Source organism: Dipodomys spectabilis, unplaced genomic scaffold, assembly GCF_019054845.1.
Source record: "Dipodomys spectabilis isolate Male_0828 unplaced genomic scaffold, ASM1905484v1 ptg000240l, whole genome shotgun sequence".
In the NCBI taxonomy this organism is placed as follows: Eukaryota; Metazoa; Chordata; class Mammalia; order Rodentia; family Heteromyidae; genus Dipodomys; species Dipodomys spectabilis.
The window spans coordinates 5,314,157-5,602,514 of NW_024870917.1; the positions used below are offsets into that span (position 1 = coordinate 5,314,157).

At 49.1% G+C, this 288,358-nt stretch overlaps 3 protein-coding genes across 4 annotated transcripts; 2 read left to right on the top strand and 1 right to left on the bottom strand.

Moving 5' to 3' along the window:
* The first annotated feature begins 46,511 nt into the window (after positions 1-46,511).
* On the top strand, positions 46,512-166,389 carry Phactr3 (phosphatase and actin regulator 3). The gene is made up of 13 exons (XM_042699295.1): positions 46,512-46,623; positions 118,676-118,837; positions 120,268-120,345; positions 126,743-126,925; positions 132,205-132,414; positions 133,862-134,036; positions 134,850-135,073; positions 145,141-145,294; positions 157,943-157,998; positions 161,743-161,804; positions 162,623-162,763; positions 164,639-164,715; positions 166,296-166,389. Exons 1-13 carry the CDS (start codon positions 46,512-46,514, stop codon positions 166,309-166,311), a joined length of 1,650 nt encoding a protein of 549 aa, XP_042555229.1. The 3' UTR covers positions 166,312-166,389.
* A 9,531-nt stretch (positions 166,390-175,920) lies between these two features.
* Positions 175,921-231,995, bottom strand: Sycp2 (synaptonemal complex protein 2). Its single transcript, XM_042699313.1, has 43 exons — positions 231,972-231,995; positions 231,257-231,400; positions 229,881-230,009; positions 228,922-229,026; positions 228,606-228,630; positions 226,244-226,329; positions 225,125-225,210; positions 224,827-224,861; positions 223,843-223,985; positions 223,709-223,761; positions 219,925-219,970; positions 219,249-219,344; positions 215,902-215,962; positions 213,588-213,736; positions 212,270-212,344; positions 211,162-211,308; positions 209,672-209,771; positions 208,699-208,859; positions 206,302-206,371; positions 205,946-206,001; positions 205,359-205,494; positions 204,777-205,207; positions 202,881-203,008; positions 201,649-201,685; positions 198,130-198,194; positions 197,980-198,037; positions 197,452-197,507; positions 196,775-196,832; positions 196,063-196,231; positions 191,563-191,600; positions 190,727-190,885; positions 188,995-189,193; positions 186,784-186,983; positions 184,194-184,379; positions 183,325-183,415; positions 182,929-183,081; positions 182,323-182,453; positions 179,999-180,093; positions 179,790-179,889; positions 178,661-178,719; positions 178,374-178,452; positions 178,213-178,269; positions 175,921-176,701 (listed from the first exon to the last, which is right to left on the bottom strand). Exons 1-43 carry the CDS (start codon positions 231,993-231,995, stop codon positions 176,624-176,626), a joined length of 4,554 nt encoding a protein of 1,517 aa, XP_042555247.1. The 3' UTR covers positions 175,921-176,623.
* A 13,128-nt stretch (positions 231,996-245,123) lies between these two features.
* On the top strand, positions 245,124-250,376 carry Fam217b (family with sequence similarity 217 member B). Of its 2 annotated transcripts, none has more exons than XM_042699238.1 (3): positions 245,124-245,833; positions 246,066-246,151; positions 248,892-250,376. In XM_042699238.1, exons 2-3 carry the CDS (start codon positions 246,126-246,128, stop codon positions 250,042-250,044), a joined length of 1,179 nt encoding a protein of 392 aa, XP_042555172.1. In that variant the 5' UTR covers positions 245,124-245,833; positions 246,066-246,125; the 3' UTR covers positions 250,045-250,376. The 2 variants fall into 2 exon arrangements, with proteins under 2 accessions (XP_042555172.1, XP_042555173.1); XM_042699239.1 differs by having other exon boundaries at positions 246,070-246,151.
* The last annotated feature ends 37,982 nt before the right edge of the window (positions 250,377-288,358 follow it).

The window sequence follows — 288,358 nt, forward strand, 5'->3', positions numbered from 1 at the left end:
GCTGTGGCTCAAGTGGTAAAGCACCAGCACCAAGGAAGTAATAAAGCCCTGAGTTCAAGCCACGGGAGGGCATGACACCAGTATATGCACACATATATGCACACATGTGCATGCCTGTGCACAAAATCAGTGCCAAAGAGAGCTGGAGGAATGGTTCAGTAGTAGAGAACCCACATGCCAAGTGCAAATCTTGGTGAGTTCAAATCTGGGTGACACAAAAAAAATTGGAGGGAGAAAAATAGTCCCTCCAAGTTAGAATTTATGTGGCACATTCCCTCCGAAAAGTGCCCCTGCCCCCCTGAACTCCAGAAGACAGCATGGAAGCCGCTGACTGCCGTGTGCTCAGGAAGGAAGATAAAGGAGAACTCTTAGATTCAACCCTGGCCTTAGCACCCAGTAACTACCATCAAGTCTGGTGCAGTTTCCTGCAGTTCTGGTCCCCATGTGTGCCCTCCATTGGCCTGCTGGGAAGGGCATAGCTCCTTGGGTAGTTCAACCTCAACTGGCAGGGGGCTGGGCCCTGGGCTGACCAGCTTCTCCCCATTGGGGATCTTCCTGCTTCCAGGACTGTATGTCTTGGGGTTTGTTTCCTGAAGCTACTATAATATGAATGTAGTGATGTGAAAACAGCATGGTTTTATTATCTTACATTTCTGGGGGTTGGAAGTCCTAAGCTCTCTGGGCTACAATCACAGGGCCGGCAGGACGGTTTTCTTCCAGAAAGCGAAAGCTCTGGAGAACTCCTTGCCTTGTCTAGGTTCAAGACACTGCCTACATTTCATTGCTCCTGGCTCCCTTGCTCCGGCTCCACCACCAATCATGGCATAGCTGCCTCTGGTCTCTCTTTCTCCATGGCTCTGATACCCTCTTCCAGGCAGCCTGTGAGGATGGCCTGGATACTCCTGATTTCTGGTCCCCTGGGCTGTGTGAGGCCCCGCAGGCTCAGGTCTGGCATGGAGCACTAGGCATCTCTGGGGTAGACCAGTAGCCAACAACAGTCTTGGGAAAACAAGTATGGCCGTTCACTCAGCTTCATCCATCTCCTCCCCTGTGCCCTTGGCAAACATCATGATTCAATCATCTTTGGCCCCTCTGGCGCTCCAGAGGCAGCCCACAGCCCCCTCCTCCAGGACCAGTTGACAAGTGGAGGGGATGATCTACACCCAAACCTGGATGGCGGCTCTGTCTCTCTGCCCTAGAGATGATCAGAATGATTCATCTCAACACAGCCGTGTGACCTCGGGAAAATTAATTAACCTTTCTGGATCACAATGGCCTCTATCAAACCAGAGTAATAAACCTTCACCTTGTGCATTGGTGTGGGGGGTGGGAGACAGAGTAGGAAGTCCCTCAAAGGCCCAGACAGGGCCCTGGATGGATTTAATCAAATTATATTGTCCTGGGTTTATTCATGCAGAGCTTTCACTTCAAAGAGGGCTTTGGGGGGCTCACAATGGCTCATCAGCTGGAACAACAGAGGAAGGGAATACTCGGGGGGTGGGCAAAGGGCCAAGGTGGCCGATGGCCTGGACTACAGGGCTGGGCATGTGCCCACGGGAGCACTGGGCCCTGAGCTGCACCTATCAGTGCTGCCTCTCTGGTCTGGGGTTAGCATAAGTCAATGGACAAACACAGAGCAACCTTTCATTAAGAATTTACTTATGAAAACATGCATTCATATTAAAAGATACAACCTCCAGGGCTTTACACTACCAAAGGGCAGACTGAGAAGATAATTTGCATCCTGCAAGTTAACTTAGTTTTACCTGCTTTTTTTCTTTTAACCTTTATGCAAGCACAGGGGTAGAATGCATCCATCAGGTACATTCAACACCAGGACTGTGAGACTCACGCAGGAGAGACTTACCTGTGGCTCCAGTTCCAGGCTGCACATCTTTCTGATCAAAGGCCAGAGGCGCTGCCGTAGGCCTCCTGGCCTCCTGTCCCCTCTACTGCATCCTCCACTTGGGTTACTTTTCTACCCCTCTAAAACCTTCCACACCGTTCACAGCTCATAGGTATACAGGAGCAAGTGTAGAGTCAGTCTGGCCCTATGTTGTAGTTCATGTTGTCGTCTGGGTCTGCTGCGCAAAGATAACACGTGTACTTGTCTGTGCATTGCTGAAGGTACCCGGGCTGTTTGCAGATTTGGTTGTCATGCACAGGGCTGCTGTGAGCACAGGGCACGTCTCTCCCTGTGTCTTTGAGGCTTGTTCCTGGAGTGAAACTACCAGGTCTTAGGATGACGGCCTCTCTGCCTCTGGCAGACACAGACATGGTTCTTACACACACTGGCCCACCTTCCACCTTCCATGACAGTCCTCCCAGCCCATAGCTTTGGACTCTTTTCCATGATAACACTTCTGGTGGATACAGAATGTTAATTCCTTTCTGGTTTTAACTGGTGTTTCCTTATTTACCAATCAGGCCAAGCACGTTTAGCTATATCTGCGGGCTGGATATCTTCTGTGGCAGATAATACATTGGGGCCTCTCCCATTAGCTCTCCCTTTTCTTTTCTTTTTTTTTTGGTGGGGGGGTCCGGTCGTGGGCCTGAACTCTGGGCCTGGGCGCTGTCCCTCAGCTCTTCAGCTCAAGGCTAGCACTCTACCACTTGAGCTACAGCGCCACTTCCAGCTTTTTCCCCCCTGTTTATGTGGTGCTGAGGAATCGAACCCAGGGCCTCATGCATGCAAGGCAAGCGCTCTACCACTGAGTCACCTTCCCAGCCCAAGCTCTCCCTTTTCTTGATTGTCTGTTGTTCCTTTCTTTAGCTGGTGATAAATAGCAGTTGTGTATTTTGAGTGCCTCACTTACGTGTTACGAGTGTCTCCTTACTTTAAGAGTTGACATTTCCCCCTCTGCTGGTGCCTTTCCATGATGCAGAGCGCTTGGGTCAGGTAGAAGATGATATATACCATGGGTGCCCTTGGTTGGTGCTTTTATATTTGGAAATTTTCTTTTGATTTCAGGATCAGAAGTCAGTCTTCCGGTATCATCGTTGGGACCCCCCTTTTTATATCACATGTTAACACGTCCTGGCACACAAGTCCACATGTTTACTGTTGGTCTTGTTGACAGGCTCTCTGTTCCGGGTCTGGATTGCCTGTCAGAAGGGAACGGGTGCTGGGTGGGCTCAGCATCGAGCCGAGCAGAACCCCTGTGTGTATCAAGTACTGTGTGTAGCAAGTAGCTCTGTATTGCTTATATTTACTCTCTCTCCCCATTCAGAGAGGGGTCCGCAGCTCGTGGGCACAAACATGAATGACCTGCCTGGCCTCGCTTTGGAGGGGAGCGATGATGTACCACCTCAGGGATGAACGCCCACAGACAGACCATTGGACCAGGCAAGGCCCAAGTTTGGGCCACTGCCCCTGACCCGAGCACACAGCAAGAGGTGTCTCACACTGCCCTGTACTAGGCTAAGGGACTTCACCTGGGTCCACCTGGAAGGAAAGTCAATTCTGTCCTACACCCTGCCCCAGGGACCAGGAGGCTGGAAACCCTGGGGACAGAGCCTCTTCCTGGAGCCAACTGGGCCATGCAGGGTGGCACTGAAGTCAGGCTCTGACGCGAGACGGAAGCCAGCTGGGACGGAGCCACCTCCCCGTTCCCGCGGTGACACTGCGTCTTCACACCAAGCTTCGTCCCAGGCACGGAAGCCGGTCTGCACGGACCTTCACCCCTAAGTGGGGTCACACTCTGAAGTGGTCAGTGTGCCACACCTTGACGTGCGGATATACGCACACAGTTCAAGTCATCACCAGCACGACTTCCATGCAGGAATTCTTGGCCCAAGTTGCACGTTGTCCATACACTAAGGAAAAACATGCATTTGAGTTTGTCACACAAGTGCCTGCTCTGAGCATCTCACGGGAGGGCTAGGTGTATTCTGCATGGTGATTCAGCCCAGCTCAGTGGGGAGGGATGGGGGGCACAGCGGCTCTGGGACGTGGACAGGGGAAATGACCACACCAAGGGCTTCCTCCTTTCTCCCGGGTGCTCCATCTGGACCCGGCCTTCGGGATGGTGCCACCGCAGCTAGCATGGTCTCCCCCGAGCTCCTGGAAGCTCCTGGGACCCCTGCAGAGCTGCGCTTCACCAATCTCCTGTGTGTCTCCGACAATCACACTGACAAGATTCACCATCATAGGAGCCATACCATCTCCCTGTGCCATGGCGTGTCCATGAATATTACCACTGCTTGCCATTTTATACCCTTAATGCCCCTGGCGGTCCAGCGCTCAGCCTCGGCCTCTGACATCTTTAGGTAGGCCACTGAGACCGGTGCCCACGGCTTCCAGCCAAAGCCTCTGTGGAACAAGTCGTCCTAGGTCTGAACAGGGTTCTCACCCATGGTGTGAGGGGCCCCACGGCTATCAGAGAGAAGAGCCTGCGTCACCCATGATTTGCCCAGTTGGATAAAGGGGAAGCTGGGGCTGAGGACTGACCTGTGACATGGGGTGACTGCCCCAGCCTCTGTCAGTCCCAGACACGATGTGACCCAGACCGCAATGGTGGTGTGGGGGCAGCTCCGTAACCACTTGTGAATGAAGTAAACTTTCCACCCTCCGCTGGTGTCAGCAGCACCGTCTGGTGGCAGGATGAAGGAGAGCACACCTGCACCGTCCCCGGCGTACAACGGCCCCATGGCCAGGGCAGCCACTGTGGTGTACCAAGCCACAGCCCTGTTGTCTCGGTGAGGGTTTGGGGGACCCACAAGGCACATAGAGCATCACACATGACAAGAGAGCAGCCTGTGACACCGGGCGCCGGTGACTCATGCCTGTAATCCTAGCTACTTAGGAGGCTGCCAGCCTGGGCAGAAAAGTCTGTGAAACTCATCTCTAATAAACCACCAGAAAACTGGGAGTGGTGCTATGGCTCAAGTGGTAGAGCACTCACCTTGAGCTGAAGAGCGCAGAGACAGTGCCCAAGCCCAGAGTTCAAGCCCCACAACTGGCAAAAAAAAAAAGGGGGCAGATTGTGGATGGGTCTGGAATGTGGGGACAGGGTGAGTCGGGGCCCAGACCCTCTCCACAGGTCATCAGAGGGAGGGACTGCCAGACTCCTGCCCTGTGCCAGATCTAGGCAATGCCAAATGATGTATCTGGTGTCCCCACGGGTCACAGCTAGAAAAGTAGATTCACTACCGTGTAGATCACCACAGCAGTGTCGAAGGTAGGGAGACTTAGCATGCATTTTGAAAGTGAAGTAAAGACATTTGAATGAGGCACAGGATTTCTTGATTGTAAGAGCTTGGCCTGCGCACAGTACCCATCACAGATAAGGGAGCAGGGAGACATGCCCCCCCCCCCCCCCAAGGAGCATCGAACAGGGAGAAACCAATCACTTTCCACAACTGGTAACCATCAGGAGCTTTAAAAAACAAATCAACTTTGGCCTAGCAACAAAACCATCTTTGCTCATATTTTCGTGAATGTTGTTACTGCAGTTGTCTCTTCTTTAGTTTGGCTACACTGGGCATCACTTTTTCCTGGGAAGCGCCAAAAGCCAGGCAGCTTCAAAAACACACAGTGCCATGGAGTTCTGTCTTTTCGTATTCTGTGGAGAGCCTCGGGGGCTCCCGGCACCCACACAAAGCTGCATACGCCACGCAGTTACAGGTGTTCCTAGTCCCTCCGAAGGCTGAGGCTGTAGAGCACCAGGCAAAGGAGGTCTCCAGAGAAGGACACCTGGAACATCACCGCTGGAAAAGACGGGGAAAGAGGCGAGGGCCACAGAGAAGCGAGGGGAAAAGAGCCAGTGTGGCCATTCCCAAAGTCCGGGACTGGCCAGCAGGACAGCTCAGAACACTCGAACCCCACATGCTCTCCCAGCACTGTGTGCTCCTGACAGAGACCAAGAGTGAGCAGGGCAGGAAAGCAGAGATGTGCCCCCCATGCGTGTGTTCACACACACACATACATGATGCACACATGCGCATACACACACACACACACACACACACACACACACACACACACACACATCTAAGGCAAAGACCTGCTGCTTTGGGGGCGGGGCAGAGGATACCTTGGTGAAGAAGAGAACAGAAGATTGGCCGAATGAAACTTTCTGAAATGAAACACAAGGAGGGATCCAGTGAAGGAAAAACAAAGGAAATTGAAGACATCCAGGAAACCCAGGACAAACTCAATGCCTGCAACTGGACTCCAGACAGAGAGATAGAAACAGAGACACAGAGAGACAGAGACAGAGAGGAGCGAGCTGGTGGCTCACGCCTGTAATCCCAGCTACTCAGGAGACTGAGATCTGAGGATCGCAGTTGGAAGTCCGCCTGGGCAGGAAAGTCTGTGAGACTTATCTCCAATAAACTGCTTAGAGAAAGCCACAAGTGATTGTGTGGCTCAAGTGGTAGAGCAGTAGCCTTGAGCACAAGGAGGCTTAAAGATGACATCCAGGCCGAGTTCAAGCCTGAGGACCGGCAAAAAGAAAAAAGGAAATTTAAAATTCTTTAGGAAACAGGAAACCCACCAAGTAGAAATCTGAATCTACACGAGTAAATGACGCCAGCCTTCATATTAAGTCCATCAAATCCCCACACAGCAACAGCAATTTAAAACTAGGAATCCTTAGACACGCTGACGCAAGCAGGTGACGGCGCTGTGCGGTGGACCCGGGCGTGGGCCGCCGCGGTGGCTCGGACAGCACAGAGGCGGGAAGGGAGCAGGCCAGCACGGAGGCGCTGCTGGGATAGAGACCGCTACGGCCACCTCAGGATGGGGCCGGGAGTGCCTCACTGGAGCCACAACAGAGCCGGAGAAGCTGACAACAGTGGCCTGAAGGGAGGGCGCCTCCCTGCCTTCCCCCTTCTGCTCACCCCCAGCCTCGAGTCCACAGCCACAGACCATCCACACCCACCTGCCGTCCACAGCCACAGACCTTCCACACCCACCTGCCGTCCACACCCACAGACCATCCACACCCACAGACCGTCCACACACACCTACCATCCACACCCACAGACCATCCACACCCACAGACAATCCACACCCACAGACCATCCACACCCACTTGCCATCCACACACACAGACCATCCATACCCACAGACCGTCCACACCCACCTGCCATCTACACCAACAGACTATCCACACTCACAGACCATCCACATCCACCTGCCATCCACACGCATAGACCGTCCACACCCACAGACCATCCACACCCACCTGCCGTCCACACCCACAGACCATCCACACCCACAGACCATCCACACCCACCTGCCGTCCACACCCACAGACCATCCACACACACAGACCATCCACACCCACCTGCCGTCCACACCCACAGGCCGTCCACATCCACCTGCCATCCACACCCACAGACCATCCACACCCACAGACCATCCACACCCACCTGCCATCCACACCCACAGACCATCCACACCCACAGACCATCCACACCCACCTGCCATCCACACCCACAGGCCGTCCACATCCACCTGCCATCCACACCCACAGACCATCAACACCCACAGACCATCCACACCCACCTGCCGTCCACACCCACAGGCCGTCCACATCCACCTGCCATCCACACCCACAGGCCATCCACACCCACAGACCATCCACACCCACCTGCCATCCACACCCACAGACCATCCACAACCACAGACCGTCCACACCCATAGACCATCCACACCCACCCACCATCCACACCCACAGACCATCCACACCTACCCACCATCCACACCCACAGACCATCCACACCCACCTGCCATCCACACCCACAGACCACCCACACCCACCCACCATCCACACCCACCTGTCATCCAAACCCACCCACTGTCCACACCCACAGACTGTCCACACCCACCTGCCATCCACACCCACAGACAGTCCACATCCACCTGCCATCCACACCCACCTGCCATCCACACCCACCCACCATCCACACCCTCAGACCATCCATACCCAAAGACCATCCACACCCACCTGCCGTCCACACCCTCAGACTGTCCACACCCACAGACCGTCCACACCCACAGACCATCCACACCCACAGACCATCCACACCCACCCATCATCCACTCCCACACCCACAGACTGTCCACACCCACCTGCCATCCACACCCACAGACCATGCACACTCAGAGACCATCCACACCCCCAGACCATCCACACCCTCAGACTGTCCACACCCACCTGCCATCTACACCCACAGACCATCCACACCCACCTGCCATCCACACCCACCCACGATCCACAGCCACAGACCATCCACACACACCTACCATCCACACCCACCTGCCATCCACACCCACAGACCGTCCACACCCACAGACCGTCCACACCCACAGACCATCCACACCCACAGACCATCCACACCCACCTGCCATCCACACACACAGACCTTCCTCACCCACAGACCATCCACACCCACAGACCGTCCACACCCACCTGCCATCTACACCCACAGACCATCCACACCCACCTGCCATCCACACCCACCCGCCATCCACAGCCACAGACCGTCCACACCCACCCACTATCCACAGCCACAGACCGTCCACACACACCTACCATCGACACCCACCTGCCATCCACACCCACAGACCGTCCACACCCACTGACCGTCCACACCCACAGACCATTCACACCCACCTGCCATCCACACCCACAGACCATCCACACCCACTGACCGTCCACACCCACCTGCCATCTACACCCACAGACCATCCACACCCACAGACCATCCACACCCACCTGCCATCCACATGCATAGACCGTCGACACCCACAGACCATCCACCCCCACAGACCATCCATACCCACCTGGCATCCACACGCATAGACTGTCCACACCCACAGACCGTCCACACCCACCTGCCGTCCACACCCACAGACCATCCACACCCACCTGCCATCCATACCCACGGACCATCCACACCCACAGACCATCCACACCCACAGACCATCCACACCCACAGGCCGTCCACATCCACCTGCTATCCACACCCACAGACGATCCAAACCCACAGACCATCCACACCCACCTGCCATCCACACCCACAGACCATCCACACCCACAGACCATCCACAGCCACCCACCATCCACACCCACCTGCCATCCAAACCCACCCACCGTCCACACCCACAGACTGTCCACACCCACCTGCCATCCACACCCACAGGCCGTCCACATCTACCTGCCATCCACACCCACCTGCCATCCACACCCACAGACCATCCATACCCACAGACCATCCACACCCACAGACCATCCACACCCACAGACCATCCACACCCACAGACCATCCACACACAGACCATCCACACCCACCTGCCATCCACACCCACAGACCATCCACACCCACAGAACATCCACACCCACCTGCCATCCACACCCACAGACCTTCCACACCCACAGACCATCCACAACCACAGACCATCCACACCCACCAGCCATCCACACCCACAGACCATCCACATCCACAGACCACCCACACCCACAGACCATCCACACCCACAGACCATCCACACCCACAGACCATCCACACCCACCTGCCATCCATACCCACGGACCATCCACACCCACAGACCATCCACACCCACCTGCCATCCACACCCACAGACCATCCACACCCACAGACCGTCCACACCCACAGACCATCCACAGCCACCCACCATCCACACCCACCTGCCATCCAAACCCACCCACCGTCCACACCCACAGACTGTCCACACCCACCTGCCATCCACACCCACAGGCCGTCCACATCAACCTGCCATCCACACCCACCTGCCATCCACACCCACAGACCATCCATACCCACAGACCATCCACACCCACCTGCCATCCACACCCACAGACCGTCCACACCCACAGACCATCCACACCCTCAGACCATCCACACCCACCCATCATCGACTCCCACACCCACAGAGTGTCCACACCCACCTGCCATCCACACCCCCAGACCATCCACACCCACAGACCGTCCACACCCACCTGCCATCCACACCCACAGACCATCCACAACCACAGACCATCCACACCCACCTGCCATCCACACCCACAGACCATCCACACCCACAGACCATCCACACCCACCTGCCATCCACACCCACACACCATCCACAGCCACAGACCATCCACACCCACCTGCCGTCCACAGCCACAGACCATCCACACCCACAGACCGTCCACACACACCTACCATCCACACCCACCTGCCATCCACACCCACAGACCATCCACACCCACAGACCGTCCACACCCACAGACAATCCACACCCACAGACCATCCACACCCACTTGCCATCCACACCCACCTGCCATCCACACCCACAGACCATCCACACCCACAGACCGTCCACACTCACAGACCATCCACATCCACCTGCCATCCACACGCATAGACCGTCCACACCCACAGACCATCCACACCCACCTGCCGTCCACACCCACAGACCATCCACACCCACAGACCATCCACACCCACCTGCCGTCCACACCCACAGGCCATCCACATCCACCTGCCATCCACACCCACAGACCATCCACACCCACAGACCATCCACACCCACCTGCCATCCACACCCACAGACCATCCACAACCACAGACCGTCCACACCCACCTGCCGTCCACACCCACAGGCCGTCCACATCCACCTGCCATCCACACCCACAGACCATCCACACCCACAGACCATGCACACCCACCTGCCATCCACACCCACAGACCATCCACACCCACAGACCATCCACACCCACCTGCCATCCACACCCACAGACCATCCACACCCACCCACCATCCACACCCACAGACCATCCACACCTACCCACCATCCACACCCACAGACCATCCACACCCACCTGCCATCCACACCCACAGACCATCCACACCCACCCACCATCCACACCCACCTGTCATCCAAACCCACCCACCGTCCACACCCACAGACTGTCCACACCCACCTGCCATCCACACCCACAGACAGTCCACATCCACCTGCCATCCACACCCACCTGCCATCCACACCCACAGACCGTCCACACCCACAGACAATCCACACCCACAGACCATCCACACCCACTTGCCATCCACACCCACCTGCCATCCACACACACAGACCATCCATACCCACAGACCGTCCACACCCACCTTCCATCTACACCAACAGACTATCCACACTCACAGACCATCCACATCCACCTGCCATCCACACGCATAGACCGTCCACACCCACAGACCATCCACACCCACCTGCCGTCCACACCCACAGACCATCCACACACACAGACCATCCACACCCACAGACCATCCACACCCACCTGCCGTCCACACCCACAGACCATCCACACACACAGACCATCCACACCCACCTGCCGTCCACACCCACAGGCCGTCCACATCCACCTGCCATCCACACCCACAGACCATCCACACCCACAGACCATCCACACCCACCTGCCATCCACACCCACAGACCATCCACACCCACAGACCGTCCACACCCACCTGCCGTCCACACCCACAGGCCGTCCACATCCACCTGCCATCCATACCCACAGACCATCCACACCCACAGACCATCCACACCCACCTGCCATCCACACCCACAGGCCATCCACATCCACCTGCCATCCACACCCACAGACCATCCACACCCACAGACCATCCACACCCACCTGCCATCCACACCCACAGATCATCCACAACCACAGACCGTCCACACCCATAGACCATCCACACCCACCCACCATCCACACCCACAGACCATCCACACCTACCCACCATCCACACCCACAGACCATCCACACCCACCTGCCATCCACACCCACAGACCACCCACACCCACCCACCATCCACACCCACCTGTCATCCAAACCCACCCACTGTCCACACCCACAGACTGTCCACACCCACCTGCCATCCACACCCACAGACAGTCCACATCCACCTGCCATCCACACCCACCTGCCATCCACACCCACCCACCATCCACACCCTCAGACCATCCATACCCAAAGACCATCCACACCCACCTGCCGTCCACACCCTCAGACTGTCCACACCCACAGACCGTCCACACCCACAGACCATCCACACCCACAGACCATCCACACCCACCCATCATCCACTCCCACACCCACAGACTGTCCACACCCACCTGCCATCCACACCCACAGACCATGCACACTCAGAGACCATCCACACCCCCAGACCATCTACACCCTCAGACCGTCCTCACCCACCTGCCATCTACACCCATAGACCATCCACACCCACCTGCCATCCACACCCACCCATGATCCACAGCCACAGACCGTCCACACACACCTACCATCCACACCCACCTGCCATCCACACCCACAGACCGTCCACACCCACAGACCGTCCACACCCACAGACCATCCACACCCACAGACCATCCACACCCACCTGCCATCCACACCCTCAGACCTTCCTCACCCACAGACCATCCACACCCACCTGCCATCCACACCCACCCACGATCCACAGCCACAGACCGTCCACACACACCTACCATCCACACCCACCTGCCATCCACACCCACAGACCGTCCACACCCACAGACCGTCCACACCCACAGACCATCCACACCCACAGACCATCCACACCCACCTGCCATCCACACCCACAGACCTTCCTCACCCACAGACCATCCACACCCACAGACCGTCCACACCCACCTGCCATCTACACCCACAGACCATCCACACCCACCTGCCATCCACACCCACCCACCATCCACAGCCACAGACCGTCCACACCCACCCACTATCCACAGCCACAGACCATCCACACACACCTACCATCGACACCCACCTGCCATCCACACCCACAGACCGTCCACACCCACTGACCGTCCACACCCACAGACCATTCACACCCACCTGCCATCCATACCCACAGACCATCCACACCCACTGACCGTCCACACCCACCTGCCATCTACACCCACAGACCATCCACACCCACAGACCATCCACACCCACCTGCCATCCACATGCATAGACCGTCCACACCCACAGACCATCCACCCCCACAGACCATCCATACCCACCTGGCATCCACACGCATAGACTGTCCACACCCACAGACCGTCCACACCCACCTGCCGTCCACACCCACAGACCATCCACACCCACCTGCCATCCACACCCACAGACCATCCACACCCACAGCCCGTCCACACCCACAGACCATCCACACCTACAGACCATCCACACCCACAGACCCTCCACACCCACAGACCATCCACACTCAGCTGCTGTCCACACCCACAGGCCTTCCACACCCGCGGACTGTCCGCAATCACGGACCATCTACACCCGCAGACCATCCAGACCCCGGACTTTCCACACCTGTGGACTCTGTCCAGAGGTGGCCCCAGCCCTCGGCTCTGTCCCAGGCTGAGTCAGGACCTTGGGGGAAAGCATGAGGGCCAGTGCGCACCGCTCGGTCCTCCAGGGTGCCACAGGCGGAGCCTCCATTCACTTCCAGAGGGCCACCTGCAGCTTGGTTCCCGCCATCCCGTTGTGGACACCAGGGGTCCCCTGTCTTCCCTCAGATACCCCCAAATTACAGGAACAAAACCAGTTCTCCACCTTGTCCCACTGGCCCAACGGTGCAGGCCGGGCATCATTCCTCCGTGGACACGGGCGGAATCCCCGCCCACCATGCCTCTACTCTGGGGCTGGGCAGTGTGGCCCTGACGGCAGAGTGGCTGGCTGTGTCCCACAGCCTCCACCGCAGCTTCTTTCCCTCGACATCCGCGTCCTGGCGGTCAGCACTTCCACCTCCGGCTCCCCGGGCCTCACGGCGGGCTGAGGGTGGCCATTTCCCAGGTCTGTCTCCCAGAGCAGAGGCTGCCTTGTCCTGGGATGTGTGGAGGGTGGCTCAGGCCGAGGCTGCTGCTGAGGGGCACAGCCGTCTACCATTTCTACCAGGGGCCGGGGAACTGAGCAAGGACATATTTCCTTCGCTGTTTGCACATCCTTGGCAGAGTCTGCATTAGATCAGGAAAATCCACCATTGTCTCTCCCCATCTCTCTCCATCCCCCCACCCCCAGTCTCTGTCTGTCTGTCTTGAAAAAGTTTCCAAATTTATTGAGCTGATTCCCTAACATCCTTCAGGGACAGGAAATTCTGTTTTCCTTATAGCATGATGACTTCTCAAAGTTCAATGTGGTCTGCAGGTTGGAACTGCAGTTACTTTTTCTTCTTCCTAGTTTCACGTCACCTTCGCGTTGCTAGGACGAGTGCGGAGCAGAAAGCAAGGTGGGCCCAGCTGTGGAGTTTTCGGGCCCTGATCAGCTCCACCACCGCGGGAGAGGCGAGGCAGGGCCTCTTCCGTGTCGGAGGAGTGAGGCTGAGCACCGTGGAAGCAGGACAGAGTACCTCGGAGAAGTGGCTCATCTCAAGGCTGCTCGGAAGCAGAAACAAGACAGAGCGGTGCCCTGGGCAAGGTGCAGTCCCTCAGAGACGACTCTGGTGACCGAGCTCCTTAGTCCCGGAACTTCACATCCAATGATGCCAAAAGGGAGGGTCCATCACCGGCCACTCCACTGATGGGGCCACAACACTCAAGGTCCAATCGCCTCTCTAGGACCGGACACTGGGTGGGGGGGACGGGACACTTGGGATCCAGACCATAGTGCGGACGCCTGCGTTAGCCACCTGTGAGCAGTTCACTGCAGCTGCTTTGTGGGTCTCCCTAGACTCGGCAGGCTTTATTCACATCTCCATTTTCCATCACGGGAAATATTCTAGAATCATCTGAGATATTTCTTAGCCCAGAAATGGAATTGGCTACTTCCTTCAAGGAATCCTGGCTCATTTTAGAGGACAATTGAGTACAGCCGGCCCACACAGCACGTGCGGGTACACGTTACAAATGCTGAAAGATGAAGAGCAACCTGAGTACACATGGATGCTGCAAAAACAGACGCAGGTTTAGACTTACGTTTTTGGTTGGTTGTGGAGCTTGAACTCAGGGTCTGGGCACTGTCCCTGAGCCTGAGCCACAGCACCACTTCTGGTTTCTGAGTCGTTAGTTGGAGATGAAAGCCTCACAGGGACTTTTCTGCTGGACAGACTTCCAACCATGATCCTCAGATCTCAGCCTCCTGAGTAGCTAGGATTAGCGGTGTGAGACACTGATGTTTGGCTTCCAGTTCTAGGCATTTTATTGAATGAACCTCATTAATCTTGCATCTGATCTTGTTCTATAAATTCTACCTCAAAGTAAAGATTGAATCATTGCCTTCTCTCCCAACACATACAAAACACTCAGAATAAAAGGGAAACACAAAATGGAAAATTTCATGCCACTGAAATCGAGTTAAGATTTTCCTATGTCTCCTTCCTTGCCGAGTTTTCCTGAGCCACGCAGTCCCACCAGTGATTTGGAGTCGGGGGAGGGGAGAGTCTGTCCATTAGCTCTCTGCCAGCGAGGATGCGGTGAAGTTCCATTGTTTCCATTTGAATGCAATTATTAGAGCTTGCTTTTAAAAAATTATGTGTAATTACATCATTTTAATACATAATTATGTAATTTATTACTACTTATCAGTTGCTAATTTTGTATAATTATAAGTAATTTTACATAATTATGTAAAATATTTGCATGGCTACAGACTCCTGTCTACTAACAGGATGTGGAAAGAAAGCGACATCTAGCTCTTACCCTTGTTCCCTCCACCCTGGTCCTGTTATTCTTCTGGAAAGAGGAAAAATGAGATATATATATATATATATATATATATAAACATACATCTATACATGCACGTATGCATACGCATATACATATACACTGGTACACTCCTAGCTGAGGGCTGAGGGCTGAGGTCCGTCCTGGCTGCTACTGCGCAGAATGCCACCCACCGCAGGGAGGAACCGCAGCCAGGAACCTCAGCCAGGAACCACAGCGAGGAACCACAGCCAGGAACCGCAGCGAGGAACCGGAATGGTTTCTCGGCGTTCTGAAAGCGGAGGCCAGGCCCTTGCAAGGGCCAGGAGGCCTCCTGGGGTCCCCACGGCACTCTGCCAGCTCGCCCAAGAGTCGGTTTCCACGGAAGGATGTCAAGGAGATGCCAATATCCAATCTGTACACACAAGCATGCAAGCAAGCGCACGCACATGGATGCACATGCACGGACACACGGATGTGCGCATGCACACACACGGAAGCATGAACACGCACGCATGCACAGGCCTGGCGCCTGCCCTGCCCATGATCCGCATGTTCTTCGTGCATCCTCCACCCGGCTGCCCCGCGTGCTCTCCGCGCGTCCTCCCGCCCTGCTGCCCCGCGTGCTCTCCGCGCGTCCTCCCCCCCCGGCTGCCCCGCGTGCTCTCCGCGCGTCCTCCCCCCCCGGCTGCCCCGCGTGCTCTCCGCCCGTCCTCCCGCCCGGGTCCGCGTGCTCTCCGCGCGTCCTCCCGCCGGCTGCCCGGCTTGCTCTCCGCGCGTCCTCCGGCCGGGTGCTCCGCGTGCTCTCCGCGTGTCCTCCCGCCCGGGTCCGCGTGCTCTCCGCGCGTCCTCCCACCAGGCTGCCCCGCGTGCTCTCCGCGCGTCCTCCCACCCGGCTGCCCGGCGTGCTCTCCGCGCGTCCTCCCGCCCGGGTCCGCGTGCTCTCCGCGCGTCCTCCCGCCCGGGTCCGCGTGCTCTCCGCGCGTCCTCCCGCTGGGTGCTCCACACGTTCTCTGTGCGTCCTGCCCGGCTGCTCCACGTGCTCTCCACCCGTCCTCCTGCCCGGGTCCGCGTGCTCTCGACGTGGTTTCCGCGCGTCCTCCTGCCTGGGTGTTCCGCAAGCATCCACGAGTCCGCGGGCGCGCATCCTGCTCACCGTGGGTGCGGGGCCTGCGCCTCGTGGCCAGGTGCGGAGGGGGACACGCAGCGCTCCGCAAGCCTGCGCCCGTGCGCGTGCATCCGGGCTTTGTTTCCCTGGGAATCTTGAGAGCAAATCCTGGGTGGGCTGGCGGCTCACAGGCTTCCCCGCCCGGGCCTGCGGTCCCCTGGGGACCCCTCCCGCGGCAGCCAGGCTCCGCCCGGAGCACATCTGCAGCAAACCGGCTTTGCAGAAATGGCCGCCCACTCGGGAACAACCAGCACTGGCCGGGAGCTGGCGAGCCTCCCTCCGACGGCGGGGCGCCCCACACTGCGCCCCTGCCGTCCCGGGCCTGGCTGCGCGCGGGACCCCTGGGCGGATGGGCTCGCCCGCCTGTCCCCCTCCACCCTCCCCCGCCCCCGCCTCCCACCGTTGGTGTAAACGGAACTCTCCACCGCTTAGTGTTCTCTCCTCCACAAACCGGGAGTCCCCCCAGAGGGCTGCGCAGGAGGGGTGCGGGCTGTGCGCGCAGGGGGTTGCGGGCCGGGCTGCGTGCGGCGGGGGGGGGGGGGGGAGGGGGGGGGGTGCGGGCCGGGCTTTCATCCCTAGGAGGGCAGAGACGAGGGCCATTCACACGCCCTAGCCCATTGAGACCGTCCATCGGCCCCTGGGGGTTTCACTCCATGGACAACTCGTGGGTGCATCTGTGGCTGTATCCGGGGAGCGGCGGAAAGGCCTGGCGTGCGCCCTGAATTCATTAGCCAGCGGGGCTAACGCTGCTCACCATTCCGGCACTCAGGTGGCCACATGGGACTATACTGCATAGGAGGAAGTCGGGGCACAGCGGTGCGTTCAGTCCTTCGAGTTTTAGGAGCAGCGTTGAGAGCGCAGACACTGCCCCGAGCTTTGGAGGTGAACTTCTCTAAAACCTTTCAGTAGGCAGAAACTGCTGGAAGTAAAATGATGACCTCACACTGACAATTCCCAGCCAACCGCCAGGCCACTGAGTTCTTACTTAGCTTCTCTGATTTTGTCTTCTTTTTGTCGGTCGCAGGGCTTGAACTCTGGGCCTTGGGCACTGTCCCTCAGCTCTTCAGCTCAAGGCCAGTGCTCTACGAGCCACAGCACCACTTCCAGTTTTCTGGTGGCTTATTGGAGGTAAGAGTCTCAGGGACTTTCCTGCTCAGACTGGCTTTGAATCTCGATCCTCAGATCTCAGCCTCCTGAGTAGCTAGGATGACAGGCATGAACCACCAACACCCAGCTTCTGATTGTTTTTTTTTTTTTTTAAGATTTCTGTTCTTTTAGGCTGAAAATCTTGGCAAAAAGTCAGGACAAAAGATATCAACAGCAGAATGATTGTTTGCTTTCTTCTAGGTAACAGTTCCAAAATGACCCTAACAAGCAGCACCAGCGCAGGTGTAAGTCACTGAGGTGATTTCGTCCTTAGATTCCTCCCTGCTAGGAAAGCAGGTAAACAACCAGGTCCTCACGAGCACCTTCTGCTGGAATCCCACGCTTGTTTCCGTTTCTTTCACATTTCCGGGGAATTGTTTTCCTTTACATTTTATCTTGGATTTTAGTTATTTAAGGACCTACGCAGGGCTCCCAAACCAAAAGTGCTCAGGACTCCCCCTCCCCCACTCACAGCCTGGCAGGGCTGTGCCCTCTGCCCTACCCAGCTTCGTGGGTTTTGCCAGTCGTCCTGACCCTGGGCCCGTGGGGGACAACTCGTGTCCACTTGGACAAGCTTCTTTCCATATATTTGACAGAAGAACACCGTGTCTGTCATGAGCATCGGTGCCTCCTCCTCTGTGTTGTGTTATCACCAGCGGCGCACGAGCTGCCTGCAATCAGGCTTTCTGTTTCCTTCAGTTTGATGAGTTGCAATTTTAATTAGTATTTCTCCTCTTTATAAAGGGAGCTGAGTATCTTTTCGTATCATTAAGGGCCATTTGCATCACTTTGTCTATGAACTCCGGGTCTCCTGCTTGATTTTTCAAGTGTGTTTTGGGCTTGAGTTCTACAATTTAACCATTCTCTCTATGCTAGAGACATCACAGTTTTGAGGTCCATCCCTGTCCCATGCACACACACAGCTTGTCCACATGGGGAGGAGAGGGTGTGGCCCCCATAGCAGGGTGGACCCCAAGCTAGCTAGTGCGACCCACGCGCCTGCCCCTCTGGAGGTCCCTGTAGAGCTCTGCGGGGGAGGAGGCCCCCTTCCGCGGTGCCATCGCAGGCCAGAGCAGAAGGGACCTTCCTCCCCTGCAGAGTCTGCAGCATGGTGCTTTCGTGGGCGAGGGCTACGGGAGGGAGCAGGCAGCTTGCCGCACCCCACACTCCCTCTTCACACAGAGGCACGGGCTCCGAATGGTAGGCGTGGAATCTGAGATTCAGAGACGTAGGTGGGGAAGGTGGTTCTAAAAGGATGCGGGTGTGCAATGTCCCAGGGGAGGCAAAGCTCACCCCCCCCCCCAAGCCCCATCTTGGCTCAGCCCTGTGGATGGCCAGCCCTGGGGCTGTTTGAAGTCAGGCTACAAACCTGGGGCACTGTTCACCATGCACACAGGACAACTGAAAATTCCTTGTTTTGGGGGTTTTTGTTGTTGTTGTTATTGCTTTTACAAGAATATCTTGCTGGCGATGAACCTGAAATCCCAGTGCTGGCAATTAGCACGGCATTACTGACAAAGTAAATAAATAAATAAAAGCACACAAAAAAGCGCAACACTGTACTGCAGGCCTCCAGGACTGGAGAGAAGACCACCTCCCCTGGAGCCGGCACCAAGCGCCCTCTGGAGGCCACATGGCGCGTTTCTGCTGCAAGCCAGAGACCTGCTTGCAATGCATCCTGAGGCCACTAGAGGGAGCCATGGTCGCCCCAGGACTGGAAGTCTGCAAGGGAAGTGTGAAGTCTCCCCAAAATGAGGAGGGTGGGAAAGAACCTGTGTGTCCCCTCCCCCATCCTGTCCCATCAGTGGCATTCTTCCATGAAAGTATTTCTGAATCTTAAACCACAGCACTTATTTGTGTTTCTGTTGCCTGCAAATTATTGTGTCTCTCTTCCAAAGATAGACTTCTTACATCCCTTAACCCAGTGGACAGCCCATGTCCCTGCTAAGGAAATGGCCGCCAGTCCTCAAAGGTCACGTGGCAATGGCCTCTTGGCATCTGGGTGGAGACACGCGCACACTTGTTGCCGGATGATGATCATCCCAGCTCTGTCTTCCATGCCTCACAGCTGGTTGTTGGCTTATGTGATGGTTTCTAGGGGTTGCTTCTTTTTGTTTCAGTTTTGGCATGACATCTGTTTCTGGAAGAAATGGGACATGTGGCATATTGTCAGCATGCTGCCCAGCACCGGTGTGCGCCCAGCTCTCTCCCTCCAGCCAGCAATGCTGGGTTTGTGGCTTTCTGCAATGACATGGTGTTTTTCTGTAAAATATGTGCCAGTCGTCCTGGCCCTGGGCCCGTGAAGGACAACTTGTGTCCACTTGGGTCCTTTGTCAATAGCTCACACCCACAGGACAGCGGACGTCCACACAGCTGCCCACCACACTGCACCTTCCAAGCCAGAAGCTGGGGGCTGCCTGAGGTCCTGAACAATAAGAACCATTCCTTCTCAACAGCTGGCTTACCCCAGGATATGCTTTCTACAGGGGAGGATTAACACTCTATCTCATCCTTCACCAATTTCTTTCTTCTATAGGATTATTTTTTGTCCATTGTGGGGCTTGAACTCTGGGCCTGGGCGCTGTCCCTGCACTCTTCAGCTCAAAGCAAGCACTCTGCCTCTTCAGCCACAGCACCACGTCCGGTTATCCAATGGTTTATTGGAGATAAGAATCTCACAGACTTTCCTGCCTGGGCTGGCTTTGAACTGCAATCCTCAGCTCTCAGCCTCCTAAGTAGCTAGGATGACAGGCGTGAGCCACCAGTGCCCGGCTTCTATAGGATTAACTTACATTATTGTTATTTATTGTTATTATAAAGGTGATGTACAGAGGGAAGACAAGAGTCAGGTGATGAGTGCATTCCCTTTAGTTCATGCCTGCTGTTCTCCCCCCCCCCCCCACTCTCCTCTCTTCCAGTCCCTCCCTCCTGTCTCTACCCAGGAATTGATACCTCACTTTCAGCAGTGTCTGCCCAGCGAGCTCCGCTGCTGTACTTTTCCACCATTCTCCCTTGCATTCTGTACCTTGCCCCTCTCAAAGATATATACTTAAATACACCACACATAAAGAAGACAGCATCATCAAAAAACACAAATTAGAAAAAGATCTCTTATTTCCGTAACTTGGAGTTCATTTCAATATGCATGTCATTTCATGTAACTGTGAAGAGGCGCGGGAGGCATTGTGCCTTTGTGATTCTCTCCTAGGAATATCCTTTTTTGGTCTCACTGTAGGTGAGTATGTAGAATTCTGTCTAATTTTTCATGTTCCAGTGTCTTTTAGAGCTAATTTCAGAGAGAACATGCACCGTTTGTCTCTCTGAGCTTGGCTTACCTCACTTAACATGGTTTGTTCTAGTTCCATCCATTTCCCTACAAGTGGCATTATCATATTCTTTCTAACAGCTGTGTAAAATTCCATTGAATATAGGTGTCACAGTGTTTGGATCCACTCCTCTATGGTGGGCATTGGGCTGTTTGCATAGCTTGGCTCTTGTGAATAGTGCAGCAATGAGCATGGATGTACAGGTGTCCTTACTGCGTCCTGGCTCATGATGCTCAGGGTAGATGTGTAGGAGTGCTATGGCTGGGTTGTGGAAGGTCTGTGTTTAATTTTTTGAGGAACCTCCTAGTCTGCTGTAGAGAGTTTGCTCTAGCTTACATTCCCACCGATGGTGCAGTACAGATCCTTCTCCTTAAATGCCCACCATGTTAGTGGCTGTTTGAATTCGCAATGTTGTCCAGTCTAACGTGGGTGAGATGGAATCTCAGGGCTGTTTTGATTTGTGTTTCCTTTGTGGCCAGGGGTGGTGAGGCTTCCCTTGGGTGTTTCTTTGCCATTCCTGCCTCCTCTTCTGAGAAGCCTCTCCTTAGCTCCCTGGCCCACTTAGTGGTTGGTGTGTCCACTCTGGAGGTGTCTTGAGCTCTTGTACGAGATGAGTATTAGGTCTCTGGTGTACTGCTGGTGAGGTTCCCAGTCTGTCGGTGTCTTTCCGGTTTAGTGAGTATGTCCTTAGCTGCCATCACCCACTCTCGTAATAAGGAGTTAGTGCTGTAGGAATCAGAGGGACTATTTCATAACAGCCACATTCATAAGCCAGCTCCTCCGATGGCCGCTCAGGTGTGGCCCTTAGCCTCACCCAGTCAGAGCCCCGGGATCTTCCGGAGCTGCTGCCTGGTGCTGAGCTCTCCTTCCTCCCAGCTCAGGCCTGGGCCCTGCCCCTGGGCACAGGGGTCAGGGGTGAGGGGTGGGGTCCTCCCATGGGCCCAGGGGGGTGGGGGTGGAGGGGCTCTTCCCCTGGGCGCACAGGGGATGGGGGCCTCCTCTGGGTACAGGGGTGGTGGGTGAGGGGTGGCCCCTCCCCTGAGCACGGGGTTGGGGGTGGGGCCCTCCCCTGAGTGCGGAGACCAGGCTGGAGCCCGCAGGGAGGTAAGGACGGAGGACAGAGGATGGAGGGTGGAGGACCAGGGACAGAGGACAGAGGGCCGGGGACAGAGGAAGGAGGACCGGGGATGGAGGACAGAGGATGGAGGATGGAGAATGGGGACAGAGGACAGAAAACAGAGGACCAGGGACAGAGGAAGGAGGATGGAGGGTGGAGGACCAGGGACAGAGGATGGATGACAGAGGATGGAGGACCGGGGACAGAGGATGGAGGACCGAGGACAGAGGATGGAGGGTGGAGGATGGAGTACAGAGGATGGAGAACTGGGGATGGAGGGTGGAGGACCAGGGACAGAGGACAGAGGACCGGGGACAGAGGATGGAGGATGGAGGGTGGAGGACCAGGGACAGAGGATGGATGACAGAGGATGGAGGACCGGGGACAGAGGATGGAGGGTGGAGGATGGAGTACAGGGGATGGAGAACTGGGGATCGAGGGTGGAGGACAGGGACAGAGGATGGAGGCTTGAAGACAGAGGACAGGATGGAGGATGGAGGGTGGAGGCCGGGGGTCCATGGGAGCCTTGGAAACCATTTCACCTCAGCCCGGCCCCCAAGTGTTGTTTTAACTTAAAAGAAGCCAGCGCTGGCCTTGCCGGCAATCTCAGTGATGCCAGGCAGAGAATGCCGGAATCACGGGTGGAGGCCAGTGGGGGGAGGGGGGAGGGGGGAGGAGAGAGGGAGAGGGGGAGAGAGAGAGGGAGAGAGGGAGAGAAGGAGAGAGGGAGAGAGGGAAAGAGGGAGGGTGGAGAGGGGAGAGGCCATGCTCTCCGGCGACCCCGACCCCGGCTTCTGCTGCCCATAAAAGGCCATTTGTCCACTCCACCAGGAGTGTGGTCCTGCAGGGTCCAGCCAGGCCAGCTGGGAATCCATGGGAGCCCTTGGGAGTACACGGGAGCCCACGGGAGTGCACGGGAGGCGCACGGGAGTACACGAGAGCGCATGGGAGGCGTGCGGGAGGCGCAGGAACCCCGGGACGGGAACCCTGAACTCGGAGACGCGGCCCGAGGGTCTGGGGCAGAGGAAAGGCAGCGTCCACATGGAACATCAAGGGAACAGAGATGTCAGATTGGCTCTGGTGACACACCTCGAGGCCTAGAGGAGCAAGAGCCAGACAAAGCCAACGTTAGCAGGCGGACACACACCATCATGACACAGAAGGTTGCTTCTTTAGACAGCTAAACAAGATGAGAACATGAGCCCAGAGGAATAAAAGGAGAGGAAAAACACAAATTGGCAAAATTAGGGACAAAGGGATCAACGAACAAATATCAACAAAATAGAAGATGGTGAGGCAATACTTTATATTCAAATAAATTGGAAAATGTAAAAGGTATGGACAAACGTCTGGGTGTAGCTGACCTACCACCAGCAACGCAAGACTGTATAAAGCACCTAACCAGGTCTGTAGGAAGCCATGAGACTGGGCAGTGATGAAGGTCTCCTAGCAAGGAAAAGCCCAAGACCTGATGGATTCACCACCAAAATCTACCAGACTTTTAAAGAACGGACACCAATGCTCCTCAGACCTCTCCATGAAACCTAAAGGAAGGATACCGCCCAGGTAATGCAAGGAGGCCGAAAATGCACCAAACCAGAAAAGGACATGAGGAAAATGCACCCATCCCAAACCAGAAAAGGACATGAGGAAAATGCACCCATCCCAAACCAGAAAAGGACATGAGGAAAATGCACCCATCCCAAACCAGAAAAGGACATGAGGAAAATGCACCCATCCCAAACCAGAAAAGGACATGAGGAAAATGCACCCATCCCAAACCAGAAAAGGACATGAGGAAAATGCACCCATCCCAAACCAGAAAAGGACATGAGGAAAATGCACCCATCCCAAACCAGAAAAGGACATGAGGAAAATGCACCCATCCCAAACCAGAAAAGGACATGAGGAAAATGCACCCATCCCAAACCAGAAAAGGACATGAGGAAAATGCACCCATCCCAAACCAGAAAAGGACATGAGGAAAATGCACCCATCCCAAACCAGAAAAGGACATGAGGAAAATGCACCTATCCCAAACCAGAAAAGGACATGAGGAAAATGCACCCATCCCAAACCAGAAAAGGACATGAGGAAAATGCACCTATCCCAAACCAGAAAAGGACATGAGGAAAATGCACCCATCCCAAACCAGAAAAGGACATGAGGAAAATGCACCTATCCCAAACCAGAAAAGGACATGAGGAAAATGCACCCATCCCAAACCAGAAAAGGACATGAGGAAAATGCACCTATCCCAAACCAGAAAAGGACATGAGGAAAATGCACCCATCCCAAACCAGAAAAGGACATGAGGAAAATGCACCCATCCCAAACCAGAAAAGGACATGAGGAAAATGCACCCATCCCAAACCAGAAAAGGACATGAGGAAAATGCACCCATCCCAAACCAGAAAAGGACATGAGGAAAATGCACCCATCCCAAACCAGAAAAGGACATGAGGAAAATGCACCCATCCCAAACCAGAAAAGGACATGAGGAAAATGCACCCATCCCAAACCAGAAAAGGACATGAGGAAAATGCACCCATCCCAAACCAGAAAAGGACATGAGGAAAATGCACCCATCCCAAACCAGAAAAGGACATGAGGAAAATGCACCCATCCCAAACCAGAAAAGGACATGAGGAAAATGCACCCATCCCAAACCAGAAAAGGACATGAGGAAAATGCACCCATCCCAAACCAGAAAAGGACATGAGGAAAATGCACCCATCCCAAACCAGAAAAGGACATGAGGAAAATGCACCCATCCCAAACCAGAAAAGGACATGAGGAAAATGCACCCATCCCAAACCAGAAAAGGACATGAGGAAAATGCACCCATCCCAAACCAGAAAAGGACATGAGGAAAATGCACCCATCCCAAACCAGAAAAGGACATGAGGAAAATGCACCCATCCCAAACCAGAAAAGGACATGAGGAAAATGCACCCATCCCAAACCAGAAAAGGACATGAGGAAAATGCACCCATCCCAAACCAGAAAAGGACATGAGGAAAATGCACCCATCCCAAACCAGAAAAGGACATGAGGAAAATGCACCCATCCCAAACCAGAAAAGGACATGAGGAAAATGCACCCATCCCAAACCAGAAAAGGACATGAGGAAAATGCACCCATCCCAAACCAGAAAAGGACATGAGGAAAATGCACCCATCCCAAACCAGAAAAGGACATGAGGAAAATGCACCCATCCCAAACCAGAAAAGGACATGAGGAAAATGCACCCATCCCAAACCAGAAAAGGACATGAGGAAAATGCACCCATCCCAAACCAGAAAAGGACATGAGGAAAATGCACCCATCCCAAACCAGAAAAGGACATGAGGAAAAAAGGGAGTTACAGACAATCTCATCAATGAGGAAAGATGCAAAAATCCCCCAAAAAGTGCTCACTAACAGACTTCAACAACACACTTAAAAGATGATACAAGCCAGGTGCCAGTGGTTCGTACCTGTCATCCTAGCTACTCAGGAATCTGAGACCTGAGGATCACGGTTCAAAGCCAGCCAGGGCAGGAATCTCCAATAAACTACCAAAAGAGCTGGAAGTAAAGCTGTGGCTCAAGTGGTAGAGAGCCAGCCTTGAGCACAAAAGCTAAGGGACCGTGCCCAGACCCAGAGTTCAAGCCCCAGGAGCAGCAAAAAATGTGTGACTGAATATAAAGAAAAAAAAGACACACGCAGCCATGGCCGCCCAACCCTTGATGACGAAGCCAAAATCCTGCACTGGAGAAAAGACGAACTCTTCAGCAAGCGGTGCTGGGAAGAATGGATGGCTACGTATAGGACAGACTGAACCACACCTCCATCTCCACTGCTGCCACCCTGTGCAAAAGCCAAAGTCAAATGAATCCAGGACCTCAAGGGAAGACTAAAGTGTGAAACTAGTATAGAAAAGCATGAACACAATGGAAAGATATAGGTGTAGGGAATTATTTCCTGAATAGTTCTCTAAGTGGCCAGGGAATAAGAGCAAGCATAGCCCAAGGAGACTGCATCAAATCCAAACCTTTCTGCACAGCAAATGAAACAATTACCAGGAACAAAGAGACCATCCTCAAAACGAGGGAAAGAGGATTGCGGTTCAAAGCCAGCACGGGAAAGGAAAGTCTGTGAGACTCATCTCCAACGAAAACTGGAAGTGGCGCTGTGGCTCAAGTGGTAGAGAGCTTGCCTTGAGCTGAAGAGCTGAGGGACAGCACCCAAACCCAGAGTTCAAGCCCCTGACCACCACCAACAACAACAAAAAAGAGGGAAAGTCTTTTGTTAATGTTCAAAGTACATGTATCCTATATGAAAACATCACAATGAACACAACGAAACTATATAGAGTGAGATACACACACACACACACACACACACACACACACACACACACACACACCTATCAGATATAGATGCATCTATCTATCTAGGTTGATCTAGATAGATGAATATATACATCACAGAAAATACCACCAGTGCTATCTGAAAAAGGAAGAATGGAAGCATGGCAGGTCAGATATGAGTTTCAGCATCCAGCTGCTGGGAAGTGTGTCTGAGATCATCTTGATTCTGTGAGAGAAGTCCGTATGTCCCATGAATTGCAGGAGTTCTAGGCAGGCACTGTACCACCTGGCCCGTTGCCACGCCTACTCCAGTGGAGTCTGCTTAGCATAGGAAACCTGCTTTCAGACCTGAGAATGGGGCTTTACAGAGACCTATCTCTGAGAATGGGACTTCATTGAAGTCTACCTCGGAGAATAGGGCTTCAAAGAGGCCTACTCCTGGAAAGGCTGGCAAACCCCTGGGAAAGATGTGTTTCTGCCTTTCTTCACTGTATAAGAGTGCCTATTAATCTTTTACTGTTTCTTTTTGCCTCAAACCATGATTACTATGTTCTCTGCCTCCCAAGTAGCAGGGACCACAGGTGTGAGCCGCCACACTTGGCCCTTGGTGGCCATAGTTCTTTAGTGTGGTGATTAGATTGTGATCGTGTTAGACCTCGAAGAAAGGCACGGGAGAATTAAAAATCAGCAGGAGAAAGCTCACCATGGATGGGGTTTATGTGAAGAACTTTTCTAATCTAAAGGATGATGGTGTGGCATGGTGGGACCACAGGACACTACAGGACACACAATCTTGTCCAGCCCGGGGGACGGAGGAGTTGGGGGGGAGCGGAGAGGGAACACCCAAATTCTTCCCCACCCTCCTTAGTTTGGAGAGACTTCACACTTCCCTTGTAGACTCCGAGTCCTGGGGTGACCACAGCTCCCTCTAGTGGCTTGAGGACACATTGCAGGCAGGTCTCTGGCTTGCAGCGGAAATGCGCCATGTGGCCACCAGAGGGCGGGTGGTGCCACTTTCAGGGGAGATGTCTTCTCTCACTCTTGGAGGCCTGGGGCATTGTTTATTTGTTTATTTATTTAGTCAGTGACACCACCCGAATTGCCAGCACAGGGATTTCAGGGTCATCAAAAGCACACAATGCTTTGTAAAAAATAAGGAATTTAAGATGGTCTAGTATTCAAGGTGTGCAGCATCTCAGGAGTGTGCAGAGACTTCATAAAGCCACGCACGTGCCCAGGACTGTATGCCCCAACTTCAAAAAGCCTTGCACATGCCCAGGGCTGTGTGCACCGATTTCATAAAGCCCCCCAGATGCCAAGCCTCTGTGAACCGGCTTCATAAAGTCCCCTTGTGCCCAGGCCTCAGTGCACCAACTTCATGAAGCATGTGCCCAGGCCAATGTGCTCCAACATCATAAAGCATCACACGTGCCCAGGCCTCCATGCACCAACGTCATAAACCCACACATGTGCCCAGGCTTCTGTGCACTGACTTCATAAAGCCCTGCACGTGTCCAGACCTCCGTGAACCGACTTCATGAAGCACGTGCCCAGGCCTTTTTGCTCTGACTTCATAAAGCCCCCAGTGCCCAGCCCTCTGTGTACCAACTTCATAAAGCCCTGCATATGCCCAGGGCTGTGTGCATCCACTTCATAAAGCTTGTGCACAGGCCTGTGTGCACCGACTTCATAAAGCCCTGCAGGTGCTCAGGCCTCCATGCACCGGCTTAACAAAGCCCTGCACGAGGACAGGATTGTGTGCACCAACTTCATAAAGTCCCCTGGTGCCCAGGCCTCTGTGCACCGACTTCATAAAGCCAGACATGTGCCTAGGCCAATGTGCTACGACTTCATAAAGCATCACACGTGCCCAGGCCTCCATGCACCGGCTTCATAAAGCCCAGCATGTGCCCAGGCCTTCGTGTACTGACTTCACAAAACCCTGCATGTACCCCAGCCTCCATGCAGGGACTTCATAAAGCCCCTGTGTGCCCAGGCCTCTGTGAGCCAGGCCTGTGTCTTCTGACTTCATAAAGCCCCACACGTGCCCATGCCTGTGTGCACCGCCTTCATAAAGCCCCCCAGGTTCCCAGCCTCTGTGAACCAACTTCATAAAGCCCTGCAAGTGCCCAGACCTCCGTGCACCGACTTCATGAAGCACGTGCCCAGGCCTGCATGCTCTCACTTCATAAAGCCCCGCACATGCCCAGGTCTCCATGCACGGACTTCATAAAGTCCTGCACGTGCCCCGGCTTCCGTGTACCGACTTCCTAAAGCCCCCCAGGTGCCCAGGCCTCTGTGCACCGACTTCATAAAGTATGTGCCCAAGCTTCTGGGCACTGACTTCACAAAACCCCGCACGTACCCCGGCCTCCATATTTGGGCTTCATAAAGCCCTACGTGTGCCCAGGCCTCCATGCACCGACTTCATAAAGCCCCACACATTCCCAGGCCTCCGTGTACTGATTAATAAAGTCCTGCACGTGCCCAGGCCTCCGTGCACCAACTTCATAAAGCCCTGCATGTGCCCAGGCCTCTGTACACCGACTTCATAAAGCCCCAAACATGCCCAGACCTCTGTGCACCGACTTCATAAAGCCCTGCACATGCCCAGGATTGTTTGCACCAACTTCATAACGCCACGCACGTGCCCAGGTCTCCATGCACCGACTTTATAAAGCTCTGCATGTGCCCAGGCCTCCATGCATTATCTTCATAAAGCCACGTATGAGCCCAGGATTCTGTGCACTGACTTCATAAACCCCTACACCTGCCCAGGCCTGTGTGCACCCACTTCATAAAGCATGTGCACAGGCCTGCATACACTGACTTCATAAAGCTCTGCATGTGCCCAGGACACTGTGCACCAACTTCATAAAGCCCTGCACGTGCCTAGGATTGTTTGCACCGACTTCATAAAGCATGAGTCCAGACCTGCGTGCTCCGACTTCATAAAGCCCCCCAGGCGCCCAGGCCTCTGTGAACCAACTTCATAAAGCCCCAAACGTGCCCAGGCCACCATCCATCAACTTCATAAAGCCCCACATGTGCTCAGGATTGTTTGCACCGACTTCATAATGCCACCCACGTGCTCAGGCCTCCATGCACCGACTTCATAAAGTCCTGCATGTGCCAGGGCTCTGTGCACCGATTTCATGAAGCACGTGCCCAGGCCTGCGTGCTTTGACTTCATAAAGCCCTACACATGTCCAGGACTCTGTCTACTGACTTCATAAAACACATGCCCAGGCCTGTGTCTTCTGACTTCACAAAGCCCCACATGACCCCAGGCCTCCCTGCACCGACTTCATAAAGACCCCCAGGTGCCCAGGTCTCTGTGAACCGATATCATAAAGCCCCAAATGTGCCCCGGCCTCCGTGCACCGACTTCATAAATCCACGCATGTGCCTAGGCCTCCATGCACCAACTTCATAAAGCCCTGCTTGTGCCCAGGATTGTTTGCACCAACTTCATAACGCCACCCACGTGCTCAGGCCTCCATGCACTGACTTCATAAAGTCCTGCATGTGCACAGGCCTCTGTGCACCAACTTCATAAAACCCCACACGTGCCCTGGCCTCAGTGCCCCAACTTCATAAAGCCCGCACGTGCTCAAGACTGTGTGCACCGACTTCATAAAGCCACACATGTGCCCAGGCCAATGCGCTCCAACTTCATAAAGCCCTGCATGTGGCCAGGCCTCCGTGTACAGACTTCATAAAGTACGCGCCCAGGCCTCTGTGCACTGACTTCATAAAGCCCTGCACATGCCCTGGCCTCTGCAATCTGTGAGCGACTTGGGCCGGGCACAGGGTTGGTTGGGGCCGGCTGTGCCCCCCCCCCGGGCAGGCCAGGACCCCACTGGCATACTAGACCCACAGAAAGTGGCCACACTTTTCATTCCTCTCACCTCTCCAAGGATCTGTCTCTGTTTGTGCCATCCAGAACTTCTGCAGCCTCTGTGGGAAGCGAGGGGCCTGAGGGTGCAGGGTGCTCTCAGATGGCCGCAAGGACTCTGCACTGGGCACTCGGGGCTGGGCTGCACAGCCATGGGAGTGCCAGGAGCGCCTGGGCCTGGGGCTGAGCATTGCCTCGCATCCCACCGGCGGCGCCCCGGCCCTTCCTGCTCCATCCCAGGGTATGGGCTGAGCTCCGTGCCTACGTCACCACACCCACGTCACCATGCCCCCTGTGTCCTCCAGATACTCCGGTGTAACTTGGCATGTCTCATGTTCACCTTTGGGGTGAAGCGGAGCCTGGGGCCGGCCATGTGCCTGCTCACATTGGCAGGTTTTGTGTACAACACCACCTGGCATGGCCGCGCTGCTTCGGCTGCCCATGGCCATGCCCTGCTGCCCTGCCCGGCTGCCACCCCCCCCCCGCCTGCTGCCCCCACCCAGCTGCCCCCCCGCCGGCTGCCCTGGCACCTGCAGGGAGGCGCCCTTATATTACCATATAAGAGGATGCGAAGTGGAATGAACCCTAAGAGGCTTTATCTTGGTGGTTGTTGTTTTTAATATATCTAAAATGTACTGTGTGATTTTTTGTTTCTCTGTATGTTCTTCCCCCACAGTACAACCCCTGTTGTCACTGTAGTTGATGTCGGTGCCCCGCATCTTGTATATACATTTATCTACTTTGGAAAGGGGAAGGGAAATAACCAAATGCTGAGATAAGGCTACAGGATGACCCATTGCAACAAGACAATATGTTTAAAACCAACTTTACAGCTTGGGGGGGGGGGGTTGGGGAGGTGGGAGGGAGGGAAGGGATGGTAGGGGAAAAACAAAGGGGCGGGTCACAATGCTGCATAGGAAATGGACTCCGCCTTACTCATGCAACTGTGACCCCTCTGTACAGCATCTTTACCACAAAACAGATACACACAAGAAAAGTGCTGGTTGTATGTGGATGTGGGCCGTGATGGGGCCGGCCAGGGCAAAGGGAGGGCAGGGGCAGGGTGGAGGAAGGGCAGGGGAGGGCAGGGGCAGGGTGGAGGAAGGGCAGGGGAGGGCAGGGGCAGGGTGGAGGAAGGGCAGGGGAGGGCAGGGGCAGGGTGGAGGAAGGGCAGGGGAGGGCAGGGGCAGGGTGGAGGGAGGGCAGGGGCAGGGTGGAGGAAGGGCAGGGGAGGGCAGGAGCAGGGTGGAGGGAGGGCAGGGGCAGGGTGGAGGAAGGGCAGGGGAGGGCAGGGGCAGGGTGGAGGAAGGGCAGGGGCAGGGTGGAGGGAGAGCAGGGGCAGGGTGGAGGAAGGGCAGGGGAGGGCAGGAGCAGGGTGGAGGGAGGGCAGGGGCAGGGTGGAGGAAGGGCAGGGGAGGGCAGGGGCAGGGTGGAGGGAGGGCAGGGGCAGGGTGGAGGGAGGGCAGGGGCAGGGTGGAGGAAGGGCAGGGGAGGGCAGGAGCAGGGTGGAGGGAGGGCAGGGGCAGGGTGGAGGAAGGGCAGGGGAGGGCAGGGGCAGGGTGGAGGGAGGGCAGGGGCAGGGTGGAGGGAGGGCAGGGGCAGGGTGGAGGAAGGGCAGGGGAGGGCAGGGGCAGGGTGGAGGGAGGGCAGGGGCAGGGTGGAGGGAGGGCAGGGGCAGGGTGGAGGAAGGGCAGGGGAGGGCAGGGGCAGGGTGGAGGGAGGGCAGGGGCAGGGTGGAGGAAGGGCAGGGGAGGGCAGGGGCAGGGTGGAGGGAGGGCAGGGGCAGGGTGGAGGGAGGGCAGGGGCAGGGTGGAGGAAGGGCAGGGGAGGGCAGGGGCAGGGTGGAGGGAGGGCAGGGGCAGGGTGGAGGGAGGGCAGGGGCAGGGTGGAGGAAGGGCAGGGGAGGGCAGGGGCAGGGTGGAGGGAGGGCAGGGGCAGGGTGGAGGAAGGGCAGGGGAGGGCAGGGGCAGGGTGGAGGGAGGGCAGGGGAGGGCAGGGGCAGGGTGGAGGGAGGGCAGGGGCAGGGTGGAGGAAGGGCAGGGGAGGGCAGGGGCAGGGTGGAGGGCAGGGAGGGGAGGGCAGCGTGTCCCTGCGGACCGCCGGGCCGCAGAGCGGGAGGTGGGGCTCGGGCTTCCCTGTAACTCAGGGGCTGGGGATCGGCGCGGTACCGGAGCCGCCCGGGTCCCCTCGCCCCCCACGGGGCTGCCCAGAAAGCCAGTCCCGCCTCATTGCCATGGAATTAGCGGGATGCCCACCTCCTGGCAGGCGGCGGCCGCTTTAAGGATTCCCGGGCCCGAGGACCCTAGGGCCCCAGGACCCCAGACCGGACGTCCCGCCCCGGCAGCTCCGGGCCCACCTGGGAGGTCAAGGTCACGGCCACATCCCCAGCGCCCCTCCAGAGGCAGGAGCCAGGCTCGCGTGGCGCCCGCCCCGGCCTATCCAGGCCCCGCCCCTTGCCAAGGCCCCGCCCCTGCCCCGCGCAGGTCCCGCCCCTCCCGACACAGGCCCCGCCCCGGCACGCCCCCATCTCCCTCAGGTCCCGCCTCGGCCCTGCCATACCCTGCTCCCGGACTCCAGGCCCCGCCCCTCTCCACCCCTGGCCCCGCCCCCGGCCTCCAGGCTCCGCCCCCGCCCCGCCCGCGGCTCCGGGTCGGGACTCTGCGCCGCTCGCGGGCCGGCGGCGGGGCGGACGCAGCCGGAGCCGCGCGGGGCGGCCCTCGGGGGATGCGCGGCCAGGGTGGGGGCCGCGCCAGCTGGCCGGCGCCTCTGCACGCGCTGCTGCGCGCCTTCGGGGCCCAGGACGCCGCCGCCGCAGGCCCCCCGCAAGGTAAGCGCGCGCCGCGGGGAGGGCGCCGGGGTCCCGGGCTTCGCCCCGCAGCAGCGCCGCGCGCGCCTGTCCCCGCAAGGGCAGCGCGCCTGGCGAGGGCGGAGGCCGGCCTGGGCGGCGCGGCACGCTCGGGCCTCAGTTCCCGCGTCTGGGAAGTGGGGGCGAGCCCGTGGTCCCGTGCCGGGGCCGCGGCCGGGCAGGGCTCCGCGCGGGGCGGGGCGGGCGGGCTGCGCCGCGGCCTGGGAGCGGCCGTGCGGCCCGCGGCTCCGGGGGCCGGGGGCGGGGCTCGGCGCGCTGTGGCCGGTAGAATCTTTGGGAACCCGTTTCCCCGCTGTTAGTACTGGGGCCGTCCCCGAGACTTTTGGTTTTGTTTTGTCCAAGGCGGGCGCTCTACCACCTGAACCGTAGCTCCACTCCGGCTTTTTGCCGGTGACCTGGAGTTAGAGTCTCACCGACGTTGCCCCCGGGCTGGCTTTGAGCTTCCATCCTCCGATCGCAGCCTCCCGAGCCGCTGGTGCTGGCAGGCGATCTGTGGTGTGAACCGGAGCCCCCCATCTGCAGTCAGCGTGGGCTGCTGGGCCTCCACCTGCCCTCAGGCCTCCTCCTCCACCCCCAAGCCAGCATCCAGTGCGCCCAGGCGGGCAGGTCTGGCCAAGACCGGGGGTCCTCGGGCGGGGGGCAGTGGGTGACACCCAGCGCCTGCCCCGCCAGCCCCGCTGGCCTGCCTGTGGCCCCGGTTTTGGGGTCCTCTGCCCTGCGTCCTGCCTGTGGCGGGTTTTGGGGTCCTCGTGATGGAGGCCCGCCCAGCAGGCACTGCCACCCTCCCCCAGCATCTACCTGTGCGCTGCGCAGCGCCTGCCTGCCTGCTGTCTAGCGTCACGAATCTAAAATAGGTCTGCGGCCTCTGTCCAGGCTCCGGCGCTGGCAGGGCTCAGCCGCCCATGACCCACTTTTGCCAAGGAGAGAGCTGTGTGTCCAGTCAGTGGGTCAGCAAAGGTTTTCAGTCCCCAAGCGCTGTGTGGAGGGGAGCTTCCTGCCTGCTGGAGCCGTTGTTTATTTGGTTTTTGTGCGGGTCCTAGGGCTTTGGGTGAGGGCCTTGGGTCCTGTCTCTTCACTTTTTCACTCAAGGATGGTGTTCTACCACTTGAGCCATGCCTTCGCTTCCAGCTTTTGGTTGGTTAGTTGGAGATGAGACATGCTCCGTTTTGTCTATGTTGGTTCCAAATCTCGACCCTCAGATCTCAGCCTCCGGAGCGTCTAGGATTACAGGCGTGAGCAGCAGTGCCCAGCTTGGTGGTTTCATAGGGAGTGGCAGGGAGAAGGCACAGCTCCTGTGTGCTGCTGCTGGCAGGAAGAGATTCTGGCCAGGGGCAGTGACCTAGCTGAGTGGAGACTGGGAACAGTGCTGGGCCTGGACCCTGTGCCAGCTCAGTGGGACTGAGGCAGAGATTGTGCCCATTTCCAAGTTTCAGTATTGCATTTCCACACTGAGTCGGAAGGGCGCTCCCTTCCAAATACCTAGTTGTGCTCGGAGTTGGGCTCCAGGGACCCAGTTGGGAGTTGGGGCTGCCTGCCAAACCCTTGGGTGTTTAATGGACAGACCTGGAGAAGGTCCGCTGCCCTCTTTCCCTCTGGAAGCCGAGGCCATCTCCGGTGGGCAGCACCGCACAGGGCTGTGCGGGGTGAAGCCTTAACACCAAGCCTTGCAGGGCTGTTTCTGTGCTCGTGCTGCTTTGATTCGGGAATGAATGAGCTGCTCATTCCCTGGCGAGGAAGTGCTGACGCGTCCTGCTATTTCTGCACCAAATGGGTTTTGAGCAGTTTTTGATGGGAGAGACGTGACGGATGGTGTCAAGCCCTGCCATTACCGCCGCCGGCTCTCTGGCCTCAGAAGGCATTGGAATCCAATGGCTTGTTTCTCAGATTGCTGGGCAAGGGTCCCTGGGGGCCAAAACACCAGGCCCAGAGGGTCTGCAGTTGCTTCACTCTTTCGAAATTTTAACACCAACCAGCCGCACCCAGCAGGCTGACAAGGAAGAGACCACCAGACTCAAGGCGGAAGCAGAAAGTCCAGCTCCCCGTGTCTGTAGCTCCAGCCCGTGCCTCCCAGCCCCTCCCAGGGGCCCGTGCCTTCCCATGGGTGTGTCTCAGTCCGTCACCCCAGGCAGGCACACCAAGTTCTGGGACGCTGAGATCCAGCCTAGGGGTCTCCTCTCCCCAGACCCGGAGCTTTCCCCCCTCAACAGCCAGATCTGTGACGCCCCGCGGGGACTCAGGGGCGTCTATAGAAGCTGCTGAGCCCCTCACCTTGTTCTCCTGGCTCACAGAACCTGCCACGGAACTCCCATGACAGGTGTGTGTTTGGAGGAGGGCATGACCCCACACAGCTGCTCCTGCCTCTCCTGGGCCCCCCCAGTGTTTAAGGCACACGTGGACCCGCAGGGGCCTCCCTCCCCCCACCCAGGGGCTCCCAGATCATCTCCATTCCCCCCACCCTCCCACTGATCAGCACCTCTTCCTCACCAGAGCTTGGCTGTTGACTAAGCTGATGGCTCTGTTCCTGTATATTTTTGTTTTTGTGCAGCTGCTGAGCTTGAACTCAGAACCTGGCACTCTTGGCATGTTTTGCTCAAGGCTGGGGTTCTACCCCACAGCCACAGCTCCACTTTCTTATTTATTTATTCTTGCTGGTTAATTGCAGTTAGTGATTATACAGGCTTTTCTGCCAGGGCTGGCCTCAAACCTCCATCCTCAGCTCTCAGCCTCCTGACTAGTTAGGATTATAGGCATGAGCCACCAGAGCCCAGCTCCTTTTCTTTCTCATTCTCTTTTCTTCTCTTCTTTTCCTTTCCTTTTTTTCTCTCTCTCTCCCTCTCTCTCTCTTCCTTCCTTCCTTTCCTTTTTGTTCAAGGGAAAAGAGTTCTCCATCTTTAGGTGGCAGGCATTGAGTAGTTGTAGGATCAGAGGACAGTGCTGGTGGTAAGGTTTGGGGGAAAATACACACACACACACACACACACACACACACAGAATTGCACTAATGAGTCCTGAATACATTCTCCAAGTGAGACTTGAAAAGGTCCCAGATAAAGTTCACAACTCCTTCCGCCCCTGACTGTTCCCAGAGGGGGCCTGGTCCTGTGTTCCCTCTAGTCCTGGTCTTGTCGCATCCCCTGGGCTCAGCGGGAAGCTCCCCAGGTGGCTTCCTGTAAGGATGGCTGTCTTCAGCATGTCTTGATCTGAAGCCCTTCCACTCTGCAGTGTCCTGGCGACGGACCTGGGTTCATAGATTCTGTATAATTGCTTTAGAATCTTCCACAGCTATCTGGCCTTTCTGCTGCCATGATTGGAGGTCATTGTCCAGGTCTGTTGGGTCCAAGTCCCTGGCTTGGCAGATAGACGTCCCTGCCAGCTGCTCCCAGGTGCTGCTCCCGGACTCAGATGAGGATATGAGAGTGGCCTTGTGGCTACCCTGCCCTGAACAGGGAGGGCCTGGGCGCCCAGCTTCCCAGTGCCTGCCAAATTCTGGCATCCTGCCAGTGGGCTTACTGTCATTTGCATTCCTGGGACCGCTGAGCGAGTTTTCTTATGTTAATTGCCTATTGGGTTCTGAGAACTGCCTTTCTGTCCAGGCCTGTTTCTTACCAGGTTGCTAGTTTTCTCTAACTTGTTTGTAAGAGCCATTTTTTATAGGCGCTGTGTTCAAATCCTGTGTCCACGTGAATAGTTTGCTTTTTCTGTGGCTTGCCTTTGGTTGGGTAGCGATGTTTGTTTGCTTATGCTTCAACTCAGAGCCTTGCACTCTCCCTTAGCTTTTTTCACTCAAGGCTGGCTCTCTCCCACTTGAACCATGGCTCTACTTCTGACTCTTTGCTGGTTATTTGGAGGAGAGTCTCATAGACTTTCCTGCCTGGGCTCGCTTTGAACCATAATTCTAAGATCTCAGTCTCCTGGGTAGCTAGGATGACAGGACAGGCCACAAGCCCTGCCACCGTTTTGAGTTTTGATGTAGTCAGGGTTTCTTTACATCCTTGCATTGCCCCTCTTCTGATAGGAGTCTTTGCTTAGACTTCCCTACTTCTCTGCAAATACTAGGTGGTCTGCCTTTATCGCACGCATTCCTTGTGTTTGCTTTTTGATCATGTAGCTTTTCTCTTTGCACCTGTTTTTCTCACCCTTTTGAGACTGGAGTGTTTATTGGGGACCTGGGGTTTCCGTGTGACCCAGGGGTCAGGTGGGTGGTGGGCCATGCCCTGCACTGTGCCCGCTCTGGCAGGGAAGATGGAGAGGGCGGCTGTGGCCAGTGTTCTCTTTGCCTGTCCATCAGGTGGACTGTGTCTTCCAAACCAGGACTCAACCCAGACTTCCAGCAGAAAGTTTGTTTTGTTTGGGTGAGGGCTGTGGCTTCACGGGTGCTAGGAAATTTACCTCTGCGTCTGCCACATCCCTGCTATTGGGGACAGCGACTCTGGGGGGCTTCTCGGGCTTGGCTGCTTGCTGAGGTTGGACCCCACTCCTTCTATCAGGCTCTGAAAGAGCTGGGGCCCCTTTCTCTGCCGGCTTCACCAGTGCCCCCTGCCACATCTGGGAATCTGTCTAGATCTCGCAAGGATGCATTCAAAGGGGAAAGTGACAGCAAGACACACAGCCTGAATGGGACTCTCTCCTGGATGGGGCTGTGGTGGATGCCGTGACCCCAAAGGGGTCGTGGGGCTGGGCTGGGAACCTGCTTGTGGACACGTCCTGTCATCGCAACCTGTGCACATGGCCTGTGGACACTACTTGAGGACACTGCCTGTGGACAGGGCTTGTGATCACAGCCTGTGGACCTATGGGTCATGGCCTGTGGACGCGGCCTGTGGGGTCAAATGAAGACCGGTACCGGTAAAGACTCGGAACACGGGAGCTACTTTGGCTTTGTTTCTGGACATGCACTGCACAGAGCCACCAAAGCAGCTTTTCCTCCATAGCGTGGCCTCGAGTGTGGTCGCCTGCTGAAAGCCAACCGTTTCTTCCATTTTCTGATGAACTGCAGGCTGGGGGTAGTCAGGGAATGTCACTGCTCAAAGCGGCCCCTGCGAGGGGTGTGTAGGCCTGCGCCCTGAGCTGGGCCAGGCTGGGTGCGAAGCTCCACCGAGGACCAGGGCCAAGGGGCAGGTCTGCTACGCTTCTCCAGGGCAGGGCTGTCTGCACACTGCGCTGGGGACCAGTGCAGCGTGAAGGATGGAGGAGGAGCCATCCCAGGGCGGCTCTGCAACGCCTTGTACTTCACCAGAGCTGGCAGGAGCAGCTGCTGACAGAGGCTCTCCTTGGCTGAAGGCCTCCACCTCCACAGCAGCCGGTGCTCAGCCTTTGTTCCCTCTGCAGGAAGGCCCTGCTGCCCAGCTGCCCATGTGGTAATGGGCCAGGCTGGCTCTGAGGCCCGGCTGCCTCTGCTCCACGGAGCGCCGTCTCCTTCGTGGCTGCCATGCGGTGGGCCAGACTGGCCTCACATGGCTGAGGGCCCATCTTCACACAGTTCTGGAGCGGGAACTCCAAGATGGGGCTACCGGTGGCTGTGGAGGCCTCTGTCCTGGGGGGCTGACAGCCAGCCCCCCACCTGGCCTTCTGTGTTCATGGATACTTGGCGTGGCTTTCTAGGGTGTATCAGGACACCAGGCAGATTGGATGAGGGTCTTGTATTCAGTCACACTCAGTGTGTGTGTGTGTGTGTATGTGTGTGCGCACGCGCGCGTGTGTCTGTGTGTTCATCCATCTGTCCCCATCTGTCCCTATGTGTCCGTCCTAGTTCTGGGGCTTGAACTCAGGGCCTGGGCACTGTCTCTGAGCTTTTCCCATTCAAGGCTACTGCTCTACCACTTGATCCACACCTCCGCTTCTGTCTTTTTGGGAGTTAACTGGAGAAAAGAGTCTCAAGGACTTTTCTGCCTGGGCTTACTTTGAATCATGATCCTAGATCTCAGCCTCCCTAGTAATTAGGATTATAGGCGTGAGCCACCAGTGTGTGGCTTGTAAATCTTAATCTTTGCCTTCTAGCTTGTATGCTGGGAAGCATTTGGTGGCAGCCAGTGTTCGCTCTTAGTAGCTAATTCATGGGGACCGCAAACCATGCCTCAGATCTGTCTTTTTGAAGACCTGCCTGCGTTGGAGGCAAAGCAAGCTCCACCCAGAAGTGGAGTAACTGCAGGTGGTGCTCAGTGTGCCATAGGGGGGTGGGGGTGGGGGGCAGTGTGCAGGGAGAGGCCGCCCCTTGTGTCCCGCAGCGTGGATGCCAGGGTGGTTCTTCCTGCCCATCTTCATCAGTGATTTTTCTTGACTCCTAGGCTGAAATTAGCCATGAGCACTACTTCCTGGAGGGTCGTCTGAGAGGGGTGCAGGGTTGCGCCAATGCGCGAAACGGAGCTTTGGGGTTGAGCAGATGGGGACTGTTTGTCCTTGTCCTCGGTTCCTGCAGTCACCTTGCACCGGTCACCCTTGGGAGTGCCCCTCCTCCAGGCACCGGCTCCCGGGAGCCTCCCCCTCCCCCGTGTACCAGTCACTCCCGGCAGCCTCCCCCTCTTGTACATGTCGCCTTTAGGACCCCCTCTCCCCACAGCAGGGAGGTCGGTGCCAGGACACACGGGAGGCTCAGGTGGGGCTGTGCACATAGCTTTCTGTGGTTGCCAGAACAAAGGAGCACGAACTTGGCAGCCGAGAGCAAAAGCCTCTTCTGTCGCCCTGTCTGTGGCCAGGAGTCCAGGTGGGCTCCACTGGCTCCTCCACACTCTGAGCTCAGTGTGGAGGCCACAGTGCTGGCAGGCTGAGCTCTTGCTGGAGGTTCCTTTAAGTGGCTTGGCTGAGGAGCAAGGGCAGAGAGCCCTGCAGGGCTGAGGAGCAAGGCAGAGAGCCCTGCAGGGCTGAGGAGGAGTGGAGAGTCCTGCTGCAGGTCTGAGGCCTAGGGGCAGAGAGTCCTGAGAGCTCAAAAGGACTCCGGAGCCTCCCATGGGCTGGGTTGGGGCAAGGATTGTCTCCCAGGGTAAAGGGAGCCCTGGATGTTCTTGGGGTTGGAAGGCAGCAAAGAGGCTGCGCTGGTACTCCGGGAAGGCTCCCTGCCGTTACGCCTCACTCCAGGCAGACACGCTGGTCTCCTGGAGCAGCAGTTGGTGAGCCCCAAGAGGTTGGGCCACCCCCAACATGGGAGCACAAAATGCCAGGAGGTTTCTCGGATCCCAGGTGGCTGGCTGGATGCTGTTATGGTTAAATTCAGTGACCACTGCTTCCCCCACGGGCTGCGTGCACTGGGGTTCCTGTACCGGAACGGAGCCCGTGGTGCACCCTCGTCAGATTACCCACACCGTGGCCCTCCACACAGGCCAGCGCGGGGGCTGTAAGGACCCTGGCAATGGGCGCAGCTCGGATGGGGGTCCCAGCGGCCGTGATCCATTGTGGGCACAGGGAGGGGCTCAAGCGCTCTCATCTGTATGGCCACGAAACTTACAATGTATTTTTAAAGTACCTTCTCTAAACCCAGTGCTGTGGGCTTTCTGTAATTTAGAGATCCATTGCAGGCTGTTGGAGTTATGATTCTGTAGAGCATTTAGCCTGCGGTGTCTGGGATGGAAGGCTGCATGTAAATCTGTGCTGGGGTAAGCCAATAAGCTCAGCTCTGTGTCTCTTAAGTACATAAATCCTGTAAATATGTTAAAGCACACACGTCAAGTGAGGAAGGAGAAAGCGGAGGGGGGAAGTTGGGGGAGAGAGGAGGACAGAGCATCATTTCTGCATGAATTACCTTCTTTGCTTTAGGTTTTTGGTAACACTGGGGTTTGAACGTGGCACTTACCACTTACTAGGCAGGCACTGGACTGCTTGAGCCACACCTCCAAGCCCTTCTTTTTATGGCTGTAGTTATTTTTCAGACAGGGTCTCTTGATTTTGCTCTGGCCAGTCCTGGACCTCAATCCACCTACTTTCTTCTCTTTATTAGCTAGAAATAGGCCTGTGGCAGCCTTTCATGCTGCCCAGGATGGAAGAAAGGCTGCTGGGAGAATCACAGACTTGAGTGACAACACAGAGTGTCTGGAGAGGCTGTGACACCAATGCCGGGCTGCCCGCCAGGGTGTTATCTGTGTTCATGCTGGGGTTCCTTCCCTGCCTGCTCCTCTGCTGACATTCTTCTGTCCTTTATCACTGATGCTTTCGATGCCCCATCCTGTCACTGTGTGCGCTAGGGTCATGTAAGGATGAATCAAAGGCAAGTGGCCTGTTCCCAAGCCCCCAGGGGCTTCTGTGTGGGGAGTAAAGGCCCAGGACCCATTTCCCTCACACAGCAACCGCAAAGGTGATGTGGCCAGACTCGGGTCCCACACTTGCAAGATGCTACAGCCCCCTGTGCCTGGGTCTTTGACTCCTGCTCAAAAGGATTTTACAAGCATCTGAAGTGCATTCTTGACCCTATCCAGGGCCGAGGACATCTCTAGAAGGTCATGGGCCCCCAGAGCATGGCTCTCCCCCCAGCTGCCAGTTCCCCCAGTAAGGGAATAGAGGATTTTGGTTCTGAATTTAAAGATATAGTTGACGTTGCATTGAACACTACACTTGGTGGTCTTCTCAGAAGAGCCCTGATACACACCCTGTCAAGTATGTGTTCAAAAAGTGAAAGGAACCAAGTTCAAGGCTGTGTTTCCAAGAATTGCAAGGTATGCTTTCTACCGGCAGGCACTTTTTGGGTGCCTTTCTCCATTTGTCCAGCAGAGGGCATGGCTGTACTCTTTTTCCTTTGGTCCTAAACTTGCCTGTGCTTTGCCCTCTCACTCCATTTCATTGGTTCCCGGGTTTGGCAGGGACAGCAGCTTGAGACATTTCCTCTAAGTATCTGGAGTTTGCCGGTTGGTATATCAAGGGCTAAGAGGGGTGACGGCCACTCAGCTCTAGAAAGCCTGGAGCCTGCACTCCCAGAACGGGTGTGGTGGAGTGGACAGGGCCGTGGGCATTCGCTCACTGGCCCAGACAGCCCAGCTTTATTTACCAGGCACTGATAACGTGCCAGGCACCTGTTTCTGATGTCTCCAATGAACAAATTGATAGACACCTTTGGACACAGCCCAAGCCTGGGTCCATCAGCTCTTTGGGATTTCCAGGGTGCCGGGGTCCTCGGGTTGGGGGGCTAGTGGGCTGAGAGCGAGAGTGCTGCAGACCCCAAACGCCCCATCGATCCGCCTCAAAGGCGGCCTGGGCTCAAGGGAAGAACCGCTCACCCACTGCTGTGCACCCTGGATGCCTCTTCCACGTTCAGTCAGACAGCAGCGTACCCACAGGAGCAGCTCCCCACCAGTGCTGGCTTAGCGCTTGACATGCGGGATGTGGCCAGTGGGTGCCGGATGAGTCACGCAGAGCAGTTGTGGTCAACACAGTAGTTTTGACCAGGGAGGGTGGGGGAGGGAGAGAGAGACAGAAGGGGGGAATTGGCAGCCCACAGAGGGCATGAGTGGAGTGAGTCTACTGGCCCTCAGCTAGGGCCCTTCCCACCATGAGCCTGGTGAGCAGCTTCCTTGACGGTGCCAGGGACGTTGAGGCCAGACCACAGGCCTGGCGTGGTCCTCGGAATGCCCTCCTCTTCCTTTCTGCCCCGCCCAGTCCCTTCTCTACCCTCCCACCGGGAGATTCCATCACACACACTCCTCTGCCAACACCAGGCTCTGGTCACTTTGACCCCGCCCCCATATCTGGTTAATCATGAGAACATAGAAAGCTCTGGATCCAACTCCCCATATCAGTCTATCTCTAGCCTACTGGGACACGGATGCAGCCTGCTCAGCCTGGCCACCACCCACAGCCCTCTCCTTCCTGAAAGGCTGCCAGCCTCTGATCCTCTTCCCTGCCTCCTCCCTGCTTCCCTGGGCTCTTCCCCAAGAGCAGTCCAGGGTTCTGTGGGGGGGAGGGAGGGAGAAGGAATTCTGACCTAGGACAGGAGGTGGTCTCTTAGGATGCTTCCATCTGGTTCTGGGCACGTGACGCCAGGCTTACAGGTGATTTTTCTCAGTAGGTGGTGGATGGTACCTGAGTAGCCCCAGACCCAAAGCTCAGGCTGGACCTGTAAGTACTTCAAACAATAAAGCTTTATTCAAATCATGTACATATCATAAAACTCACCCACTTCAAGTATGCCATTCAGATGGCCTCAGTATATATACAGAGTTGTGAAACCACGACCATAATCAGTGTTTTAGAACTTTTCAAACATTTCAGGCATTCCCCCAAAGAAACACTGTACCCACTAGCAGCCAGCTCTGAATTCTCCTCCCTGACCCAGGATCCTAGGCACCCACACTTTCTGATTGGATGGCCATTTCAGACAGATGGAATCCAGGGATGTGTGGCTGTTTGTGCGGAGTCTGCCATGTTGTAGCAGCAACCAGGGCTCATTCCTTCTTATGACTCCTTCCGGTTCACAGGTGAGGATGGCCGCATGGCACTTCCCATCTGGTGAGGCTCAGGAAGTTTTGTTGGTTAAAGGGGGTTTTGGAAGAGCCTCGTGCCCCTAGCAAGGTGCCTGGCTAAGGACAGATCCTGTAGATGTTTACAAAGATTCATGGGACTCTTTGAGGCAGGAAGTGCCCTGTACAGGTCTTCCACACATCCCAGGGGCTCAGGGTGGCCTGAAGCTGACTGACTTTGAAGGCCAAAGACTCTGTGCAAACCCTAGAAGGACAGTTTGATTAAAATAATTCATACACCATAAAGCACACCCATTTGAAGTGAGAAATGGAGTGATTTTTAGTACATTTTCAGAGTATATCTGCCTACAACCTACCTGAAACCTTTTACTTTTTGTTGATCAGTAGAGATGGGATTTCTAAATTGCATTTAAGTTTAAACTGTTTCTATTATGGAATACTGCAAACGCTAGAATTAATATAATTAGCAGTTTCATCCCTACCTAGCTGTAACAAACCACAATATTTTGCTAAGGTATATTTTAGAGACATAACCCATGGTTCTAATTTCCCGTCTTCTGCCTCCCATGGCACATGGGCTCCTGAGCGCAGATGGATGCTTGGTACGGCCCTCACCCACCCACAGGTGAGCATAGCAGGAGAGGGGCTCTGCAGCATGGCCCCTCTAGAGATGGGGAATCATTTTCTTGGCGCACACATGATGTACCCTGGCGTAATGGCTTCCACAAAACACTCCTTCTGTCCTTCCTTGTTCTGGACACAGCAAGGAGAATGTGCCTGATGGTCTGACTTCTATGCTGTGAATCCTTTTCACACAGGGAATGAGTGTTCCATCTCAAGCACCGCAGGGCCCACTCTGTCCATCTGTGTGCCTGACAGGTCTGGGTCAACTGAAGCTTCTGTGGGTGGACCTGCTGGGTCCAGCCCTTGGCTGCAGGGCTGAGATGTGTGCTCACCTTTCCTTATCTCTAAAGGCAGATGCCGCAGCTGCTCTCGCCTGCTAGATCACTGGCAGGAAGAAATGACACATCCAAGCACTAAGCATGGGGTCCAGGACTGGGCACGCATCATCTGCCCAGCTTGTGTCTGTTTGGAACCTCCCCCCCCTTTTCTAGCAGTGCCTGGATGGCATTGCCAGCCATGATTATTTATCTGGCCATCTATGGCTTCTTGGAGACCACTCAGCCTCATCTCCATTCTTTCCCGGAAGACCCATGGCCAGAGGTACTTCTGGTGTTTGCTCACCTGGCTTTCCTGACGCTTGGCACATACTAGACTCCTGTGGGTCTTTTGAATGAATGTCTGATTGATGGGACAATGATTGAGTGGCTCTTTTCTCTTACTTAAGTGACTGTTGGTAGGAGCCAAAGCTCATACACAGCCAGTACCTCCTTAGCTCCCCATGTCCCTGTTCTGTTCTTGCATTTAATTAGCCACCTTAATTGGGACACCTTGTGTCTTAGACTTGGAAGACGGCAGCCTCAGGGGAGTCCCGGTCCCTGTTGTGCTGTGGTCCGCGGGGGACCTCATCTGAGCTCTGCCCCGGGGGGGGGGGGGGGGGGGGGCGGTGTTGAGGGGCTGGACAGGGTCAGCTCCTCCCATTGTGTCCCAGGATCTCCAGGGCCCGCTGCAGCACCGCCCCACCCCCTCTCCATCCTGGGCTCTCGCTGTTGGGGACGGGGTGGGGGAGGGGGGAACTGGTGCTCCCTCTCAGCACCTTCGCCCGACCCGTGCTGAGGCTCCTCACCCCGCCCCCGGGACCCTTTGGTGGGCGGCAGCTCCGTACTGCTTCTGTCCGAGGTGTATGTCGCCAGACCCACGGCACCCGCAAGAAGGGCAGGGCCAGGGACTCGGCCTTCCAGGGAGCCCGCCCTCGGGGTCTCCTGGCCTGCTCTGCGGGAGGAGGAGGGGGAGGGGGGGAAGGGGCCGGCCCGGTGGGGTGGGCGCCTGAGGCGGGGCCGGCCTCGCCCCCCCACCCCCTGCCTGCGGTCCAGGTATTCCAGACCACGCCCATCGCCGCGTGACGTCACGGCACTCGCAAAGCACGATGGGAGAATCCTAATGTTTTCCAACAGATGCTCCAAGAACAGCTTTCAGATTCAAGCAACTGACAGGGCAAAGATTCTCCGTTCGGCCCGTTTTCTTCCCGGGGGGTGGGGGGTGGGCGGGGAGGGAGCCGTGCCCAGCCACCCGCGGACACCCCTCCGACCCCAGCACGCAATAAACACTGGCGAGAAAAAGTTTTCATTTCCTGGTTCAACTTTTCTTTTTCCTGGACTGTAGACTGAAGATCGGGGATACACTCGACTCAATACCCCGCGAGGCCGCGCACGCCGGGATGCGCCCGGCGGCCACCCGCTCGCCCATTGTTTCCCCGCCCCGAAGCCAGCCCGCGTCCTCGCCCGGCCGTCTCTTCTCTGGCCCGGCTTTCCTTTCCCCGTCGGGTTGGAGGACGCCCCTCGGCCCCTCGCCGTGACCTTGGCCGCCTCCACGCCGATGCGCTGAGCGCGCGCCGCTCCCTCCAACTTGGCCGGCGCCGCGCGCGCCGCGGGGCCCATGGCCGCGTCGGGGGACGAGAGCAGCTGCCTGGTGTCGCGGGGCCGCTCGCAGAGCGACCCCAGCGTCCTCGCCGACGCCAGCGCCTCCGCGGACCCCCGGGAGAACCCAGGTAACAGCGGGGGCGGCGGGGCGGGTGGGGGAGGCGCGGCCGGACGCGCGGGCACCGGGTCCGCGCGGGCGCGGGGCGCCGCGTTCCGGGAGCCGCGGCCCACGCCGGGCGCCGGGCCCGGCGGCCCCCATCCGCGGCTTCCATCCCCGCGGCGCGGGGTGCGGCGGAGCCCTTTGTCCCGGAGAAGCCGGCGGCTCCCCGACTTCCGGGGCACCCTGCGGCGCCTGCTGCTCTGGGCGGCTCCACGGTGTGTCCCCCGCGGAGGGGCTGACCGCCCCGGCCAGAGGCAGACGCCGGCCGCCTCCGTCCGGCGCCCCCCAGGCTGGGGCCCCCGGCCCGTAGCCTCGCCGCGACGAGCAGAGCCCTGCCCTGCGGCCGGCTTGCCTCCGGGTCCCCACTGGGCTGGAGCGGGGCCTGCGCGCCCGGCGCGCCCGCTGCCCCGGACAGGTGTGCGGGGCAGAGCTCCCCGAGGGGCGCAGGGCGTGGGCCCGGGCGGCCTGCCGGGATTTCACTCTGTGCACGCGGCCACTCCGCCGCCCTCCCTGGCAGCGTGGATCGTGTCGGTGATAACCGGTCACAAAGGCGTCTGTATGGCCTGATTGATGACTTTCCAGCGGGGAAGAAAGGCCTAATGGGGAGGGAGGGGGTGGGCTCTTTGCCGCCCCGTCACCATGGAGACGCAGGAAGCAAAGTGATCATTAAAACCTTTCTCTGCCAGAAGGCAATTTTCACTTCTTAGGGAGAAGTCTGAGCTTCTGAAATGTATCTTTCAAAAATAAAAAGAATCAAAGCTGGTGTTTTGGAGTCTGTGCTGGCTCCTGGTGAAGCACAATTCCTCCAAAGATGCTGCCCGTGGCAAGGGCTGCCTTCCCCTGCGGACTTCTACCTCCGTGCCTCCAGGATGGGGCTGGGGATGCCCCGCACCCCGTGTCCAAGTGCAGCCAACCTAGGGCCTGCTTGTGGGAAGAGATTTCCCCACTCTCGAGACCACACTGGAATGGCCCAGAAAGGCCCACTGAAGTTGGCTCAGCGGGTGCCAAGCCCTACTTGAAATTTCAAACAATCAACCCATGCCAGCCTGCTGAGACATCTTTGTTAGGAACAGTGACACTGTGTCATTGGGTCCCACTAAGGTGCTGGCTGGAGGAAATCCCTGAATTTTTTCCTCGTGGGAGGACAAGTGAATTTCCTTGGAATTTCTAGGAGAGACTGCCGTCATAGACCCTGGAGGAATTAATTAATCCTTCTGTTACTAATTGGGGACTAAGCACTCTTTGATGGATTGGTTTTCTCAGCGGTGGAGATTTACTTCCATGATTGTTCCAAGTATGGAAGTTGAATGACTCTCTTTTCTTTTCTCTCATTGCATTTCTTTTATTCTTGTGCTGGTAGTAGGGCTTGAACTCAGGGTCTGGGTGCTGTCCCTGATCTTTTATGCTCAAGGGCTGGTGCACTATCATTTGACCCACAGCCCTACTTCTGGCTTTTTGTGGGTTAGGAGTTTTAGAGATAAGAGTCTCGAGGACTCTTCTACCCAAACTGGTTTTGAACCAGGATCCTCAGATCTCAGCCTCCCAAGTAGCTAGGATTGCAAGGTAAACCACCAGTGCCCAGCTGTTTTGAATGGCTCCTGAAGAGATATTTCTTCCCCATCACCCCTTTTGTCTCTCTAGCAGTGAAAGGAAGCAAATTTGAAATGGAAATTATGGAGGACTTAGCTTTGGGCTGTGAGTGGATGCTCCACGGGCACAGGTGGGTGTGAAGGGTTTGGCAGGTGTCTGTGGCCTGTGCAGAGGGGCAGAGGAGGAGGATGCCAGGATTAGGTTGTACCCTGGCAGGGGCCACACTGGAGTTCTCTGGATCTGGCAGTCAAAATGATAACCAGAGAGTAGATGCCAGAGTTGAAAATCCAAGCTGCATATAAAAAAATCCATGCCAGACAGGCCTGAAATCTTAGCAACTTCAGAAGGCGGAGATCTGAGGGCAGTGGTTTGAGATCTGAAGATAGTGAGTGGTCTGAGCCCAGCCTGGCTGAGCAGGAAAGTCTTCGAGGCTCTTATTTCCAATTAACCACTACTAAAGCCAGAAGGGTAGCTGTGGATCAAGTGGTAGAGTGCTAGTCTTGAGGAAGAACAAAACATAACAAAAAAGCTCAGGGACAGCACCCAGACCATGAGTTTAGGCCTGGGGACCAGCACCAAAAGAAAGAAAGGAAGAATAAATAAGTAACTGTGAGTTGTAAGGCCTTATCAGAGGCGCTTGGGAGTTTATAAATTTTGTTTAGCAGAGGAGTTGTGGTAGAAGTAGAGAGACTCCAGGTTGGAAGATTGCTAGGGTCTTGAGCTAGCCCAGTGGGAAAGCTGGGTCTGGAAAGCTTGCACCCCTCTATTGGTGGGACTCACTCACTCCTTTGTGATGCATGGCGTGCTTATCTTGAACAGGTGCAGTTTTAAACTCCATTCAAGTGGCTGGGAAGAGTCCCCTGCCCTGGCACTGCTTTGGCCCTTTCTTACCCAGCCGTTCCCAACAGTCTGCGTTTGGGTCAGTTATTGCAATACTCTCAGTCGTTTGTCCCCTAGATAGAGAAGTCTGAGCCTTGGCCTGGCCTTCCAGGGCTTTCTCCACCCCCCTCTACCAGCAACTCGAACTCAGGACTCCAGCTCCGAACCCAGCTCTCCTGCTGGGCCATATAGCCAGATACTAAATAACATGCAAGAACCATTAGACACTATCTCTATATGACATAGTTGCATTTACCCTTCCCTACAGTATTTTTAATATCATTTTATTGTTAAGGTGAAGGTTTTGTCCAGAAGGGTTACCATTTTACAGCTCGGGGGATGCGGATGTTTGTGTTTTGGACAATGTCACACCTTCCTTCACTTAATGCATTGATTTTCTCTTAGCCCCAACTCACAGCATTCTTGGGAGGTAGAGTAGGCTTCGGTGCCTTTCTCTGTCTTTTCAGTGCTGCCCCTGGTAGGAGTTTAATGTCCCTGTTCTGGCTTTCCCTCCCCATTTATGCAGCGTACAGGACGTCCCGTGTACGAGCCCTGGGCAGGTGGCGGGGGGTGGGGGGGCATGGTGGTAGGGACTCGCCACTCTGCCGTCTCCATCCGCTCCTTCCTCTTAGCAGCCACATGCTCCACAGCGTAGGTATTCCAGCGTAGCCAGCAGGTGTTCATGTTCGGCTTTCTGGCTTTAACCCCGTAGAGGTCACGTGGAGGTGAGCGCCTGGGCCTGGACTGTCTTGGGATCACTGAGAATTTCTTCTGGGTAGATGCCGGTGGTGGTTAGGATGTCTGCCTCGGGGGACCCACAATTGTGGGTTGAACCTTCCTAGAAAGCAGACGCCTTGGCACTCCCTCCAGGATCTGAAGTAGCACCCTGAGATCGCAGGACTTTGCTCTAGCAGGAAAGGTGATAAACGGTGTCGTGTAAACCTTGCGCCCCGTGCCTTCCTCCTGTGTGGAGCGTGGACTGCCTGGCAGCCTGCGCTCTCCCTCTCTGCTGTTCTAATGGGGTCCTGTCAGTACTTCTCTGTGTCCTAGGCTCTACAGGTAGGGGCAGAGCCTCGTTTAAAGTTGAAAGTTCAAACAGACATCTGATGGCTTTCTCCTCCTGTGGAGTTCCTGCTAACCAGGGGACTCTACCTCTCTCCCTCTCTCCCTCCCTCTCGCTGCCCCTGCCCTGGGCCTGGGCCTCTGCCTGCTGTGCGCCACAGGCAGGCCCTGACACTGGCCTTGGAAGGGGCAGCGGCAGTGGTGACCCTTCCCGTTAGGTCTCCTGCGTCTCCACCCTGCCACGGACCCCTACTCTGATGTGTGCTGCCCTCTTGGCTTCCTGGTCTGTGGTGCCTTTCCTCTTCCCAGGGTGTCCTGTCCAGGGGGCCTTGCCTGCTTCATCCACTCCAAGGGGCTTGGCTGTCTTCTTGGTCCCCACACCCACATGCCAGGACAGTATTTCGTGAACCATTGTTGGCAACACTGGGGCGTGAACTCAGAGTGTGGTACTTGTCAGGCAGGTGCTCTACCACTGGGCCACACTGTCAGCCCTGCTTTTTTTTGTCAGTTGTGGGGCTTGAACTCTAGGCTTGGGTGCTGTTTCTGAACTCTTTATCTCAAGGTGAGCGCTCTACCACTTTAGCCACAGCACTGCTTCCGGTTTTCTAGTGGTTTATCGGAGGTAAGGGTCTCACAGACTTTCCTGCCTGGTCTGACTTTGAGCCTCGATCCTCAGATCTCAGCCTCCCGAGCAGCTAGGATTACAGGCGTGAGCTGCTGGCGCCTGGCTCCAGCCCTGCTCTTGGGAGATGGGTTCTTGCCATGTGCCAGGCAGGCACATAGATAACAACCATCCCATTATGTGGGTATGTGTCACTATGCCCATCTTCACTCCATCAATAGCCTCTTGGGCTTTCCCACCCAGGCTAGCCTTGAACTGTGATCCTCTTTATCCTAACCTCCCATGTAAGGGTGGTGATAGACACCCTTCACTGCATCCCCACTTTTGGTTGAAGAAAGGTCTTGTGTGCATACCCCAGGCTGGCCTCTAACTGCGATCCTCCCAATATCAGCTTCCCAAGAAACTAGGATTACAACCGTGAGTCACCATCACCATAGTCATTGTTTAATATGGGCAGCCATCACTGGCCTCTGGAAGCAAACACGCCCTTCCCCCTCCCAGGATTTCCATCCCTGTGCTGAGCCTGTGCCTGTCCTCTTCCGGCCCATCCCGGACTGTCTTGAGTCTTCCTTCTTTCCCCTGCCCCCTGCAGAACAGACATTTCCGAACACAAGAACTGGTCTGCTCTCTCCTTTGTGCCCAGCCCTTGAGGGATACCAGGGTAGACACAGCTACTGCCCTTGTCCAGAGTGGCTCTTTCTATGTGTATTTCTGGAATGTTCTGTTACTCTGTGGAGTCCCAAACTTCTCTCTCTGGCCCCTTGTGAGTATCTCAGGTTTAACTAGCAGCAATTACCTTGTCAATGGCTTTGGGGTTATTGAAAATAAAAACTAGATGCTGTAAAAGTACAGTTTAAAGGCTCAGTGGTGTTTTACCTCATTCTGGAAACCATCTCTAGGCACCAGTGCCTCACTTCTATACTCCCAGCTACTCAGGAGGCTGGGTCTGAGGATTGGCTTACTCCTGTACTCCCAGCTACTTAGGAGGCTGGGTATGAGGGTTGTGGTTCAAAGTTATCGAGGACAGAAAAGTCCATTCAACTCATCCCCAACTAACTACCAAAAAAGCCAGAAGTGGAAAGGAGGAAAAGGAACAGCAGCAGCAGGAGTAGCATCTTTTTTATCTCTGGCCCACCAGATAGCAAGGGTTTACCTGTGGTGTGACTGGCTGACCCCAGCTATCTGCACCTGCCCCTCTCCTCCCTCTTATAGGGATGCTGTTTCTGCCCCTCCCACCTCCCAGCCCATGTTGGGACCCTCCAAATGTCTCTGCTCCTATTTTTCCGGTCTGACAGTGAAGCCTCAGTGGTTGTCTGTGAATGGGGTTGTTTGGCTGTAATGAGTTTGTCTGCTTTGCAGGTGCGCCATGACTCTTAGTGAACAGAACCGGTGCAAATGAAGAGCTGGGACGCAGTTAAAACACTGGCAAGAGTAGGCAGGGGGATATGGTAGAGTGGGGTGTCTGGAGGTGATAGGGGATATGCACAAACCAGGGTGTCCAGGCCCCCGTGGGAGGAACATGGTGGGCAGGAATCTCATGGAAGCAGAAAAAGGAGAGGGTTTGTATCTTGGAGTGTTCCAGAGAACTTGAGACCTACTGTTATTGAATTTGAGAAGTGGGTTCTAGTCCACATTCTAGAAACTTCTGTACAGACTCTGAAGGAGCCTGGACTCCTGAGAATTGCAGAGCCACCTAGAGCTGGTCATCACCATGGTGGTTTTTTGTGGTGCTAGGGTTTCAATTCAGGCCTTCCTGCTGGCCAGCAGATGCTGTCCTACTTGAGCCACATCTCCAGCCCTTTCTGCCCTAGTTGCTTTTGAGATAGGGTCTCGCTCACTGTCTGCCCAGGCTGACCTCTATTGCAATCCCCCATCTTCTGCCTCAGCCGTGGTGATAGGTGTATACTACCATATAGGTGTATACTACCATATCCAGCTTTTCCTGTTAGAGGGAGACGTCTCAGGAACTTTTTGGTTTGTTCTGAGCTGACCTTAGACCACGACCCTCCGGATCTTGGCCTGTGGAGTAGCTAGGATCGCAGACGAGAGCCACCCGTGCCCAGCTCTGTCTTTGCTATCTGCTTCTTGCATCTTACTGGAAGGCCATTGCCCCAGATGGAGCACACATGGCTTCAACCCCATTGTTGGCCAGGCCGAGCAGCCTAGTGGGTAGATGTACAACACTGAGCTCCCATCAGGTGATCATGCAGGTGTGCCCGCGTCCTTCTGTCCCTCCGCGCTTCACCAGAATGTCAGGGCAGGGTTGATCCTCTGAAGGTCAGGCAAGGGGGTGCAACAGGCAAGCCATCTGCAGCCATTGGAGGCCCCGTGTTTAATGGGCGGGGCTTGTGTTTCTGTTAGAGAGAGCCACATGGATTTGCTTGTCTAATGGGCACAATATCAGTAGACTTTGACTTTGATGAATTGGCAGCATCCAGGAAACAAACCTGCCAGGAACCAAGGAAGAGGCGGGAGCTGTGGCATGTCACTAGAAAATACGTACACACAGACACACACGCACACGTTTGTTCATGTATATGTATATGTATGCATGTATGTATTTAATTGAGCACTGGGGCTTGAACCCAGAGCCTCACTTTCTCACTTGGCTTTTTCATTCAAAGCCGGTGCTCCACTTCTGGCTTTTTTTTTTCCTGGTTAATTAGAAATAAGAGTCTTGGGGATGTTTCTGCCCAGGAAGGTTTTGAACCACAATTCTCAGATCTTAGCCTCCCTCCCTCCCCACCCCACCCCCCCGCCATTTCCTGGAGTCATACACACACACACACACACACACACACACACACACACACACACGTGTATATATAATTTTTAAAAAATTTAAGAAGTTGTACAAAGGGGTTACCCCCCATGGCATAGTGTAAGTACCATGCATGGGGATCAGCGACACCTCTTTCACCAAAATCTCAGCCCCTTGAGAAGCTAGGACCACAAGCATGAGCCGCAGCGCCTGGCTGATAAATACTTTTGTGACATGATTCTGCAAGCATTTTAAATGTCACACTTTCAAAAGTAACTATCTCCGTGCTCCTACTAATAAGCTTCTGTTTTTGTTTCCAATATTTCTTGAAAATTTATATGCACCTATAGATAAAATGTTGGCCTTTAACTGATAGTTCTAAGGGATTAAAGTCAGAAGCCCCCTCCACTGTAAGCCTAGTAGAAAACTGGAGATGAGGTTTGGGGCAGAGGACAGAAGGGGCTTGCTTTCTTACAGAATCTGGGGTTGACCCCCCTCCATCTGCCTCTCCATCCCCCTCTTCTTCCCCATCCCTCCCCATCCCTCCTCCCTGTAAGAAGAGCTGGTGAGTGGGGGCGTGGCTTAGCACCTAGACTCACATCCAGATCTGTGACAATGAATGTTTTTCAGTCCTCATGTTCACTATTACAGCTGAGGTTTTTTTTTTTGTCTCGAGTCTTGGGAACAGGTGTGTGTGTATGTGTGTGTGTGTGCGCAGGTGTGTCACAGGTGGGAGGTGACACAGTGTCAGGCTTTGGCATGGTGCCAGTGCTCCTGGATGCTGGGTGTCAGCCGGCGGCTAAGCTGGCACCCACTGCTGAACGCAACTCTTCACTAGTCAGTGCCTCAGTTTCCTCCTCTATAAACCTCAGACAATGCGTGGCGTGCTCCTACCTGCTGTCTGAGGCTGTTCTGAGGCCCACATGAGATATTTCAAGACTTCACTGCAGGCACATGCTTGTGAGAGGAAGCTGGTGGAGTGGGCAGCACTGGGCCCTGGGGTGGCTGAGTCGGAGCTTTCTTATGCCGGGAGCTGTGGAGCTCCCTGCAGGCCTCCCTGCCCTCCGGCTCCACACTGGGGATGCAGATTCAAGGTCGGGGGAAGCGGCCCTCTGTGGCCACTTCCTACCCACTCCTCCCCGATGCACAGCTGCCTGCTTCTCCTCCTTGGCCCTCACTTTGCTCATCAGTGAGATAGGGATGAGGATGGGGTCATGAGCAGGAGGCTGCTGGGGCGGGTCCCATAGAGTGCTGTCTATGGAGCTCTGTCCATGGATCTGTCCATGGGTCTGTCCATAGCTCTGGCCATGGATCTGTGCATGGATCTGTCCATGGCTCTGTCCATGGCTCTGTCCATGGAGCTCTGTCCATGGCTCTGTCTATGGATCTGTCCATGAGGCTCTGTCCATGGGTCTGTCCATGGATCTGTCCATGGAGCTATGTCCATGGCTCTGTCTATGGGTCTGTCCATGGCTCTGTCCATGGGTCTGTCCATGGGTCTGTCCATGGAGCTCTGTCCATGGCTCTGTCTATGGATCTGTCCATGGGGCTCTGTACATGGATCTGTCCATGGGGCTCTGTCCATGGATCTGTCCATAGATCTGCCCATGGGTCTGTCCATGGGGCTCTGTCCATGGGTCTGTCCGTAGATCTGTCCATGGATCTGTCCATGGGTCTGTCCATGGATCTGTCCATGGGGCTCTGTCCATGGGTCTGTCCATGGGGCTCTGTCCATGGATCTGTTTATAGGTCTGACCATGGGGCTCTGTCCATGGGTCTGTCCATGGAGTGCTGTCCATGAGACTCTGTCCATGGGTCTGTCCATGGAGCTCTGTCCGTGGGGCTCTGTCTGTGGATCTGTCCGTGGATCTATCCATGGGGCTCTGTCCATGGGGCTCTGTCAATGGGGCTCTGTCCATGGGTCTGTCCATGAGTCTGTCAGATCTCTCCATGGATCTGTCCATGGAGTTCTGTCCATGGATTTGTCCATGGGTCTGTGAATGGATCTGTCTGTGGATCTGTCCATGGAGCTCTGTCTGGGTCTGTGGCATGGCCGCAAAGCTCAGGCAGCCTCAGGCATCTTCCCCAGGGGTGAAGCCAGGCCTCCAGCCATATGTCCAGCTCCCGGTCCTTCCTGCAGTGGCCACTGAGCCCCTCATGCCAATCTTCAGACCGTTTCTGTGTGCTGCGGTTCTCCTCGTTTCAGTTCCAGCCAAGGAGAAGCTGACTCCTGCTGCCTATTTTCTCTCCAAACTGGATCTGGCTACAGGTTAGAAGTTTGGATGACAAGACACCTTGAGCCAGAAAAGCAGGGAGACCGACCAGGCCTGCTGGAGGTCCCTGGAGTGGAGGGATGCCCTGTTTGAGCAGGAAGGCCCCGATGGAGCCCAGCCCTCCCACAGGGAGCAGATGACCCTCCCCATGGTGTGTGTGCATGCGTGTGTGGTGTGCACGCACGTGTGAGCACATGTGTATGCATACGTGTGAATGCACATGTGTATGTGGTGGAGTCCTCTGGGGAGGTTCATGACGGAGTGACAGGCAGTTGATACAATGGTGCCCGCTGGTCTCTGTGAACAGACACATTGCAACTGGATATCACTGGCCAAGCTCCCAGTCCTGTCCCCTGGCTGGGCCAGCATGGGTCCTCAAGGGTTGGTTCACTCTTGGGAAGTGCTTCTCAGACCCCCAGCGTCCAGGCTGTGGGCTGCTGCTCCGACCACCTTGCTGCGCCCATGCTGGGGCTGGCCAGCCTGGGTGTCCTGGCTCCTGCTCTTTTTTCTGGTCACACCCCTGCTCCTCTGGCTGCTTCTCCCTGCCAGGTCTGGAGGGGGTGTGGCACTCAGGACAAGGACACAGCCTTGTTGCAGGAGGCTGGCAGCCTGGTCTCAGGGCCGAGTGGCTGGGAACACATTCTCTTTTGGTGCTCTCCTAGACTAGACGCTTAGCTATTTGGATTTAAAATCCCTCTGGGTGCAACTCCCAAGCTGAAAACAGTGCATGCTGACCCCTGGGAGCTGGCCTCCATCTCCCCGGCCCACGGGGAGCCTACGCCATTCTGGCGCCCCATCCTGTGGGACCCCCTTCCCCTCTGCATCGCTTCTCGAGCCCCTCCCCATCTGTTCACAGGGTCCTTCTTTCTTTGTGTGCTCTGCCTACACCAGGGGTCCGTGCCCCTCACTCGGACCCTGGCCCCCATTTGATCTGCGGGACTCCGAGCTGACCCGAGCCCGGGCACCACCTCCAGCCCTCCGGGGACTCCAGAGCCGTCCTGGGGTTTGGAGGAGTGAGCAGGAGCAAGGCCGGCAGAGGGCCGAGGTGGGCAGGGGCTCAGCAGCGGCCACGGCCAGCCACACCCTCGCCCCATCTGACGGGTGCCACGAGAGTGGTTCACAGAAGCTTCCAGATCTCACTTAATTCTGCTCTGAACTATATTTAGAATTCTATTCATGGCCCTCACCCGGAGCTGATGTGAAAATGAACAGGAATCATTGGTGGGGAGGAAGACTGCCCCAGGCCTCTCCCCTGCAGGCCGCCCCTGCTCCAGGCTCCTGCCTGAGCCCATCTCGCCCCTCTGCCATCCAGGCAGACATTGCCCTCGGCCGCCCCAGTGCCGTCCTCCTCATTACCTTGCTAGGGGTGGGGGCTGACAGGTACAGATTTTACACCGAGGGATCCCCGCTTGCCCTGAGCCATCTTTGCTGTATCGGGACTGGCCGGCGTGCTGCCGGGCACAGTCTCCTCTACCCTGTGGGAGCCCCGGTACCCCTTGGGGTGGGAGAGGTCTGTGTGTCTGGGGTCATGGGCCTGTTCGCGGTGGAGGGGCGTGGTCCCAGGAGTTCTGAACTAGGACCTTCTTCTCTGTGGGGCCTCGTGGGGAATTTCACATGAGTGAGTCTGAACTCACCCCTGGAATTTGAGCTGGTGAGCCGTTCGGAACCATTGATCATTGATTAGACATCACTGCTTTTGGTCCCTGTGGCAATGGGATGGAGTGAATAGTGCAGGGGAAAACAGGCAGGCCAGAGGTCGCCACACATGTTGGGACTGGGGGTGCTCACCTGTCCTGAATGATGACAAAAGAGGCTCGGGGGAACGAATGTTGGGAGAGGTCTGTCTGTGGTTGGCAGGCAGGCGGCCTGTGAGCAGGGCTTCTGCGTGGAGACTTGGTAGAGGGAGGGTTAGCCATAGACACACCTTGGAGAAAAGCATCCTGGACAGAGGGAGTGGCAAGTGCAAAGGCCCTGAGACTGTGCTTTGCTGTTGGAGGGTGAAGGACCCACAAGGCTGAAGCATAGTGAATGATAGGACAGTAGGTTTGGTTGGGATCCTGGGAAGGGGGGACCTAGCCCGACCCTCTGAAGGGGATGGGGCTGATTGCAGAGTAAAATTAGACAGCAAGATGAGAATTGGAGCCCTTTAGTCAGGTACCACAGTGCCCCTTGCCCATTAGCAGATGCCTTTGAGGTTGGTGCCATGTTTTCCTGGACCACTGCTGCTTTGGCTATGGCCATGATTCCAACATAGCCCGCAGGGTGAGTGGTGGACACCACATGAGGACTTGGAACCCAGCGCGCTGGGAAATACTTATGCCACAGAAACTGGCCAACATACATATGTTTCCCTCTACCACAAACGATACCAACATCCCTCACCCTGCCAGCACCACCACCACAGGCGCGAGCTGGGACCCCAGGACCTTGTCCTACACAGAATAAGCGCAGCCAGAGCACGGGCAGAGTCAAGCCCAGGTCACATCACGGTCCTCAGCCAAAGGATGCGTCCACTCCCAGCTGTCCACGCACTGGGTGGTGATTCTTGGTGCTTTCGGGGTATGGTGCTCTGCTGTCCACACGGTGGCCCCGAGAACGTGCCTGTGGAGAGGGGCGCCCTCCCCCCTCACTTCTCCCTGAAGTCAGTTTCCAAATGCCTGCGTCTCCAGCTCTGCTTTCAGAAGGAAAGTCAAGATGGCGGTAGGGGCAGGTGAGGGGCGTCCTGAGGCAGAGTCTGCTGCATTTCAGAGAGGTTTGAGGCGCAGTAGCGGAGAGAGAGAGGAGCTGAGGAAGAACGAAGCGGTGCTGGCTGGCCGTGGGGAGGTGGTTGGGCCTGCTCGGTGCTGGCCGTCTGTTCTCTGCTGTTAGGTCCTGGGTGGGGATGGTCTGTGTGCTGGGTGCTGTGCTCTGGGACTCAGTAACGGGGACCAGGCCGTGCCCCTCCGGCCTCCATGGCTCATCTGTGCTCTCCTTTTGAAGAAGCGACTTTGGCCTGTTTTCTGTTGTGCAGCAAACCTACTGAAGATTTTGAATTGATAAGGAATAGAAACCTATTTGGCTCATGGTCCTGAAAAAGTCCAGGCGTGTAAGGCCAGCATCTGCTCAGCATCCGACGTGGCCTTCCGGCTGCATCCCTCCACACGGCGGGGGCATTTCATGGTCAGACGGGTAGGTGTGTGAGCTTCCTTTCATGAGAAAGCCACTCCCTGGATATACGTTGATAGAGCCGCCTCTATTTGGGTGATGTCTTACCGCTCACCACTGCTCACTGGGGACCAAGTTTCCCACACATGAACTTAGGAGGACTCATTCAGACAATAGCTTGCTCACTTACTGCTCTGTCTCTGTATTATGTATCCGCATATCTATATATTTGTATATTTATGCATCTGTCATCCATCACCTACCAGTGGATCATTCGTCCATCCATCTATGCATCCATGCATCTGCCCATTTGTCCATCAGTCAATCCATTGATAGAACATTCATCCATCTATCCACACATACATACATCTTCCCATCTGTCCATCAGTCAGTTGATTGATAGAACATCCATACACACACACACACACACACACACACATCTACCCATCTGTCTACCAATCAATCTATTGACAGAACATCCATCCATCCATCCATGCATCTACCTGTCCATCAGTCAATTGATAGAGTCATCCATCCATCCATCCATCCATCCATGCATCTATGCATCTCCCCACCTGTCCATCATTCAGTTGATAGAACCATCCATCCATCCATCCATCTATTGATCCATCCATTTACCCATCCACCTATCCATGCATCTACCCATCTGTTCATCAGTCAATTGATAGAACCATCCATCCATCCATCCATCCATCCATCCATCCGTCCATCTATCCATCCATCTGCCTGTCCATCCATGCTTGCATCTTCTCATCTGTACATTGATCACCTGATTGATAGATTTATCCATCCACCCACCCAGCAGCCTGCCCACCCACACTGATGCTTACTTTCCTCTACTGCTTTCTTTTGCATCCTTGCCTTGTTAGCATCTTGCCCCTCCTTAAATCCCCTAAATGAGAAGGGAGTTTCTACTTTTGAGGCTTCCACTTAGAAGTTTCAGACTCATACATCCACTTGAGAACCTTGTCCTCTGGGGTCCATGCTTCCCTCCTGTTTTCTCTTCCCAAGATTTATTTACCCTCCTCATTTGCCAGGCGAAAGGTCCTTAGGCGTTCGGAGCTATAAGGGTCCCCCCGGAGCGCCGGGGAAGAATGGGGCCAGTCACGGTGGTGACGAGAGAGACGCCTCTCGGCTGCAGCTTCCCGTGTCTGCTCTTGGCTCTCAGGCAAAGGCAGCTTTGTGTTCCTGGAGGACAGGCCCGCCATTGAGGCAGGCCAGGGACACGGTGGAATAGCAAGTGATGGCCAGAAACTGAAATCGGGCGTTTCAGAAAGTGAGCCGTGCTGGTCCCTGCAGATGAGTGCTGAGGCCCTGTGTGAATGGAGCTTTTGCCTGCGCAGGGCTGTGAACCGGGCCACGTGCAGGGGCTGGCACAGCTCTGGGAGGAAGACTGGCCCCGTTCTCTCCCTGTTCTTCTGCTTGACAAGAGCAGCAAAAGCAAAGACATACAAGGTGGGTAAGAGAACGGGTTCATTTTCTCCTGGTTTTTAATTGGCTCCAAGACCCGCCTGTGGATACGTATATTCTAGAAGATTCTTCACAACTCATCTTCAGGTGGACCAAATGTAGACTGGGTTTGTGGGAGAGTACAGACACTGTGACCTTTCTAGGCAGCTCTGTGCCCTTGGGCTTGCTCTTGGATTTTCCCCTCTGGGTCCAGCTAATGTTGGGTCATGACCCATCTTCACCTTTGTAAAGAGCCCGTCTCCAAACCAGGTGACAGTTTGAGATGGTATTACTTTCACATTGAATTTGAGGGGGACACCATTCAGGGACCTCTGCCTCCTACAAGGGTGGGGCCGCCTGTCCCCTCGGACAAAAGGCTGCCCAGGCTGCTTTCCTCCTCCTTCTCTAGGGGTGCTCAGAACCACTCAGCCTCGCCAGGGCAGCCGCGGTGCCTCTTGGGGCCTGGCTCTGGCACTGCCCTCGGAGGTGGATCAGTCAGAGCTCCCTGGCAAGGGACCACCCACCCAGCGCAGGTTGGCCTGCCCTTGAAGGGAATGGACCCAGGCCAGTAGCAAATGAGCCTTGGCACGATGCTCCCCGAGTTTCAGGCACACCGAGCTTGATCCAAGTGTTCCAATCCTGTCATAGGGAGCCTTTCTTCCTCTCCCTGTATGTTCTTGATTCCTCTCTGGCAGGCTCTCTCCTCTTCCTGTGACGGCTCTTGGAACTTCCCGTTGATTACTTCCTTATAGTTTAGCAATCTTTGTGAGAAGGAAGTTTGCCAAAATGTGGGGGGAAAAAGTGGCACAGACCAGGAGTCTTGCTGATTGGCCTTGCCTGGATCATATGTTCAGCCCTGACCAATCAGAGACTAAACACAAGAATGGGGCCCTCTGATTGGCCACTGGGTTGCAAACCTGGACCTCTTCTTCTTTGTGGGATAGGTTAGCTGCATTCAAGCCACACACTGAGTTGTAGGGGTGGAGGAGGTGATCCCCAAAGGAAGGGCTATCCCAAGATAGAGGGTGAGTGGAGGCGGGCAGGCAAAGCCCAGAGCTGTTCATCAGGTGAGCGTCCAAAAGTCAGTGCTGGCCGTGGCTCCCAGCTGCTTCTTCTTGGCCAGATGGCTTCTGCCTTCTTGAGGAGCCCCACCCCTATCTGCACATGTTATGGGTGAGTGTGTGTGCACATGAATGTGTGTCAGTATATGAGTATATGTGTGTGAGTGTGTATGAGTGTGTCCATATGTGTGTGTGTGCGTGTACACATGCATGTTGGGGAGAAGCCCACCTTCTGAGTTCCCTCTCCTTTTCCTCTCTCCCTTTCTCAAAGCTCAGGCCCTTCTATCCCGACACCCCTGCCTCCTCTTCCATTGTGCCTTTGCCATACTTTCAGGGATTACTTACAAGTTCCCTCTCTACGCCACCCCACCCAATGACAAGCACTGGGAGGAGCCTGCCACTTTGTTCCCTGTGCCCCTGCCAGCAGCTGGAACAGCAGCTGGTATATTTTCAACCAGCTACGCTGCCTTGGACAAGTTACACAGCCACTCTGGTTGTGGGTCTCATGAATCGCTACTTAATCACAATGGTGCTCACTTCCCAGGCTGACTGTAATGCTGTCACACTGGCGCTGGCCCCTGAAGTCTCTGTCACAGAGGGTGCACAGTTAGACTCCAGGAGCAACACCCTTGGTGAAGCTTTCCCACCTCTCAGCTTGGTGACTGTAAGCTGGTTGGCTGACTCCTCTGTGTCTCAGTTTCTTGTGGGTAAGGTGAGGCGGTGAAGCTGTTAGGTGAGGTTGTCACAGACTGGCATGGGTTAGCATCATGGAGGTAAGAGCAGGGATTTCCGCACTCCTCACTGCTGTCCTCTGTGTTCCCAGAAGCATCAAGCTCCAACCTCTGGCAGATCCTTCCTGTCTTAGGAGTGCAGCAGAGCCTGGTCCCTGTGCCCCCAGCCCCTGGGCTGCCTGGGGACCTCTGTGTCCCCACGGGGTGCTCCCCTCCCCACACCGTCACCCTGGGAGTCAGATGGCACATCACCAGGCCTCTCCCGAGGCCCCTGTGTGTGCCCTCATCTCACAATGGACCACGGGTGAGGCTGTTATCCCAGTGGTCCAGGGTGCCAAGACCACCACGTCCTGGGGTGAGTTAGTCACACCTGGGCCCTCCCTCAGCCTCCCATCCAAGTGAGGGACTGAGGCCATCCTCCGCTGTTTCCCCTGCTCTGTGATTGGTTCTTAGATATGCATATCACTTTGATTCCACCAATGAGAGTCGCTTTCAGGACCTCAGTGGGCTTTTGGAAAGAGGTTTTTCTCCACAGAGCTCTCTCTGAGGTTCTGAATGGGAAACTGGAGTATCCAGTGCAGGGGTTGGGAGGTCGGGTGGGGTTGTCCGAGAATGTTTCTAGCGAGTTGCAGAAGAAAATATTGAAAGTTGATTTCCTGATGGCTTTACTTCGGGCCTTGCCTCTAGTTTCGCGTGGACCCAGTGTGTTCCTGGCTTTCGGGTTAAACACATTCCCCGTAAATTTGAGTGGGGTCCTACTACTTCCTGACTATTGGAGTTGCTTAGAGAAGGACACTTTGCCCAGACCGCAGACAGTGTTAGGGTGGGCGCCAAATGCCACTCCCTCACACCCTTGCCTTCCTTCAAGCACAGCCCCTTCCCAGTGGTCTCTGGGGTTCCTGTCTTCCCCACCAGCCTTACTGAAAGTTCCTGGATGCTTTCTGGTGTCTGAGGAGGATGTGGAGCTGATGGGGAGGGGAGGAGACACCGTGTGGGACCACTCTGCAACGGAAGGGCCAGCCGGGCCCCGCGCAGGGCGGGCTTGGCAAACCAGACTCATTTGCCGGTCCCTGGGGGCTCCTTAATCCCTGAGAAAGGTATTTTCAGAAGCTCCTGGTGACATTTAATTTTAATAATGAGGCCCCCATGCCCACAACCGATTGCTTCCTGTGGCTTCAGACTGGTCCTGTGGCATCACCGGTCAGAGGTTAATGGAGAACATGATTCATTCATTATTCAAAGCATGGAGATGGGAGATTCCTCCCCAAGCACAGCCCCTGTAACAGGTTAACCAAGAGGTTCCCAACGTCATCGCATGGTCAGTTTTCTTCAGAGTAGTTTTGAACCACTATGAAGTTGTTGGGAAATGTTTTCTTTTTATATGATGCCTTTGCTAGTGTTAACTATCCATAGCTCTCCCCTCTGGAGACTCAGGCTTCCTTTCTATGATCTGTGAAACACCCTTGACTCAGAGTGTGAAGCCGTTGGAGTTGGTGATGCAAGTTGTCGCTGATCTACTTTTACTTGTTTATTTGAGGACTGGAACTTTCGGTTTTTCCCTCCACCTCTGAAGGGCCAGGCTTGCAGGCGTGTGGCACTGCTCGGCTCCACAGGTGTGTTCTGGCACTCACGGGCCAGGACTCTGACGTCCCTCTGAGAGTGGCTTGTGTGGTAGCTGCAGGCATGTCCTCCAAAGCCAGACGGCCCATCCTTGTACAACCTGGTTGGGCCCCAGGGAAGCTGGAGAGGAAGGTAGAGCTCTCCATGTGGTGCCTACTCTGGGTTAATCCTGCTGTGCTTCCTGCATCCGGTATGGCATGGAGACACACCCAGCAACGTGAGGACCCGCAGACACCCCCTGGGGCAATGCATTTCTGCATTGCCTCTATTGCTTTGGCCCACCAGTGGCAGAGTGGAGCATTTTCAGAGACGTCTGAACCCTGGAGTCTAGACTGCTTTTTCCCCGGTCCTCAGGCCCTAGACAGAAAAGTAACGATGGCCCTGTACTTGGGCCCCTTTCTTGCTTTCCTGGTCTCTGGTTTACCATGGAGGAGCTCTGTGGCCCCCCGGGACGTGTCGGGCTAGCTCTGGCGCGGTGGCATTTCTGACCCGTGCCTCTTCCCTGAGGCCCATTCTGCCCTTTCTGTCTCAGAAAAGATCTTCCCACATGGACAGGTTGGTTGGCTGTGTGAGTGTGCCCTTTAGTGGCCCACATTTCCCATTTGCCATGTCATGCCCACTTTCCCAGGGTGACGCTGTTGGACAGGCCAGGACACCGAGCTTCTGGCTGCTGAAAATGCCATAGACTGCAGTCTCGATGGAAATGCACATCTGCAGTGGAGACATCACTGCTAGGATCGGTGCACGCCACGGCCATCCTCACTCCCTGCCCTCTGTCCTTGGGCCAACCACTGGAGCCAACGCGGACTGATTTGAAGTGATTCTGAAAAAACAGCGAACACACCAAAGCCAAAAGACATAAGTTGGGGAAAAGCCCAGTGACAGCAGAGAGCAAGTCATTCTTTGGGCAGGGCCACCCTCCATATTGTGCTTTTCATGTTTGATTAGGATGTTTCCCTGCCCTGTGGAGAAGTTGTGAAGGGAGGGTGGTTATGGGCCTAGGATGTGAGCAGTCCCGCCCTGCAGATCTCAGGAACCTGGCTCTTACCATGCTTTTCCTCCAGAGCAAAGAGATTCTCATTATTTTGTGCCCATAGGATGAAAGGAAACTGAGGCCCTGGGAAGTGGGCCGTGTACCCATGGCCACCGAGCTAGGCTGTGATGCCAGGACACCTTGTCTAAGACCCCAGGAGTGTGAGCTTCGGTGTTCATGCTGCCTCCCTACCAGGGGGTCCTTGGAGCAGGAGGACCCACACTCACTTCTGCTGCCCTCACCAAGAACCCTTATGGTTGTTTGATGGTATTTTATTATTATTGGTGTTTGATGGTATTTGATGGTGGAAGGTCTGCTACATGAATCAAAACAAAGCCTTGCGTGGGCAGGGCCAATGCCCAGCTTGGTCTACACACCCATGTCTTCCAAAGAGTGGAGTTTAATGAATGGTCAGTGAGTAGGCAGGTGTAGATGGATGGGTGATGAACAGATAGATGGTTGGATAGCTAGGTAGATGGTAGATGGATGATGGATATATGATGGGTGAATGGATGGTGGATGGATAATGGATGGAGAAGTAGCCGGGTGGATGATGGGTAGGTGGACGACTGGTAGTAAACAGATGGGCTTATATATAGATGATGGATGGGTGATGAGTGGATGGGTAGATGGATGGATGATGAACAGAGGGGTGGATGAATGGCTGATAAATAGATTCAGTAGATTATGGATGGATGATGGGAGGAGGAGTGGATAGGTGGATGATGGATTGGTGGATGGGTCAAATGGATGGGTGTGTACATGGATGATGGATGGGTGATGAGTGGATGGGTAGATGGATGGTGAACAAAAAGGTAGATGCATAGATGATGAATGGATATGCAGAGATATGGCTGATGGCTGGATCATGGGAGGTTTCCATGGGCATGTGATTGATGGATGGATACTAAATGGATGATTAGACAGGTAGATGATGGGGGTAAGATAGTGACAATGTCTCTTGAGAGCCTTTTGATTGTGGGCCTGTCTCAGAGCAAGGCTGGAGATTCGATGGTCGGGGCCAGGCAAGCATCAGTCAGTCCTGGGACAGTAGCCACCTTGCACTCCCTCCCTCCTGAAGAGGGTCTGGCCCCAGCTGGCTGTAATCAAGTGGGGACTGAGCACAAGGTTGCCAGCTCTGTGAATTCTAGAACTTGACAGTCTACATTTCTGTGTGAAACTCCCGGACTCTTTCAAAATGCTTGCTCTCCATTCACATTACAAAAAAGTCTGATGGCTGTCAGTGTACTTCTTGACTCAGCGTTGTAGAAGACAGATGAGAAGAGACTTGACAAGCAGAATGACAGAAGGAAACTCATTGTGAGCAGCCAACGTGACATGTGCATCAGGCCAATCAGAGAGAAGGCAGTGTGGTGAGAAGTTAAGCCTTATCTCTAGTGAGATTGCCCATGGTGCCTCCACTTCAGAACAGAAAGGAAGATGTGGGAGATTGCAGCATAGTAACTGTGGGGGAAATGCTGACAAATACAGTTGTGGCAAGAACATCTTAAGTGTGTCTTTGGAAATCAAGCACGTGGTTTCCCAGTTCTAAGAATGCAACAAAATGGATGCACATGATAAGAACTCATACCTAACTTATAGTATTATTCTCTTAAATCCTATCTATCATGTATGTATGTATGTATGTATGTATGTGTCCACCTATTATATATCAGCTATTTATCATCTACCCATCTGTCATCTATAATATATCTACATATATTTACGTATTTGTATACATAGATGTCGATGCAAAAAATATGGATATTTACTATTTTTGTTGTTGTTGGTCCTGGTACTGAACTCAGAGCCTGGGCACTGTCCCTGAACTGTGCTCAAGGCTAGTGTTCTACCACTTGAACCACAGGTCCACTTGCAGCTGTGTTAGTAGAGATAAGGGTCTCATGGATATTCCTGCCCTTGTTGGCTTCAAACCACAATCCTCAGATCTCAGCCTCCTGAGTAGCTAGGATTACAGGTGTGAAACACTGTCACCTGGCTGGATATTAACTTTTAAATATGCATATAAACCTATAATGAATGTAGATATGTATTTATATTAATCTAGATTCTCTAGAAAAATACTTCATCGCCAATCAAGATTTATCAGAAGGAATTGGCTCATGAGTTTGGAGACTGAGAAGTTCCAGCACTCAGCAAGCTAAGGACTCGGGTGCTGATGAGACTGAAAATATGAGAAGTAGGAGAACCAATGGCAAAACTTTTAACTGGAGTCTGAAGAAGACCAAAATACCAACTGAGGCCAGCAGCTCATGCCTGTAATCCCTGCTGCTTAGCAAGCCCAAATTGGGAGGATTATGGTTTCAGGCCAGCCTGCTCAAAAAGTTCATGAGACTCCATCTCAAAAGCAAAGGCTAGGAGGCATGGTATGCTCCTCGCATTCAGTGACAAAGAAAAGCATAAATAGGAGGATCACAGTCCAGGCTGACCTGGGTTAAGAGTAAGACGCTTTTTCCAATAACAGCCAAAGCAAAAAGGGGTGATGGAAGGCCTGGCTCAGGTGGTAGAATGCTCACCCAGCAATTGTGAGACAGAGTTAAACACAGTGCCACCAAACAAACAAACAAAAAGCAAATAGAAGACTGATACCCCTGCTGGAAGTTACTTTGAGGAACACAGAGAGCCTCTCTTATTCTGTGATCCTATTCAGAACCCTGAGGACAGACAAGGCCGCCACATGAGGGAGGGTCACAGGCTTTACTGAGCCTTTGGATTCCAGTGTTTGCAGGTGGTGATCAGCAGTGGTGGTCAGCAGTGGTGGTGGGCAGTGGTGATCACGGGTGATGGCTGGCAGGTGTTGGTTGACGGTTAGTGACCAGCAATGGTGGCCAGCAGTGGTGATCGACAGTGGTAGTGGGCAGTGGTGATTGATCACAGGTGGTAGCTGGCAGGTACTGGTTGGCTGTTGGTAACCAGTGTGGTAGCCGACTGGTGGTCAGAGGTGGTTGTGGTTGTTCTTTCTGGAGGACATCAGCACCTGGAAAGGAGCAGTCAGCACAAGCGACTCAGACAAGTACTACCTAAGATTCCGCCTCTTCTGGCTTTTGGGTCTTTTGAGGGTACTATATTGGATAGTTTTCTTGGCTATTTATTTGCTCATTTGTTGGATGGCTCTTTGTTTATTTATTTTAGGCTTTCTTAATTCTGATTAGAAAAAATTTATTGCCGAAAACACAGATTCTTGCTCCACTCCCCAAAATAAATGTGGCTACATTTTCGTATTTCTTATATAGGGATCATCCGGTATACACTCTTATTAAATTAATATTAAGGGCTCCTGCACACTGCTCAGGATTCTTGAAAACAGATGCTCTAGAATATGAACTTGATCTGCTTGTGTTGTTCCCAGAAGAAATGACTCTGTGACTTTTTGCTAATTGCTTTTTTTTGTACTTATCTCTAGTAAGTCCCTTCCTTCCTTCTTCCCTCCTCCCTTTCTCTCTCCCTCCCTGCCTCTGCTCTGCTGGCTTCAAACAACAATTTCCCCAATCTCCACCTCCTGAGTAGCTAGGATTAAAGGAATGCACCACTTTGCCCAGCTTCTGATGAGAAGCAGGATCCCAGTGTCAGAGAAATGGCAGTTGGAACCCAGCAGTTCCGCAGCATATTGTGTATTCACATCATAGCAGCACACATTCATGTGGACAGGAGGGCTCTGCACATGGAGATAGCTCTCTGATGAGCCTTGAAGAACTTAATTCTTTCATGAGCACCAGAGATCAGAGCAGGATGGCAAAGTATGTCATACAGCACCCAAGCATTCACTGTGAGCACTGGAGGAATGGTGTTTTTCTCCTTATTTATGATATTTGTTCCTTCCCTTGGAAACTATTTACATCCGATCCTGTAATTGCTTTAAAATTTCCTCAACTTCTCAGCCTGGGACAGGGGAGGGATTCAGCAATTATGCTGTTATTATTTTAGCATCTTGATTTAATGGGATAACTGGAATGTTGTCTTTTGCTAATAGGTTTTGTCCATTTTTAAAAAAAACAATTCTGTATACCACTCTGCCCTTGCTCCAGGAGAGCAGACGTTTGCCTCCATCTTCACAGGGTAATTAGACTCTAAAATTAGAAGGCAAACACTGCATGCTAAGATGCATCTAAATAAAATCCCAGTGGGAGAATTCCTTTTTCTTGGCAGTGCAGGAGATTTGGGTGCACGCCTGATGGAGCAGAGAGAAGGTAACGGGAGCGGGGATGGCTCATGGCATGGCGTGGCTGGCCGAGTGCAGAGACGAACTCGAACTGACACAATCTCTTTCCTTGGCTAAAAATACTTGACTCCAAAAGGAAAGGGGGCTGGGCACAGAAGCCTTCTGCTTACGTCCTCCACAGTCACAGTTTGGGTATTCTCTGAAGGGAGCACCCAGCCTGTGTCAAGTCCCATGTCCTGTTGCCTGGAGGCCTCCTAGAGTATTCCTGGCTCTGCTAGAGGGCAGGTGGGGTCAGCAGCTCAGCACAGGAGCCACGTCCTCTTCTTTGGCATCAGCAGACTGGAAGGTTCCAGAGCAGTCCTGTCTACCTGTCCATCCTACATTTTTTTTTAAAGTAGTGGGGATCACACTGAGGGCTTTCACACATGTCAAGCAAACCCTCTACCAGAGCTGGACATTCCAGTCTGAACAGCTACTGAAAGTCATGAAGCCATGGGAAGCTTCTAGGCCAGTGAAGTGGAAAAGGCTCCTTGTGATGTGGGAGTTCAGCCGGTGCCTGCCAGGAGCAGGCAGCTCTCGGGGCCATGGAGCCCTGAGAAGCACAGAAGACAAGGCCTCCCTCCTGGTGAGAGGCACCGCCACCCACCAGCTGGTGGGTGCCACCAGCTCATGGCCGGCAGCAGGTGGTTGCAGGGCTGAGCTCCTGTGTATCTGCTTAGTAGGAGAGGGCAGAATAGTTTTGCATTAACTCTCTGCTCTGTTATAAAGGGAACGCACGGCATCTGTGACCTCGGTTGCTCAGTGTCAACCCCTTCTCCTCTTTTCCTGCCCACCTCCTCCCACCCACGTTCAAGTCTGGGCCCCACACCCGGAAGGAACTGGTCTGCCTTGTTCCCAGCTGGGACTGTAGGATCTAGTCCAGGGCACAGTGTTTAGCAGACAGCATTTGTTTCTGCCAGACTGAGGCTGCCTGTCTGCTCTGAAGAGTGTGCAGAGCCTTGCAGGACTGTGTGGGGGTCCTCGGGCTCACCCTGCAACTCCAGCCGCACTCTCCTGCCTCACCCACCCATGATGTTCCTGCAGGTGTTGGCACAGTTGTTTGCTCCTCCTCTTCCTCTTCCTCCTCCTCCTCCTCCTCCTTCCTTCTTCCTCCTCTTCTTCTTCCTCCTTCTCCTTCTTGCATGGTCTGATTCTCTAGGCAAGACCTCCACAGTCTGGACTGCCACCTGTTCCCAGAGGATAGGAGTATATTATTTAGAAGAACAGTATTTTTATGACTCAGGAAGGAAGACCTCTTCCCAGCCCTCTCCTCTATCAGTGGCTCTTCCTTGTTCCTGTCACAGTCTCAGCTCCAATTGACCCTCTCAGGCCACCGTAGCCAAAGTTCACCCTCTCCTCCCGAGTCAGGCACTGCCTGACCTCCTCCTCCTTTACTTCTGAGTTCTCTTGTCACTATCTGGACATGTATTAGCTATGCAGGATTAAATGTTGCTTATGTTGCATGTAAACGTACACAATGATAGCTGTTTGTCCTTGTGTGTGCACGTGTGTGTGTGTGTGTTTCAGTAAAACAGTGGGTCTGTGTTTTAATGGAAATGTAGAGCACTGTGTTTTATGTGGGAAGGTTTTTGTTGAAATAGCCGTTGCCAGGACCTAGCACACTGCCTGCACATAGTGATTGATCGATGAATGGAAGCATCTTTCTTCTCTGGGCAGCAGCGCCAGGCTCCTGCCACTGTGATTGCTATTGTTCAGGCTTTGCTAGTGACATAGAGTCTGTGGCCCAGGTGCTCAGCGAGTGGTGGTTTGAGGGTCTGGGCATCCCACAGTGTAGGGGAGACACAGACAGGCCCCTCCCTGGGGCTTGGCCCGCACTGCTGCAGTATGGAATGTTCCAGGCTCATGGCTGCCCCATGATCCCCCATGGGGAAGCCAGCCCTTCAGTTGAGGGAGGTACTACGATGTGGTCAGTGGAAGGGTGGGTCCCGTTGCCCCATCCAGCTCAGCCACATTGGCTTAGGAGTTTGATGGAGAAATGTGACTCCCCCAGAGCTTGTATGCCACGTAATTGCTGTTTACCTGAGTTTCAGAATTTTCTCCCCGTGACTTCTCATTGTGTGTGCGTCTACACATTCCTATGGAAGACGAATGAGATTGCGATGTTGTGGCGAGCGATTAGGAAAAAAAAACAAAAAACAACCCATGTATGAAATAGCCGTAAGAAGTCACGTGGCAGGGGTTAGGGAAGATCAGCTCTGTTCAATGCCTGATGCCTGTGGATTCTCTTGCAAAGATGTAGAAAAGTGTATTGGTATTTCCCCCAGATCTTGCATATAGTTCGTGTTCACTGGAGGCTCAGTTGTGTGGTATGGTGCGACTCTGTGGTGTGATAGTAGACACCTGGAGTTTCACTGAAGGTCTCTTTGTACTTGCCCCTCCCCTTGCTAAAGCATCAGCCAGTCAGGGGCATGGTTGGAAATGCTGATTATGGCTCAGAACACAGGAGCCATTACCAATGGATTGGTGAGAACTGTTTTTTGTCTCCCCCATCCCTCCACCGTTTAAGTCACAGTCTGTGGCTCCTTTTCTGTAGTCCACAGGTGTCACTGGTGAACAGGGAATGTGCCTTCCACACTAGGCACTAATCCACGTGTTAACAATATGAAACAAAGAAATTCCTTCGTGTGTTCAGAAACAAAGCCTTCATGATACGCTTCACGATATGCTTCCTGTTTTATTCTTTTTTCTTAGGGTCAAAAGGTAAGTTTGGCACATCAGTGAAAGCACAGGTGAATAATTTATAAGTGTGCACATATTTTACTTTCATGGGTATAGAAATAGATGTGAAGGGACCCAGGAGGGATTTTCCTCTGGCCACGAACACAAACATCTAACTATAAATAATGAAATACTAGGCTCCATATACAGAATAATATTTGCAATATAAGATGAAATGTGCATTCTTCTTAAGCCATTGTTTTCTAGGGCAGGATTCTTAGAAATCTGTATTTCCACTGCCAAACAAAGGAAGTAAAGAAATATTTATGCATCAAAAGAATCCTTATTTTTTTTAAATCAGGGAATTCCAAGCAGGGCTGTTTGATGACACTTGCATTTTCCTCTAAAATTAATAATGCATATGCCTCATCCATGGCGCACACCTCAGGTTTCTATGAAGAATTGCATCTATAAAGTTCTGTGTTCTTACGGAAGACATCAACAGCTATCTTCTGTCTTTGGCATGATGAGGACTGTTCCTGTGGTGGGAGGCGAGGGAAAGCACATCTTCTCATTAAAGTAAGACACTGGCGTTCTGAAACACATTAAAGTAAGACACTAGGGTTCTGAAACACAGTCCCATCCAACGCGAATGGAAGCCACAGAATATTATGTCTACCCATCCGACTGGCAGAAACCACGATGGCGCCATGGTGAATGTAGCTAAGGGATGGTGACAGGGCACACACTCTGGGCACTCAGTGCCTGGCTGTGTGGCACAGCCCCTGCAGAGAAAAGCCCTACAACAGCCACTCTGCACATTTCTCCTTTGCCTGGAGAATCTCATCCAGGAACAGCAGGCACATCTTCAAGAACCTTTGTTTTTTTCGTTTGAGTAGCAGTCAGTCAGTCAGTCGGCCAGCAGGGACTGACTGTCAGTCAAGGGGTGTGGAAAGCAGGGGTGTGAGGAGTCCACACTGGAGCCAGTGGGGTGTCTTGCATGGGCACGTGCAGAGACCGGAAGACAAGGGGTGACTGCAGAGGCTGGAACTCCACGGATAAAGCTTTGTTCCTTACTGGGTTTGACGGTTGGAAACATTTTATTGATTTTGTTTTCTAAAAAAAAAGAAAACTCATCTTAAGCAACTGTGTCAAGGTAGTAATAAGTTGATAATTCTGGCTATTGGTATTTATTTCTCTGATCCCCCTCCTCTCCCTCCCTCCCTCCCTCCCTCTCCCTTTCCCTCTCCCTCTCCCTCTCCCTTTTTCCCTTCCCCCTGTTCCTCTGTCCCTCTCCCTCCCTCCCTCTCCCTCTCCTTCTTCCTCTCCCTCTCCCTCCCTCCCTCTCCCTCTCCTTCTCCCTCTCCCTCTCCCTCCCTCCCTCCCCCCTTTCCTCCCCCAGTTATAATTGTTGAAAAGACATGAACCCCTTTGGACTGCATTCTTCAGAGTGGCGGTGATTTTCATATCAGAAAGCAGAATAGATTGATTTGAATGACTGTTTTGTAATACTTGTTCTCAGACTGACCAACCCCTAGCTTTTCTCAAAAGGCCAATCCTGTAGTGATATCCAGTCAAACTGGACTTCATGGGAATGTCCTTAACTCACACTCATTTGGGAAAGGAAATTTTGCTGGTGGTGATTCCTGGTTGTTAGCATTTCCCTTTTAGCACTGGGGAAGTGCAGTCCTGCCTCCAGGCTGCCTCCAGCCTGCCCTGGTTTCTGATGGGAAGTCACCACCGACCTCACCAGCCTTCTCTCTTTGTCCTGTCCTTGGACTCAGGATTCTTTCAGTGCTTTTTGGCTGGTTTCTGATGGGAAGTCACCACCGACCTCACCAGCCTTCTCCTCTTTGTCCTGTCCTTGGACTCAGGATTCTTTCAGTGCTTTTTGGCATTGGTGCATCTGGGGTGCATTTGGGCTCTGCATTTATCCTCCTTGTTGGCCCTCGTGGATTTGTAGATGAGGACATTTTGAAAATAAACGTGTTGGGAGAGGTTCAGCCCTTTCATCTCTGAGAACTTCTCCTGGTCCTCATTCTTCCCACTCTCTGCACTCCACTTATTACTATATTGGTCTGCTTAATGGCGTCCCATAATTCTCTGATGACTTTTAGTCATTTTTCTTCCTATTTTCTCTGTTCTTCAAATTGAACAATTCCTAATATCAATGACTCTTTTTCAGTTCAAATGTACTGCTCAACCCCTCTTAATGAATTTCCCACTTTATTATAATTTTGAATTCTAGAAGTTCCTTCTGATTCTTTTAAGTTTCTCTCTCTCTCTCTCTCTCTCTCTCTCTCTCTCTCTCTCTCTCTCTCTCTCTCTTCCCCCCCCCTCTCATTTTCTGTGCTAATATTGAGACTTGAACTCAGGGTCCTGAGCTATGGCTAAGTTTGTTCACTTAAAGCTAGTGCTCTACCACTTAAGCCACCCTTCCACTTCCAGATTTTTGCTGCTTAGTTGGAGGTAAGAGTTTTATGGATTTTTCTGCCTAAGCTGGCTTCAAACAGTGATCCTCATCTCAGCCTCCTGAGTAGCTAGGATGACAGGCATGAGCCTTGTGTGCTGGGAACTGTCTATTGAAATCCTGTTTGATAGGACATGTCCACTAGACCACGTCTGCCATAGGTACTTTGAAGTCTTTCTCTGCTATGTCTGACAAGTGCCTTTTGTGGGATATTTTTGTTGTCTGCTTTTCTTCGCACATTGGTGACACTGTCCTGTGTTTTATACATCTTGTCACTTTTCCCCCCAAAGCTAGACTTTTTAGATAACGTACTTCACAACTCTGGATATTGGCTTCCCTTTCCTCGGGCGTGTCATTAGTTGTTTGTGTGTTTGTGAGGTGCATGGACTCTTTGAGGGGTTATTTCCCCCCCCCCTGCCCCCGATGCCCGCCAATCACTCCCCTGTGGAGACTTTGCCATGGCTTTGGTTGGTGGGTGCAGTGTGTGAAATGACAGAGGGCGGGACATATCTCCTGACCTCCTCCTCATCTCCCTTCCCTGACTTCTCTGGGACGCTAGCTCTGTCCCTGTCACACCAAGCTGTAGGTCTTCACCAATTACCGATGGTTGCTCTGGAGGGGTTTTTTGTTTTGTTGCTTGACAGTTTTTCAGGGGGTTTATGGTTTTTTATGGGGTGATCCAATTAAATCAGACGTCTTCAAAGTTTAACCCAGACAGCCTTGGTCCTTCCATACCTGTCAGTCTCCTTGCCCTGCCCCGTCTCAATGAGGACCATCTAATACGAATCTAATGCAAATGGCATCTTGGCTGTACGTGGAAATCATTTGGCTGTTCCTACACTTTCCATGGGTTTCATTTTTCTGTCTTTTAAGGCGTAATTGTCCAGCATCCACAAATGGCACTTTGAAATTGTTATTGTAGTTACTTTAATATTATCGTGGTTACTGTAAAGTTGTCACCATAGTTACTTGAATGTGTCTGGCTTCTGACCTCAGAGCCTTGGCTGTTTGGGGTCTTCCTCTCCTTTTTGACTATGAATTTAAAATTCTTTCGTCTTCAAACATCTTATTTTGTACTACATGACGTTTTGAGCCAAATAGCCATGGATATATTCCCATCCTTCTGCTTATCAGAGCTAGAGTACCTCATCAGTCTCGTCCAGGTTGAGCTGGATCTGCTGTTGCTTTAGTTTGATTTAGTTCACGGCCTCATGCCTCATTCCCCTTGGTACGGCGTGGCCTCTGGAAGGCTATTTGAGCAGAGGTGCCGGCTTTCTGAATCTTGGGATCTCTTTTACCATGTTGAAGCCTTGGGGTTTCAGCTGTGGGGTCCCCAAGGGCTGTCCTTGGTCTAAGATCTGCTGGAGAGCCTCCCTCCCGCACCCCCGGCTTTCTCCTGGGCCCTGGAAATTCTAGGAAAGGAGGGCTTCCTGGGGCTTCTCCCAGCTCTTCTCCCTGCTTCAGCCTTTGGGAACTGCAGAGACCTAGAGTGCAGGGCTCCCTCCACTCTCCTTCTTGGCCCCCCTCTTCAGCTAGCAGCTGCTTCTCCCTGGGCGGGGGCCCCTGTGTCTCAGTGCTCTGTCAGTGCTCTTGTTTTTCTCTCATGAAAACTAGCTGGGGCTAAAGACCCACTGTGTGGCAGGGAGTTCTTCCCATTCTAATCTGGCCCCTGGACACCTGAGCTTCATTAAAATAGCAGCAGGTTTCTCCTTCCTGTGCCTGGTGCATGCTGCCTGTTTCAGTGGGCAGAGCCATTGAACAATGCTCTCCACCGCTCCATCTCCAGGCTCCGGATCTCAGACAAATGTTTGCTGTATGTAAACAGCGCACCATTAGGACCCCGTTCCAGGACAGCTTGGTTGGTTTTATGAAACACTCCCAATTTTGTCCTTAAAGAAAAACTATAGAGAATATAATAGTCATTGCCTTTGCCTAGAAGAACTATGGAGCTGAGCTGTCAGGAAGAAATTAACTGGCGCTCTATTTGTTCTCCCTTCCGTCTGTGTTCAAAGGTGGATGGACACAAGGCCGAGGTATTGGATGTCTGTGATGGTGTCTGTGCACTGTGACTCTCCTTTTCCTAATGTCACTTAAAATGGACAGTGTGTAGTCCAAGTTTTCCAGACTTTCCTGCAGCCCAGGCATAGCGGGGCAGGGCAAGGACAGTGGAGGATGCACTCAGGTGGTGGGCTTTCTGTGTAGTAAGGAACTCTGAGCCAGGGGAAGCGGTGGTCTCCTGGCCTTGCTCTTCCTCTGCTGTGATGCGGGTTCCACTACTATTTCCTGTCACCAGGCCAAGGCCAGGTTGTCTGTGTCCTACACCTCCTTGACAACTTCTAGGATCTCATTTTAGGACGTGGCCTTCGGCCCTCAGGCATGGCCTTCTGATGAGCTAGCACAGGTGTTTGGGCAAGTCCTCTGGACCGTGTTTGAAGATTGACCAGCTTGGGCTTCCGTAGGGCTGCCTGAGGGGCGGAGGCAGGCAGTCTCCCTCATGCCGGTGGCCTTGGCTCCTCCAGCCTTGAGTTGGCCACGGAGTAACAGACGTGCCTCTCGGTGGGGATCTTCAGGAAGTCTGGTGAGATGGAAATGTGATCTGCACGCACGACTGGCTCCTGCAGGTAGATGGTGTGACTGTGAAATCTCTCCTGGCACCTTCTGTCCGCCAGGTGACCAGTCAGAACCAGACATGATCAACCCGGACCAAGATAGCCACGCTGTAAGAGCACACGTTGCTGTGTTGTGCTTGGGGCATGCGCAGAGCAGACCATTTAACATGGGCCTTATATATTTAACATGTGCCAAGTTGTGCATCATTCTTTCATTCCTTCATTCGTGTACTCACTCTCTACTCAGGTCTTCTGAGTGCAGCCCACGGAGGGGCTGTGGCCTATTTGGAAGCTCACCTTGTCCCAGGACTGTGGTTCGGAGCAGGGGACAGAGAAGAGCAAGGTGCTTCTTGGATATGGAGGGCCATTGCAGGGGAACCTGGCCTAGGGCCGGGGAGTGGTGCCGGTGTGGCTTTATGTAGAAGCAGCCCCAGCCTGAGGCTCTGGGGGTGAGGAGGGGGGGGGGGGCACACTCCAGATGAGGAGCAGGCAGTGGGCGGGAGAAGGCGCGGAGCGCGCTTGGGAACAGAAAGAGCAGCGGCCGTGGTGTGCCTGGCTGGCAGGAGGAGCGGGCGGGCCCCAGCGCTGAGGCTGCCTAGCTGTGCGAACACACTTGGATGTCAGCCTAACCATGCCGGGAGGGGTGTTAAGTAGGTGAGCGGCAGGATTCGATTTGCATCGCTGTCAGATGCCACTGCTAGAGAGGAGGTGGGGGGACCCCCGGGCCTGGACGGGACCGTGGATGGAGAGATGCGGAGCCACCCAGGACCACGCGAGAGGGGAGCTGTCTCGCTCTGCGACCTGGGAACTTGTGGAACGCTGAAGGAGAGTGTTAGTTTCCTGGGTGACTGTGACAAACGCCCTCACACTCAGCGGCTTCAGACACTAGACGTTGCTCCGTCACAGCTCTGGGCCCTGAACCGAAGGGGTCCGCCCGGCCAGGCACCCTCCAAGGCTCTCAGGAAAAGTCCTTCCTGCTTCTGGTGGCCTTGGCTTCTGGCTGCGTGGCTCCGGTCTCCTCTCCATCTGCACGTAGCCTCATGGGTTTAGGATCCACCATCACCTTGGATGACCTCATTTCAACCTCACTAGTGACATCGGCAGCGACCTTATTTGTCACGGAGGTCCCGCCCTGAGGTTCCCCGTAGACAGGAATCCGTTCAGCCCACCAGAGACAGAGCTGCTTTGGGTGGATGGCTTCAGACTCCCAGCCTGAGCTACCAATGGCTTTGAGGAACAGCTAGACACCAGCATAAGGACACTGAGCCACTCAGCCAGAAATACCCGTGGACCTGTGAGTATGGGTTACAACTCTGTCTTGCAAGACTCTTGGGTTCATTGTTTTCTGCCCACAGTGAAAAACTTTGGTGTATCCAGACGTAGTAATACATGTACTGGGAGGCTGACCAGAGGCTTGACATAGTGAAGGTTGTGTGCTTTTTAGTAGCATGACTGCAAGATCTTGCACCAAACCAGGCTCATTGACAGTGGTCTATGTAGGGGACACCTGGCCCTGGGCTCTCATTCCTGCCCTGACCCCCACTAGCTGTGCGGCCTTGGGATGGGCTCTGAACATCTCTGAATTTATGTTTCTTGCTCCATGCAACAGAGATGGAGACATTTAAGGATGGGGTTGTGAAAAGGATCGGAGAATTTGGGAATGTGCTTGGCAGGGAGCCAATTTGTGTTGCATGTTTGCAACACAGGTAGATTATACGATGGTTATTGAAGTCTCCACTACTCTTGAGCATAAATTATTGGCAAGTGCTTGCTCCCTTATGATTCTTCTTGATTAACCAGTCAGGAGAGAATTATAAGTACTTAGCTATTAAGGACATACTTTATTTAGTGGACTGGGAAATGTTGGGTAAGTAGCAAAAGGATACGAAAAACCTCAGCACGCATCGAGCCTTGCGTGTAGAAGGAGCATGAATAATCCACGAGAGAGATGCAGCAATGTGGTTGTTCCCAGTCTGCTGCCAGTGTCCACAGTGACCTTCCTGGCCATACCCATGACCACTGAGTCACACAGATGGCTTTTCCTCCAAAGCGGGCCTGGAGGAGCAGCCTCCCTGCTTGTGCCTCCGTGGGACCTTGTCCTCAGTCCTCCTCCCAGGGAGGCTGCTCCAGACTCCGTCCCTTTCCGGGCATGGCTTCCACCACTTGCCAGACTCGCCAGGGCTGTGCTTGCCTGGCCCTGGCACCTCAGTCTTGACCTTCTATGGACCACTCCCAAGTCCCAGCATTCCTCTCCACCCTCAGTGACCTGGCTCCTTGTTGCTGGCAGAAATCATACAACCACACCTTGCTCGGCTCCCCCTCCCTTGGCTGGGCCACAGGGCTGCTTGCCCGTCCATTTAGAGAGCTCCAGATGGCAAAGGAGTTCAGCCCTCCTTCAGGTCTCATCTCTGTGGCTCACCAGGAGTGGTCTGCATCTTCTGCAGGCCTGGCAGAGGCCCCTCTTTCACAGGTCAGCCCTGGCGGTGCTGCGCTGTGCAGCGCCGTCAGATTTCACCCAGGCTGTCGGGGGCTCAGCACTCTGCCCTTCCCCGTCCCCCACCGGCTCAGTGGGCTCACTCTGCACCTTCTTCACTTGGTTCATCTTATTTTATAATCAAGGGAACGAATTTATTTCAAGTACTTCTAAATTGAAGCTTCATTTCCAAAATTGCAGGCCTGGTGTAAGCAGCCTCGCGATGGAACACCCACTTCCGTGACTTTACTTTGCTCTTCCCTCTGGTGTGAGGCGTCTCGAATGCTTTGCCGTGATTGGCGCGATTACTAATAGTGCAGTCAATCCTTCCTGTGTGTGCTGGATTTGGGGCAGATTATTTTTGTCCAGAATAGATTCTGAGACAGGATTCAAGAAGTTGAATGTCCTCAGGACTTGCTGTTCTGAAGGGCTGTGCTGAGCTACGGTGCACAAAGGTGTTTGATTTCATGGTGCCCGTAGGGACTGGGGGAGAGGGTGGAGGAGGGAAGAGCAGAGGGTACTTGGTATCTGCCTCCCTGAAATACCCAGTACACTGTTATTCATGGAGTGTGCCCTGCGATTTTCCCACAGCAGATTTGGTTCTGATGGAAACCGCCAACCCAGCAGCAAAGCATCTTTGGTTTGCCTCTGGTCCAGAGCTGAGCTCTCTGGGGTCTTTGTACCCCTCGTACCAAGAGCACACCGATGCTGAGGCATGCAGGCCCTGCCCTGGGCTGCTGTGGGAGAAGGCGGGGAGTCTGCCCCCCCCGCCTTACTTCTCATCACCCTGCCCCCCAGACATGTGCAGTCTGTGGTCATCATACGGGAGGGGGTGCTGCTGGCATCGAGTGGGTAGAGGTCAGAGACATGGCCAAAATCCTGCAATGAACAGCACAGCTCCCTTCAAGGAAGTCTGCATCTGCTGGGTGTTGGTGGCTCAAGCCTATAACCTAGCTACTCAGGAAGCTGAGATCTGAGGATTATGATTTGAAGCCAGACCAGGCAGGAAAGTCCATGAGACTCTTATCTCCAACAAACCAGCCAAAAGATGGAATTGGAGCTGTGGCTCAAGTGGCAGAGCATTAGCTGTGAGTGAAAAAGCTAAGGGACAGGCTTTCAGTTCAAGCCCCAGTTCAGGCACCAAATGAAAACCCGTATCCCCAAATGTCTGCAGGGCTAGGGAGGCGTTGGCCAGGGCCACCGTGGCCCCGTGCCTGGACTGGGTGTTGGATTTCAGTGAGCCTGGCTCCGCTGACCTTCCACCCTCTGACCTCGCAGCATCTGTAGTCCTCCCCGGGGTGGGAGGGGCCCTTCATCTGTGGTGGGCCCCGTGGCCGGGCTCTGGGCCCACCTCCAGAGCCTCACATGCAATGGCTGCCTTGGGATCCTGCTCAGGGCATGGAGATGGAGCCAGAGCCCCCAGAAACTCCTTGCAGAGTCCTGGGAGCTGGCACTGAGGCGGGGGGGGGGGGGGTGGGTCGGCTGAGGACTGAGTTGTCAGTGTTGAGGTTAGAGCGCCGGCCCTGGAGATTTCTGCCAGCCTGGGCAGGGTCCTGACAGTGCTGGGTGACAGTTGCTGGCACCCAGAGGACCCAGGCTGAGCTAAGGCTCAGGGGCCTGACTCTGGGGCCACTGGCTTTCAGGCTGCTCTGCAGGCCCTGGGCTGTCCTCACCCTAGCTCCACCCTGCTCCTGCGCATCTATATTTAAGAATGTTTACAGATAATAACGGGCTTCGGCCCCCAAAGGCAGACAGGAGCTTCCTGACAATTGCACGCTGCGCAGCCTGCAGGTTTTTATTTTGTTCCCCTTGGGGAGCTAGGCTCGCGGGAGGAGCCACGGAGAGCCACGGGGCTCCTCGCCAACCTCTGCCTCCCAGGGCAGCTAGTCTGCAGAGAAGCCGGGCTGCTGGGGAAGATGGAGACCTGCGTCCAGAACCATCAACCCTTGAGCCTAAGGCAAGTTAGGTCCTGCAGAGGCCTCTGGTGGGATGAGAGGGGGGCTGTGGGTGCAGGGAAGGCAGCTGGAAGGAGGCCCTGGGGACTGCTCCCCCCACACCCCGGCTGATCAGTGGCTGTGTTTCCTCTGGAGTCTGGGCTTCCATGGTGTAGGACCCCTGCATGGGTCAACCAGGACCCACCAGCCTGGGTGCTTCCCCCATGGCCCAGAAAGGGCCAGTGGAGGCTTGTGTTTCTCTGTGAATGTCATTTTAATCTGTTACTTCTGGGCTGAAAATAAAACCACCTGGATTGCTCTTCATCTCCAGATTGTGAGAATGACTTCTAGGGAATAATAGATTGGCACCAATAGGCAGGGCCTACCTCTTCTTAAAAAACTAGATGCTGCGAAAATTTGGCATAAACAGAGCTGCCTTCTGCAGTGAAGGTTTAAGCCTTCCTGTGGGGCTGAGAGTAAATCTTCTCATCTCAGGAGTTAGTACCTCATAGGAGGCTCTGCCAGGGGGTGCTGGCTTGAGTGGCTTGTGTGTGTGTCTGTATGTCTGTGTCTGTGTCTGTGCTCAGTTTGTTCTTGTTTGATTTTGCAAGTAGCATGATTTATGGGTTTGGGGTCTTGAAAAGTGCTTGGGACACGAAACTGGGTGTGTAGAGTTGGGGCTGGGAAAGGAGCTGGGAAAGCTGAGACTGCAGTCTTCCACCAAGCCTGGGGAGCGTGAAGTGCTCGCGTCCCCACGCTGCAGCTGATCTGACACCGTGCGATTTGTTGATGCTGGATCCCCAGGACCTCAGGAGAGCGGGGAGGCCGCCCTGCCAGCCCCCTTCTCCAGGAATGCTGGCTTTCCGTTTTAATTTAGGCGGGAACAGGAAAGAAGGGAAGTAGCAGTCCTTGGTAGTGTGGGATTTGCACGTTATTCTTTGAGAATGGATTATGGAGTTTCACGAAGGCATGATGAATTTTGAAGGTACAAAAATCTAAGAATGAAAAAATCAGAAAGACAAACATAGTCGAGGTTCATTCAGAAAGAATCAAGGCTGTCTTGTTTGGGGAGAGCATCAAAGAACATAGTGTGTGAGCTTCATTCACACATCACCCAGACAAGGCCCTCAGTGAAAGACAATATCCCAGTAAGACGTTCTGAAAACTCACCCCTCTCCAGCTCCCTAACCTATACCTGAAAGCTCCTCTTCCTCTTCCCTTTCCTCTCCCTTTCCTCTCCTCTCCACTCCTCTCCTCTCCCCTCCTTTCCTCTTCTTTCCCCTCCCCCTTGTTTCTTCTTTTCCTTTCCTCTTTCTCTTCCTCCCCTCCTCTGCCTTACTCCCTTTCCTTTCCCTTCCCTTCCCCTCCCCTCCCCTCTCTTCCCTCCCCTCCCCTCTCTCCCCTCCCCTCTCCCCTTCCCTTCCCTTCCATTCCCTTCCTTTCCTTTCCCTTCCCCTTTCTTTTCCTGCCAGTACCAGGGTACCTGGGTGCTGTGCCTTAGTTTTTTCATTCAAGGCTAGTACTCTGCCACTTGAGTTACAACTCCACTCTGGCTTTTTTGCTGGTTAAATGGAGATAAGCATCTCACAGACTTTCCCTGCAGTGCCGCCTTCAAACTGTGGTCGTCTTCAGATCTCAGCCTCCTGAGTAGTTGAGATTACAGGCGTGAGCCACAGTGCCTGGTTGATGCACTATTTGTTTACCATCTATTGTTGGTCCTCCCTGAGCCATGCCAGAAGTACTTTAAAGTCCCTCTGTCCAGGGGATATAGAACTTTTATTCTGTATTTTAAAAATATTAATCTTTGATTGCCCAGGAGCTGAACTCCGAGTCACCAGCCAGTGACTTGCGGGGTCTAAACACATTGTGGTTACATACTGCATTGCTTTGTTGGTGGGGGTCATTGTTCACGTCCTGTGTGCTCAGGACATTCTCTTTGTTAAATTTTAGGGCTCTCCTGCCTCCCCTGGAGATATCCCGTGTGTCCCTAGGGCCGTGGGCATGAGGGTACCTGGCAGGCACAAGCACATCATCCGTGGCTCTTGTTGGGCCACCCAGAATGCCAGGAGTGACTGTAGGCAGTCCCTCCCTGGTCTTGAACTGGAAGGTGAGCCCTCGGTGCTGAGCCTGCTGGTGTATTTTTAGCTCCCTTCCTTTCTGCATCTTGTCATCATGTGATGTGTCACAGCTGAGTCCTGACTCTGAGCAGAGCCCGCTCTGCTCTGTCATGCGTGTGTTGTGGACAGATGCTCTCTTCTGTCATCTGGGTGTTGTGGGCAGATGCCATCTTTACCTGGCCACGCGAGGTTGTTTTTCAGGGAGAAAGTGAAGTTGTTGTCCATGGCCATCACAAGACAACGACCTTCGCTTTACTGCTCCTGTTAGTTCCCTAGCCGTGAGTGCCTGGCGGGAGGGACTGGCCATTCCGCTGCTGGACCTGAGGGCAGGGGCAGCGGGACTTTGGTTTTGAAGGTCACAGCTGGGTTTGTGAGCCTGAGGGCCTGGAGTTTCCACTGGTCCCAAGTCCGAAGGTGACTGAGCAGAGTGGAGCACAGTGTATCCACACCACAGCCTGCGTCCTCCTGGCCGGTCTCAACACAGGGTGGATGGTGCCCAAACGCCCACCTCACAGGCAAAGAGAAGGCAGAGCAAGGGACTGGGGTTGGTTGTGTCTTTACCCCACAATTGAAAACACCCTTCTCCTCTCCTCCCCCTTTTCCATAAAGAAAAATACAACAACAAAAAACAGTGAGCGGAGCCAAGCAGTCGATGATGAGGCCGCTTCCTGACGCTGCCCACTTCGACCAGGTATTTTTTGGAGGGTGAAGTCCAGCTGTTCAGGATTCAAACGTGACATTGTAGCCACCTTGCTCTGAGGGCTGGACAGCAGGGGCCGGACTACTGGGCCCAGCCATGCCCGTTGCTAGAGCTACAGGCAATTCACCCCATGGCTGATACTCCTTTGCCAGTCTGAGAATCACACGGGCGTGCAAAACAGTGCACCGGGCCCCCGGGGCAGGTGCAGCTGGGCAGTGGTGTGCCGGGCAGCGGCAGACTCTGGCTTCCACCTCAGCGTGCAAAGAGTGACTGTTATTGTCAATAATGAGGACGATGATGATGGTGGTGATGGTGGTGGTGGTGATGATGATGGTCTAAGACATAGCTTTTCTGGTTTTCAAGTACACGGGAATGTGCCACTCTGGTATATCAATTTGGATTCTGTTTGTCGGTCTCTGTCTCTCTGTCTCTCTCTCTCTCACGCACACATACACACTTCAGGGTATCTCCTTTTCTTCCTCTTTGCTCTCCACTCTTCCTGTGGGTTCCCCCCCCCCTTTTTTTTTCACTCCCTCTCCTCTCCTCTTCCTTTCCCCTCCTATCTCTGACCCATCACAGAGGATCTGATCTGAGACTGTTAATGAGCTACTCAGAGAGGAGTTAAATCACATGCATGCTGTTACTTCTCCCAGGATCTGGGGACTGTGGCCTGGATGAGGAGAGAAGTTCTGTGGGGGCCCAGCCGTGACCAAGGTCGCTTCCCAGCAGTGTTGAGGAGTTGGGACGGAACGCTCAGGCCCCGTGTCAAGGGCTTTCTGGCTGGTGGCAGAGTTGGCATCCTGACCCTGACTGTGGCATGAGGCACCTGTGCCCTCGCTTGGGGATCCAGCCCCATGTCATGGGTGTGCCGTCCGGGTGACGTGTGTATGTCACTCATTGTAGGGTTTATTTTTCCCCTAATTTTCCTTATGTTCAAAAATTCATAAGACACTTGGCAGCTTCAGTAGCGAACACTCAGCGCCTCCGTGGGAATCCCGCGGGGCTCTGCCGTGGGCTTTGAGACTTCTCCGTGTACTGTGGTAACTGGGCGGTTGATTGACACACACTGAAGAAGCGAGGCACCACTCTAGTGAGGCACTACCTCACCAGAGTGCTCGGGAGCTGGGCTCCATGTCCATCAGCTCCAAGTCCTCAGGTGTGCCAAGTTCAGGGCCCAGGCCCGGTGCCTGAGCACTTGGGTGGGAGCCAGTGTCCCAGAGCCCCTAGAGGTGTGCACTGCATTCCAGCGGTCAAGGGACCTGAGCAGAGCTGGTGCCACGCTCCTGCCTTTCCTTCAGTGGAGAAGACAGGCAGGCAACGTGGGAAAGGAACAGGCAAAGTAGGGCACAGGAGGGAGAGTTGGTGTGGTAGGCGGTAGACGCTGAGTGTTAAATAGAGTTGGGGTAGGCGTTGACATGGAGGCGTCCTTTGAGTGAGGACTGAGGGTGGAGGGGAAGTCAGCCTGAGGAGAGGAGAGGAGGCCCGGACCAGGAGTGAGGACTGAGGGTGGAGGGGAAGCCAGCATGAGGAGAGGAGGCCTGGACCAGGAACCCTGGAGGCATAGTGAGCCCCAGTGCAAACCTGCAGGGCAGGTGTCTGGGGGAAAGGGGGTGATCTGCTGAGTAGTGAGGAGCACAGGGCAGTGCGGGGAAGACTCAGGGAAGGCCAGAGACAGCCAAGGACATGGTGGGCAAGGCCCAGACTTTGGCTTTTGCTCTGAGTGCATTGGGGTGCTAGGTATGGTCCCATGCCACCTGTGTATGACTTTGTCCTATTGTTTTTTTCTATTGTTAAATTCTGTTCAAGAAAGTTTGAGCTAGGCGCCCATGGCTCACAACTGTAATCTTAGCTACTCAGGAGGCTGAGATCTGGGGATCATGGTTCAAAGCCAGCCCGGGCAGGAAAGTCCATGAGACTCTTATATCCAATAAACCACTCAGAAAACCAGAAGTGGCACTGTGGCTCAAGTGGTAGAGCACTAGTCTTGAGATGAAGAGCTGAGGGACAGCGCCCAGGCCCAGCGTTCAAGACCCACAACTGACAAAGAAAGAAAGAAAGAAAGAAAGAAAAAAAGAAAGAAAGAAAGAAAGAAAGAAAGAAAGAAAGAAAAGAAAGAAGAAAGAAAGAATTGATAGCTACAGCAGTGACCACCCAAGGTATCTTCTGAAATGCTCACTGGTCCAGTGGAGGTTTAGCATTGCTGTGGGCCGATGATGCAGACAGCCGACAGCTCACAGGAGTGGTTGGGATCCCAGCTGATGGTACGGATGACCAGGGAGGTCAGGCCGGAGGGTGGGGTGGGGGCCTGCTGAGGCTGTGGACGAGGATCGGGGAGCAAGCAGAGTCAGTCACATGCCTGGCTTTGCTCTGAGTGTCGGGGACAGCCTGAGAAGCGAGGGGTTGTGACTACGCACGTGTGAGGTGCCCCCAGACCTCCGCGTGGAGGGGTGGCCGGTGTCCTGCTGCACAGATGTGTGGAGTAGGAGAAAGCCCAGGCTGACTCTGTCCTCAGGAGACCACGGGTGTCAGAATGTGAGCGTGAGCTCACGGTCTCCCCCAACCCCTCGCTTTTGGCCACCTATGTCCAATTGGCCAAATACTTCCTTTTTATCTCAAGAAATTCACTGTAAAAGGAAATCTGTATCCTAAAGGGCAATCTTAGGTTTAAGCCGATGTCCACCATGGCTTGCCTTTGATGAGAGGTAACCATCAAATGAAACAGCTGGTGTCTAGTGATGCTGAGTTCAAACTGAACCCGGGCTCCTGCCACAGTCTGGGGATACCTCTGGCCTTGTGCGGACACAGACAGCCAGGAATCCGGGATTCCTGAGTCGCAGCAGTGCCAGGCCCAGGCCCTCCCTTCTGTTGGAAGACTGCAGTCCGTTGAAGGGAATGAATACATTCCTGCATTGTAAAGTCCCCTAAACCACCCTAGGAACATTGTCTCCATGCCTGGTACCCGGGGAGTCACTGAGCAGAGCAGCAGAAAACGGGAGCTGAAGACTGGGACATGGGGTTCCTGTTAGAACCCGTGGGTGGAGAACACGGACAGGGGACATGGAGGGACAGAGGAGTGTGCTTTAGAATAGACTTGGGGATGGACGCCCTGGAGGCTGAGGGCAGAGTTTGTCTCCTGTGGTCCTAAAGTGTAGTGCTGGGACCAGGGCGTGAGCCAGGCAGACAGGTGTTGCCCCCTCTGAGCCCACACTTCCTCTGAGAATTCTCCTCCATGGTGGCTGTATTTTTTTTAATTAAGTCACCCGCTTCTTTCCTTTGGGGGTGTCTCTTCATCGTGTGCCACCTCCCCTGGGTTCCCTCCCCTCTCCTTGGTGCTGGTGCCCTGGGCCTGACTCTGCTGGCACAGGTGAGGCGGAGGAGTTGGGTTTTGCTAGCATGTCACGTGACCGTGTGTTCAGCCAGAGCTGGGCCCTGTCCCAAGGAGCACTCACCATGTCTTCTCTCTGCAGTTGGTCCGGGACTGGACAGGCGGCCTGGGGTTCTGTGCCCCGAGACATATAGGAGTTACAGTGTTACCTGCCGTCCACTGCATGCCTCCTGACCAGACAGGCATCTGCTGTCAGGTGGGCTTCTGGGAGGGAGGGGCGTGGGGTCTCTGCAGTCCTTCCTGCTGCACACCCACAGCTCTGCCCCGGCACCGCCACACAGGATCCGGAAGCCTCTGCGCCTCCCTGGGGCTGAAGGCCTCTGGAGAAGGACCTGCTGACTAATGGGGCCACCGTGGGCATGCTTCCAGAAGTGCGGGGTGACGGGATGAGAATCTACTGCCCAAGCCTCTGTGCAGCACTAGGCCGCCGAGCCTGGCTCAGCCCCGCGGTCCAGGGCCCATCACGCGGTGTCTGGGGTTCCTCCACCAGAGTGTTCTCTCCATTCCTCCCTACCCCCCAATGCTGCCTGAACAGCACAGCCCCTGCTTCCTGGAACCTCAGCTCCCCACAGCTCAGCACAGGGACTTCGGCTTCCTCTGGTTCTGCTTCTTCTCCATGCCCCTGTGGCCAGGTCCTGGGCACCAGCTAGCCTCCTGAAGGGCCCTGCACTGTCTTCAGGGGGGGTGCCTGCCCCTGCAGGGCCGTCTGCCTGGTGTGAACCCCAGCCTGCCACCACAGGACTGTCTGTCTGGTGTGAACCCCAGCCTGCCACCACAGAGCCGTCTGTCTGGTGTGAACCCCAGCCTGCCACCACAGAGCCGTCTGTCTGGTGTGAACCCCAGCCTGCCACCACAGAGCCGTCTGTCTGGTGTGAACCCCAGCCTCCCATCACAGGGTCGTCTGTCAGGTGTGAACCACAGCCTGCCACCGCAAGGCCATATGTCTGGTGTGAACCCCAGCCTGCCACCGCAAGGCCGTCTGTCTGTCAGGTGTGAACCCCAGCCTGCCACCGCAGGACTGTCTGTCTGGTGTGAACTCCAGCCTGCCACCGCAGGACTGTCAGGTGTGAACCCCAGCCTGCCACCGCAGGACTATTAGGTGTGAACCTCAGCCTGCCACCGCAGGGCTGTCTGTCAGATGTGAACCCCAGCCTGCCACCACAGGGCTGTCTGTCAGATGTGAACCCCAGCCTGCCACCACAGGACTGTCAGGTGTGAACCCTAGCCTGCCACTGCAGGACTATTAGGTGTGAACCTCAGCTTGCCGCTGCAGGGCTGTCTGTCTGGTGTGAACTCCAGCCTGCCACCGCAGGGCTGTCTGCCAGGTGTGAACCCCAGCCTGCCACCGCAGGACCGTCAGCCAGGTGTGAACCCCAGCCTGCCACCGCAGGGCTGTCAAGTGTGAACCCCAGCCTGCCACCGCAGGGCTGTCAAGTGTGAACCCCAGCCTGCCACCGCAGGGCTGTCAGGTGTAAACCCCAGTCTGCCACCGTAGGACTGTCTGTCTGGTGTGAACCCCAGCCTGCCACCACAGGGCTGTCAAGTGTGAACCCCAGCCTGGTCGCACAGTGGGGCTGTCTGGTGTGAACCCCAGCCTGGTCGCACAGTGGGGCTGTCTGGTGTGAACCCCAGCCTGGCCACACAGTGGCCTGAGTGCCTATTCCCCGCTTTTCACCTCCGGAAAACGTGATGATGAAAGTCTCACCTCACATTCGTTCCAGCATTTTCCAGGGTCCGCGGCTGGTGCCATGGAGGCATGGCTGTGCTGGAGTGGCCCGAGGCGGGGCTGCTTCCTCCCAGGGTCTTCTTGTGACTCTTCACAGGCAGGAGCATGGTCTCCCACAGTGTGACAGACTCCCCTCAGTGTGTGTGGCCCATGAGGGGAAGCCTTATGCTTCCTTACTGAGAGAGTGGAAGGGGACAAGAAGGGTGGTGGTGAGGTTGGCCGGGGTCCCCATGGTCCCCATCCACCATCTGCATGGCCAGGGGGTCCGCCCGCCCAGGCGTGGTCCCCATCCACCATCTGCATGGCCAGGGTGACCGCCCACCCAGGCGTGGTCCCCATCCACCATCTTCATGGCCAGGGGGTCTGCCCACCCAGGCGTGGTCCCCATCCACCATCTGCATGGCCAGGGGTCTGCCCACCCAGGCGTGGTCCCCATCCACCATCTGCATGGCCAGGGTGACCGCCCGCCCAGGTGTGGTCCCCATCCTCTGCATGCCAGGTGACCTGGCCTATTTCATTTTATCCCTCAGCACCTCAGTCTTCTCTCCTGTAAAAATGAAGAAAATGAAAGCACCTTTCTCTATGGTTTTGGGAGGATTAAATGATCAGTTATCTTTATAGTGATGTAGTATTGGAGATGGAAGTAGTGATGATGGTGGTGACGATGAAGGTGGTGATGATGACGATGGTGATGGCGGTGGAGGTGGTAATGACGGCAGTGATCATGTCAGTGTTGGTGATGCTGATGGTGGTGGAGGTGGTAATGATGGCAGTGATCATGTCAGTGTTGGTGATAGGGATGGTGATGGTGGTGGTGGTAGAGGTGGTAATGATGGTAGTGATAATGTCGGTGTTGGTGATGGTGATGGTGGTGGTGATGGTGGCGGTGGAGGTGGTAATGACGGTAGTGAGAATATTGGTGTTGGTGATGGTGACAGTGGTGGTGGTGATGGTGGTGGTGGTGATGGTGGTGGTTGTGGAGGTGGTAATGACAGCAGTGATAATGTTGGTATTGGTGATGGTGATGGTGGTGGTGGTGGTAGTGAGGGTGAATATGGTGTTTGGTGATGGTGGTGGTGGAGGTGATGGTGATGGTGGTGGAGGTGGTAATGATGGCAGTGAGAATGTCAGTGTTGTTGGTGATGGTGGTGATGGTGGTGGTGGTAGAGGTGGTAATGATGGCAGTGATCATATCGGTGTTGGTGATAGTGATGGTAACGGTGGTCATGGTAGAGGTAGTGATGATGGTAGTGATAATGTTGGCGATGGTGGTGGTGGTGGTAGAGGTGGTAATGACGGCAGTGATAATGTCGGTGTTGGTGATGGCAATGGTGGTGGTGGTGAGGGTGATGATGGTGGTGATGATGGTGGTGGTGGTGGTGATGGAGGAGGTGGTAATGACAGCAGTGATAATGTCGGTGGTGATGGTGGTGATAGTGGTGGAGATGGTAATGACAGCAGTGAGAATGTCGGTGTTGGTGATGGTGGTAATGATGGTGGTGGTGGTGATGGTGGTGGTGGTGGTGGAGGTGGTAATGACGGCAGTGATAATGTCAGTGTTGGTGATGGCAATGGTGGTGGTGGTGAGGGTGATGATGGTGGTGATGATGGTGGTGATGGAGGAGGTGGTAATAACAGCAGTGATAATGTTGGTGGTGATGGTGGTGGTGGTGATGATGGTGGTGGTGGTGGAGGTAGAGGTGGTAATGACAGCAGTGATAATGTCGGTGGTGTTGGTGATGGTGATGGTAGTGCTGGTGGTGCTGCTGGTGGTGCTGGTGGTGGTGGTGGTGGTGGTGTCATGCCAACGGACCCAATGTGAATGGTGTTGGTGCTGATGAGAATGGCTGTTGGGTACTGGGGTTCAGAACATGGACCGGAGCAGATGTGTTTGCAGGAGGAGAGCTGGGGTGCAGGCCATGCCGGCCCCTTTGACTGCTGCATTGCAGCAGACCCACGGACTCCCACGCCAGCCACTGAAGCCGATGGCAGGGTCCCTGCTGCCAAGTATGGCCTGTGGTCCCAGGAGGTGTCACAGCTGATTCGGGAGCCACGTTTCTCTCATCCTCTGTGGCCAGAGCCAGCTATAAGATTTCTAGTCTGAGGCAGATTGATCCTTGCATTGATGTGGAGAGAAGCACCGTCACACGCCCCCCCCCCCCCCACTCAGGGAAGAAGGGGTATGGGTGGGTACCCAGACAAGTACTCACTTTGTCGCCCTAGCAACAGCCCCCTCCCACCCCCAAAGCTGGCTGGTGGCACCGTTTCAGACGTAGCTGGGGCTGGGCTCTGGATGTGGTGGGGTCCTGTGGTCAGGTGGCTGTCTGTCCCCTTTGCATTCTCTTTCAGCCCCTTGGTTATGCCTGTTGAGGAGAAAGCCTTTTTCTAACCAGCAGAGAGCCTCTTCAGGCATGGAGACTTGGAAAGGCAGGATACACGAATCATATTGCCTCATGTGTTTTATTTATACCTTGTGCCCTTTGTACTTATTTGGTGCTGCTACCATTCCCGGGAACCGGTTGTAACTTTCCTGTACAGATACGACGTAACGTTCCTTTAATAGACAAACTCATGTAGGTGCCTGGAGATGTAACGGAGCTCCAGCTCAGGGCGCTCCAGCCTGGCCCAGGGAGGAGTGGGACTAGATGGGATGGAAGTTGGGGCCGGTGTTGGGGACATGCCCCTCCTTCTCCACATCCACCTATGAGGAGCCCCAGGCAGAGCGCGTTCATACTGGAGACGCCTCATGCCTTCCCTCCTTAGGTTCTGAGAGCGCTGTAATGGATTGTGCTTCTCTTTCCACTGGGGTGGCCGGGAAGACCAGCGTCCGGTCCTGATTCAAGCCTCAAGCCCTGCACAGAATCCTGTAACGTGAGCTTTGTGCAACTAAGCTATGAGGTGTCCCTTTGGCTTTATCTTTTGTTTAACTGTCATGAACATTACAAACCCTGCAGGGTACGCAAGTGACCTCCGTTCCTTTGGGATGATGGGATAGGACAGTGTCTAAGTACGAACCGAGAGGATAAGATGGAACTCGTTCCTGCTCCCCCGACTCGGGTGCAGCTCCATTTGGGATTATTTTGAGCGCGTGGGGCCGAGCAGGCAGCAGGCACCGCAGGGTGAGGGCTGAGCTCCCCAGGCCCGGCTGCACGACGTCACGGTTGCTCTGAACAGTAATCTCTGTTATTTGGTGTGCTCACACCCAGGCCTCTATTTAGGACGCAAGACGCACATTTGCATCCTGTGTGGGCTGAGGTGCTCCACTCCGTTCTCTCTCTATACCCACACCGTCTCGGGGTATTTTTACACGCACGTCGGCTGCGCGCAGGCTGGCTGTGGTGCCGGCGTTGCCGTGTGCGTTGGAAGGGCCACAGGCAGGCGGCACAGGACCAGTGCGGCGCGTCCGTGAGCGCCTCGCCAGGCTCGCACTGCGGCCTTCGATCCCAGGGCGGGGACGGGCTCCGTGCCCAGTGTTTGTGGTTCCTGGCGTGGACCAAAGGGGAGAGGCAGAGTGGGTGGAAGGGCAAGTGGAAGCTGTGTGAGGCCAGGCGGGGGCTGACCTTGAGCGGACAGGCAGCGGAGCAGCGGTGCGGTGGGGGGAGGGACAGCAGGGGCTGGGCAGTTGAGTGGCGGGTTACACACCTGCCCACGGGGTAGGGAGGTCTTTTACGGCCTTTAGGGATTTCACTGAGTACCTCTGGGCCATCCCGGAGTTGGGGTGAGTGAGCTGTCTGGGCTGGGGTGACCTCTGCACCCTCGCATCTGGTTTGTTAGGGTGCGGGGCAGACGAGTCTGCAGTCAGACCTAGTGAAGCCCTGCCAGGCTGCAGCTCTTCACTGCCAGGGAAGCAAACCCAGGCCCAGTGGGGCCTCCGGGAGCCGTAGTCCCTTCTGGTGCAGTGACCCCCAAGGGACAGGGCCTGCTTGCCCTGGGCTGCGGAAACGAAAGGCCGTCTCTGTGGCCAGCCCCTTAGTCCCCACCCCAGCACCCCTGCCTCCTGTGGAGGGCTTCTCCCACACTTGATTCTATCACCTGCAGCCACCACCCCGAGAGACCCGGCAGGAAGAGTGCCAGCCTCCTCTGGGAGGGCTGGGGAGCCCTCTCACTAGGGGGCAGGAAGTGCTGGGGAGGAAGTGAGCTCTGTAAGCTCCAGATCTCATTAGAGCAGCAGCTCTCCAGCGCCTGTGCACCCGGCTTAACATCCCCAGAGGCTGCGGGGCTTGTCAGGAAGTCTCTTTCTCTCTCTTTCTCTCTCTCTCCTTCTCTCTCTCTCTCTCTCTCTCTCTCACACACACACACACACACACACACGCGTGCGCGCGCACACACACACACACACACACACACTCAGACTTCTTATGAGGCCGCTCTAGTTTGCCTGCTTTGGCCCTCCATGCCTCTTGTACCCTGTGGTGGCATGTTCCTCAGCCTCAGGACCTTGGCACGTGCCCTCAACCTGTGCTGGAAGTCTAACCCCACCAGGATTATGTCCTCCTCAGTCTGTTCTTCTGAGTGTGAGCATCCCTCCCTTGGGAAGCTGCTTTTCCCAGCTCCTTCCCCCTCCTGCTTCCCTCCTGCTCCTCTCCTCTGGGTCTATCCCTTCAACCCTCACACCCCTTCCCAGTGGCTGCTCTGGGTCTTGTATGGACCTCTGTCCCCCACTGGGTGTCAGTGTCGTGAGTCCTGCACCCTGGTCTTCAGCCTCGGTTGACCACAGGGATGATGGGGCCCCCGGGCCCTGTGGGGAGACCCTGTGCCACACAGAGGACTGGGCTCTGGTCCTAGGCCCAAGCAGACAGTGACTCATCTTCCCTTCAGGAGCCATCTCCTGTGCCTGGGGCCCAGGCTGTGGTTTCAGTTATGGGGAAGTTCAGGAAGGGGAACTCCATGTCTCCATCCACAGAACCCCACCTCCTGTGCCCAGAAGGACAGTCCACTGGAAGTGTGCACGCAGAGCCGTTAGCTCCTCCTCGCTCTGTTCCTTGTAGTCAATGATGTGAGCTGTGGAGCTGGCCAGGGTGGGGCCTGGACAGCACCCCAGCATGGTGCAGGGCCCACTTCTCTCCAGACACCTTCAGACAGGGGTCCCCGGAGCCGGAGGGTTCCGCTGGGGTGGGCTTCCACAGAGCACAGGTGGCCAGGTGTCGATGCTGGCTTCACCTGGCTCCACGTCCTCGGGAGACCCCAGGAAGCTGTCCTCAGACGGCGTGGCCATCTCTCCGCCCTTTGCTGTGTGTGCTTTCCTGCTCTAGTTCTGCAGACTCCTGTGCTAGCGGGTCAGCCCTTGGTTGCAAATATTTTCTTGTTTGTTTGATGCTAATATATTGACTTTGCTTACAGTGATTTTTGTGATACGAATATTTACATTTTTATGTAGGTGAATTGATCAAGTTTTGATTTTTTATGGTGTTTCTTGTCATGGTTAGAAAGGACTTCCTCACTGAAGGAGTATTTTTGAAAAATCTTTTTTTTCAATCCTAGGGGCTGAGCCCAGGGCCCCATGCATGCTAGGCAAGTGCTCTGCGGTTTTAGACACACAGCCTTTGTGGGGTTTTTTTGAGATAGAGTATTACAAACTTTGCCTGGGCAGGCTTTGAACTTGTGACCTTCCAGCATCTATGTCCTGAGTAGCTTGAACTACAGACAGGGCCTGCTATGCCCAGCTCACCCCACTTTTACCATATATTGCCACCAATGGTCCAAAGCATTATCGAACAGCATGATTTTCCTGATCTGTATTGGCTCCTTTATAAATATATAAATTCCCATATGATGCTGGGTCTATTTTTGGACTCTGATTGTCTCATTGAGATCTGCCAGATCTTGGAACTGAGCCACAGTTTCGAATCATCATCACCGTGTTGTTTTAGGAACAGAAGTCAGCTCCCTTCCCATCATAACTTGTTCCTTTTTGATTCTCCTTTACTGGTACTAGAGCTTGAACTCAGGACCTTGCCCTCTTACGTGGTTTTTTTGTTCAAGGCTGGTTCTCTACCACTTGAACCACACCTCCACTTCTGTCTTTTGTGCTGGTTAATTAGAGCTAAGAGTCTCATAGACTTCTCTGACAGTCTGGCTTCGAATAGGAGTCCTCAGATCTTAGCCCCTTGAGTAGCTCAGAGTCCAGGCATAAGCCACCAGCATCTGGTTCTTTCTTCTTTTTTTCTGTCTTTTCCTGCTGCTTCCTGTATTGTTTTGTTTTGTATTTTCGTATAAATTTTGGCTTATTTACTGCAAGGCTTTTCAGTCCCTGAGAATGTTAGTGGGACCTCAGTCACACAGGAATAACTCAGTGTTGAGGTTGGATGGCCCCGCTGCTGCTCTGCTCCTCAGGGTAAGGAGCTGTGTTCTTATTTTCCTGTTTGCACCCCACCAGGCCACCACGAAGCCCCGGCCACATCTTGGTTTCAATGACCAGAGTCAGAAGTTCGCTGTCTTTGAGAGATTGTCTCCTAGGCTTGTGGGAAAGCCTCAGCTCCAGTCTGGGAAGGAAGTGAGCAGAGCTGTGTCCAGTCTGAGGGGCCAGGGCTCTGCAGGTGCCTGGCTCCTGGGCTGGCACAGCTCTGAGGAGAGGGCGATGATTTCCAAGGTTGCCGGGCTCAGCTGGGGAGTCCTGGTTGATGCTGTCTGTCCCTTAGCATCCTTGACTTATAAATAGCATCAGGCCAGTTGCCTGATGACGAGCTGGACTGTCACTGGACAGAGGACATCCTTATGGGTCCACGTGACCTCAGAGAGAGAGGAAGGGGAGGATGAAGGCTGTTGCCTCTAACGGTGGTAGCTGATGGCGAGGCGCCATCCTCAGCCATCCGTGAATTAAGTCTTTGGTAGTCAAATAGCCCCGGTGTCTTCCCCATCTGAAAGGTGAGGAAACAGCCCGAGCCAAGGGAGCGTGCAGCCTGTCCAGAACGCAGGACCAGCCGTGCCTCCTGTAGTCACCTGCAGGAAGAGCTGGTGCAGATCTCTGCCCTGCCCTTTAGAGCCCGAGACAGTTTACTAATCCCCAAGCCTGTATCTTCCCCTGGCCAGTGGGACATGGGATCTAGTTCTCAATGTGTGGGTATTACATGAAGAATGCGTACAGAACCTTGAGAGGTAGCCTGGCACACAGTAGATGCTCAATAAAGGGACTCATTGATGTTTACCAGATTGCTTAACGTTTGTGAGCCCTCCTTTCCTTATTTGTACAGGAAGGCATGGTGCGTCTCTGGTTCCAGGGTTTGGGGGTTGTGTCCCCGTCTTTGGTGGGGACCTTGGGTGGGTGTCTCAGCCTCTGCAGCACAGCGCCTCCCCTCTAAAGTGACGTCCTCACAGAGCAGACGTGGGGCTTTGTGAGGATCCAGTGAGGGGTGTGCTCAACCCCACACCCATTATGGAGTGCTCCCTCTATGCACGATGATGCTCCTCTATTCATGGTGGTGCTCCCCCTAGGCATAGGTGCTCCTCATGAGCCAGGTCATCCTGAGCTCCCCTTGGCTCATGGGGAGCAGGCTTGTCACGCAGGGCACGGAGGCTTTAGACCAGGGCCTAGTGCCCATCGCCGGTGGGCTGCCCTGGGTCATCCCTGGAGATGCTGCTACAGCTCTGACAGGCCGAGGGCCCAGAACGCAGGGCAGGCAGGCCTGGGGGGGCGCCCAGGGCGCCAGCAGCCCACATCAGAGTGGGCTGTGCTGTGGCCTGTCTGCCAGACGTGGCTGAGAGTGGTATTTGGCTCCTCACTCGCGGGAGGACTTGCAGTGTGGGTTGGTGCACACCTTCCTCTCTCCTGCTCACGGCCCTGCAGGCCGCACCACCACCTCCCGCCCCACTTCATCACAGCATTTTGTCCTAAGCAGGCAGATGCTGTGGAAAGCTCTGTAATTGAACATTCGTGCTATTTAATTAACCTCTTGTGATTCTGCAAACTTTTCCATTTGACACCACATTTCAGGGTTACTCTGTTTACTGCTACTCAGGTTTTATGTAGAAACTGAGCACTGGTGGCTCATACCTGTAATGCTCGCTGTTCCAGAGGCTGAGATCTGAAGATAGAGGCTCCAAGCCAGCCCTAGGCGGACAAACCCAAGAGACTCTCATCTCCCGTTAATCAGTCAGAAGCTGGAGGTGGAGGTATGGCTCAAGCAGTAGAGCGCCAGCCTTGAGTGAAAAACCCACGCAAGAGCTCAAAGCCCTGGGCGCGGGGAGAGACTAGTTTAGTCATGCAGATTCCTCTTGGATTTGGGGAGGGTTCATTGAACGCATCTCTGTAAGCTCCGACCATGGAGCTTTCCAGGCGATGCGCCAACTGCATGCAGCTCACCCCCGCTGTAGGTGAGATGCCGCACCCACCCAGGCTCCAGTGCACAAACAGCGGAGGTCAAGGCAGCTCTGGTGTGTGAAACTACCCTGACTGACCATCACTGACTGCCGGGGCCCAGATGCTGCCCCTGAGACGGACCGCAGCGTCTCTGGGCTCCACACGGTGGACAGCCAGTGTCTGCGGCTCTGTTGGTCTCTGGAAGTGAGTGCCATGCAGCCAGGGCCCTGGAGCTCTTTTCTAGATGGGCTTAGAGGGGCTCATGCTCCCCAGAGTCCACCACGGCTCATGCCTCTTTCCTCCCCAGCGTGGTTAGGATGCTCCTCACACTCAGATCGGGTGTTGGTATGCCGGCTGGCGCTGCTGTGAAGGCTGAGGAGGTACTTTGGGAATACTAAGATGCTGGCTTCCCTGGAGGCTGGGGCCTGGCCAGGCCTCCGGGGCAGCTGCACCCAGGGAATCCGAGCCAACTGCCTTTGAGGAGGGCCTGGCCGGTGCTGCACTTGCATTTGACGGCACCCAGGTCTGCTTTGGGAGATAGCAAAGGCCCGTGTTCTTCCTTTGGGCTGGTTGAGGTTTGTCCTCAGGTGTGGAGACATCTGAAAATAGTCTAGAGATAAACAGCGAAGCCTGCGTCTTGACTGGGTCCTGAGTCACAGGGAGCAAGGGAGGCTGAGAAAGAGCCAAGAACGATGTGCTGGCACCTCTAGTTCTCCCTGAGGCCCAAGGTAACAAGTGCCACCCTACTTAACCCCCGCTGGTCCCAAAGCTGAGGCTCCGGGTGAAGTCACCCCAAGGCTGGGCCAGGAGCCCCTCAGCCTCTCCTAGAGCTTGTCAGTAGAATTACATGGGTAGGCGTGTCCCCTGGGGACTTTGTGTCTGCCTTCGGCAGCTCACATGATGCAGACACACTTGGACAGTCCTTCCTGGGAGTTGAATCCACGCGCTCGTGGTCACACGGTCATTCCACCGACATGGGGAAGGCATTGGCTTTTCACGGAGGCTCAGCCTGTGTCTTCATCCCTGGGAGCAGGAGACCCACTCTGGACCAACTCCTAACCCTGAACCTCGATGCCCTCAGTCTCGGGCAGCGGCCACTGCTGTAGGGGTCACCACGAGGTCCATCACACATTCGTGACACCCCGGGGACATCTGCTGAGAGTGGAAGGGGGTTAGAAAGAAGGCAGAAGCAACGTGCACATTTTCATCTAAGGGACTGACAGACATTCTGGAATTTGAAAACAGGAAGGTTTGTCAAAATTATCGGGAGATAGGCCTCCTGCTCCCAGGCCTCCGGGGAGACCCACAGATGTGGGCCCTGTCACGCCCCTGTCTATTTCCAGGAAGGTGGAAGTGGTCAGGGAGGCAGGGCTCCTGTTCCTTACCATTTCAGCATGGGGTGTAACCATGAAAAGCAGGGAGGAGGAAAGTCCTGAATGACCACTAGCCAAGGTTGGAAATATGGTCTCAAATTAGTGTATTTCTTTCACCCCTGAACTCTGCAATAATTAAAAGCATTGAGGTAGCTGGAGATGTGGCTTAGCACATGGTTGCAAGCTCTAGGTTCTGAGTTCAAACCTCAGTACTACCAGAAAGGAAAAAAAGCAGTGAAGTTAATTTCTATTAAAAAGACACAATGTAGTGATGTATATTTGTAAACCTAATCTCCCCTACAAAATATTAGCACACATAAATGTGTCAGTGCAGAGAGAATGGGGAGAAGGTAGCAAGGAGAAAGGGACAGCGTCCCAGCGGCAGCCAGCCAGGGTGCACAAGGCTTTCTCCATTCATCGAGAAAGACACATGCTAAAGATTCCTATTTCAAAGTTGTATGAACTCACATGTATAAGCAGTTGTCTTTCTTTGAGGGGAAGTGTTCTGCAGATGCTTACTGGGTACAGATCCAAGGAACTGTCTCTGGTAGTAGGTTCTGACTAGAGGCACTGACCCAGCCTCAGCTCCGTGAGTCTGACCACTTGTCATTCAAATCCTTAAGCCTTGCTCCACCCAAACCACTGCTGCTGGAAAGAAATGCCCTGTGCTGGGAGCATATTCACAAATGCACCTTCTGTCAGATGCCTCAGCCTTTTACTGATCCCTAAACCCCAAGCCTAGATGAGTCCAAACATCCTGGATGAGCTACAAAACATCAGAAAAAGAATGCTAGAGTTTTAAGGGGGACAGAGTGCTGCCTTTAAAAAAAAATAGGATTAGAGGTTTCTGAGGACAGAGGCACCTTGCAAACTACGCTGATGAAGGTCAGATGGCCAACCTCATTGGCCATTGTCTGTGTCTTACTCAGAGCCCCGAGGTTGGGGATGGGGCTTTGGAGAGCACACAAAAGCTGCTTCAGCTTCTAAGTCTTGAGCTGAACCAAGGCAGTGCCAAGAAGCTGTAGGACAAGCATTGATTGGGGCCAAAAGTCAGTTCTTGGTGGAGATGCTGAGCCCTGAGGTCGTTGGGAAAGACCTGACATCCCTTTGAATGTCCTCAGAGAAGGCACCCACTCTTGCTCACTCTAGTCTCCCATGCGTCGTGATTCCTCTTACGTTTGAGCTAGTAAGGGATTCTTTTCTTCTCCCTGCATTTATCCTAAAATTATTTCATGCATTCATGATGGTGGCACACAGATAGGTCCATGCGGCTCTCTTGGGTCATCATCCTCACCTCCGTTACACAGGGAGGAGTTAGCACAGTACACTTGTACTCAGGTTGACCAGTTGTCCTTCTGTGGAGCATGATTCTTCTTGGTGTTCTTAGGGGTTTGTTTGGTTTGTCCATCCCTTGTGCACACAGGTCTATGTGTTCCACACTAGTGATAGCAACCCACATACACCATTTTGGACCCGTTCTGACTTTCTAATATTTCTTCTAGATCATTCCATATCAGCCCGGGCTCTCCCTTCTCCTGTCTCGCCTGGTGTGCTATGGAATGTTCTCCAGCACCGACGGGTGGATAATGGAGGTCACTAAGGCATTCGTCTGTATCCTCAGTCCTGCCTGCAGTCACATTGTGTCTGCATGCGCATCTTTGTTTTCAGAATCCACTTCATTTCTAACACACTGTGAGGATTTCCACTGCCCGCACAATGGCATTTCCATTTTAGTGTGTGGTTCTAAAAAAAACTGACCTGCAGCGATATTGTACCAACTTGTGGCCACACTCACTAAGTCACTGAAAAATTCTAAAAGATGTGTTTGCAAGAGCAGTGTTTGATGACACAGTCATTTTAGTTTGAATTCAAACTATATTTGTAGCTGACATGACAGGGTGTCTTGCTTCTGGTTTAGAATAACGCAGTGGCAGGTGGCTGGGAATAGACAGGATGGGTATGGAAAGAGATGGTCGCATATCAAGAGCTAGAAAGTCCTTTATTTTCCTGAGCTTTGCACTTTTTGCAGGCACCTGAACTTCCTTCTTTCTTTTTTTAAATAACTGGTATTTTCAAACCAGATGTGAAACAGCTTCACCATCGGACTCACACAATAGTGAAATGAGTGTGACCCATGAATGGTCCTGAGCTCGAGGGACATGTCCAGGCTGGCGCGGGCCGGACACCCAGCAGGGCCGTCTCCTTCCTCAGCCGCCCTGCCAGCTCGGGAGTCTGTTTTCACTCCTGCTTCACAGATGAGAACACGGGCTTGGAGAGATGAAGCAAGAGCAGAAGGAGAGAGCCAGACATCAACACCGCGGCACACTGCTCTGCCTGGCTGTCCCTTTGCCGGTACCACCCACCAGGGCCACCGGTCTGCCAGGGACACTCGTAAGTTAGCTGCTAGACAGGCTCCAGTACCTCGGGAGACATGAGAGTAGAAATGTGTGCATTAGACAAGCATGCCAGCAATTCACTTGAAATCAAGATCTTTTTTTAAGGGCAGTTTTTGTGGAAGTCAAGAGTTTCTGTACCGCCCCCTCCCCCCCTCACCCCCCCAGCTTCTCCCATCTCACTGTCTTGCATTGGTGTAGCCTTGTCTCTATACACAATTCACTGAAGTCTTCATTCTGCATTAACGTTCACCATTGGTGGTGTCTGTTCTATGGGGTTTGGCTAAGGTGTAATTTCCTATGTCACGATGACAGGGCTGCTGAGAGCAGGTTCACTGCTCAAAGGATTCCCTTATGCTCCCCCACCTGCTCATCCCCCCTCCCCCATGCTCCCCCTACCTGCTCATTCCCCCTACCCCATGTTCCTCCTCCCCGCTCATCCCCCTCCCCCATGCTCCCCCCCTGCTCATCCCCCTCTCCCATGCTCCTCCTCCCTGCTCCTCCCCCTCCCCCATGCTCCTCCCCCATGCTTCCCCTCCCTGCTCATCCCCCTCCCCCATGCTCCCCCTCCCTGCTCATCCCCCCTCCCCCATGCTCCTCCCCCATGCTCCCCCTACCTGCTAATCCCCCTCCCCCATGCTCCCCCTACCTGCTCATCCCCTTCCCCCATGTTCCCCCTCCCCGCTCATCCCCCTCCCCCATGCTCCCCCTACCTGCTAAATCCCCCTCCCCCATGCTCCTCCACCTGCTCATCCCCCCTCCCCCATGCTCCTCCCCCATGCTCCCCCTCCCTGCTCATCCCCCTCCCCTGGCCCTTGGCAGCCACTCCCCTTCTAGCTTGTCTTTTTCAGCACATCCTTAGTTTGACTCATGCAGAATGCAGACTTTTACACAATGGTAGGCCTTTTAAATTTCTTCACGCGCCCCTGCCCCCACCCGTGGCTCCTTAGTATATCCCTGCTCATGGCTGAGCAGTCTGCCATGTCTAGAGCTATCCCAGTTGACGTATTCGTTTGCCTATGGGAGGACATCTTGTTTTTTTCCACTTCTGGGGAATGCGGTCTTCATCTGTTTCTACAGTGTCTGTCTCTGGCCTTGGTCATGCCCTCTGACCCCATTACTTCTAGATGTGGGAAGGTGCTCGTGCGGATTTTTCTGTCATGTCTCCTTTTCCTGGGGGCTGCTGAGCACTGTAACTGTTAGTGAGTCAACAGGTCCTGACACTTACTAACATGGTTTCATTTTCTCAGCCATGCTGAGCATGATGGACCTTTTTTGGTGTGGTGAATGAGCCTCCATTAGGGATGGTCTGAAGGCATTTTTATGAGGACATTTAGTCACCAGGATCACTTGCTCCTGAGTCATGCATTTATGTTAAGTCAGCGTCTTTTGAAAGGTCGTGTAGACTTTTCACATAGAGTCGTGCATCATGGTCTTACCATCTTCCTTCTTGCCCATTCTTACTTTCCCCAGAAGGAAGGATTTTGCCCGGAAGCAGGCTCGGAGGTTGCACAGCCAGGCTTCCGGCATGGCTCTGCAGACACTGGGCGGGGTCTTTGTACCTGTGGGTGGGAGGGGACGCTGCGTCCTCCGTGGACCAAAGTGTCATTCCAGTTATGCAAACTAGATGTATATAGAGTGGGAATATTTTTAGATAAGGGCATGAAGGAAGATCATGTTTACCCATAGTTGCTCTAAACTTCGTGGGATGTTTCCTTTCCCAGTGGGGTGTGTGCATGTGAAGACAGTGTCACAGTGTCACTCTGGAGACTGCGCACAGACCGGGCTTTGTCTTATCCATTGCCCTGGAGGAAATGCTCAAAGTCCATTTCCGAAATGAATGGGAGTTAAGTATATATGCATCATATAGTCAAAGAAAAAAATTGGTGCTTTCTCCCTTTAATAGTATATCCTTTTTCATTCCACACCAATAATTTCCCATTTTTAAAAAGTTCTTTTAAAATATGATTATTTTAATAGTAGCATTTTAGTTTGTTATATGAAAAGGAATGTTTGGAAGCCCCCAGCTGACTAGGACCTTTGAAGTTATCTTCATTCATTCCTCAATAACCTTCCTTTGAGAAGATTCTAGAGTTTGTTCTCACTGTCAGTAAGCTGCGTCTCCACTGGCGCTGTGTTCCTAGCCACTTAGAGGGCTGAAACACAGAGGATCATAGTTCTAAGCCAGATCAGGCTCAAAGTCTGAGGGACAGTATCTCCAATTAACCAGCAAAAATCTGGGCTAGAGGCATGACCCAAGTGGTAGAACATCAACCACGAGCCATCAACCCCTGTTACCCCTGTTACTGGCAAGAAAAAAAATAACTTTGGAGACATTCTTATTGTACTGACCCAGTGAAGTCAACCGCTCCCCCCCTCCCCCCCCCCCCCGCCCTCATCCATCCACCTCCTCCTCCTCCCCGTCTTTCGTCTACTTTACATTGTGTGTCCAGAGAAACCTTCCTGCACCTGCCACTGTCTGTAGTCCTGGTGCCATGACAAGGAATGGTCCTTTTCCCTGAAGGACTGTGAGCCCTGGTAGCAGGGTCCTGACTCCCCATAATGGGGCTGCTGGGTTGTAGGTCCTCCACACAGAGTGTGTGGGGCATGACTGCTGTGAGAGGCTTGGGCTGAATTGCGTGCCAGCCAGGTCTGTTTGGACTGAGTCCAGGGCCCTGGGCAGGCGTTGGGTCCCATGATGTGGACTGGTGCATCAGCAGGAATCTTCTCATCTGTGCCTGATTCCACCTCCACCTAGGTTGGCTCATCTGTGCCAGGGGCTCCTCACAAGGGCTGTGGAGACCCCAGCCTCATGGTCCATAGTCCCTTGGTCCAGACTTGGGAAAACAAACATTTTCACCAGTAGTTCCATATAAAGAGCTGATGCTCATTGACCCTGCTAAGTCACATGAGCATCCCTTGAACCAATTCCTGTGGCCAGGGAAATGAAATGCCCTGATATGATTGGTCAGGCCTGGGGGTGTGCAACAGAATGGGGAGGAGGAGGGAGCAACTGCCCGGGATAAGCCTGCTGATTTGGTGCTGACCTAGGTCTAATTTGGGGAATCCTGCATGATGTTGGCCAACTCCCACGAGAGAGGCACACCCCATGTTTTTCTGTTGAGCAACTCACTACTATGGAAGGAGTTTTCCACACACCACATAATTCTGTTTACAGTTTTTAGCCATGTGTCTGCCAGATGACCCTGGGCTAAACCAGCCTGTGACACTCAAGGGCCTTCTTGGCTCACTACCTGTTATTTTTTGTTTTTGCTTTTCTCATTGGTACAAAGACATAGGGAGCGTCTGCAAGACACCCTCCCACATGTGAGGCTGGGTAAGGTCCGTCCCCTCATTTCAGCAAGGGTGACGGGGTGCCATGGACATGTTTGCTTGCGTGTGTTTGAGTGTCCACCCAAGTCCTTCACACTGGGAGCCCACCTGGTCCTGATGCATGGCCCTGAGTTTGGGGGATCAGTGCAGGTAGGACATGAATCTGGAGGTTGACTTGGCATTTCCTGTCCTTCCAAGTCAGTGTCTCAGTGCCTTTCTTGGTTTTGTGCAACCATCCCTGGGCATGGGAAGTACAGTGGTATGGTGCTGGTATCATGTCTTTCACCAGGTCCTGCCACCTGCTCCTTGGGACCCCTAATCAAGTCCCGGGCATCTCTTTATCCTCTCTTTCTTATTTCAAAGCAAGCCACAGTCATAAATTTCTGTTTTTCTTTATTTCTGTTTCCAACCCTCAAGCATTCACTTGAGATGTAAAATAACATTGGGAAGCCTGAAAGGAGACCTTGGGTGAAGAAAGCAAGGCTGGCCCTTTTCTTACTGCATAGGATTTAAATTCTCACTGTAAATCACAGTAGACGTGAGGAGAAAAAAAATCCCTTCTAGGCTCAGCTGAGCATTCTGAGTGTGTTCTGCCTTGGGCTCCTATTTACATTCGTGACAGTAGGCAGAGGCCAAGAGAAGCTTCAATAATATGAATTTGCTTTTCTATTTATAGTTTAACACTTAAATAGATTCCTGGACATACTTGGTACTTTTGCTTTTTTTTTTTTTTCTGGAAGGTATTACCTTGCACAGAGGAGTCGTTCCATAGACTTTACTATCCTTAAACCATTTGTAAACATTTTACCAATACATAACACATAAAAATGCAAAACCCCAAATACAACACCAGCAGTCTGGTGTTACCACCTCACAAGTGACAACACCACAGCTTAGTTGTACTTGGATTTGAGGCTTAGATGATTGAAATTAGTCAATGTCAATACTTTGCTTCCACCTGCTTTTTTTTGTTCATCGTTACGGTTTTGAACTTGGTCTGTGTTGGTATATAGAGAGCTATTAAATTCATTCTTTTCTGGATTCCATTGTGTGAACACTGCTCATTTTTCCAGTGTACAGTTCATAAGATTTTTGTTGTTTCCAGAAGTTGGCTGTTATAAATAATGCCACTAGGAACCTTGTTGCTTTTCCTTTTGTTTTTTGGCTTGTTTTTTGATTTTTTTCTTCCTTTTTGGTGATGAATTTCTGGGTCATATGGCTACATGAGATATAGTCAGTTTTCCAAACAGTTGAGCTAGTGTTCCCCAGCTGTTCTGTCGCCTCTCTGCCCCCTCCCCCTGCAGTGTCAGTCCCAGCTATGTTTTATCCATTGAGGTTCTGCACGTGGAGGTGCTGAACTGTGGGCCCGTCGGGAACTCCTTGAGAACAAATGAGGTCGGACTCCTTTGGATTCTTTCATTGGTTATTGTAGCATCCTCTTTATAGAGCGGCTGCTCGGTTGTTTTAGAACGCTAACATATTACATGCTAGGAACTGAAAATACACATTCCAGATCTGGAGTTCCTCTTATGACATTTAACTTCACTTAATGATGCCTTTACAGGAAAAGAAACATTTAATCTGGGTCTAGGTCAATTTGTTAGTGGTCATGTTTTTCATTTTATATCTGATGTAAGAAATGTTTGCTTGCCCTCAAATCAGGAAGATTTTCTGTTTTGTCTTGAAGTTAAGAACCAGCATTGGTATGGATTTTGTATGTAGTTTGAAGGAGGGATCAAAGCCCAGCCTTTCCGGGTGGTTATCCTACTGATGTCACGCCAGAAGTTGGAAGGACTGTGCCTTCCTCATTCCATGGCTTTCTAGGCTCTGTCCTGTTTATTGCTGTATCTCGTGGGTCCATTAATGGACCCCATATTCCATTGCCAGGGTCCATCTGTGCACCCATAGTACATCACCATAGTCGCTGTAGATGTGTCTTGTCTGGCAGTGTCAATCTGACCACTTTATTCTTTTTCCTTTAAGATCATCTTGGCCATTTTTGGCACTAGGCACTTCTATACATAAAATTCTATATAAGGTAAATTTACACATGCACCTGTTACAATTCTGATCAGAATTGCATTGATCCTATAGGTCAGTTTGGGAGCAAATGAAATCTTTCCAAATATTCAAACCTTTGATCTCTGCACATTGTATACCCCATTTTTCATTTTGGCTAGTTTCTTTCATAATTATTTCTACATAAAGGTTTGTAAACGTCTATCCCTGAGTCTTGTGCTTCATAATGTCAAAGTATGTACTCTTTCAGTCCCAAAGGCAAACACAAGTCTCTCCTCCTTCCCAGGGTTCTGGAAGGCCATTAATAGATCAGAACTCATGTGTGTATTAGGATAAACTCCAACTTTCCCCATGAGTCTGGTGTGGTGCTCTAAGTCTCCAAGTGGAATGAGTGAATGAGCGAATGAATGAAGTTCATTATGCTCAGAAAAGAAGAAAAGCTCAAGTAGAGTCATCAAGGAAGATTATTCCAGTAAGTTATCTTGTTCCTACAGTCATTTTATTTCCATCACAAACAGTCCACAGAGACAGTTATTTCTTGTTTTCATGAAAAATTAAAAGGACCCCTGAGAGTTTATTCAGTGTATCTTGGTAGGGGACGGCAGGATTAACGATCTTAATAATGAAAAGCAATGAGCACTGGATAGCTTTTTAAAATTGCAACTTTGAGACAATTTCAGATGGATGAGCAGCTGTTATGCAGAATAATATGAAGACTCTGAAAATGTCCCCTTCACCTGGTACCCTCCGATGCTGAACTGGAGACAGTCACCAAACAGCAGGACATTGGTGTTAGGTTTTTAAAAAGAGGTAGCCGAGTAAGAACAGCACCACGCATGTGGTATTCAGGTAAGGGGTAGGTTTATTCATCATTCTGGCTGGCACCAGGCCATGTTGGCCCTCCACTTGGTGGGGAAAAGCCTGGGAAAGAGCTAGAAAAGAGCTGGGAAAGAGGGAGAGCTGGGAAAGAGCTAGAAAAGAAAACTTCTTGGCCTGGGCTAGGCCTTATCTAGGGCATGGGTGGAGAAAGATGTGGCCACATCAAATTCAGATGTGACCTCAGCAGATGCAGATGTGACCTCTTCCAGGTGTGCCAGTTGCCTAGGTAATGCAGGTACTGGGCGGAGACCTTGCTGCGAGGAGGGTGGAGTCTGCTCGCCATCCAGGATCGGACCTTACAATTGGTGCTGATAAAATCCCCTGAACTGATAAGATTGGCGAACTTCTTTTTCTTTTTCTTTTTTTTGGATAACAGGGGTTTCAACCCCTGGCTTCACACTTGCTCTGCAGGTACTCTTCTGCTGGGCCGTGCCTCCAGCTCTTGTCTTCAAGATAGGTTCTTCCTTTCTTTCTTGGAGACAGTCTGGGCTGTCATCCATATATTTCTGGCTTCCATCCTATCTGAGATGGCAGGCAGGTGCCACCACACCCAGCTTTATCCACTGATAGGAAGTTACCCACCCCAGGCTGGTCCCCGTGCCCTGCTCAGGCGGCAGGGTGGATGTGGATGACCACGCGTGAAGATGCTTTCTCTGGTAGGTGGCTCCACGTCCTGATTGCCGCAGCCACCGGTCGCATGATTTCCCCCACAGTGACTTCTCAGAAGCAGGGCCTCTGTCTCTTGGTTTTCTGGCCCTTCCTGGGTGGCTACAGTGGGACCAGAAGACGATCATCCCTGAGGGGTGGGCTTCAACCCTAAGGACCAGCCGGAGAAGAGCTGCGGAGGGGTCACAGTGGTGTCTCCCAGGCGGCCCTGGTTCTCTGGGGCTCCACAGGTCACAAGGCGGCGGGCTGGTCTCTGAAGAAGCAGAGAACCAATGCTCCCAGGCCATTCTCAACGCTGCGGACACTGTGAGTGCCCAGCCCAGGTGTGCAGGTCCAGAAAGAACAGCCTCTTTTATTTTTTCATTTATCTTTGGTCTTTTACTTTTAAAAGCAAATATTCCATTGAGAATTATAAGAGGTTTAATTGTGTGCTGTTTTATCTTGTCTGTCATGGGGCTTGAACTCAGGGCCTGGGCACTAGCCCTAGGCTCTTTTGCTCAAGACTAGTGCTCTACCACTTAAGAGCCACCATGTCAGTTCTGGTTTTCTAGTCGCTCCTAGGAGACAAGAGTCTCACAGACTTTCTTACCACAGTCTGGCTTCAAACTGTGAGCCTTAGATCTCAGCCTCCTGAGAAGCTAGAATTATAGGCATGAGCTTCTAGTTCCTGCCTAATAGCTATTTTATTTAACTTTTTTTTGCTTTTAGTAATGCCCATGAAAGTGGGGGTGATTTTTGTAAGAATTTCTCTAGTGTCCTCACCCATTGAAAGGCCGCCTGAGATGCTCCTGGGCACAGGGCTGTGGCCGGCCTACATGCACTGGGAAGCTGAGTGTAGAGGTGGCAGCCTCGGTAGCCCTTGGTGAACAGTGTGTGTGCGACACCACAGCCATGTAATTCCCACAGCCACTGTTGGTAGTGGGGCCAGATCCCCCAGTGCACGTGACAGAGCTGGGGCTCTGGGGGCGGCGTGACTGACTTGTCTTGGCAGGGAATTTGGACTTGCATCCCTGCCCGGCGGGCTGCGTCTTGTGGAGCCCACCTTCTCCACCCCACACCGCGCTGGGCCTGGCGCACCTACTGGGATGATCGCCTCTCCGCAGGGCCTCCCCAAGGGCTGGCTTGGTACAGGAGCCCACGCGGATAGACCAGGCCACCTGCCCTCCTGCACGAAGACAGCTACACAGCAGTCTGCATGCTCAGAGAGACTGGTGGCAGCACAGGGCCTCAGCGGGTCTGTGTTGAAGCTGTGACTCAAAGCAGGAGTGGGCCAAGGGTGGGTGCAGGGGTTTCGGAAGCTCCACTGACCCTCCTTGAGGCCCAAGAAGAGGCAGAGGAAGCCAGAGCAGGCCTGTTGGAGGGAGCAGGGAGTGATGGCCCTGAGGCTGAGCACAGGGCCAGGTCAGAGGCCCTGGGCCTGGGGTGTCCTGTCTCAAGGCAGAGGAGGCCAAGCAGGGCAGGGGGGCGGCTTGCATTCAACACAATCCCAGGGAGCCTTGTGGTTCCCTGGATGCAATGGTGGATGGACGCTTCTTCCCTACCCAGCCCCAAACCACTCCTCACTCATGACTGCCCTGAGGGTCACTTGTGCTGAGAAGTTGGGATCCACACCACCTGGGGTGCCACTGGCCACATGGACAGCTACCTGCCCAAGAGGACTGGGGTGCATTCAGGAGCTTAGAGCAGTGGGGTGTTTTCATGACCACAGAGGACCAGGATGTGTTCAGGAGCACGGAGCAGCAGGATGTGCTCAGGAGCACGGAGCACCAGGGTGTGCTCAGAGGCACAGAGCACTGGAGTGTGTTCAGGAGCACGGAGCACTGGGGTGGGTTCAGTAGCACGGAGCCCTGGGATGTGTTTGGGAGCCTGGAGGACTGGGGTGTGTTTAGGAGCACGGAGGACCAAGGTATGTTCAGGAGCACAGAGGACCAGGGTGCATTCAGGAGCACGGAGGACTGGGGTAGTACTTGGGTGTGTTCAGAGGCACAGAGAATTGGGGTGTGTTCAGGAGCACAGAGGACCAGGGTGTGTTCAGGAGCACAGAGGACTGGGGTGCATTCAGTAGCATGGAGCATTGGGGTGGGTTCAGTAGCATGGAGCACTGGGGTATGTTTAGGAGCATGAAGGACCAGGATGTATTCAGGAGCACAGAGGACCAGGGTGTGTTTAGAGGCATGGAGCACCAGGGTGCGTTCAGGAGCACGGAGCACTGGGGTGTGTTCAGGAATACCGAGCACCAGGGTGTGTTAAGGAGCACAGAGGACCAGGGTGTGTTCAGGAGCAGGGTTCTGTCCGCTGTACTTGCCTGTGCTCATTTCATCCTGTTGCAAGTGCTGGAGGCTCCACCTTAATTGCATTTATTTAATGGATGGGGATGGAAATGATCTCTGAGGTCTGACTGGAGAGGACCCGGGAACTGAGATTTGACGATGGGTTGAGAGCAGCAGGAGAGCACTGGCCGAGCCGGGTTCTGAGGCTTGCCCAGGTACCTTGAGAGCCGAGGCTTTCGACACGAGTCTGGGGTGTGCGTCTGGGGTGGCAGCGGTGCGCACACGCACGGGCCCACGGCCTCTCGGTGTTTCATAGTGTTGGAGGTTTTCCCGTGGCTTGACCGGGCTGGCGCCTTGCACTGCTCTGCTCTCGGTGGCTGCAGGGTGCTACTGAGGGCTGGGGTGCACGTATAGGGACACCCCAACCTGCACAGTCCTGTGCCTGCACCGGCCTTTCTGGAGATACTTTTCCTGTGCCCCGTGTGCCTGGAGGAAGCCCAGGCTGGGCCACTGCAGTGGGGGTATTTGGGACGGGGTGCATCTGCAGTGGGGGTGTTTGGAACTCTGGGGAGGGCCACCGTGTGGGTGGTACAGGTGAGGTGGCACATGGCTTTCCTCTGAGTGAGGGAGCTGGGTTTCGCTCTGTAGAGCCCCCTCCTCCCTGGACACGGTCGGGTCAGCTGGGCCTCTTTCTCTCCTCACTGCTGTTGTGGCTCAGCTGCTCACTGGCTTATCGCTGGGCGGTAGCATGTGAACACAGGTGGGTATGAGTGAGGCCAGGCAGGGTCCACTGTGGATCAGCCAGCACCTGAAGAGGCCGTCTGCAGCAGGTGGCACCTAAGTCAGAATTTAAAGGGTTCATGAGTGAGTCTTGGCCCAAGGCTGCCGGTGGAAGCAGCGCCTGCAGAGCCGGCTGGAGCCTTGCACGCGGTCCCCGAGGTCAGGGGCCGCCCTGCAGTGTGCTGTCCTTGTCAGAGGTGCAGCTGACAGAGGTCACAGTTGGGTATGACGCGTGGCTGTGTGCGTTCATTGGCCTTTGGAAGCTGCCTGTGTCACAGTGAAGGATGACTGTGTGGCCATGGCGTGGCCGCCTGACCACGGGGACCTAATTGTGCTCAGGGATGGATTGTCACGTGAATGGAGTGTGCTAGGCCCTCAAGGGACCTGGAATTCAGTCACAGGAAGCTGCTGTGCTCAGAGCCGCCTGCTGCCCGTGGCCGGGCATTTCCCTATGGCGCAGGCCAACCAAGCCCAGGCTCTGCAGACTGCAGAGGAAAGGGAGTGGAACCACAGAGAACTTTCCATCTTCCTACCCCAGGAGCTTGAGGCTCTAGTCAGTTTGCAGAGACCCTGCCCCATATTTCCTGCCCCGATCTGACTCCCGCCCTCTTCTCCGGGGGGTAGGCATGTGCTTGGTATTTTAGGAGAGATGAATGACATCAACTTGACCAAATGAGCCATTGTAGGGGTGCGGCGTATGCCAATGGGGATGGATTTTGCTCACATTCCCTGAATATTAATTAGTTGGACATCTTTGTAATGTGCTCGCTGACCATGTGGATGTCTGCTTTGACAGGGGCGCTACGTTTACTCTCATCTCTCCCCTGTCCCTCCTACCAGCCCCTTCCAGCCACTGGTCCCTGCCCTGCCTCTGGACAGGATATAAAGGAGGACAAACAGTACAAGGCCTCCATGCCAGGCTTCCGTGCAGGGCACCCTGTGGAAGGTCATCTGTGCCGTCGCAGGAGTCCAGCTTCGCTGCTTCGAGAGCTGAGCACCCCACAGTGAGGGCTGCTCCAGTTCTGACCTGGGGCTACTGCTGCCTCCTATTTCCCCCTGGTGCACTGGTCCAGCTCCGTGCTGCAGCTCAGAGCAGCTGGGAGCTTCCACCGCTGCCTGGGTGCAGTTCTTGCCCTTCCCTGGGATTGGCACTGGAGGGCAGATTTGGATGAAGGAATCAGCCCTAGCTGGGCTCAAAGCTTGCTGTGCCATCTGGATGCCACTGTGGCCTTGAAAAGCTCCACCCTCCTCCCCCCTGCCCCCAAATGGAATGAGCCCTGCTCTCCTCACCTCTTCCCTCCCCAGGACTTGCTTCTCACCTGACAGGAGATGGGGTGGGATGAAGGAAGGTGGCGTTTGATGCCTCTGCCTGTGGAGCCTTGGTCCACGTGGGAGTAGCTGGTTTCCAGGGTGCACAGGACACAGCCTGTTGATAGCTCCTTCTGCCAGAGACTGGGTGAAATGAGCACCTTGTGTCCTTGACCCTTCTGTTCGTGTCAGACGCTCCAGCCCCTGACTCTACCTTGCCCCCTGTGGGCTGCAGGCCACACCAAGATTCTAGGTGTTCTTACCCAAAGCCTGTCCTCTCCAGGGTTCCTCAAAGAGTCCCCAGTGCCCGTGAGACACTGTCACAGCCCCACACAGCTCACACCTGCCTGCCTGAACTCACCTCTGACTTTTCCATTCCATACCATGAACTCCAGCCAAGGGGCCTCAAGTTCAAGGACGCAGACTCATGCCAGCAAGCCAAGAACACTAAGGGTGGCACAGTTGGTCAACAGTATTTGAGCAATGAACATTGAGAATGAGTTCTTACATTTCCAGTTTGCATGCATGCCTGAGTGTGTGTGTAGTGGTCCTTACTTGGCGCACAGGAAGCTGACATCTCGGTGGTGATCACACCTATACATTAGAAGATTTTTCTGGGTTTTTGAGCCTCAGAGACCAGCTCTATCCACCAAAGCTTCCTTTATCTGTTCCTACTAGACATTTGGTTCCTAGTCCTTCTTGGAGGATGTGTCTTTGGTGTGATTGGTTAAGAAATGGTCACTGTCAAGTGGCTTTCCTATTGGATGTAAGTTTCTGTCTGTCTGGACCCCTCCATCCTGGGCGAAAGTGGAAGGTCTTGCCTTCTTGCTTTTGCATCTGGTCTAAACACACATGCCTGGCTTAGAACCTGCTCCCTGGCTAGAATAAAAAAGATGATTCATATCCCATTTTCCCCCTATCCCTAATTGCCTAACTGGGCAATTGCCCCCTCCCCCTCCATCCCAGGCAGGAGTGGTGACTTCTCTGCAGATGAATCCTGTCTGAGTTCCTGGCTCCAAGCACCTTGGTTTTCTTTGTGATGAGTCCCAGGGCAGAGAGACTGTGCAGAGCCACTGTGCTCCCTTAAGTTCCAGCACAGCACTTGGCTCCTGGACCTTGTGGATGGATCTGGGGGATAGGGAAGGACTCGGTGAGGATGTGGGTCTTCCCTCTTCCCGTCCACATCTCACCTTCTTACCTCTCCTGTCACTGGCATCATACACATGGAAGTGACCACACTGTTTCTTTGGTTCCCGGCTTCCGGCGAGCCCATGAGCTTCTCACAGAGACAACATGCAAATGGTCCTCATTGCTGTCTCCAACCTAAGGCAGTCCTGGCACCCAGGAGGCCCGCCGCTGACACCTGATGCCTGGTTTGTGAATGAATGAATGGAGAGAGAAAAGGAAAATCCTTTTCCAGTAAAGTCTACTACGAGCCCCCTCGGGGCCACTGCATGGAGCCCCTGAGCTTACTCCCTCCCACACTTCCCTGCACTCAGGGAGGCAAGGGCAGTCCAGGGAGAGTGGAGCTGGCAGAGACTTAAGAGAGGAAATGTCACTAAGGCCAGGGAGACATCCCAGCTGGATGGGAGGAGGCAGAGCCCGGCTCCAGCATCTGCATCCCTGCAACCCAGACAAGCTGAGCAGACACCCAGCCACCTTCAGTGCCAGAAGCAGCAACACTGCCTCAGGCTGGACAGCCAGGTGCTCACAGTGCCTGCTCCCTGCTGTGGAAAAGGCAGAGGGTATCATCAACCACAAGCCCAGGAGAGCTGGGTGTGGCCAGAGCCTGGAAGGAGGGAAGTGCCAGCATGGAGACAGGCCTTGAACCCGGCGTGAATATGGACCTGGCAGCTCAGGGAGGGCAGCCAGCAGTGTGGGTCTGGAGCAGATTTCTCTGGGTTCGGTGGGATCTGTGCTGGACCTCCCTGAGCCTGAGAGGGTGCTGTTTGGGCCTGTGCTTGCCCAGGGGCGGGGCCTGCAGGGGTGCTGTGCAGGGCCTCTACATTATTTGGGTGCTGGGCGGCCTGGGCTGCAGCTCCCAGATGTGAGAACTTCCTCAGGGAGGAGCCGAGGTGGGGAAGTGTTTCATCAATGAGCTGCTAATGCCTGCAAGGGGGAGGGGGAGGTGGTGGGGCAGCTGTCCCCAGCACTTAGCACCTCTGTGCTCCTGAGCACTGCTAATGTGTTTGCAACCCCAGAACTGGAGCCTCCCACCCCCACGTGGGCATGGGAAGGAGCCACTCTGCAGCTCCAGGAAGAGGCAGAGGAGGAATTCAGTGGAAGGGGTCTAAGCCCCGACCTGTCCCTCCCTCCAGGGAAGGGACATGTGTGCCCCCACCCTCAGACACGCACCCCACCCTCAGACATGCACAGCCACCCTCCACACACAGCCTGCCTAACACTCACTGGCGGCAGTCCCTGCTCTGGAAGTCCCACCTCCCTGTTGCGCACACAGATCCCCACACACATGCACAGGGTCACACGCATGCACAGGCACTCACCATGCCTGCTCTGTGCTGGGTGTTTTTCAGCGGCTCCTGCAGTATGGCAGGACACCCACCTTGACCTTTCCACTCCTGGCAGGGAGAGCGTGGCCCAGCCAGCCTCCCCTCGGGCCTGGGCTTGGCCTGCGGGCCTCTGGGAGCCTGGGCCTGCTGTGGTCTGTGCTTCCATGGCACCCGGGACTCCAAAGCGCTTGGGTGGGGTGCTGTCCTGGGTGACTGTCAGGTATTTGGGATGCGTGCTCTTTGACCCGAAGACCTTCCATGGCTCGGGCGGGGGCTAAGCCCTGTGACTGCTCCGTGACCCCCCAGCCGCTCTACTTCTTCCTCCAGGAAGCCTGTGGCCCTGGGCGGGGCAGGGCTGACCCACACCGGCCGCGCCAGGCTGTGCTTCTACCGTCCTGCTCAGACTGGTCCTGACCACCCCTACTGCTGCTGGCCAGCACATAGGCCCGGCTCCAGCTACCCCTGCCTTGAGTGCGCTACGCCATTCTGGGGGCCATCCTGGGGTTACACAGCGGCTACAATGCCCCTTGGAGCCCTGCCCTCAGATGGGGAGTGAAGCAAACAGTAACACGCACGTGCACAGGTGTCACAAGTGCATGGCAGCTGTGGACACACGGGCAGGTGGGAGGAGAGCTGCTATGGGGTGAGCAAAGACTAAGGCCCTGCTCTCGACAAACACCTCTGGTTACTGTCTACCTCCAGCAGGCGGCCGAGGCCTCAGAGAAGCGGGTGTCCAAGTGCTTCGGCCCCTTTCTGTACCCCGCCCCTAGCATGATCCTGACACGTGGTTGGTCCTAATTCAGATCAGTAAGATGGTAAAATGAATGAGTGGATTCTTAAGAATAGTCGTATCAGTGGTCTCAGTCTCCTGCTGCCCTCTGCTCTGACCCTTGTGTGTCAGAGGTCCAGGCAGTGCCCCAGCACCTGCTCGGAGGGGTGGAATGAAGAGCAGGCAGGACAAGCAGGAGGCAGCTCATTGCAACACTGAGATGATGAACTGGTGATGATGGTGGTGGTGGTGATGGTAATAGTGGTGATGGTAGTGGTAGTGATGGTGATGATGATGGTGGTGATGATGGTAGTGATGATGGAGGTGATGGACGTGGACGGAGGTGGGGTGGGCTTCCTCCTCCCCTTGGAACCCCTTGCAGGAACCACATCCCCACAGCGAGGCAGGTCAGAGTGAGGAGAAGCGTGGGGGAGAGGTCAGCCTTCCTTCTCCCTTTAGTCAGTGCCGGAGCGAGGCATCGTTTCTCACTGGAGGTAGACTGGCCGCAAGCTTGCAATGCCATCCATGCGCAGGAATGGCGCTGAGCATGCGCAGTCCTGGTGGATACTGCTGTCCTGAGAAAGGGGACCCCGGAGGCCGGGGGAGAGCGGAGCCGATGGGATGGAGGCCTACGGATTCCAGGCCGGCCAGGAGATCTCTGGAGGCGTCCGGGGTGGAGACGCGCACGGCCGGGCCGGGCCACGGCAACACGGGGTCAGCCATCAGATTCAGCTCTGATTTGTAGTTTGTTCTGCGTCCCGTTCCTTTTGCCCTGGCTGCCAGGAGCTCCGGCCACACTGCGGAGGCGCGTGGCTAACGCCTTGACGCTGGGGTTCTCCGGGCTCCCGGAGACGCCGCCAGCACGCCTCTGTGAGTGGACAGGCACACACTGCGGGACACACCCATCCGCTCCCGCGCTCACCCGGAGGCCGGGCCTCCTCCATCCCATCCAGCAGCAGCGTTTCCAGGACAGCCGGCTCCGCGGGCCAGTGGACTGGCAGTTCCCAGCCCATCTGGTGTCTGTGGGCGGAGGGAGGGGGAGAGGCGCGGGACCAGGCGCCTTTGGGAAGAAGGGGGGGGGGGGAGACTTCTGCACTGCGCATGCTCGGCATCGCCGCCTGGGCACGTGGAGTGGCGTGCACTGCGCATGCTCAGCACCGCCGCCTTCTGCACTGTGCGTGCTCAGCCTTACCGCCTGGACACTGCACATGCTCAGCATCGCTGCCTTCTGCACTGTGCGTGTTCAGCCTTGCTGCCTGGGCACTGCGCATGCTCAACACTACCGCCTGGGCACATGGGGGTGGGGTGCAAATACGTGTGCTCAGCGTCGCCGCCTGTGCACGTGAGGTGGGGTGCACTGCGCATGCTCAGTACCACCGCCTTCTGTTGCTCGTGCTCAGCCTTGCTGCCTGGACACTGCGCATGCTCATCACTGCTGCCTGTGCACGTGAGGGTAGGGTGTAACACGCGTGCTCAGCATCGCCACCTTCTGCGCTGCGTGAGCTCAGCCTTGCCGCCTGGGCACTGCGCATGCTCAGCATCGCTAGCTTCTGCACTGCGCATGCTCAGCATCGACGTCTAGACACCGCGCATGCTCGGCCTCGCTGTCCCGGCATGTGGGGTGGGGTGCACTGTGCGTGCTCAGACTTGCTGCCTGGGTACTGCGCATGCTCAGCACCACTGCTTTCTGCACTGCGCGTGCTCAGCCTCGCCGCCCGGGCACGTGTGTGTGTGGGGGGGGGTCACCTGTGGTTGACCTCAGCCCTCTGACTTCCCGGGGTGCCCAGTGGGCACCTGTGACCTGGGTGGGGAGTCGCTGCGGGCGTTTCTGTCGTGGTGGCTGGGGCTGCGGGGCGGGCGGCAGCGGCTCCCCGGCCCGCCCGGGGCTGTGTCTGGCTGTCGGGCCGGGTCCCGCCCCGCGGCATCACTGCACCCGGGGCCCGCGGCCCGCCCCGCCCCGGCCCCCTCCCTGTCCGTCCCATGGAGTGCCCCGTCTGGGTGGTGAATGGAGGGGGCCCCACCCCTCGTTCTGGGAAGTCAGCACGGCCACCCGTCCACACAGTGGCTCCGGCCCCAGAGCTCGCCTGGCCTGTCTGTAAACCGGCCAGCAGTCGCCAGCTGCCGGAGGAGAGCCCGCATCCCTGCAACTTGGCTTCCTTGTAGCTACATTTCCAGGGAGAAGGGTCCCCTGGTCCGAGGCCACGGCCTGCGTTGTGTCCCCGTCCTCTGTGGTCACCGGCCCGCACGGCCCGTCCAGGCTGGCAGTACAGGCCACGTGATTATTTTCTTGGCTGTCTTCTGCCTGTAGGAACAGCTCTGCTGGGCTGTGAGAGCGAGGACTGCCCCAGCCGTCCCGGTGGACATGCAGATGGCCGTGTCCTTGCTCACGTCACACTGCCCCCAGCTCCCTGGGCTGTCTGTCCGCGTTGTGTCCAGCAGGGTGTGATTTGAGGCCTGGGGACAGAGCCAGTGCTTCCTTCCTCCATTCAGGGATGGGCTTGCTCACAGTGGCACTGTGACAGGCCAGCCTGCTGCAGTGTGGTGGCCACAGCGGTGCCTGGCCGGCCCGGCTGATGTCCTAAGCTGGGCCTCTACACCCCAAGACAAAGGCCTCAACAGAAGGTGATTTCCTGGAGGAAAGTGCTTACCTGAGTTAGATGGGGTGAGCAGTGAGGGATGGGGGGGCGTGGCTCTGTGCAGTACAGCATGGACAAAGGTCCTGAGGCAGGGGAGGATTTTTTCCATCAGCAAGCACCTGGCTCAGATGCATCTGGAGACTACAGCTCTGACGACACTCGGGCTCCTGGCCATGGGGTTAGGAAGTTTGCTGGTCTCTTGACTCTGTCCCTTGGTTCTGGCTTCACAGATGAGATGGAGCAAACGCCACCAGTGCGCTCCGAGTACCTGGTCCCAGGGAGCCGAACACCCCCCGTGAGGAGGAACAGCAAGCTGGCCACGCTGGGCCGTATCTTCAAACCCTGGAAATGGAGGAAAAAGAAAAACGAGAAGCTGAAGCAGACGACGTCGGGTGAGTGCCTGGGCAGGCAGCTGCTCCAGCTGGACAGTCTGGCGTCCTCAGCTTCATGCAGCCGGGCAGCCCAGCGTCCTCTCTAGCCTCACTCGGCAGGACAGGCTCTGCCTTCTGCTCACCATCACAGGTGCTGCCCAGCCCCTCTCCATCTGGCAGGGGATGGTCAGCACCGGGCAGTGCACAGCGACGCTGCCCATAGAATGCACACAAGTCACTGCGGCCTTGCCAACTGCAGTGCCAGAGGGAGCCCTGACACTCTTGTTCAAAAATGCTATTTAGCAACAAGCACCTAGCCCACAGCTCACCATAGTCCTCACCTGAATCGTGAGCCTGGCTGGATGCTCCTAGAAGCCCCGGGTGATTCTGAAGGGCAAGACCCTCAGTCAGGTCCTGGCATCTTCAGGCTCTTCCCGGCAGCTAAGTGCTCTGTTCGCCAGGCCCAGCACTTCCCACCAAAGGGTCTAGTCAGCCAGCCCTCACGGAGGCCTCACACCCTGCTAGTCCCAGCTCTGTGAGAAGCTGGGGTGTGCCGGATTACCCCACTGCCTCCTCGGAATCCACTGTGGCCACGAAAGCGTGGCGGGGTGACCACGGCGAAGTCAGCTGGCTGGGAGGCCATGCAGCGGGGTCTGCCGACAGGGCAGCGTTGGGCAGCCACACACCTCCCCAGAGCTCGGTGTGTGCACACAGCCCTGTCGCCCTAGGGACAGGAATTAGGCTCCTGGAGGGGAGGCAGCTCACCCAGGCCGGCCAGCAGCCAGCAGGGAGCTGGCCTGGCTCACAGCCCTCGGCTCAGCGTCCCTAAGCACAGGTCCCAAGCGGCACAGCCACACATGGCCTCCTCTGCAAGCCGAAAACAATGAGCTTTCTGCTCCCAGGAATCCATCCTGGGCCTTGGGGACAAGCCTGGCACGTGCCTGCCTCAGGCTGCTGCCTCTGTGGTCCTGTAGCCCCACTCTAAAGAGGCCCAGGCCCCAGGGGCTCTGAGGAAGGTGGGGATGATACCCAGCGGCTGCCTGGCCCCGTGGCTGGGCGGGGTAAGGACGGCAGACCTTCAGCATTCAGACTGGCACAGCACGGGCACTTCTGTTCTCCACCACACTGGGCCTCCACCTGGTCAGGAGTGACAGCAGTTCTTCCGTCACTACTTAAAATCCTCAACCTGTTGGTCCTGGCAGGTGTCTGGGTGGGGTGGGTGGCTCCGTTCCTTGGGGGACAGCAAACCGGGCTGCACCTCTGGGTCTCTGGATGGCCCCACGGTCAGCGCAGTGGCCGCCGTGTCCAGGGCAGCCTCCAGGATGGGGAGACCCCGCACCTCCACATCGTGGGGACCCTGCCTTCCCCTCTGCCCGTCAGGGGTCACTGGCACGGCCGGTGGGGCAGCTCTACCTCACCCAGACTCACCCAGACGTTTGTGTGCTGTGCAGCTCTGGAGAAGAAGATGGCTGGCCGACAGGGCCGCGAGGAGCTCATCAAGCAGGGGCTGATGGAGATGATGGAGCAGGGTAAGTTTCCACCCTTTGCGGACCACGGCCTGGCGCTTTGGGGATGGGGGGGTGTCAGCGGCCTCGGCAGCAGCCGCACCCCTGGTCCTCACCTCTCAGAACATAACGTGTGAGCTCTGCCGCCTGCCAGCAACACTGAATTGATGGAAGCAGAAATTTGATTATAAAGAATCCTCATGAGTTGTGAACTGTTAGGTTCCTTTTGATTTTTTTCCCCCTTTAAAGATACGAAATCCTTTCTCAGCTCAGGTCGGATACAACAGGCTAGAGCCCGGCTTGGGTGACCAAACTCCTCCTCTTCTGTCCTCTCTCCTCTCTTCCCCTTCCCTCCCCTCCCCCTCCCTTTCCTCCTTCCTGTCCCCTCCTCTCCCTCCTCCCATCTCCTGCTTCTTCCTCTTCTTCTGCCCTTTGTGTCTCTCGGTCTCTCTTAACTACGGACAGAAGCTAGTGCAGTGCAGTCCCTGTGAGCCATACATGTGCTTCTTACTCAAGGCTGCAGCTTCATTGTGAGCCTGGGCTCGTGCTGGCTGTGGAGGACACAGGTGACAAGATTTTCTTGTCCCAGAGCTTGTGGTGTGGGGCACAAATCTTAGGGTATCCCACAGGCGAATGTGAAGCCGCACCTCAGGCAAGGATGGGAAAGGAGGATGTGTAGCCCTAGGGTCACTTTGCTGACCCATAGCTGCACTGGCCAGGGTGGCTAGATTTCCTTCATGGGTGGTAAGTGCAGCCCTCCAGCCAGAGGGAGGGGGCTGGAGGTGTGCCGTGAGCCGTGGGGCACATGGGGAGGGAAAAGGGGGGCTGGGAGTTACCTCCTGGGAGACAGGCTTTGCCTGTGGACTCCTGTGTGGTGTCCTGTCCTGATAAGCTGTAGGTTAATGCTGGTCTCAGATGGTGTGTGTGTGTGTGTGTGTCTGTGTGTCTGTGTGTCTGTGTGTGTCTGTGTGTGTGTCTGTGTAAGTGTAACTTCCTTTCCAACAGGGCCATTGTGCTCTGGGTCAGGCCCTGCCTTGCCTACTTCACCTGGGAGCACTGGAGGGAGAGTCTGTCTCCTTTTTGGCGGATGTGGGCAAACCCCAACGGTGCTAGGGTTTGGTGTAAGGAATCAGACTCTACTGCTACCTTCTCTCAACCCCGAGAACCAATCTCTGGCCTCGGGCGCCCCCCTGTGGCTGAGCGCCCTCACTGTGGCCGCCGCATCTGCTGTGAGCCACAGGGACCAGGCCTCCCCACAGCGCAGGGGGGGGGGGGGGGGGGTCAGTCACCTGGCCTCTACCCTGGGCTCAGGGGACAGCTAACCAGTCTCGGGGTAGGGGAGGGGAGGCTGTGCAGGGCAACCTTGGCGGCCCCTGGTGGTTTAATTTCAGTGACATTCATGTGAGTGTCTTGCATGTGCGTGTGTGTGTGCGCACACGCACACATGCGCGCATGCGCACACACACACACACACACACACACACACACACACACACACACACACACACACACACACACACACACACACACACACACACACACACACCCTGCCTGCATCGCTATGCTGTGGTCACCTCGGAGACCCAGGCGGCCCCGCCCTGGGCACTGTGGGAGGCTGGTGCTGTGGAGACAGCAGAAGGTGACCTTTGCCTCTTCTGTCCCCTCTGCTCTGTCCAGCCTCTGTCCTGACATCAAGGAGAGCAGAGCAGTGCCTCTGTGTGACAGTCCTGTCCCCGTCCTCGCCGGTCCCTGGCCCAGCTCCATGAGAGGGGACAGAGCCTGCACGGCTTCCTACCCAGGGAGGACTGAGCCCCTCCTTGCTCCTCCCTGGGCACATCCAGGGGCATTTTCTTAAGTGACTTGAACCCATCCTGTTAACATTGGTTGTGAAAGGCAGAGGCCTGTCCTGGAGCCATCTCCAGTGACCTGCACGTCACGTCATGCGAGTGCCAGGGGACCGGACAGTCTGGTTTCCATGTGTCAACAACACTGGAGGCTGGGTTTGAGGACTCTGATCGCGTGGTACACACACTTGCATGTCCACCGTGTGCATGTGTGTCAGTGCACAAGCACACATGTCCATGTGTGTCTGTGTCTGTGTGTCCATGTACACACGTTTGCGTCCATATGTGTATACCTGTGTGCATGTGTGCACATGTGTGGGTGTGCACCCACATTCCTGTGCCTGTGGCAGACCCTCTCTGCAGCTGCTCTGTACTCGCGTCTTCAGCACTCAGGGAGAACAGGATGCAGTCCTGGCAGGAGGGAGGTCAGCGGCCAGGCAGTGGGCTGAGCGGGTGTGAGCCCCTATCCCACCCCGCCCCACCTCTCCACCCCTCCCCACCTCTCCCCACCTCTCCCACCCCTCCCCACCTCTCTCACCCCTCCCCACCTCTCCCACCCCTCTCCACCTCTCCCACCCCTCCCCACCTCTCCACCTCTCCCATCCCTCCTCACCTCTCCCACCCCTCCCCACCTCTCCACCTCTCCCATCCCTCCTCACCTCTCCACCTCTCCCACCCCTCCCCACCTCTCCACCTCTCCCACCCCTCCTCACCTCTCCCATCCCTCCCCACCTCTCCCACCCCTCCCCACCTCTCCCACCCCTCCCCACCTCTCCCACCCCTCCCCACCTCTCCCCACCTCTCCCACCCCTCCCCACCTCTCCCATCCCTCCCCACCTCTCCACCTCTCCCACCCCTCCCCACCTCTCCCCATCTCTCCCATCCCTCCCCACCTCTCCCACCCCGCCCCACCTCTCCCACCCCTCCCCACCTCTCCCACCCCTCCCCACCTCTCCCACCCCTCCCCACCTCTCCCACCCCTCCCCACCTCTCCACCTCTCCCATCCCTCCTCACCTCTCCCATCCCTCCCCACCTCTCCCACCCCTCTCCACCTCTCCCACCCCTCCCCACCTCTCCCACCCCTCCTCACCTCTCCCATCCCTCCCCACCTCTCCCATCCCTCCCCACCTCTCCCATCCCTCCCCACCTCTCCCACCCCGCCCCACCTCTAGGTCCCACCTCGTTTCTCAGCAACAGCCTGTTTGGGGACTGTAACCACTCAGTGAGCATGATTCTGGGCTGGAGCTTCAGACAGGCCAGGGAGATGGAGGGAGGAGTTCTAGGCGTGCAGGTGCACGCCGACGAGCCTGGCTGCAGCTGACCATGGCTGACCTTCTGCGTCCTTCTGGCCATGGCGGGAGTGGGGATGGGGTGTGTGTCCTTCCGGCAATGGCGGGAGGGGGGATGGGGTGTGCACGCGTGCGGCCCCTTCTGAGGCGCAGCAGGGCAGCAGGCAGCCCCTGGCCGCACGCTCCTTTGTGTGTAGAACGCACACACCCTGGCAGTACGGGCCCGCAGGTGCCTTTTCTGCAGGACCTCTTCTCAGTAGTTCACCAAGCAGCCACAGACGTGTGCGTGAGCACATGACGCATGTGTGTAACCTGTGCTGTGAGCACACGTACACATATGTACACAGCCTCAACACATGTGATTGGCATTGTGCAATGCCCATTGGAGCCCTGTAATTCCCAGGTCACTGAGCACAGCATGGGAGCACTGAATCTAGGGTAATCGTGCTCTGCTTTCTTTTGGGTAAGGAAAGCCAGCAGGGGCAAGAGGAACACCATCAAGGGCTAAGATGTGCTTTTGGTGCCGGGTGACCTCTGACCTTGCCCCTCAGTGAGCCCCCACATCTGGGGTGATCTCAGCTAGGGGTCCACTGTGGCCCAGGACCCATTGCCTTTGAACTCTGACCCAAGAAGGCCTCTTAAAGCTTGTAGGGTTTATTTTGTTTTGTTGTGCCTGTCCTGGGTTGAACTCAGGGCCTGGGCTCTGCCCTTGAGCTTTTGTGCTCAAGCCTAGTGCTCTGCCGCTTGTGCCACAGCTCCACTTCCAGCTTTGTGGTGGTTCATTAGAGAATAAGAGTCTCATTGACTCTCCTACCTGGTCTGGCTTTGAGCCACGATCCTCAGATCGCAGTCCCCTGAGTAGCTGGGATGACAGGCGTGAGCCACCAGCGCCTGGCTGAGCTTTCAGTTTTTATTTGTAAAAAGATAAACTGATATGAGAAGAGTCTTCTGCATCCAGAACACTTGTCACTACCCCTTCATGGGAAAAGCCACTGGCACTCCTTGCCAAGGCCCCTGGGCTGGCCACGTGGCAGCCAGAGGTCTCTGACCCACCCAGCTGACTTCGTCACTGGCCTCGGAGGAGATGCAGGACCGTGGGAGGGGAAGATGGTGAGCAGAGGTGACAGGCTCAGAACCCTTGAGATCCTGGGGAGGAGGTGGGCCTGGTGAGAGTCTTGGGCCTCCGAAGCTCTGCTCTGTCCTGAGCCTGCTGAGGACACGCGGCGGGTGGCCTGCTGCTCATGGCCTCCTCTTCCTCACCAGACCCCCCCCCATCCCCACCCCAGCAAGTCCACCCTGCATGTACAGAGTGTAGGCTGTGCCAGACAGATGCCATGGGGCTGGGCTAGCCTTCTCCCCGCCTGATCCACGAGGAAACTTCAGCCTGGCGTTGTTCAGGACATGAGAAACCCCTTTGGCAGAGGGTGCGGCCATGTGCTCTGGTTTGAGCAAGACGCTTCCGGGAGTGGCAGGCATGGCCGGGAGGTCCCAGGACAGCAGGCCACAGTCCGGACTAGTTTTGGCAAAGGGCAGTGCTGACCCTGAATTAATCCCCCTCCTCCTCCCCCTCCCGTTCTTCCTCCTTCCCCTCCTCCCCTTTTGCCTCTCCTCCCCCCTCCTCCGCCTCTCCATCCCTGTCTTCCCCCTCTCCCTCGTCCCTCTCCCCTCCTCTCCCCCCTCCCCCTCCTCCTCCTGTCCCCCCACTCCTCCTCCGCCTCACCCTCCTATGGGGATGAAGAGTGGCACAGGTAAGGCCTGAGCCTGGCACGCGCCCCAGGACCATGCGCACTGTGCAGGGCAGGCTGTCGTGCTGTGCTTTGACGTCCGTCTCCAGGGACCGGAGCTCCAGGGCCCGTGCAGGGGACACGTGGCTGCTCCATGCTCTAGGCAGATGGACATCTCAGAAGCTGCCTGGTAACTGGAGTCGCCATCCTGCCATCCTGTTCCTGGGGGCCGAGCACTCCTTGAGACGGAGCCCCTTGGATCTCCATCAAGGCACAGACCCTGGGAGCCTGCGGCAACCCAGCCCCAGGCAGAGGGAAGCGCCTGGCCCTTCCTTAAGTCCTGCTGGCCTTAGAACCTTCCACAGAGGGCTGGCTGCTCATGGCCTGTCCTAGCCCCATTCTGGGCTGGAGATGCCCAAGGAGGTGTGGTCCTCATGGCCTCCTCCATGTGAGCGACGGGAGTCTTTCTATCCCTGGCTTTGCTTGGGGGCTGGTTCGTGGGGGCCGTGAGCTTTGTGGGTGCCGAGGGTCCGGTGGAGGGTGCAGCCCTGTGACTGCGTGGCCGGCCCAGCCAGGGCAGGCCCGCGGCGGCCAGGGCCCGAGCCCACGGCCAGGGCCAGCCCCAGCTCTGCTTCGCACACTCACCGTTCCCCAGCCTGTGGTCCAGGCGAGGGCTGGGGTGAGCGCTTTGGGCAGCATCCTCAGCCACGTGGCGGAGGGCAGGCCAGCCAGGGGAGCAACCACAAGAGTGCGGCAGAGGACGTGGCAGCACGGCGAAGGGGTGGCTGCAACAGGGATGCCCTCAGGGTCCCCACTGCCGTTACAGTGAGAACACCCCACTGCCGTTACAGTGAGAACACCCCACTGCCGTTACAGTGAGAACACCCCACTGCCGTTACAGTGAGAACACCCCCTCTGTTACAGTGAGAACACCCCACTGCCGTTACAGTGAGAACACCCCACTGCCGTTACAGTGAGAACACCCCCTCTGTTACAGTGAGAACACCCCACTGCCGTTACAGTGAGAACACCCCACTGCCATTACAGTGAGAACACCCCACTGCCGTTACAGTGAGAACACCCCACTGCCATTACAGTGAGAACACCCCCTCTGTTACAGTGAGAACACCCCACTGCCGTTACAGTGAGAACACCCCACTGCCATTACAGTGAGAACACCCCACTGCCATTACAGTGAGAACACCCCACTGCCGTTACAGTGAGAACACCCCCTCTGTTACAGTGAGAACACCCCACTGCCGTTACAGTGAGAACACCCCCTCTGTTACAGTGAGAACACCCCACTGCCGTTACAGTGAGAACACCCCCTTGGTTACAGTGAGAACACCCCCTTGGTTACAGTGAGAACACCCTGCTGCTGTTATAGTAAGAACAGCTCAGGGCCTGGCAGCTGTGGGTGTAGTGTCCACACTCACCTGGGATGCACGTGAGCAAACGCGTGTGTGGTACCTCACCTAGCCCTGAGCGCGTCCTTTGTAAGGTGCCCTTGCAGGGTGGAAGGGCTGGAAGGACGCTGCCGGCTGAGGCTCGATCTCTTCACAGACGCAGAGAGTAAGCACTGTGGCTCCGACGGGGGCTCCGGACCCACGCAGAGTGAATTGTCCACCGCCCCGCAGGAGGCGCCGACCTCAGAAGATGCCCAGCCTGGAAGCCCCCAGCTCTCGGGGACGGACCAGGCCTCCCCGGAGGAGCCACTGTCCCCAGACGCCCATCTGGACGATAAAGGTACTGGCTGGAGACGCCGAGCCGCTGAGCTGCACCAGGACCGCCGTTGGCCGGGTGGCGTCTGGGTCTCGGCTTGGGGCCGGGTCACCGTCCTTGGGACGGCCACGCAGCGTGACCACAGCCGGAAGGCTGGGTTTGCTGCTCCCCTTTTCTCTTGGGTCTGCTGATTGTAGTTCCTGGTTTCCTTCAGACGGAGCTGTGGGGTGGACCAGGGTTGTTTTAAGTTTGTTGGGACAGAATCTGGGCCAGCGAGGCCCGGCCTCACGGGCATCCCCGAGTGCAATAATTAAAAACAAGAGTGGTGTGTGCTTGTGCTGCGCATACTCAACACGCAGCACATTCTCCTGTAGCTGCCCCAAGAGTTAAAACTGGCCCGGAAAGGTTAAGCCACTTTCCCACGTCACAGGGCGTACAAGTGGCAGAACTTGGGTAGAGCTGCCCGGGAGCCAGCTGGAGGTAAGCCTTTGTCTTGCTCTGGAATGCGAATGAAGTCTCCAGCCTAGGTCAGGAGTCCTCCTGCAGCGGCCCGGTCGGTCCTGCCCACTGCCTGTGTCCATGCAGCCCTCCCCCGCTGCTCCAGCAGCTGGGGTTATGAGGTGGACAGTGCAGTGGTACCCACCGCTCTGTGCCCAGGCCCTCCCCCCCCCCAGAGGTGGCACTGGGACTCTCGACTGGCTCCCGGACGCTCCGGCGTGCTCACTCCAGTGCAGGAGCCCCAAACTGTGCAGCTGCTTCGTTCATGAGAACACAACAGAATTAAAGATTCGGTTTCTCAGTGGTCACGTGCGGCCAGTGGCTACTGTGTGGACAGGGAGGAGACTGTCCTATGGGGCAGCACGGAGGCCAGGAGAGAGGTGGCCTCTGGTTCACATTGGTGCCGAGTCAGGAGGGATTTTTCCATCTGGACAGACCAGGTGTTTAGAGTTTTCCATCCCAACAAAGAGCATACAATCCACACTGAGACCATTGCCACAGCGCCCTGGGCAGTCCAGCTCTGGACTAGCGAATTGACTTGGGGCTGGAGGGAGACGAGGATGGGAGGAGGGTGAGAATGAGAGGAAGCTAGGGTGGGAGGAGGGTGGAGGCTGAGAGGGAGGCCATCACCAAGGTCAGCAATCAAGGTGTGCAAGAAGCAGCTTCTAGGTGAAGCTGACAGGAGTCCATGAACTAGGGACGAGGCACAAGACAGAGAAGAAAGAAGACTGGTGTGGACATGGGGTCCGGCTGGCTGGCTGGCGGGCGGGGGCTCTGCAGAGCTGGGCTGAGTGAAGGAGGATTGACTTTGTGCTGAGCCCTGACTGCAGCTGTTGGAAGAGTACTTGGCTCCCAGGAATGGCCCTCGGACAATGGTGGAGAGCTTGCTGTGGATCTGTGTGTGGCTCCTCCTGCCTGTTGGACCTCCAGGAGTGGAGGTCGTGGTGGTGAAAGGAACCCAGAGCTCAGGAGGGGCCGAGGCTCCACAGAGATGGGCTGGATTCGGAAGCCCAAGGACCAGTCCAGGACTGACCAGGGAGGGGGGTGGCTGAGGAGGAGCAGCGCCTGAGGCCTGAGTGCTGGGCATTCGCGTTGGGCTGGCACAGGAGCCGGGGCCCGGGGGGAAGCAGTGTGGCTGGCCCGGGGAGAGGGCTGGGGAGCAGGTCTGAGGCTGGGCTGTGAGGGTCAGGGCCTTGTGGGGAGGGCCTCCACGGGCTCGCCTCCGGTGATCCTCTTTGGGGAACTTCATTCTCAGAGGAGCAAGGGGTTATGGATTGATTTTGGGATGGGGGATGGGATCCAGCAGAAATGGAGGAGTTGATGAGCCAGGCCAAACGGGATGAGCACGTGCCGCGCCTCCCAGCATGGAAGAGCCCACCTGGGGCTGGTCTAGGAAAGCCCTACCTGGCCCTCTGGCCCAGCTGAGCACAGTGGCTGACCCAGACCCCGGGAGCCCAGTTCAGAGGCTGTCTGTACGGTCTCTGTGGGAGCCCATGGCTCAGAGGGCAAAGGTGGCCTGTCCATTCCCATCATTCAGGGCCCAGACTGGTGCCCCAGGAGCAGGCCAGGCTGTGGCGCTTTGCTTCTGGCCTCTCTCAATGACATTCACTTCATTTGAGATGTATTTCTTAAGAATACACTTGTAATCCCAGTACTCCGGTGGTCTCAAGTTTGAGGCCAGCCTGAACTTCATCATGAGACAAAACCAGCAACTTCATCTAAACAAAACCAGCAACCCCCAAACCAAAACCAGCGTGGTTCTCAGCCTGGGCTCTCAGTCCAAGCAGGGGGCGCTGTGAAGACGCTGGGTCGTCACGCCCGGGGGTGATTGGCCAGGCTGCCGTGGTGGTGGGTGGCACAGTGCTTCGTGGAGAGGACCCGCGCTCCGGACGGCATGGTCGAGGAGACGTGCCACCACGCTCTCCCCTCCCCCCAGGGCCGGGCACACCAGGGTCCTTCTGTGGGGTGGGGGTGGGCAGTTTGGCAGGCCCAGAGAGGCGGAGGGCAAAGCCACTTGCCTGGGAGCGGGCAGGAGGCAGAGGAGGGCAGGCGCCGCAGGCTGGCCATTCCTGCGACTCCATCCCCACAACTTGGTGAGTGTGCTGGGTGGTGCCAGGTCTCCCCGAGGACAGGGCTCGCCTACCCAGCAGCTATTGGGATGCGAAGCCACCTGACCCTCCCACTTGGAAGCAACCAGGCAGGAAGTCCCAGACCCATTCGCACAGAAGCAAGAAGCGTGTGAGCTCAATCCATCAAAGCAGGCTGTGGGTGCAAGCGCCCCTCTGTGGCCTTTAGAATAGTAGCATGTCTCATACGTTTCCGTTAGGATAGTAGATGTGTGGGTGTCTGGAGAGGGTTCTAGAAGAACCCATGCAGGACTAGTTCATGGTCACTGTTCCATTGCTCACTGCTTGGGGGACCCAGAGCTGTGTCTGTGCACTTCTCAGAGTTTCTTCACTGGGAGTCAGCAGTCTCTCGGGCGTGAGTTTGATGTAGCCAAGGGCTTGGCAGAGTGCTTGGAACTCTAACGTGGAGGAGAGAGCCCGTGGGACGCCTGGGCCGGCCTGCATCTGCATCTTAGGTTTTGCTGGGCGCTCTGAGGGCAGAGGCAGCAGCAGCCCAGCCTGGCGTCCCTGAACTTTCAGCACCGTGGACAGCGCAGTTCAAGCGCTGCTCCCAGGAGCCTGGCTGACTGCCCACCTGAGGCCCAGCCCTGCAGAGTCAGGGGAGGGAGCTGGCTTCTTCCTCCCCAGACACTGTGTGTGCCTGACCCTGCCTCCTGTGGCCCCCTCCCCAGGGACACTGAGAGGACACTAGAAGGGGACACTGAGGCTGGAGTGTGAGGGGCAGTCTCCAGAGAGACACCCTTCACAGGGAGACTCAGCCGGTTTATGACCCGCAGAGAACCTGGGAAGTGCCCCTTCTGCTGACCTCAGTTTCTCCTGCAGGTGAGGTATGTGGCCAGAAGGGTGGAGAGTGCTCCTGCAGCGGGGAGTGGAAGTGGCACCCTGCAGGAAGGGACCTTAGGGGGGACAGTCCCAAAGTGCGTCCACCTTGTCCCATTGTCCCTGTTGGTTCCCTGCAGAACTTAAGGGGTAAAAAACGTGGTGGTGGCTTTACCCTTTCTCCAGGTCCTCGCAAAGGAAGCTGGGCCAGGGACTGGGCAATGGTGGGGCCTGGCTGGATAGAGAACAGAGTGACAAGAGAGAGCAAACAAAGCAGCCAGTGCTCAAGGAGATGGAGAGGCTGAGCATGCAGCAGAGAGAGGGGCCCGGGCTGGGCTGGAGAGAGAGGGGCCTAGGGCTGGGCTGAAAATAGAGGGGCCCAGAGCTGGGCTGGAGAGAGAGAGGGGCTCGGGGCTGGGCTGGAGAGAGAGGGGCCTGGGCTGGGCTGGAGAGAGAGGGGCCCAGAGCTGGGCTGGAGAGAGAGGGGCCTGGGCTGGGCTGGAGAGACAGGGGCCCAGAGCTGGGCTGGAGAGACAGGGGCTCAGAGCTGAGCTGGAGAGAGAGGGGCCCAGAGCTGGGCTGGAGAGAGAGGGGCCCAGAGCTGGGCTGGAGACAGAGGGGCCCGGAGCTGGGCTGGAGAGGGAGGGGCCCAGAGCTGGGCTGGAGAGAGAGGGGCCTGGGCTGGGCTGGAGAGAGAGGGTCCCAGAGCTGGGCTGGAGAGAGAGGGGCCCCGGCTGGCCTGGAGAGAGAGAGGCCTGGGCTGGGCTGGAGAGAGAGGGGCCCAGAGCTGGGCTAAAGAGAGACGGGCCCAGAGCTGGGCTGGAGAGAGAGGGGCCCGGAGCTGGGCTGGAGAGAGAGGGGCCTGGGCTGGGCTGGAGAGAGAGGGGCCCGGAGCTGGGCTGGAGAGGGAGGGGCCCAGAGCTGGGCTGGAGAGAGAGGGGCCTGGGCTGGGCTGGAGAGAGAGGGGCCCAGATCTGGGCTGGAGAGAGAGGGGCCCGGGCTGGGCTGGAGAGAGAGGCCTGGGCTGGGCTGGAGAGAGAGGGGCCCAGAGCTGGGCTAGAGAGAGACGGGCCCAGAGCTGGGCTGGAGAGAGAGGGGCCTGGGCTGGGCTGGAGAGAGAGGGGTCCAGAGCTGGGCTGGAGAGAGAGGGGCCCGGGCTGGGCTGGAGAGAGAGGCCTGGGCTGGGCTGGAGAGAGAGGGGCCCAGAGCTGGGCTGGAGAGAGACGGGCCCAGAGCTGGGCTGGAGAGAGAGGGGCCCGGAGCTGGGCTGGAGAGAGAGGGGCCCGGGGCTGGGCTGGAGAGAGAGGGGCCCGGGGCTGGGCTGGAGAGAGACGGGCCCAGAGCTGGGCTGGAGAGACGGGCCCAGAGCTGGGCTGGAGAGACAGGGGCCCAGAGCTGGGCTGGAGAGAGAGGGGCCCGGGCTGGGCTGGAGAGAGAGGGGCTCGGGGCTGGGCTGGAGAGAGAGGGGCCTGGGCTGGGCTGGAGAGGGAGGGGCCCAGGGCTCTGGGTAGCTGAGCCCCTGGAAGTCCCATCTCCTGCCTCACCTCCTCACTGGCGGCCAGCAAGCCAGGGTCACTAGCACATGGTCACAGGAAATGGCGGCACAGAGAGGTTTGGTCATTTAAACACGGTCACAGAGAAAGCGCAGAGGCAACTTAAGCCTGTGTGGGGGCCGCTGCTCTCCGGGCGGCACGGACTGTGTGTGGACAGTCATCCTTTCCCCTAATTCCCACCACCACGGGACACAGCCCTGGCCAGCTGCCCGCAGCCATCCCACCGCCGCCGCCGGCCTCCGGCCTCGCCCCTCACTCCCCAGGTCACGGGAACGTTTTTGAATGCCCTGTTTTGCTTTTGGACCAGCCAAGATGCCATCTGCGTCCAGTGAGGAAGAAACTGAGCCTGGCAGCCTCCTGCCCACCGCTGACCAGCTCTCCCAAGCCTTAGCGGGCACGGACTCCCAGGACTGTCCCCTCAGACCCCTGGAAAGATCCTCGGGACCGCTCCCCAGCCCCCCACTGCTGCCCACCCCACTGCCCAAGGGAAGCTGCAAACTCACAAAAAGTGTCACAGGTAAGTGCACGCTGGGTTTCCACTCCTCCTCCAGCCTGCTCTCAGAGGGAGGGGCTCGGGTCAGGGCACGGCCCCCCCACGTGGTTAACTGATAGGGGATTAAAGGGGGGGTTGTAGCGCCAGGATTCCCCACTGAGGGGCTACAGGCTGGGGGCTTCCCTTCCTTTTCTAGCTCTGCCATTTTGTAAAGAGTTGCTTCTGCATGTGACCGCTAGATGGCAGCAGAGAAGTAGAAAACCTCCTACCCGGGTTTCCCCTCCTCACCTGGGAAAGGGCTGCGGAGGCTATAGGTGGCCTGGTCCATTCAAGCTGCTATGACAGAGCAACAGGAGGCTCACAGTCTCGGCTCAGGAGGTTCAAGTCCCAGATCCAGGCAGTGCCCACAGGCCTGCTGCCCGGAAGTGGCCCACATCATGGTTTAAGGGCCGATTTCTCATCACGTTAGACAAGGGGGGTCCAACGGGAGCTTCCCCATCCCTGCCATCCTGCCCCTCCCTTCCTCAGGACGGCCCCGTGTGTCAGCCGCTGGGCCCTGGGGACAGGAGGGCGCCCTCTCTCGGTGGAAGGCTCCCCCTGCGGCCTCCGCCAACCGCACAACCCTCAGCCCACTCTGCGCCCATCTCCTCTTCTTAGAAAAGGGAATGGGGGGCACGCGGGTGGCAGGACCGCGTGTCCAGCGTGCAGCCAGGGGTGCTCCTGGGACGTCCCCCGGTGATGGTTTGTTTCTCTGGGCGTCGTGACCCAGGGGAGGGAGTGCTGCACGCACACGGCGTTGCCTCCATTTCCTGGATATAAAACTGGTCCAGTGGCGCTTCCTCCTAGGTGAGGGGTGGAGGGTGCTGGTGTGGGAGGGGGTGCTGCCGTGAAGCTGAGGTCTCCTAGCACACTAGATGTGGTCCTGTCAGGAGCAGGGGACGTCCCCTCAGGGAAACCCAAGGCCAGGGCACCACGCGGCAGGGATTCCTGATCCCCTAGCACATCTTGCTTGGTGCCACCTCACACCCTGCCCCCCCCGAGGGAGGGGGCAGGAGGGGGAGCCCAAAGAAATGAAGTGGGGAAGGCGGGGTACTGTTGGCAGTGTGTGTGTGTGGGGGGGTCTGGCTGTGAAACTCAGCAAATACTTCTGCATCCCACACAAAGCACAGCCCCCTCCTCACAGACAGAACAGGGACAGAGCTCCCCCGCCACCCCCCCTCCCCCGCCAATGGAGGGAGGGGACAGGGCTGTCCTGACTGCGGCTCCCTGGAGCCTGGCCGGCCCTGCATCTCCACGTGTGTCGGCGCCTGGCCGTGGGTGTGGTGTGGGTGTGGCGTGGGCATTCTGTTCTTTGCTCGTTGGTTCCTGCCCCGCCTCAAGGCCTCGGTCCTGCAGGACACACGAAGCATGATGCATAATGCACGAAGCGTGGCACGTGACGCACGCCCTCTCTCCCCCCTCCCGCACCCAGGCCAGGCTGCACTCTTCCAAGGCTCCAGCTTGAAGAGCACTGAGCCGCCCCTCCGGGGGCAGCTCTCCACCCCCACGGGGTCCCCACACCTCACCACCGTCCACCGGCCGCTGCCCCCCAGCCGCATCATCGAGGAGCTGCACCGGGCACTGGCCACGAAGCACCGGCAGGACAGGTGAGGCTCAGCCCCCACAGGAGCCCGGGCACCGCCCCCCAGGACTGTGCCTGCGTGCTCACCCTGGATGCCCACCCCGGATGCCGGGCCCGTGCCTGCGTGCTCACCCCGGATGCCCACCCCGGATGCCGGGCCCGTGCCTGCGTGCTCACCCTGGATGCCCACCCCGGATGCCGGGCCCGTGCCTGCGTGCTCACCCCGGATGCCCACCCCGGATGCCGGGCCAGTTCCACAGTCTTCTGTGGTTCCCCCCTCAACTAGAAGCTCTTAATGATTTCTGCACAAGCCACCTGCATCGTCACTTAGAGTCAGTCTCTTAGTCCCCATGTCCCAAGAGGATGAGGGCCCAAGATGTGTGCAGCACCCCAAAGCCAGGGGGCGAAGGCTGCTCTTCTCCCACGGCTCGGGAACGCCGAGGGCTGGGTGCAGGTGCTGGGTGGAAAGAGGCCGGTGCGATCACTTCTAGCTTGGAAGCGGGGTTATTGGAGGCAGCCGGCACAGAGCCCAGGTGTGGCCAGGCAGAGCACTGAACAGGCAGACATGCTTTCCCGCTCCCGAATGGGCTCATTCTGCACCCTGCTGGACCACCTGCGGCCCCGTTCCCCACATGCATGTTCTGTGCTCTCCACCACACGGCAGTCTGCACAGCCGTGCGTCCTGGGCTCACAGCCCTGCGGTCTTTCTGGGGTCTTGCACTCTGCTCCGGACTTGAAATCAAATCCCAGAAGCCAGGCACCACCGTAGCCACACCCCTTGTTAGGCCCTAGTCAATGCAGGTGGTGTGATGCCACCTACGCGGTCTGTCTGGTTTAGTTTCCAGGGGCGGGAGAGCAAGGGGTCTCCGAAGAAGCGGGTGGAAGCCCGCCTGTCGAGAGCGTCCAGCATGGAGCGGGGCAAGGAGAGGGAGGAGGCGTGGAGCTGTGAGGGCACCAAGGAGTCTGAGGAGAACAAGGAGAACTTGCTCTTGAACTCTGAGCTCAAGGACGACTTGCTCCTGTACCAGGATGAAGAGGTGCTGAACGACTCCATCATCTCCGGTGAGGAAGCAGACAGTGGGGAGGGTCCACGGCCACAGGTGCCCCCCAAGGGGGCATGGGGCACAGACCGTGTGTGGACTGGCTTCTCTGCTGGCCACAGGGCCGTGTGTGGACTGGCTTCTCCGCTGGCCACAGGGCCGTGCGTGGACTGGCTTCTCCGCTGGCCACAGGGCCGTGCGTGGACTGGCTTCTCCGCTGGCCACAGGGCCGTGTGTGGACTGGCTTCTCCGCTGGCCACAGGGCCGTGTGTGGACTGGCTTCTCCGCTGGCCACAGGGCCGTGTGTGGACTGGCTTCTCCGCTGGCCACAGGGCCGTGTGTGGACTGGCTTCTCCGCTGACCACAGGGCCGTGTGTGGACTGGCTTCTCTGCTGGCCACAGGGCTGTGTGTGGACTGGCTTCTCTGCTGGCCACAGGGCCATGTGTGGACTGGCTTCTCCGCTGGCCACTGACTGGGGAGGAGCTGCAGCCCCGGGCGCAACTCTTCAGGACCTTGCATGAAGGGCTGAGGGTGCTGCTCGCCCAGTGCGGACAGAGCATGGCCTCAGGTCCTAGCATGCCACGGGAGGCTGGTGGTCATTAAAGCGGAAGGGCTCTGGGCAAGGCTTATCTTTGAAGATGAGGCTTTCCAGAGATGAGCCCAGAAGAACAGTAGGGTAATGGGTATTTATTAAGGTCTCTCAATGTTTTTCTATGCAATGGATGAGTGTTTACTGAGCCTTTCTTATGCACCGCACAGCTGTAAATGCACAGGATTGTGATAGTGTACAGCAGTGCGTGTTTCTTGAGCACTGTGCTGTTAACAGGTGTATGTGGTATTGTGCGGCGCAGTCTATGACAGGTGTTTTGGATGAACAGCTAACAGGCTACGTGGAGAGCGCTGAGTGCAGTGGCAGGTGTGTGAGGAGAGTGCCGCAGGTTACACAGCTGGAGGTCTCTCGACATCCCTTCACCAGGCCCTCCTGCATGTCTGGCACTATGCTGAGCCCCACGGATCAGCCATGATCAGGGAACACTTGCTCTCTCCTCTCCCGTGGTGAATGGAACAACCACCACAGCAAACAATACACACCGAAAGCACACACATGTGTACCAGAACACATTCCAGTCTTAGGCCCGAGAGCTGCATCAGACAGCCAAGGCCACCCAGAACGTCACGTGCGGGACTCTGGGAGTGATGTGGAGCGGAGGCATTCCAAGGAGGCAGCCGAGAGAATTCAGAGCTGAGGGAACAGTGGTGTAGACTGGACAGTGCTGCGTTTGCTCCCAAGGCAGAAAGGAAGGTTCTAGAGCAGTGAGCAGAAGGGAGGAAGAGGAGGTCTCAAGGGAGGAGAGATGTGGGAAGCGGGGTTTGTCTCCTGCGGTGCCCCACGAGGAACTCCTCATTGGTAAGGAAGCCAGGGAGAGGCCTGTGAACAGGTGTCAGCAAGGTCTTTGTTGCTGCGTTTAAAGTCCTCATTTTTGGTCCCCACTCTTCAGGAGGGGTATCGGCAAGGATGTCGTTAATCCACCCTTTTTGTTATTGGGGTAAAACTGACATACAGAATTGTACATCACGGTGAGTGTTACCACCCTTAAGATAGCACGTCCGACATGCACCCGAACTTCCCCCTGCTCCTGGGTCCTCCTTGCTCCCCATCACCCAGAGCACTTTCTAGAACTCAGGTACATGGAATCAGTATGTACTCTTAAACGTTTTTTATTGTTACTATAAAAGTGATGTACAGAGGGGTTACAGTTACGTAAGTCAGGTGAGAAACACATTTCTTTGTGGACCGTGTCCCGAGTGTACCTCCTGTCTGTCTTTGCTCATCACCACTTTGGAGGATGGCCAGGTGGGCTGCTTGGTCGGGGTGTGGACGGGCCGCCAATTATGGCCCCCGAGTGGTTTTCAGCTGTTGCCAATACAGCATCGGCCGTGTTTGTAAGCAGGCTTTGTGGGGACGCCTGCTCCCTCCTCTGGTTGATCAGTAGTAGCAGAACGGCCAGGCTGCACCTGGGCGTGGATGCATTTAGAAGGGGACGCACTGTCTCCACAGTGGTCCTGCCTGCCCGTCCCCTCTCGGGTGCCTCACCACGTGGTCACTTCACAGGGCTTCCTTCGCCCACCCTAGAAGCCGGTGGCCATGGCTGTCCAAGACGGTTCTCAGCTTCATTTCTGTAATGATTAATAATGTTGAACATTTTCCCCCGCAGGCTTATGGCTCCTGTGTCCCTTGTTTGGCAAAAATGTCTATTTAAAATGTTTTCCCAGTTTTCAAGATGAGGTTGTTTGTTACATTGCAAGTTTTTTCTATGTTTTAAATACATTTGACATACAAGCCCTTCATCAGATACCTGCTCCGAGAGCACTTCCTCCCTGTTGGGGGACGGCTGTGTGAGTACAGCAGCCATTTGTTCTGAGGAAACCCCCTCTGCTGTCTGCTCAGCTACGGCGCGCGCTCGTGGTGGGCCCAGTGTCACAAAGGTGCTCGCTTGCGTTTTCATCCAGAGCTTTACACTTCCAGGTTTTACATTTGTGTCTATGAGTTGTTTTTAGTCAGTTATGTATGGTATACGTTGTGAGCCAAGGCCCAGTGCCGTTCATTGAAAAGATAAAAATACTTTTTTCCGCTGAACTACTTGTGTCAGAAATTAGTGATCCACACATGTGTGGTCCAGTCCCTAAACTTCTCTTTCTTGTCATTGATCCATTGCTTGTCTCTTATACGCAGCACCATGCTGTCTGAATGGCTGTGGCTTTATTATATGTTCTGACACCAAATGTATTAGTTCTTCAATTTTGTTTTCAAATGTTCTGACTAATAGGTTCTTCATGCGTGCATATCCATTTTATAGTTAATCTGTTCCTGTAGGCACACATATACATGTATACAACATCCATGCATGTGTACAACATATACACTTACACATACACATGTGTGCAGCACATACACTCACATGTATATACATGTATGCAATACATACTGTCCATTCTCGTGCACACCTGCCCTTCCACATGCAACACACACATGCACAAACATACACACATACACACACTGTACACACACTGGTTAGAATTTCAACTGAATCTACAGATGAATTTTGGGGGAGAATTGGAATAGAATGATATTTGGAATTCTGCCTGAGGAGTATTTCATTTGTTAAAAACACCCTCAGCAAATGTTTTGTCTTTGTCAGTACATAACTATTTCTTGTCAGAGACCTGCCTCAGTGTTTCCTGTTTGGGGATCTGTGTGGCTGGTATTTTTACTTGTTTATGGCTATTTTGGGCATATGGGAGAGCCGCTGGCTCTTGGCAGGAAGAAGATATTCTGCAGCCTTGCTGACCTCCTGATTCTCCAGCAGTGCCGTTGTAGATCCACGGCATGTCCCGCACATGACTGTGTTACTTGTGTATGAACATTTTCCTCCTTCCTTTCCACGCTGGAACTCTCTCGTCCCTTCCTTACTCCTCTCTTGCCTCCTGGCGCTGGCTAGGTCTTCATGGGTGACACTTCCCAAGCTGGAGAGGTTGGAAATCTTTGTCTTGCTCCTGCTCTTAGGGGAGGCTCTTCCTTCATCAACAGTCCACGGCCTTTCAAAGACCTGTACCTGGTTCAGGAAGTTTCCTTCTTTTCATATTTGACAAGAGTTGTTGGTGTTAGCCTTTCCCCCCCTTTTTGATCTTATCAGTAACGAATATTAGATTTTGTCAGTGCTTTCCCTTTTATTGAAGTACTGGTGTAGCTTTTCTTTCTTTTTAAAAAGTACTTTAGTAATTTGTTGACTTACATGGATTGCTTTATGAATAATAAAGTAATCTTGCTTTTATGAGATAATATCTGCTTGATAGTAATTTAATACAATCTTTCTAAATAATTGGAGTCTCTTTGCTACTCTTTAAAAGATTTTTACATCAGTATTCTTGATTTTTGTCTTTAGTGTTATTTTCCTAAATGTATTTTCTTGTCTGATTTCAAAGCGACTTCTGGCTTTACAGAGTGAGTTTTTAAAGTATCCCATTATTTCAATTTTCTGATATTTTTGTATAATACTTTTATCATTTATTCTTTAAATGTTTTGTAAAATTCGTTGTGAGTTTTAGTAGATTGTAGTTTTTCAAGGAATTTGTCCATTTTGACTAAATTACCAAATTTATTGGCATAAAGTGGTTTGGAATATTCCCTTATATCCTTTTAATATCTATAATTACATGATCAGATGTCACCCTCCCTCCCTCAGTCTCTCCCTCTCCCTTCTGCCCTCCTCTTTCTTCATCAATCTCTCTAGAGTTTCATCAGTTTTATTATTAGAACTAGCTCTTGGTTTCAGTTATTTTTTTGCTTCCTGGTCTGATCTTGTTTTTTCTCTCTCCTATTTGTGGTTTACTTTGTTATTGCTTTCCTAGCTTCTTAAAATGGACTTTGATGCCATTGGAGACATTGCTTCTTTTTTAATATAGACATTCAATGCTATAAAATTCCCCTGTAACAACATTATGACATATTATATTTCCATTTGCTTCAAAATGCTTGGTAGTTTCGCTTTTGATTTCTTCTAGGAACTATGGGTTTTGATGACATTTCTTGTTTAGTTTCCAAGTACTGGGTATTTTTCTAGAGATCCTTTTGGCTATTGACTTCCAATTTTCAGAACTCGTTTTATGTGAATTGAGTCCTTTGTAGTTGAGAGAAGCATGTTTTGTGGCCCAGAACAGGATCCCTCTTGGTACCCCTCTTGGTACAAATGAGGAATGCACTTGAGCCTCTGGCCTGGACAGAGGGTACTGCTGTGCTCTGTCCCCATGGATTCCTGCTCACCTCTTCTATGAATTCTTGAGAGAATTCATGGCCGTCCCCAGCGGCAACCAGAGATGTATGTATTGTTTCCTTGCACCCGTTTTCACCACGTTTGCCCCTCTTTAGGCTCTTACTCCCCCTTCCTGGTGAAGTAGCATCTGCCATCCTGCCATGGGATGATTCTGACCCTTCTGGTCCCTAATAAGGTTCTTTGCTGTGAAATCTCAGCACATCTCTGCAGCTTTCAGTGATTAGTACGAGAATGTACCTCTTTACTGTTCATCTACACGTGCCTTTATATTTAGCATGCAAGCTTGGCAGGCACCATGTTGTTCTGTCTTGCTTTTTTGGGGAGAGTCCAGTTGTGGGGCCTGAACTCTGGGCCTGGGCACTGTCCCTCAGCTCTTCAGCTCAAGGCTAGCGCTCTACCACTTGAGCCACAGCGTCACTTCCGGCTTTTTTCTTTTTGCTTATGTGGTGCTGAGGAATCGAACCCAGGGCCTCAGGCATGCAGGGCAAGCGCTCTACCACTGAGCCACCTTCCCAGCCCCCCGTCTTGCTTTTTCATCCATTCTGCAGATGGTTGACTTTAATTAGGGCATCCCAACTATTTACGTGCATCTGATTGATTTGGTTAGGCTTAAGTCTGCCATCTGGTTGCTTATGTTCATTCCTCCCACCTGATTCTTTTTTTCTTTTCCTGTCTTTTCGGTTGGGCATACTTTGTTACTGCATTTTACCTCCTCTGTTGCCTTTTGAACGATACCATTTTGGTAGTTTTAGTGGTGGGTCTCTTTAGAGTTTAGAGTGTACCTCTATTTCCTTACTGTCTACATTTGCTAATCATGCTGTGTCACAGGCTAATAGCCTTACTTCATTTCTATTGTGGACATCCACCTGATTCATGTGCTCGGAACGTCCTACCATGTGGCTGCTGTTATTGATAAAGTCCCTTCTCCTTGAAGAGAGTTAAATCATAATAAAGACCACATGTTCACATGCCATGCGCTGCCCAACAGTTCCCAGCTCATCTCTCCTCTGCTCAGATTCAGCTTCCACCTGCTGTCCCTGTCCTTCTGCCTGAAGGACGTTATATAGGAATGATTGATTGATTGATTGATTTTGCTTTCATCTTGAAGGATATTCAGCCACGCATGGTGTTCTGAGTTGTCTGGGTTTTCTTCCTTCATTGGTGTGAGAATATCTCCACCATCTCCTTCCTTGCACTGTATCTGGAGTCCCCTCTGCTTTCTGTCCACACAGAATGTCTGTCTGTCTGTCTCTGGATGCTGTTGAACTTTCTCTCACCACCTCTGACTTTGACAGTGATAGCCTACAGACCATTCTCTTGGCCAGGCTGGAAGCTAGTTCATAGAGCTTTTCTTTGCTTCCTTGTAGCTGTGGTAATTTTTGATTGGAGGACACACGTTGTGAATTCATTTCTAGGTCTTTGGATACTTTTCTATTCCTATAAATACCCTTGAGTTTTATTCTGGGAAGCAGTTAAGTTACTTGGAAGTAGTCTAAATAAGTACAGTCTGGCTTGCTATTCACTTTTCTTAGATAGAACTAGAGTAGTGTTCACTCCAGTGCTAAAATTATTTCCCCTCGGTGAGGCGGGACCATCTGTGTGCGCCGCTCGGCATCTTGGGGATGGTGGTGCAGCCCAGCTTGGCCGTGGCGCGGGCCCCAGGCCCCGGCCCCGGGCCTGCGCTCCCCTCCCCGTGGGGCCCGGCCGCGGCGCGGGCCGGGCCTGTGCTCCCCGTTGGGCCCAGCTCAGCCGTGGCGGCTTGGGCCCGGGCCTGCGCTCCCCGTGGAGCCCAGCTCGGCTGCAGCGCAGGCCCCCGGGCCTGTGCTCTCACAGCTCGGCTGTGGCTCGGGGCGGCCCGGGCCTGCGCTCCCCGTGGAGCACTGCGAGCTGCTCCTCCCACGGGGCGGTGATAGGCTGGCGACTCGGGGCCTTCTCTGCCGACCTTTGGGCCTTCTCTGTCCTTCCCAGTCCCATGGTCTCCGTGGTCTCTCAGATTCATTCCCTCAACCCAGGGAGTTTTTCAGGATCTTCCGGGTCCTCTCCACGAGCCATAGGCCAGCTGCTTTCCAAGGTGTCAGCCGGGACTGTTCTCTGGCCTAGTCCTCTGACTCCCGTTTCCAGAGTTCTTTCTGCTTGCTATTTGCATCTTGGAAACTATTGTTTCATGTATTCTGACTTGGAGTTTGTTTGAAGAGAGAAAGACGTTGAGTCCATGCTTCTCCATCTTGGACTGAGACGGTGCTGGAGGCCGAGAGCCCTTGGGCATGGGGCTTGCTCCTGGGGTCCCACGCTGTGATTCTGCATATGGCAGAATGAACATCCAGGGCCAGTGAGCTCACCCTGCCAGCTCCTCTACATTGAGTGAACAGGCTTTGAGCTCAGGAAGTGCCCTGTGAGGGCAGGTGCAGAGCTTACCATGCAGACGTGTGTCACAGATGTGTGACACACATGGTCACAGGTGTGTGCCACTGGGAATTTGGCCACTGCTCCTTTCCGGTATTCCTTCCTTACCTTCTGTGGTCTCCTGTGATTTTTTTTTTTTAATACTGTGGACTAAACCCAGGTCCTCAAGTGTGCCAGACAAATGCTCTGCTGCTCGAGCCCACCCCGGGCCTTTGGGTGGTTTTCATGCAGGATCTTGCTCACTTTCAGACTGGCCCCACGCTCATGACGTGCTGCCTCCCCCTATCAAACAGCCATGCTTGGCTGCGCTCCCATTTCCAACTGATAACAAATAGCCAGGCCAAACAAATGTACAGTCGTTTAATGAAGTGTTCTTCCATTGTTCGTTTGGGTTGGTTTTTGTTTTTTTCATAACTACGACTAGAATAGCATCCTTTTATGTGTTCTTTACGATCTCATCACATTAGTTTAATCTCTCCTTTAAGAGGGATTTCTGAATCAAAGGACAGGAAGAGCAATAAAGCCTATTTGGGAATACTAGGGGGAGGGGCCTCGTTTCCAGCCCACAGACAGGAAGTCTCAGCGTTTGCTTCCTGCTCGGTGTTAGTACACTCTGGGGATGCATGCTTCCTCAGATTAATTTAGTCAACTTGGATAAAAAGATATCCCTCCAATCCATGGTGTCTTCATTGTAAGCTAGTTTTCCGGAAGTGTCCTTTTATGACTTCTAAGTAGCAAATTTTGGTAATCTGTGGATATCTTGGTGAAGGACTTCCTGTGAAGACAGCCCAGAGGTTCCTCCTGCAGCCCTACTCTGTGCCCTGGCTGTGGGCCTGGAGGCTGGGTTAATAGCATATGAGAATCCTTTGGGTCTATACAGATTTGTTCTGCAGAATATTCCTCATTCACACCTAGAAATCTCCCAACAAAAAGCTCTTTTTCTCAGTTCAGAATGACTGTGATTGGCAGAGTATAAGGACAATCCTCAGACATTTGCGGTAGGTTTAAGCACTTGCTTGGTCACACGCTGAAAGATGAAATCACACTCAGTATAGTTTATGCTTGAGCACCCGAGGCTTCCCAGAAAACGCCATTCCCTCTCCCTCTGCCACACGCTAGCCCCTCCTCGGCGATGAGGAACTTGACCTGAGACCTTGGAGACTTCCTAAATGTGTGGAGGTCACCACAGCTTTCCACTGCCCTCGTAACCCCCCCCTTCCCCCCCCCCCCCCCCCCCCGCGAAGCGCACGGACCGCCTCCGGGATCTTTATGATCTGATAAGTACAGGAGTGCTGGCATTTATGAAGCTGTTGTAGCAGATGTCGGCTGGAGTTCTTGCTCTAGTGATTTGCAGCCATTATGTTTCTCTCGCGCTGTCTCTCTAAGGAATACAGCAGGTTCACATTAGAAACGTAAGCCTCAGCTGAATTCCACTTTTGTATGTTGTATCACACATTTCTCTCCTGCCGTCCCGCTGTGGGGGCTATTTTCCTTGTTTGTATCCCCAGGGGGTTGGACTTGGTCTCCTTGGGGAGCCATTTTTGTCTGTGTGTGGAGGCAATGGCATTGGACGGTGTCTTGGGCTACTCTAGGACTCAGATCTCGGCCCAAGTCAAACTACAGAGTCCCCCAGAGCAAAGCCTTCACCGACGATACGCATTGGGCACGAGTCTGGCCCGCGCTGCCTCAGGCTCCTCCGGACAGGCTGGGTCACAGGCCAGCAGCGCTGCCTCTCGGGGCGAGGGTCTGAGGACCCCCTCTGCCTGCACGCAGACAGCGCTCATCCTGCTTTGCATTTTGCTCTCCTGTTCTTTTCAGGTGATAGTGAAGCTTGAACCCAGGGCCTTGTGCTTGCTGGGCAGATGCCCTAGCATCTAGAGCCATACCTCCAGCCCCTTTTTTCATTGGTTAAGTTCCGAGGAAGGTCTTACTCCATGCCTGGTCTAACAGCTCCTCTGTGTCAGTAGCGAGGATAGGCTCGTGCCATGGTGCTTCCCTCGGGGCTGGGATAGCAGGTGCACACCACCACACACACCCAGCCACTGGTTGAGATGGAGTCTCTCACACTTCTTTGTGCCTGACCAGGCCTTGAACCACCATCCCCCAGTCCTTGCCGTCCAAGTAGTTTGAATGACAGGCTCAAGCCACCTCACCTGGCTCCATTTCCACTCTTAGTAAGTTCATTCCACTGCCCAAGAGCCTTCCCATGCTCTCATTTCAATCCACTGATTTGGGGGCCATGAAAAGTCCAAAATCAAACCCCGGCCCTCAGACCCAGAGCTGTCCGGGTCTCCTGCCCACCCAGTGGTGTTCCCTGAGGAGCTCGTTCCTGGGCTGGCCAGGTAGCTGTTTTTCATTTCAAAATAACACCAATAAGCCATTCCAGGGCCTCCCACCTTCCAGACACACGGGTTTCTTGTTTAGCCCAGAAGCCTAAAGAGGACCCGGGTCTGTGCCTCTCCAGGGTGCAGGGAGAGCGACTGGGCAGGCGAGCAGAGCGGAAAGATGTCAGTTGAAGGAAGAAGTGAAGCCAGCGGCATGAGGGCAGTGGAGGCTCTGACCCCGCCACCCTGGGCCTCAAGGAGGGGGCCGGCCATGCGGGAGGGGGTGGGCTACGCCGCCCCAGCAGAGCCCAGCTGTGGCCGGGAGGACAGAGCACAGAGCACCAGTGTTATTTCATACCATCAGTAAACCCTGGGGCAGCGGGGCAGCAGGATTGGCTCAGGTAACCCGGCGTCCGGCCAGCGGCCAGGGGCATGGCCCCGCATGGCGGGTTTTGCCCCCCACTCCCCTCCCTCCTCTCTCCTGCCCGTGGCTGTGCTGACCCGTCTCCTCTTCCCCGGGGTCTCTCAGGAACGCTGCCAAGGAAGTGCAAGAAGGAGCTGCTGGCCGTGAAGCTGAGGAACCGGCCCAGCAAACAGGAGCTGGAGGAGCGGAACATCTTCCCGCGGAGGACGGACGAGGAGAGGCAGGAGATTCGGCAGCAGATCGAAATGAAGCTCTCCAAGTAAGTGGGCGCTCCGCTGATCCAGCTGATCCAGCCCATATCAGGCTGGGCACCTGGCCTCGCCCGGCCGTGCCAGACACCAGTTGCAGCTGTGCCAGGCCGTGTGGTTGGCGCTTCCCTGGGTCCCTCCAGCCCCAAGCTGGACCAGAGCTCCCAGAAGCTGCTCTTGATGCCAGTGTTGGCTCAGACTTCCGTGGTGGGAACCAAGCTGCTCCCCAGCCCCAAAATGTGTATTTCCCATGATGATCCAAACTGTCTCAGACATTACGAATGCCCCCTGGCCCGATCACTCTCCCCACAGACTCTGCTCTGCAGGTGCCAGAATCCATGCTGAAGAAGTAAGGGTAGCAGGTGGCCAAGGCCACACTAGCCCAGGCTCAGGCCAGGGGCGGTCCTGCTTAACCTGCATCATGGTTAATGGCTCCAGCAGTGCATGGTCCTGTTAAGTTTTTCAGGAAAAACTTGACACCCCCTCCCTCCCTTCTCACTTTCTCTCTCTTTCTCTTTTTTCTCTCTCTCTCTTCCTCCTCCTCCTCTTATTCTTCTTCTTTTCTTGTTCTTCAATTTTCCTTCTCCTTCTTCTCTCTCTGTCTCTCCATCTCTCTCTGCCCCCCCTCCACACACACACACACACACACACACACACACACACACACACACACACACACACACACACACACATATTCTGGGGCAGGGTATGTACCAAGTCATCTAGAGCCACGAGTGAGTGCTAGTACCTCCTGTGGGTCCTTTGAGGGTCACAGCAGGGAGGCCCAAGGTCTTGGTGCTTGTGGTCCCTTGGGATCCACCCTGGGCCCAGGCGGGGCTCTGCCAGGACTAGAGCGGTCCCGGTTGACAGGTTGGTGCGTCCTGGTTTTGCTGTGTGTGTCCAGAGCTCCTGGCGTCCACAGCCCATGGTGCTTGCTCTGCATCCCAGTCCCCATCTGTGGACAGTCTGAGCAGGCAGTGATGGCAGGGCGGGGGGGAGCTTATGTGATGTAAGGGCCGAGGATGTGAGAGGGTGAAGCTCAGAGGCAGACCTGTGCATGGCACCAGGTGTTCTGCGTTCTGAGCCGGTGTCCTTCCTGGAGAACGGGGACACGGCTAGCTGCCCGCTGCAGTGAGCATGGCACTCACCTCCTGCAGCCTTGGTGGCAGGGTGGGTACAGCTGGCCTGGGCTCCCAGGGTGGTCATACAGGTGGGGGGCCTGGGGAACGGCCCGGCCTGGGCTCCCAGGGCGGTCATACAGGTGGAGGGGTGGTGTCAAGTGCTTTACCAGCATGCATTGCTCCATCCCAAGCTTTACCAGCATGCATTGCTCCACCCCAAGCTTTACCAGCATGCATTGCTCCATCCCGAGCTTTGCCTGGGGTGCGATTGCTCACTCCAGAGCTGCGCTGCTGGCTGTTGGCCGGGCTCAGGAGCGCCGGCCTCGGCCGGGCGACCGCTGAGGCTCCCACAGGCACCCCCACGCCCTGACCACCTCAGGAGATGACAGGGAGCAGACGAGCCTGCGTGCGCCTGGCTGGGTGCCGCGGCCTCTCGGCACCGTGTGGTGGAGGTTCTCCCTCATGACCATGACCGGGATTTGCGTGGCACATCCCGAACCTGGAAACGAGATTTCTAAGTTCAGGGTACGGCGTGGGCCGAGGAGCACTGCTGTACCGCCTCTTAACGCAGAGAAGCCGCCAGGCGGACCCTCTTTGTGTGTGCGTGCTCTTCTTTGGTGAGGGGAAGCTTTGAGTTTTAGGGGTGTCCGGTCATCACTGTGTCAGAAGCAGACACACACTCTTCCTGTGGGGGGCCAGGTGTCAGAGGTACAAAACCCTGGGGTCACGCAGAAGGAAGTGATGTCCAGGGGCGGCCATACTTTCTCTGCCCCCCTGTTCAGTCTGGCCATCAGACCTCTAAAGAAGCGATAGATGTGCAAATGAGTGCACAAAGCATTGTGTTAGTAAAACTTTATTGATAAACCAGGAAATGTTCCACAGGACAAGTCTGCTTATCCGCATGGTATCCTGTTTGAATGTCATTAGCGAGCGGTTAGAAGAGTTGTTTGTGCATCACAGCGTCCATGCCTACCTCCAACTGTGTGCATGGAAAATGTTTGTCTGTTTAATAATCAAACCAAGTTCTCTATCACATTGAATTGGAAAGGAATTGACTTATATGGTAAAGGAAATTGATGCTAGCGTTCCTGACTCAATTATGTCACAATGTGCCCGCCGTGGGCTGGGGACAGGGCTGTGGCTGGGCCGGTGCTGGGACAGGGCAGTGGCTGGGTCGGTTTCGAGGAGAGGGGCTGTGGAGTTCCTGCAGAGCCCTGATCACCAAAATTCACAGCACCAAAAAGCAGAGCCCAGATTAGCAAACATCACGGCACCAGAGTCTCAGGTCCTGGGCCTGGTGTACCCTCTGTGTCTGGAACCAGTGAAGGGTTGATACCTTGGACTAGAATATAATGGCTGGTCCCTGGACATTTATCACTGTGTTGAAAACCTGAAAAACAGCCCCAGAATTAGACACAGAGAAAGCAGCCATTAAGAGTCGGCCTTCTGGGAGGCCAGAGGCTGCCTCCTGGAGTCTGGGTGTGTTCTCTGGGGTCCCTTTGTCTGGGCCAGCCCTCCTCCCTGGGCTTCTTGCTCTGTCTCCTGCTGAATAATTCAGCTTCTAGTTGCCATGCCAACAGGACATCACTTCATCCTAAAGTACATGTGGTGTTTTCACGGCATCCTGTTTTTCCATTTCCAGTTTCTTGGTATATACCTGCTGATGCTCTTGTTCTGAAGTGCCTGCTGCCTCCCTGGCAGTGTCTGGCGCTTGGTCTGGGTACCACATGAGGTCAGTTAGCTTTGATGGCAGAGGCGTGGGGTGCTTCTTACCCTGAGTGTAGATGTGTGGATGGGCAGAGTAGACACCAGAGCGTGCTCACACAGCAAGCGTGTCCCGAGACCTGCACACAGGTGACTGTTCAGCCTCCGTCCTGCCTACGGTCTGGGAAGGGCATCAGGAACAAGGCCGGCTGTCATTTTCAAAAAATTATTTTTGGCAGGGTCTCACTCTGTAGCCCAGGATGGCCTTGAAACACCATCCTTTGAATGCTGGAATTGGATTACAGGTATGCACAACCATGCTGGGCTGTCACTTTTATTTCTGTTGGTCGTGGGGCTTGAACTCTGGGCCTGAGCGCTGTCCCTCAGCTCTTCAGCTCAAGGTGAGCACCCTATCACTTGAGCCACAGCGCCACTTCCAGCTTTTTTCTGCTTGTGTGGTGCTGAGGAATTGAACCCAGGGCCTCATGCATGCGAGGCAAGCGCTCTACCACTGAGCCACCTTCCCAGCTCCCTGCGCCACCTTCCCAGCTCCCTGCGCTGTCACTTTTACGTGCTGACTATCGGCTATGATCTGAGACAACCCATCATCATTTACGTAATCCACTCAGTGACCCGTGACCCGGGGATGCCATCACCTCCCGTGGAGACACGAGAAAAGTGATTATTAGGGAGAAGTTGAAGCACCTTGTCAGGGCTGTGGAGAAGAGCAGCCAGCTGAGGATGGGGGCAGGCACAGAGGGCAGAGACAGCGGTGGGCGAGGCATCCTGGACAATGAGTCTTCCACTTCCCTCAGGCCTGGCATTGAGTCTTCCTCTGTTGGGTTGACATCAGCTAGGTGCATTCCGCCCCCAGAGAGCACTGCAGGTGTGTAGAGCAAAGGACACTTGCACCTGTGTTAGGAGGGGATAGAGGGTGATGGGAAGTGTCTGCTGGGGGTGGCGGGGAGGCCCTTGAAGAAACTGTGCAGGGCCTCCTGTGTGGACGGGAGCTCGAGTCCCCGCCCCCACCCCCACCCCAGCGGGGTGCTTCGGGCAGCTCTGCTGTCTCCCTCGGGGCCTCCACTGGCTTAGGAAGCAGAGAAAGACTGCATCTTCCCAGTGCCTGTGCCCGTGCCCTGGGCCAGGTTCCCTGTGAGTCTTAGAGGCTCTGGGCGTGGAGCAGGCTGCTCTGCTGCTCTGGGCATGCTCTGCCCACAGGACCCTTGTGGGCATCAGAGGAGGCCACAGGTGGCCATTGCTGATCTGGAGGTCAGCCTCGTTCCCGGGCTGTTTGGTGGTGGGGCGGTTGGCGTGTTTTCCTGGGCACTGGGCCAGGCGCTCTGAGTGTGAACCAGCCTCCTCTCCATCCCCCTTGGGAGTCCTTTGTTCTGGGGCACCGTGAGCAGCTGATTAAGGCTCAGTCGCCCCCTTCGGGAATTGGCACTTAGCATGTTAACACATTAGTGATGTGATCCTCAGCTCTTCTGTACGTTTTGTTCTGTAACCAGAAAGGACTGTCGGCGCTTGGGCTGTAGAACACCAGGTCCTGGAAAACACCGCGGCGCCCTGCTGAGCTTGCTCTAGACCTGTGGAATTTTCAGAGGATGCAAGATGTTCTTGGGGGCAGGATGTGAGCCTGGCCAGAGCTGCTGGAGGGAGCTGGGATCTGGCATGACACTGCACAGGGCATGGCGGGGTGTGTGTGTGTGCGCGTGTGTGTGTGCGTGCTCGTGCGTGAATGTGTGTGCGCGCGTGCGTGAGTGTGTGTGTGTATGTACAGAATTTTTTTCCTAGGATCAGTAAAAGCAGGGTGACGACTTGTCATTATTCAGATGGAAGCCAGTACTGTCCAAGTGTAGACGCATCGTCTCGGGCCGCAGGCTGTGGGGCTGGACCTGGGCTGGGGCCGGGGTCCTCACTGCCCCCTCTCCCTCACCCTCACCACCTGTGGTGAGGGGGCCAAACTCACGCTGCGGACTTGAACCGCATGGACTCCGTCCCACGGAAGAGACGTGAAGCCACGGTGGTTCTCCTGACCCAGCTGTCTGGGGCAGAGACACAGCCTCCTCTGCCACCAAGGCTGGGCAGCACCAGCCCAGGGAACGGAAGAGGCTTCTTTACAGGGGTCTTTTCTTACCCACTTGCAACTTTATCATCAGTTGAGTGGCAAAGATGGGAACTTAGAGGAAATGGTGGCAGCAGCAATGAAAACAGCGGCTGAGAAATTCCAGAGCAAAACCACAATGGAGGGGAGGGGATGTGGTGAGGGCTGTGCAGAGCTGAGGATGGGGAGGGCGGGGGAGGGGATGTGGTGAGGGCTGTGCAGGGCTGAGGATGGGGAGGGTGGGGGAGGGGATACAACAGAGGGGACACCAGCCTCTGAGGACAGTAGGGCAGGGACTCACCACTGCCCGGGAGGCGGAGGGAGGCGGGGCTGCTTCCAGCCCCAGCACAGTGGCCTTTGGAGAAGGCGGTCTCCTGGTGGCCGCGGCGCTGGCGCCTCCCCGTGGCACCGAGGGGGGGCGTCCTGCCCAGGAGCAGCGCTGTCAGCAAGGCTCGTCCACTGTGTCCGCCCTGGCTTCCACCCTCGCCCTGGGGCCCGAGCCTGTCCCTCAGACCAGGGCCTGGGAGCCGAGCGTGTCCTAATGAGCAGGCCAAGTGTCCTGGCAGAATCTCATTACGGGCTGAACTTTCCTGGAATGGAGGAGGAGACATCTTGATCTGCCCAGAACTTTGCCCAGAATCCTCCTGTGTTTGGAAGCGGCTGCCCGTGGCGGTGTCTCCAAGGTGACCGCCGGGCGCTCGGGGCGTGCGCAGGGAGACGGCGGGTGTGGGTGTGCGCCACGAGCCTTCACTGCACCGCCCACTGCAGTTGTGTCTGCACACTGAAGTGTGAGCTACACATGATTGGATCAAGACTTAATTTCCTGCCTTACGTCACAGATCAGACATGACGCTGATGTTGCCAGAGAGGTTGGGGTGCACGGGCGGGCAGACGTGTCTGAGAGGGGTGGGTGTGCTCGGTCAGCTCTGCCCAGGGGGCAGCTATGGACGCCAGGGACCCTGCTCACGCGGAGCTGGAGCGCGGCCGCGGGCTGGGCGGCCCCGTGTGGGCTCAGCCAAGGTCCTGGCGGTGATGGGAGCCAGGCGCAGATTCATCGCAGGCTTTCAGGAGGCCAGCCTGCCATGGGGCTGGACAAGGGATGGGATGGAAGTCAGGGCTTCCGGAAGCTGCCACAGCTGCCCGGGCAAGAGGCTGGGGTGCTGGAAGCGGGGGGGGGGGGGTGGAGGGGTTGCGGGGCTGGGCCAGCAGTCACCCAGCCCACCTGGCCTTCTGCGGGGCCCCACGCTGGTCCCCTAGGGAGGACTCCTGTCCCCCTTCCTTCTCCCAGGGCACCCTGTTCCCCAGCAGCCTGAGATGCGTGTGCCGCGCCAACTACCAGTCTGACAGGGCCCGGGTGAGGGGCAGGGGCTGCCTGCCTGGTGGAGGATGGGCGTCGCGGCCCAGCACAGCACAGCACCGCGCAGCACAGCACAGCGCAGCACAGCGCATCCAGACGCCACCTCGCCTGGTGGAGGATGGGCGTCGCGGCCCAGCACAGCACAGCACAGCACAGCGCAGCACAGCGCATCCAGACGCCGCCTCGCCGGGGAATCCCGGGATCCCGGTGACTCAGGCCGGCTGGGGCAGGGCCTCCCAAAATAGCTGCAGCCTCTGTGGGCGCAGAGCCACTCGCTGCCAGCATCTAGCCTCCGCCTCCTTTGGAAGGAGTAGCTGCTCAGCCCTGCTCTGTGCTGAGCCGAAGGCAGCCTCCATCACGCCCGGGTGGCCTCCGGGATGGTGCACAGTGGGCTGTGCGCTGGGGGGGGGGGAGGGGGGGATCATGGCGTCTCATGGGAGTCAGAGCTTGGGCAGCCAGGCCTGCACCTCCCCTGATGCCCTGAGCCACACCCACTGGCCCTCCCCATCCTGGGACTCACCTGGGCCCTCCTGCTCAGCTTGTCCTGTGGGAAGGGCAGCCGGGAGGGCCGGGTCCATGCAGGGCTGAGAAACCGCCGTGCCAGAGGTTGTGGCTGGGCCCCAAGCCCTGTGTATCTCATTGGATCTTCGCCCTGAGCTAGAGACCCGGCACCCTAGCTGGCTGTTCACAAGAGAAGGCCGATGTGCAGGGAGGGACGGCTTGTCCACACCCCAGAGTGGGACTGACCGTCCAGTGGCCGCCTCACCTCCGCGGCGGCTTCAGCCAGCACCCTTGCTGCACAGGGCACTGGGAAGGAGGGCGGATGGAATCTGCACCCTCTCTCCCAGCTGTCTGGAGTTACGGTGCAGTGTTGTCATCTCTGAGGCACCGCAGTATAATAGAATGCCCTGCGCAGTCCTCCAGGCTGGTGGGACTTGGTATCCACCCAGCCCCTGGTGGCTACAGTTTCATTCGCTAGTTCCTGGGGTCTCCGATGTTTCAGCTCCATATCTGAGTGACAGCATGCGACATTTGTCCTTCTCTGTCCACCTTATTCACATAACAGGGCAGCCTCTAGATCCAGCCACATTGCTACAAGTGACCGGATTGCATTCCTTTTGTTCTGGCGGGACAGTATTTCACTGGAGATGCCGGTGTGTGACGTGTGTCTGTCCCTCACCAGCGTGTGCTTCGGATGAGTCCTTCTCTTGGTGATCACGAGGCATCCCTGTGACCTGCTGCCTTGCCTTCCCGGTTGCTGCTCTGTGACCTTGTCAGGAAACTCCGAACCATTCCCCAGCGTGGCTGCACTAACCGACGGCCGTGTACACGGGCCCCGCAGCCTCCCTAGCATTTGTGATTGGTTCCTTTTTGATGATAATCATTCTGACTGGTGGCATGATTTCTCAAACTGCTGGGTTTTTAGTTCCTTATCTATTCTAGGCACCAAGTCTTCATGGGATGAAAAGTTGGCAGACTCTTTCCCCATCTTCTAGGATGGATTGTCTCCTTTGCTTCTGAGTTTGATGAAATCAGTTTTCTTTGGTTGTTTGTGCTATGTAATATGCTTGTCCAAGAGCCCCCTTCTCAGACCGGTACCTAGTGTTTTCTTTAGATTGTCTTCCAGTGTTTCATAATTGGGTTTTTGTGTATTTAGAATGCAAGTGGATTTTGGTGTGTGATGGGAGGCTAGTCAGGCCTCACCTGTCCATGCGTGGACGTCCGTGTTTCCTACACCCTTTACTGACGGCTCTTACGTCTGTTCTTGGCACCTCTGGTCCCTGTTTATCTATTGTCAACTGTCTTGATCTGGACATCTTGCTTCCCTCGCTTGGCAAGGTCTGTGGTCACAAGGTCTGTGTATGAACAGAAGGTGGTTTCTGCAGCCATGCTGAGTCTTGGGAGTCATAAGGGGACATGAGCTCCGTGTCCCTGGTCTTCCACGCTCAGGTGTGGAGACAGCACCTGAACCGATTCCGTGCTCCCGCTTTATGCCCAGTGAAAAGACCAGTCGTGGGAAAGGGCAGAGGAAGGCGGCCCTGGGAAGAGGACATGTCAGCCCATCTCCAGCCCTCTGTGGGCGCAGACCTGGGGCTCAGGTTTAAAGAGACAAAGCACTGAGGGGTGGGTGAAAGGTGTGCACAGTGAACAGTCCCCTTCACCGGCTCCGCCTGGTTGACAGCGATCTCGAAACGTGTTACCCATCAGCGCTGGCCGTGGCGTTCACTGCGATTGCAGAGGGGCAGCCTGAGATGGTGGCTTAGAGCAGAGTCTCGCCTTTATTCTTAAGGCAGTGGTTTCAGCAAAACCTGTTGGTACCTTTGACAACATGCATATGAGTGTCTAAGGGAGGAGAGTGTGTGTCTGACAGAGCAGGGTGTGAGTGTCTGAGGGAGGAGGGTGTGAGTCTGATGCTTGCGTCGGAGTCCCCGGCTGTTCCGGGGCTCGGGCCAGCGCAGAGGCTGCAGGCAGGATGGACGTGGTTGCCCTGTTGTCTGAAGGTTGGAAGGGACCTGGGCCCTGTGCACCAGGGAGACCCCAGTGCTGGTGGTGGTGACGACAGCGGCGGTGACAAAGACAATGGTGATTCTGATGATGCCCACGATGCCGACGCTGCGCCGACGCCAGTGCCAGACCCCTTCCCACACTTGCCATCCTGAGCCCCGCTGGCCAGGGCGGGGCTCACCCGGAACTGCGCCTCCCATCCCTTTGGCTGCTTGACCTGGGGCCGTGTTTGTCCTGGCCTGACCCATGCAGACTCTCTTTGCAGGGTCAGGTATATGTAGAGGTGAACTCGTCCCCCGGGGGTCTCCAGAGAGGAGCCCCCCCCCAGGCTTGTATATGGAATGGAGACTACATGCTGGTATTTTTTAATGCCGCCGTATGTCTCCAGATACTAGTGGGGAGCCTAGTGATGGCGTCAGCGTGGTGGAGAGGGGAACGTGGTGGCGTGGCCACACACGCGCTGGTCACTATGGCCTGAAGGCTTTGTCCTGTGCACCGGCACCTCAGCTTACGGCTGCCCTGGAGCCAGGGCCGGCCCTATGGCTTCACAAGAGCTGGCCAGGTGCCCTGGTGCTGTCCACGCCGTACCGGCGTGGCGGCTGCTGGCAGCAGGAGAGTCAGTGCCTGGCGCAGTGAGGGGTGAGGGACTGGCAGGGCAGCCCAGCCCCCCGTCCCCCACCCCTATCCCTAGCCCATCCCCAGCCCCCAGCCCTAGCCCATCCCCCATCCACAGCCCCAGCCCATCCCCAGACCCCAGCCCAGCCACAGGCCCCAGCCCATCCCCAGACCCCAGCCCATCCCCAGACCCCAGCCCAGCCCCAGACCCCAGCCCAGCCACAGGCCCCAGCCCATCCCCAGACCCCAGCCCAGCCACAGGCCCCAGGCTCATCCCCAGACCCCAGTCCATCCCCAGACCCCAGCCCAGCCCCAGGCCCCAGGCTCCGGCCCCAGGCCCCAGCCTAGCCCTAGCCCCAGCCCTAGCTCCAGCCTAGCCTAACCCAGCCCACCCTCAGGCCCTAGCCCACCCCCAGCCCCAGGCCCCAGCCCAGCCCCAGTCCCTAGCCTAGCCCCAGCCCCAGCCCCAGCCCAGCTCCAGCCCAGTCCCAGGCTCCAGCCCATCCCCAGGCCGTCCCTTCCCCGGGCCCCAGCCCAGCCCCAGCCCCAGCCCCAGCCCCAGCCCAGCCCCAGCCCAGCTCCAGCCCAGTCCCAGGCTCCAACCCAGTTCCAGGCTCCAACCCAGTCCCAGGCTCCAGCCCATCCCCAGGCCGTCTCTTTCCCAGGCCCCAGCCCCAGCCCCAGCTCCAGCCCCAGCTCCAGCTCCAGCTCCAGCTCCAGTCCCTGCCCCTGCCCCAGCCCCGGCCCCTGCCCCAGCTCCAGCTCCAGCTCCAGCCCCAGCTCCAGCCCCAGCTCCAGCCCCAGTCCCTGGCCCAGCCCCTGCCCCTGCCCCTGCCCCTGCCCCAGCCCCAGCTCCAGCTCCAGCTCCAGCTCCAGTCCCAGTCCCAGGCTCCAGCCCATCTCTTCCCCAGGCCCCAGCCCCAGTCCCTAGCCCAGCCCTTGCCCCAGCCCAGCTCCAGCCCATCCCCAGGCCCCAGCCCAGCCCCAGGCCCCAGCTGTTGCACTCTTTCCTGTGGACTCGTGTCTTGGCCTGGACATGGGCGTGGCGGGTGGCCGTGTGCACGTGGGGGTGGGCTCTTGATGGCAGGCGACCCGCACGGAGGTGGCCTGGTGGCATAGTGAGCTCCACACCTATGCAGGAAGGAACCTCCTCCACCCAGAGAACAAAGACTCTCGGTAGAAAAGCGTGTGTGAAGGCAGGCCACCTGACATCCAGGAAGGTTTTTGTAAAGACCTGACATTCTTAGAGGCAGCCTGGAGATGGTGATGATGGCGATTTCTTGAGACTTTAATAAATTCCAAGAAAATGTCATTATAAAACACCTCCGTGCCCAGCCGCTTCCCACAACTCTATGACAACGTGTTGTTTAGCCCTCAGTGTGTCTAAGCTGCTCAGAGAAGCTAAGTAACCTGCCTGAGGACACACAGCTAGAAAATGTCATCTCAGACTCTGGTATCAAGAATCTGGCCTCCTCCACTGTGGCCGCCCCTCCTTCCTGGCCAGGGTGCCCTGGATCGCCCGAGGGAAGCCTGCTTCAGGACAGGCTGCAAGGAAGCCTCATCTTCCTGAGATAAACACGGAATACGGCAGCCCGGACACGGCTGACCTCCGTCCCGGCCCTGGAGCCTCCCCTGCCGCGCATGCCCACAGGATCCCGTCCACTCCCACGGCCCGGGTTCAACTCCAGCGACTCCTCACAGCTGTGCTCACAGCGCTCCTGCCCCAGACACCCCACCCCCGGGGCCTTGTGTCCAGCCGCCATCTCAAAGGGCCCAGCCAGCAAGGGCTCTGCCGGGCCGTCCTCAGCGTCCGCTTCCGCGGGGCCCTCTGCACCCACGCTGTATCACTCAGGGGCGCCTGCCCGGCTCCCTGGCACTGGCTGCCTCCCCCCTGTGTGGTGAGCCGCCGGCTGGGGCAGGCTGCCCACTGCTGAGCCCTGCGCCGAGGCAGGGAAACCTGTCTGGGTGACTGAGAGGCCCTGGGGCCTGGCTGGGTGTTGGATCCGTGCTGAGGAGCTGGCTCAGGATGCACAGAGAACTCCCGTGGGTTCAGGCCAGGAGTCGCCGGGGGGGGGGGGGGGGGGGTGGCGGGCGGAGGGGGAAGCATGGGCGGAGGGGGCAGGTTCAAGTCTCAAGGGACACAGAGACAAGAGATGCCACCACCACCCACAGACCCCAAAGACTAAGCAGGGAGGAGCCGACAGCACATCACCCGCGCCCAGCCTGGCTGGGGCGGGCTGCCTCACGCCCCACGCTTTGTGCAGGACCAGGGTTCCAGGAGATAACGTGCAGGCTAGGCGGAGCAGCAAGCCCCACAAGGGGCTGTTCAGTGCTCTGCCTTCGCCTCGCTGGAGCGGCGTGGCGCCGATCCAAGGATAGCATTATTTTAGTCACAAAAATAATTGGAGCTTGGCATTAGCTGTGCGTAATGATGCTTCCCTGGCTTGACAAGCTCTGTGCGTCTGTGCGTGTGTGCCGGTGTGTGTGTGTCTGTGCGTGTGTGTCTCTGTGTCTGTGTGTGTGTGTATTTTTCAGCTCTTGTGGGTTTTTAAATTTCTGCTTTCTTTGGCCGTATTCTCCAACTCCCCAAGTAAAAAAAATCACTTGAAAAATAGTGATTTGTCTCTTCCAGGGCCTGCTCAGTCTGGCTGGTGGCAGAGAGAGAGAGAGAGAGAGAGAGAGAGAGAGAGGAGGGAGGGAGGGAGGGAGGGAGAGAGGGGGGAGAGGGTGGGCGGTGGGCGGGCTCTGCTCCCTTCCCTTAGATACGCAAGCTGGGAGATCCCGGCTTTTATTCATGGCTGGCACCACGTGCCTTGCCGGGACACCTCCCCACCCTTGGCAGCCAGGCGGGAAGCCACACTTCCAGGCTGTCTCCTCCTCGCCCGCCCTCGCCTGCAGCCAGCATAGAGCAGCCCTGAGCGGCCGGCACCTCGGGCAGCTCCGTGCTCCGTGCTCCGTCCGCCAGCCCCTCAGCGCTCAGCATTGCGCCGCGTGGACGGGCTGGGCAGGGCGAGGCGCGGAAGATGAAGACCTGTGGGGCCACAGCCGGGTGGAGGACTGTCCCGGCGCTGGCCCGGTGACGGCGGCGCTGGCTCCCCCGCGGGAGGCTGACGATCCCACCGGCCAGAGACCCCTGCCATCCACCGGTCTCCTGGGGACGGGTGGCGGCCACCTCCTGCCCTGCCCCACGCGGAGTGGACGCTGCCAGCAGCCGCACCATGGTGCAGAATTTAATTGTGGTGTTTTTCCGCAGACGGCTGAGCCAGAGACCCGCCGTGGAGGAGCTGGAGAGGAGAAACATCCTGAAACGTGAGTAGCCTGCTCCCCGGGGGCTCCCCACATGCACGCACTGCACACACGCGCGCACACACACACACACGCACACGCACACAGGCACTCACACATGTGCTTGGCAGCTGTGAAGGCTGAGCCTCCACCGGCTGTCCAGGCAGCAGGTAGCCCTCAAGGATGGAGGGATGGAGCGGTCCCTTCTCAGGGAAACTCGCTCTCCTCCTAGCGAGCTGAAGAGATGAACCTGGGGGAGTCGGTGGCCAGCCTGGGGCTCCCAGGGGAGGGAGCCAGTCCCTTCTGGGTGTCAGGTCCGGGCTGCCCCGGCTGCAGATGCGCTTCCTGAGACAGCCGAGGCCGGGGCAGAAAACCCCCGGGGCTGGATGGGGGTCTTGGTTGTCCCTAGGAAGGCACGGGAGGAGCGGGAGGGAGGACTTGCTCTGGCTCAGCGCCTGGAGATCCAGGCCCCTGTGGACTCCATGGCTGAGGGTCCACCGCTAGGTAACACAGCCTGTGCTCAAACCCGCCTGCAGCCCTTCCATTAGCCATGGAGGATGGGGGAGGGAGCCGCAGAGACCCCTTCAGAAGGGATCTTTAGGTAGTTCTTTACCTGTTAGCAGCTTTGAGTTTTTTAAATATTTTCCATAAGCAAAGCTCCTGTGGCTCACACCTGTCATTCTAGCTACAGAGGAGGAGGCTGTGATCTGAGGATCGCAGTTGGAAGCCAGCCTGGGCAGGAAAGTCTGTGAGACTCTTCTTATGAGCCAGCTGAAAGTGGAGGTACGGCTCAAGTGGGAGAGCACCACTCTTTAGCAAAAGAGCTAAGGGACAGGCCTGAGTTTGAGCTCCAGTATCAAGAGCATGACTTTTAAAGTTGTTCCACTTCTTTCTATGATGAAGGCTGCCGAGATCTTCGGGGTTTTGCTTTATGTGTGTAAGCCTCTTTCCACGAGGTTGTAGCTATACCAGGGCTGTGTGGATACCATTAGAAAACAGACAAGCCCTGAGCCCTGAGCCAGGTTCTAGTTAACCCCCCCGCCTCCTCCCTACCTTCAGACTCCCCCCGCCCCCCGTGCTCTCCGTGCATCGTGGAAAATGTTTAGCCCTAAAAATGACAAATACAACATGGTGAGTGTTGTGTTCACGGGCTGTGTGCGAGGGTTTAAGGCAAACCTCCAGCTGATAACCTGCTCAGCCAAGCTGCTGGTTACCAAGTGGTTGAATTTTTAAATTACAAAGCCACATACAGAAAATTAAATCTTAGCAGCACTGATGGCATTTCAGAGCCGTGGTCTAGATCCAGAGTGAGGCATTGCACCGCCTTTGGGGACCTCGTGCTCCGAGAACCAGCTGGCGGCACGAAATGCCCGGGCCCGGGCGTTAACCGGGAACAGTGTCTCCCTTCAGCTCTGGTCTCCCCTCCCGTCCGGGCAGCCGGCCCCTCCCACCTGCCAGGGCTGCTCATTGTGTTCATCCTTGCAAATAAGTATCCACGCCTTAAAAACAGCACTGTCTAGGAGCGAGCTAGAAGCGAGTGCACTCACCTTCAGCATGCGAGAGGAGAAGGGCTCTGCTCTGCGTGGCCACGGGCATCCACCGCCACCGTCCTTGTTCCGGAGCCCTCCTCGGGGGCCCTGGGTGGGTGGACGCGACGGCCCAGGTTTCACTGTGCGGCCGGGGGTGGGTGCTTCACTTGTTCTGTGCAGATGAGGACAGGGCAGCCATATGTGACCCAGACCCTTGACACACGGATGTCAGACCTTCACACTACGGTTTGGTGTGTAATCAGATCCTCGAATAGCACCGCGTGGTGTTCTCTTCCCTTCACGTTGGACCCGTGACTAAGTGCAGTCACATTGAGAGGCTCTGAGCGCTGCCTGTGTACTCGCGGGGCTCAGTGGCTCCTTTCTGTGGTGCTAATAATAGCAGTTCCTCAATAGGCCCAGTCTGTGCCAGCGTGCTACCCCCGCTCCGTACGGGTCCCCACTTACTCCGTGAGGCTGGCACCACAGCTCCAAGTTGACTACTGGAGCAGGCAGGTCTCCAGGAAGGAACAGGACATCTTCACAAATGGCTGTTGGCATGAGGAAAGGCTGGAGCTCTGCCTGGCTCCTTCGCTAGCCTTACATGCAGCCACACACACTTAAGAGTCTGGAGAAGACAGGAGAGAGCTGTCCGGGGACCGGGGTTATTTGCAGAGTCTCTGCATCTAGCAGTCCTTGTTAGGGAGCCCTGCTTGGTGGAAGGCACAGGGTTTGCTGGGGAGGGGAATAAGGGCCACAGACATATCGCTGAGGGCTGTGCAGAGGGAGAGGTCTTGGGCGGAGGCCCAGAGAGGACTTCTCAAGCAGGTGTTTTGACAGACATTTGCAAAGATCAGCTTTCCAGCCCCTCTGCGGAGCTCGGATGCCTGACTAACAATATTTTCAATTAGGAAAAAAAAAAAAGATGCATTTTCACTTGTTTTTCTCCCAGGGAGGCCTCGCTTGGGCTTTGCCCGTGGCCTATTTTAAAGAAATTTGAAGAATTACTTTCATATCATCACATAAAGCCCCCATGGCCAGCTTTATGCTTACATTCCCCCCCTCGATTGTATTGTTTCTAATGATAGCTTACAACTGTGGTTTGTTCCAGTTTGTCCATTGGCTTAAGAACTAAGCACATAGCATGATTTTGTTTCCTTTCCTAAAATGTTTTAATCCAAGATGACTTTAAAAAATTACCGAAAAATCGATCTACTGTCATAGGAAGCATCTACATACCCAGTCTCCCAAATACAGGGAGATTTAAGATGTACTATTTAAAGGCAGATAATGTGAAGTAATCTCAACTGCAATAGTAAGATTCCCTTTCCAGAACCTGAGCTCTCTTCCTTAGGAATGGAGCGCTGCCCAGCCAGGGACCCAGGGTTTGGAATCAGGACAGCTCTTATCCACACCTCCATACCCCAGGACGAGGCATGCCTGGATTCCACATCTCGGTACTCTGCTCTATCTTTAGTTTCCAACCGTAGGTGGTGAGCAGAGTTTTGAGGTTAATAGTCACAACTCACCAAGCAAAGCCAATTCAGTGATGGATCTGGGCTCCTTTACAAGGTGTAATCATAGAAAAAAAAAATACTAGAGGCAGCTAGTTTAATGGATGTGTTTGAAACATACTTGAAAGTATAAATGCCTAGAGTCTGAAGGCTAGTCTCTCATATTCTGTGCAGATGACCTGAAAGTTGTGCACAGCTATAAAAAGAAGGGGGGGACAGAAAACAAACCGTGAGAGTGCTATTTGTGTTCAACTGTGCACATGCACATCCATTCTGTAGATGTTTTCTGTGTCATTCTGTGCTCGTAGATGTGCAAATACTGTGACGTTTGGGTAAGCCTTGGATGTAGCTCATGATGGAATGCTGGCCAGCAGGTGAGTGGCCCTAAGTTGGGTCCCCAGCACCGAATCAAAAGATGTTTGGATAGAATGGAGGCCAACAGACACACAGAGACAGAGACAAACAGCAGCAGTACCTGGAGCTGGTCCTTACGTAGCCCAGGGAGGGAGACCAGGGCTGAGATGATTCTGTGTGGCTGTCAGGCCATGAGCTCCTGACCTGAGGGGAGACGTGGAAAGACCAAGCACAAAATCTGTGACATGGAAAAGAGGTGTGAGCCAGCCGTCCTTCTTCCCCTCCCTCTCTGCCAGGAAGAGGGAGACCCTGAGAACGCATCTCTCTATTTTACACCAAGGCCCAAACTGTCTCGTTTCCCCAATCTCTCACAGAAAGGAATGATCAGACAGAGCAGGAAGAAAGGCGAGAAATCAAGCAAAGACTAACAAGAAAGGTAAGCATGAAACATTTTATTTCATCATAAAAAGGCGACTAGAAGTCAGGTGGATTGTAGCAGTGGGGTGGGTAATACCCGGCTGGGCCTGGCGATTCTGATAGGGAATGATTGATTGGGCCACTGGGCATCAGTTAAGTTGGTCTACTTGGCCATCATGATTTAAGTTGATAAAACTCTTCCCCCCACCCCTCCCAAAAAGTGCCTTTGCCACATTCCAGCGTCAGGCAACGTTTTCATTTACTTGACAGTTTTCTTAATTTGCACAGGTCTAAGAAAACTCTCTGTTTTAGTTACTTCTTAGTTTTTATCAATTTTATAGCATTGCAATTATATGTGATTCAAATAGTTAAAATTCACTGCGCCCAATATAGATAACTCTAGATAACATCTTTAAAATCCTGATCATTCCAGGTTCCAGGTTCAAGTGTTTGTGTGTTTCCCTTTCTCCCCTGGGCCTCATGATAATTCTTGGTGCTTGAAGTTTAAATTCCCTCCTGAGCTTGGTGGGAAGAACTTTGTTAATTTTAAGAAGTCTGCATTTAATGGTACTTGAAATTGCCAACACCTTAAGTTGCATTCTGAGCACATCCGCCAGCCATCCCTGGGTCCTGCATCCCGGTGGGTGAACCCTCGGGTGAAATGTGTGAGAGGAGAGGGTGGTGACTTGCAAATGTACTATTTAAATTCTGCACAGTGGAGATTGTTAGTAAGGTTTCACAGTTCGTGTTGTTTATGGAGATAATGCTGTTTCTTTGGAGTATTTGAAGAAAGTCAGCTTGGCATTGATACCTACCTACAATGATCTTTTATTTTAGCTTAACCAGAGGCCCACTGTTGATGAACTAAGAGACAGAAAAATCCTGATACGTTTCAGCGATTATGTGGAAGTAGCAAAAGCCCAGGACTATGACAGGAGGGCAGACAAGCCCTGGACGCGGCTGTCAGCAGCAGATAAGGTACGGAGTGTCTGTGCTGGTTGGGGCGGGGTAAACAGGTGAGCCAGCAGCTACGGAAACCCAGGCTGTGGGAGTTTACTCCAGCCCACCTCAGCCATGTCTGGAGGTACTGCATCCAGTGAGCAGAGGAAGGGATGGTGCTAAACACTTGAGTGTACAGAACACCCCCCAGGACCACTGCCTCATCTCAAATGTCCAAAAGGTATAAACTGCTGAGAGCTGGCGGCTTTTACCTTAATCAACCCTTGCTCCTCAGGAGGATCACAGTTTGAAGCCAGACCATGAAGAACAGTGTGTAAGACTCCATCTCCAATTAACCAACAAAAAGCTAGGTTGGAGGTGTTTCTCAAGTAGTAGAACACCAGCTATGAGCAAGCAAGCCAAGCAAGATTTAAGGCTGAGTTCAAGCCCTGGAACTGACTTTTTTTTTGTTGGTGTGGGGCTTGAACTCTGGGCCTGGGTGCTGTCCCTGAGCTCTTCAGCTCAAGGCTAGAGCCACAGCACCACTTCAGTTTTCTGGTGGTTAATTGGAGATAAGAGTCTCATGGACGTTCCTGCCCTGGCTGGCTTTGAACTGTGATCCTCAGATGTCAGCCTCCTGAGTAGCTAGGATTACAGATGTGAGCCACCAGTGCCCGGCTGATTTATTTTTTTTTTAATGTGTAAACTAGGGAATGTTGGTGGTGTAGGGGATAATCAAAGGTAGGTTAGGCTGGCAAAAATCAGATGACAGATTTAAACAACTTGCGGTGAGGTCAAAGGGATGGAGTTCATTCTAGAGTCTTTCAGGAAGGTTCTCGACACTGTCTTGGAGAGGTGGGTTTGGGATGTCTCTGGGAGCCTCCGCAGCATGAGGAGGCAGGAGGAAGGCGGTGCGTCCCAGCAGCTCTGAACAGTGCGGGCCAGTGCTGGTCCCCAGCAGGATTTAAAACCATGAGCACCCAATGCTCCCAAAGCTTCGAGGCTGTCAGAAAAGCATCACACGTCCTGCCAATGAGTCCGATCCTTGGCTTTCGTTCTGTATGCAGTGAATAGGTGCATGTTGGATGCTCGTAAGTCTTGCCTCAACTTGGAGAAATGCTGACATGTCCAAGTTGAACCAGTTCTTGTTTACTGCTGCTGTGTTCAGAGAGGAGAAGAGCACCTTTGGCAGCCAGTGTACTTGAATGTGGGACGAGTCTCCCTCTGCAGGGGCTGGCTGGGCGCTCCTCTCTTTCCTGGTCCTGGAGGCTTTATCATGGTCCATGAGGGTCGTGGGTGGGCAGGCCAGGGACCTGCGATGCCCACTTGCCTGTGTCATGACAACTAAAATACTACAATACTGTCCCAGTGGCACAGCACATGCAGGTGTTGAAGTGAGAACCACTTCTTCCTGGATTATCTGATTGCTGAGATGACAGTTCTCCAGAAGTTGCTGACTGTTCTTGCTTCATTAGTGCACAGGCTTAGGAGAGAAGGGCATAGCAAATTAATTCACTAAATGGCTACCTACAGATTGTTAGGACTATAAAGAAAGAAGCTGAGCCACTTGACGGTGGCTCACACCTGTAATCCTGGCTGCTCAGGAGGCTGAGATCTGAAGATTGAGGTTCAGAGCCAGACAGGGCAGGAAAATCCATGAGACTCTGATCTCCAGTTAACCATCAGAAAATCAGAAGTGTGGCTCAAAGTGGTAGATGCTAGCCTTGAGCAAAAGAGTTCAAGGACAGCACCCATGACAGACCAAAAAAAGAAAAGAAAGAAAAAGGCAGCGGAACAAACACGGTTTCTTTCATGAAAGAGTCAGCAAGTATGGTTAACCAACAAACCTGATAACTAGTTTGCTGTGTTAACTTTTGAACAACCTGAAAAGCAATGTCCTGCTTTTGATTCTAGGCAGCAATTCGTAAAGAATTAAATGAATACAAAAGTAATGAAATGGAGGTACATGCATCAAGCAAGCATTTGACAAGGTGAGATTTTTTTTGTGTGTTTGTATGACTTTCATACTTACAACATTAAAGAAACCACTCACCAGCCACAATGGACTTTGTATCCACCTAAACACATTGAGCATCTCTGCAGAGAATTGTACAGTGTATCTCAATTAAAAATTCCATCTGCTCCCATGTTTATTTTTTAATAAAGCATGATAAACCATGGTTTGTAGAATATTGGACAAGTCATTCATTCATTCAAGAAAGTCTCAAAAAATGAAAATTTCTGCACGTTGAGTTCATCTCTAATATTGTTTTCCAATTTGCAGAATTTACCATTTTACATATAAATTGCTGAGAAATGTTTTCCCATCTTCTGTTCACCCTTTGTATCATATTTAAATTTATACTCCCATCTTTAATGATCCTTGATCCTCTCCCAAGGCCAAAATACGGTTTCCTCTCCAGAAAATACCCAAGTGCCTCCCGTGCACAGGCACCTCTGTAGGAGCTGGGAGTGTGCAAGGAGGCCCCGGCTCCACGGAGGCCGGGCTCTGCTGGGATTCTTTTCTCCTTGTAAATGTATTCGCGGGTGGTGCTGAGCACCTTGGTGTGGATGAGGGCAAGCCGAGTGTCCTGATCTCTACCTGCCGTACTGATTGCACTCAGTAGCAGTTATTTTAGACTCCTACCACCTTTCCTTGATGGAGACACAGGGAGTGAGCACGCACGCACGCACACTCCCTTCTGTTTGTCACAAGTCATTCAATAAGAGGTGCTCTGTGCACTGCTTCCGCTAAGGAACAGAATGAAGCGTGGCTGCGCTCCTGCCCCATCCCCCAGTGGTTTTAGAATGACCGTATCAAGGCAGGAAGCGGAGGTAGAAAGGACTGGGGAAAATGACACAAATGGTTTGTTGTGTTATGTTCATCTCTCATGTCTAATAGGCATAGGGGAAGGAGTAACTTAACTCTGAATATTCTGAATAAGTCTTATGAAAATTTAGGAAATAAAGTTCTATAAAACAAGTGAATTATTTTTATTGTTGGTTTTGTTTTTTAAATTAGGGTGTAATTACCACATAGTTTCTCAGTGCATTACACTTTCTCATTATATATTATTAAAAATGTATTTAGTAAATATATTTATCTAGCCCTAAATCTAGACAAGTTCCTTACACACATATTTACCACATATTGCATTTAATATTTCATATCAGTTTTGGTCATACAAACATTTTTAGGCATGTAAGATTTTCTTGTCACATTACTATGCACACATTATAAGGCTATAAAATTATTCTCAACATCCAAAACTTTAGCAACCAATTACGGGTTTAGCAAAGCACTCATTTATCTATTTTGGAGGCCTAACTAAGCAGCTTTCCAAACCAATTTCTAGAAATGGAGAATGTCTAAGAAATTCGGCCTGTCTCCAGGGATCGGGAGCCCTGCACAGCTCTGCCACAGCAGCTCCGTCCGTCCTTCCTTCCTTCCTTCCTCTGTCTGTTGGGTTTCTGAGACGTGCTTAATAGCAGTCCATTTATAAGTTAGCAGACTTTAGACAGTTTTAACTATTAGAAATGCATAAGCTTTTTGTCTTTTCATCATTTTTAGATTCCACAGGCCATAGAGATTTTCTTCTGAGAAGAATTTGTGTTTAACTTTTGATACCAACACTGAACATTCATCAGGGAACTTCCCTGGCGTTTTCAGCGCAAGACTCTGCTGTGTGTGTGTGAAGAGCAGACGCACACGCACAGGTGTATCTTGGCCACACTTACCTGCAAGAGGACTAACCCAGAGGTGACGCTTCCTTCTTTGGAGTCTGAGAGTGTGAACTGTTGGGGTCAGAGTAACTCCACAAGAAAGCTGTCCCTTGCCTTTCAGCCATGCTTCCCAGTTCCACGTGGTGACGAGGCCAGGCGGTGCGCATGCGCGGCCACCATTCCCAGGCCTCCCACGGGGGATGGGACTCGGTGTCATTCAGTATTTTGTTGAAAAGACATTTTTATTCAGATCATGATTCATTTGAAAACCAAGTTCATGTTATATAAAATGATTTACTGTATTATACTTTGTCTTTTTTTATATGTCTAACAAAAATACAGCTCCAACATTTTGATTCCTGTTAATTTTGTTCTTTAATTAAATGATTACTTATTGCAGGAAATTAACCCATGTTTTACAGTTTCTTGGGATTGGGATGAGCAATGTCTTAGAACAGCAGTCTATGAAATAAGTATTTTCAGTACTTCTGAACCATCGAAACCCAAACTTATGAAAGAAAATGTCAACTTTGTCATTTGTTTTGTAAATTCTTTAAGTATATGCATTGTGCCTTGAAAATCAAATTACCCTTTGCAAGTTAATTTAAATTTATGTATTACTGAGTACTGAAGAGTACAGTTACTCTAGAAATAAGCAATAACTTGTTGAAAATTCTACCACAATGAAATTTATGCCTTTCTTAATAATTTAAAGTTCAAATTTGTGAATACTATTGAAACCCTATTATAAGAGAAAAAGGTTTAGTTAGGAGTAGAGATTATAAAGAGGAAATTTACTCCAACACGAAGGTGAAAATTAACTTTGGCACAAAGCAGGAAGTAAACAACCACAGACGTTCCTTTAGAGCAAATGTCCTTCCAGAGAGCCTTCCTTGAACCAATCTGCCTGCCTGCCTGCCTGCCTTCTTCCTTCCCTCCCGCCCTCCCTCCTCCTTTCTTTTTTCTCTCCTTCCCTCCCTCACAGCACCAGGGTTGTGCAGGAGCAATGGCTAGGAGTATGGACTCGGATCCAGCTGCTTGTTTCCCACAGAATGAATACCTCTCAGCACAGCACCACTCTGCTGGGATGCGGAGATGGAGCAGCTCATTTGCCGGCATAGTTCCAGCACATTCTTGGCATGTAGCATATGTGAGCTACTGGTGTGGTTGCCAGATAACACCTAGCACAACTGGGCATCCTCTACAGGATCCATCTACTCTGGCACTGCTTTTCTAGATCTTTCCTTTTCCGAATCAGGGCTGTTTGTGGATCATATATCCACGGAAGCTGCTTGCCTTTTGTGGTAGTATTTGTCTGAAGAAACCTATCATAAGTCCTTGAGACTAGCAAACATAGTTCATTGTAAGGTTTTCTGTTTTTGGTGCAAGTATTGGAGCTTGTACTCAGGGACTGAGTGTTGTCATTGAGCATTTTGTGCTCAAGGCTAGTGCTCTACCACTTGAGATAGAGCCACGTCTCATGTCAGTGGACATGAGCCACTGACACCCAGCTAGTTGTTTTTTTAAGAAATTATGGTAGAAAAAAACCAGTTTACCTCTTGCTGTATAACTTTCTGAAAATCACTTCTTTTTATGAGTCTCTGTCTGTGAAATGAAACATCTGTATCTTTTCTAAGTAGAAGGCAGTTTCTTAATTTATAAGCATTTGGTGCTATTTTATTCAAAATCCATTGTAACCTACCAAGCACTAAAAACCTTTCCCCTCTACACTGCCCTACATATTAGCAGCTCCTAGCTCATATTGCGCTCAGTGTTGAATGGCCACCGGGACCCATTATCTACAACTGAAATTCCAATGTTCCTCACATAGAAGTGCCCACAGGCCTGCTATGAATAGAGGATAGGTGCTACTATTCCAGAAGCTCTCCGGCCCTCAAAGCGCAGAAGATGAACACTGCTCAGGAAAGAACCAGACAGGGCCCAAGCTTGGAGATGACCTATGCCTCAGTCAAATTCCACAGATAATGAAATTAAGTTAAAAGATAATAAAGTTAAGGTAAACTACAGGGTAAACGAAGGAAGGTCTGGGCTAGTTGACTCAAAAATTCTAAAATATAATAAAAACTAATAGACATTTTAATTGAAATATTTGGGCATAGTATCTAACTTTTACCATTGTATTTTTATTAAACTATTCTCTAATTGTACTTCAATATTTCATATTCTCAGGAACAAAAAAGGCTAAGATATAAAGGTGAACCTAATATATTCATTCTGGCCAGGTAAGTATAGATAATCCTGTAGTAAATAAGTGTATGACACCACATCTCAAATATATTTCAAGTTAATTGGAGAAACAAAGACAATAAAAGGCAGGCACCAGTGCGCCCACCTCAAATCCTAGCTACTTAGGAGGCTGAGATCTGAGAATCATGGTCAATCTGCACAGCAAAGTCTGTGATACTCATCTTGAATTAACTACCTAAAAGCCGAAACTCACAATACGGCTCAAAGTGGTAAAACTTTGAGCATGAAAATTCAGGAACAGAGCCGAGACCCTGAGGTTCAAGCCCTAGGACCAGAGGAAAAAAAAATTGAAAGCAGTGAAAAAGCATATGGTAATGGGATATACATAAATATCTGTAAATGTGCATATGTTGTATAAATTTGAAGAGAAAATTTATACTTAAGAGACTAACAACTTAGAAAATCAATTTATGTCGTAGTAACAGGGACAGTATATGAATTCCTCAATTCTTCATTACTAGCATTATTATTGCTGGTCGTAGGGTCTGAACTCTGGGCCTGGGCAACTGTCCCTCAGCTATTCAGCTCAAGGCAAGCACTCTACCACTTGAGCCACAGCATCACTTCTGGCTTTTTTTTCTGCTTATGTGGTATTGAGGAATCGAACCCAGGGCCTCATGCATGCAAGGCAAGTACTCTACCACTGAGCCACCTTCCCAACACCATTATTAGTATTATTCAGTAATGAGACTTTAAAAATTACTATTTTCACAAAATAAAGCATAATTATTAAAATAACAATATTTAAAGAATACAAGTAATTCTGCTCTTGACGAATTCAAAATATTTTTAAAACTTTATTGATAATTTTGTAAGAAGAAATTAAATCCTCTTCTAGAAACACCTTTAAGTATTAAGATATGTGAAAGGGAAGAGCATATTGTATGCCTTTGTAAAGTATTTTTAAAATTGAAAAAGATTGAGATTTTCTCATTTGAGTAATTTTTGGAAAACTGAAGAAACACACCCAATATCAAGAGGTCCATCTTGTGGATATATATGGTAAGTACAGGTCTAAATTTAGTATGTATGAGCAGTAATTTTTTTTTTTGGGGGGGGGAAGGGGGGTCTGGTCATAAGGCCTGAAATCTGGGCCTGGGCGCTGTCAAGGCTAGAGCTCTACCACTTGAGCCACAGTGCCACTTCCGGCTTTTTTTCTTTTTGCTTATGTGGTGCTGGGAAATCGAACCCAGGGCCTCAGGCATGCAAGGCAAGTGCTCCACCACTGAGCCACCTTCCCAGCCCAAGCAGTAAAATGTTTATGAGTAGATACATATTTTCAATAGCAAGTCAAATGCACAACTACAAAACCCCAAACAACTAAAATTACTAGTACCACATGCTTCCAGCTATTACTTTTCAGAGATAATTTTCTCAAAGATTTTTATTGTGGAAGCATCTCAGTTAATGTTCATAAGCAACGGAACATATGAAAGTCACACTAGGTATATGGAAATCCTTTTCAGAAAGCTGTTTCATTCTGGCACACCTGATTATTCTTCCTGACATTTGTCAATGATGCTATGAGGAATACACTATTAGTTCATGTTCAGACAAAACATATCAAAACAATGCAAAGCCACAGTTCTCAGCTCCACAACTCTGTGAAAATAGCAGTTTTATGTTTAGACTGATAAAAATAAGAGTTTAAAAAATAGACATTACACTCAGTTGTAAACATCCTTTCTCTTCTAAATATAAAAATTCTAAAAATTACATTTTCTTAATAGTAATAATGGGAGAAGTCTGGATACGGCACCTATGCTACTGGTTCAATTTATAAAGTTGCTGGGATTCTATTATATGCTCAGTATTATGTCTTCTAAGTGAAGTTTGCTTTTTTCCCCCAAAGAAACAGGCACTGAACACATAGCTGCAGTTCTTTTTTTTTTTTTGTCGGTCTGGGGCTTGAACTCTAGGCCTGAGTGCTGTCCCTTAGCTCTTCAGCTCAAGGCGAGCACTCTACCACTTGAGCTACAGCGCCACTTCCGGTTTTCTGGTGGTTTATTGGAGATAGGAGTCTCACGGTCTTTCCTGCCTGGGCTGGCTTTGAACCTCGATCCTCAGATCTCAGCCTCCTGAGTAGCTAGGATGACAGGCGTGAGCCACCAGTGCCCGGCTATAGCTACAGTTCTTTAAAGGCTGTTCCACACTGGCAGCCCTTTCCCGCTTGCCTGCTTGCCATGTCCTCTTTCTTCCTGGTTAGGCTGGGATGCTGGGGTGGCACCACACGTGGTTTCAGGAGCCACTAATTGTCTCTATAGATGTATTTGTCCATATTAGTTTCTTGGTATGTCATTCTTCTCAAAATTCTACTTTGTTTATTCCTAGCACTCCCCCAGCTTACAACAGTGTTTGATTGGATACATTAGAAACTTACAACTACTCAAGTGTTTGTGCACAGTAACTAAAAACCAGGTTGTTAGTGAGGTGATGATAGGCAAATGGAGCTCCACACTGGCCACTGAGGACAGAGCTGACAATTTTTTAAAGCAAATGTTGAAGTCTGACATTGAATTAAAGTCTTTCTGAAAAGCAGTCTGCTATACATTCGGAGGATACTGGCCATTTCTGTTGGAGTTTGGCAGTCACGGTATCTGGATTTGGTAGTGTTTACTGGTAGCAGAGCCCTTCTCTGGCCCAGGCTGCCCTGATGTCATGCTTCTCCTGCTTCAGCTGGAATTACAGATGTGTGCTGCCGCCATACCAAGATTTGGCACTATTTAGGTCACTGGAGTAATGTCTATAGAAAGAATCCAGTATTTAAAGTTTCCACCTGGCTATACTAATGTAATGCCTTTCCTTCCCTGTCCTTCCCATCGATGCTTCAGGAATGGGTACCACCTTGCAGCTCTATGTGATGGAAGACACACTATAAACCTATGCTAACAAGGTTTCGAACTGCAAATCAGGTAAGAAATGTAAGTCATTAGTAATAATTACCAATTATTTGTAATAGGTCAGACACAGAACAATTAAGAGTCTTTGACTGTGTTAATGTATTCATTTGCCTCTGATTATAAAAGCTGATTTTATCGCAATTTCTCTGAAATAATAAACAGAAAAAACATTCATTTTTGTAAATGGGGTCTTGCTATGTTGCTTATGCTTGTATCTAATGCTTTCTCCCTCCACTTTCTGAGACATACATTATTGTGACTGGCCAAGAAAAAGAAGTTACAGAAAGAAACAAAATTCTGCTCTTTAACTTTTCCCTTCTGAGCATGGGGTTTACAAATAGAAGCTCACAGGCAAATCTGATCAACTTTTTTTAGTGGTCTACAGGTCAACAATCGGTCTAATGCTTTTATTTATTTATTTTAAAAAGGACGGAATGTCTGTGGCCCTTGTGCAGGGCCATGCTCATCTCTATGTTGTTCCAACTTCAGGGTATGTGCTGCTGAAGAGCACATGTCGAATGTTTTTAAAGCATATAGTACAAGTATTTACATGGAATTTTCAAATTTGTTGTTTAGCCTACAAAGTCTAAAACATTTACCATTAAAACAAAGTATGCCAACTCCTGGTATAAATTTTAAAAATATTTAACTAAATATATAATTAAAAAAAGTTTAGAAATGAATTGCCTAGAACTCAAAGACCTAGACTATGTTTTCTAAATAAGTGTAGAAGTTTTAAGATCAAATCTATTCAAATTTTAACACTCATTATAAATTCATACTGAAAGCAATTATCTGAATTTTACAAAACACACATCAAATTAAGCAAATAAAACCTTGTCTGATATTAAAGATAAACATTTCATTAGTGTGAAACCACTTCTCAAAATTCCCTATTATGTTTACTTATTGCTATCAGATTATAAGCTAAAACCATAACCAGCTGAAATTCAAGATAAACACTGATCTCAACACATGCAATTCCTGAAAACCTGTTGAATGATTTTCTTCCAGATATTATTTCAGAATATTCCCAAGGGTCTTTTTTGCTTGATGTGTTTTATTTAAAAACACTAAAACCAACAATTACACATCACCACCACTTTGGCAAGGCAGTCTGTGAGTGATGTGCTGCCACAGTTCTTCCAAGGGGCCAATAAAATGGAAACTCACAAGACTCTGTGTGGCTCTAATATGTATCTTGAGCTGTGTGTGCAGCTCAGTTGTAGTGTGCTTGCCTAGCAAATGTTGGGCCTTGGGTTGCGTTCCTAGCACTAAAAGCAAAAGCTATCTTCTCATTTTCAAGAATGGGAAGGGGTTTGATTGAGCTTAGTATAGTGCATTCAGTAGATACCCGAATGGCTGGTTAATACGTTCTTCCAAATTACAGTGAAAATACCAGCACCTCATAGGACTTGATTTTAACTGTACTAAGTCTCTGTTTAGAATAGCTGTGTCTGCCCACTCCCTCATGCACTAGGTCACAGGCCTACTTTACCCAGCAGTTTTAACTCCTGGGCACCAGTCAGGGTTGTTAGCTTCTACACTTCTACAGAACTTACAGGAGTGGAGTTTGCAGAAATACAGAAATTCAGGTACCCAAACTTAGGTAGAATAGAATGAAAGGATGGTAAGAGGAGTCTTTTCTAATAACTGCCTTTTAAGTGCAGATCTACAGACAGCAACAGTTCCAGGAAAATGGAACCAGAAGAACAAAAGCTGAGAAAAGAATAGAATTAAGCTTGTTCAAGGAGCCAGACACTGGTTGGCTCACGCCTGTAATCCTAGCTACTCAGGAAGCTGAGATCTGAGGATCCCAGTTCAAAGCCAGCCAAGGTAGTAAAGTCCATGAGACTTTTTATCTCCAATTAACCACCAGAAAATGGAAGTGGAGCTGTGGCACACTGAAAAGGAGAGAAGCATAAAAAAGATGAACAGACTGGGTCACCAATGGCTGACACCTATAATCTACTTACTCACGAGGTTGAGACCTGAAGATCATTGTTTCAAGCCAGCCTTAGAGCACACAAATCTATAATACTCTTATTCCTAGTTAACAAGACATAAGCCAGAACTAGAGGCATGAATCATATGGTAGAATGCAAGCCATGAGTGAAAGCATAAGGCCTTGAGTTCAAGCTTTAGTACCGGTGCAAAAAAAAAAAAATAGTGGAGACAGGACCTTGTAGAAACTAAGATGCTTCTTAAAACCAGCGATAAAGCCTTTTATACATTTGGAAATAATCAAAACAAGAAATGACTACATGGGACTGCATGAAATTAAGAAGGAAGTCTAGAGTTAGAAAAAGTGAGGGACTAGGAATGAGGCCCATATAGAAAAGGCAAGACAGGAAAGAGAAGTGCCAAGTATGTGTCTGTTAGGGCGTTACAAGTAAAATGCCACTAAGGCTGAGTAAGAAGACAGATCAGATTTGGCAACATAAATGAGTAGTGGTTTTGACAAAAGTGATTTCAATGAAATAGAGGCATGAATCTGGAGCAAGGAAAATAAAAAGCCATGGGAAGAGATTGCCATTAACAAGAGAATAATAGGTTAATATATAAACTCTCCACAAAGGTGACTTAAGAATTACATGGGAAGGGCAGCAGCTAGTGGAGAGATGGATGTCAAGGGAGGGTCTTATTTACTCATTCCACAAACATAGGCTATAGATAGCAAGAGAAAAGTCAGTGCTAATAACATTCAGAATTCTAGGATTGTCCAGCTAGAAGTATATCTACCATTGGAACAAGAGACTAATCAGAAACTTGTGCTGATGAAGATAACATGTTCAATTTTAGGGTAAAGATGAGGAAATTATAGGATACGACTATCCAATGAAAGGTGATGAATTGAGAAAAAATAACCTGTATGGAATAATACTCTGGACAGTTAGTAAACCTGTTAAATATGGCTGCATAAGGACTATTAATCAATTCTGTGTGCCATTTGGAATGTGTTGCCATAAAAGTTAAAGCTTGATTGTATGAATTTTCTCCAGCAGGGTGAAGCTATGAATTTTTGGGTAAGATTAACAGAGGAGAAAAGGTAAGAAAAATTATTTTGGACTATAACATCTAGACTACATAAGGAATAAAGGTCACACAAGAAAGGTCAAAGGGAAAGATGGTAGAATTAATGGTCTGAGAATATTCTAGAGAGCAAGTTACAAAGACAGAAAGGATACAGTAATAAGAGTGTTAGAAGGAAGATTAGGTTCAGAGTTTTGTTGATGACAGTTACAGCAGACAACTTCTAAGGGTAGGTGCAAGTGTGAACTGGGTGGATGGGTGTTGTGTAGTGGAGTGTGTGAGGAAGTGTGAATTGGGTGGATGGGATGTGAGTGGAGTGTGTGAGGAAGTACGAGAGAGGAGGTTACGTTTGGCTGAGGATCAGCGAAATAAGTAATTCATGCATGACACAACTAGTTCTAAAGTCTCATGAGGCAACATGAATAGCAACTTGAATAGTAGTTAATATTAAAGAAGAGCTGTTACTCTTTCTTGAAATAGAAATTCCAATACCCTACTAATAAATTTTAAGATCTTAAATAATACTAATAATTGAATGAGCAAAGATAAGAAAGTTACACCTCACCCTCTTCTGCGACAGTTCTGGGGCTCAGACAGAGTCTTGAGCTCAGCTTTCTTCCTCATGGCTGTCACCTTACTCCTTGAGACACTCCTTCAATTAGGCTTTTTGCTGGTCAATTGATGGTAGAGTCTCCCAGATTTTTCTGCTCCTGCTGGCTTCAAACTGATATCCTCCAGGCTGGGCGCTGGGAGCTCACGCCTGTAATCCTAGCTACTCAGGAGGCTGAGATTTGAGTATCATGGCTCAAAGCCAGCCTGGGCAGCAAAGTCTGTGAGACTTTTATCTCCAGTAAACCACCAGATAACCACAAGTGGTGTTGTAGCTTAAGTGTTAGAGCCCTTGCCTTGAGCTGAAGAGCTGAGAGACAGCACCCAGGCCCAGAGTTCAAGCCCCACGACGATGACCACCACCAAAAAAAAAAAAAAAAAACCACCAAAAAACCCCCAATACCCTCCAGATCTCAGCCTCCTAACTATTTAAGATTACAAGCATGAGCCACTCAGCTTGTGTTTTCCTTCTTACCTTAAGTAAGATGCTACTTCACCACTATATTTAAGTACTGATTATTATTATTCAGATAGTCTGCTGCCATTATAGATAGGCAAGGGACTACTCAGTATTATACTTACTTCAGGTATCTAAATGGAGAAAGACATTTGGTTTGATTGGCTGTTCATAAAACAGGAAGATAAACAACTTTATCATATATATCCAAATGAAATAAACATTTTATTACATATTATAGCAAGTGAAACATGCATTCATTTTGATAAAAGTAATGTATCAAAATATTACAATAACTATTAGAGTATTTGCCAAACAGCCTGCTACACTGAATTGAAATATTTAGGAAACATAGTTACAACTGTAGGAAATTTAGTGCATTCTAATACATTGAAATAAAAATACGTAAACGTACCTGCTAACAGTATGCTGAAACTATTGATATAACATCTAGATAAACATTTTAAATCAGGACTTTTCTAACCCTTCTATTTTTATAACTTGTATAGTGTGAACTATTTTACACATCTTAATATAGCTTTTAATCTAAAACTACTAACTGTTCAGAATACATAAATGCATTAAGAATACATTTTATGTGATACATTTTATTGAACTAGTTTGATGAGTATTGTTAGCTAATATAACTATTACAAAAATAATCCAATTCCTTGTATTGTTTTCCTAAAACATCCCCTTTCTACAAAAGAAAAAAAAAGAGCAGCATTGAGTAGACAAACATCTTTTGGGTTTGAAGTCATGTTCAGCAGTTTTTTTCACTTATAAGATAGGCGTTTCTTTTATTTTGGTGCACATTTCCTATAAATGTGTACTTTCTTGGGTGCTGTCTACTTTACTTTGAAGTTATACACAAAAATAATAATTAGATAAAACATTAGCAACTAGATTTTACACATTATTATTTCTCCCATGAGCCAAGAATAATGACATCAGTCCTTTACGTATATTGTGAAGTTCCTCTTCTTGCTATGACCAAGAAAAAAAAAAGATACTTAGATTTTCATTATCACTGTACAAGCACCATATAAAATAGACAATATATCAGCCTTTCATAGGAATTAATTTTAAAATAATCCCTTTTATAGATTCAAGATAATAGCTGGGCTGGGAAGGTGGCTCAGTGTAGAGTGCTTGCCTTGCATGCATGAGGCCCTGGGTTCAATTCCTCAGCATCACATAAGCAGAAAAAGCCAAAAGTGGCACTGTGGCTCAAGTGGTAAAGTACTAGCCTTGAGCTGAAGAGCTGAGGGACAGTACCCAGGCCCAGAGTTCAGGCTCCATGACCGACAAAAAAATTTTTTAAAAAGATAATTGCTGAATGAGGTCTTGCCATCTTTTAAATCACCACATCAAAGAAATTTATTTTTGAGGGAACAAAGTAAAACAAAAATAGTCTGAAAAAGTTTCAGTAAAGTCAATGTAGTCTAGTGGCTAGCTTCTTGTTTGCTTCAAGCTAGGCAAATTTAGCCACAACATCCTCGTGTACTACCATTCTACTACGCTGAGATTCTAGCAAAATTTTCTAAGAATATTCATATACCTTCCAGACAAGTATTAGGGCCAAAGTGTGCTTAAAAATGCTTCCCATATTTAAGAAAAGTTCTTTAAGCATGCTCAGGTAGAGGAGCATGGTTAGTGTTTCTCAGTGTACTTTACCCTCAGAAAGCAGCTGATAGTAGATGAGACCTTCAAAAAGTGAACTTAATTTATCTAAGTAAGTGAAGTCTTGTTTTCCAAGTGGATAATTCTATTGAGCTTTTCCAGGTAGCCTTGCCACATGATTTAGAGCACAATGTTTGGAAATGGTGCAAATAAGTTGCTCCTAAAGCTAGTCTGTTGTTTTTGGTTTGGGGGGTTGCTTTTTTTAGTTTTGGGGTTTGGGGGTTTTTGTTTATTTGTTTTTGGTCAGTCGTGAGGCTCGAACTCAGAGCCTGGGCGCTGTCCCTGAGATTTTCACTAGTCTAGTGCTCCACCACTTTGAGCCACAGTGCCACTGTCCATTTTCTGGTGGTTAATTGGAGATAAGAGTCTCATGGACGTTCCTGCCCGTGCTGGCTTTAAACTGTGATCCTCAGATCTCAGTCTCCTGAGTAGCTATGATTACAATTATAAGTGTGAGCCACAGCTTAATCCTTTTTTATGTTTGTAAACTTATGTTATTTACCTTAGGATAGATGACTTATTTAAATTACTTCATTCTTTTACTATATTTAGCATCATATTATTTAAAGAACTAAAACACATAAGGCTAAACCTGCCTTCTCCTAACCCAAAAAGAAAAAGAAGAAAAGCCTTTGAAGGAATTTCTCATAAAACATACAAAAGTAGTCAGACATTGGTAGTGTATGCCTGTAATCTCAGCACTTGGGAGGCTGCGGAAGGAGAGTGATAGGTGCAAGGCCAGCCAAGGTTACTCGGTGAGACACCACAAAAAAAAAAAAAAAAGATACAAAAGCCACCAAAATTAGCTGACTTACCATTTGTTTAAGAAGTTTGTCCTGTAGTATTTTCATGTTTTCTTTCATTGAAGACATCTGAAAATAAGCATATTCCCCCGTGAAATTGGCAAAACTTTCACCGCAAAAGAAAACAAGTTAGAATCACTTGTTAAGATTCTGTAAGTATACAGAATTCATACCTGAGATGAAAATACAGATTCTTCAAAATCATTGTTGCCAAAGACATTTTTATTCAATGCAGTTTCCAAATGACGAAGCCTAACAGGGAAGCAAATGAGAGCCACTTTCATATTGATCAAGAGCTCTAATTGAATTGCTACAGTATAGCAAATGAGAGCTACTTTCATATTGATCAGGAGCTCTAATTGAATTGCTACAGTATAGCATTTGCGATTTTTTTCAGATGTAAACTTATTAGTGATTTTTAAATATTTTTGTAGATTCGAATCCTGAAGGGAATACCAACCTCTGCTGTTCGTTTTTCTGATATACATTGAGTTTCTGAAGTGCTCTTTCCCAAAAGTCCTAAAATTCAAGATACAAACACTAGTTGTACTTTACTATTCCAAATGGTCTTTCTGAGGGGGAGGGGCAGTACGGGGGGGGGGGGGGGGGAGGGTTGAACTCAGGACCTCACTTTTCCTAAAGCAGGTACTCTAATTTTGAGCCATAATTCCCATTCCTTCCTTGCTTTATTTTTCTGGATTGTGACTTACATTCTTGCCTGGGGTCACCCTATACCTATTTCTCCTTTACAATTAAAGTGACAAGTGTACACCATCATGCCAAACTTGTTGGTTGATATGGACTCTCTCTAATTTTTGCTCAGACTGGCTTTGAACTATGCCTCCGAAGAGCTGAGATTATAGGTGTGAACCACCCACATCTCCTGGCTACTAGTCCTGACTTAAACAATTTGAATATATGTTACTTATATTTATATGTTAAATGTATGTATATTTAAAATTGGGAATAAAAATCTCAATTTCTCCCATATTATAAAAAGGTTCACCATAAACTTGTAATTCATTGTTTATATGAAGCTGATTTTAAAAATAAAATTAAGATAAAATTGTGTTCAAAAGAATGAGAAGTGGCTAGATGTCTGGGTATAGTGGCTTATGTGTGTGATCCCTGCCATTTGGGAGGTGATATCTGGAGAGCTATAGATTAAAAACAGTCTGGCACAGAGTTGGTAAAACACAGTTTTGACCAATAACTGGGCCTGGTAGCACGTGCTTCTCATCCCATCAGTGTAGGAAGCATAAGCAGGAGGATCACAGTCCAAGCTACACATGACACAAACCACAAAGACCTATTTGAAAAATAAAACAAAAGGAGTTATGAGTATGGCTCAAGCAGTAGAGCGCCTGCCTACCAATTGTGAGGCAGTGGGTTCCAACCCCAATACTTACAAAAACAAACAAGCAAAAAAAATGGAGCAGAAATCTTTAGGATATTCCCTCAAAACAAAAAGTAAATGAAAGTTTTTAGAAGTAAATACTGAGTTGTTTAATAGAATATAAATAGAATATAAATATAAATAATAGAATATACTGAGTTTTTAATAGAATATAAATTCTTAAAAGACAAACCACAAATTCCTTCTCTAAATCCTTTAAAGACTGTGAATCTTTTTCAAAATTCTCCAGCTCTTCTGTGATGATGAATTTGAATTTATCAAGTTTTTTAATTCTGTCAAAGAAACAAAGTAAGATTTACAACTGCAACATTCAGAACATGCATTCATAATTTATGAATGTACATCATTCAGAGGTTATCAGAATAGATTTTCATTACAAACCTATTCTCCTGAATTTGATGGTTCATTGTTTTCAGATGTTGTTGAGCTGTTTTCCAAGACTGCATAGTATAATACTCTATTATTTTATTTCGCGCCTGAAAAAGAATCATTTTAAAATTAAATAACTTTACAAAATAACATTCTAAACAAGAGCATATTTGAGTAAAGCTTTTCCATGACATGTGAATGGCTAAGAACTTGGGAAAATAGTCTTAAAAATTCCAACTCCTAAGTCTCTTTTTTTAAAATTTTAACTAAAGATAATAAGAGAAATATTTTAAACTCAGTTATTTAACATTAAGTTTTTTTTGGTTGACAGTTTATTAAATACACTACATTTGTAGCTTATTCTGTACTTTTTATTGTTCACACGTGGACTTGGTAAAAATGTACTTTATAGAAAATTATCTGCAAAACTAAAATGAAAATAAGAACACATACTGCACAGATAAACTGCTGAATTATTAGGAATTCTTTTAATATGTACAGGTGATCATGTAGTAGTGGGTCATTTTTGTTAAGACAGGAACTAGACCATGACTTGTAGCATGTTAATGCTGAAATGTGAATGCAACCATGTCTGTTAACAAGACTACTGCTCAATAGTATCTAAGGAAGAGGACAGTCATTGTTTTGCTTTCACAGAGTTTTCTAAGTCCATTCTGTATGCACTCTCTGCCTCTTACAGAATGAGTTGTATAGAATAATGAAGCAAAAAAATCAATTTCTTTTTTTTAAAAAAGAAAACAAACTAGAGCCTATTTACAAAACATGCAAAAGGAGAATTTCACGCCGGTGTCTCTGCAGAACTGGTCTAAAGTGAATACAGTTGAGTAACAGTATACACCTTTACTTCTACAAATTATAGGAACATGAAGTTTTAATAAGTTCAGTTGGGGCAGTGTCTAATTCTGTTGATTAAGGCTTTAATTGTGGGTTGATTAAAGTTGCTAATTATTTTCATAAGAACGCCACAGCCTACAGTATTAACAAAAACTGCTAGTGGTTCTGATTCTTTATGATAGCACAGCCAAAAATACATGGAACATTCTTAACATTTTTTCAAAAAGCATGCATTTACATCTAATCACAGGCAAGTGTTACAGAACATACATATCATGTATTCTCTATTTAGACCATATTGACCTGAAGCAAATAAGGTGAAAACAAACTAAATGTCAAGAATTTTAGCTAATTTCAGATTTTACCCTTAAATAGAAGAAAAAGGCAAAGCAAGACATGGGCTAAAAACATGTGCTGAAATATATGTTCAAAGAAAAGCATAAAAGAACTATCAATTCCAAATACAGGTGAATGAGAGAAAAATATAGGTGAGAAAACATTACTACTGATTAAAAATTGTTTTAAAAACATAAATCATCTCATTGGAGCCCCCCAACCAGTGACACTTATGTACTGAGCTGGCAGACCAAAGCTGGGAGTATAAAATGCTGTGCCACACTACCATCACTAATAGTCACCCCTCTGTGAAACACAAACATGACTCATAAGACAGGGTTATGCATGGAATCCTAGCTACTCAGGAAGTAGTGGCAGAGAAGACCATTCTTTGAGGCCAAGCATGGCAAAGAGTCCCAGAGACCTTGTCTCAGTAAATTCCTTGGCATGGTGGGGAATACCCGTCATTCTAGTATAGTGGTAAGGATACAGTAAGAATATCTCAGTCTAGACACACCCTGATAAACTACAGAAAAAATAAAAAAGGCTAGAGGTGTGGATTAAGCAGCCTACCAAGCATGATGCCCTAAGTTCAAACCCTAGTATGGTCCCAAGAAAGTCTTAAGAAGAGAAGCATGAAGAGAAAATTGTTCAGAAAAATCATAGAAAAGCAAAAATATAAAACTGAAAGGGAAAACGGGGTAAAAGAGAAAGAATTAGTAGAGTAAGAATATGAATAACAGATTTGAGGTGTGAGAAAAACTCAAGGTTGTGTTTTTGTTTTTGTTTTTTTTGTCAGTCATGGGGCCTGAACTCTGGGCCTGGGTGCTGTCCCTCAGCTCTTCAGCTCAAGGCTAGCACTCTACCACTTGAGCCACAGTGCCACTTCTGGCTTTTTTTTTCTGCTTATGTGATGCTGAGGAATCGAACCCAGGGCCTCAGGCATGCAAGGCAAGCCCTCTACCACTGAGCTGCCTTCCCAGCCCCAATTTTTTAACCTGATAATTTTTCCAGTTTTTCACATATATAGAAAAATTGAATCATAAATGGGTGTGTTCTGTTGCCCAAGGAACAACCAACCAACAGTCTGACAGGAAAATGTGGCATATTACATGGAGTATAGATAATAAGTACTGAGAACTTACATCAAGCTTCCTCTTAAATTCAGAGTTGATCTTCTCACAGAGCACCCCCACACCTGATGATAGGTCACTGCCCCAGTTTTCCTCAGAAATGGAAATATCCTTTGGTGATAATGGAGATATACTTTGAGACACTAAAAGGTGAAAACAATCAGGTACAGTTAAAATCTACATTATTTCAAAGTTAGCCTTGTCATTAGGTAAAATCATCTTTCTTATTTCTGATTCTATGTACAATCTAAGAATTATGAAATCAAAAGCAGACCCATGTTTAAATGTAAAACAATGCATATTTATTTTAAAAAACCTTTCAGATGGCAACTACTAATGTAGATATGGCGAGTTTAAGGGAGCATTTAGGGATTATATTTTAACTGCTTTAAATGACTTCCACGTTATGAACATGAGCTCCAAGAAGCTCATACTCTAGCAACACTAAAATATAGCATGAAGGGACTGGATGGTGAGGAAGCTTACTGAGTATATAAGACAGTTACTACAGCATTAGTCATCATAAGTGAAATTTGTGGTACAAAATCATCTGTCTTGGACTTAACCGGCTTTCTTTACAAAACATTGCATTTTGACATAAGCTTTTGATCTACTCACATTTATAGGTGTGATTATCTGCATCTTCCATTTTACATAGTCTTTTGGAAGGCAAGTGTGCTCTCCTTTCTTCTGCTTCTTCTGTCTCTAGTTCAGAATTACTTACATTATCTTCTATGATCATTCGTTTGAAACTAAGATGCTGAGTGGGGCCTGAGGAACAGTTAAAAATAAATAATAGTGTTACAATTTTGACTAAAAATGCCTAATATTTCATTGCTTTTATTAACAAACCTTTAAGTTATTTCTACTGTTTTAAACAACTGTGTGTTCATTTTTTACATTAGCTAAATTGAGAAATGGTATAACTTACATATATAATTCATTTAGGTGATATTTTAGAATATTATTTAAGTAATTAGTAACTTGTTTAAAAGCAAAGCTGTGACCACAAACCTGATCTATGAGTAGTATTGCTGAGTGTGTCAAATACTAGTTTCTGTCTTTCTTCATTAGATAAGGACATTGAAGATACTGAACTGTTTTCCTAAAATACATAATGAAAATTAGAAAAAGGTACTATAAGTCTGCATGGATTCATCTGGGACCATCATTCTCAAACTCAGAATATTTCAAATACTGTCAGTTCCTTTTCAGACTGTTTTGCTTCTATCCTTTCTTTTTTATCTTGAACACTATCTTTAGTTGTTAGATTAATGTTAATCCTATGATGGTAATTTTGAGCTGCCTTATTTGACTAAGTTTGCTATTCAGCTTGTCTTTGTTAAGGTTATTGTTTCCATATTTGAGTTAGGAAATACAGGGCATAGAAAATTAATTTTAAATTATTTCCTTTTAATCAAAATCTTCATATTTAACCCTCTATTTTCCTGTCAGAATGCATAGTCTTTTTCTGTACTTATTAACCTTCTTTTCTCTACTTAATCTGTATATTCTAGTCCATCTACTTAGGCCTACCACAAATCCAGTCCACTCTAACCATAAAATTCTGTCTTGATCTTCTGAATTTTAAAGGTTATTAGATATTTTTGTTGATAGACTGATGGACTTTTATGGTAGCAAGAAACTCAACCAGACTGCTATATGATCATGAACCCTAGTTATTGATCTGTAAATCAGGGGTTAGCAGCTGTGTATTCTCTAAGACCTTAGCGTTTTCACTTTAAGTGTGAATTTTTTCCTCTCAAGAACAAAAATTTTTCTCTGGTAAGTCCAGTGTATATACTTTATGCATCAGTAAAGACTAGTAATTTGATTCTTTCAAGAATCATTTTAAAAAAACTTTAAAAATAATAGTATATTACCTCTCTTGTATTTTGCATATGGTTTCCAATGATAGTTGGAGATTCAATTTCTACAAGATGTTTTTCAGAACTATTACTCCTTGCATCTGAATCACTATTACAATTTTGTGTTTCTTGTGTGAGCTCCACAGAATTTATATTTTTTCTATCCATAACAGTATTATTCTTAGATGGAGTATGCCTGGGCTACGAATGAGTGAGACATACAGAAACCCAAAGGAAGGTAAGATAACTTTAAAGCAAAAGAAAATGTTAGATATAGAAGAGGTAACATTACATTACTTAAATTTGAAGGGATTAATTCAATGCTAAATTCACATTTCATATAGTTTTTTTAAACTATCAGATAAATAGAACATTAGTGTAATGAAAAGAATGTACTAAAAACCATGGATGAAGAAACCTGCTTGCTCAAAAATAAAAGATATATTAAGGGAGAGGGAAAAACTGGTCTAGGTGCAAGGCACACTTGAAAGTTTTATGTTGGGTTGTATTTTCTTTGTATATTATAAGTATTTATTTATACTTGTTGCAGTTTAAAGTATATTTCCAAAATGTATGCTCAACAATAATCATTAAAATGTTTGCAGCATAAATAAAAGCCTACTGGTATATTATGCCTCAGTGGTCTTGTCACCTTAACTAGACAAAAAATATGAAGAACCAGAATCAGAAGAGAAAATGCAAAAGTTACCATGAGTAGCAGCCTATATGAATTTCCATATTAAAATTTTAAGAGAATCTGAATACGCAATTATGATAGAATTCCACGAGATAGATACAAGAAAAATTTTTTCTATACAAAAGTAAAAGTGTGTGTGTGTGTGTGTGTGTGTGTGTGTGTGTGTGTGTGTGTGTGTGTGTATGTGTGTGTGTGTGTGTGTGTGTGTGTGTGTGTGTGTGTGTGTGTGTGTGTGTGTGTGTGTGTGTCAGTCATCCCAGCTATGTGAAAAGCATAAATAGGACTGGGACTCAGGCAAAAAGTAAGACTCTATTAAAAAAATAATGAAAGCAAAAAGAGCTGAAAATGTGGGTCAAATCTTCCTAGCAAGCATGAGGCCCTGAGTTCAAACCCTGATAGTACACAAACAAAGAGAAAACTACCTGTGAAGATTACTGATTTAAAAATGGCTATAACCCTGGCTGAGACCTGGAGAGCTGGTTCAGGCAGGCCAGGCACAAAAGTTTGCTGGACTCCATCTGCAAACTAGCCACAAAATGCAAGGTTGGAAGGGTGACTCAAGTGTGGAGTGCCAGCCAAGCAAGTAAGGTGGGCAAACATGAGGCTCTGAGTTCAAATCCCAGTATAACCCCAAAACAAAACAGAAAAGGAACTTTTAGCCCTCTACATATAGAAAATACACTCAGTTAAAAGTGACAGGATAGAGCCAGGTGCTGGTAGCTCACACCTCTAATCCTAGCTTCTCAGGAAGCAGAGATCTGAGGAACATGGTTCAAAGCCAGCCCAGACAGGAAAGTCCGTGAGACTCTTACCTACAATTAATCATTGAAAGGCTAAAAGTGGAGCTGTCACTCAAGGAGTAGAGCACTAACCTTGAACAAAAGGATCAGAGACAATACCCAGATCTAAGCTTAAGCCCCAGGACTGGCACATACAAAAAAAAAACGTGACAGGACAACCAGGCATGGTGGCTCATGCCTATTATCCTAGCCACAGCACAGGACAAATGGTTGGCTGTGTATCAGCAATTTTAGACCTCTGCTACAATTGTGTTGAACAGTTACTTTTATAAGAATCCCTTTCTTCCCAGTGCTTTTCTAGTGCTGGATATTGAAACCAGCTCTTCATGCATGCTAAAAAGCAGTTTGCCACCTCTCAGCTATACTGCCAAGCTCTGAACATTTTGTATGAAAAGTGAGATACATATTAAAAGGAAAACATTTTATTTACTTTCAAGGTTCAGCCTATTTAATTTGCATTGCCCCATGGTACAGATGAGAAAACTGAAATATAACGAGCTTCAGGAACTTGTAAAGTGTCATATCACTAGCAAATAGTGGAACCAGGATTTAAATCCAGTTCAGTGTGACTCAAAACTCAGCCATACCCAGTTACAGTGCACAACGTGAGAATCCTTGTAATCAGTTCTACTATCATTTTATCATGACTTCAAAGTTTTCAAAATTAAGATGTATTATAAAAACCAGATCAGGCCAAATGGGGTGTTGGTGAGAAGATCTGTCCCCTAGACCAAACCAAAAACTTTTTAAGTAGACAAGCAATGAATACTTAAGAGTGTAGTGTATGTGTGTGCACGCGAGTGCGCGCACAGGCACACTATTCTTAAGCCTTGAACTTAAGGCCAAGGCACTGTCCTTGAGCTTTTCTGCTCAAGGCTAGCACTCTACCACTGGAGACATAACTCTACTTCTGGCTTTTTAGTCATTATTGGAGATAAGAGTCTCATAAACTTTCCTGCCTAAGCTGGCTTTGGACCACAATCCTAAAATCTCAGCCTCCTGAGTAGCTAGGATTGCAGAACTGAGCCACTGGCACCTGGCTTTGGTTAAAATTTCAAGGCAAGTTATTTACCACTTTCAAGTACATTTGATGAAAATACATTCTTACCAAAAAGAGGGGTCCTGCTGGTGGTGAGCACCTTTCACTTGCACTTAGGGAGTCTGTCTTGTTTGGGCTCGGTGAGTTTCCTAAACCTCCAACATCACTAAAGCTATTTAAGGATTCAGGTGATGAAATTTTTGGATAAGGTGATTTTGTTATGCTATCATAATCTTGAGTAAAATCCTTTTCTGTTGTTTTTTCTTTACCTGTATTGCCCCACAAAACAAATTGATATTAAATACTTTTTAAAGAACTTGGGTTATTTAAATTCTAAGAATACAATAATTTCCCAAATCTCAACTATATTTTTAAAAAGATACATCTTCAATAATTTAGGAACAAATTGCATTTAAAATATTTTCTAAGGCTTTGAAAAATATTGCTGAATTTAAAATTTCAGAATTCCCCTAAACAATTTCAAACAAAATATCTACAATATGTGGTGACATATCATTATATCAAAATATTAACCTGAGGGACACATAATAAGCAATGTTTTTTAAAGCTATAGTATTTGCTGGTCTAAAACTTATCAAAATTAGGACACTTAACTTCTAAAATAAGTTAATATAAATGAATTCCCAGAGAGACAGTTTCTAGACGGAATCCATTTCTCTAAAGTAGCAATAGTTCCAAGCACAGTGAAAACAAAATGATCCACCAGCTACTTTAGGGGAAGATTAAGTATATTATTACTCAAATCTTGACTTTTAACTGAAATGATTAGTAATAAAATAGCCTCATAAGAAACTAAAATGACATAAAACTACAAACTCATAGTTTTCTGTATGAAAAAGACATACATATACCAGAGCTCCAAAGAATATAAATTTTCAGTGCCAGTCATTTAAAAATAAAAGCAAAACCTCTTTGTTTATGGATATTATTTACTATAAGGCTACAGAATGATCATCATATTCCTTGGACATATTTTACTAAATTATAAAAAATAGAAAACATCATAATCCTTATTTTGATAAATACATGTTGAGCTAAAAGCACATTAAAATTAAGCTTAATTAAACTTCTACATATAACAAATTGCCAGGGTGCTGGTGGTCACACCTGTAATCCTAGCTACTCAGGAAGTTAAGATCTAAGGATCATGATACAAAGCCAACCCTGGACAAGAAAGTCCAGGAGACTCTTATTTCCATTTAACTACCAAAAAAGCCCAAAGTGGAACTGTGACTCAAGTGTTGGAGTTCAAGCCTTGAGCAGAAAAGTTCAGGTACAGTGCCAAGACCCTAAGTTCAAGCCCAAAATGGGCACCAAAAATAAAAATAAAGCCTTATAAATATATATTAAATGTTTCCTATATTGAAGCATTTGATTCTGACTTCCTAAGATAAAAATTCAAATTCGGGGCTGGGAAGGTGGCTCAGTGGTAGAGTGCTTGCCTCTCAGGCATGAGGCCCTGACTTCAATTCTTCAGCACCACATAAACAGAAAAGCCGGAAGTGGCACTGTGGCTCAAGTGGTAGAATCTAGCCTTGAGCTGAAGAGCTCAGGGACAGCGCCCAGGCCTAGAGTTCAACCCCCAGGACCGATCAAAAAACAAAAAAACCCCAAAAAACAAAAAACCTTCAAATTCTACATATTAGCCAAATTCTCATATTAGCCAATAAATTCCTATTATTAACTTGTTTAAAAAGGATTGTTATTTTTGGCACTACTGGGGTTTGAACTTAGGATCCTGTGCTTGCTAATCAGGAAGTCTTCCACTTAAGCCAGGCCCCTTTTCCTTTTTTTGGTTTGTTATTTTTCAAGTAATGTCTTGTATTTTTTGCTTGGGCCAGTAATAGACCATAACCCTACTAGTTTTCTATGTAACTGTGATCACAGGTGTGTGCCATCATGCCTAGAGAAATAGTTTTAACTCAGTTTTTCCCCTTTGGTGGTAGGGCTTGAGCTCAAAGTCTTCTGTTTGCTGGTAATCACTCTACTACTTGAGCGCTACCCATTGACATTTTATTTTAGTTTGCTTTTCAGATAGGTTCTCCCATTTTTTTCCAGGCTGGCCTTGGACTGTGATCTCCTAGTTTTTCCTGCCGAATAGCTGGAATTACAGGTATATGCCATAATACCTGGCTAACGACCTATACTCTTAAATAAATCCTTCAAGTTAGTCTTCAGATTATATTTTTATATACTTGGTTGTAGCAGAAAACTATTGACTATTCAAAGAAAATGGAAGGAAAATGAAATGATACTGACATCTCATTAACTCTATAGATGATGGACTCCCAGATAATGATACAGGAGAAAAGTCCCGGCTATTATCTCTCAGGGTGTCTTTTTGTAGAGATGAGTTTTTCCTTCTTTTTGATGGTCCTTTTTGTGTTTCAGCAGATAAGACTTTCTGTTGTTTCTTTGGTAGTTTTGTGGTTTTGGTTCTGGAATGGATATTCTCCTCCTAAATGTATTAATAACTTTCCAATTATACATGACTATAAACATTTGTGAACACATAAAACACTGTATTGATATATGCATACATATATATACATATGCAGTCTTATAATAATTATTACATAGATATGACATTAGTGACAATGTATCAGGAAGATACAATACATAAAATATACTAAACAGCATAAGAAACAAAATACTGTAAGCGTTCAAAGATGGTGATTATATTCAGTTTAGAGGAAAAGGAATTCCTGGATTTCATGGCACTTGAGATACTGAGGAGTTTATGAAAGAACATGCTAGAAGAAGATACAGTAAGAACAAGGAAGGCTGCTGATCAAAGCAGCCTACATCTTATCTGAAAGTCTTACGATTATGGGAATATACTGGGGGTGAACAGAAATGAGCTTGAAAAACTTTATTATTTGAATATCTGACAAGATATTTCTGGAGATTTTATTTGAGGAAAGAGGATGAGAGTAGTGTAGAAAAGACTTCCTTAACTACATGTAAATTAAAGTAAAAAGTGATAAAAATGTAGAGGTCAGTTATGAAGTCCTTAAAATCCTTTCCATAAAAAATAACACGGTTACAAACAAAGGGATATGGATGTTTAATATCTTAAAAGTCAATGGTGTAGTAGTCAGAGCCTTATGTTTAACACCAGACTCTCTGGGTTCAAGTTCGGTTCCTGGACCACTTTCCAGCTATATAATCTTGACTGGTTCCTTCTGTGGCACTTCAATTTTGCATTTGTAAAACGAGATGGCAGTAATAGCACTAATTACCAATACTCTATTATCAGATTCTAATAGATAAATTTATAAAGTGCTTAAATCTAACAACTGATGCATTGTGACAGTTTTTCCTTTTTCCTTTTGAGTAGTTTCAGACACAGATGGCTTGGAATATGATTGCCACCTTATGAGATATGAAATCACAGGTGGGGTGGTTTATGGAAATACACATTTTTGTGTGCCAGTCTTGAGGCTTGAACTCTGGGCTTGGGTGCTGTGCCTGAGCTTTTGTGCTCAAGGGTAGCACTCTACCACTTGAGTCACAGCTCCATTTCCACCTCATTTTTTGTGGTTAGTTGCAGATAAGAATCTAAGAGACTTTCCTGCCCAGGCTAGCTTTGAATCGTGATCCTCAGATTTTAGCCTCCTTAGTAGCTAGAATTATAGGTGTGAGCCACTGGCAACTGGCTATTTCCTGTCATTATTAAAAAGATTTGTGGCTTCCAAATTTGTTGTACTTTATTAAAACATAATTTTGGAAAAGTAAAGTACTTTTTTATTTAAAAAATATTTTAAAAGTTGTACTTTCACTTGAATTAGATTCTGTATTGTAGTGCTAATGCCAACTTATTGTAAAATAAGTATTATATTTCCTAAGAACCAAGTTTTAGAACTATTATAAAATGTTTTCTCATATAATAGGTTAAATCTCTTTTAAAGTGATAAATCTGTCACTTTTACAAAAATATGTATTTAGTATTTTAAGATGCTTTTAGAAATTACCACTAAATTCTGTTTACCTTTACTTGCAATTTTGAATGTGCATATTCTTCACTCTCTGATTCTGAATTTGAGAGATCTTTGTAATTTTTTTTTGTTTTTGCTGCTCTTCGTGGAAGTCTAGTTCTCCCATCTGGAACTGTTTCATTATTCTTTTTGGTGATGTTTTTATTTGGTTCCTTTAGGGGAAAAAAATCTTGAACATTATTAAGCAATATTTGAGATACAAGTAATATAAGCTATTTTTTTTGAGAACTGACACCACACAAGACATATATATATATGTATATTGTGTATGCATATATACATATCTATATATAAGGCAAGGACAGAATGATTCTTGATTATTTTAAAATCTATATGTGTATATTTATGCATATAAACACATTTACATACTATATGTAAACATTTTATATATATGTATGTTATATATTATATATACATAATGATATAAAATAAACATATATAAGTAAATAAACAGGGGGAGTGATGCAGTGTCTTATAGTTCAGGTAGCTTGGAGCTCACTTATTGTAGCACAGTCTGGCCTTGAATCTGGTGTTGAGTTTATAGGCATGAGCCATCATGCTTCTATAAAGGATATTTTATCTTTCCCTACCATTAAATCTTTAAACAGACCTGTATTATCTAACTTAAGTAAAGGAAAATATCAAAAATTTCTATAACCAACGTAACACTCAAAATAAGGCCAATATGACTCAACAAAACAAAAGTATTTTGCAAAGGTAGGAGAAATTCTAGAAAATACTAAGAATAACAAGATATTACACAATTAGTTTTAGATGACAAGAAAAATAACTTTAAAAGGGATGATTAAACATAGACTTCTTGATTTACCATTATAGATCTTGGCTGTCCCTTCTCCAAGGATGGCCCTACAATTCAGAAAAATAAGGGGGAAAATTCAAATAGATAAGAGCTGACACTAAATGTCTTAGACAATTTCTACAGATATAAGAACATTTAAAAGCATTTCCTTTATTAAAGCATATCTTAATATTTAATGAAACAACTTTTTATGTGCCTTCAAGCTACCCGGACACAGGCCCAGTTCACACCCCACTCAGCTGTTCTTATGACAAATGTGGCCCTTGGATTGACACGCTGTCTTGAGAGCTTTCCTTTCTACTATGGTAGCCACTAGATGGTACTGCATCAACGATGGGAAAGAATGCATCTTTACATGCATTCAAAAACTTGAACTTTAAAATAACTATAGTTTGGGATATGATATAAACTGCCATTTTCATTTTTTATACTATCAAACTTTTTAAACAAATAAAGCACATATAACCTAATATACCACTCAAGAGCTAGATTATGCATAATGTGGAACGTACTTCTTATATATGTTCTCTTTGTCCTCAGTATTCCCTCTGCTAAAAGATATTAACTGTTCTGAAATCTGTGCTTCTCATTGTCTTGCTTTATAAAACAAAGTTTTGCTGCACAGAAATGTCCTCTAAATGAGTGTCCCCTCATCCTATACAAGAATTTTATGGTTTGCTTTATTTTGCACACATCATTATGTTTCTAGGGTTTATCCATATGGTCCCACTTTCTGTTTTGCCTTTTAAGCATATTGTCATCTTTCTAAATAATTCTCTAGAAGTCAAAAATAAGATTATCCTAATAAAGAAATCAATGCTTACTTGGAAGAAAAGACCTTTGATACTGGCCATAAACAAGCTCATACATTGTTATCCAACCATTTAAACTAATTCACACAGTTCAATTATTATTTAAATTAGGTACTGATTATAGTCTTATAACCTCTTAATAAGTCCTTAAAACTTATAGTCTTAGCCCAGCACTGGTGGCTCATGCCTGTAATCTTAGCTACTCAGGAAGCTGAGATCTGAGGATCACGGTTCAAAGCCTGCCAGTGCAGGAAAATCCATGAGACTCTTATCTCCAATTAACCACCAGAAAACCAGAAGTGGCACTGTGGCTCAGTTGTAGAGCACTCTCCTTGAGCTGAAGAGCTGAGGGACAACACCTAGGCCTAGAGTTCAAAGCCCCATGACCAACAATTCAAAAAACAAACAAAAACCCTTCTAGTCTTCTATTTTACACTTTATTTTTATTTGTACATCTTTCCATTATGATTAAGTTCTTTGAAGACATGTCAGTGTTATGTCTCCTTAGCTTTAATCAACTTCAGCATCTACTCCATCATCACATCCAGCTTTACTTTATATTATTATTCCCACAAATATAAACAATATTCCAACTACTCCAATTCTTCATTTTCTGAATATACGGTGTCATTTCATACTTATCTCCCTTCATATAAAATTACCCTACTCAATTTTTTGTCTGTGTACCTGTTTGTAATCTAATCTGTTGGTAAAATTCATCCTCATCTCTAAAATATGCTCAAATTCACTTCTATTTTCACTTCTTTTAAGCCCACACTTACCCCCCACCACAGAGCATTACTGGTTATTTTTATCCCGAAATAAAAGCTGATAACCTTAAATAGAAAACATTGCCTTATTTTAAAAATTGAGTATATAAAATCTTACGTTTTACCAAACACTATCATTGATTTTTAGTTATGAAGAAAATTTCATTATCTAGCCCAAATCTGTACCTTAGGCCCTTACTCAACTACTTCAAGAAGTTACTATCACAAGAAAAGGTAGTAGCCAGATTCTAGGAAAATACCTTGTGGAAGACTTAGGCAAAAATCTACAAGAAAACTTTCTGGTAATTCAGTACATAGACAGAATCAAGGATGAAAATCACATGATCATCTGAATAGATGCAGAGAAGGCCTTTAGCATCATCCAACATCATTTTATGATGAAGGTTCTGGAGACGCTAGGAACAGGATTGTACCTCAACATAACACATGTGACAAACCTTTGGCCAGCATCATACTAAATGGTGAAAAACTGAAACTACTCCCTCAAATCAGAAATAAGATAAGAATATCCACTCTTTCTACTCCTATACAATTTCTATTCAGACCCAGCAAGGCAAGAGCAAGATATAAAAGGAATCCAAATACAGAACGTAGAAGTCAAACTAATCTGTTTTCAGATGATATAGAACAAACTAGAAGACCCAGAACCCACACAACTTCAGCCTTCCAACTTTTGACAAGGAAGCAACAACCTAGGTTGGATAAAGACAGTCTCGTCAACAAATGGTGCTGGGAAAATTGGACATCTGAATGCAGAAGGAAAACTGTGTTCCAGCCTCTCATCTGTTACAAATATCAATTCAAAGTGGATCAAAGACCTCAATGATATACACCCAGAAACTTACTCCTGGGAGTGAGGGAACACTAGAACTCATTGGCATAGGCAGCAACTTTCTGAATAGAATTCAGGGGCTCAGAAAATAGGAGAGATAGTTGATAAATGGGATCACATTCAAGTTCAAAAGCTTCTGCACAGCAAAGGATATAGTTACTAAGCTAAAAATGACAGCAAATCTTCGGTAGCTGTATATCTGAAGGATCTAGTAGCCAAAATATACATGAAGCTTAAAAGCTACCCTTCCAAAATAACCAGCTGAACTCAATAAATGGGCAAAGTAGCTAAACAGATACTTCTCAGAAGATGATGTGCAGATGGCCAATAAACACATGAAGAAGTACTCCATATTCCTGGCCATAGGGAAAATGCAAATCAAAAGAGTTATTCAAATTCCATATCACTCCAGCTAGAATGGCCATCATCAAGAATGTCAACACAAGAAATGCTGGCGAGGACGCCACCCCTGGCAACCTTAACACATGAACCTTAACATGTTGGTTAGCGGAGTGTATGTTAATGCAACCACTATGGTAATCTATATAGATATTCCTCAAAAACTATTCTTTGATCCAGAGAAAACATTCTTGGGCATTGATCCAAAAGAAATTTTAATCCTGTTGTAAAATAGGATAGAATAAGGCAACTGTATATTCATGTTCATTGAAATTCTATTCATCATAGGTAAATTATGGAAACAGCCCAGGTGCCCTACAACTACACAGGAATATCCATCAGGAATAATCATATCATTTTCAGGAAAATAGATGAATCTGGAAAAAATTATGGTGAGTGAAATAAGTAAGCCTCAGAAAGACAACAAGTGTGTGATTTATATGTGGAAGTTAGACCTAAAATATAATCATACATATACACATATATAGGACCATATGCTTATATATATGGTCAAACTTAATTATGCTATACACGTAAGTGGATTTACATAGTGTAGCCCCTTTGTACAATTAACAGATGATGAGTTCTAGGAAGATGAAACATATCTGGGTTGGGTAGGGCTTTAAGTGGGGAGCAGAGGAATGAAGAGAGGAATAGGGTACAAACAGTCACAATATTCAAGGTAAATACATGAAAATAGAACCAAGACACTGAAGGAGAAGGGCTGGATTGGGATAGATGGGAGAAGTAAATGAGAGAGTAATGCTCATCAAGAAGCAGTGGTGTACAGAAACTGACTTGTTGAACTAAAACCCTTTTGTACCAGTATTTAAAGACATTAGGTTTTTTAAAGCCTTTTTCTATAATCTTTTATTACATCTGGATGAATTCCTAAAATGTATTTATGTTGGCTACAACAATAAAGTGGGATGAAGTCAAATGTGTATATAAATATATGTAAATATATACAAACTTTTACAAGTACATATGTAGTTCATAAATGACAATAAATAAGATGAAAGTTCGTGTCAGGATCCAGCCTTGCTTTTCTCTTAACAACGTTGGTAGGGAGAGGATGGGAAGGGGAAACAAAGGAGGAGGCTACAATGCTTGATAAGAAATGTACTCATTGGGACTGGGAAGGTGGCTCAGTGGTAGAGCGCTTGCCTTGCATGCCTGAGGCCCTGGGTTTGATTCCTCAGCACCACATAAGCAAAAAGAAAAAAGCCGGAAGTGGCGCTGTGGCTCAAGTGGTAGAGCACTAGCCTTGAGCTGAAGAGCTGAGGGACGCCCAGGCCCAGAGTTCAGGCTCCACGACCAGACCCCCCCCAAAAAAAAAAAACAAATGTACTCATCTTGCCCATGTAATTGTAACCCCTCTGTACAGTATTTTCACAATAAAAATTAAAAAACAGTGTTGGTTTCATGAATACTTATTGTATTATTTACAATGACTCATTAGTTAAATAATTGAGTGATAAGGAGACAAGTGGTGACAGTCATGACCAAGGGTTATGGAAAACTAATTTAAATAGAATTATATTACCAAAATAACAAAAGCCTAACTAGTAGAGTGTTTTATTCTATTCCTATGGTATATCATTACAATCTACATAGAAAACATACTTATCAGCCAATAAAGCATTGTATATTTGAAATGGTGAAAAATTCTTACTTGATTTTTTGTTTGTATACTTCCTCAAATGTTTACTTCTGTTATGAGCACTTGGCTGTGGTTTTGTGTTTGATCCTTGCAGCCAGCTAATATCAGTTTTACCATCATCACATGTGTGCTCTGTTTCAGTATCACTAAAGAGATTCTTCTTTACATGACTTGATATCATCTATTTGAAAAGACAAAAATGCTTTATTTGAAGAAATATGTCCTACTGTATCACATGCAAAATAGATTAAGCTATCCCCAACAAGTCAAAATTTAAAAAGCATGGAAACTACTCCTTCTCTTTCCTCCCCCTGCTGAGGATTAAAGCCAGGGCCTTGTAGATGCTGCAAAAGCACTCTACCACTGAGCTATATCTCTACCCTTCACATCTCATTTCTTAGCATACTTTTCTACATGGTATTAATGACTTATCCAAGAAAGTCACTGAGATATATATAGGCACAGATGTGAGATTTGTATTTCAGTGTTAGTCTTGTTAGTTCGCAGTTAACAGCTTGGTTCTAAAAATATAACCTAAAACGGTCAAAATAAGAAGTAACACTGTCAATTTTTCTATTACTAAATTATAACAAATATTTCAAAGATGCTAGGAAAAGTCCTAATGGAAACATGGATAAACTCATAGAGTGAAAAAGCAAAACATTTTGTTCTCAAGTTCTTCAGAAATTAAAATGTTACTAATAGAAATATTGTTATGACTTACTCTTTTATCTTTTGTTCTGAGAGAAGTTTCAAGTTCATCAGGATTCCTTAAATCAGTCCTTAAGCAAAAATACATATGAATTTTAGAATACCTGTCATGTTATTGTCTCAAGACACCCTCCACTAGACAGTGAAATAAGAGTTTTCAGTCTCAAATTCTTTCAATAATTACTTATATAATCTTTAAATTTCAGTTAATTTTAAAATAAAGAGGTTGTATTTAAAGAACTAAATCACTTTAGCTTTATAGGATACATGATATTCAAATTACTGAGAATTTGCACATTAAATTTTAAAGTAACAATCACAATGGGACTAATCATGACAGCATTTTTTTTTCTGGTCATAGGGCTTGAACTCTAGGCCTGGGTGCTGTCCCTCAGCTCTTCAGCTGAAGGTTATTGCCCTACCACTTGAGCAATAACGCCACTTCTGGTTTTCTGGTGGTTAATTGTAGATAAAGAGTCTCATGGACTTTCTTGCCTGGGCTGGCTTTGAACAGTGATTCTCAGATCTCAGCCTCCTGAGTAACTTAAGATTTACAGGCATGAGCCACCAGTGCCCAGCTCACAACAACATTTTATTTACTCTTCTCATGTTAAAAATTCTCAGAAAGACAGGCCTAAGGGGAGATGAAGCTAAATTTTAATCTGAACTAATTATAATGAAAACACCTACAGTTTTATTGAATTATCCTTGGAGGTCTCTTTAGTTGCAGCTTGAAATTCTTGAATCTATGTAGTGAATCAACATTTGAAAAGAAAAAAAAAGACATCTTAATGCACAAAGTAAATGAAAACCATGGAAATAAGTACCCAGTACCTAGTTTCTATTGATAGAATCATAAAATTTAACAATAAAACTAAACTGGCTATAAGATTTTTTACTTAAGAAGAAAGCTAATACAATAAAATATATGAAAAACAGAACAAATGAGAATATTTTAAATTTGTCCTATTATAGAAAAAGTGTTTTTTGTGATAAAGTAAATCCTTCTACCCTTAGTTACCAAAGATTTGGAGAAAAAAAAAACAATTACAACAAAACTAGGTACACCTAGACTAGTTACCCTATTGATTACTTACTTTTGAAAATTTGAAATATATCTATAAGTATATGTACATCAAAAACATTCTCATAACTACACAGTAAATGCAAAATAACCACTAAAGAGTGAAATTTAAAAACCATTGGCTGCAAGCTTACTCCAAGTTTTATAACAGGTTCCTCAGCTCCACTCAAATTAAAATTGTAAACATCGTCCCTGTGAAAATGAGGACAACTATTAGCTCAATTGTAGTAAGTATATACTTCAAATGTGAAGAAATGAAAATAGTTATAAAAATTACTACTTACAATGGGCCTTCAGAAGTAACATTAACAAAAGTAGTCTTCAATTTTCGGTAACTTTTTTTCTGAACCTTTTCCAAAATATCAAAGAATAGTTTGCAGAAACAATTTAAGCTGATAGATTACTATATGTGGTAAACAAATCACGTGCAGTTAAATTTCCAAATATTTTTCAGTATGCTTTCACTAATGTTAATCTAGCATGTGTAATATTTTCTTTAGGTAGATTGAATAAAAATATACTCTTAAAGACATGAAATCACTGCCTTATAAAGATATCTATTCTCTCATGTTCATTGTAACATTCTTCATAATTTCTAAAACATGAAAACAATTGTCTGTTGACAGATATGTAAGAAATTTGTGGTATATACAACACATACATACAGGAATATTTTCTAGTTTTATAAACAGAAGACTATAGCTGGGTGCCTATGTCTCATGTCTGTCATCCTAGCTACTCAGAAGGTTGAGATCTGAGGATAGAAGTTTGAAGCCAGCCCAGGCAGGCAAGTCTATGAGACTCTTAACTCCAATGAACCACCAGAAAACCAGAAATGGCGCTGTGACTGCTAGCCCTTGAGCTTAGGGACAGTGCCCAGGCCCTGAGTTCAGGCCCCACGATCAAACAAACAAGAAGCCAAAAGGCCCTTTGTGATAATATGGATAAACCTCAAGGACATTATGCCTAAATGAACATGACAGAAAAGGGAAAACATTGCGTGATCTTGCTTATTTGTGGAATCTGCAAGAAAATGTCACATAGAAATAGAAGGTAAAATTGCGATTTCCAGAGTGGGATCAGGAGAAGGAAACAGGGAGAGGCTGGTTGAAGAATACCAAGTTGCAGATATAGAAGATGAATAAAGTCCAGAAATCTAATTTGAAATATGAGGACTATAGTTATTTAAAATGTATTATATATAGGATATTTTCTAGGAAAATAGATTTTAGATGCTCTTGCCCTTTTCCACTAAAGGGGTAATTAAATGAAATGATAGTTGTTTGAATATAGTAACCATATAATTCACCATGCAATACCATGTATAAGCCTTAAAATGTATAAATAGTAAGCATCTTCAGTTTTAAATTTATTGAAGACTTAAATACATGTACTAACAAAATAAAATAGAAGGTATTGTAAACTAAATATAAAATATTTAAATCCTTAAAATTTGCCAACATAGCTGTATATAATGTTCTTACTAGTTCTCTATGAGCTAAATTTTAGTGTCTCTAGAGTTATAAAACTAGTACATTTCTCCTTTGTTTCAGAAATTTCATTTGCTTTAGTCTCAAATATAAACTTTGAAATAACTTCAGGTTTATATAAAATCTCATGTAAAAGAGTAAAAAAATCAACTAGCATTACTAGGGGAAATATGTATAAAATTATTCAATCAAGTCATTTCGTGAGAGTAAAAGTCAAATAAAATTTAACAAATTAATAATTATTATTAAAGAAATGATTATGATATATAAATATTTTGAAAGGCAAAACAAAAACCAAAATAAAATGTTTAAATGATACCATGGAATAATGGATCAATAATCAGAAATAATCAAAGACCTATTTAGTATCCAGTAATTCAGAAACATTCAAAAAAATGTTCATTTCAATGTGTGATTCTTTCAAGTTTACTTTTGGCTATTTTATATAGAATTACTTTAATTATTCCAAAAAGTCTATCACACTATAGAATCCCTTCTCTGATCACTATCTGACTATCCTTTCCAGTGTTATTTCTGTTGTTACTGTTGGTAGTGATGGTACTGCAGCTGGAACCCAGGGCTTCATGCTTAATCTACTACTTAATCCCATGGGCCTAGCCTCAGACTCTGATTGTCCAATCTTTACCTCCCAAGTAGCTGGCATGAACCAATGTACTGTGCCTGTTGTATGTTTTGGTTTCTTAAGACAGGGTCTTTATATATATATATGTAAATATAATATATATCAGGCTGGATCTGAACTCAATATCCTCCTGCCTCAGCCTCCCAAGTATTGGGATTATAGCTATAAGCCACCACAGTGGGCTACCAGTATAATTTTAGCCTGAAGAAAACATGTTGAGGAAACCAATATTAGGTTAACAATCTAGTCTTTTAAAGGGAATAGTGAGCCATTATATATAGAGAGATATATAGATATGTCTCTATATATCTGATTAACTCACAAAGTACAGGGAACAAAGCACATTTCAGAAAAATAGCATTACCTGATTAAAGCTGTGTGTGTGTGTGTAATTTATTAAAGAAAACAATGTAGAATTAAATGTAATGAAAGGACTGGCATATAGACATACTATAGTTAAGCAGAATTTCATAAAGTCCATTGTAACAATCTAGGAATCAGACATTAGAACTGAAACTAATAGGAGTTGGCATAAACAAGAGAGAAGACAAAGAGGAATTTATAGAGGGTGAACTTCAAAACTTGATGAATTTAGTTGACACAAAAAATATTAATTAATAAAAGAAATTTTTGCCAGGCGCTGGTGGCTCATGCCTGTAATCCCAGCTATTCAGGAGGCTGAGATCTGAGGATTGTGGTTCTAAGCCAGCCCAGGCTGGAAAGACTGTGAGACTCCTATCTCCAATAAAACACCAGAAAACTGGAAGTGGCGCTGTAGCTCAAGTGGTAGAGCACTTGCCTTGAGCTGAAGAGCTGAGGGACAGCGCCCAAGCCTAGAGTTCAAGCCCCATGACCGACCAAAAAATAAAAAAATTAAAAAAATAAAAGAAAATTTTCCAGGTGCTGGTGGCGTATATCTGTAATTCTAGCTACTTAGGAAGCTGAGATCTGACAATCACTGTTTAAAGCCAGCCCAAGCAAGAAAGTCCATGAGACTCTTATCTCCAATTAACCACTCAAAAACCAGACGTGACACTGTGGCTCAAAGTGTCAGAGAGCTAGTCTTGAGCAAAAGATCTCAGAGACAGAGCCCAAGCCCCAAGTTCAAGCAGAGGAGAGAGGAGACAGGAGACAGGAGACAGGAGACAGGAGGGGAGAGGAGAGAGGAGGGAAGAGAAAGAGAGGGAGGAGAGGAGGAGAGAAGAGAGAGCGAAGAGAGAGGGGAGAAAGAAGGAGGGAGGAAAGAGAGAGAGGAGAGAGAGGGAGAGGGGGAGGAGGAGAGGGAGAAGATTGATATTTAAATTTGGGTGAGTAGTAAATTTTTTGTTTTAAACAAAATTAGTATGTCAAAAAAATCCAACTGTTAGGACAGATGGATTCACTTAGCAAAACTATGGTGATAAATACTGAATCATTAATAAAAAGTGAAAATATTAGGCTCATCTTTATATATAGCATGTTCTTTCAAAAATAGAACTTAGCAAGTTAATGGGCTGTTTGGAGTACTTGCCACTACACTTTTCTGTTGTGATAATCTATTAGCCATGTTCCAAAAACATTAAATAAAATTCCATTTTACTACCATTTTAGTGTCTGTGATTAAAAAAAACCATCAAGTAGGATTATAGGCTTAGTGAAATTAACTAAATACATACCTTATTAATACATACCTTATTAAGTTGTAGATCAGATTTGTTTGAAATCCGACTATAAAAAAGATTGACAATAAAAACCAATTATCAGAATATTTTTCATAAAAGCCATTTTACATAAGGTAAAACATACTAAATCTATATTCTATATGCTATAAAATGTGCAACCAAAAGGTGAAATCCATGGTTAGTCTGACATTTTTACAACTTCACTAATGAATCATTAATGCACTGAGAAGTGCCAAACAATTTTAGACTTGGGGTTCTTCCATGAGTCATTTTCCTTATATTATACAATAAGTTCAGAATAAATTTACACTTGAATTAACAACCAGATAGACTATAGACATTTTATAAGAAGAGTTAACTTTCAGAAGGCTTGCAAGTAAGGAATATGTAATTTTTTTTTTTTTTTGTCAGTCGTGGGGCTTGAACTCGGGGCCTGGGCGCTATCCCTCAGCTCTTCAGCTCAAGGCTAGTGCTCTACCACTTGAGCCACAGCGCCACTTCCGGCTTTTTTCTTTTTGTTTATGTGGTGCTGAGGAATCAAACCCAGGGCCTCATGCATGCAAGGCAAGCACTCTACCACTGAGCCACCTCCCCAGCCCAGGAATATGTAATTTCATACATTAAAATAATTTTCATTGGGGCTGGGAAGGTGGCTCAGTACCACATAAACAAAAAGAAAAAAGCCGGAAGTGGTGCTGTGGCTCAAGTGGTAGAGCACTAGCCTTGAGCTGAAGAGCTGAGGGACAGCGCCCAGGCCCAGAGTTCAGGCCCACGACCGGACCCCCCCCCCCAAAAAATTTTTCATTGGTACTTTACATCTCATTATGAAATATATTTAAGTATTTTTAGTTTTAGTATTACAAGTTATGATAAATACAGCCCAACGATGTCTGTTGTATTTTTATTTTTTCTCGCTATTCTTTTTTTTGATACAGGGCCTCACATTAGCTCAGACTACATTGTAGTCTTCTTGCTGTAACCTCCCAAGTGCTGGGATTATAGGTATGTGTTACTATATCCAGTTGATATGATATGGGGGTTTATTTTTGACATGTTTTAAAATGTAACTAGATGCTAGACTGCCATATTTCAAATTTAACTCTCTAAAAGTAATTAGCCACTATGTTTTCTAGTGAAAATTTACATTATTTGAATGTATATTTAAAACTAACCTTTTCCAAACTGTGTAACTGAATCATATCTGCTAGAAAAATATTCATTTGTGAAATTTATGAACATACCTGTCAACCAAAGAGTCCTTTAATTTTCTTGTAGACTTTGTATCATCTGTTGGTTTGTATCTCTTATTAATTTGGGTTATCAAAGATTCTGCTGCCTCAGTAAATCCTTTCTCTTTTGACTGTTCTCTCTGAAATAAGTCATTAATTACCTTAAAACTCTTCCACCTATCTTCCAAAGGAACAAAGGATAAAAGGGAAATAAAGAAAAATCTAGTTCTGTTACTATTTTACAAAGAGAAATATGGGGTCAGAAATAATAAGTTTGAACTTTATAATGCATTAAAAACCACAGATATGTCTTTAAGCATGGATCTGTGCAGAATACTCTGTAGAAATCTTTTTAAAGTTAGTATACATGAGAATAAAATACTTAAGGGGAAAAAGTAGCCAGATGAATGCAATTGATAAACCTGTAGCCAAGTTACTGGAGGAAGAATACCAAAAAAGATTCCAGACAGAAATTGCTAATGCCTGTAATGAAGTGATAATACTATTAACATTTTATTATCAAGTATTACTATTATTAATTGAATGAATTGTATGTCTACAAATTTAATAATCTGCATGAAATAGATTTGTTTTTAAATTTGTTTAATTTTTACTGAAAAGGTGTTGAGTAGGGGTTTACAGTTACATAAGTAAGGCAATAAGTTCATGTGTTTTTAATCATTGTTATCCCATCCCTCATTATTTCCCACTTACTCTCCCTATTTCCCTACCCCCCAATTGTAATGTTCATATCCAACATAGTTAGACGAATTTCTTGAAGGATACAACTTACTGAAACTTTGGCAAAGAAAAATAGATCATCTAAATATACACATACACACATAAATATGAAAAGTTAATTGATGCAATTTAATATATATGTTATACAAAACAAACACCAGGTCCTGATGGATTCACTGGTGTATTTAGTCAAAATTTAATGAAGAAATTATGCCTACTCTCTACAAACTTCTAGATTCTTTTAAGGTGCTTGCTTTAAGAGGATAGAAGCATGAAGTCATCATCAGTGGTTTAGGTTAGTCCAATGATGAAGTTACCACTTCTGTAATCTAAGGATCTCCTGATGAGTAGATGACTGATGGCTAGATTCAATGCAATCTTTTGGAGGATACTTCATACACAAACCATAAAAGATATTTAACCAGAATTCTGTGTTTTCAGAATCTGCTACATGATTCTTCTGCAAAAATAAATGTTTTTACTATAGTAGGATACAGAAAAAATAGACAAAATAACCACATATTAAAAAGAAAGACAAAATTTCTGAGAGATGAACAGTTTGATATGCTTCTTCAAAAAGACAGAAAGAAGCCAAGCACCAGTGGCTCACACCAATAATCCTAGCTACTCAGGAGGCTGAGATCTGAGGATGGAGGTTCAAAGCCAGCCTGGGCAGGAAACTCCGTGAGACTCTTTTCTTCAATAAACTACTCAAAAAAGCTGGAAGTGGCACTCTTGCTCAAGTGGTAGACTGCTTGCCTTGAGCAAAAGAAGGGATAGTGCCCAGACCTAGAGTTCAAGCCCCAGGACCAGCAAAAAAAAAAAAAGACGAACACAAAAAGAAGAAATAGGGTCCATTTATTCATATTTATTCTATACCTATATTTCATTTATTTTATTTATTTATTCTATACCTATTTATTCATTTATTATATACCTATTTATTTATTTATTCATTTATTCTATACCTATTTTCAGGCTTGATACATGTGAAGTACTGTTCTATCGGTGAAGAAATTACGGAGAATTGAATGAGGAGTTTAAGGGGGAACTCACACCTGGTCTCCAGGCAATTAACTACATTAAATCTGCAACAATCATTTTCCATTTTCTTAGAATATAAGTATCTTATGGATATGTAGAAATCAAAACATAATGAGAACTCACCATTGTTTTTTGTTTCAAATCCCAGGAATTAAGATCAGAAGATGGTTCTGTGCCTGATTTTATATGACTGTTTGGCCTTTTTCTAGGAGAACTTTTATTACAAACATCAGTATTCACGTCTTTTGATAATATGTACTTCTTCCTATAGATCAGAGATTCTTCAGTTGTCTTGTTTAGAAGAACTGACTTAAAAGTAGTTTCAGATTCAATGTGCCAATCACTCTGAGTAGCATTTTCAGTATCTTTCTGGTCTGAATATTTAGGATAATTTTGTTGCTGATTGTTTCTTTTGCAAACTACTGCTGCTTTGTCTGTTTTGTCAGGTTCCTCTATTTCTTTCCTGTATTTCGTCTCCACTGTTTCTTCAGAATCATCATCAGATATAGATGAAGGTGATTTTTGTTTAGAATAGTTTTTGTGAACACAAACATCTAGTGGGATAATGAGAAATTAATTCTTACAAAATGAGTAAATTAATATCTAAAAATATTTAAATAAATAAAATTAAAATTTAACTATTTATTAGACATTTGAGGAAATTATTTCCTGAACTACTATTGAATACAGATAAAACTCTCTCACCTTGATTAAATGTGTCTCTTGATAAAGTACTGGTTCTGTTGCTTTTACATAGTTTAATGGTTGTTACAGGTGTCCAACATGCCCATTTAGATTGAATTTTGTTCCCGCACATGTTTTCTAAAGCACTAGAAAATAAGTTCATTTGCTTAATTCTATAAAACATCAGTATATGCCTCTTAAGACCTTGTTATACTTTTATTTAACCAATGTTTGCTATAAACAATTTGTTAGTGGTAAAGTATGGAAATTTTTTCATGTTATGACAAATTTAAATTTATTATATAATGGATCAGATTTTAAAGCATATTAGTGCTACTACTTTGATACTACCTAAATATCGATTATACTATGAATTTTTAAAAAGTTAAAATTTTCACATTTAAAAATCTTATTCTTTTTAAGTTCCTCAAATTGAAAAAAGTATGTTGGATGACATAGAGAAAACACAGACTATTTCTGTACTATCATAGTAATACTTGAGAGATGTATAAAAGCCCTTTCTGTCAAATGTGTTCTATCTAATATTATCTACCTAAAACAACATTACTATCTACTAAATAATTTTATTTACTTTTTCATACTTACATAGGCTTATCTGTTTTTTCCACTGTCTGTGAATCAGAAAGGGTATCATGGAGTTCATCTAAATAAAACAAAAATCATAGAATTTTCATTTTTTTCATGCAACTGGAAGGTAAAATGGGGATTATTATAACTGTATTGGGATAAAGAGATTGATTTATTTTAATTCCTCTTTCTCAAACTTATTAAGAGCTATGGTTATATACTATTTCCTTATAATCTCAAAAATGTCCTTGTTTAAAGCTAAACACATTTGTTATAAATCTCTGGCATCAGTGAAAGTCAGTGAGCAAAAAGGTATTACTGAGAGTTCTCTTTCTCCCAACCCCTTATCTTTTTTAATTGACTAAAAAATACTTACTCAGGTTTTGATTTGGGAATTCAATGTCCTCATTTTCTGTTCTTTCTACGATGTTAGCAGTTTTGATATGCTATAACATAGAAAACAGGTTCAATGTAAAGTTAGATTAAGTATTATATTCAAACAGCTTTTAAAGAAGTATTAAGGGTTGAAAAAATGAGTATGCCTTCTATAAAAGTCAGATAGTGTCATATCAGATAGTGTTATATCTACTCTAGAACTCTGCCTATAACAAAATACAGGGAAATAAATTTAATTGCATACAAGGAGGCAGAAGATTCTAAAATTTTCTAATTTCATCCTTAGCCAGAATAATCATTCAATTTTTATCAATTACAATTTCTAGAACCTCTATGGCACATTTCCTATCTATCACTACTGATTTCCTAGCCTACATCTCTATACTATCATCACTGAAGTACACAGAAAAGCTAGAAATTAGGAGTATTGCTTTAAAGCATTTGGCCATTTCCCTGATAACTTTTTGTCTGCATCAAGTACCCTTGCCCCATAGCCACAGACTCATACTTATCTCAGATCAAATAAAAATTTCCATCACCTTCATAAAAAATGCTGCCTAGCTCAAAAAAATTTACTTTGTTATATCTGTCTTTTTTCTTGGTCTAGCAGATAGATCCCTATATTGTGATGGGAGCAACTATAAAAATATGCAGGCTTTCACAATGACAAAAAATTCTTCTGACACATGTAGAACAGTCTTAGGTAGAATGTCAATTATCTTACAATAGTCAGGACCATGCCACAAAACTGAAAAACAGTATTCTTATTAAGAAACACTTAACTAGAAGAATCAAACTATTACTTTAACTGTTTTTTCCAGTATCTTCACTTCTTATATCCTTTATTTTTTGCATATGCCCATTTTATTTTTTTTAATTCTTTACTTTGCTCTTTAGTTTTAACTGTAACATCAAGACTACTGGGCTTGGAGAAAACTGCATATATTTATGGACTAACGACATGATTAAACTGCCTTAAATTTATTTGGGCCTTCTATGTTGTCTAACACTTTACTTATTTTTAGATCTCTCTTTGGTCAATATCTATTCCGAATTACTTATTTGTCCATCTTCATCAACAGATTCTCAGAAGAAATTTACCATCTTCATCCAACTGGGGAACAAATACTGGATGTTTCACACCTACAACATTAGTTTATTTTTCTAAGAAACCATTTCCCTTATCCATTCCCTTTGATATCCCTTCAACTACCTGGAACAAATGTCCTTTTCCTCATTATCCATTTGACTAATCTTTTGATCCTTCAAATCTCAATTCACTGTCCCTATCTCCCTAAAAGGCCACACTGGTTCATTTTGACCATCCTGTGGGTTAGGTACCTGCCTCTTCCCTATGATACATTAACTAGTGCATATGTGTGTGTATGTGTGTATACACACACAAATATATATGATGCTATATGTAGTGATATAATTACCTCACAATTCTGTCTAATCCTTACACTAGGATTTTGATATACTTAAAGGAAAATACCATTGGATATCACATTTCTGTATTTACCATGCCTTTTTCATAACAGATATATTTTTTTACTTTGTCTTTCCTATCTTTCCTTCTTAATCTGGCATAGTTCCCTATATTGGGATGGGAGCAGCTATTAATATATGCAGGTTTTGAGCTTTACAACGTCGGTGCGGGAGGGGAGGGTGGGGGGGAAGGGGGGAGAAGGATTGGGATTGGGGGGGGAGGGGGGAGGCTGGGAAGGGATGAGAAGGGTAAACAAAGGAGGAGGCTGCAATGCTTGGTAAGAAATGTACGCATTATCTTGCCCATGTAATTGTAACCCCTCTGTACAGTATGTTCACAAATAAAATTAAATTAAATTAAAAAAATATATGCAGGTTTTACAATGACAAAGAAAAAATACATAATAAACTAAAATATAAAGAATGTGGCTCATGCCTATAGTTCTGGCTACTCAGGAGGGTGAGATCTGAGGATCATGGTTTGAAGCCAACCCAAGCAGATAAGTTTGTGAGAGTCTTCTCTCCAATTAAATCACAGAAGAAGCTCAAAGTGGCACTGTGGCTCAAGTGCTAGCCTTGAGGTAAAGGAGCTCAGGGACAGTGACCAGGCTCAAAGTTCAAGATCCAGTACTGGCAAAAATATAAATAAAGACTGACGGGAAGTCAATTTCTCCTGTCAAATGTGTGAATTAGCTCTAGTGAACAGATGTTAATGTCATTAAGTTTTATTGTAAGCACTGCTTTCAAGGACAATAATGATATACAGAAAAAAAATCTAATTTTGTAAACTAAGAAAGTATTTGAAAGTACAAATTAGCTAAGTATACATTGTAATACTATAACAACATGTTAAAACTTTATTTTAACAATACTTTCAAAGTATACTTACTTTCTCTCTATTTTTTCTTCTACATCTTCTTTCAGATGTTCTAGATTCAAGTAATAAAGCATCATCCTCTCCATTTTTGGATGTTTTCGGAACATTAACTTTTTCTGAGAAACTTAGCCTTGGCAGCTGTGGCGGCTTACTTCTTCTTCTTCGTGGTGTTACTAAAAGGAGGACAAAAGACAGGTAAATCTGTTTTTTATTTCTGTTACTGAGGTACTTTCAGGATGAGAATGCTAATTCAGATAAGAGGAGTAAGAAAGGAAGGCTTAGGATGATATGCAGCTTTATTGGCTAGATGAGTAAGTGAAAACAATGCCATATGGTAAGTAGACTGACTCAGTTTCAGACCCTGTTATGCACTAAGCAATTGCCTATTAGGCAATGAGTTTCTGAATAAAAGTTCTATATTAAATTGGCATTAACACTAAGTATTTAAAGAAAGTAGCAGACAATATATGTTTTAACCTGAACTTGTAACATGTGCCAAAATTTTAGTATAATAGTAAATTCCTGGTCTTAGGTAAGGTCTAAACATTTCACAAGATTTTTTTTGTTAAACATATTTTTTATTTCATGCTTTAAACAAATTAATGAAATAAGAATGTAAGTCCCATGTTATAATAAGACAGTGGTTCTAAATTTAGCTAGAGGATAAGCTGTGCAAAGTACAAAAATTGGAGTCAGGAATTAGTATGTACAAGAAAATTATTGATTCAATGTAATTTTTAAGCACTATATTATGCTACATCCTGTATGAATTATGACAAATCATTAATACATGGCAGCAATAATTTAAAAACTGTTTATATATCAGTGCCCACTATATCTTTCAGAAATTTGTAATGGCAAAATGATCAACTTTCTTATCTTGAATCTATCCTCTAGGTAAATTATATCCCTAACTTTTCTGATTTAAAAAATATATTTAAAATACAATACTTGTTTTAAAATCTTTAAAGATTATTAAACTTACTTGCATTGACTAATAGTACCGGACTTCTCACAGTGTATCTGTCTGTACCGGCAACAATCATTGATGCTTCAGACATTTTCCTTTTGCTAGGAGTAGTTATCTTAAGCCATGAGAAACAACCATAGTAAACATACATTCTCTATTAAAGTTAAATATTTTACAATTTCACTCATAACAATTTGCAATGACTACATACATTTCGCCTTGACTACATTAAAAAAACAATATGCAGAAATTTCTGTGTCCGAGGCTAATTTATAGGTTTTATGTTCATGTTTGGCAATAAGTAAAGTAACTAAAACAAGTACACATTGTCTTAAAGAAAGCGTGCTAGTGCACAATTTCAGGAAAAGGCCTAGAGAGATAAGAAACACGAGAATATCTTAGAACAGAAAGTAGCAATTTGGCTATAGAACACTGAAGAGAAGTCTGCAGTCTAAGAGCTCAAATTATGTACATTAGAGAAGCTCTGCCAGCCGGGCACCAGTGGCTCACGCCTATAACCCTAGCTACTCAGGAGGCTGAAATCTCAGGATCACGGTTCAAAGCCAGCCGAGACAGGAAAGTCTGTGACACTCTTATCTCCAATCTCCAATAAACCACTAGAAAACCAGAAGTAGTGCTGTGGCTCAAGCAGTAGAGTGCTCGCCTTGAGCTGAAGAGCTGAGGGATAGTGCCCAAGCCCAGAGTTCAAGCCCCACAACTGACAAAAAAAAAAAAAGCTGTGCAAGAAGAAGGTATCAGGATGTTCAGAAGGTGGAGTCTCTCAGGATTTAGAGAAAACCTGCAAAAACTGATAAGCAGAGAGACTACCTTTGATCTAGTATGAGAAGTAGAATGCCAAAAGCTGAAAAAGGAGAGGACCTTAAGAAACCAAGGTATGGAAAAGAAGGCTAAGAAATGGTTCTACTGGATACAGTCTACAAGTGGTCTTCACTTGAAGAAGAAGAAACAGAGCCTAACAATTTGCTTGCTTTCCTTGCTTTACATAAAACAGAACATTAGGGCTGGGAAGGTGGCTCAGTGGTAGAGTGCTTGCCTTGCACGCATGAGGCCCTGGATTGGATTCCTCAGCACCACATAAGCAGAAAAAGCCAGAAGTGGTGCTGTGGCTCGTGTGGTAGAGCGCTAGCCTTGAGCTGAAGAGCTGAGGCGCAGCACCCAGGCCCACAGTTCAGGCCCCACAACTAACAAAAAAACAAAACAAAACGAAAACAAAAACCCAGAACATTGTAAATTTTTTATTGTACATTATAATCAAAGTAAAGATACACTAAAATAAATGGGGGAAAATAGTAATATATTCTGTGTATCTCAATTTGGAATTCATAAATGTAAACTGTAGAATATACATTATCCTAAAGTATGCACATGCATGTATTATGATTGTTCAAAACCATTAATATATACATTCTAGTTGCTTTTTTTGTATCTCTAGCAATGACATGTTCTATGGTAGTTTCATAAGCAATTATTTTGACCATATTTACCTCGACCTGATTACTTATGCTGTCCTCTTGGCTGCTATTTTTGGTGCATTTTAGAGGGTTAACAGATTCCTTTGGGGAGTTAAATTTTTCTTTTAAACTAACAGGTTCTTCTTCAATTGGTGAGACCTGACTTTCTGGAACCAGCATCTGTTAGAAAATTTAGAAACCCTATATTAAAACTGTAAACCACAGGAAAATCTTTAAAACCATTGTATATCTTAGTAAAGCTCTTATTTCATACTTACAAATCTCAGTTCCTTCTTTCTTCTATCCCTGTACTAATTTTTTTTTTTTTTGGTCCGGTCGTGGGGCCTGAACTCTGGGCCTGAGCGCTGTCCCTCAGCTCTTCAGCTCAAGGCTAGTGCTCTACCACTTGAGCCACAGCGCCACTTCCGGCTTTTTTCTTTTTGCTTATGTGGTGCTGAGGAATCAAACCCAGGGCCTCAGGCATGCAAGGCAAGCACTCTACCACTGGGCCAACTTCCCAGCCCTCCCTGTACTAATTGTTAAAAGTCAACTCAAAACAAGTATTCACTTTTGTAGACAGTTTTGTCACAGTGGAAGGACACATACTTCTCATTTTTTTCTGCTTATGTGGCACTCAGGAATTGAACCCAGGGCTTCATGCATGCTAGGCAAGCACTCTAACATTCCTAGGCACTTCTAAGTTTTTGTGTGTGTGCTGGTCCTGGGGCTTGAATTCAGGGTCTGGAAGCTCTCTGGTCTTTTTTGCTCAAAGCTAGCTCTCTGCCACTTGAGCAGGCTCCATTTTTAGCTTTTTGGTGGTTAACTGAAAGTAAGAGTCTCACAGACCTACCTGCCTGCGCTAGTTTCTATTAATGATCCTCAGATCTCAGCCTCCTAGTAGCTTGGATTATAGGTGTAAGCCATTGGCACCCAGCTTTTACTTCTAAATTTTAAAGTTACCAACATTGTTATTTTATCAATAACTGTGGTGAAATTGTCATTAACTAATATATGTATTTTATTACAGTATCATCTATATTGAGACTACCTGTTTAATTCGCCATTCAATACCAACTTTATTATTATGATACTGTTTAATGTTAAGCCTAAACCCAATAATAAAAATCAGTAAGAAACATACCTGGGATCCACTTGCATCAAAAAGAATATGCACAGATGTTTTGGCAACTGAAATACCATGCTTCTTGGTAAATTCCTAAAATTCAATTAATTGAAAGTGGTATGATTTTCCTTATCTTTCCATTCAATGCAATTATTTTTCTACCTATCTTCCTCAGAATTGCCAAATGATCATTAATTGTTACTTTTCAGATACAAATACTCTATTTCAGAACCCTTCCTTTACTTTCTACCAACCACAGCCTCCTAAGCTTTCCATTTTGTTCTTTGAACAAAGGTTCCTCCCAAATATATCTACTGAAGCTTGTCAAAAGAACATCACCCCAAAACACCCCCTAAGTTGTCAACTGATCATTCCAGTTAAATAATAATCATCTTATAATCTTGTCAAGCATCACATCTAAATCCTATTCTTCAACTCAATGGGCTATTTCAAGACACTTCCACAATAGTGCCTTACTTTTAATCCTAAGTCTTTTTTTTTTTTGGGGGTCCGGTTGTGGGGCCTGAACTCTGGGCCTGGGCTCTGTCCTTCAGCTCTTCAGCTCAAGGCTAACGCTTTACCACTTGAGCCACAGCGCCACTTCCGGCTTTTTTCTTTTTTGCTTATGTGGTGCTGAGGAATCGAACCCAGGGCCTCAGGCATGCAAGGCAAGTGCTCTACCACTGAGCCATCTTCCCAGCCCCTAATCCTAAGTCTTAATGAATATTTTATTTCTGTAACTCATTTTCCTTAAAGTTATTTGCTTCTGAGACATCATTTCTGTAAAATAGTTATTTATCTCATCTTACTTTTTTTTTTTTTTGCTAGTTCTGAGGTTTGAACTCTGGGCCTGGGCACTGTCCCTGAGCTCCTTTTGCTCAAGACTAGCACTCTGTCACTTGAGCCACAGTACCACTTCCAGCATTTTCTGTGATTTAATTGGAAAGAAGAGTCTTACAGACTTTTCTGCCTTGGCTGGCTTCGAACCACAATCCTCAGATGTCACCCTTCTGAGTAGTTAAGAGTACAGGCATGAGCCATCGGTGCCCAGCTTCATCTTACTTTTTAAACACTTGTCTGGAATTCTTCAAATATTCTAAACAGTGGCTTCTAATTCTGTCAATTCAGATACTTTCTAGTAGGCATCTCAAAGGACATGGCTAACAAGCTAATAGATATTACACAGTATAGATTTAAAAAATCTAATATAATCATATCATTTTAAGAATTCCAAAATAGAATGACACTTAATTAAAAACAATGACACTTAACTGATAGCCACAGACTTGGTTATCAACACTATAAAAAATAGTTAATATTTAGTTTAAAAACTTACCCTATATTTGCTTGTACCAAAAACTTTTTGAGCCACATTGGTAATTTCTAGTGATATATCAAAATACAAATACAGTTCTTTTCCTTCGGTTTGACTAATTTTTACTATATTTTTCAGAATTATAGACAGTAGCTTCTTTGAGTCTTTCACTATACACAAACAAATAATATTGATTAGTTTATACCACTTCCTATGGCATCATCCAGTTAGTATAAATAAGAAAACTTCAGCTTATTAAAATTGAATCACAATTTAAAATTTTAGAACCAAACACTGTTTAATAAATTTTTGTACCATCTATGTAAAAATGTATGGGAGGGACAACTAGAATGAGATAAAGGATAGAAGCTGGCTTTCTGTGTCTTCTCTGGTGAAGTGGGTTCTCATTCACCAGAGCATGCTGTTATATAAGATTACCCTAACCACCTTAAATTCTAGCATAAGATGAGGTGCTGATGACTGATAATAAAGATAGTATGCTTATGTATGCAATAAGCACATCCAAGTACAGTGGGCATTCTGGCTGAATTTCTAAGAGTTTTCTTCTTCGTTCATCTAGCCTTTTCCTACTGGGCCTCTAATCACAATTCCAGCAAGCATTTTACAGTGATTGAGAAACTCTTAAACTTAAATGGATATTCAAAAGCTTTATATGTGAGGAGACTTATACTATTTGTAACGAATCATAAATATACAATAATACATTTTGGTACTGACAGAAGGAATGTAAAGAGATCAAAGAAACAGATACAAGCACTAAGAATTAGACATCCTTATAGAACCTACTTATAGACTTGTTTTTTCTTGTCAGTTGTGGGGCTTGAACTCTGGCCTAGGTGCTGTCCCTAAGCTCTTCAGCTCAAGGCAAGCCCTCTACCACTTGAGCCACAGCACCACTTCCGGGTTTCTAGTGGTTTGTTCGAGATAAGAGTTTCACAGACTTTCCTGTCTGGGCTGGCTTTGAACTGCGATCCTTAGATCTCAGCCTCCTGAGTAGCTAGGATTATAGGCATGAGCCACCGGCACCTGGCTTATAGATATTTTTTAAACACAGAAATCCAGTGGAAAAAGGAATGATATTTCAGTAAATAATATGGGAATCAATGCCTCTCTCTCATAAAAAAAATAATTCTGATTCCTGCATAACATCATAACCAAATATTTGTTTGTAATAGTAAGAAAAAAGGCTAAAACCACAAAGTATTTAAAGGAAAACATTCTTGTCATTTAGGGATAGACCTCTGAAATCAACATATAATAAAAAGTTGATGAAGTAAACTTCAAATTTAAAAACTTCTGTCTACCACAGATACAATTAATAAAGTGAGTAAGCATAATGTAGACTGGAAGAATATTCACAAAAGATATTTGCCAGAGTACTCTTATCCAGGATATAGGAAAACTACTAAAATCCAATAATTATAAGGGAGATCTAATACAAAAGTGTTTAAATAGATGCTTCACAAAGGGAAGATAAGTGCTGCATATTTCATATGTATATGTGCAGCACTTGTATAAAAGTGCTCAACACTGGTTATTAGGAAAATGCAAATCAAAAACTATAATGAGAAACTACCTTATAAGCACTGAAATGACTAACATGTTTAACAAATTAATTTTTAACTATGCCAGTCTGCCAAATTATATGATTTTTGTCTTATTGTTATGCAAATCCCTTAATGGAAATGGGGAGAATAGATGTTTGGATTTAATCAAGCAAATCTGATAATAATGCAAGACTGACTAATCATGGCTTTTTTTCTTTTTAAAAAGATTTTAAGTTATTATTCAAAGGAGTCACCATTTAGCAAAGGAGTTTATGAATGCAAAGCATCTTGATCAATGTCACCCCTTTTCAACATTCCCATGCATCCCTCACTTTTTTAAATTTTATGGGACACACATTGAATTCTTGACTGCATTCCCTCCCCTTCTCCTCTTCATCCCTCTACCTCTCTCTCCTTGACTCCACTCTGCCTCTTTCAAGTACCTATTTCCTGGTCTTTATTTTGTTGAACTTGACTTTGCCTTTCTAAAGAATTACACTCTTTTGACTTCTCCCTTGAATCTACCATATTTCAGCTAATACACTGTATGATCATGGCTTTTAGGTTAGCTAGGAAGGGAAAGAAATAAGTACAGGAGCATGGTGGCAGATTAAAGGGAAAATGTGAGGTGAGGAATTTAATGATTTGTGGATATCTGAAACGCTGATTTTGTTCTGACTAGTTCGTTTGTTATCCCAGAGAAGATGCAGTTTCTGTCCCTATTCCATATGGCAAGAGACAAGAAGAAAATTATAAAAGTCTAATACCTTCAATGCTGTACATTTGAACTTTTTCCTCAGGCACAGTGACTGCTTCCCATTGATGATCCTTAAATGCAAGAAAGGGCCTTGAGCATATAAGAATTTATTCCTGATTTAATACTTCTTTGGATACCAAAGTTTAAGGTGTATGAACTGTAAAAGTAACTAACATACATACAATTCTTGTTCCAGTGATTAACTATGTTACACATGTTATATTTAATCTGTTTTGTTCACTCTTTTTTGGTGTTGGTATTCGGGCTTGAACAATGGCTTTGCATTCTTGCTTGGCTTTTTCCTGCAAGGCTGGCACTCAACCATTTTTAAGCCACACCTCTACTTCTAGCTTTTTGCTGGTAATTGGAGAGAAGAGTCTCATGAACTTTCTTGTCTGGGCTGGTTTCTAACCACACTTAGATCTCAAGTCTCCTGAGTAGCTAAGATTACAGGCATGAGCTACCAACACCAGGCCCTGCTATATTTTAATCCAGCTTCCTACCATGAATATGCACCCCAGTGCTCAGTACAAATCTATCATATAATTAATGTCACAATAATTCAATATTTCAATAATTGAGTTACTTCTTATAATTACTCACTGGCTCCACTGACTTCTTTTCTCCTATTCTATGTGTAATCTACACACTAACCATACCACATATCTTTCAGTTCTTTCAGTATTCCATTTATTCATTCTTTCAAAAAGTGTGACCCTTGAATAGATATAAATAAGAAAAAGATTCCTGGTCTCATAAATATTATATTCTTTGGGATAGAAATGGACAACAAATGAAATTATTTTAAATAGTAATCACTACTATGGAGAAAATAAGAAGGGCGTTGTAGGTCATTATCTACATTATACTACATTATACTGAATGACCACAGCATACCTGTCTTAGGAGTTAATATTTGTGTTGAAACCTAATTGGAAAGGAATTAAGGTGCAAGGATCTATCTAAAGGATGTGTTCTAGACCAACAAACTAGGAAGCAGAAAATCAGAAATGGTTATGATCTTTTTGAGAAAAGGAAATAAATAAGTCTGGAGCCCAGAGAATGGTATGAAACATCAGAGAAACAGCCAGGGACAGGTCATATATGCTTATATGCTGTATTATATGCTGTATTACAAAAGAAAAGAAGATGGAACTATATGGAGAATAGTTTCTCAGGAGAGCAACAGAAAATACAGGAAAAACATACTATTGCTAAAGAAATTCAGAGGAAAGAAGTTCAAAATACATTTGGGGGAAGAAGCATTCAGGAAAATCTTGACCAGTAAATATTTGTAACAAATATTTGGAACATAATTTATAAATCCATTTTATACATTCCATATCATGAATACTACCATAATATGATTACTTATTTTCTGGTCTAAATCATCCATTAGAGTGTAATACAGGAACATCTCATTAGATTTAGAATCTAAGTAGGGAATGTCTGGTTTATGGGCCCTATAAGCCTCCCAAAATCATTTGCTACATGCCAGTACAGACACTTATATTTCTTGTTGGCTGCCCTCAGACAGTATGCTTGAATTAATAATTTTGAATGATCTGAGAATGATGTTATACATAATGAAATGAAGCCAAGTGACAGTGGCTTATGGCTGCAATCCTAGCTACTCAGGAGTCAGGGATCTGAATATTATGATTAGAAGCCAGCCCAGGTAGGAAAGTCCATAAAAGTTTCACCCCAGTTAGCAAAAAGCCAGAAGTAGAGCTATGATCAAGTGGTAGAGTGCTAGCTTTGAGCAGATAAAGCTAAGGAATGTACAGGCACGAATTTTTTTTGATAAAAGTAAATAAATGGCTGTAGGCAGAAAAAGGGGTTCCTACCCCTTTACTGGACCAAGGTGAATGAAGGCATGGAATTCATTACTATTCTGCCAAAATAAAATTATTGTTTCTAAAAGAAAATTCAGTTTCTCCTTCAAATGCCAAAGAAGAAATATGTTGATAAAAATTGTCCTTGCACCTGAGAGAAGCAGTGCTTTTCACTGGAATTCAATTTTAATTAGGCCTTTTAATAAGGTACTTTAAAATAAAAAAGAAAAATATGTGGAAATCCTAAGAAGTATTTGGCTACTGTTTACTTATAAAGAGTTTACCTGGAAAAAAAAAAAACAGGAATCGGCTAAGAAATAGATTTGTACTTTCCAACTATAAGACTTTCAACATAATATTATCAGCCATAACCAGATTGGTAAATGTTTGAGCAACTCTCACTGAGATGAATATATGCCAATGTACCAAATATAAGGTGGTAGCTATTGCTGTTAAGATATAATAGCTGTTCAAAGCCAGCCTGGGCAAGAAAGTCTGTGAAACTCTTATCTCCAATAAACCACTAGAAAACCGGAAATGGCGCTGTAGCTCAAGGGGTAGAGCACTAGCCTTGAGCTGAAGAGCTAAGGGACAGCGCTCAGGCCCAGAGTTCAAGACCTATGACCGACCAAAAAAAAAAAAAAAAAGATATAATAGCTGACGTGCTTTTTCTCAGGTAGCAAAGGTCAGTAGAAAATATGCCATCTAGGGCTGGGAAGGTGGCTCAGTGGTAGAGCGCTTGCCTTGCATGCATGAGGCCCTGGGTTCGATTCCTCAGCACCACATAAGCAAAAAGAAAAAAAAGCTAGAAGTGGCACTGTGGCTCAAGTGGTAGAGCGCGAGCCTTGAGCTGAAGAGCTGAGGGACAGCGCCCAAGCCCAGAGTTCAGGTCTCACGACTGGAGCCAAAAAATAAGAAAAAGAAAAAAGAAAATATGCCAGCTATTTGGAAAGCTTAAGCATTATTGAAATATAAGATAGGAAAAAACTGAAATTCACTTTCAAATGCAGCCACAAGAATCAATCACTCACTACTTTCAAAGACAAGTTTTTCTGAGTGAATAATACTATTTATCATCTTTGTTAGTGTTACTGTTAAATAGAGTACTTCTATGCTTAAACAACTGCAACCTTTCTACTTTCTTTTTTTTGATAGTGATAGAAATAGGTGCGGAGGGCTTTTACACATGTTCATGAAGTACTCTACCATTGAGTCACACTTCTGCAACTGATATGTTATCTTTTCTAAAGTCAATTTCATTTGTTTGGCTGAATGTGAAATTTTATTTAATAACATGTAAAATTTGTATGAAAATTTAGCATTTTTCTGTTACAATAAAACAGATATAATTTCCACTTTTACTAAGGATGGTAAGTTAACATTACAAGACCTAACATTAAAACTCATTTAAAGGATGGCTTGAAAAGTACATGTGCAAATAAATCTGCATTCTCAAAATAATTTTTAATCATAAACATAGCATAGATAAACATATAGAAAAACATAGAGGGAATAAGCTTACTTCATTATCTCCAGCAATGTAGAATGATAGAGTCTGGCTCCCAAGATTAAAATCAATCCAAAATTCCTCAAGTTTTTCATCTGCTGGTATTTGCAACTAATAAAAAAAACATACAAAACTAGTATATGCTATGCTTTGAAAAATCAAAGTGGAAAGTTATGATCAGATTATATTAATGGCCATTTTTTTAGTTTAATATCTTCCTTGGTTTTAATTTATGAGTCTAGAATCTAACTATATCCTAGAGAATTAATGTTCTATTGTAACTAGAACAACAGAAATGTATAACATTTAGATGAATTTAGAAACAAAGGGAAAGTAATTTTAATAGTTAAAACAAAAGATTAAAAGATTAAAAATAAATCTTCTAAATGCTAATAGAGGTTAGATATATTAATGTGAATACATTTGAATGATAAGTCAATAAAAGGGTTGTCTGAAGAACCTGAAGATTTGGAGTTCAGCCTTCAATATTTCAGTTTATATTTGTCCATAGCTGCATTATTTCATATCATTATCCTGGTGTCACTAACAATTACAGAATGCTAGACCATATGTATTATATGCTAATTAACTACAAGTATCTTTAATGATTTTTTAATCTGTAATCTATAATTCACTTAACTCACGTCAAAATTTATCCAATAACTAAAAGAGCATTAAATCAAAAACTTACCTCATGTTTATCAAGAAATGCAGACAAACAAGGAAATGTGAAGACCCTGAAATCCAAAATAGTTTAAGAAAAAATATTAATAAGCCTTCAAAGCATAATCTTATTCTGGTGACAGAAATTATGCCTAAAGTTTTAGGAAAATTCAGCATTGGTTATAATTTTTAATAAAACCATGTTTTCCTTGATAAGTTTTTTTTTTTTTTTTTGGTCAGTCATAGGGCCTGAACTCAGAGCCTGGGTGCTGTCCCTCAGCTCTTCAGCTCAAGGCGACCACTCTACCACTTGAGCCATAGCACCACTTCCAGCTTTTTCTGCTTATGTGGTGCTGAGGAATTGAACCCAGGGCCTCATGCATGCAAGGCATGCAAAGCAAGCACTCTACCACTGAGCCGCCTTCCCAGCTCCCGCTTGATAACTTTTTAATTATTATTTTTGAAAGGGAAGGGTTGCCTAGGCTAGCATCAAAGTAGAGATCCTCCTTTCTCAGCTGTCCAATAGCTGTTATTAGAGGCTTAAACTACCAATGTCAACAACTATGTTTTTTTAAATTTTATTTTATTGTAAAGATGCTGAACAGGGGGGTTATAGTTACATGAGTAAGGTAATGAGTACATTTCTTGTCTAACATTGTTACTCCCTCCTTTGTTTTTCTCCTACTATCCCTTCTCTCCCCTACTCCTCTACTCTACTCCCCCCCCCTGCACCCAGAAGTTGTAAAGTTCATTTCCAACATACTGTATTGTGGGTCTCATTGTTGAAATGGGTCGTCCTGTGGTCCTAGTTTTAGCATTTTGTTATTCCCCTTCCCTTCCCCAGATTAGATAAACGTATATACAAGATGCAAAGTACCAAAATCAAATAGGGTGACAATAGGGGATATACCATAGAGGGAAGAACATACAAAAGAAACAAAAAAAAAATCACATAGTACATTAAAAACAACGATGACAAAGAAAAACCTCTTGTGTCCATATCTTGGGGTTCATTTACCCAAATGATCACAAACAAGGCCATACTAAAGCTATCAGCACAATTATGTTAATCACAGCATTATTACCATAGCTAAGATATGGAACAAACCCAGATGTCCCTCAGTAGATGAATGGATCAAGAAATGGAAAGACTTGGGGAAAAAATCATATTAAGTGAAGTAAGCCTGACCCAAAGAAATATAGGTCCCATGTTTTCCCTTATTTGCAATAATTAGTATATGTCTAGGACAATCTTATCAGATGAGCAGAAAGGCTCAAGAACTGTATTCATATGACCATATAAGATGATGCTAGCCGGGTGCCTGTGGCTCATGTCTGTAATTCTAGCCACTCAGGAGGCTGAGATCTGAGGATTGCAGTTCAAAGCCAGCCTGGGCAGGAAAGTCCATGAGATTCATCTCCAATAAACCACTCAAAAACCAGAAGTGGTGCTGTGGTTCAAGCATTAGAGTGCTCGCTTTGAGCTGAAGAGCACTGGGACAGCGCCCAAGCCCAGAGTTCAAGCCCCACAACCAACAAAAAAAAAAAAAAAAAAGCTAAATGAAACAACTATGTTTTTTAAAACAAGTATTCAATGAAAATTTAGGAAAAGAAAAGCATATTACTTTGAAGATAATGCTGAACTCAACTTTGCCTAAGTAATTATATCAAGCTTTTAGTATCCTATCAACTATAGACAGAATCCTGATTTCAGGTATATATTATTAATAAAGTGGAAATGCCAATAGGATTTGCACAGAAAAAAAGAGAAGTAAATAGTTTTGCTAAACAAAAATGGGAACATTCCCAGTATGCTTTCTTGATCAGATACTATTTTAAACACTTTAGTATATCATTTCCTTTCATTGTTACAAAAATATCTAAGGTAAGTATTATTGTATTCTAACATTATAATCAAGTAAACTGACGTAAGGTTAAATAGTTTGCTCATAAATGGAAAGATGGGAATTTGTGATTCAAATCAAGACAAAAGTAAACCAAATGTAAATTCATTCTTCCATAAAAATAAAATACAAGGCATTAATTACATCATTTTTTTAACCTTCTTTTTACCAGTCCTGGGCCTTGAACTCAGGGCCTGGGTGCTGACCCTGAGGTTCTTTTGTTCAAGGCTACAACTCTACCACTTCAGTCACAGCTCCTCTTCTGACTTTTTTGGTAATTTATTGAAGCTAAGACTCTCATGGACTTTCCTGCCCAGGCTGGCTTTGAACTGCAATCCTCAGATCTCAGCCTCATGAGTAGCTAGGATTAAAGGCATAAGCCACCAGTGCACACCAGTTGTTATGTTGTTGTTTTACATTCTTAAAAAAACTCAAGAACTGGGAAGGTGGCTCAGTGGTAGAGCGCTTGCCTTGCATGCATAAGCCCCTGGGTTCAATTCCTCAGCACCACATAAGCAGAAAAAGCTGGAAGTGGTCCTGTGGCTCAAGTGGTAGAATGCTAGCCTTGAGCTGAAGAGCTGAGGGACAATGCCCAGGCCCAGAGTTCAGGCCCCACAACCGACCCCCCCCCCCAAAAAAACTCAAGTAGTTGTTGAAGGGAGGTATCATTTAGCAAAGCAGTTTATGAGTGCACTGCCTCTTGATCTATGTCCTCTTCAACAGTCTGATTCCCCTTTCCACCCATCTCTTCCCTTATATTTCTCAATTTTGATATATACAATGAATTCTTGACTATATTTCCCTACTTCAATGACTACTCCTTCCCCTTGCAAATGCCATTTCTTGGTGCTTATTTCATTTAGCTTTCTAAAAAACTGTAGTATTTGAGCTCTCCATAACTTTTATTATAATTCAGTTAATTCATTTGTAACTGCTTACATACCACCCAGCATGTTTACTTATAGATTTATAGACACATTCTGTCTACTACTAATATGAGAAGACACAAGTTAAAATCATGTATCCTTTCATGCTTGTTCCTGAGATTAAGTAATTAATATAAAAATAATATAAACATAAAATAATATAAATAGAAAAATAATAAAATAATTAAGAAAACATAAATATATTATAAATAGGATGTATAATATATAATACATACTTATATATAAATATATTGATATACTATATTTATATATAGTATACAATTATACTAATTATGTAAGTACAAATATATACTTATATATGTATATAATGTTATAAATATAACTTAAGTTATATGAAAAATAATGATGAAAATCCTACTTAAAGTATGTTAACTATAAAGGAGTATGTTTTGTTCATTATCAATTTTCATTCTCAATAGATGGAGACAGTTCAAAATTTTTCTTATATATTCTTCCTCAAACACTAAATTATAACCCATATATCATTCTTAAACATAGTAAACCAAAATGAACATTAAAGCTAATAGTGTGAATTAAATAAAATGCTGGGCTGGGAAGGTGGCTCAGTGGTAGAGTGCTTGCCTTGCATGCACAAGGCCCTGGGTTTGATTCCTCAGCACCACATAAGCAGAAAAAAAAAAAAAAAGCCAGAATTAGCACCATGGCTCAAGTCACAGAGTGCTAGCCTTGAGCTGAAGAGCTGAGAGAGCCCAGGCCCAGAGTTTAGGCCCCACAACTGACAAAAAAAATAAATAAAATAAATAAAATGCATCTTTTCCTCTAAAAAGTGAAAGTCAAAACTCCATCAGAGGATTACACTTGATACAGAATATAGTAACTTATTAATTTAGGTGAAATATTGTTTTTAAGTAATATCAAAGATCATTCTATACTCTAGCATATTAAAATAAATAAAATTCTCTACGTTCATCAATAAATGATTATGTATTGTTAAATTTACCTTCTCTTATCTCCAAGCATGCCATTTACAAGATTGAGAAATAGCCTGCAATCCTAATTTTAAAACAGAGAAAGCTTTAAAAATTCATAATTAAGCAAACATTTATTAATTTTTGTAATTTTTATACTACTTACTGTTTCAAATTCACAGTCTTTAATTCCTTTAAATGCATTAGCAATAAAATCTATTGAAAACCACTGATATGCCAATTCTTGTCTTTGTTTTTCTGTGGTCATTCTACATAAAGCTTCCACAATGCCTACCTGTAAGTCATAATCTATAAAAACAATTGTTACTGTGCAAGTTGAAATTGTGAAAATTTTATAAAAATACATTTTATATTTTACAAGTTATTAGAACAAGAAATGAATATAAATTCTTCATTATTACTAACAGAAAAGCATGCAATTTTTAAAAATTAAAGAAATTCTTTAATTCCCAAGGACACTAACACTATATTACTAGCGTTATAATCTTTGAAAATGCTTTATGCAGCAATACTTAAATAATAAAATCTCTTTTCCATTAGCATAGCATGATGTTTACAGTTACCCCCAGAATATTTTAAGCAAGGCTTTATTCTATAGGTAGATTAATACATCAAAATTTGCTCATAGAAAACTTAGGAAAGAAAATTTATGTTTTTTAGTAAGTATCTTGTTTTTAAAAGTCTATCAGTTGGTTTTTTTTTTTTGTCGGTCGTAGGGCTTGAACTCTGGGCCTGGGCACTCTCCCTGCGCTCTTCAGCTCAAGGCAAGCACTCTACCGCTTGAGCCACAGCGCCACTTCCAAAAAGTCTATTAGTTTTAAGAACATTAAATTTCCTAATTTCATAAAACATAATTTGAGGATTTTCTTACTTATTTTTCCAATATCTTGGAAAATTAACTTATTACTCATACTATTACCATTACGCAAATTTTTGAATTCCAATTAAAATAAAAATTATTTTGTCCCAAAGATACTTCTTTTCATCATTTTACTAAAGTAATTTAAAGCTTGCTTCATTATATATAAACAGTTTATAATTCTCCTAACATTATAATGCTAATAATTTATCAAAGAATATACCACTCATAAACTTTAAATAACTTCAAATCTTAAAATTATATACTTACCTCCAGCATCTATAATTCTTTCTCCCATACTACTCCTGTGAATTAAAATAACAGGTTATATGCAGGACTAGTACCCTTTAAATAGAAAGTCCATGTATTTTGGGGAAGGGTTTTTTTAAACTTTACAGTTTGCTAGTATAACTAACTTTTGGAGAAAATACACTCATAATATATCAATTTATAAAGCTTAACAGTTTTGATGATTTAATTCCAACTTAGTTTCTATGTTGCTTTCTAAAACATTCTTTAAATTCTTGACTTAAACAACTAATAAAAGTAATATCTGGCAAATTATTACATGAGAGTTGACATTTCTTGAGTAGCAAGTATTTTCCTGGTATCTCGTGGCATTTTGTCAAGCATAGCATTTATTTTTTTAAACGTCTAGAAAACAAAAGATAATGAGTTAAGTTTATTTCCATTGAAATGTTAAGTATTTAAAATAGAATCATAAACTTAAAAGTTCACTTTTTTCTTAATCACTGTATTTTATGCACAGAATGGAGTAGTGTGAAAGAAAAGACATCAAATATAAAATAGATAATACAAAAAGACATAAACCATGGATAATCAAAAGTAAAACATGCAAGCCAGGTGCCGGTGGCTCACACCTGTAATCCAAGCTACTCAGGAGGCGGAGATCTGAGGGATCATGGTTCAAAGCCAACCTGTGCAAGAAAGTCCATGAGACTTATCTCCAGTGAACCACCAGAAAACCAGAAGTGGAGCTGTGGCTCAAGTGGTAGAGTGCTATCCTTGAGCTGAAGAGCTGAGGAACAGTGCCCAGGCCCAGAGTTCAAGCCCCATACCAACAAAAAAACAAAAAAAGAAGAATATGACTCCTGTCCTTAAGACATTTATATTCTTTGCAAAATGATAACTTTATAATTATTCTAAAAGCTAAGAAATCTAAAAACTGCTACCTTTAAATTTTTGTTCGTGTGGTTATACATATATAAATATATGTACAAGAAGTAAGTTCTTTTGGCATTTTAATATTTTAGACTTCTTTGTATCTGGACAGTATAATTTATTTTCACATGAGTCATATGCATACAAAATCCACATGGCTATGAATTTTTAACCATTTTTATTAGTAGATAGTAGTTGTATAAGGGAGTTTCATAGGATCTATCTACATATTCATACATATATTCACCCCTATACCACTCTTTGCCATGAATTTTTGTTACCTCTTTTTAAAAAACTGAATTGTCCAGTTGCAAAACAAACATTATTGATCAAATTTTTAAATATTTAGAAATTATATTGTCAAGCACTGAATTTTCAGACAACAACAATAAAATTACAAGAAAGTTTAGCCCAAAGTAATTTTTTAATTTAGCCCAAAGAACTGCTATCACATTTTCTTTACCTTCTCATCTCTGAGTTTAAAAAGACAGTCAAATAAGCTTACCTCTTGCTGAATAGAAATATTCACTTTTGTGTTGGTAGCCAAGGCACAAATTCGAGTCAAAAAATTTTCCACTACTTGCTTTTTACCTGAATAAAAGTTCAATTATTGATGTTAATTTTAAATCATTTTGTCAGGAAGTCTTTTCTTATAGAAAACATTTATGAAAACTGGCCTAATTAATGTTTAATCATGTATCAAAAGTCCCTTATAAAGACCATCAACATATCTTGCTCTCATGCAGTTCTAAGTGATAATGCGCTATCTTCAAGTTAGCCCATTTTCAAAAGATGAGACTTTATCAATATAAAATGTATTCAGAGGAGTATGTCACATGCCATTTCATAATGCAAATTTTAGAAATAATGTAAAACAATAGAAACATTTCAAGTGAAAATGTACAAATTTCCCGTTGACTATCTTGAAAGAAAAACTGTACTCAGGTGAAAATATACACTGATTTACTTTAAAAAGTCAGATGGATAACTGAATTGTTGATGTTTTTAGGACCTTTTTCTCTCCTAAAATCTTAAGCACTTTGACTAGATTGCTATGTCAACTGAAAAAAATAAAATAACCAAAAATTGAGAAAGTAGCATTAAGTATAAGTTGAGTTATGTTTGTTTAACCTTTTTGGTCTAAAGGATATAATTTATAGCTTTATTCATGAATAGTTCACCACCTCAATTCCCAATCCTGGAAAAAATCTTCCTCAACCAACACAGATCTGAATGCTTTGCAGAAGACATTTGCTAGGCAAATATGAAAGGTGAATTACAATATGCTCTGTATTCTTAATTTACCACTGAAAATTTTGTTCCATTACATCAAGTATTGACAAAATGAAATATGAATTAAATCCAACTCACTGCCTATTTTTATGTTTGTATTAATCATCAGCAGGTGCTACATGGGAAAACGTTTGAATGTATTGTGTTTTATTTATGAATAGTGACAAAGGTAAGCTTCATTCATCCTCTTGAATATAACTATTGTCAGTTATATAAATTCAGAAATAGAAGCTGAACATCCTACTTTCTCTACCACTCAGGAATCTAATGGCTTGTCAATAACAATTTCTTTGTGACTCTTTCATACTTAGGGCCAATAATTAAATTTTTCTGAACAAGATCTGTCTACAATCATTACAGTAGTTAGCTTTCCAAAACTGTCTTTAACACCTAGGGTAATTAGCTGCGGAGTTGAGAATGTTGTTTAATGAGTTAAGTCCCAAATTATAAGACAAAATATTGTATTTTTACTGAATTTGCATTGCACTAGCCATTTTAATGATTAGTGTTACTAAATAGCAAGTAATAATTCTATAGTACTTCATACACTTCCTAGACTGTCAAAAGTTAAAACAAGCAGCAGATTTCAGTTCCCACACAACTTCCTAAGAAACTGTATTTCCCAAGCTCCAATTCAAGTCCAGAGGTACTTTTTGATCTTGTTAGTGCAAAGAAAGTTTCCATATCTTGGATTTCACATAGACTTCGACATTCTAAAGAACAAATATTTTTTAAACAACATAACTGAATTCAATAAATGGCTTTGAATGAATGAGGGTGCTCAATTAAAATCTTGTTCATAAACTCATATGAGTACTGGACATTGTATGAAGAGACTGTGTTCATAAACTCATATGATTACTAGGCATTATCTGTATGAAGAGACGGTGTTCATAAACTCATAGGAGTACTGGGCACTATCTATACGAAGAGACGTTTTCTAATTTGACACGCATAAATTTCATGAACATTAATAAATGAATATTTGTCATGAACTTTAAAAACAGGAAACTCTAGCTTTAAACTTTGATTAAATACAATGTTATCTCTTCATAAAAAACATTATCTTCTACATGAGTAGATCCACAAATGAAAATTTATGTATATATATTCTTTTTTTATTTTTTGGGGGGGGGGTCCAGTCATGGGGCCTGAACTCTGGGCCTGGGCGCTGTCCCTCAGCTCTTCAGCTCAAGGCTAGTGCTCTACCACTTGAGTCACAGTGCCACTTCTGGCTTTTTCTCTTTTTGCTTATGTGATGCTGAGGAATCGAACCCAGGGCCTCAGGCATACAAGGTAAGTGCTCTACCACTGAGCCACCTTCCCAGCCCCTGTATATATATTCTTAACTGCATCAATAAAACATTTTAGAAATTTGTTGTTGTTAACTACCCACATAATATGTGCATTTATCTTAGCAAACAAAATTAATAATTTTAGTGTCTTGACCTTTGCAGAAAATGTTGATTGAATTTGCTAATCAGATCCTAATATTAGGACAATAATATGGGAATTACAAAACTGTAGTAAAACAGCAAATTTTTGTTTCAACAGAAAGAAAACATTTATTTTACCTTCATCACTGATGTCATAGATGGCCTGAAAAATGAATAATATTTAATTAGTAAGATATTTATATTATAAGCCATCACAAATAGTATTAAACTGATATAGTATTTTAATTCATAATGTAATTATTTAACTTTAAATAATGTACTTATTAATGAGCTATTTAACACTAAACAATTTAAATACATTAGGGAATCTGGATAGATTAATCCAATCAAGTCACTAACCCATCTGTTAGTGATTCCTAGGGCCAAGGAATAGAATACACAAGGTTTCTGAAATAAACATAAAATATCATCAGTTCCTCAATGTGATATTTACCATCAAAAGCTCAAAGAAGTCTTCTGTCAAATTTAAAACATCTTCATCTTTTGAATTTCCTCGACTCAAAATAATCTCTTCAGATTTTTCAAACCAGGTAACCATGTAAAAAATAAATGTACATTTTATTTGCTGTGAATTCCATTTTAATAATTAAAATATGAACTGTATTTATGTAAATAGCAAGCCCAGGAAGAAACACTAAAAATAAAAATCCTAGCATTTTATCAGAAGATAATATTTTTCATTTTCAGTTTTAGGAGACAGGGACTCATCTCCAAATCCTCCTGCCTCAGCCTCCTATACTGAGATTACAGGTATGAACCACCATATTGGGTTTAAAATTCTTCCTCCCCGTTTCCTTCTTCTTCTCCTTCTCCCTCTCTCTCTCCCTCTCCCTCTCCCTCTCTGTCTCTATCTCTCTGTCTCTCTCTCCCCTGTTAACTATTTTAGTTCCAGTTAGAAGATCCTTATTTCTATCTTTAAATTCTTAGTGCAGATACATTAAATGATAAAACTAAATTATCATGAAATTTTATTGTTAAATAATAATGATATCAGAAGTTATAGTATTATTTTACCTTAATAAATCATTTAGATTTTTGAGTATATATTATGGTCCCAGGTAGTGTTTTAGATTTTGATCATTTTGAGTGAAAAATTAAAAAAACAATATCCATTATTTACAGTAAATGATATAAAAACAAATTAAAAACAATTAAACTAAATAGTGATTAAGGCAAGCTTAAATTCATATGATTACCAATGAGTTTGTATATGAGGTTTCCTGGTGATCTGTATATCTTGTTAGTTATACAAGTTATGAATGCATTTCTTCTCTAATTTCCATATAAAGTTCTTAGATTATTTTTCAACAGTGCAGATCACTTGTTATTTTAATAAAAATGTACTTTTATTATATTTCCCTCACACAAATATCATTTATATTCTGTACTTATCTTTTGAACTAGTCCTTGTTTTATCATGGTTACAAGCCCAGCTTGTCCCAATATACTGATATTTTTGCTACATCTTCCAATTGACACCAAAATGGTTGAAACATTTTCGACATCCTTTTTATTAAGTTCCTAAAATAAAAATATGCATTTAAGCTTTTGAAAACAGAAAAATACTACAAAGCAGACAATGCAGCAGCATTACACATATTTCTTTTTTCCTTTGTCGGTCATGGGTCCTGAATGCTGAGCTTGGGCACTGTCCCGAAGCTCTTTTGCTCAAGGCTGGTGCTCTAGCCCTTAAGTTTCAGTGCTACTTCAGTTTTCTGTTGGTTAATTGGATAAAAGTCTCATGGACTTTCTTGCCCAGGCAGGGCTTTAAACCAGGGTCCTTAGATCTCAGTCTCCTGACTAGCTATGATGACAGACTTAGCCATCGGTCTCGCCACCTGTATTCTAGTCGTGAAAGGCAGCAATTATCATCTCTACGTTGGAAAGGATCCGAGTGCCACTCAATGAAGGAATCTGCCCCAAACCGCCCAGCTAATCCATGACAGTGAGGACAACATCTGAGATCTACATAAAGAAAGTTGAGCGTACCAGCCCCCTTTCATTCTCAATACTTGGGTGTAGCCAACAAATCCAGTGAATTATTATTCAGTCTTTATGATACTGGGGAGTCTTGTAAGTAATCACCTTTTTTCAAGCATGAAAATACTTCAGATTTGCTAATCAAATCCAAAAACTTGCTTTTTAAAGTACTGTCACATCAAGAATACACTGATATAGGGAGAGTAACAGAGGAAGTAAGATTGGATACATTGTAAACATGTGGAAATTTTGATAATGTAATCATCCCTGTGCAACTATCATAAACTAAATAAAAGGATCAAGGGGCTGGGAAGGTGGCCTAGTTGTGGAGTGCTTGCCTTGCATGCATGAGGCCCTGGGTTCAATTCCTCAGCACCATATTAAGCAGAAAAAGCCAGAAGTGGCACTGTGGCTCAAATGATAGAGCGTTAGCCTTGAGCTTAAGAGCTCAGGGACAGCGCCCAGGCCCAGAGTTCAGGCCCCACAACCGCCAAAAAAAAAAAAGGATCAAATTGTTTTGAATCAAAACAGTATATAATTTCCCCCAGTTTATATAATACTTTACAGTGTTAGCCCTTTGTAAATAAAAATGTGTTTTCTTTAGAAAAGAATTCACTGTGTTTAGATTTCTCAAAAATAAGCAATTTCTGAGGCATGTTTAATTATAAGCAAGCTCATCCAGCCCTTCTAGTCCATTTTTTTTCTGGTAGAATACTTCTTACTTTTTCCTAGGAAATAAAATCCTACATAATAATTTTAAGAACTGTTTAGCAAAAATGAGTTCTTACCCTGCATATAAGGTCATCCAACTTGTGGAAAAACTGTTTAGTGCACTTAATCTTCACATCTTCACAAACATCAATTTGTAAAAGTGTTTTCAAAGATTTGAAATTGTTTTTTCTCAAAGCATCATCAATGTATTTTTCCAACTGCTACAAAAGCATAGTTAATAGCACATATATTGAATCAAAACCAGAATTGCAGCCAGATATGCAGATAGACAAATACAGCTTTTAAAAGTTATACCAACTAATAGCTAAACCTTACTCTTACATTTATTTATAAGCTTTACAAAATTTACTGTTCCTGATATTAAAGTAATAATTTTCAGACTACAGTTTGATCACTACACAGACTTGATGGTAAATTGTATTCACATTGAAAAGATACATTAAAACTTACTCTTTACTTAATATAAGTATCGTACAATTTTTAAATATTCTATAAAAATTCACGAATAAAACTTTAAACAATGCATAGATCTTTTCCATGTAAAAAGGTATATATAACAAATTAGCACCTTAAGTACTTTATATTCTTAATATGACTTCTGAAAACTTGTCTATTGAATAGATGAAAGGGTATTGTTATTTAAATTATGATCCTCTGGACGACTTCATAAAACATAAGCTTTTTCACTGTTAGAAATAAAGAAATGAATACTTATAAACACAAAGTAATTTTAGCAATTAAAATACTTGTTTTGGGTCTAGGAGTACATACTTGAAGATCTGGTCTGATTGGCATTTTGACTTCATTTAAAAACAGCAGGAGAAAAGAAACATCTATAAAAGAAAAAAATATGTGTCTTAAAATCAGTTCTACTCAGTTTTTTGGGGTCCGGTCATGGGACCTGAACTCTGGGCCTGGGCACTGTCCCTCAGCTCTTCAGCTCAAAGCTAGCGCTCTACCACTTGAGCCACAGCGCCACTTCTGGCTTTTTTCTTTTTGCTTATGTGATGCTGAGGAATCAAACCCAGGGCCTCAGGCATGCAAGGCTCTACCACTGAGCCACCTTCCCAGCCCCTACTCAGTTTTAAAAGCTTCACATACTACAAATAAACACTGCTTTTTATTACCAAATGGGATAAATACTATCTCTTTAAATTCTTCACTGGATATTTTTTATGCCTTTTAATCAAATTAGATAGTCAAATATATTTCTAGTTGAAAACAGAGATCATTTACTCAAGCCTCAACTTTTACAGATTTTGAAATTTAAGTCAAAAAGCCTTGCCAATTGGTCACAAAGTTAACTAGTTAAAGAATATAAACTTAAGACTTCCCTCAACAATGATACCTGCCTGCTACATGTGTTTCAGTTTGGTGAACAAGACGAAAGTAACATTTGAGTTAATTTCTGAATAAACTTTTGACTATTAATAAAATACTGTAGGAGAGAAGAATATACAAATACATTAACAAAGAACTGGATCAGTCAGAAAACAGAAATATTAAAATGAGGTAAGGACAACCTAAAGACATTTTCCATGTGCAGCAGAATATTCAGGAAGAATAGGCCTCAAGTTTCTGGCTGACTGCCCAAAATCAAGCTGAGAACAAACTTTTCCCCTTTGACGAGGGAAAATGTGTACATATTTTAAAACCTATAGGCTATATGTGGCCTGGTGGTTGAGCAATTGCTTAGACCCACAGCACAAGCAGATGGTAATTATGAGAAGAGACACTTTAATTCATTTATTGCTATGTACATAAAGATTACAAAACAGGACTAAGAATTTTGGCAGAGAACTGGAAATTGGATTGAGGGATGGAAAAAGCCCAGAAAATTTCAAAAGGAACCAAATAGTTTTAAAAGTGAGAATAGTCAATAATTATTTAGAACTGATATATAGGTTTAATAGCAAATTAAGACATGGATAAAGTGAAAATGGATGAAACACTGTATCAGAAGAAATATTCAGCATGAAGCAAAGAGATACAAAATATGTAGGTATCAAGAGGGGTACAAGAACATATATATATATTATTCAGCCTTCTGTATGTGTGACTGAATCCCAAGAGAGGAGATACAGAATAGGGCAGAAGCAATATCTTAAGAGATTATGACTGAATTTCCTTGACTCAACAAAATCCATAAACCTAAAGATTCAAAAAGCTCTACAAATCCTTGCAAAAGAGAAGAGGGGGGAGGGAGGAAAAAGAAAAGAAAACCAAGTCCAGGCACACCCTGCAAAATTGCTGAAATTAAAAAAAAAACCTAGAGTATAAAAATGAGAGATTACTTTTAAACAGCATCAGTAAGACTGACAGGTGACCAACTGAAAACAATGAAAACCAGAAAATTGGAATGACATTTTCTTTGAAGTGTTTATCAAAAAATCTGTGCACTAATTAGAACCCTATGGCCTGCAAAAAATATTTCTCAAAATTAGAGAAAAATATATTTTGAGAGAAAAAGATAAGACAAATGTTCAGTGTTTAGAATATGTCACCAATAGCCTCTAAATAAAATAAATACCTTGCCAGAAGGAAAATGGTCCTCTATGGAAGACTGTCTAGGAAGGGATAGAGTAGTTGGCACCAGAGGCTGATGTCTGTAGTCATGGCTATTCAGGGACTGAGAAACCAGACTGGGCAGGAAGGTCCATGAGGGTCTTATCTCCAATAAAGTGCCCAAAAAGCCAAAGTGGAGCTGTGGCTAAACTGGTAGAATGCTAGCCTTGAGCAAAAATGCTCAGGGACAGCATGAAGACCCTGAGTTCAAGTCCCAAGACTGGCATGTACACACACACACACACACACACAGAGTAACAAAAGCCTACATATATGTTAGTACACAAAATAATATTTTATAATGTTAACAATGTATTGCAATAGACTTGCAATACAGGGGAATAGCATATGAGACGTGGTGGTGGTAAAGTATGTTAAAGCATTCCAAGTTTGATGGCTGTCTATCAGACAGTAATAAGGGGAAAGCCAGGCACCGGTGGCTCAAGCCTGTAATCCTAGCTACTCAGGAGGATGAGATCTGAGGATCATGGTTCAAAGCCAGCCAGGGAAGGAAAGTCCATGAGACTCTTATCTCCAATAAACCGCTAGAAAACTGGAAGTGGTGCTGTGGTTCAAGCAGTAGCGTGCTCATCTTGAGCTGAAGAGCTGAGGGACAGCGCCCAAGCCCAGAGGTTCAAGCCCCACGACCGATGACAAAAAAAAAAGGGTGGGGGGAAATGTACCATTTCTGAGGTAATCAGTAAATGAGTAGTTAAAAACTGTGCAACTACTAAATGCAAGGTAATACTTTTATTTTATTAAGTCCTTAAGACTAGGAGAACAAGTTCCCAACCCAGAACAAAGAAAGCACAAAGCAAGGTGGCAGACTGGAAGTTAAACATCAGTTACAATATGGAACTACCATATACTAAATACTGTAGAAAGTTAATGTCACTTTAAAATGGGCATAATGGCTATTTGGAATTAAAGAAACTTTTAAAAATGTACAAACTCACTCTTTCATTCTGTTTCTTTTCTTTTTTTTTTTGGGGGGGGGGGTCCAGTCGTTGGGCCTTAGCTCTTCAGCTCAAGGCTAGCACTCTACCACTTGAGCAACAGCGCCACTTCCAGCTTTTTTTTTCTGCTTATGTGGTACTGAGGAATCGATCCCAGGGCCTCATGCATGCAAGACAAGCGCTGTACCACTGAGCCAACTTCCCAGCTCCATCATTGAATTTCCCATGTTAAAGATGCTCTTTATCTTTCCCCAAAGGAAAAATCTATCCCAAAAGGAAAATAACATTCTTGTCTTCAAGGACTGAAAGGTGAAGGCAAGAAAACTATGTAAACAAACCTTGTTAAGCCAATCATTATCTACCTACTTTCTTCTTTAACCATTAGCTACTTAGGTCCATGCCCTCTCTTCATTATGCATTTCAGTTTTCTAGTCTTAGTCCAATCTCAGTATGATTCTAATTGTTTCTTTGAGCTTATTTTTTCTTATGAGGGCTCCTGAGTCAGCTAAAATTTACATTAAATACTTCTGTATGTTTTTTCTCATGTCAATCTGTCTTGTCAATTTAATTCTCAGGCCTACCCAGGGGGGAAAACACCACACACACACACACACACACACACACACACACACACACACACACACACACACACACACACACACACACTAAAAGGGGAGAGGTAAACTTGTGCCCCCTCTGCAGCTCTCCAGTTAAAATTAATATGCAATCACTAGAACCCACAGAGATAACCCTCAGAATGGGAGAAAGTCTTTGTCAGCTATCCAACAGATAAAGGATTAATATCCAGAACATACAAATAACTCAAAATATTAAATAAGAATAATCCCATTCACAAATAGGTAATCAAACTGAACAGACAGTTCTCATAAGAAGAAATAAATGGCTAATATGTGAAGAAACATTCAATATCCTATGACATGAAATACAAATCAAAACGATATTAAGATTCCATCTCACTCCAATCAGAATGGCAGCCAAGAGAAACAACAAACAAATGTAAAATCACTATGGAAATCAGTAGTTTCCTCAAAAGACTAAAAATATATCTGAAGGAGAGTACGGAAAAGGGGAATGTTTAAGAGAAAAAAAGATATAGTGCAAGTATATATATATACAAACAGCATAACAATCCCAAAGAAAGCTGTTGAGCAGTGAGGGGATGGGTGTGGGGAGAGAAACTGTCAAGGGGGATACCAGTGGGAGCAGTGAGATAATGAGGATAAGGAGGCTCAGGCAGGGAGATAGATGAGTTGCATGAAAGCTGTTGACATTGTGTTGAAAAGAGGAAGAGGGCAGGGAGTGTGATTACAAAAAAATCAGGTTGTCTGATAGTTTCAACAATTAAAAAGCACACACTTTCTATTTCCATCTATGAATCCACATACTATCAAAAATAACACCTTGAAGAGATTTACCTTCAATACAAAAGTACTAAGTAAAAGGCCAGAAAAACATATCCCACATAAACATTAACCAAAAGAAAACTGGCAAATGCATATTAATATTAGATTTACCACAAAAGCCAATGTGATATAGCTAAAACTGATGGAACCAATTGGAGAATCCAGATATATATGACAAGTGACATACAACAAAGGTATAACACAAAGTAGTAATAAAACTTTACTATCACACATCAACTACCTCATATCACATTCCTATGTCATAACTAGGTGGATTAAAAATTCAAATGTGAAAGGTAAATCAGTCTTCCAGAAAATAATGTACTAGAATAACATTATGATCTCACAATAAGTATTCATTAAACATATAATAAAAAGCACCTACCATAAAGAAAATAAGTTAGATAATTAGAACTTTTGTCCAAGCCAGAAAGTAAATGTTACTTGCATATTTTATAGCTTAGAAGTACTTAGAAGTACTATCTTAGACTAGATAGATAATTCTTACTAGACAATCAACTTTTTAAAAGACCCACTTTAAAAAAACAATCTTGCGGTTGGGAATGGGCAAGGGAGTTTACTTGGCTTGTATATTTATCTTGTGACTAAAATATAATAGACGGATACACGGTATAATCAGCATTTCTAACTATAAGCTATGCAGTGGTCTCTTGTGGCTTTAAATTTTATTTCCTTAATAACTAATGATAGTAAGTAGCTTTCCATGTGATCTCCTATTATCTTATCTCATCCAATTTCCAGCCAATCTTTTGTTGAACGTTAAGTAAAGTAAAATTGGAAGAGTTCTTTATAAATCCTTGACCTGAAAGTCCACTAGGAGGGAGGAGGGGCTGGCCACCTTTGGTGACCTGGGAGGCACAAACTCATCCTTGGGGCCTAGGCATGCAGCACCTACCCAAGACAAAGGCAGCAGGTGGGAGGGTTTAGAAGGGCATACAGAGGAGTGACAAGGGAAGAGGGAGGAGCTAGGAAAGGAGAGGGCCTAGAGGAGGGTCTAGGGGAAGGGAGGGCTAAGGATAGGGACTAGGGTGCTATGAAAGAAATGGGCCTAGAGGATGGGCAGGAACTAGGGGAGAGGGTGGAGCTAGGAAAGGAAAGATCCTAGGGAAGAGGGAGGGGCTAGGAAAGAGGAGGGCCTTGAGGAAGGCTATAGGGAAAGGGCGTGTGTAGACTGGGCGGGGCCACAGGGAGAGGGTGGAGCAATAGAAAATAGACTGGAGAGTGAGCAGGGATAAGGGGAGAGGGCGGGGCCATGGGAAAAGGGGATGGTTTATGGAGTGGGCGTGGCTTTGGGAAGAGGGCGGGGCCATACGAAAGGGACGGTTTGTGGTGAGTGGGCGTGGCTATGGGAGGGCAGGGCCATGGTGAAAGGATGAGCTGTGGAGTGGGCGTGGGTATGAGCAGAGGGCGGGGCCACAGTAGAGGGACGGGCTACGGAGAGTGGGCGTGGCTACAGGAGGGGGCGGGGCTTGGGTGGGGGTCACTAAGGGTCAAGGGGAAGGGAGGGGCAGTCACCTTCCACAGCAACCGTTGGTCCTGCGGCCTCGACCCTCACCCGGCCAGCTGGCTCTGCCTTGCCTACGTGGGGCCGCGCCTGTGCTCACAAGCTCACCGACTGTGTGGCCCACGCCGCCCGCCGCGGCCTCCACCCTCAGCCCTCTGAGGGGACCCGCGCCCCCCACGTGGACCCCAGGCCCCGCCGCCAGCCGCCACTCGGGACCCGGTGTCACGCCGCCTCCCTGCTCTGGCTTCTGAGAGCCCCACGCAGCCCTCCCTCCGCGCCAGGCCCGCCCCGCCCCGCGGGCCAGGCCTCCACCTGGGCCTCAACGCCTCTCAACCGACGGTCCACCCGCCCGCCCCCCGGGGGGCCGGACCGGAGGCCTCTGACTCCCCAGGGCCCCGCGAGGCGAGCCCACCCGGCGCTCGGCCCGACCTGCTGCCCTCGCCGCAGGACGCCTCCAGGTCCTGGAGCCGCGGCCGCTGCTACTGAGCGTCCAGGCCGGCTCCTCAGGATCGCCCGCAGACCCCCGGCGGCTAACGGATGGCGGGACGCCGCTGTCCAATGGGCACCGAGTGCCACCGGGAACATGCCCAATCAGAGACGCCGGCTGGCCAGGGCCCGCCCCTCCCCGCACGGGGTCCCCCAAGGCCTGCGCCAGGGAAGAGCCGTTGGCCCGCGGGGGCGCGCCTCAGGTGAGCAGGCCCCTCGCAGGCCCCGGGGAGGCCCACGTAAGCTTCACCCACGCCCCACGCAGGTTCTCTGCAGGGCCCGTGTCAGCCCCGTCTAAGGCCCCTCGTAGGACCCATGGAGAGCCCTGCACGGGCCTCACATGAGCCTCCTATGGGCCCCCCGTAGGCCCAGCCAAGCATGCGCCTGCAGCGCTCGCAGGATGAACGCACCAGGAAGGAGGATGGCTGAGCCTCGGCCGCGGGACCCTCCAGTCACGACAGTGCAGCCGGGCGCAGCAGGCCGGCAGCGGGGCGCAGTGCAGGTCCCGGATGTCCGGGCGGCCGGGACCCCAGGCCTGTGGGGTTGGCCGCAGTTTCAGAGAACCAGGCTGGTACTTGAGGTGTGTGGTCCAGGTATGCTCAAGAACACACACGGAACCCCGCACGTGGGTGTGGAAACGCAGCCCAGCCCTGGCTCCCATCCTTGATTTTGCTGGGCCTTCACACCCGTGCGTGACATGGCGGCTGAGCGTTCACTGCAGTTGTCCTATCATGTGAGTGAACTGCATCCATCCAATCCTGTCCTCCTGACTGCCGGGCTTGTCGCGTCTGCTACAAACACCTGTGGTAACAGATCTTTGGCTTATCTGGCATCTATGATGGGTAAATCTCTAAACGTGGAATGGCCCCAGCGAATGAATTTTGGTACAGAAGTCGCCATTCAAAATTGCATAACGTATCGTAGTATTACCTTAATTTTCTCTCTAATGAGCAATGGTTGTTTTAAAATAGTGGATTGAGAGGCTGGGATTGTTGATCAGCAGTAGTGCACTTACACATGTCAAATCAGTATCTGGCAGATAAGACTGCAGCAACATTTGCATTTGCATGCATTTCAGCAGTACATGAGAGCTGGAAGTGTGGCTTAGGGGGTAGAGTCCCTGCCTGGCATGCAGGATGCTGGATTCAAACACCAGGACTGACAAAAACTCTATCGAAAACAAAGAACAATCAAAAGCAAGAGAAGCTCTAACTTGTCCTTGAATTCTCTCTCTCTCTCTCTCTCTCTCTCTCTCTCTCTCTCTCTCTCTCTCTCTCTCTCACACACACACACACACACACACACACACACACAATGTAAATGTCCTGGGGAAAATAAACACAAGGGACTAAGAATAAATATTCACTTGAGGACTAAAGCACATCAAATCAGAATAATATACCTTCCTGGCAACTTTGTGCCAGTGAATCTACTTTTGAGAGTTTGATGTTGTTGTTGAACTGGGAATTAAACCCTTAACTGCAAGAGCTCTACCACTTGAGCCATGCTCCCAGTCCTTTTGCTTTTTGTTTGTTTTATAGAGCCTAGAAATTTTGTCCTGGCTGGCCTGTTATGGGGAATCTTCTATCTTAATTTTTGAATTCAGTTGACATATGCATTTCACAGGGATTTTATACACTTAAGCATGTATATGTTAGGGATATTTAATATCTTCAAAGTTTTGGATGTTTTTGGATTACACAAGGGTATTTAATATCTTCAAAGTTTTGGATGTTTTTGAGTTACACATTTTATCTTTAATACAATATAATATACAATGTAAAGTTGTCGAGTGTTTTCAACCTCATGACCTGACAGATTACCATAATTTTTTTCATAGCTAGTTTTCTTCTAGTTTTCATCCACTCTTGATGCTGGAGTTGTGAATGCACAGAAATTTTACCACTACCCACTGAACACAAAAAGCCATGATTTCTCACATAACTTACCACTTTTTAGTTGAGACTAAAATTTAAAGTTTTCTTTGTTCTATATATTCAGAAAGCCTCGAAAAGGAACAAGGTATATTATTCATTTTGATCTTATACAAAATGTTTTTGTAAGTTTTGGACTGTGATGTTTGAAGGGAGAAAAATAAAACCTTATCAATAATTATCAAAAATTGGCTTTCATTTAGGTTTCTTTCTGCAGTGCCAACATTTGAACACAGGGCCTCAAGCATGCTAAACAAGCAGTCTACCACTGAGCCTGTAGCCCAGACCCTCAATCAAATCTATCAAGTCCTTACTGGAACTATCCTGTATGACATATCTCATGGTAGAGAGAACATGGGGTTTGGTATAGGTGTGTATGCTGAATTTGCTAGCCACCAGCTGTTGGACGTTAGGTGACTGACTTACCTACACTCTCTGAACATTAGTTTCCTCAGCTAAGAAAATGGGGATATTTCAACCAGATAGCATTCCTTTCCACAAATTAATTGAAATCAAACATATAAAATATCTAGTACTCTAAATGAGCAAGTAAGATAAGATAGGAGCTAATAAATGCTCATTTCCTTCCTCTGGTGCATAAAGCCTTGTACCTGGGCAGTGGGTCACCACCTGGGGGCAAGACAGACTGTTCCATACCTGGGAGTCAGAGAAATGTAATTATCATAGCCCCTGTGCACCCCACCCTCAGAGCTCTCTTCCTATGTAATTGATCTTGACCCAACATGCAAAATATTGCAGTTTCTTCAATACACACAAGAACTCTGCTGTTGGAGCTGATATCATCCAATTTATTTTTAGTAAGGCCTGTTATTCATCAGTGTTTAGGGAATAATAAGACTTAAGTGGTGGGTGATTTAAACTTTGTCACACGAAAAACATACTAGCTTAATAAAGTACAAGGACATTTCTGCATATATACTTTCATTCTCAAGCTTGGATTAAAAGTATTTTATATGACAAACATTAAAATATGTTTAGGGAGACATCCCAACAATTGCACAATCCACCAAATAACTGCATCTAAGCAACAACAACTGTAGTTTAGGGTCTGAAAATCCCCCTACAACTGTTTTACAGCTTCTTCTTCAACCAGGCAAAGTCTGTTCAAGCTTTTAAATTTCAAATCATTGGATTTTTTAAGGCACCTTGAAGTTCTCTCAACTCTGATGATGTAACATTTGTGAGTAGAACCTTTTTGGAAAGTGATTTTCACATACATTAAAGATTCTCTACATGCCTTTCAACAACAATACATGGGAAGCTCTGACTTATACCTGAATAGTGTGGAGGATTGTTGTGCCCTCTGGTCTGGGGCCAAAGAAAAAGCAGTCCAGGCCCTTGCAGGCTTGCTGACCTAATTGGAAAGTTGGTTAAGCAGCAGGAAATCAAGCTTCTCTCCTCCCTCTCTTGTATATCAATGTAGTACACAGTCATCATAGCAATTTACTCATGGTATTTTAAATCAAAATTAGGTGTTTTGACATTAAAAGTTGCCAAAGAAAGCCAATATTGTTTCTTGGAATCTGAAAACAGAGAAGTTGCAGTTATTAAAAACAAACTAGTCAAAAGGCTTTTGGTACTGATTTGACAAATATCAAGTGTTCAAAAATTTGTGAGTTAACTCACAGATGACAGCTTTCACAAAATTGATCACAGTGGCTTCAGCAGTATTGTTGGCAAACATCACAGGTTGGAGGTCTTGTCCCTGTTGGCTTGTTCCTCATGCCTCAGTTCCAGCACCTGTTTTCAGTGACTCCTGCTCAGCACCAAAAGGCCTCAATCTTCAGTGGCAGTTTTCAGTAATGGGGCACACTACAGAGGACAGTGGTCTTGACCCCTCTTCTCCCAAAGAGCACACGTTTATAAAATTGAGAGAAAAGTCCATAAAATGTTACAAGTTCTCTGATCCAAAGGCACAAAGAATAAAGTTGGCAGGTAGCTGACCAAACCTGACATGTATATATGTGTGTGTATGGGTGTGTGTGTATGTATAAACGGTTATGTTAGAAGTATAAAATCTGTGAACTATTTTTCCTCCAGTGTTCTGACTAAGGCTGAAAACATCAGGTTCCCTTGGTGTCTGGACTTCCAAAAGACAAATGCTGGAGTCTTCTGATGCTCAAGAAAAAGTAAAAAGTCACCATTAATCATCAAAAAGGTAATTGCTGGAAACTATAGGCCACCTGAAAATGAAAATGAGGTAAGGCAAGACTTCTTAAACTGTATAGGTAGCTTGAAATGGCTCAAAAACGTGCAGGTACATGCATGATCATACATGATCAACCATGACCAACCATGCCTGGAGAGTCACGGCTACAGAGAAAGTAAAAGCTCGAATATTTCTCCTCCTCCTCAGATGTTGACGTGAGAGAGGCTGCCTAACTAGGGCAGCGGCAAAGCCCAGGAATGGCTGTGTGGTGACCAATGAGGCATACATTTCTTGCCTATTAATAGTTTGCAGTGTTAGAAGGCTGCGGGTTTGGCAAGTCAACATGGGCTCAGGTTTTCCTCGTCCCGGGGCAGGCATGCCTCCAGGTACCACGATGCCGGTCACACTACACAGTTTGTGTAAGTGGGCACGCACGCACACACACACACACACACAACTGCACCTCTTTAGCTTACTAAACAGAATAATCCTGAGAAGGCATCTACGACAGGTTGGAGGTCCCAACATGCCAATAACAGCTACATGGACAGGGATACACCCGGGACGCGTGCGCAAGACCTCCCGGAAGGCCTTTCCAGGATGCCGGCCACTGCCTTCTGCAGAGAGGAGGAACCGCCGCCACGCACCTGCCCACGGGGGGGGGGGGGGGCAGGAGGACAGGCCGGGTCAGAGCACGCGGGGAGGGCGGCGGGCGGCAGGGGGGGGCGGGGACCGGCTGGGCCCGCGGCTCAGATGAAGTGGATCCAGCTCTCTTCGCACTCACCGCGCGGCAGCTGCAGCCGGTGCTCGCGGCACGTGAGGCTGTAGTCGCGGCGGTCGTTGTTGTCCCAGTACTCGGCCCCGGCCACTCGGTAGCGCAGCGCGAAGTGCACGCGGGCGCCCAGCTCCAGCAGGAAGGGCGGCACCGGGAAGCCAAAGGCGAAGACGTCCTCGGAGCCAGGGGCGCCGGCCGGGCCTCGCCAGCGCGCCGCGGCCTCGTGCGCGCGCCGCCAGCCGGAGAAGGTGTAGCGCACCGACACCTGCTTCTCGAAGGCCACGTTGCGCACGCGCACGGTGCCGCTGACGCCCAGGTCCGAGCAACTGACGCGCTCCAGGCACACGAGCTGCCGGCCCAGGCGCTCGCCGAAGTCGGCCGCCTCGACGGGCGGCGGGAAGTCGGGCACCAGGCACCGCAGCGTGAAGGGCGGGTCCGCGCGGCGGCGGCGCAGCTCGGAGTCGACGGCCAGCCGGGAGAGCACGTGCAGCGGCACGGCCGGGTCGTCCCCCGCGCTGAACACCCGCACCTGCGCCAGCTCGAGGCCCAGCGCGTCGGCGAAGCGCACGCGGGGCGGCCGGCCGCCGCCCGCCCGGCCCGGCGCGCCCGCGGCGCCCGCGGCCCTCGGCCTGCGCTCGGGGGAGGTGGGCAGCGAGCGGGCCCGCCGCGCGATGATGGGCCGCGGCGGGGAAGCGCAGCCCGACGGCGCGGGCGCCCGCGGGGGCTCCCGGGGGGCGGCGGCGGCGTCCAGGTTCGACAGGCAGCTGAGGCTCCGGAGAACGGGCCTCCGGGAGCCCGCGCCGCCGGACATGGCCCCCGCGGGCGGCCGGGGGCGGCCTCGGACCCCCGCTAGCTGCGTCCCCGCCCCCAGCCGCGCACGGAAGCCCCCGGGTCCGGGGGCCGGCCAGGGGCCCCGGGGGCCGCTGCGCCCTCGCTTCCCCGGCCGGGGTCCCCAGTCCCCGCCTCGGATCCCCGCGATCGCGCGGAGGAGCTCTTCGGGGTGTCCGCAGGAGCGCAGGGCGGCGCCGCCTCTGCCCGGAACGCGGCGCGGCCCGGGCGGCCCCGCCCACCTCCCCGCCCGGCCCGCGGGGTTCCTCGGAGGCCGCCGCTTCCCGGCGCGCCGCCGCCCCGCCCCTCGTGACGCCGCCCGCCCTCCCGCGGGCCCGCCGGCCGCGCGCACCCGAGCCCCGCCGCAGCGCCGGCCCCGCCGCAGCGCCCGGCCGCCCGTCCTCCGCGCGGCGCGGGAGCCCGCGGGCTGCGGCCTCGTCACGTGCGCTCGGCCGCCCCGGATCAGGTCTGGTCGATCGCTGTCGGAGGGGCGGGGCGGGTGCGGTCCGCACGCGCAGGCCGGCTGCTGCGAGCTGCGGGTCGGTGCGGGCCCGGGGGCGGCGGGGAGGCCGAGCCGGCCCGGGCAGGACCCATCCAGGCCGCCTTGATCGAGTCTGGACCCCGGGCCCGCCCGGGCAGCCGAGCCGCCCAGAGCAGCGCCGTCCCCGCCGCGCCGGTGGCCGGCCGGCCCCTCCGCGAGGGCGGCGCGCGCTGCGGCCGGCAGCCCAGGCCCGCAGCCCGGGAGCGGAGGCCGGGACGCACCGCGCCGCGGCCCGTGGGCGCTCGAGGGAGCCTTCTGTAGCTTTGTTTCCCGGCGTGGGAGGACGGGGTCTGTCTTCTGCTCCCTAAAAGCCCCGCAGGCATTGGCTTCTCCTGGAGACTTGGGCCGGAAACCCAGCTGCTCCGGATGTGGCGCTTGCCCTGTGGAATGAGAGGAAGCAGCTCACTTTGTAGAGAGAGGTTCAGACGTGGAGGCCTGCCTTCCGGGGTTCTTTTTACGGTCCAGGGGATGAAGCAGAAAGAGAGCCGATGCATGGAAGGGTTTGGTAAAGAACACAGCGAGAAGGTGTCAGGCCTGCTGTGGTATGCTCAGTTCATTGCACAAGCCCTGTGTGAAGTCTGTGTAAACGGACATGATTATATACTAACCACAAGCTTTCCTAACCCCACCTCTTGGTATTTTACAGAGGCAGGGTTATTATGGGAGAGCAAAGTATTCACTTTCTAGGTATGGCTTCTTGTGTGGGCCTCTCAAAGTAGCAGAGGAATCACTGTCATGTGTGATATGTTTGAACAAAGCATCACCAAGCAATAACGTCTACTGTGTAACGTGTATGAGCACATTAGTTATCTTTTAATGGAATGATTTGATATAGAAGACAGAATCTGGAGGGAGCTTTCCTGTAGGACGGGCTTGTGTGATAAGTAACCCTTGCTGTTTTCTAGACATTCCTGTAATTATTAGTTGAGTGATAAGTAGACATGAGAGCTTTGGAGAAAGATAATGACCTAAATTAGCTGCACAAATTTCCTTAAACATTTTACTTCCAAGGAGATTGTGAATGTGTGTGTGTGTGTGTGTGTACACGGAAGGATGGAATACATCCACAGCACTTTACAGCAGTGTGCTCTCATAACTACTGTCTCCTGTGAAAAACAAGCAAATAGAGACTAAACGGTAAACAAGACAATATTCTTTCTCTAATTCTTTACAAGTCAGAATACTAACCTGGCACCCAGCACAGCTTCAGTGTTTCATTATTGGGCAAGCACTGAGCAATGAAAGGCAACCCAACCCAGTACTGATCAGAGAATGATTTGCAATCAGTACTTACTGTCACTGTGTTGTTGCTTCTAGTTCCGGCAGTGAAGTGATCTTTCCAAATATAAGAGGAATAAAGAAGTCACCTTCCCAGCTGTCAACGTCTTCCAGCACATTGAGCAAGAATATTTTAAGTACCACAGCAAAGGTGGTGTAAACCTGGAGGGGGAAAAAATAAGTCTTAGATTTTTTTTTTCCTTCCTTCCTTCCCTCCCTCCCTCCCTCCCTCTATTTCTCCCTTCCTTTCTTTGCTTCTTTCTCCCTTTCTTCCTCCCTCCTCTCTCTTTTCTTTCTTTCTTCCTTCCTTCCTTCCTTTCTTTCTTTTTTTCTTTCTTTCCTTTGTGTACTCACAGTACTTACTACTGAATATCTTTTTCTAGACAGTTTATCACGCATTAGATGATGATCAGCCATGTGATTTTTTCAAGAAAAGGAATAGGATGAGTGAATCTTATCAGAAAAGCAGGTAAATCGTTTTCAGATGATTGCTTCATCTTGCAAAGGGCATATGACTTCACTTGCTATCTGTGTGACTAGAATAAGTGGATATAAAATGCATATTTATATATTGTTTATTTTGTTTTTTGGTGGTGTGTGGTGATAGTCATGGGGCTTGAACTCTGGGCCTGGGTGCTGTTCCTCAGCTCTTCAGCTCAAGGCTAGTGCTTGAGCCACAGTGCCACTTCCGGCCTTTTCTGTTTATGTGGTACTAAGGAATGGAAACCAGGGCCTCATGTATGTGAGGCAAGCATTCTACCATGGAGCTACCTTCCCAGCCCCCATAGTTATATTTTTATTTAGCATAAATGAATGGGAAAAAGAGAGTCAAGCTTTGTTAGCTGGTCAATTCCAGAGATCATGATCCTGTCTATGTTTACAGACCTACTCTTTTACCAAGTCTTGGATTACCTTCCTTTGATTTTTTTAAATTTATTTTTAAGTAATTATCTTAAAAGAGTTTCAATTCAGGGGCTGGGAAGGTGGCTTAGTGGTAGAGTGCTTGCCTTGCATGCATGAGGCCCTGGGTTCGATTCCTCAGCACCACATAAGCAAAAAGAAAAAAGCCAAAAGTGGCGCTGTGGCTCAAGTGGTAGAGCGTTAGCCTTGAGCTGAAGAGCTGAGGGACAGCACCCAGGCCCAGAGTTCAGGCCTCATGACCGGACCCCCCCCCCAAAAAAAAAGTTTCAATTCAACAAGTCAGAGTATGAGTATAATGTAGTTTCTTTTTAGATAGAAGAGCCACTGCCATTAATTGTCTTTGACAGATGCACAAAACCATTCAGTTGTAAATAGAAGTATTAGCAGCATTCATGGTGAATTCTGAATTATAGCTCCTCTTTCTTTGTGTGTGCTGTGTTGTGCTCTTGACAATGACTTACCATACTCTGTTTTTTTAACTAAGAGTAACACTTTTTCTTGGGGGGGAGGGCAGTCATAGGGCATGAACTCTGGGCCTAGGCGCTGAACCTCAGCTCTTCAGCTCAAGGCTAGTGCTCTACCACTTGAGCCACAGCACCACATAAGCAGAAAAAGCCAGAGGAATCGAACCCAGGGCCTCATGCATGCAAGGCAAGCACTTTACCACTGAGCCACCTTCCCAGCTCCAAGAAACACATTTTTAAATAATCACTTAGTGTGATTGGAACCAGTAAACAAATAGTTGTCCTCCATTTCTGCTTATATAATTGGACTTTTGTTACAGCTTTAGTTAAATACTGCTTAGTGGGAAGCCAATTAAAAATAAGGTATTTTAAACTCAGGTGAGATTCTACCTCAGAATAAATTTCCTCAGAAAGAATCTCTTGCCATATAACAATGCACATAATTTCCATTATTTCCCTTTGCCTGCCAGTCACAAGATGGCTTGAGTCCCATTTTTCATTCATAGTGGCTTATAATAACACCATGTAATTTTATTTCTATCCTTTCAAGCACAACTTTCCTGTGTGTCTTTCCTACTTAAAAACAATAGGATAACACTGATCAAGATGAATTGTACACATAAACTGTACAGCTGTTAAACTGAAAACCCTTTTGTATAACTATTTAAAGATAAAATAGAGAGAGGAAAAATACTGATAAGATGTTTGTTTAAGATATGAGTTGCACGTGCTATACTTTTACATATTGAAATGTTACCTGACTCAAAATTGCCACAGAGTCCGTGATGTCAGACTTGAATTTTACATCATATTTCCATTTACTCTAAGATAGCTATTCACAAGAAGGATGTATGCTTTACTTTAAATGGTTTTAAACATGGTTGAATACTAGTAGACCCAACTTAAGGTTTGGGGGACACTTTTCTAAACTAATGTTTTATGAACTACACACAATTGGTCTAAATTTATAAATACTTTAAGAAATGTTCATGTTTTTCTGAAGTCCTAATGTAAACTGCACTTTAGACCTCAGACCCAAAGTTGAGACATTTTATATTATAGATCTAGCCGCTCCCCCTGATGTGTCAAGTAAAAAGACATGGGGAAAGGCAGAGAAAAGGAATTCGATCTGTGGCAGTGACAGGGAGACAGAGATTCAGTACGTCTTTCAGCCATCTTTGGATGTGTAGACATTGGGCTTAGCTTTAAATTGACAGAGGACTGGGGGCGGGAGAGAGAAAGATATGCATACCCAAAACTAAGTCACAGTGCAGCTCTTTGTCTCTGGAAGAATTTTGGAGACCTTGTTAACACTTCCTCACTTGTGGGGAGTAGGAACTAATCGGTCTCTGTTGCCTAGCACGTAGTCTGTAGCTTTTGACTTCCTTTGGGGTTGTTTCGCCTTTTACCACAGGACGATGGAATTGTCTATCCAAAGCTAGTTTACCTTTTGTTGTAAAGTGCTTATTGGTGGTAAGTCCTGTCCTTCCTGGAAGTGGTTATGAGGTGACTGTAGGAAGAATTGTGTTAGATCAAAGTACAGATGAAGGAGGAGAGTGCTCAGTTTTTATCCTGCTTTTAGTTAATTCACGGGCCTAGCAAATGAAGTTTTAAAGTTTCATCATACACTAGTGTTTGGTGCAAAATAGGACTCAAACATCCATGTTTGTTGCATGTGTTCTATAGTGGTATGAATAAAGTACTATGGAGCAAAAGTCTGTCCCTGAAAACATAGGCAGAGGATTCTTTTTGTTTTTCTAATTATAGCCAGATATAACATTTGTTTATTTATGTAGTAAGAAATGCAGTTTTTCTTTTTCACAGTAATATGGATGCTTGCCCATCTTGGAGTAAAGTACATCATTCAAAGAATTCTTCAGGAAAAAAGCAGAGTAAATCCCAAATCCCTGGTGTTTCTTCCCAGCTGAGAAGTGGCCTGGCGGGGGCCTCCCAGCCAGCTGGAGACAAACACAAGGAAGGCATTTCTGCGGAAAGAAGACCTGGCCGGAATATACCCAGCCCCAGGAGTCAGGGGGGCTCAGGACACAAGCTGCTGATGGACTTGGGATCGATGAAGATCATGGAGGAAGACGCTGATGAAGACAGCGCCAGTGATCTGTCAGATTCAGAGAGAATCCACATCCCTCCCTCTCCCCTCACACCTCCAGATCTTAATCTTCGAGCTGAAGAAATAGATCCTGTTTCCTTCGACCTTCACCCGGGACAGGGCGGGGCAAGGCCGGAGTACTACTACCCAGATTTCCTCCCACCTCCGTTCAGTTCCTGGGACCTGCGGGACATGGCCATGCTTCAGAATGCAGAGTGCAAGATAGAGGTGACCACCCGAGCTGGGAGCCTTGGAAAGTACATGGACAGACTCATCCAGCTGGAGTGGCTGCAGATCCAGACAGTGCAGTGTGAGAAGAGCAGAGCTGCTAAGACAAGGCCTCCTGTCGCCCCGGGGGCCTCTGGAGCTGTGAAAAGCCCTGGGAGAAGCAAGCTACTTGCTAGTGCTCTGTCCAAACCATTACCTCACCCAGAAGGAACTTCAAAGCCAGGCCCTTCACGAAAGAAAGATTGTCACCATGAGGAAGTCCACCCTTCCTATTATACATTTGAGGCCTCCCCAAGACGCATGGATGGGCCCAGTTGGACCAGGTTGGCCTCTCAGAAGCCAACCTCTGAGATGAAGACCGAGGAGAAGAAAAAGAAATCAAGTAAAAGCACCAAGCTGAGACACTGGGATTTGCCCTGCAGCGACAACAGCTCTAAGATGGAAGCCAATGGCAACATCCGAATTCCCAAACAGTCAGCCATGTTACTGGACCCAGCTGATCCCTGCCGCATCCCCAGAACACAAGCCCACGCCAATCTTAAGAAAAAAGGCAATGTGAATAACTGTGGTCATGCCACCGTGTCCAGTGAGAAGAAACTCAAAACAAATGGAGGAAAGCAAAACACATACAGATTAAAGTAGTATCTAAAATAATATGTTGCAGACCCATAGATTCCTTAACCTCTTCTAGAAGGTCCAGCATTGGGCACCTGGAGGCTGTCTGTGAGGGCTGACGGTTAGGCGGTCAGTGGGCTCTTTGTCTATCCCACACCCATCCCAATAGAATCACTTTCAAAGGGAGATTTTTCTCAGTAAGTCCTCCTTGAGTTAATAGTCAAGCAAAAGTGTTAGAGCCCTTTTGGGTAACATTTCCTCAAAGGGATAAAATAATGATGCCATCTAGCCTATGTGTGGATTAGCTCCTCATTGTCACAGGTCCTAGTGTTGGAAATAAAGCCCTTTTGGCTACCGCCTCTCCTGCTTTTTCCTAAGCTCTTCAAGCTAAATTTCTGTTTCACTCCCAGGAGAAGCCTTAGTTCCTCCCTGAGTTAGGGAGAGCTTGAGTTTCTATTTTGAGCAGTCATTTATCACTAAGCTGCTTGCTTGCCAGGACAATGGCATCCAGAATGTTAATAGGTCTCTCTGACATGATTTGAAAGGGTATTTTAAATTTAGAGGTGGAGTAAAGTCCATTCTGGAGTTCTGTAATCTGAGTTTAAATTATTTGCAGACTCTCCAGATGGGAAGTCTGTGGGCCTCAGCCTGATTATTGACTTGGGTGGGGATGGAACAGGAACTCCTTACACCTTAACCTTTCTGGCAGGCAAACCACTTCTCAGGAGAACTTTGAGAAACCACCTTTTAGAAGTGGTAAATGGAGTCCAGTCATAGTTGCTTGTAACAGTTATTGGTGACCAGTTTCAGTCTGTAATCATCCCTGGGGTGGAAGAGGGAGGGAGATGATAGACTTCCAGATAGAAGGGAGTAGAATGGGGGTAACTGTGCGGGATGCGCCTGTGCTTCTTATCTACCCCAGGGCATCCTGGCTGCTTTCTTAGTCACTTTTGCTTGTTCCTGGGGCCGTACTGTGAGTGTTCTATTGATATTTGTGGATATGTACAAAACTTAGGTGGACTCTCTTGATAGACTGTATTTTAATTACTTGATTTTATCCCTTGAAACATTATTGTATTGGTTTTGTTCTCTTTTTTTTGGCATCTAAGTTTCTACTTTTTTTATCCTGGGGACAATGAAGAACCTGGCATTGCATTTGGAAATATGTAATAGCCTGAATGTGCTTCATACAATACTGCCATCAGAAACAACATAAGGAGAAGGTGTATTTATAATTACAATAGGCAAGGTTAAATATTAAGATTGCCTTTTAAAAATGAATGTTAATCTTGATAAGCATAGGGACATTTTTATGATAATTTTTTTCTTTCAAGGCTTTCCTTCCAGGTTTGTTCAGATTCTCATTTATTTGTTTGTTGTTTGTTTGTTTGTGTTGTGCCAGTCCTGGGCTTGAACTCGGAGCCTGGGCACTGTCTTTGAGCACCTTTTTATTTAAGGATAGCAGTCTACCACTTGAGTCACAGTTCTACTTCTGTTTTTTTTTGTGTAGTTTATTGGAGATAAGCATCTCATGGACTTTCCTGCCCCAGCTGGCTTCAAACTGCCATACTTAGCCTTCTGAGTAGCTAGGATTACGAGCAGCAATTGGTGATTCTCTTTCATTCTTTGCCTTTCATACCACTCTGCTGTTGAAAGCATGCTATTACCCCAGGTCTTACACTTTCTGTATGAACAGATGTACATATAATAGGGCCTGCTTCCTTCTCAAATGTGCTCTTAACTGCTGTCCTTGGTCCTTGAGTGGTATTTGGAAAACAACACCTAATGTGTCCTAGTTGGCCTGCCCCTTAGAGCATAGATTAACCCATTGCTGATGGCCAGCTCCTCCCTTATTCTTACCCTCCAAGATTTTATGCAGCTCTTTGTGAAAGCTTCACGGCCAACTAACAGTAGTAAGCATGGCATTACATACATATATTAATATAGTCCTTATATTAATACTAAAGGGTTTATGCCAGGCTGTGGCCTTTTGTGGTTATGCAACAATGTGAGTATTCTACTCTTCAAGATCTTGAATGGGTGAGGGGAGTTGTTTTCCTTCTGTGTCTGACCTATAGATCATCATGATAAAGAAATCTAGAAGTTATGTCTCATGGAATTTTTTTTTTCACAGTTCCTTTGATCAAAGTTGGTTGTTTAAGCTGGGGAAGTCGTAACATTGTGTCTTGAGACAGTTCTAAAAGCCTGGAAAAATGACTTCACTTGTATCCCTTTTTTGCCTGAGGTTGGTTGTTTAACCAGTATTATTAGGTCAGACCAAAGCGCCTATGAACAGTGTTTTGTTTTTTAGAAGTAAGTTTAACATAAGCACAATGCTAGGTTTTTGATCTCTAGTATACTTATCCAGCACACCTTAATGCACTGAATGCTGTAGATAAGAATCGTGCTGTTCTCAAGTTCTGCTTGATGGATAGTTGAATCATGAACTCATCGTGTCCAAACCATCTCGGATCCTGCTGGTCTGGTGACTCGAGTCACGATTTGTGAGAAGTGCCTCTCATGTCTGAGGAGTTGTTTACATATACCTTGCATTGAAACCATTTAAAATCTGAGACAAGAATGAGAAAAAATGTAAGAAAAACTATTTTGGGCTGAGAATTGGTTGGTGGAAAAAGTTGGAGAAAAGTACAAAAATATTGAATTAGAATGCTAGATCAAAATTTGCTCTATCTGTTGACTTTGAAAGTATTCTCAATTTTTAAGTGACTAAGGGGACCAAAGGAATAATTAGTAGCTTAGACAAAATTAGGGATGACACTATCGTTGCTCTTAACAATAGCTAATAGGTAGAAGAAAGATGGTTTGTTTTGGTTCTTTCAGTCTGTTAGGATACTTCCGAGACAGATGTAGAAACTTCCATCTTACATGATAAAACAAATATTGTTTCCTCTTTCCTTGATGCTATTAACCTGAGTAGTTATATTGAAAATTTGAAACTACTGGTGGTACTGTATTTCAAGGTGATAGAAAAGCATTATTTTTTATTTTATTTCAGGGCACTATTTAACATGACCTGAAGATATTCAGCATGTTTATTTGTTATTATAACAATGGTATGCTTGGTTTTATATGTAATAAAACAATTCCTGTTAAGTTTTTGTGAACTTGAATTTGTTTTTGTTGCTGGAAATCAATTAAACAAAGAAATGTTGTCTAAATTTTTCTGGCATGGTTTTGTTTCGCTTCGCTTTTGTCTTAAGTTTTCTTCCTGTCTTTTCCAAGAATCGTCAGGATGAAATCCTGCCCCAGCTCTGATCTTAATACTGAGCATGTGTGGCACACAGTGAGTCTTGCTAGAGACACTGGTGGAGCATCGCTGTGCATTGAGTTCTTGAATCCACCAAAGATGAGGAGAAGGTAGGTGAGCAGGATGTAAATTCCCATGAGGACAAAATTCAAGTACCTTGGGACAGCACTTACACACCCATAAACACATAGATCTCCAAGGAAGCCATCTGATTCGAAGGCAGCACCTCACCACAAACAAAACCTGAAAGGCCTCTTCCTTGGCCTCCCTTTCCTAAGCTCTCTTCAGACAATGAGGTGTACTTTTTGAGCCTACTAGATTGTGGCAGTAGTGGTCGTGGGAGATGAAAATAATACTGGTTTTAAACACAGGCTTAGGTCACACAGGAAATGGCAGATAATTCATGGTTGTTGAAAATTTATCATCCACCAGGTGGCAGAGGAATTCTTTTAGCCTTGAATTGGTCCTGTTATTGCCTTCTAATCAAATGAAAAGCTTTGCGTTGGAATAAAAAAAGGAAATGAGAGAGAAGTACACTGAGTCCAAACCCAGACAGGTTCTGTTCTTAGCTTTAGTGTGTCACCAGAGAATGAAGGACGCCATTCCCATATCACAATCATTACCTCAGAAAAATCTGCATAGAGACCCTGTTCCATAAATTGCAATTTAAACATGCCAGTCCTTGGCAATTTCATATTTATGGTATATGTGGAATATAAAATGAGAATGTCATGCATATAACTACAGTTTTCCTAGCTAGAGTGATGCTCTAAAGTGTGGAGCTCAGAACACCAAGGTAAAGGAAGAGGCTCCGAAGTGGGATTTCCTCAGCTCCTTCACAGAAACTGGAACACTGCTCTCCTAACGCTACTACAAACCCAGAAGTGCCATTTGCTCTGTGCAAGAGGTGGTCACAGTAACAGGCCACCATCAGAATGGGTCCTGTCCCATACCCGAGAGCAAGGAAGGAAAGCTGGGTGCAAAGCACCTGAGCCAGCCCAGGCCAGGCCTTGCTGGGCATCTCCCGCTGTCCAGGACACATTTCCTCATGGCTGTCCATGTTTGTCACATGGAAACACAAAAATAAACAGGCCAACTTGGGTCTCAGAGACTATTTCTGCAAAGCTCCCATATCACCTGACACTTCAATAAAGTCTCATGGTTTTCTCTTGTGAACCTGTCTTTTGTTAGAGGAATATCGGGCCTAGCCTTTATGATAGGTGAAGGAAAGTACTTCTACTTTCCCCAGCACAAGAGAAAACTAATCATGTCTTAGACTTCAGATTGCATAAAGGTAGCCCAATACTGTATATCGCTACGCTCCTGAGACCCTCCAGCCCTCTGAATCAGTCTGCCTTTTAACAAGATCCTTGGTACAATAAAGCTTGAGAAACATGTTTTCCCGTGCTTACACACCTGCAAGTCTGAGTTGGTGGCTTCTATGATTTTTAAAGACCAGACATTCTCCTCCCTACACCCACCCCTATTACACACTTTGACTCTGAAGGAAATCATTGCCTTACCCTTAGCAGTTTTCTCCAGGGCCAAGAGGCCTCCTACTGGTTGTTTAATTGTAGAATTGATCACTGAGAAGCGATTTATGCCTCTGATCATCTGTATCACAAGTGAGAGCTTTCCCCTGTGAGTATTAGAATTGAAAGATGCCGACCAAAAAGTGAGGAAAACCTCTGGTGTGCATTTTCATTGTTTTCCTGAGCTGGACGATGATAACCCTTTCCCCCGTCCTTCTCCAAAGGATACAAATGAACACTTTGGAAACAGGCAGCAGAAGGCACTGCCGTTCACTCTTCCTCCATGCCTGCCTTCAGTAAGAGGAAGTGAGGAGGGTGGGGAGACGGGTGAGAGGCCGGGTGTTAGGCCACAGGCGTAGCTGGCCCCAGACAGTATTAGTGGCTCTCTCACATCATGGTGAATCTAATACATCTTTATTCTTAGTGAAGAGTCCTTGTCCCCAGTTCCTGGGTACTTTCAGTATAGTTTCTCTGGAAAGGCAGCAAATGACTATACAAAGTGCCTTGTTCAACAAGCCTGAAAAACAAAGCCCAGCTGGCACCTGATACCCATAGGAGTTCTGTTAACATGGAAAGTTGAGGATGAAAATGAATCCTTTCTTGGAGGCATTCATAATGCATTTATCACCATAAAACACAGCACTAAGAACCCCCTCCAGCACCCAGGGCAAGAAGGCTGAGGGTAGGTGACTAATTGCAGCTCGGGCCTTCCTTTCCTTCTTCAACACAAGCCATCACATTATTTCTCCTTTACAGGGAGCTAGGAGGTGCCACCATGTGGCCACAGGGTATTACTGAACTTCCAAGGAGACTGGAATTCAGGTGCTCAGAACAGGCCCCACCTTTGTACCCACTAAGGTGGGCAGTGGGTGTGGCCTGAGGAAGCCATCTGGAACCACAGCCTAAGGGAAAGGCTAATTGGATAGCGGGTATTCTGCTCAGATTATTTTTGTCATTGTTTGTTTTGTTTTGTTCGGTCGTGGAGCTTGAACTCTGGGCCTGGGTGCTGTTCCTGAGCTTTTCAGCTCAAGGCAAATGCTCTACCACTTGAGCCACAGTGCTACTTCGTTTCCTGGTGGTCCATTGGAGCTAGAGTCTCATGGACTTTTCTGCCATGGCCGGCTTTTAGCCACAAATCCTCAGATCTCAGCCTCCTGAGTAGCTAGGATTACAGGTGTGAGCCACTGGCACCTGGCTAAGCTCAGTTATTTTTAAGTGTGTTGAAAGTTTGTTTGCTCCTCCTATAGTAAAAACCCCTATTTCTTGTACCTTAGAATAAGTATAAAGGTGAAATAAATCCTCCCCGAGCGTTCTCAGAGCAAGATCTCTTTCCCAGCAACTTCCTCTCCAGCATTTCCCCAGCACAGAGTGGGTCTGCTTGCACTCTTCCTGCAAATGTTCAACTTGCCCTAGTTCACCTAGCCTGCAGACTCTCAGCGACGCCAACTTATGTGTTCCATGGGCTGATGCAGCTGAAGTATCTGCTCTGAAAGCAAGTGCCATGGAAATCCAATTGTTCTGCTGCTTCCCTTCCTGCCCAGGGAATACCTAGAGATTCTAAAATCACATTTACCACTCTTTTCAATAATAAACTCATCCTGAAGTAAGATGAAAATGCTCAGCTTACAGAGTTCTCAGTATAGTTTACCAGGAAATGTTACCTCTGTCCCATCTTCTGAAAAGCTCACTACGATATAATGGCGAGGTAATATATTAATGTAATCCGTGTTCATGTACATCAAATTTTAATTCAAAATTTGTTCATTGCAACCTTGAATTTCAATATAGGGTAATCCTAACATATTCATTTTCACAGAGTCCTGCAAAAATACCCCTAGTTGCTAGACACTCTTATCTGGAAGGACACTCTTCCTCCTCTCTCCCTGCTACTTTAATTTCAAGATCAAAAAGGGCAGATTAAGATCACAAGAGGAGATGGCAGTATGATTTCACCTCCAGAGCCCATACATACTTGGAGAAAAGATATTTAAAAAGTGCTTTGAAAGGTACTTTTTTTTTGATGCTGGAGATAGAGCAGAGGGCCCTGAGCATGCTAGACAAGAATTGTGCCACTAAGCAATACTTACTGCCCTATTTTCATTTTTCCCCTTACCCATCCTCCTTGACTTTTAGTTTTGTTAGAATTATTTTCCACTTTTTAAATCATTATAGGGAAATTTTTATTAAAACAGCTTGCTATATGAAAAGCTTATTGGCCATTCTAAAAACCAACGAAGAAATAGAAACCAGAGCTCTACTTTGCCATAGGCACTCTCTGTACATCTCCCTGGCTGAGCTCCCATCCCCTGAGGCTGGGTCCCCAGACAGCCTGCCTGTGGCAGGTTTGATTTCCCATCGCTCCCTTCCTAGTTACTCTGCTGGCCTCTGAAGTGGTTAAAGCATACACAGCAACTTGTCCACTCTGACAGACATAAGCAGGGCTGAGATGTGAGGAGCAAACTGGGATGTAGTGTGCAGGCCTAGGGACCCCAGGAACAACTGGGGGAAACCCCTGTAGCTGGAAGGACACCAGGCTGTGAGGACTGGCCGGGTCTCTTGTGCTGAGTGTACCTTGGCACCTACATAGCAGCATGTGTGCCTTGTGCTGCCGCCGCTACCACTGCTGCTGCTGCTGCCGCTGCTGCTGCTGCTGCTGCTGCAGGTGAACTGGGACTGGTGTCCAGAACCCAGGTGCTGGGAACTAGAAACATAGAGAGTTGGCTTTGCCTTCCATGCTGAAGGAAGGGGACAATAGAACTGAGTGCGACTGGCTGGGGCTGGAGCAGGAGCAAGAGCTGCCATCTTCAGGGTAGGCGGGCAATGGGCTCCAGAGCTTGGATGAAGGGGTCGAGTGTCACAATTTTGGGATGAGAGGGTTGAGGGTTGTGGAGTCAGCTAAGGGATTTATCCTAAGATTCATTTATAAAGCACACACAGTTTAAGTTACACGGATAGACCTAAGTTTTCTAACAATACATTTTGTCTATAGTATTTCTGTTCTCACTTCGCATAGGATTAGGAAAATCTCAGGGGTTTATATCCAAGACAAGTGGGGCAATCCAAGCGGGGTAAATCTACTCCCTGCCCGGGCCAGTTGCCACTGCTCAAGTGGGAATGTAACAAGCAGGATCACAGCAAGAAAGATGGGCTCATTCTGTTTGCCATTCAGTGTGCACAGTGCTGAGGGTGGCCAGCTTCAGTTGCGCTCTGCAGATTGGAAGAGAGAATTCCTCCTCCTGTCTAGTACTAGTGGAGGGCCGGAGGTGACACAATGGTAGAAGGTAGCTATTGTTAGCTCTAGATTTTAAATTCCACAGTGAACTAACCCAGGCTGTCCACCCGGGGGGCCAGGACTAGTGGACTTTGGTCCTCACCTTGGCTCAAGTCCAGCTCATCTTGGGACTTCACAGAAATCTCAGAAGCTTATGTTGAACTGATCTAAGAGTGCATACAAGTCATTAGGATGAATAAAGCCTCCAAACCTTATAATAGTCTCATTTTCTTTGCCTGATAATGGAGCTAAAATTTATATGATCGGGGTCAAGGTTGGGGGAGGGGGGTTGTAATAGAAACAAGGAAGAAATGTTGGAAGGGCTTGCATAGTAATGCTTCAATGTGTCCAGCAGTGCTCTCTCTCTCTCTCTCTCTCTCTCTCTCTCTCTCTCTCTCTCTTTCTTTCCTCACTCAGTGTGTCATCATCTGAGTCAACAGCTGAAGGAGCTACTTTTATGGAACACCATTACAGTTGGAAGAAGAGCTTGCAGACTGTGACCATTCAGGTTGTGGGCATGAGGAACAGGTATCAAAGATGATTTCTGGGATGGGTAGGTGGTTGTCTTTTGTTAATAGGGAGCCCTGAGCTCTTTTTGCTCAAGGCTAGTGCCCTACCTCTTTGAATCACAGCACCACTTACAGTTTTCTGGTTGTTTGCTGGAGAGTCTCACAGACTTTCTTGCCCAGGCTGGCTTTGAACTGTGATCCTCAGATCACACCTCCTGAATAGCTAGGATTACAGGTGTGAGCCACAATTTAAAACTTATGCATAAAAAATTTTTTTAATATATTTCCGGGCTAGGAAGGTGGCTGTCTGGTAGAGTGATTGACTTGCATGCCTGAAGCCCTGGGCTCAATTCCTCAGCACCACATTAAGTAGGAAAAGCCAGAAGTGGTGCTGTGGCTCAAGTCGTAGAGCACTAGTCTTGAGCACAGAGAGACTCAGGGACAGCACCCAGGCCTGACCAAAAACAAGTATTTTCATAGTGTTCCACGCGAGAACAAACTGTGGTCCTGAACCATTACCTGGCCTCCACCTGTGGGTTACTGGCGCTGAAGGAGGTTGCACAGAGGAAAACCAAAAAGCAGTATTTATGGTGATACTGCATCTGTGTATACATTGTATAATGCTCACATCGGGGTATTCTGTCTCCCTAAGCATGCATCATTTCTTTACAGTGGAAACATTCAAAATCCTTTGTTTTAGCTGTTTGAATTGTGCTAAGCACATTTTATGTATATGTCCCATGTAGAAGACGCATAATAATGCCTTTGTGATCAGAACCATTGTGGGCATTAAGTAAACATGCATGTGTACATTTATATGTGTGTGTGCATGTACACAGAATTCACTCATAAAGGTATATTATCCACTTGACAGCAAACAGCTAGCCAGGGAACAAATGATCTGAACACAGCCCACATTCATCCCTACTAGTATTTTTTGAGGTACTAGGGTTTTGAACTCAGGGTCTCATGATTGCTAGGCAGGCACTTTACTGCTTGGTCCAGACCACTGGCCCCTGTACTGTCTTCTTTAAGGGTAGAGAAGGTTCTGGGTGCTAACCACATGTGGCAATTTAACTTTTTAACTTGGAATGAATATAAATGGGGTAAAATGTGAGATTCAGGTCCAGATGAGCACGATCCCAGTTCCGGCTCTGGGTGAGGCCCCTGTGGTCCAAGGCCACAGACCGGAGAGCACAGGACAGGATACTCCTGTCCTCCGCGTACACACGGGCTGCCAACTTCAGCCCAACAGCCCTGGGCATGGGTGAGGTCTCGAGGACAGGAACCTCATACAGAAATGCCAAATAGTGGTTTGTAAGATTCCAAATTCTCCCCGATGAAAGTTGTCACTCCAAAATGGAATATTTTCAAGCATTTCTTGAAGCATTTTCATGCAGACTTCTTAGTTCTTTGGTACCTGATTAGATACAAAGCCTTCATTGACTCCAAGATTTTTTTTTCTTCAAAATGTGCCAAAGCTGCCCAGCCCGGTCAGCCTGAGTAAGGGGGTGGTGCGTCCCTCATCCAGCCCCAACTCTGAAATGGCCTGCAGGGAGGGCGATGCATGAGGACCTGCCCGCCACTCTGGTGAAGCAGCCTGGTGGGCACTGCCGCTGGGAGAAGCGCACAGCATGCTGCAGATCTTGTGCCGGCTCCTCTCTGCCTAAGTCGGCAGGGATGGAACCTGTCGTGTGAGCTCTCAGGGATGCTTTTCAGCAGACGTAGCCGTGTCCCGTGTCCCCGCATCACTCAGACACGCCATCTCCAGTTCCTTCCCGAAGCATGCCTAACACGGAAGCAAGCGCGCGCACTGCAGTGTGAGATTTCAGGAACCGTAGTGGCAAAGGGCAACTATTCACCGTCTCTCATGTCAGCTAGGCCATTACAGCACACAGTACCACTGGGTGTAAATGATGGAAGGGCCCTTCAAGAGGCTTGTCATACACCTTCCATTTGTAGAGGAGCAACTGAGGCCCAGAGAGGTCATGACACCTAATACAGGCCACAAAGGCACCTGGCTTAGGAACGGAATTGATTTCCTCCTTCTTTTGTGAGAAATGAAATATTCTCGGTTTTCAAATTATATAACTCATTTGGCTCTTTATTTATTTATTTATTGCCAGTCCTGGAGCTTGAACTCAGGGCCTAGGCATTGTCCTTGAGCCTCTCTGTGCTCAAAGCTAGCGCTCTACTACTTGAGCTTTAGTGCCACTTCTGGCTTTTTCTATGTATGAGGTTCTGAGGAATCGAACCCAGGGCTTCATGCATGTTAGGCAAGCACTCTACTGCTAAGCCACCTTCCCAGCCCAGCTCTTCATATATTTAAAAGTACCAAACATTAACAAGAAATTGGATGCCAGTCACTGGTGACCCACATCTATCATCCTAGCTACTCGGGAGGCTGAGATCTGAGGAGCATGGTTCAAAGCCAGCCCAGGCAAGGAAGTGTCCATGGGATTCTTATCTACAATTAACCACCAGAAAACCAGAAGTGGCACTGTATCTCAAAGTGGTAGGGCATTAGCCTTGAGTGAAAAAGCTCAGGGGCAGTGCCCAGACCCCATGTTCAAGCCCCATGACCAACAGAAAACAGAAAATTGGTTTATGAATTTATTGTCTGACTCACTTGGTTTGAAATTTAGGGACTCACAAAGGTCCCTTCATGCCACGCATGCTCCGCCACCAAGTCCATGGTGTGACAGGGCCCCCACCAAAGCTGAGCGGAGGCCACACCATGCCTTTGAACCCTCAAAGCTGTGTCAGCCAAACCAGCTTTGTTTTCTTTGTAAGTAGCCAGCTTCGGGTATTGCATGATAGTCATGAAAAGTTAATTCAGGCAGATGTTCCAAATGTTGACATGCTTCACTCTAAAAAACAAAAACAAAGCAAAACAAAACACCCACATCCCTAAATAACTCTGCTGAGACCATCAGAAAAATCTGGAATTGCTGAGAAACTGTCAGGCTCTTCGTGGCAGACACAAGTTTCATAAAATTCTGATTCTTTTTTTTTTTATGAAAGCTTTAATTTTATCGTTGGGAGCAGATGCTGCTGTTGTTTTTCCTGGAGCAGTAAGCATGTTTTGTTTATCACCAAAGCCCACACCTGAACCGTCACAGTCTGCCGGGCATGCTTTCAAGTACAACGGTGTCCCACAACCAAGTGGCTCCTTCCACTGGTAACTCAGACGGTGCCATGGGGCTTTTCTGTGAGATCAGCCTTCTTTTGGATGTATGCCCATCTGTTCACCTGGTCTCGTAGAATATTTAGCCAGTGTCCATGCAAGTGTTTGAATTTCATACAGTTAGTCATTTTTACTGCTTCATCCATTCTGGGGGAATTTAGTAATGAAAGTAAATTCACCAACTCCTTCATCCTTCAGTGGAGTGACTGGTGTTTCTTTTGCGTCCTCTTTTGTTGTTTTTACTAGCTTGATCTCTCAGGGAGCTGGCATCCAGCCTGCCTTCCTCCCAGATCCAGCAAGTTTACCCATGTTGCGTTGCACTGCACATGCTCAGGTGTCTAGGAAAATGGCAGAGAAGCCCTGTTTTCATTATGAAAGGAATCCAATCCTGTGGTCTCTGATAGGTTTGCTGTAGTGACTGTCTATGGGTATCCCGATGTTTTCTTTTTCTTATTATAATGAAAATCCAGAACCAAGCTAGGAAATGAAGAAGCTTCCTCAGTAGGAATGAACAGTGTTGCTCATTGTTCTGGTGAGATACTACTCAGTACTGAAAATGAATGAACCAGAACTAAAGTCTTGTGGAACACACACAGAATTCCCCAAAACTCAAATGCAATCAAAGTTCTAGGGTGCTACTTCTGTGAGCCAGTACCAGAAAAGTCAAATGGAGTTTGGGGTATGGATGTCTCAGTCTGTTTAACATGCTGTAATAGCAATTTACCTGAGGCAGAGTAGCTGATCATGGAGCGCTCTCATGATTCTGAATGTGTGGAAGCCCAAGATCCTGGGGCTAGAGTAGGGCCAGGGCCTTTGCTGTGTTATCCTGAGGTGGAAGGCAGGAAGACAGGAGAGCTTGTGAATGCGGCCGGGCCTGGACTCACTCTTAGGCATACCTACTCTTCCTGGGACGACCCACTCTCAAGATCATGACATTAAACCATCCACAGAGGTGAGCTCACCACCTTTTAAGCGCTCACACTACCCAGCACGGCTGCATGGGGATTACCTGTCTAAGCCACAGGCCTGGGGAGCAGGCTCAAACTATAACCACACACACACACACACACACACACACACACTGCTACTTGTAATTCATGATGGAGAATACTCTGAGAATAGAATTAGGAAGTGCAGGGCTTACACAGGAAATCTAACACTTATGTGTAACAATTTACATCTCTCCATTCTGAAACTAACAGAGTAGAATATTATGGTAGGAGAGAATTGGGAGTATCGTCCATTGTATTGTCCTTGGTTTCCTTCTGCTAGAAACATTTTACCAAAAAATATGAAGTTTTGCAATAATTTTAATACTAAAAATGTGTAAGGAAACATAAAGGGTTCCAAAGCACCTTCCATAACAATCTACCAATTGCTTTTGTCTCAGTTAAAACAAAATCTTGTTTATCTCTCCCTCTCTCCTTCTGACTTTGTCTCTCTGTGTCTCTGCATCTCATTTGCATCTCATTTGCATCTGCTTCTCCTCTCTTTGCCTCTATCTCTCTGCCTTCTCTCTCTTTGTCTGTCTCTCACTTAAACACACACACACACACACACACACACACATTGCTTTCTTTTGACATATTTCAGGACTGGTCTTCCTGTGTTTTTGCAGTCTTTCTGTATATGTACTGTTTTAAGGGAGTGAAGATTGCTGAGATTTTAACTGTAAATAAGTAATCCTCAATATAAATCAAGATGGCATTGTAAAGTGACAAGTTTTGTTATTTTATTTTATTTGTAAATAGAGACGAGTGAGGGAAATAGAAAGGAGTCCAGGTATATCTCACCACAATTGACACTTGATGTCATTTTATGTATACATATAAAAGCATTGCATTCTTTGTAATGGACTATTCATTTTCCTTCTGTGATAAATGAGAAAATCATAGTGTAGAACGGTTTTTAAATACTCCCCACTGGCAGTAATACATCAGAAGGTGGTCAAGAATTGAGATGCAATGAAGAAGAAATCACAAGTCATCACAGCTCAAGGGTGGGCGGTGGCTCTGTGATAGAGCACTTTCCTTGCACGTGTAATTCCCTGCATTCTATCCCCAGCACCACACACAGCAAATGAAAAAAAAAACCACCCACATTCAGAGTTCTTTTCCGGTTGCTTCTAAGACCAGATTTGGGTGATTTTAGACAGTTTCTATGGGACTCTGACAAGGATATTCCCTACAAATTAATGCCATTTTTATCTTAAGGTCAGTAGCCACAGCTTCCAATGAGAGAAAGATGATCTTACTAATCAAATAAAGGAGGGGTTTGAATGCTGGTTCTTTAATAAATAAAGCCAGTATCTCCATTTTCCTCAGAGGCTGGATTGCAATTTTGAGTTCTTTAATTTCTTGTCTGTGTTTGATTTGCAAAAAGAAATAGTAACTGGATGTGGTCTTCAGATCTCAAGGTACCACCAGGCAAGTGCCAAGGGTGCTCTTAGGTCTAATTAAAATACCACCCTCCTGTGATCAGCAGCAGTCAGCCATCCGGCACCAGCTTGAGGTCCCCCCGCACCTCTTTCTTCTCTCTGAGATGAAGATGTTGCTTGCGCTGGGCTGCAGGAGGCATGCAGCGGCCCTGCCGGCTTCAGCCGGGTCCTCAGACTGCCTTGGGACCATTTGCTTAGTGTTGTTCTGAGTCATTACAAATAACTTCTTTTGTGTTGACAGAACTTAGTCATTAATAGGCAGTTAACAAATAACATAATGTCAATAGGCATGCATATACAAACATACATGTAGTAGAAACTAAACCATGGAGTTAAATTCTGTCCATGTTCCTGTGTCTAAAAAATATATCTGGGGGTGAGGTGTGAAATCTCTGTCTCTGTCTGTCTGTCTGCTGTCTATCTGCCAAAAGGAAGACTAGTAAACAGAGACCTTCAAGGCCTTGATCGAGTCAAGATGGCTCCGGCCTGCAATCCCAGCACTGGGGAAGTGTAGACAGGAGGATGGTGAGTCAGAGACCAGCCTGTCATCGTGTAATGGGGACACTCAGGACATCAGGAAGGTGGAGAGAAAATAGAAAGGGATCACTTTCTCAGCAATGTTTTTTTCTTTTTTTAGTTATGGTTAAAAAAACAACACCTATAAGTAGTTGTCCAAAGGAGCTGCCATTTACAAAGCAGTTTACGAGCGCAGTGTCATCTTAAACAATGTCACCCTCTTCATCCTTTTCACCCATCTGCCCCTCCCAACCCACCCCTTCTCTTCAACAACTATTTTTAAGTCTACCACAGGACATGTAGGGGTGTGTCTTAATGCTGTTACACCTATGCAGCTGCTACATTCTCTCAGGAACCCCCTGCTTACCCCGTAGAGGTGACTGTGTTAAGTGGATGTTGTGAGAGAAAGCAGGAGAGATGAGTTAGCGGGAGCCCTATGCGTGGCGTCAGGGAGCCATAAATCCAGTCTGCTGTCCTCATGGCTCTCCTCTTCTTGCTGTTGCTGCTGCTGCTGCTGCTTCTCCTCCTCCTCCTCCCCCCTCCTCCTCCCCCCTCCTCCTCCTTGCCCAAACTCACGGGGGAGGTGAGGTTCTCTCTGAGGAAGGCCGCTGCCCTGCGAGGAGCATGTCCCTTTTGCTGAGAGGATCTAGTCTTGGAAGGAAACGGGCTAGACGGTAACATGGGGTAGAACAACACTGGGCCAACCACGTGCCTTTGGCATGTTGTGTTGATTGGGAGATGAGAATTTCACCCTTGTCGACTTGTTTCAATGGAATCTTGGACATTATTTTCATTCTTTAAATTGTGTTAAAAATCCTGCAACTATTCTGGATTTAGTGGTACATAACTGTAATCTGCCTTCGGGTCACTGATGGGGCCCAGGTTCCCACAGGTCAGCTATCAGATGAGACCTCAGTTACCCACAAGGCCATAGGTGCTGCCTCCCTCCCTGTGCTGAGGCTGGGAATGAAGGCGTGACGCACAGGCAGCGTCTTCCTACGGTGGCCATGCCAGAGCGCCCCACACTCACCCCACAGCGCTCACTGGTACACCTTGCCACCACTGGGCCTTTGAGCTCCAGCTTTGCCACTCCTCAAATTCTTAGGAAAACAACCTCAGCGACTTTGTATGATTTCAAGTCAAGGATATGCCCACTGAAAACAAACTAGAATCCCAGGAAGTTTCCGAGGCTGGGTGGTGAAAAGTGTATGGTCCTGAGATTTCATGGAAGCTGAGTGGGCTCATTTCCCCCTGCTGTGTTAGGGGTCCTCGGTGCCCCTTACCAGAGTGAACACGGTGGGGCTGGTGAGGGGCCAGCATTACTGTGTAGCTCTAAAGATGCTGTAGGGGGAGAAAAGTGGACCAGTCAGCCAGCGTCTCCTCACATAGAAATGTTTTATTTCCCCTTCTTTTTCCACCAAGGGGTGAGGGATACCAGAGATTTCTCTATGGATTTGGGAATGGGGAACTTTTATTAAAGGACCATGATCACACTGTGTACACTGTTTTGCAACTTCCCTTCCTGGTGTGTGGACGTGGCTGGTCTTTCTGTGACAATGATCAGTCGTGCTTGAAGGCTGCAGAGTTCTGGCAGGAGGGTGAGCTCATTCGGTGAATGCTTCTGGTGTGTGTGTGTGTGTGTGTGTGTGTGTGTGTGTGTGTGCGTGCATGTGTGTGCGCATGGGTCCGCACGTGTGTGCATACACTTGCTGGTTCTGGTTAGAATGCTGGGACTCAGATTCTCCTTTGACTTTTCCCTCCAAGGCTGATGCTGTACCGGGGGAGTCACAGCTCCACTTCCATTTTTGTTTTGTTGTTGTTGTTGTTGTTGGTGGTGGTGGTGGTGATTAATTGGAGATAAGAGACTTATGGACATGCTTCCTGCTTCGGCTGGCTTCAAATGGTGACCCTCAGACCTAGCCTCGTGAGTGGCTGGGATTATAGGTGTGTTGGTGGCGATTGTGTTACTTCCACCATGTAACTATTATGGCACAAACTGCAACCAATGTCATTTTGCATCTTTACACAGCTACTTTCTTGCTTAGCACAAATTCTCAGATGTGCAGTTGCTGGGGATGAGTCCTTAATGATGCTTTTGAATCCTAGCCCAGATACTTGAGCATCATAGGGTTTCATTCTCATGCCCCATTTCACTTTTTGCATTTATTTTATCCTTCTAGTTGCTCAATAATACGGCTGATGAGCCATCATTAATGTGTCTAATCAGTGGACCTGGTGCAGATGAATATCCAGAGATTGGTTTATTTTCTCTAGAAGTTCAGGAGAGTGAAAAAAAAAAAAACTCACCATTCTCTAGCTGGAACAGCAACACTTTCCTCTACAGTATCTAAAATTCGATCTCCTCTCAGCTTGTGTTGGCCTGGAAGCTTGAAGGATTGTTCTCAGCGGTGAGCGTTATTTAAGCTGACTGTGTGTCAGGTTATGGGTGAATGATACATGATACACGATGAATAGCTTGGGAAGTATGCATGGGACACAGGATGAGTTGAGAGTCGGACTGTGTTGGGCTTGGTACTGGTTTCTGCAATCTATGTGAACTGCTGTAGGTCTTCATCCTAACAGCGTCATCAAGATCTCTGAATCTTTCGGGATGGAGCCACAGAATGTCTATGAAAGGGCCCAACGAGGTTTCTGATGAGTGATGTTTGAAAGATGGAGACAGGCTATCCACAGACGCACATGGAGGCTCAGGACCTGGCAGAGGTCACCAACAGCCCTGTGGGCTGCGGCTTCCTGCGCGTCCAGGTGATCTTGATAACTTCCTTTCTGACGCAAAGGCCTCCAGTGGAGTTGAATTAGGTTCTAAACCAGGAAGTGAAGCAGTTGCGAGAAGCGCCTGAGGCTACAGGGTGACACTTCATGCGCCCCTCCCCAGATGCTCTCAGGGAACTGCCCTCTGCCCCATTTCCCTTCTGATCTCTGGAGCTGTGGGAGCCAGCCTGGGTTCTCAGACCTGCTTGGCTGTACATTAACTTTCTCACAGTGGCTTCATATCTGAGAAGAGTAATGAGTGAATATTTTTCAGGGCGGCCTCAAATGTTTTATACACTCCAGGCTCTGAATCTCTAATGTTTAAACAGACATTCTCCCCATACTCCACAAGACACACAGTGGTGGCTGTAGCCTAGGACACACATTCATGTCACCCTCCTCTGTGCAGAATGAAGAAGGTTTTGGAAAAGAAGGGGTAAATATATTCCTGAGGGGAAGTGAAGGGGCTGGTTAGATGGCATTTCTGTCTTCAGTGAAGATGCAAACCCCCAGGTGAAATGCAGAAGTGTGGTGCTGAGATTCTGCATTTCTAACCAGCAATGAGGTGATGCTGAGCTGCTGGTCCTCAGGCTCCGGGGCTGAGTAGTGAGGACCTGGCTCTCCAAAGTAACAAAGTGGCCTGAGCTGTCAAGGACTGAACCAGATACATTGCTGGCGATGGTTTCTGCTTATTTGTAATGAGCAAAGAGCCGGCATCCCCAGGTTTAATACTAGACTTTGAGCTGATACATCCAGAAGTTCCTAGGAGTGTTATCTGAAAACAAGTCCTCTACTTGCTCCTGAAATGTGTGCTTCTGCATTTGGCTCCATGCGGACAGCTGATCTCTCGCATTAGAATGTGAATCCTGGGAGGGGAGAACCCCGCTTCAGCCACAGCCTCCTTCCCAGATAGGGTGGTGGTGGGGCTTCTGGAGCAGTATGATCTCCTCTCATTACACTGAGGGAACAAGGAAGTGAAAGATCCAGCCTGGTGAGTAGAGTCTCTGCCTTCCAGGTGTTCTGGGTCGAAGCCTATCTCCCAAATAGATAAAATCAGAGTCCCAACCCGAGGGACCCGTCCGTGGATGTGGCCTGGTTAGGACATAAGGTCTTTGCAGACGGGATCACGTTAAGATGAGGTCAGACGAGATTTCAGCCGTGGCCTCCTATGAGCAAGGAAATTTGGGCAGAGGTGGACATGGGGAGAATGCCATGAGGGGATGCGGTGGGGTGGTGAAACCTGTCAGGCTTGCTGGCTACCTTAGCAATCAGCAGAGATTGGGACAGACCCTTGTCAGTCTCCACAAACTCACCCTGCTGACCACAGACTTCAGCTCCAGCCCTGGAGCTCTGTAAGGGCGCAAAACCAGCCTGGAGGTTTGTACGGGTGCCAAGCATCAAGGACTAGCAGCCTCGGCTATAGAGGAATATCCACCATGGGAACGGGCAAAAACTAAGTGTCCCACACAGGAGCGTCTTACAAACTGTTTCACAGCCTAACGCTCTGCTTTCCTAACAGAATGTTGGTTATTCCTTTGTCAAACCATAAAGATGAGGCCCCAGTCAACCTCAAGTCAACCCAGAGTAACTGACAAAAGGCATTCTAGAAGCACACGGTGCTCCCGAGGAGCTGGGGTGAGAGAGATGTTCCTGAAATAATACAAAACATTTAATAAGTTGGGCTTACTCAGAGTGCCTGCGACTCACACCTGTAATTCTAGCTGTATAAGAGACTCAAATCACCTGGTGCCGATGGCTCAAGCCTGTAATCCTAGCTACTCAGGAGTCTGAGACCTGAGGATCTTGGTTTGAAGCCAGCCCAAGCAAAAAAGTCCACATGAGACTTATCTCCAATATTTTGTATCCAATAAATGGCTCAAAAAACCAGAAGTAGTGCCGAGGCTCAAGTGATAGAATACTAGCCTTGAGCACAAAGAGGCTCAGGGACAACACCTAGGTCCTGAGTTCAAGCCTTAGGACTAGAAAAAGAAAAGAAAGGGGCTGGGAAGATGGCTCAGTGGTAGAGCGCTTGCCTTGCATGCCTGAGGCTCTGGGTTCGATTCCTCAGCACCACATAAGAAAAAAAAAAAGCCGGAAGTGGTGCTGTGGCTCAAGCGCTAGCCTTGCGCTGAAGAGCTGAGGGACAGCGCCCAGGCCCCCCACGACGGACCAAAAAAAGAAAAGAAAAGGCTCAGATCTGAGGATTGCAGTTCAAAGCTAGCCTTTGCAGGAAAGTTCAACTAACTCTTATCTCCAATTAACCAGCTAAAAGCTAGAAGTGCAGGTGTGGCTAAAGTGGTAGAAAGACAACTTTGAATGAAAAAGATAAAGGTCAGCACCTAGGCCTTGAGTTCAATCCCCAGTTCTTGCACAAAATAAAAAATAAAGAAGGAAAAGGAAAAAACAAAATGGTGGGTTTGCAGCGTACCAGAGGAGGCTAACTATCACGTTCTATATATCTCTAAGAAAACTGAACACCAATTGAGAATTGCTGTAAGATTTAAGAGCAAATTGGAAGAGGGGAATGTCTGGCTTTTTTCCTTTCTGTGTAGGAATCTTATTTATTTGTTAGGTAATCTCCAAAGTATGCTCCATTCTGTAGGACACAAACACATTCTCCCACCCACTCCTTAATTCTTCCAAATAATGCGTTCTTGGTCCTTGTCTCTGTCATCTCTGTCTACTTCTAACCCATGCATTCACATTTCACTTTTGAGATGATTCCATATGCTCATTTGTGTGGAAGATCTTGTGCATGTATTTTCAAATGGCCATATGGTAATCCAGCATGCTAATGTACCATGGTTTGTTTATCCCAGGGCATAAATCTTAAGGCTATAACAAAAAGCTGAAAACCCTTTCCAAGTGCAGAAAATATTGCGGATCCTTCCTTTCTCCTTTGTGACTGAGCCTCCCGGAAATTCTTTGCTTCTTGCCAACAAATAAACAACACTTACGCTTCTTGGGCACCTCACAGCACTGAAGGTCTCAGATGTAGCTTTTAGGATAATAAATGGAATGTGAAGTAATCAACATAAAACAAGCCCGCGCTTCTCGTTTCAAGTGGGAGGCTTACAGTTGGCCCAGTTTGAGAGCCAGAAGTCAGGGTGATTAGGAGCCAGGAGCTGCCAGCAGAGCCATGAATTATGGAGGAAGACAGGGCAGTGGTGTGGGAGAGAGCCAATTACTGCAAAAAGCGTTAAAAATGTATGTTAGAGTTGGGGATGCGGACGAGCTCCGGATGGAAGCCCTGTAGCATCCTTCAACCTGGCTCTGGATGGGAAAGGCAGCTGGCCACCAGGGGAGGCTCTGCCAGGGCTCTGGGGAGCCTGATGGGAGAGCAGCTCTGTGCCTCTCTGAGCTCCCGGATCTGCAACCAGGGCTGACTAGCCAGTTAGTCTTGTTCCAGTGCAGAGTGCTTGCAACCACACACTATTCAGCTTTAAGGGACTAAAATGTTCCTATTGCCACTTTTTTTAAATTTTTTTGGTCAGTTATGGGGCTTGAACTCTGGGCCTGGGCACTGTCCCTCAGCTCTTCAGCTCAAGGTGAGCGTTCTACCACCTGAGTCACAGCACCATTTTCGGTTTTCGGGTGGTTAATTGGAGATAAGAGTCTCACGGATTTTCTTGTCCGGGCTGGCTTTGAATGAACTGTGATTCTCAGATCTCAGTCTCCTGATTAGGATTACAGGCGTGAGCCACTGGCACTTGGCTTTTTTGTTGTTTTTAAAAACTCCTTCCAGTGAATGTATGTAAGTTAAATCTGTGTCTTTGAACACTGTGTTATGTGTTTTGCATAAACTCCTAGGAGGAGCTGTGCTGGCAGAAGCTGGTAGAACCCTGACCCAGTAGGTCAGGGCTCCAGTTTGTCTGCACACCAGCATTACTGTGGGGCTGGCACAGGGATGTGCTCAGCTTTCCTGTGTTTCTTAGGCATTGCTATGTATGATCAGTTGCTTGCTCTTTTCTTTGGTCCATTTTCCTGAACATTTATTATTTCTCTTTTTGATTATGACTGCCTTCTTCTATGTTAAGAACAGCATCCTGAATTTCAGAGATGTTTTCCCACTTCACTTTTTTCTATGAAATTTTACATGTAGTCCTCTTGCCACACATATGGAATTGTCATCTGGTCTACCACTTTGTCCTATAGGTCTCTTGGTTTAGAAAAGCTTGTTTAGCCTTAGAGATTTTTGAATATTTCCTTTAGTTTTGCCTGGTTTGTGTCTACAGTCTGGTTTGTTGTTTGGTTTTGGTTTTCTGAAATACCGGAGACTGGACCCCAGGGTCTCAGGCATCTACCCCTGAGCCACTGGTTTTCTGTGCTTCCTGTGGGCGTGGCTCTGTAGTGGAGGTGGGGCTCTGTGGTGGGGGCGTGGCTCTGTGGTGGAGGTGGGGCTCTGTGGTGGAGGTGGGGCTCTGTGGTGGGGGCGTGGCTCTGTGGTGGGGGCGTGGCTCTGTGGTGGGGGCGTGGCTCTGTGGTGGAGGTGGGTGGGGCTCTGTGGTGGAGGTGGGGCTCTGTGGTGGAGGTGGGGCTCTGTGGTGGGGGCGTGGCTCTGTGGTGGGGGTGTGGCTCTGTGGTGGAGGTGGGGCTCTGTGGTGGAGGCGTGGCTCTGTGGTGGAGGCGTGGCTCTGTGGTGGAGGTGGGGCTCTGTGGTGGAGGTGGGGCTCTGTGGTGGGGGTGTGGCTCTGTGGTGGGGGTGTGGCTCTGTGGTGGGGGTGGGGCTCTGTGGTGGAGGTGTGGCTCTGTGGTGGAGGTGGGGCTCTGTGGTGGGGGTGTGGCTCTGTGGTGGGGGCGGGGCTCTGTGGTGGGGGCGGGGCTCTGTGGTGGGGGCGTGGCTCTGTGGTGGAGGTGGGGCTCTGTGGTGGAGGTGGGGCTCTGTGGTGGGGGCGTGGCTCTGTGGTGGAGGCGTGGCTCTGTGGTGGAGGCGTGGCTCTGTGGTGGAGGTGGGGCTCTGTGGTGGAGGTGGGGCTCTGTGGTGGGGGCGTGGCTCTGTGGTGGGGGCGTGGCTCTGTGGTGGAGGTGGGTGGGGCTCTGTGGTGGAGGTGGGGCTCTGTGGTGGGGGCGTGGCTCTGTGGTGGGGGTGTGGCTCTGTGGTGGGGGTGTGGCTCTGTGGTGGGGGCGGGGCTCTGTCCTGGAGACATGATCCACTGATTGGCAGCATACTGGGCCTCTCTGTCCACTAGATGCGAGCAGCGCCTACCAGAATGACAACCAGAAATGTCTGCAGATGTCAGATGTTGTCAGATGCCCCTCCAGGTGCAGATGTCACCTGTGGCTGAGACAGGCCGGAGGGTTGCGTGCTGAGTCTGGTTCTAGAGGAAAGGCGGGCAGGTAAGTGCTGGCCTGGCCTTCCGCCCCTCACAGGGATTCCTGGGCATTAAGGGAAGATCAAGGCTGCTGGGACAGGAGTTAAAGAAACCGCACCACTTTGCAAGGGGCGAGCCAAGAGTCACTGGGGTCTGTTTACAATTTTGTCTTCTTGGCAGTGCTTGGTTTGGAGGGTCTCTCTTTAGGTAGACAGGTGCTCCACATCTTCAGCCCTTTTTGCTAAAATAATGAAAGTTACTTTCAAATTGTAGCTCACTTTTTGCTCCAGAGGAGCCTCAGTCCAGGACCCTCCCTCCTACCTGTGCCTCAGGCACGGCTAGGATAGCAGATATGTCTGTACCATGCTCAGTTTACTTGTTGAGACTGGTTCTTGCTAACACTTTGTCCAAACTGGCCTCCAGTTTTAAAATTCTTACGTAATATATATATACATATATGTGTATATATTTACATATATATGTATACATATATATGTGTATGTGTGTGTGTATATATATATTATATGTATATAATATATATATATATATATAGAGAGAGAGAGAGAGAGAGAGAGAGTGCACCATTACTGGAGTTTGAACTCTGTGTCTTATACTTTCTTGGTTTGTTTGCTTGGCTGCCACTCTACCAACTGAGCCACACCTACAGCCATACTTTTTGTTGATTATTTTGGAGATAAAGTCTCAAGGACTTTACTGTTTGGGCTGGCCTTAGACTGTGGTCCTCTGAATCTCAGCCTCCTGAGTAGCAAGGATTATAGGTGTGAGCTACTGGCACTTGACTATATTTGCATTTTTAAAAGTAGATATTCTTTATATTTCCTTCATTCTCCAGACCCCTTTCAACGAGGCTATTCTTGACTACCTAATTAAATGGCTCACACTCTCTCCCTGAGCATTTATTGAATTAATTTGTTAATTTTATTGACTCTCCTGCCACTGCCCCCCAACATTTATCAGCTCCCCATTGACTGAGTTTGAATGCCAGTACCTGAAACAGAACCCTGCACAAAGTACTGTTTTCCCATAAATGATATGAATTCGTGCTTCCCAAAGAGGTCATTAAAATATTTTAAAAATTAAACCAAAGTGAGATGCATTTATATCAATGAATCTCTCCAGAAAGTGTATCAAAATAACATCACAATCTAATCTTGTTTCAAAAATGTTTCCTTGGCTTAGGGGAAAAATACCCTATATTCTCAAAAGTAAGCCTGGGAAATATATACAAGTATTTTGATGTACTTGTTGGGAGATACTGTCTCTCAAAATATTGAATAACAAGCTGTTTTAAAGACCTATTGCAAGCCAAAAAAAAGAAAGTGCTGACTTTGATCTAACTAACCACAAGTGTGTGATCTCAGAAGGATGAGGGTTTTAAAGTGCATAAGCACTTTATTTAAAAATTCTTAGCAAAAACTGTGCCCTGAACTGGGGTTCAGAGCACTTTTGAGGTTCTTCAGCGGTAAGCCGGGGATCTCAGCTAGAAAGCACCTTGTGTGTCCGCACCTCCTCCTCTACCTGGCAGAGTTTCAAGTGCCCTAAGGCCCACATCAGAGAATTTATCGAGTGTGCCAAGGACCTGCATTTACTTTCCCCGCTTGCTTCCTTCCCTCCTCCTGCCCTGCTTTTCCATTGTGTGTCTTTGTCCGCATGACGTGGATATGACCATCGTGTCCTTCCTCATAGGATTCAGATGTCTGAGGTCAAGCTGGCCAGGATGTGTTGTGTGTTTTGGTTTGGGATCGTCACTCGCCACTCATGTCAGCTTGGAGAGTAAAAGGCGACATTCAGGAGGAGGAGGAGGGACGCCTGGACGCCTGCACCGATCTCATTCCAACAAAGGGATTCTGAGCGCTGTCAAGAGAAAGCCAGGGGAAGGCCTTCCATCCAGGAAGTTGTAGATGTTGAAGGCCTTCCTGAAAACATTCATTCTTTTGAGGTATTGGGGACTGAATCCAGGGCTCTGAACTTGTTGGGCAAGTTCTCTACCATTGGCGCCACACCTCCTGCCCTTTTGTTTTGCTTATGTTTTCAAGTCTTGCTCACTTTCCCCAGGCTGCCCTTGAAGTTTGAGGCTTCTAGTTCTGCTTCTTGAATAGCTGGGACGGGATGACAGGTATAGGCTATCATGCTCTATCATCCTTCTTCGTAGGATAATAGTGAACAGGAAGGGTTCATGTGTTGTATGTCATATTGAGAGGAAAGTGTGTCCTTCTGTACCTTCTGTGTGTGCCCCAAGGACACCTCCCCAAAGTGACGTCAGGATGACACATCTTTGATATTACCACACACTTCAACTTTATGTTTTAGAAAATATTTAATAGGAAAGTGGTAGAGCACTAGCCTCGAGCAAAAAAGCTCAGGGACAGTACCCAGGCCCTGAGTTCAAGCCCCAGGACTGACCACAAATAAATAAAATAAAACAAAAACCCCAAACAACAACAACAAAAAACAAACAAAAAAGAAAGCATTTTAATAGATTTATGTAGGTTGTATTTTTTTCTGATGTCATTAAAAAGAGGACATTCTTCTGTTATATTTTTAATTTTATTTTACTGTAAAGATGATGTACAGAGGGGTTGCAGTCACATAAGTTAGGTAACGAGCACATTTCTTTTCGAGCAATGTTACCCCAATAACCCAGAAGTTCTTCCCCCCACCCCGCTTTCTCTCCTTCTGAGTTTTAAACATTTTAAACTTTAAGTGAAAAGAAATTTGGAACACTGTGGTCTTTAAGACTATAAGCCTGTGGGCCTTGGGCCCTGGGGACAGTGTTACTATCGCATTTTACTGGAAAGGAAATTGAAGACCAGAAATGTTTAGTCCCTTGCAAAAAGTCCTGCAGCTCAAGAGCAATGCAGTCAGGGCTCCGCCAGAGGCGGCGTCCCTAGAGCTTGCTGATCTCGGCAAGACTCCAGAATGCACTGTGCCTCTGTGTGCTGCAGGGGAGTCTCCCAGCGTGAGGCCCACCCGTGTCCCCGGTGACACTGGGGTCCTGCAGCCCTCCACACCACGTGTCTGCTGTTGGATTTTCCAGATATCCAGCCATCCGGTCCTTTCACGTGGCTGCGCCGTGTGTGTGTGTGTGTGTGTGTGTGTGTGTGTGTGTGTGATCATCAGTATCTCTGTCTCTCCTGCTCCCCAATGTCTGCGTGGCATAGCTGTCACATGAATGTTTTATTAAGGTATGGTTTTTGTTGCATTTTTCATTACTCTCTGATGCGTGATGGCTCTTTCCAACCGGGCGCGGGGGAGGGAAAAAGGAACTCCGTAAGTGATTTGAAAATGAGCCGGAGACGGTCTTTTGATCACTATCAAAGACAGCGTAAATAATAAATGAGGTGCAAAAGCCAGGGCCCTGGGGTTCAGATGACTCTGGAGGAGCCCCTGCAACCTGTGGAGCAGGGAGCAGCAGGGCAGATGTAATCACCCCGCTCTGCAGCCCTGGGGCAGGAGGCTGGCACGCTTACAGCCTCGTGGTTATCCTGGCCATGGAAAGGAGGAGAGGAGCTGAGAGGAGGGGCTCTGCTCCCGAGGGGAGCATCGCCTGCAGTGCCAGCACCAGACAAGCAAGCGGGTATGGGTGCCGGTGACCCATCCACCTTTCACACGTGCTAGGTCGTTGTCCCTAAGGAGGATGGAATCCTGCTGGGCATGGCCCTTCAGTGGCCCAGATCTAGATGGAACTGCAAGCCACAGAAGGCGGGCAGCAGGGCGGGAGAGGGGCTGAGGAGTGGGACCGGCCATCCCCAGGGATCTCCCGCTGTCCAGGTGCCTCTGGGCATCTGTCCCCCGGTGGGTGGATCTAAGAGGCTCGTGGTGGAGACCCTGGGGCTAGATCTGCACCTTCTTACTTCTCACCCCACAATCGGACACCAACAGTGGTTTTTCTTCTCTTTTAGCAACTTCTTTCTCTTTTGGCAACTTCTAGATAAGATTTATCCTCTTAGGAAAAAAATGTAATGCATCTTGTTTACCTAGTTAAACTATTTTTATTATCTTCAGTTGTGCAAAGGCGTTTCAGTTCAACTTATCAGTGTGTGTGTGCAAGTGTACGGATCATCGTCTCCCTTCCATCCTTCTCCCAGCCTTTCCCCATCAACCCCTTAAGTTACTTGTTCCCACGTTCACTTATAAATATTATATATTATGACTGTATTCGCCCCCCTCCTCGGTTTCTTCACCATTTATCTGAACCTCTCGGACCCTCCCTCCCTAACACATGTTGCGGATTCCTGATACTCTTTTTGTTAAACAACAAGTTATTTGTTTAATGGAGTTACACCTTTGAAGTCCTCCCTGCAAACACCATAAAAAATGTGCTTATGTGTAGATCCATGCATGCCTGTATGTTTATAAGTTTATACCTAACTCCCATGCCTTTTGTGTCTCTGAGCCTGGCCATAAAGGAAATGAAAAGCAGAGCAACACTGAGAGCCTGTCTCACCCCAGTCAGGGTTGCCATTTTAACTTGTGAAGCAGACAGTAACATTAAACAGATTCCTGTGGTAACCACTCTCACCTCTGTCTACTTCGGGAACGCCTTTCCTTTTCCCAGCCCAGCACTGTACCTGCTAAAGACAGCTCCCCATTTCCTTTCCCACAGCTTCTGTTCCTGTAAGTGTCCCCACCCCAGGGAAGGTGGTCTTCTTTAGTGGCTGGATTATCTCACTGAGCATAATGTGTTCAAGGCGTAGAATTTCCCTCCCTTGTGGGCTGAATGTGCACACACTGTATTTACGATGGTGCTCACCATCCCTCTGTCTTCCCATAACGCTGGTTGTTTACTCTGCAAGTTGCCAGCCTTGAAGAAATGAAGAGATTATGTACAACAATTTGAGCTTCTGCATGCTCATGAACAAAATGTCAGATCGGCCATCCGAGGCCAGGCAGGGCTGTGTGTGCATCCTGTCCTGTGGAAAAGGTAAGTAGGGCTGTGTGTGCATCCTGGCCCTTGGGAAGGAGGAGCAGGGCTGTGTGTGTATCCCGGACCTTGGGAAGGATGGGCAGGGCTGTTGGCCCTAGACTCAGTCACTCAGTGGCACCCACTTCCGCCTCCTGCTTGGGTCCTGGCTACACTGCATTTGAGGCTTCTTCTTAGAGCAATGTTTCTCAACATATCTGTTGAGGAGGCCAAAAAAAAATCCAACTTACTGTGGAGCAATAATTGGGAACTGCAATAAAAATGAATGACTATGCAGGCTGCCTGTAGCTCGTGCCTGTAACCCTGGCTACTCAGGGGGTAGAGATCTGAGGACTGCAGTTGGAACCCATCTAAGTAGGAAAGTTCTTGAGGCTTATCTCCAGAAAGTGCAAGAACTTCTGGAGCTTTCCCTAAAAAGCAATGCAGGGCATGGAAAAGCAGCGATCTAAGAACTACGACCCATCTACTAGGAGTCAGGGACAGCAGCTGACTTGTTCTACAACATTTTCTCAGGAGCAGAAGAGATGCTGCCCTTCTCCACTCCTTTCTGGGCCTTCCTTCTGCCATTTGCTCAGGGACCGTAAGATGATGCCACCGTGGGCCTTGTCCATGAACTCACAGGACTCTAGAGATGCCACCTGATAGCCAGTGTGTCTTGGAAGTCCCACTTTTAATGTGGCACCAGGTTCACCCAGGAGAGGTCTGTGGACAATGGCATTGCAGGACCCCGCTGTGAATCCCTTCGGCTCTGGTTCAACACTCACTCCAGGGGGTGGGGCCCTGGGCTACTGCTGTGAGGGCATGCTGGGGTTTCATAAAGCCACCAACACCCACAGGAAGTTCACTGGAGACTGGTGGTCCCAGGCAGTCATTTTTCTCAAGGCCCAGTAATGCCCAGCCCACTAAGGGTGACGGTCAGCACGCTGGTGAACGCAGACCTGACACCCAAATGGTCTCTGCCTTCTTTGAATTTGTGAACACTTGGAATCCCCAAGTCACTTGGGATACAATTGTACCCCTAGGACAGAGTTTGATTTGCCTTTTGCTGTAACTGCTTAATTTTAAAAATTGTCTGTGTGTGCTTTCTCCTCCTCCCAGATACAAACTGGTTCACGAACCAGCAAATTAGGCCAATACAGATGACACATTAGAAGTAGTTACCACCAGGAAGCTGATTGGCTGAGTTCCCACATGGAAACGCCCCTGTCGCCATCCACAGAGGTGAGTGTTGACCCTGAACCAGAAAAGGTGATGCTTCTCTCTCCCCGGGAGCGACAGCTTTTCAGCACAACTGAGACAATATGAAATAATCCTCGGTTTGGCTTTGCTTGCATGCTGATGATCATTTCTGATAATAACTCTTGGAATGGCAAACCAGGGACCAATACTGCTGAAAGAGGGGCTGTAATCACTCAGAAGACAATCACGCCAGCCAGGAAGCTGCAGCCAAAGCCATCGATTTCATCTGCTTGTGAGACAGTGCCACAGCTCTTTGTCAAAGCCAATAACATGTAATGAATATTTAGCATGGTTTCTCTCACTTGGAATGGCATAGAAGCTGGGGCAAATATGACTATAAGGCAACTCATTTGTCATCAACTAGGATGGGTGGTTTTATGAGCAAGCTTTAACACATTTCTCTACCATCTCCTGGGGCTACGTTTTAAAATGCATTAAAACAAAGTTGAATAGGTAAAAATATTCAGAAAACATTAAGAATTATAGTTAAGCCAGGCATTGGTGGCTCACACCTATAATCCTAGCTACTCAGGAGGCTGAGATGTGAGGACTGAGGTTTAAAGTGAGCCCCGGGAAGAAAAGTTCCAGGAGGCTCCATCTCCAGTTAGTCAACAAAAAGCTAGACTGGGGGCATGGCTTAGAAAGTAGAGTACCAGTTGTAAGTGAAAGCTAAGGGAGGGTATGAGACACTGAGTTCAGGCCTTGGCTTAGTTCCCCCCCCCCCCCCGCCTCCCCCCCCCAACACACATGACTGTATTTAAAGAAGTCTGTGACCTAAAACCCAAACTCCAGGTGATATGGAAAAAGTGTGTAAAGTTATGTTTACTCTGCACCAACTTATTTGCGGTACATAATAAATTGGCTTTTGGAGTAACAAGATTATAGTACCCACTGGCCACAGTTTCAACTATTGGCAGAATTTAAACAGTTCAATTTCTCATGATAGGATTTTCATGATAAACTCATTGATCAAACATGAGATATAGTACTTCAAGTTTGATAAAAACCATTTACTGTGGCATTCGCAGCCTATGGGGTGTAGCAGGGCTCAAAAATATAAGCCATTTCCTGTTATATTACAAAATAGTATTAAGTATTGCAGTGGACTTGTTTTGTAGCTAACTCAAATAGGTGTGAATTCTGTTGTAAATGAATCTTCAAGCCGTCCTAGCCGGTAAGGACTCATGAGGTCAGGAGCTGAGGCTGCAGTCCAGAGGGGGCAGTGGGCCACATGGAGGGTGGGGTTAAGGCAAAAGTCACCTTGAGGCTCCTTTAGGAAGAAGTGAGGCTGGGGTCTGGCCTGATGCCTTCTGCTGGCCCTGGGATGGGATGCCTTGTTTGACCCTTGATCACCTACTGGGAGACGGCACCGTGTACAGCCAGCATCCCTGGAAGGAGTCCATGGGGTTAAAATAGGCGACAAGCAACAGAGGACATCCCCTCTCTAATCCAATGCCCATGCCATGGGGGCCTAGTAGAAAGAATCCCCAGGACTGGTGGTCACAGTGCACATCCTTGCTGGCAGTCCACCACCTCACAACCTCTGGTTGACGTGTGTAGCTCCATGTGTTTGGCATGACATGGCTTTGCTGGGTAAGCTGGTTGATGTGTGTAGCTCCATGTGTTTGGCATGACATGGCTTTGCTGGGTACGCTCTTCCTCTATGCGGGGACCACAGCGGGAGGGCACAGTGAGAGTCCAGCGGTGCTCAGGACTGTTGCTTTGTTTTGCAGGTCTCCCTGGGTTCCACACTGGCTGGAGGACCTTGGGAGCCAATGGAAGGGAGGATGGGGGAGACTCGGGGTCAGTGGGAGATGGCCCCGAGGAGGGAGGGAGGATGGTGAGGCTCTGCTTGTCCCAGACATGGCTCTCCATTCTGCTTCCCTGCATGCTCCAGGGTGAGCGTGGGGATGCTTGCTTGTAAGCTCCATATTGGTCAGCTCTGGCTGCCGTAACACCAGGCTGAGTGTCTAACTGTAGAGGTGGTTTCTTCATGGTTTTAGAGGCTGGAAATGTGATATCGAGGCACCGGCCTGGGAAGGTCCACTTGTGGGTGGCCACTCCGTGCTGTGGGCTGCTGTGAGGGGGTCAGGAGAGACTGAGCTTGCTGGTGCTTCTTCTAGGGTGCCGGGCCTGTCACAGCCTTCGCCTGAGCCTCGGGCCCCGAGGCCACCACGGTGGGGTGGCTTTGGGGGCGCACGATTCCGCCCACAGCCGGGGTCTCACAGGAAGCCTCCGGTGAGGCTGCTCTGCACAGCGCCTCTGCGTGCAGTGCGGGGCCTCCCTCGCTGAGGCGTGGTGGTGCGGTCTGCCTTAGGGAAGTGTCATTAGGCAAAGCACCGGGGCCGGCCTTGGTCACAGCGGTGCACGCTTCCTGATGTGTCCTGGAAGGCCTCTCTGTGGTGGTGGGCAGATTGGAAAAGACGGAGTCTCTGTGTGCCTCCACGTGGACCCAATGAGCCATGGTGCTGCGTTGTGGGCTGAGACAAAGCTGGGGTTTGTCAGGAAGTGGGGTCAGGAAGCTGGGGTCCCCGTGTTGTCAGGAGCTGGGGTCCCGTGTTGTCAGGAGCTGGGGTCCTGTGTTGTCAGGAAGCTGGGTCCTGTGTTGTCATGAGCTGGGGTCCCCGTGTTGTCAGGAGCTGGGGTCCCGTGTTGTCAGGAAGCTGGGGTCCCCGTGTTTTCAGGAAGCTGGGGTCCTGTGTTGTCAGGAAGCTGGGGTCCCGTGTTTTCAGGAGCTGGGTCCCCGTGTTGTCAGGAAGCTGGGGTCCCGTGTTGTCAGGAGCTGGGGTCCCGTGTTGTCAGGATCTGGGGTCCTGTGTTGTCAGGAAGCTGGGGTCCCGTGTTGTCAGGAGCTGGGGTCCCGTGTTGTCAGGAAGCTGGGGTCCCTGTGCTGTCAGGAAGCTGGGGTCCTGTGTTGTCAGGAAGCTGGGGTCCCGTGTTGTCAGGAGCTGGGGTCCCGTGTTTTCAGGAGCTGGGTCCCCGTGTTGTCAGGAAGCTGGGGTCCCGTGTTGTCAGGAGCTGGGGTCCCGTGTTTTCAGGAGCTGGGTCCCCGTGTTGTCAGGAAGCTGGGGTCCCCGTGTTGTCAGGAAGCTGGGGTCCCGTGTTGTCAGGAAGCTGGGTCCCCATGTTGTCAGGAGCTGGGGTCCCGTGTTGTCAGGAGCTGGGGTCCCATGTTGTCAGGAAGCTGGGGTCCCCATGTTGTCAGGAGCTGGGGTCCTGTGCTGTCAGGAGCTGGGGTCCCCGTGTTGTCAGGAAGCTGGGGTCCCGTGTTGTCAGGAAGCTGGGGTCCTGTGTTTTCAGGAGCTGGGTCCCCGTGTTGTCAGGAAGCTGGGGTCCCGTGTTGTCAGGAGCTGGGGTCCCGTGTTGTCAGGAAGCTGGGGTCCCGTGTTGTCAGGAGCTGGGGTCCCGTGTTGTCAGGAAGCTGGGGTCCCGTGTTGTCAGGAAGCTGGGGTCCCGTGTTGTCAGGAAGCTGGGGTCCCGTGTTTTCAGGAGCTGGGTCCCCGTGTTGTCAGGAAGCTGGGGTCCCCGTGTTGTCATGAGCTGGGGTCCCGTGTTGTCAGGAAGCTGGGGTCTCCGTGTTTTCAGGGAGCTGGGGTCCCGTGTTGTCAGGAAGCTGGGGTCCTGTGTTGTCAGGAAGCTGGGGTCCCCCATGTTGTCAGGAGCTGGGGTCCCTGTGTTGTCAGGAGCTGGGGTCCCGTGTTGTCAGGAGCTGGGGTCCCGTGTTGTCATGAGCTGGGGTCCCGTGTTGTCAGGAGCTGGGGTCCCGTGTTGTCAGGAAGCTGGGGTCCCTGTGTTGTCAGGAAGCTGGGGTCCCGTGTTGTCAGGAAGCTGGGGTCCCCGTGTTTTCAGGAAGCTGGGGTCCTGTGTTGTCAGGAAGCTGGGGTCCCGTGTTTTCAGGAGCTGGGTCCCCGTGTTGTCAGGAAGCTGGGGTCCCGTGTTGTCAGGAGCTGGGGTCCCGTGTTGTCAGGATCTGGGGTCCTGTGTTGTCAGGAAGCTGGGGTCCCGTGTTGTCAGGAGCTGGGGTCCCGTGTTGTCAGGAAGCTGGGGTCCCTGTGCTGTCAGGAAGCTGGGGTCCTGTGTTGTCAGGAAGCTGGGGTCCCGTGTTGTCAGGAGCTGGGGTCCCGTGTTTTCAGGAGCTGGGTCCCCGTGTTGTCAGGAAGCTGGGGTCCCGTGTTGTCAGGAGCTGGGGTCCCGTGTTTTCAGGAGCTGGGTCCCCGTGTTGTCAGGAAGCTGGGGTCCCCGTGTTGTCAGGAAGCTGGGGTCCCGTGTTGTCAGGAAGCTGGGTCCCCATGTTGTCAGGAGCTGGGGTCCCGTGTTGTCAGGAGCTGGGGTCCCATGTTGTCAGGAAGCTGGGGTCCCCATGTTGTCAGGAGCTGGGGTCCTGTGCTGTCAGGAGCTGGGGTCCCCGTGTTGTCAGGAAGCTGGGGTCCCGTGTTGTCAGGAAGCTGGGGTCCTGTGTTTTCAGGAGCTGGGTCCCCGTGTTGTCAGGAAGCTGGGGTCCCGTGTTGTCAGGAGCTGGGGTCCCGTGTTGTCAGGAAGCTGGGGTCCCGTGTTGTCAGGAGCTGGGGTCCCGTGTTGTCAGGAAGCTGGGGTCCCGTGTTGTCAGGAAGCTGGGGTCCCGTGTTGTCAGGAAGCTGGGGTCCCGTGTTTTCAGGAGCTGGGTCCCCGTGTTGTCAGGAAGCTGGGGTCCCCGTGTTGTCATGAGCTGGGGTCCCGTGTTGTCAGGAAGCTGGGGTCTCCGTGTTTTCAGGGAGCTGGGGTCCCGTGTTGTCAGGAAGCTGGGGTCCTGTGTTGTCAGGAAGCTGGGGTCCCCCATGTTGTCAGGAGCTGGGGTCCCTGTGTTGTCAGGAGCTGGGGTCCCGTGTTGTCAGGAGCTGGGGTCCCGTGTTGTCATGAGCTGGGGTCCCGTGTTGTCAGGAGCTGGGGTCCCGTGTTGTCAGGAAGCTGGGGTCCCTGTGTTGTCAGGAAGCTGGGGTCCCGTGTTGTCAGGAAGCTGGGGTCCCCATGTTGTCAGGAGCTGGGGTCCCGTGTTGTCAGGAGCTGGGGTCCCGTGTTGTCAGGAAGCTGGGGTCCCCGTGTTGTCAGGAAGCTGGGGTCCCTGTGTTGTCAGGAAGCTGGGGTCCCCGTGTTTTCAGGAAGCTGGGGTCCCCCATGTTGTCAGGAGCTGGGGTCCCTGTGTTGTCAGGAGCTGGGGTCCCGTGTTGTCATGAGCTGGGGTCCCGTGTTGTCATGAGCTGGGGTCCCGTGTTGTCAGGAGCTGGGGTCCCGTGTTGTCAGGAGCTGGGGTCCCCGTGTTTTCAGGAAGCTGGGGTCCCTGTGTTGTCAGGAAGCTGGGGTCCCCCATGTTGTCAGGAGCTGGGGTCTCCATGTTGTCAAGGAGCTGGGCTCAGGCTGAGATGTGATTTCCAGGAGGGGATGGGTCCGTGTAGGCGGCCTCTGTCCTCAGGTTGATTTGACTTGGCCAAAGTGTGTGGTTGATTTGCTTCATCCTGGACTATTGTGAGTGCTAGGAAGGTGCACGTTCCCAGTACCCAGTTGTATGTGCGTGCTCCTTTTATAGAAGGAGAAACTTGTGGACTGATACATTCAGTAATGCATCCGGGGTCACACCCAGGCAGTAGGGTTCCAGGGTCTGACTTGGGGGAACTCCTGACAGTGTGACCACTCCAACCTCCCACTGTGCACCGTGGCCTGGGATGCCACTGGAGCGTCTGACCCGAGCTCCGGGGCCCCATGCTTTGAGAGCTCATGATGCACCTGGGCTTCTCTGCCCTGGCTGTCACTGTGGATGAAACACTGTGAAGGATCCCACCATCTGGCACACAGCCCAGAGGAGAGGCGGGTCTGAAAGCCAAGCCCTAGAGACCTGGCCGCACATGGAAAAGGTAAAGCAAAGAGGGCCGAGAGGCACAGGTCCCAGGCTCCAGCCCAGCCCACTGAGCAGTGGACACCATCAGGGATGTCTGTTCACTGGCCTGATCCAGCCCCCACTGGTGAAGGAGGCCGGGGCAGCCGCGGTCAAGCTAGGATGTGCATGCACAGAGCCCCTGCGTGGACACAAGCCATGACCACCGCAGCCTGTGGGCCGGCCGGGGTCACATTGGTGCACACTCGCAGCTCTCGTGAAGCAGAGTGTGAGCAGATGCACAGGCCCCTGCCCAGGAGAAAGCGTCGGTGCCACTGGAGGCCACCCGCCTCTCTACCAGGAGGGCAGCTGCTTCATTTAGGAGAAGCCTGAGCTCTGAGCTTGGTGGGGAAGGAGAGAGGGGGAAAAAAAAAAGATGAGAAGAGCCGGGTCCTTTCCCCTGTGAGCCTTCTAACTTAGCTGGTGGTTTGTGATGAATTATTGATCTGATGGGGCTCCAAAACTGCTGAGTCAGGAGCAGAAGCCTGCTGCTCTGCTCCGAGCCTCGGGGGGTTGGAGTTGAGTCTGCGAGGCCCAGACTCCACTGTAAATTTGGATTTGCTCTGCGCGCACCGGGTCTGCTATGAATTATCTATTCAGCTTCAGCGGAGGGACGTGACGGGACTCCTAACACCCAGACCAGACTGTGAATGTGTTCACTTGTTTGCTGGGAAGAACTTTCTTTCCTTCCCGCCACCCTGCCTGGCGCTAGGTGTCCACATAGTGACCACAGCCCTCCCCCCACCCCAAGATGAGACCTGATCCACAGACAGAGGTGTGCCCTCATTGGTGGGCACCAGACCCCGTGTACAAGTGGACACAGGGCCTGATGGCTGCTTCTTCTTGATGAGCAGATGGGGAGAAGCTCTTCCACGTCCTGGAGAGAGCTGGAGGCGGCCTCTGCCCTTTTCCCCAGGGACGTGGGCCCGGGGGACGTAGCCGAGAGCTCGGGGTGGGGTGGGACCATCCAAACAGGCACCTGTGGGAATCCTTGGGCCACTCAGCTGTTCTTTTTATCCTCTCCCTACCCTGAGGTGCAAAGACCTCTGATCCCAACTGTCTTCTTGTTCTGTATAAGCCAGCCTTCTTGGGAGTCCTTACTAGCTAGTGAAAGGTTAGAAACCCCCCAAAACACATCCTACCCACTGTGGTGGGACTGGCTGAGATTTCAGAGCACCCTCTCCCTGAGGTATTAAGTGAATATACCAAAGCTTCTCTTTTTGTCCATCCATCCATCCATCCATCCATCCATCCATCCATCCATCCATCCATCCATCCATCTCTGTCTCCCATCTACCCACCTACCCATCTATCCCTGGATCTTTCCATCATCCATCTACCCATCCATCCATTACTTCATCTATCCAACCATTTACTATCCATTTCCACATCCATCGACATCTCTATCCATCCCTTTATCTCTCCCTTCATGCACCCACTGATGATCCATCTGTCCATCTATCTATTTATTCATAAATCCATCCATCCACCCCCCCCCTTACTCACCCATTCTTGAGCATTTATTGAGTCATTCAAGCAAGAAAGAGACAGAAAATACTTCACAATGAGAACAGCTAGTCACTGAATAAAGAATGGGAGCTTTCAGACTGGAGGTTGGCCGCAAGAGAAGGCAGGTGCAGAGCCAGAGGGAGAAGGGGTCTGAAACAGGCCCGAGGCCTCAGGCAGGAATGGTGTGCTCACCAGGAGTCTCACGGAGATGATGTAGGAGCGTGGGTCTGGTCAGTGGAAGGGTTGCCACACTTGGGTTTGAGTGTCTTTGGTCCTTTGGAGATCAAACATCACTGCTGAGGGGGAGGGAGGGAGGTGTAAGATCCGGCACAGGCCTAGACAATGCCTCCAGTTCTGTACAGGGAATGGACAGAGGGGGAGGTTGAGGAAAAGCTAGGCTATGGGGAGGAGTGGGCTGTTGGGGAGGAGAACAGTGTCCGCCACATCAGAGTGGCTGAATGGGAAACCCATTGTCCTTACCCATTACAGTTGTTGGATTCCTCAGGAGACCACAGGTGTGTGCTGTTCCCACGCTCCCTCTGCCCACAGAGTGCCTGGAGATGTGCAGATGGAGGAGAGGAGAGATGCACAGAGGAGGGCTGAGGGAGGATGTGTGGGCCGTGAGTGTCTCTGACGCCCACCTGTCATGGGCAGTGCTCAGCTACTGGCCGTGTGTGACTGAGAGGTAGGAAACGAGTGTCTGGTTAGCTTCCTGCCACTGTTTGTCACCTCTGGAAGTAAGGGTATGACCTGAGATTGTGGCCATGGCTCTGGGGAAGAGGGGACAGAAGCAGAAATAGACCAGGTGGAGGAACTGGGGAAGACTCGGGCTGTCCTGAGTGCCAGGGTGCTGGGAGTTGGATGTGAGCCAGAGGGCGTCTCAGTGTGGATGTTCTTGCAAAGGATGACCATCAACCCCAGCTACAGTGAGCCCAGACCTTGTCTCAGAAACCCCCAACCAAAAAGCATGCAGCGAGTAAGACAGGCAGACAAGGTCTTACTGTGTAACTGGGGCTGAGGATCTTCCTGCCTTGACTTCCAAGTGTGGAGACTGTAGCCAGGCACCACCATGCCTGGGACTTAATGCATTTCATAAATCAGTGCACATTTTAATTAATTTTTTTTGCTTTATTGTCAGCTAAGAAATGGTCTTAGTGAAATTACGGAGATGATGTGCTTGTTATTATATTTAAAAATCGACTCTAAAGTAGCTATCTACTCAGATAAATATGTCACAATAACAACTAAATTCATCTACTATGGTCAGCAAACTTCCTGTGGAAGGCCAGATAGGAAATATTTTAGGATCCGAGAGCAGGGTCGAGCAGTTTCATCTTGCTGCTATAAATGGAAAGCAGTCAGTAAATGGTCAGGGCTGCGTGCCAATAAAGCTTTATTTACATTTAGATATAAAGTTGTAATAATGAAATATAAACAAGTCTAACTACATTATGTTTTATGCTATGCATAAATACATGTGCAGATGTGTGGTATATTTATACATATTTATGTGTGAGCATGGATATTATAAATAGAAGTCTCCTCATATTTACTTGTAACAGTAGGGGTGGGACCAATCTGGTCCCTGGGCTGTCAAGTCTTGGATTCACCTGTGCGATAAGGCGGTGTCTGTGCGATAAGGCGGCCTGCGCACTCCCTGGGGAGCATGGAGGAGGGAGGGGTGTGGAGGAGGGGCAGGCGGAGGACGGAGGAGGTGTCCTAGGAGGTGCTGCGCGTGGGGCTGTCCAGGCAGAGCCCAGGGGAGCTCTGGCTCTGGCTGAGGCAGTGGGATATTGGTTAGATGTCACCACTGGCAGGCAATGGTGAGGCTGTGGCTTGATGGCTTCCTGGGAAACCAGAGGGCTTCCCCGCGAGTAGGGGGCTATGCCTGGGACAGAGCGAGACGGAAGGAGGCATGGAAGACCAGGCAGACTGAAAG

Coding starts and splice junctions, on each gene's coding strand:
- Phactr3 (XM_042699295.1), top strand. CDS start 46,512: ATGGCCGCGTCGGGGGACGAGAGCAGCTGCCTGGTGTCGCGGGGCCGC. Junction 161,805..162,622: donor AGCAAAGACTAACAAGAAAG/GTAAGCATGAAA, acceptor CTTTTATTTTAG/CTTAACCAGAGGCCCACTGT. Junction 162,764..164,638: donor GGCTGTCAGCAGCAGATAAG/GTACGGAGTGTC, acceptor TTTTGATTCTAG/GCAGCAATTCGTAAAGAATT.
- Sycp2 (XM_042699313.1), bottom strand. CDS start 231,995: ATGCCAATCAGACCAGATCTTCAA. Junction 196,833..197,451: donor AAGGATAATTCAATAAAACT/GTAGGTGTTTTC, acceptor TTTTTGCTTAAG/GACTGATTTAAGGAATCCTG. Junction 191,601..196,062: donor GTATACAAACAAAAAATCAA/GTAAGAATTTTT, acceptor TCTGAATTGTAG/GGCCATCCTTGGAGAAGGGA.
- Fam217b (XM_042699238.1), top strand. CDS start 246,126: ATGAGTGAATCTTATCAGAAAAGCAG. Junction 246,152..248,891: donor GAATCTTATCAGAAAAGCAG/GTAAATCGTTTT, acceptor TCTTTTTCACAG/TAATATGGATGCTTGCCCAT.